Source organism: Spermophilus citellus (assembly GCF_964194105.1).
Source record: "Spermophilus citellus genome assembly, chromosome: 2".
In the NCBI taxonomy this organism is placed as follows: domain Eukaryota; kingdom Metazoa; phylum Chordata; class Mammalia; order Rodentia; family Sciuridae; genus Spermophilus; species Spermophilus citellus.
The window spans coordinates 14,488,263-14,776,620 of NC_138183.1; the positions used below are offsets into that span (position 1 = coordinate 14,488,263).

Sequence of the window (288,358 nt, forward strand, 5' to 3'; positions counted from 1 at the left end):
TGAGACTACACCTTTTTATTATTTTAAGGTACCCTTGAAGATCTTCTATTCTGACAGTTAAAACAATGTTTAATGGCATGCCATCTAGAGATCTAAGGGTGCTTTGTGGCAAATGTACATGTGTGTGTGTGTTACTGAAGATTAAGCCCAGGAACCTTTACCACAGAGCCACATCCCCAGATCTTTTTATTCCATTTTGAGACAAGGTTTTGCTAAATTTATGAGGTTAGCCTCAAACTTGCAATCCTCCTGCCATGCCTCCTCTGTTGCTGAGATTACACATATGTGCCATTACAGCCAGCTCTAAGGGGTACTTTGAAACAGAAGAAAAAAATAAGTCAAGAATTTCTTTTTGCTGAGAGCTTTATAAACTTAATTTTACTGTACCTCAGTTGGTATTTATATTTTAAAACTTGTTTTTTCCTTTCTAGTCACATGAGAAAAACAGATTCTGTAACTATATAACACTTTATATATTAATACATGTAGTTCTGTGATGCACTTGAATTGGGAACTACCCTAAGGGAACAGAATTAACTATGGCAGAATTCTAAACAAATGATAATTTCTAGAGAAAGTAAATATGAATCTAAATATACTTTTGATGAAAGTCTATCAAGACATTGACTAGACTGTATTATCAAAATTAGTTGTATTCGTTTTCCATAGGAATACAAGATGCATATGTTTAACACATTTCTTTTGTTCCATTATAATTAAATCAGTAACATCAAAGTAACCATTGTGCTTAGTTATGTTTAAAAAATTTAGCTAAATTACAAACAGCAAAAATATTTTCATGAGATGATATATGAGAAGCATTAATCAACAGGTTGAAAATCAGCATTTTAAGTAAATATTAAAATCATAGGTTTTACCTATAAGTTTTTTCAAGGCAATTTATAAGGAAATTGTATTAATTATTGTAAGGCTTTCTAATACTTCTGCTTACAAAAATGAAAGCCATCATACAATATTATATTTTAAAATGTGTTTATAGATTATATTAATAAGAAGTTGGTTTGAAACCTTGTATTCTGAATTGAACAACTGCATTTTAGACAGTTGCAGAAAAAAACAGGCAAAATATTTTCTTTGTATGTAATAGAGTTGGCTTGGGTAATAAATGAAGTGTTTGGAAGGAAATCTTTTGTGGTTTCCTTTGTGTTGTCAGACCAGCTGCAAAAATGTGTGTCAACACTATTTCTTCAATCTGTGCCCCACATAAGGAGGAGCCTCAGCTCTGCCCACATTCATACCATTTTAATCCAGTCCATATTAAACTCATGATAAATTTCCCATATATGCCAGGTTATATGAAGTCTTTTGGCTGGTATTATTTTCCTTTATTTAAAGCATCTTTGGGATTGTTCATTCATTTTTTACAACGCTTTGATAAAGGAAAGTTTTTTGATACTTAATTGTACCTGCATTTTGGCTAATGAATACCTTTCTAACTGCATATATTTTACTGTCAATGCTTTTGGGTTTCTCTCTTGCCTGGAAGACTCTGTATTCTTGAAACCAGGGAGGATTTCTTCTTCTGCCTCTGCATCTGGAATATTGCTGTGCATTGTAGATGCTCACTCAATGGTGGTTTGCAAGATAAGGTTACCAAATAAAGAGTTGGTTTGTGAACTTTTTTGGTGAAGTATCATAACAAATCTATGTGCAGCATGGTAGGACTGCTGTGGTTTGTCCCCCAGAGTCATGTCCCCAGTGTGGCAGTGTTGAGGTAGTGGGGGGCCTCAAGGGAGGTGATTAGGTCTGAGAATGGATTGATGCTTTTCTCATGGGAGTATGTTCTCATCTCAGAAGAAATCTCATGAGAGCAAGTTGTTATAAGTGAGCCTTACCTTCCCTGAATCCTTCTTCCATATGCTACTTGACATTCTTGAATGCCATTCACCATGCAGCCCTTACCAGAGCTGGCACCTTGCTCTTTAATCTCCAGAACCATGAGCCAAATAGTAATCTCTCTCTCTCTCTCTCTCTCTCTCTCTCTCTCTCTCTCTCTCTCTCTCCCTTATCTCTCTCTTTTTTTCTTTTTTCTCTTTTTTTTTTTTTCTTTTCTGTTGTGTGTGGTACTGTAGTTGAACACACAGCCCTGTGCGGGCTAAGCAAGTGCTCTACTACTGAACTACATCCCCAGCCTCCCCCAACCCTCAATTTTGTTTTGAGACAGGGTCTTATTAAGTTGCCCAGGCTAGCTTCTAATTTGAAATCCTCTTGCCTCAGCCTCCTGAGTCATTAGCCTGGCAAACTCCTTATACAGATTCCGGCTTCATATATTTTGTTAGAGCAACACAAAATGAACTGAGAGAAAGATATTTCTTATTTAGTCAAAATATCTAAGAAACCCTTGAAATTGCATTTTTAAATTATTTTTTAGTTGTAGTTGGATACAATACCTTTATTTTATTTCTATATGGTGCTGAAGATCGAACTCAGGGCCTTGCATGTTCTAGGTAAGCACACTACCACTGAGCCACAACCCCAGCTCCATGTTGTTTTGTTTATGAATATAATTGTGAGTTTTTGTTTTTTGTTTTGTTTTTTAAGAGAAGGTCTGTGCATTTACTCATAGTCTCAAAGGATCTGTGATCCCAAAGGATTAACAATTACTTGGATGGGATTACCTCATGTTTTTCAGCAATAAAATATCCTCCCACTGAATGTGAATTGGTACAATTGGAAAATTGCACTCCTGGGAATACTTCATAAGAAAATAACCTAAAAAGCAGAGACTTCTGCTCAAAATTTTTGTTTTCCAGAATTATATACACAGTTCCAAAAACTGCAGGCAGATTCTAAATGTTTGACAATAGGGATTTAGTCTAATGCAAAATTATTAAGAAATATTAGGAAGCATCATTAAAAACAGAATGAAAGTTAAGAAAAATGGGATATTTGAATATGTGCATGAAGTTTTACTCCTGGTGTATAATTCAGAGAAACTCTTTGGTAAGTACACCAAAAGCAATATTTAAAAATCTTGGTTGCAGCATTATTTATCAGAGTAAAATAATTGGAAAAAGCACAGATGTCTGTCAGTAGAAGAATAGTTAGACTGCGGTCTATTCATATACTTTGAAAAGAATTTTATGCAGTAGTGAAAATGTGTGAATTACATATATATATATATATATATAATATCAATGTGGATGAATCCCCAAAACACAATGTTGAACAAGAAAATCAAATCACAGTGAATATATACAGATAATTTCTTGTACAGAAGGACCAAAAATGGGATATAGAATACTATGTTGTTTAGAAAACACATAAGAAAACTATAAATAAAAACAAGTAATTGATTGATACAAAAGTAAATTTAATTTTGGAAGGGGTGGGGGATGCACAGATGGCTTTGAAGGTCTTGAAAATATTCTGTTTCTTAAGCTGTGTGTGGGTACATGGATTTTCACTGTACAGTCATCCATTGGTATCCATGGAGGATTGTTTCCAGAACTCCCTGAAAATATCAAAATCTGCAGATGTTCAAGTGTCTAATAAAAATGGGATAGTATTTGCATATAACATGTGTATGCACACACTAGAATATATATATAATGTTTCACAGTGAATTTTTTTAATAAGGTACACATGGATGCAATATGTTGAAGAAATATACAAAGAAAATATTTAGAAGGAAACAGCATAATTTGGTGATATCTATGTTAAATAACAAAGAAACAAAACAAACATTGCATTTCACAGTGGTAAAAAAATAAATTCACCAGGCCCGGTGGCACACGCCTGTAATCCTAGTAGCTCGGGAGGCTGAGGCAGGAGGATTGTGAATCCAAAGCCAGCCTCAGCGAAAAAGCAAGGCACTAAGCAACTCAGTGAAACACTGACTCTAAATAAAATACAAAAAAAGGGCTGGGGATGTGGCTCAGTAGTTGAGTGCCCCTGAATTCAATCCCTGGTACAAAAAAAAAAAAAAAGAAAAAAAAAGAAATTCATCAAAAGGATACAACAATCCTATATGTGTATTCAGCTAATAACAGAGCTTCAAAATACATGAAACAAAGTCTGATAATACTAAAAGGAAAATAGACAAAACTACATTTATAGTTAGAGATTACAATACCTCTCTTAATGTATAGAACAAATATACAGAAAGCCTGTAAGGATATAGGATATTTGAACAACACTATCACCAACTTGATCTAATATATATAGAATGCTCCAACCAATGATATCAGGCTGTACATTCTTTTTGACTGTACATGGAACATTTACCAAGATAGACCATATCTAGGTCATAAAATAAGATCAACAAACTTAAAAATATTGACTGATCCAAAATATGTTCTCTGATCGTATCAAAATTAAATTAAAATCAGTAACAAATGTATCAGGAAAATTCTGAAATATTTGAAAACTAAACTTCTAAATGACACATAGATCAAAGAAGAAATGAAGAAAATTTATAAAGTAGTTTGAACAGAATGAAAATAAAACTACAACATTTCAAATTTGTGGAATGCAGCTAGCAGGCACTTAGAGGAAAGTTCATAACATTAAATGTCTATATTAGGAAAGAGGAAAGATCTCAAGATCCTAAAAAAGTAGAAGAGGAAGAACAAAATAAACTCAAAGGAAGCAGAAAGTATGGAATAAAAAAAGAGGAAGAATAAATAAAAACAAAAACAAGAAAGTCAATAGAGCTAAAAGTTAGTTCTTTGAGAAATTCAATGAAATTGATAAACTTCTAGCCAAATGATCAGGCAAATCAAAAGAAGAGGGAGAGAACACAAACACACACACACATACATACACAAATAAAACAACAAAACCCAATGTCATAAAAGAGAGGGGAAAGGGGAAATCACTGTGGATCCTACAGACATTAAAAAGTGATAAATTTGATGACTTGGGTGAAAGGTACAGCTTCTTTAAAAAATACAGTCTACCATCCTCACTCAAAAAGAAATAGATATCCTAAATTGTCCTATATCGACTACAGAAATAACTTGTAGTTTAAAACCTCCCATAAAGAAAATTCCAGGTCCAGAAAGCTTTACTGGTGAATCTAGAAACATTTAAAGAAAAATTCTTACCAATTCTACACAATCTTTCTCAAAAAAACTAAAGAGGAAGCAATATTTCCCCACTTGTTCTGTAAGGCTAGCATAAGACTAACAAAGACCACCAGAAAACTAGAGACCAGGGCTGGGGCTGGGGCTCAGTGGTAGAGCACTCGCCTGGCATGTGTGAGGCACTGGGTTTGATCCTCAGCACTGCATAAAGATGAATAAATAAAATAAAGGTATTGTGTCCACCTATGACTAAAATATATATATATATATATAATGTATATATATGAGCATATATATATAAACTATATATTTCATATATAAAACTAGAGACCAATATCCCTCATGAACATAGGCATAAATATGTGTAAGAAAACATAAGCAAATTCAATAAAACGATATATAAGTGAGTTTAACACTTGAAAATCAATAAATGCCATTTACACTGACTCAAAAAGAAAAAGCACATGATGGTCATCTCAACAGATGCAGAGAAAGCATTGGACAGAATCCAGCATTCATTCAGGATAAAGATGATGGTGATGATGATGATGATACTGTCTTGTGATATTGTGATGCAAGAAAAATAAAATTTTTGTCTTTATCTGGTTCCTAACCAGAGATCCTTAAAGCCCTTGAAATTTCCAATGTGATAACTTCTGTTTTTTTTTTAAAGAGAGAGAGAGAGAGACAGACAAGAGAGAGAGAGAGAGAGAATTTTAATATTTATTTATTTTTTTTTAGTTTTTGGCGGACACAACATCTTTGTTTGTATGTGGTGCTGAGGATCGAACCCAGGCCGCACGCATGTCAGGCGAGCGCGCTACCGCTTGAGCCATATCCCCAGCCCATAACTTCTGTTTTAAATTTAGTTTTTGTCTCTGACTCTTGAAATAGCTCCAGAGTGATAAAGGTGAAAGGAACATCTTTTGTTACTATGTCTGCCACACTTGAGTTAATAGATGACTTTTGGAAAACTCCTGAAGAAGGGGATATTGTTTGCCAAAGGAGCCAAATGCACAATTAGGAGGTTGGAATTTTTGACCCCACCTACCAACCTCTGGGGAGAGAAGGGCTGGATATTGTGTTTAATCACCAGTGGCCAGTGACTCAATCACCCATGCCTATGTAATGGCCTTCATCAAAACTCTAAGTGAAGGGGTTTGGAGAGTTTCCAGCCTGATGAACTCATGCAGGTTCTGGGAAGCTGGCAAATCAGAACTGGGTGTAGAAGCTCTGCGCCCCCATACCTTGCCCCATGCATCTCTTCCATTTGGCTCTTCCTGAGTCGTATTCTTTGCAATAAACAGGTAAGCATAATTGAACTATTTTTCTGAGTTCTGTAATTCATTCTAGCAAACTATCAGACCACAAGATTGAGTCATGAGAATCCTGAATTTACAGCCAGTCGAGAGCATGGGAGGCTTGGACTTTAGATTGGCATCTGAAGTGAGGCTGCCCTGTGGGATTGTGTCCTGTACTCGTGGGATCTGACACCACCTCCAGGTGGACAGAATTGGATAAAATTGTAGGACACCCCATTGGGGTCCATAGAGAATTGGAGAATCGTTTAGCATTGGAAAACCCACACATTTGGTGTCAGAAGTGAACTGTGTGAGAGTAGACAGACACAGTTATTCCTCTCTTTCATCTGTGCTCTCAGATTTTCTGTTCAACTGGAGGACCAGTGCTGTCTTCATCTTTGTATTTCCATTGCCAAGCACAGACCCTGGTTCCCACAAAAAGCTCACTATTATGTCAGTAAATGAATAAGTGAATCACTGGTACATATTGCAAAATGTACGTGTATACTGCAGTGCAAAGGCTGTCAATGAGTGCAAGATGAAGCCCCAAACCAAATAGAGTGTTACTTTTTAAAAACATTTTATATGTATTTATTTATTTATTTAATTTATTTATTTTATGTGGTGCTGAGGATCAAACCCAGGGCCTTGCATATGTGAGGCAAGTGCTCTACCACTGAGCCACACCCCCAGCTCCCAGAGTGTTACTTTTAAGAAGCACCATGTCACTTGCAAGCAGGGATGTTTACTTCCCTTCTTGGAATGGTGCTGATGAAACTCATTCCCACCAAGTGAGTGCAGCCCTTGGCCCCGGCCTGCATTGCACTACCACATGTCATGGCCTTGGCGTGGCCTGGCGGACAAACCTTCTCTGATATGTGGATGTTCTCGCCCCTCCCCTTGTCCTTATTTTCAGTAGCTTGCAGAACCAGCAGGCTATGTCTCAGCTTTCTAATTCTCCCATTTTCTAAATGAGCCATTGTTGTCTTTAATCACCATGGCTAAGGGATTATCCAGCCTCATTTTAAGAAGCTATTTTTGCCAAGACATGAAGTTCTTCCAGACAAGGATAAAGACATTAAAGATTGTCTATTAAGATTCTGTTTTAGTTTAGATAATAATTTGGGGGTAATTAAGCAAATTGTATAGACTCCAATGGGCCATTAATCCCCAGAGGAATTGTCTGAGACAGAGAGGTCTGCAAATTCTGGGAAAAAAAAAATCAGAGTTTGGCAACAGTTGCATTTTGAATTTCCTTGTGCTAAAATGAAAAGATGGCAATGTTGACAGGTACTGTCTTGGGTAGTAACTTCACAGTCGGGTACAGTGGTGCATGCCTGTAGTCCCAGTGACTTGGAAGGCTGAGGCAGGAGGATTGCAAGTTTGAGGCTAGGCTCTGTAACATAGCAAGACCCTCTCTCAAAATAAAAAATAAAAAGGGCTGGGAATGTAACTCAGTGGTAAAGCACCATTATCATTAAAAAAAAAACCTTCATTTATTTTTAACCTGTATCTCACTTTTTTGTATTAAAAGACAAAGATCTCCAGGAGCAGTTGGGCATGCCAGGAATCCCAGCAGCTCAGAGGCTGAGGCAGGAGGATCAAAAGTTCAAACCCAGCCTCAGCAACTTAGTGAGGCTCTAAGTGACTTGGCAAGATGCTATCTCTAAATGAAATATTTTTTAAAAAGAAGGGCTGAGAATGTGGCTCAGTGGTTGAGAGCCCTTGGGGTTTAATCCCCAGTACCAAAATAAATAAATAGAGACAGAGAGATCATTAAATCCTTAAGCATATCAAGGAGGAAATAGAAGTATTCCAGAAAATTCAAATTAAAGAGGCTATGTTAGCAATGGACAACTAACATAGCTATGAGCTTCCCAGCGACCTACAGTGAATATTGGAATGCCAACAGAAAATCTTTTTTCTGGGTTGTAGAAAATAATAGGTAGTAGCACAAAGAGGATCTGCTTTTGAAGCAAAGAGGTGTGTTTTCCAGATGAAGCCTCACAGCTCTAGCATCTTGGGCAAGTCAATAGGTAGCTCTTAGTCCTGTAAAAGGAGTAATTCTGCTGACCTCCAGGGTCACCGTAAGGTTAGGTGAAGTCTTACATGTGAAGCACCCAGGCATACGCAAGGCCTACCACGAAGGACAGTACCCTTCTTCTCTCCCTTTAAGAAATCTTCAGTCAAAACTTTACCCCCTGCCTCCCCAAAATCTGGTGCTGTTCTTTCTCTAGTGACTGGAGAATTTGATCAAGTGCCCTGTGGCTTATTTTCCAACTAGAAACCCAATCTATAACCAGTATTGGAGTAAGCCCACTCCTAGGTTTTGGGTACAATTGAAATGAAATGAGATGGTTTTTTTAGGTTGAATTGATGCTGTTTCTGTTTTGAGCATGTGATCTGGTGCCAGGATGCTGAATGAGGCAACGTGGCATCTCATGGACATTCTGCGGTGCCACCGAGATCCATTAGGAGTTGCTGTGCTTGCCTGGGGGGAGTGGCTGGAGAGTGGAGATTGTGAAGTGAGGGAGTCGCAGCCCTGGGAGTCTGCACACTTGGGGTTTAATTCATGTTCTATTATAAGTTTACAGTGAACTTGGGCAGCCCACTGAACCCAACTGGAGCTCAGTTTTTCCATTGATACATCCAAGACGTTTACTGAAATGTTCCCGGTGACGGTCTTTTCCATTCTTGTATTCCATTATGTGGGAAGGAAAGGGGACTGGGGCATAAGTTTGTTAATTCTGGTCAAGATTTTATGAATTCACTCTTTCACCAACATTTATTGAACCCCTATTACCTGCCAGCACCATAATAGACCCTAGGAGACAGAATTAAAAGTCCCTGCTCTTCAGACACAAAAGGGGACAAACGGTACAATTCCAGTTACCTGAAACTGCAGGAAAGAAAAACCTTCAATGACAGAAACTAGGTCAATAACTTGCCCAGGTGGAAGGGAGATGGATATAACTGGATCACCAGGAAACTTCCGAGGTGAGAGAAATGTTTTATTCCTATGCTAATGTGGTAGCCACTGTCCTCATGGGGCTATTTAAGCTAGCTACATAAAATATTTAAAAATTCTGTTCCTTCATCAAGCAGCCACCTTCCCAGAATTCAATAGCCATATGTAATTAGTGACTATAAGACACCAAAAATTTAGAATATTTCTGTTAACCAAGTTCCACTGCAGAGCACAGTTGATGAGTGGTGGCTACGTGGGTGTGTATTTTGCCAAAGCTCCTCAGCAGGTGTACTTAAACGGAATCCAGTTTATTGAATATAAACTCCATTTCAATAAAATGGACTTGAAATAAGATCCTCATCTCAAGGAACTTACGGGATCATAGGAAAGATGGCCAACCTAACAGCCAATTATGGAGCTGGGATAAGCCTCACAAAGAAGATCAGTTCAGGGTGTTGTGGGAGTCCAGAGTAAGGCATCTCTCCAACAGGCTTCTTCTTGAACTGTGGTTGGAAAGACCCTGGGAATTAGGCATAAAAGGGGAAGGAATCACAGATGATAAACCACTAGCACAGGGAGTTTCCCTGTGGGAGGGCGGAACAGGCAGCTCTTCTTTGGGAGGGACTCATGGCTTGTCAAGCAGGGCAGATGGGCCTGCACTCCTCATCCTTTGGCTCAAAGTACCCTTACTGTGTTCTGGTGTGCCAGAGAGGGAGGTTCCTGCAAGAGCAAAGCAGCCCTGCCCTCATTCTTCTGAGGAAGTTCCCAGCCTTCCTAGGCCCTGACCTGCCCTCTAATGTGAGTTCATTGCCGTTAAGAGAGAGGTGAACTTTACCGTCCTCTCCCAAAAGTCTAAAGGCTGTGTGTGCATCTTTTAAACTGCAAAATGTCCAGAGAATTAATTTATTCGATTATCCTTCTTCACCTGGAATGATTGCTCTTTTACATATTCAAATGTAGAGCTGGAGAGGGTGCTTGAAAGGCCTCCCTGGCATCTGAGGATAATTTTTTTCAATAGCATTTGGTTCTCTTACAGCTAGACCCAGGGCTTAGATGCCCAGAGATCTGGCCATGGTACTGAGGATCATCAATTTAGGCAGGGAGATCTTGGCTTGGGAGGCATCTACACCATCTGTAAGTTTCAAAAAGCTTAGGAGTACCAGCTTTCAGGAAACAAAACTGAAATCCAAGTTCTTTTCTCTGTAATTAGCTTTCTGTGTGACTTTGAGAAAATCAGTTCCTGTCTCTGACCTTCAATTTCCTTATCCATAGAAAAATGACACAGAACTGTTCTGTGGGCCTCAAAAAGTGAGACTCAAAACAGTGTACTCTGTTGCTGATAGGGCTTCAATGCTGTTTTTGTGGGGCCTGGATCTTACTGGTAAAAGACCTTTCTCTAATCCCTCCATCAGAATGATTCCATCCCTTCTCTGGGTGCCCCTAGAATCTTACGTTATTTTCCTTGTATCAACAAAGTACTTAAGGTGTTTTACTTTGCTGTATCATTTGTGTACTTGAGCCGGCTTCTTGAGGGCAGAGATTCCAGCAACTCATGAGAGGGCCTATGGCTAAGATCATGGGTTCACACTACAGCTCCCCCACCTCACTGCTTAGACGGTGTCAAGGATGAAAATCTTCCTCTACCCTCTTAGGCTTAGTACTGAGAGGTATGAATTAAACTAACAAAAGACAGATTAACAGGAGGAAAGATGTACAGTTTTCACTAATAGTTCTGTGTACAGGAGTTCACAGAAGTCAAACAGGTAGTTAGATGTGGGAGCTTATATGCTGCTTTTTTTTTTTTTTTTTTTTTTTTTTAATACTGGGGATTGAACCCAGGAGCTCAACCACTGAGCCACATGGCATATTCCCAGCCATTTTTTTATATTTTATTTGGAGACAGAGTCTTACTAAGTTGCTGAGGCTGGCTTTGAACACATGATCCTCTTGCCTTAATCTTCCAAGCCACTGGGATTACAGGTGTGCATCACTATGCCTGGCTTATGTGCTGTTTTAACAAAGGAAATGGAGTTCCGGCTTCAAGGGATGACAAGTCATGGGGCAGTGACTGGGAGTCTACAGGGGAAATGAATGGAGGGGGTGAGAGATTCATAAAGGCAAACATATGCCTTGTTTTTAGACAGAAAAGGGAAGGCAGAGAATTCCTCCCGTATATTGCTGATTCTCAACTGCCTTTAGTTCAACATCATCCTTATGCCAAAGCAATGTATTTTAGGACGGCATGTTTGGATTTCCTCCCATGGCCAGAAGATCCTTCTCCTTGCTGAACCTCAGCTTTGTCAACTATAACACTGGGCATAATCAGTCCTTGTTTCATAAGATGATTGTGAGGATTGAGTGTACTCAGTACCGTGCCTGGCACAGACAGCTCAATACATGGTGGCTGATGTCAGTTATTCATGGAACGTCAGAGCTGAGGGGGCCTCAATATTGTAGTCTGAAGCACTCAATATAAAGATAAGAAAACAGGTCCAGAGAGTTGAATTCCAAGTCTAAGGTCTTCTCATGTTGATGTGTACTACCCTTTTAAATCTAATAATCCACATTCTACTCCTTTGATGTGGGGTATTGCTCTTTCCTCTTCCTATATTTCAGTTATTTTAAATTAACACCTAATAATTTAACATATTTGTGCTATTTTAGTACATGTGTGCCGTATGTACTGATTGCATCAGGGTGATTAGCACTTCCAGCTCCTTAATGCTTTTTTGTTTGGAGACTTGAGCTCTTCTCTTTGGAGACTTGAGCTCTTCTCTTCTACTTGTTCTCAAATATCTTGTAGTTTGCTGTGCACTATAGTCACTCTCCCCATCTTTTTAAAAAAATATTTATTTACTTTAGTTTTAGGTGGACACAATATCTTCATTTTATTTTTATTTATTTATTTATTTTAAAGAGAGAGAATTTATATATACATATATTTAGTTTTCAGTGAACAAAACATCTTTATTTTTATGTGATGCTGAGGATCGAACCCAGTGCCTCACGCATGCTAGGCGAGTGCTCTACCTCTGAGGGCGAGTGCTCTACCTCTGAGCCACAACCATAGCCTTCCTCTTTCCATCTTGATGCAAAGTCTGGCTTGGGGTTAATTTGACAAACTGGCATTGAGCACCTACTGTGTCCATAGCTTTGGGCTAGATGTTGGCCTCAGAGGCATCAGTGGCTTGGTACACCAACGAGCTTTGAGAAGACAGTGCATATTCATTGGAATTGGCCCCTAACAAGGACTGCTAATGCCAAGGGTTGGTTTAGGCAAGTTCTTTTTTAAAGAGAGAGTGAGAGAGGAGAGAGGGAGGGAGAGAGAGAGAGAGAGAGAATTTTTTTAATATTTATTTTTTAGTTTTTGGCGGACACAACATCTTTGTTGGTATGTGGTGCTGAGGATCGAACCCGGCTGCACGCATACCAGGTGAGCGCGCTACTGCTTGAGCCACATCCCCAGCCCTAGGCAAGTTCTTGAAAGCAAAGGGGCAGGTTGGTGTTCCAGGAAATACTGCTGACCTTGGGACCAGACAGATCTAGGCTTGAATTGTGGCACAGCCATGTACTAGAAGGGCATCGTGGCCAAATTGGGATCATGCAACAAAACACATAATGATAGTAAAGAATTATTATAACACGTAAAATAACACTTATAGCCATGAGTCCATATTTGATGTAAATAAACAATCAAATAAATGAATAAATGGGGGAGAAGAAGCAGCTTTTCCATACAGTAGAATTCCAATTAATAGAGAAAGAATGACGGGGACAAAAATGATCAAATTGGCACATACCACTCCAAAAACTATTTTGAGTTAGAATTGCCCATAGATGTTAAACTCAGTGGATGAAGAATTTCAGAAGAGTTCCGCCCCAGATAAAGGACTTTTAGATGTAAGCTCTTTCCAGCCATTCAGTGACCTTGTTCAAGGAAATAATAATGCCAGCTTTGTGGCTGGATGGCCGCTGTCAAGGAGATGGCTTCAGACAGTCCAAACAGCTGGTAGCAGTAATATTGCCTCCAGGCTTGGCAGCAAGAAAAGCCATAGTGAGACAGACAGGGCAAAGGCCTCTGTCTCTGATCATGAAACACTACTGTGTGTTTCTACTGCAGAAGAAAAAACAACTTCCCACATAGACTTTCCTTTGTGCAATCAATTCTATTTTCAGTTTCCAGGATCACTGGCGGGGTTAGCACATAATCTAGGAGCATGATATTGCTGAATAGGGCAACGGATTAATACTTTAAGTATCTCATTAGAAAATGCAACCATGTGAGCTTGACATTATCTGCCTCACTTTATCCATGAGGAAACCTAGGTGCAGCAAGGGTAAGATATCTCTAGGTTACAGGATGAACTGGACTCAGAATCCAGGCACGCAGATGTCCAGTCCGGCAGTCACACCGTCCCCACTAAAACTCACCTCTTAGCCACCCTGAAGCCGTTACTTTAGGAAAAGAGGCCAACACACCACTTAAATATTGTGTCGTCTGGATGTAGACCGCATGTCTTAGTCCCAAATTCTAAGATGGAGTAAAAGAAACAAATGGGAAAGACAGGCTGTGCATTAAGAAAGACACCCAGAGCCATGATCCAGTTGTCAGGAGCCGCACATCTGGCTCCAATTGACAGTAAATTTACTGTGTAATTAACTTGGGCGAGTTTACTGATTGGGCCTATTTACAGATTGTAGGTGCGAGTCTCAATGGTAACAAAAGATCACTAAATGCGAGCTTGGAGTGGGAGTATGGCTGGCCACTTGGCTTGGGGGATGAGTTGTTTCAAACTGTGTGCAAAGTACTCTTACTTTAGGACCCCGCAGGCAGAAATTTTCTAAAGCGAAGCAGTACCTGATATATCTGAGTTTCAACTCGAGAAGGAAGACTCTTTGGTGTATAGATTACAAGGTTCTAGAAAAGCAAACATTGGTTAAGATACTCTGAGCTGCGGTGAGCTATATTCTCAGCTCCCGCTTAAATTAACGGATCAGGACCAGCGTTCACCCTCAACAAAGATGGCGCCGGTCCTGGCCTCAGCCTGGGTGCCCTAAAAAAACATGGCATCCAGCTTCTCCTTCCTTAGTTTTGGACGGCCCAAGCGAAAAAGCTCTGCCCTTAGTTAAGATGGCGCCTGCCCACCTGTCCCTGCCCGGCCTCTGGCCTTGGCAGATTGGCTTCACTGCGCGCGCCTCGTTGACCCCGCCTCATTTCCGTAGGAAGAAGCGGCCAGAAAGATGGCGGCGGCTGCGGTTTGAATTCCAGCGGCGCCGCCGGAGTCCCAACAAGAGCTGGGTTAGAGGGGGCGGGGACCTGGGATCCAGGCGGATCGCGACAAGCCAGCGGAACCAGTGGCGCCTTCGCCACAGATACCAATGCCTCTGTGTCCATGATGGACTCCGTGTTGGAAGAGGACATCACCCTCCCCGGGACGCTCAGCGGCTGCAGGTGCGGCCGCTACATTGGAGGCCGGGGTCCCCACTGATGGGGGTTCTCCCTAACCGGATTTGGAGTTTGCTATTGAGGGTGTTTGAGAGTGGCCAAGGGCAGTGCACTGGGTGGGTTCCTTCGGGAAGGGTCTCTGGAGAGCCCACCTGCTGATACTGTGGGCTCTGGGTCCCCACCTACACTGCACTAGGCTGATACTTGGGGACATACTTTTGAAGAGGTTGTGGAGGACAAACAGGTAAAGGGTTTTATAAAAGTGTCGGGTGAGAGAGAATCGTTTGGAGTGTGCCATCTGTGGGGGCTGGATGGAGGACAGGGAGGGGCCTCGAGGGCACTGGTGATTCATTATGAGGCATGTAGTCATTATGTCTGTCTAGACTTTGTTTATGGGGGACACACAGTGGCTATGCAGACAGAGGTAATGGGGTGTAATGGTTAAGAACCTTGGATGGAGATGGACAGAACTGGAATCCAATCCAGTCCTGTAAACTGACCAGCTGTGTGATGGTGGTAAAGTGATTTGACCAGCTTTCCCATCAGTATAATGGGCTAGTGGTGATACCCTCACATTATCATTGGTGTGAGGACTAAAAGAAGTGATGCTTGCCTGGAAATTTGCTTGACAAGTGTAGGGCCTGGTACCAGTGCTGAAAAAAGTATACTGTGTTGCCTTATTATTACTACAATAGGTTGAGTAGCCCTTATCTGAAATGCTTGGGATCATAAATGCTAGGAATTTTGTATTTTGTAGTTTTTTTGGATTTCTGGAATATTTGCAATACATAATTAGATAACTTGAAGATGGGACCCAAGTCTAAACATGAAATTTATTGCCAGGCACAGTGGTGTACACCTGTAATCTCAGCAGCTCCGGAGGCTAAGGAGGATGGAGAGTTCATAAGCCAGCCTCAGCAATTTAGGGAGGCCCTGAGCAACTTAGCAAGGCTCTGTCTCTAAATAAAATACATAAAAAGGTCTGGGGATGTGGCTCAGTAATTAAGTGCCCCTGAGTTCAATCCATAGTGCAAAAAAAAAAAAAAAAAAAAAAAAAAAAAAAAAAAAAAAAACAAACCAAAAAAAACCCACAAAAAAACCATGAAATTTATTTATGTTTCACATATACAAAGCCTAAAGGTAATTTTGTACAGTATTTTAATTTTTTTTTCTTTTAGTTGAGATGGACACGATACCTTTATTTGTTTTTATGTAGTGCTGAGGATTGAACTCATCGCCTCACATGTGCTAGGCAAGCGCTCTACCACTGAGCTACAACCACAGCCCTTGTACAGTATTTTTAATGTGCCTTCATGTTGACTGGGACCCGTGACCTGAGGTCAGGTGTGGCATTTTCACTTTGTGGACTTTCATATGGGTGCTCAAAAAGTTTTGAATTTCAGAGTACTTTGGATTCTGGATATTCAAATTGGGGATGTTGAACCTATATTATCAATAGTGGTAGAAATCAGGAATGTTGACTGAGAGTGACCCCCAATGGTCCTGCCGGAGTCTCTTCTTTCTGTAGTAGACTTGATGGAGGCCTAGACTGCTCCAGGCTGGGTTCCTTTGATTGTTCTGGACTCCTGGTAGTAGAGTGGGTAGGAAGAAATGGAGGAGAGCCCTGAGAACCTGTAGTGTTTATCCAGTTCTGTAGGACAGGCTGCTGTTTTTAGTCAACAAAGCCTAATTGAAAGGTGACCATGTTATTTGTTATGCAGACCAGGATGCTTTTAAGAGTGAAGTGGGCACAGTCAATACTTATGCCTGGATAGCAAGATAGACATAAACAGTTTCCACCTTGGGCAAACCTGGAAAATGGTTACTATGTTTACTTATTTATTTTATTTATTCTTTTTAGTTATACATGACTGTAGAGTTTATTGGTATACTCTGTTGATTGAGAACCTGCTGGATATTAGGCAGAGAGCAAGTCCCTTTGAAGCTCCTGCTAATTGGATCCTGTGAAAGTCCATCCTGTCTCTGTCTTTCCATTTTACCACACTGGCTCTCACCAGATTGTCCTGACTTCCCTCACTCATCTAATAGTCTTTAATACACTCAAAAGCTTTGTTTTTTACTTGTTCACATAAATCTGATCTTTTCATCTCAGAGAGTCCTTTTCATCTCAGTGTTGGTGGGAAACATTTGGGCTTTGGGACCCAGACTTAACTGGGTTCAATGCCATTTCTTTCACTGACAATCCTGTGACCCTGGGCAAGCCACTCATCTTGTGAGCTGAGTTTTTGCCATCTGTAAAATGGGTTCATTTAAAGCTCAGGGTTGGCATAAGAATTAAAATGAGTCTGAAAGGGTTTAACCCATGTTTGACCTACAGTAGAAACTCCGCAGATCTGCAAACATTCCTTTCCTTCCCCTCCTTGCCTTTGCATGACCCAGGTGCTACCTACATACCTGGTAACTGCCATTACCCTCCATGACTCACTGCCATTTTCAGGGTGAAGCTCTTTAATAGGGCTTCCGGGGTCCTTCATACTCTGGCGCCATCTGCTTCTGTAGCCTCCTCTCTGCCTAATTTCCCAACTCTGCCTCCTCCCTGAGCCCCTTCCCCATGCCTGGCTGCCATGTTGTTTCTTACTGCCAGACCTGGGCACTTGCTGTACCTGCTATCTGGATTACCCTCCCCACTGCCCTTTGCCCTTTGTCCTATTAACACATCATTTTTCAGGTCTCAATTTAGGTGTCATTGTTGGGAAACCCTTGCTGACATTCGCCATTCTCATCAGGGCCATCTGAAACTTTCCAACCACCCTTACCTGTCATTGACCTATCTTAGCCCTTGTTGATCTCACTGAATTTTGTTGACCAGGACTGACTGTCAAATAGGAATATAACATAAGTTACATAAAATTTTCTAGTAGCTGCATTAAAAAAAAGTGATGAAAAGTTTTTTTTTTTTTTTTTTAATTTCTTTGTGGTGCTGGGGATGGAAATCAGGGCCTTGTTCATGCTTGGCAAGCCCTCAGACATTGAGCAAATTCCTCAGTCGAAATGGGTGGGTTTAATAATTTATTTATTTAGCCTAATATTTCCATATATTATCAACTAATTTGTAGTCAGTACTAATGAGATATTTTCCATTCTTTTTCAATCTTACTAAATCTTTGATATCTGGTATGAATTTTGCTCTCACTTACAGCCCTTCTGAACTTAGATGAACCACATTTCAAGTGCTTAATGGGTCCTTGTGGCTGGTGGCTCCTGTTTTGGACACTGAAGCCACTGGCTGTTAACTTTGTTAACTTATTTGTTGCCCAGATCAGATGGGGACCCATATGAGAGCAAGGACTGTATTTTGTTCATCTCTGTAACCCCAGTTCCCATCCTAGTACCTGGCATAATAGGGGCTCATGATTTTTGTAAAATCATTGAATTACAAATATCCTCTTGTTACAAGTGGTACCACTGAGGCTCTGAGAGGTGAATAGTCTGGGAACACACACACACACACACACACACACACACACACACACAAGTACATGATCAAATTAGGACTACTGTCTAAGCTCGCCGACTCCAGAGCTGTCCTGCTTTCCAACTAGTTCTCTGAACTAATTCAAGGTTGAGAGGATTTGGGGAGGATCTATCTAACAGAGCTCCTGGCACTGAACTGGCCCTTGAAGAGTGGCAAAAATATCCTTAAAATATCCTGAGAGAGGCAGAGTTTCCATTTGGTGGTCACATGCAGGAGGATAATCCCTAGGATAAAGTCATACCTTTTTTACTCTAATGTACTTTTTGAAGGGCCCTTCTGCTTGGTAATTTCCAATTCCCAGTTTTAAAGTCTAAACTGGAGTCCAGTTTGTCCTTAGACTTTTGTTGAATTAGGTCAGTTTACGTCATTCCTTGTTAATCTGTGGGTACCCCAGACTGCTCTAGCTCTGTGAAACTTAGATCCAGATTCTGGCCACAGGGACCTTGCCCAAGACAAGGCCCTTTATTAAGTCTTGCCTGTTGGTGTGGGAAGAACCTGGGCTTGCTAGTCGGAAGGACTGTATAAACCCCCGTGTGACTAGACGCGTGGCTTTGTGTAAGCCATTTAACTTTTGTGAGCTTCAGTTTCTCCTTGATGACAATACCTATTTTATCGATGGCTGTGTGGGTGACGTGGAAGTGCCTGGCGCCTACTGGGGAGAGTGAAATGTCAGCTAGCTGGGTTGTGCTGATGCCATAGTGTGCTGTTTTCTGGACAGGGTCTTGTGTGCCAGTGCCCTGAGCCCTTCCTCTGTGCAGGCTCCAGTCTGCCTTTGCTTAGCTGTGGGCTTCCTGAGGTCTGAGCCCAGGCCCAGTGACCCACTGGCTCCTCCAGCACATGGCCTCTAAGTGCCTGCTGCCTGGTTAGGAGCAGACCAGACTTCTTTTGCTGTAAGCACAGTTTGTGCTTTGGGCAGAGAAACTGGATGCTAGAAGCAGGAGGTCAGGAAAGAGGATGGTGGATTGCAATTTCTGGTGAGGGCTTGAGGGTGACAGGAGTGCTACTGCATTCCAGGGTACCCCTGGCTGCGGGTTTGAGGACAGCATAGTTCATCTCACTGAATCTTTAGCTCCTAGACTGTGCCTACACGTGGTGGAGGCCCAACACTTATTTGCTGAACAAACCAAGTTTCTTTCCTTTTTTTTTTAGAGATGAAGATCATGTAATATAGGTCCCATATTTAGTGGTGAAATGATGCTTTGCAATCACTGTGAGAAAATCCACAATTTGGCATTATCTGTTACTGTAAAAAATATGCCTGTATGTTTCTTTTTTTTTAAAAAAGATTTATCAAGATCTATTTCATGTACCATAAATTTCGCCCACTTAAAGTATACTGTTTAGTGATTTTTAGTGTATTTGCAGAGTTGTACAACCATTACTGCCATCTGATTTTTTATTTTTTGGTACTAGTGATTGAACCTAGGGATACTCTTCCATTGAGCCACGTCCTCAGCCCTTTTTATTTTGAGACAGGGTCTCACTAAGTTCCTTAAGGCCTCTCTAAGTTGCTGAGGCTGGCTTTGAACTTACGATCTTCCTGCCGCAGCTTTCTGAGTCACAGGGATTAGAGGCATGCGCCATCGCTGCCCTCCAGTTGAACCTTTTCATCATTCACAAAAGATAGCAATCCCTCCCTCTTCCTCCGCTGCCCTGTTGCGCCCACTTCAGCCCTGTGCAACCACTGTTTGCTTTTTGTCACTTGATTTCCCTGTTCTGGACGTTTCATATAAATGGTAACTTACAATATATGATCTTTAGGACTCGGAGTGTAGCTCAGTAGTAGAGCACTTGCCTAGCATTCCAGGTCCCCTGGGTTCCATCCCCAGCAAAACACACACACACACACACACACACACGCACACGCACACGCACACACACACACACACACACACGGAGTCTTTTGTGAGATTCATCCATGTTGTAGCATGTATCAGTACTTCATTTCTTTTTATGGTCAAATAACTTTACATTGTACCCAGGTACCACACACTGTTTAGTCATTCATGTTCATGAACATTTAGGTTGCTTATTTTTAAAATCTATTATGAATAGCATTGCTATTATGTACAATTTATTCTTCTCTTTCTCCTTCTCTTGCAGTGTTGGGGATCGAACCCAAGGCCTACTACATGCTAGGCAGGAGCTCTACCACTGAGCCACCCCAGCCCTCTTTATTTTAATTTGAGACAGGGTCTGACAAAGTTTTGGAGGCTGGCCTTGAATTTAGCAATCCTCCTGCCTCAGTGTCTGGAGTAGCTGGGATTATGGGGTTGTGCCCCCATGCCTGGCTTTGTCCACAAGTTTTTGTATGGACATATATTTTCATTTCTCTTGGGCATGTGCCCAGGGGGTTTGTTGAGCTTTCTGGGAACTCTGTATCATTTTCAGGCACCATGTAACTATTCCAAAGTAGCCTCGCTATTTGTCTCTCCCACAAGCAGGGTTTGAAGGTTCTAGTTTTATTCACATCCTCACCAGCACTTGTTATTTTTTTGTCTTTTTATAACCTCCATTGGAGGTGTGACATGCTATCTCATTGTGGAATTGCTTTATATTTCTGTAATGACTAATCATATTAAGTATTTAAAAAAATTTTTAGTTGTAGATGGACACAATACCTTTATTTTATTTCTTTTTTAAATTTTTATGTGGTGTCAGCGATTGAACCCAGTGCCTCGTGCATGCTAGTCAGGTGCTCTACCACTGAGCCACAACCCTGGCCCCCATATTAAATATTTTTTTCTTGTGTTTATTAGCCCTTTGTGTTTTCTTTGGTGAAATGTTTAATAAAATCCTTTGTCCGGTTTTAAAATTGTGCCTATGTTTTGACCCAGCAGTTCCACTGCCTACTATCAATCCTAGAGAAACCCTCATACATGTGCACAGTGAGACCTGTATACATACAGCTTGTTTGTAAAAGAAAAATGGAAACAAACTGAGTTACTTTCAGTAGGAGATTGGGTAAATACCCATCCTTTCAAAAGTGCCTTTCAGACTGTTTGTGACCCATTGGTAGCTCATGCAATTCAGTTTAGTTGGTTGCAACCAGACCTTTAAAAAGTGAAACAGAATAGAAAGTAGTTCTGGAATTAAGGACTGATTGTGGTCAGTAAAGTTTGAAAACAGTGCTGTGGAATGCTTTGTGGGAGTTACGAATATTGAAGCACACGCGTTAGTACTGTCATCAGAACATTTTCAGGACACCTTTTAGTAGAGGAAAAATGTTGCAGAATAGTATGTATAGTTGGTCCGCATTTGTTTTCTCTTTATGCTAGGAAATAAAACCCCATGTCTAGAGAAGGGCCTGGAGGATCCGATGTGCATCTTCTGACGTCAGTGGTTACTGCTAAGGGGAAACTGAGGTGGGCGTGAGGAGTGGTCAGGGAGAACTTTAGGTGTAGCTGGAGTTTTGTATTTATGTTTTTCTCTAATTAAGAATGAATCTCATGGGATGAAAAAGGAATTGTTAAAAGGCAAACAAAGGCGCACTTGTTGGTGTGATGTTTCCGAACGTGATGTCCAGTTCCCTCCATGGCTCTCCTGCACTGTCAGTGAAACGCTGGGTCCTGGATTCTTGTGAAGTGAAAGGACGATTGATGCTGGCAAATAGAAGCCCAGAGGGGAGGCCTCCCCTAGGGCGGTGATGGAGCCGGAGAGGAGAGAGGAGGTGCAGCTGCACGGGGGTGGGGGGGGCACTCGCTCACTCAGCAAAGTCCAGAATAGCAGTGTGCGCCCTGTGCCAAGCACCACAAGCCCTCTGCCTCTATGCATTGGGTCCCCCACCACACCCCAGGAAGGTGTTAGGGACATCAGGGTGATGTAGAGGAACAGAGCATGGGATTTGAAGTTGGGCCAGCTTGGGTTTTGTAGCTTTACTTTTCTGGGCCTTTGTTTTCTCATTTTAAACAAAATGGCAGCATTTTAGGAAGTTTTAGAAAGCTCAGCAGGCTGTGATGAGGACTAGGTAGGAGGCTGCCTGCCCTGTCTTGCCCAGGATACCTGCACGGTGAGGGTGCCCGACAGGGTGGGTTTCTTCTGATTGCTTACCTTTGCACGTGAGGAAACTGGCACTCCACCATGTGTCATGTTACTTAGTGGCTTTGGGCAGCCCAGGCAGGGATGTGGCACCAGGAACTGGGTTTTGGCTCACTAACCCTTTGTGATTTTGAGTAGATAAGTTCCTCTACCTTCTGGACTTCATTTGTCCATCTATGAAAGGATGAACTCATGTCTGAGCCCTCTTTTGATGACCTTGTTTAATTTCCAGGGCTCTCCATGAGGCTCCAACCTTATTCTAAGGCCAAGAGTGAGGGAGTGATCAGAATGGGAAGGTGTAGTTGGAACTGACTGGAGGGTGCAGATGACAGATAGATAGCGTTTTAAGAGCAGGCAGGTAAAATTTGGCAGCTTCAGTGTTTGCCTGTTGGAAGCTGAGACAACTTTGTCTTTGTCTGCCAGGTAGTTTTCAGGTGTGATTCACCTTGGCTTGAGTTACTCATGGGCTGTTCCAGCCAGTGGGAGTTAATGTAATGGTCCTGGCAGAACGAATCCCGGTCAAAGATCTAGGACCAGACTCCAGGGTAAGCCTGGCCAGTAACCTTGTATGTGACTTGTGCTTTTGCGCCACCCTCTGTATAAGGTGGTAGTTGAACTTGATTTTAATTTTTGAAATTCAGTGTAGAAAATGGACTTTGACCTTTTGGTGATGCTTATTGGAAGAAATTAATAAATTAGAGAAAATTAAAAAGGAAGAAAGTATCTCCCACTTCCCTAAAATGATGATTTTCAATATTTCAGTGTATTTCTTTTGTCTGGGTATGTATTTATGGCCCACCCATTCTAAAAGAGGATTTGGGGTGACATTTGTGTACATTTATGTATTCAGGATTGAGGATTACTCCAAGTTTTTAATTAATCTTTATAGCAGACATATTTTATTTTCCTGATGTTGGATTTGGGTTTTTATGATAGTTTCAATTTTTGGCTCAGTCCTGAACTTAAAGATTGATTCCAACTCCATAGTTTGGTGATCAGGCAAAATTATCAGAGGGCAGAATGCATTTGGATTTAGAAGCAGGAAAGAGCAATCTGCTGAGAAGTTGAGCTGAGCCTCCATCAGCTCTGAGTTTTTCAGATTGGGTCAGGGAAGCATTATTAGGCAATAGACATAAAAGGCCTGGATTCTGGACTTGGTTCCCCACAGCCATGTGACTCTGGCTGGGACACTGACATTGTCTGGGCTTCAGAGCCTTCCTTTGAAAAATGCATGAACCCTCAGGGAATTGGGCAGTTCTAACGATGGTAAATATTTCATGAATTATAAATTGTGAAACATTATGTGTTTCAAGATGACAGTGATGTTTTTCTCCTGCTTATGGAGGGTCCACAATATGCCAAGTACATTGCTGGGCACTTTGTATCTTGTTTGATTGCCCATTACTTTATGAAGTACTGCTTTTCTCCTGTTATAGCTGAAGGGGGCCAGGCTTGGAGAGGTACCTGCAGAGGCTGTGCTACAACCCAGGGCAGTTTCTGTTGTGTCAAATCATACCTCCAGTTATGGTCTAGTTTTCTGTCAGTATCCCTAAATCCTCACTGAACCTATTTATATAACTCAACCAGTAAAACATCTTGGATGAGTGGATTCTGCTTTTTTGTTTGACATTCTTTTGTTTTGGAGCTGGGGGTCCAACCCAGGGCCTTGCATGATATGCAAACTCTACCTCTGAGCTGTACTCCAGCCGTCCGACATTCTTAAGGCATCTAAGTTGGTGCCTGATTCCCAGAGTTTTAAATTTTGGTTGAAATGGCATTGTTTCAGCCAGTTTTTTCACCGCTGCAACCAAAAGACCTGACCAGAACAGTTTTAGAGGAGGAGAAGTTTATTTGGTCCTCGTGATTTGAGAGATCTCTATCTATAGTCAGCTGTTTCCAGGAGAGGCAGAACATCATGGTGGAAGAGAGTGGTGGAGGAAAGCAGCTCAGGACATGGCCACCCGGTGGGGAGAGAGAGGGGTGGGGGGAAGGAGGGAATGCACTCACCTCACCATGGACAAAATATAAACCCCAGAGGCCTGCCCTCAATGACCCACCTTTTCCAGCTACATCCTACCTGCTTACAGTTACCACCCAAATAACCCGTATCAGGGGATTAATGCACTGATTAGGTTAAGGATCTCATCATTTCAACTTTGAACTTTCTTGAATTGTCTCATACATGAGCTTTTTGGGGACACCTAATATCTAGACCATTGCAGGCATATTTATGATAATAATAATGATGATAACAAAACAATAGATGTCATTTATTTAGGACCTACTATGTGCTGTGTTTATGTACCTAAATTGACTAATTTTCACAGGTAGACTACAGCATTCTACTCATAAAATTTATGTAATTACCGTGTACTTGGCACAGTGCCTCTGCACCCAGCACACATTTGGCACATGGAACATTAGATGTGTGAAGGAATGCATGAATGACCCATCTAGCAGGGGTCGGTCACACAGCTCCTGATGTTAGAGCTGGAACTGCGTTCTGAGGCGGAACTCGGTCCCAGTGCCTGAGCTTCATGCCTCCCAGGTAGCTGGGCTGTGTGTCCCTCTCAGCTGTGGCCTGGTGATGCCATTCATATCTCGGCAGTCTGAACAGTCTCTGTTGTGCAAACCTGGCTCCTCTTTTACCCTGTGTGTTCTTTCCTAGTGACCTTGCTCCTGCTTGCCCAGATGACCTGGATGGCATCAATACCTGTGTTGGATTGGAAAATGGAGGTAAGCACACAAAGCAGTCACTTTTTGACTGAGAACAAGGGAAGCAGACATGGACCAAGTGCCCTGAGGCCTGGGGCTGAACTTCCATCCCTCTGGGTCCTAGAGCCTACCAGGCTTGGTACACAGCCAGTGCTCAGCATTTTACAGTACAGATGTGTTGATCTGCCCTCCACCTCCTTTCATAGACGCTGGGCAAACTCAGGAGTGCATGTCCGAGGCAGTACTTCACGGGTGCGGTTGCCTGCTGCCACGCCTGTAGGGATTCAGCTAGGGCTTGCCGAACTGAACAGCTGCATGGAAGCTGGACATGGAGCTGGTGGCTAGACCTCACACGCGGTGTCTGTTGTTCTCCAGGCCGAGTGGCTGGAGGCCTGAAGAGTTGCCGTCTGGACTTGTGCGTGCCAAGGCCTTGCAGGCAGCTGCTGGGTTCTGTCGGCAGGCTGTGGCCAATGCTGCTCAGCCCGTCCTTCACATGGCTGCTAGAGCACACGGGACGTGGCTGAGTCAAGTGGGGTCTTGTGCTGGAGTGGATTATGAGGTGCCTTTGCAGTCAGGTCTTGCTCAGCATTCTTCAAAATTTCCATTTTTGGCAAGAGTGAAGTCCCTCCTAAGTGGCTGTGTGGTTAGTGCTAGTAATTTGCCTTGTTGAACTATCTTAGAGATATCTTGACTTTGATTTTTTTCTTTCTCTCCAGAGTAATGAGATAGATATGTGCAGCAGGAAGTTTTTAGAGCAGCCAGGATAACAGTCACTGTGTCATTTCTGGAGAATTCTGAAACAGATACGCCATCCTCGGGTTTTCCTTTGGAACCTATTAACTTAAAAATCCCATAAACCTGCTCTTCTTGTCTAGAGGTAGTTAAAAGCAGAAAATTATTATATCCACTCCTTAATTCAGCCAGTGGCCAGCCCCTGCTGTCAAGCCCGTTAGCTGTACTTTGTCTGTACATTGGCTTCATGCCAGACTCCGGGGGCGAAGTGCTTGGGATTCAAGCTTGAATGTCATTACCCTCGAGCCCAGGACACTGACAAACAAAAAGTTATGGTAGACATTGAAAGATTGGTGTGAAGAGAGATTTATGGGGTCAGAGTCAGGTGAGAGTTTCTGCAGAACCTAACCTAGGAGCTGAGACTTGGAGGGGGGGTAGAACCGTGGTAGGGAAGGAGAAGGGGAGAAGGGTCAGCTGTCTTTGACACAGGAGATGGAGCGTGGCCCATTTGAGGAACAGGAAAACAAACTTGTGTGCCTCCAGTTGCCCTGGCCTACCCCTCAGCCTCTTTCTGCTGAGTAGTTTCCAAACACTGTGCCCACCCCTGGGCCTTTGTTTGGGCATCCGTCCTTCTTATCTGCCTGCTCTGTCTCTAGGGCTCAGTTCAAAGCTAGTCCCCTTCTGTGGCTCTCCTGTGGCCTGTGTAGTTGTGCTTCCACTTCATTTCACTTATTCCTATTGGCTACTTTTAAAATGTCCCAAATGAAACCAGTCCTCATCCACTTACATCACCTCCAGCCTGGATTCTCCCTGAGTTACCCCGACAGTCTCCTAAGCCCCTTGCAGTCTGTTCTCAGCCAGGCAGCCAGAGGGAGCTCGTAGAAACCTGAGTCTGCTCATTTCACTCCCTTGCTCACAATCCCCAGGGGTAGCTTCGTCTGTAGAAGAACCCACAGGGCCATGTGCAGCCTGTCCCTGGAACCTCTCCTGTCTCCTCTTCTACTGTACCCTTTGTGTATTGATCTTGGTGGTTGTCTCATGGCTGGTCCTCAGAACCCAGAGGCGCCCTCCATCTCAGGCATCTCCCTGTACCTGGAGTGTTCCTCTCCAGGCCACTGGCTGCTTCCCTTCAAGTCTGCCAGACGTGGCCTTCTCGGTGAGGCCTTCCTCAGTTGCAGTGCCCACCCCGCCCCTGGCATTTCCCACCCTCACTCACTTTGTCTCCATGGCTTTATTACCTTTTAACATATCTGGCAATTGCCTGATTATTTTGTTTGTTGCCTGTTTTCCTCTGAATAGCAGCTCCATTTGTTGCCTGATGTGGCCACATCCCAAACTGCCTAGCAGAAAGTCGGCTCTCAGCGCATCTTTGCTGGGAGAGTGAATCCGTTCATTTTCTCCACACACGCTTACTCAATATCTGCAAAGTTCCAGGAGCTGGCTCAGCATGCTCACAGTTTGTTGTCCTCTCTGTTCTGCCCCCTTGTGGGAACCCTTGGGTGCAGGATCTTGTCTTCATCATTTCCCCCAGCACATAGGATGGTGCTTGGTGCAGAGCAGGTGTTTGCTAAGTGTTTGTTGAATTAAGTTGTGGAAAAACTTGGGTGCTGGAAAAGTCAGTACTCATCTAAAGCAGGGGTTGACTGCTGGCACCCATTAGCTGACTTAGGAAGTAAACTCTTATTAGAACGCACCACATTGTTATGAGTTGGTTGTGGCTGTTTTTGTGCTATTGCAGGAATCAAGTAGCTGTGACAGATTTTAGGCTTTGTTTGTAGCCTGCAAACCCTAGAATGGTCATTGTCTGGTGTTTTTAGGAGAAATTGGCCAGCCCCTGCTATCAAGTTCGTTAGCCATACTTTGTTCCAGAGTCTGACTTGAGAGGTTGAGGAAGCACGTGTCAGTACAATCTGCTGTGCTGTGTGCCTGCTGTACTTTTTGCGTTCATCCTCTGAAATGCATGGTTACACTGGGGATAGTTTAAGTACCTTGTCAGTGTTGAAATAAAATGGTTTAGAGCTTTTTCCCTAGACTTAAATCAGTAAATCACAATAGGCAGGAAGCGCCAGCATGGCACATGTGGAAGCTATTCTTGTCTTCTCGGGGCTCTAGGCCTTAAAGGGAATGTTGGGCAGTTTGCATGCCATGACGTTTTCTGTCTGTTTTGCCTTTTTCTAGAGCTCCCACAAGTGTCAGAAGAAAAGGTGTCTCCCACCAGAGTACGGAACATGAAGGACTTTGAGAATGTAAGTGGAGATGCCAAATCATTGTTCCTGACAGATCAAGCCTGCTGCCGCTGTCCAACCAGACCCAGGAGAGAGCTCCTTTCTGGGGACTGTGTATTCTCTGTGCTCCTGTTCCATATGCACACAGTCAGCCTTTCATATGAGGGCCACTTGCAGGTCCAGCTTTGGGTATTTGATGAGGGTGTTCCATATTGCACAGTTGAGGGTAGCTAGCATTTGTCGAAGGCCTTGCAGTAACATAAGGCACATTATTTATGGTTCCTAATTAGTCCTTGCTTCAACTCTTCAGGTATTTTGTATTATCTCCACTTTACAAACAAGGAATCTTAAGAGTGGGAAAGACTTGTTTCAGGTCATATGATATGTGAGGGGATACAGAGCTGGAATTGGATTCCATGTTTTTAGTGATTGCAGAACCATTATTCTTTCCGGTGCCTTGCACCCCCCTGGTATTTTGTAGACGTGGTCGCTGTTGAGTGGGCCACGAGCAGCCTGCACACAGCACCAAGGAGTCATTGTGTGCCAATGTCTTCCAGTGCTGTGTCTTTCATTTGTTAGCCGAGGGATTTTGTTGTCAGGTATCAGGAAAATAAGGTTATTTTCCCAATTCCAATTCTCTTTAACAAGTTACCTGCTCTATGCTCTCATTTATCATGGGAAGAATTAGACCCTTCTTCATTTGTAACCAAATGAAATCCATACTATGCAAGACACAGGAGATATTTATCAGAGAGAAGACGGAGGACACAGAGAGAAGGACGCGCCACAATTATGTTTCTCTCTCCCAGTTGTCTTTACAGAACAGAGTGGTGCTGTCTCTGAATTTAATTTAGAATACTCATTACTGCTAATAGTTATCTGCAAACCACCAGTGACCAATTGAAGAAATGACTTGTCAGATCTCTAATGGAAACATGTAATTTCTGAGCTTTGAGTTGTTATAATTTCAGCTGTACAATGCGATCTATGCTGTGGGTCTAGGGCCTCAAATGCATGAGATTTGATTATTCCATATTGTGTATAATTAAAATCTACTCTACTTTTAAGTGATTGTTCCTGTTTTATCATAAAAGTAATAATAGCTACTGTTTATCGAGTTCTTGTTCTGAGCTGGGAACTTAAAGTGTTAAACTATATATATTACTTTACTATTAAAGCAGCTTTGCAAGGAGGTGATTATTTTTGAAGGGCACTGTTAAAGTTTAACAAAATGGTAGAATTTTGGTTGTGCATTTCGTTGCCTGCCTTTTGAATGGGAAGGAATCCTGAATCTAACTTTCTTTATTACATGGAGGAGAGACTGAGGGCTGGGCATGAGTGTGGCAAAACCATTCTAGAGGTGTCCATGCTGCCTGGGTCCTACCACAACTTCTGGGGTCAGATTATGTTTGTGCACTTCTGCTCAGTGACCTTGGGCCTGTCACTTAACCTTTAACATGGGCTTGATAGTAGCCTTACTTTATAAGGCTGTTGGGAGCTTCATGAGGGCAGCATGCATTCCAGCACCTCCTGCGTTCTTTGTGTGGCTGTTTGTCCTTCTTTTTCTTATTGTTATTATTATACTTGTCACTTTTCTCCACTTTGCCATGTGATGGAAGTTTCACTTGTTCAGACTGCTCTTGACAGTCTATATCCAGTTTTTTTTGAAGGTGAAAAAGAGCCTTCTATGCCAGTATGTTTTAGGATTTATGTTTTTTCTTTATGACTGTGGTCCTTTGGCTGCTGTTAGGTTTTTATGGTATTAATATTTTTTATTGTACATTTTCAAGACAAATTCTGCAGCTGAAATTGAAATGACCACACTGTTCTCAGTATCTCCCTTTCAGGTCTTTATAGGTCACTGAAATTTTTCCTTTGGCCTTTGCTTCATTTTCGTAGCTCAGGTCATAGATCTCTGTGTGGTGATAGTCTGAACTTTCTGTGGGGTGCCTATAAAAAGTACTTGTAATATCTAAAGCTAATTTTAGAGTCAGCACATATTAAAGAAGGGACTGAAATACTTTTGTTTTGAAGAGGAATTTCATGATTCCTATCTAGTCTCAGATGACTGATATCTAAACATGAGCAGTTGCATTTAGCTAGAGTCTAATAAGACCTAGGCCCTCTCATGGTTTTGCTCAGGGTTTATCTATTCAGTAAATGTTTTCACAAAATATCCCTGTGCCAGGCTGACAACCAGGGTGGGGGAACCTGCAGTGGATTAAGACCAGGTAAGTTTCCCTGCCAAGACACTCGGTGTTAGTTGGAAAGATGGGTAAAAAAATAGTCCATTGGTGAAATGTGGAAGTGCAGGCCCTGAGGGGCATGGGTCGGGTCTGGGCCTGCTGGGGGATTCAGGGACGCTTTCTTGGAGGAGCAGGAGGGACAAGTCAGGACTGGACAGGTGGAGAGGGCTGGGAGAGCATCCCTCTCAGGACGCATGTGTGGTATGAGAGAGTGGGGCAGGCATGGTGAGTTTAGGGCACTGCTCATGCCCTGGGCTTGTGAAGCAGGCTGGGGTCCCATCCCACAGGCTCTTGAACATTATGCTGCTTTGTTTGATTTTTGTCCTGAAGGTGAAAGGGAACCAGTGATGGATTTTAATTGTGGGGGGAAAGGGCCAGAATTGTGCTGTCAAAAGATGACCCACTCTGGCGATTGTGAGGAGCAAGTTTTGGAGAGGAGAAGGCTGGTGGCCAGATGATGAGGTGAAAGGCTGCTGTGGTGGTGTGGACCAGAGGGAGGAATGCCGGAGCTCAGGGCGTGGAGTCCAGAGGTGTGGGGTGGGGTCAGGACATCAGCTGGAGGAGCTCGGGCACCATGTCATCTAGCCAGCCCTCAATGGACACATGGAGGCTGGAAGCCCAGAGTGGATGAGACTTATTCAGTCTTTGAACCCAGGTCTTCTGGCACAAAAAGTCCTTTCTGGTGTGTTCTCTGTGCTGCCTCAGTACTCACTGACACATGGGAACCACACGCTGCTTCCTGTGGGTCTTTGTTAACCAAGGATGTGGTCGCTGGGGAAGGCCCTGAGGTGGGAAGTTAGTGAGCCATCTCAGTCTTCTGTGAGACCTTGTCTCATCAGTTCTTTCTAGAGGATAATGTGGGGAGCTCCCTGGCTGGAGGAGACCTGGGAAGCACATTTTGTGAAGGCCTGAGTTTATCTGCTGTGACCTATTCTGGATACTCTTTCTTTCTTTAAAAATTTTTTTTGAAGGGCTGGGGATGTGGCTCAAGCGGTAGCGCACTCGCCTGGCATGCGTGCGGCCCGGGTTCGATCCTCAGCACCACATACCAACAAAGATGTTGTGTCCGCCGAGAACTAAAAAATAAATATTAAAAATTCTCTCTCTCTCTCTCTCTCTCTCTCTCTCTCTCTCCTCTCTCACTCTCTCTTTAAAAAAAAAATTTTTTTTTTTGAAGCTGGGCACATGCCTATAATCCCAGCAACTCAGGAGGCTGAGGTATGACGATGGCAAGTTTGAGGCCAGCCTTAGCAACTTAATCGAGGGCCTAGGTAACTTAATGAGACCCTGTCTTGAAATAAAAACTAAACAGAATTTAAAAAGGGATTGAATGTAGCTCAATAGCAGAGTAACCCTGGGTTCAGTCTGCAATACAAAGAAAGTTGTTTTTTTTTTCTGTGAATGAGGAAGACCCAGAATTTGGTGTGACATGTCCAGTCCACATGATTGTCCTTATCAATATATAGAAGAGTTTGGTTTTGGCCTTTGACAGGGAGTGACATCATTAGCTTTCCATCTCATTACTGATAGAATGCATTATTTAGTGACTGTGTAATATTTCATAAAGGCTTATATTAAAATGGTAGATTGAATCAATTTACATAATTGCCTACTGTTCGACATTTCAGGTTGTTTCTTGTTTCTCAGAATTACAGACAAAACTGTGAAGAAGCTTTTTGGTTTGATGCCATCCCATTTATTGATAATTGATTTTACTTCCTATGCTTTTCTTATTAAGGAAGTCAGTTCCTGTGCTGATATGTTGGAGTGTGGGCCTATGTTTACTTCTAGTATGTGCAGGGTTTCTGGTCTAATACCTAGGTTCTTGATCCACTCTGAGCTGGGTTTTGTGCAGGCTGAGAGACGGGTTAAATTTCATTCTACTATGTATGGATTTCCAGTTTTCCCAGCACCATTTGTTGAAGAGGCTGTCTTTTCTCCAATATGTTATTGGCACCTTTGTCTTGTATGAGGTGAGCGTGAAGAGACAGCCAACAGGATGGGAGAAAATCTTCACCACCTGAAACTCAGATAGAGCATTAATTTCCAGGATGTATAAAGAACTGAAAAAACTTAACACCAAATAAAATCAAATAACCCAATCAATAAATGGGCAAATGAACTGAACAGATGCTTCATAGAAGAAGAAATATAAATGGTCAGCAAATATATGAAGAAATGTTCAACATCTCTAGCAATTAGAGGAATGCAAATTAAAACTATACTGAGATTCCATCTCATTCCAGTCAGAATGACAATTTTCAAGAATGCAAGTAATAAGTGTTGGAGAGGATGTGGGGAAAAAGGTTCACTTATACATTGCTGGTGAGACTGCAAGTTGGTGCAGCCACTCTAGAAAGCAGTATGGAGATTTCTCAAAAAGCTTGGAATGGAACAACTATTTGACCCATTATCCCACTCCTTGGGATGTATCCAAAGAAGTTCAAATCAACATACTACAGTGATGCAGCCACATCAATGTTTATAGCTGTTGTAATAGTAAAGCTATGGAACCAACCTAGTACCTGTTCAATAGATGAATGGATAAAGAAAATGTAGTATATATACACAGTGGAGTATTACTCAGCCATAAAGAAGAATGACTTTATGACATTTCCCAGCAAATGGATGGATCTGGAGACTGTCATGCTAAGTGAAGTAAGCCAGTCCCCCAAAACCAGAGGTTCAATGTTTTCTCTGATAAGCGGGAGCTAATCCACAATAAGGGGGTCGGTGAGAGGGAGAATAGAAGTGCAGTAGACATGGAGAATGGAGGGATGGGGGTGATAAGCAAGGGAAAGACAGTGGAATGAATCTGGCATAGTTTTCCCATGTACATATATGAAAACAATACAGTGAATCTTACCACCATGTCCATCCGTAAGAATGGGACTCCAACTAGAATAAGATATATTCCATGCTTGTATAATTATATCAGAATGGATTCTGCTGTCATATAAAAAAGAAGCAATTTAAAACTAAAACAAAAAACTGTGATATGGTTTTGTTTATTTTATTTTTTTTAGGGTAAATTCCTGGAAATGGGATTTGGGGATGTCAGAGGTTTCAAATATAAATCATATGCAACAAACAGTAGATTTCAGAGCAGGATTGATTTCAGTGGCCTCCTCTGTAAGGGACGGGGAGACCCTTAGCCAGATGGGGCTGAAACACTTGTCTGTTTCTGTTCCCCACCTGTGTCTCTTTGTCCTTGTCCTTTGCTTGACTTGTCTCATACCCAGCTACCCAGAGGTATCTATGTTCTTGTATTGAGGTTCTTACTCCTATTTGTTGAAGATTTTTGTTCTTAGTTGAGACAGTTGGTCAACTTGGAGTGTCTTACCCGCTTTGACAAGGAGATTTGCATCTTTAAACTTGCTCTGTAATAACCGTATTGTGAGTTTCTTATTATCAGAGAGCACCCCCACCCTTCCCGTTTGTGTAGCCCTGAAGCTTTCAGAAGCACCGTGATGGGTAGATGCAACGTGGACTTGACATGATGAGGATTGGTTGGAGGTCTAGTTGATTGGAGGTCTGGCTGGTTGTAGGTCTTCACTGACTTGTGGCCTTGCCTTGGTGGCTTCCAGAACCTCACATCAAGTAGGCCTAATAGAGTCTTTTGTTCGGAGTCACGTGAGGATTTCATGAGCTGTGGTATGTACAGTGCCCACCCGGCGTGTCACCTGGCATGTAATGGGCATTCAGTGAGCACTAGCATGCGCTCCAGTCGGAAGGTCAGTCTGTTGTAGCCACTGCCTTCAGGGGCTGCCTCATCAGTTTTAATTTTCTGTTGGTCTTTTTATGTTTCTTCGACTTTGGAATAAAATCCCTAATTTCTTGCCATGACCCCTGAGGTCCTGTCCTCAGTAGTCGGAGCTCCCTGTCTCTCTGAGCTCTGCATGTTCCTCTCTCCCCTGTAACTGCCTGGCCACACCAGCTTGTTCCTGTGTCAGGGCCTTCAGCATGTCCTACTTTCTTGACAGGACACCTCTCTCTCTTTCCTCGAATGTCAGCTCCCGGACCTGCACGTCTCAGCTCTAACGTAACCTGGTTAGAGAGGCTAACCACCACTCCCTGCACTCGGGTTCTCTGTTCTAGGGAGCACTTGGCACCTTTTCTACCGTGGATTTTATGATAGTTTATTTTTCTGTCTTTATTCATGTGCTTGCTTAACATGTCTGTCTTTACTGTATGTCTAGTACTCAACCCTGAACCCAACAAGATAGTAGACACTTAACAAACATGGGTTGATTGGATGGGTGCACGAGATAATAAATCTTCAAGTTTTGATTGCTTTATCTGTTAAGTAAGAAAAATAATATTTATTTCACAGGCTTGTGATGAGGTTTAAATACCCTGCCAGGACAGGGATAGCCTCTGAGGTTTTCAGTCAATGGTGTCTGCTGTGATTAGCGTTAATAAAGTGTCTGGAGACAGGGAAGCTGGAGGGAAACAGTTGGTAATGAGGGTGGGGCCTGCGGAGCCAAGGTCCTAGGAGAGGAAGCAGTAGGGAGGGCCAGGCGAGGTGAGGGTGGGAGACTGGGGTGGGGGGCTTTTTGGAATAAGCCAGGAGAGGAAGAATGGGGGTGAACAGAGCAGTGGAAGACGCTGAGGAACAGGTCTGTAGCTGGCAGTGAGGTCGCAGCCCCTCTGCACACAGAGGGCTTTGCGGACGGAGTCCAGCACTTGGAATAGGTTTGGCCCAGGGCTGGGGTGGCTGTTGGTGGTGACTAGAGGACTTATAGGTCTGTGTGGGAGCCTGGCCTTTGCTCACTAGATTGAACTCCTGAGTCCCTGTACCTCTGCACGTCTGGCCATGCCCTCCAAAACCCTGGCCAGATGGTGGCCTGGGCAGAGTACATTTTTACAATCTTTTTGAAGGCCATTTGGAAACAGATTTTAATAGTCTTAAAAATAAAATTGCTCTTGAGCTCAGTAATCTATTTTGGGGGAAATTGTCTCCTAAAGAAACAACCTGGTGGAAGGAAAAGATCTGTTCGTGAAGGTGTTTGTTGCCACACTGTGTATATAACTGTGAAACACTGGGAATGGGGAAACTGTGTTTCACATTTGTCATTGCTGACTTCCTGTAACAAGATTGGTTGAGGGTGTTTCACAGGTGAGGAAGCTGAGGTTGAAAAGATGAATGATTTGCCCATGAGCTTGATTTGACTGAGAAGCTAAAAGAAGTCAAGTTAAACCTTGTCTTTTTGATTGTGAAGCCTGTACAGTTCCTGCTGCAGCACTCAGAGTCCATTAGTTAGTGCTCAGTAGAGAAATGGTTACGTAACTCTTAATCAATTCACTGGGCTTTTTAGTGCAGTCATTTTAAGTGATACTTAAGTGTAATTCTGCAACAATATGAAAAATACTTAAGATGTAATCTTTAGTGACAGCAATGGAATATATGAGTTCACTTATTTTTTATTATATTTTTAAATTTGTTCTAATTATACATGAAAATAGAATGCATTTTGACACATCATACATAAATGAGTATGACTTCTCAAACATGATGTAGAGATACACAGGTCATATAGTCATATATGCACATAAGGTAATAATGTTCGATTCATTCTACTATTGCTCCTACTCACAAATTCAGTTATAATTCTATAAAAAGGTATATTCCTGATCAGAGACTGAAAAGCTTATGAAAAGAGTGGATTTCATAAGGCAATTATATGCCAGGCATTGTTTGGGTTCCATTTAAAAAATTTGTTATTGCTACAGTGTTGTTTGTTAGTAAATAGATATTTGCCTAGTAACAGTGTTCCTGATGATCACCAGGGACAATGTTGGCCTCACAAACTCATTCCAGATTGTCCTCATTTGACTGTGTTGGTAGAACTACCTTACGTGCAGTCTTGTTTACCACAGTTGGATTTGGGACAGCAAGACTGCATGTTTTTTTGTTTGCCTAGGTGAGGTCTCACAGTTTCTGTACTTGCAAAGAGAGTGAAAGATTATTGGCAACCCAAAGATCAGCTGAAGTGAGACATGGATTCCTTTTTAAAGCCACACCATGTTTACTGCTTGCTAAGTGCTGGGCTGTGCCAGGTGCTTAGCTCATTAGTTGTCAGAACATCCCTGTGAGGTAATTGATTTTATCCTCATTTTATAGAAGAGTTAACAGTGGTTCTAAGATGTTAAATAGTCTTCCCAAGGTCACAGGACTCACAAGTAGCAACCCTGGGAGTTGAGTCAGTTTCTGCTGCCCCCAGAACCCTTGCTGCTGGCTCTGCTGTCTAGGGAAAGGTGATCTGGTAGGGGGGCGCTTCTGCTTTGGAGCCCAGGCTCTTGCAAGCTGGTGAAGATGATAGCCAGAGTGTTATGTTTTAGATGTGAAGTGTTCCCTAAAAGCTCATGTGTGAGAACATGCAAGGAAGTTTAGAGGTAAAACAATTGGGTTATGAGAGTTTAAACCTACTTAGTACATTAATCCCCTGATAGGGATTACCTGGATGGTAACTCTGGGCAGATGGGGTATGGCTGGAGGCGCTGGGTCCCCGGGTGTGCCTTTGGGATACATATTTTGTCCTATTGAACAGAGTTCTCTGCTGGCCATGTTCTGACCTGCTTTCCTTCACCATACCCTTCCGCCATGATGTTCTGCCTCACCCTGGGCTTTAAGAAATGGAGCCAGCCATCTATGGACTGAGACACCTGAATCTATGAGTCCCCAAATAAACTTTTCCTCCTTTAATTGTTCTTGACAGACCTTTTGGTCACAGCACTGAAAAAGCTGGCTAAAACCCAGAGTTAGGCAGCTTGCTTAGATTTCAGTCGAGGCAGGGCTGGTTGGAGTTGCCCTAATTCTTTTTTTTGGGCGGGTACTGGGGATTGAACTCAGGGGCACTCAGCCACTGAGCCACATCCCCAGCCCTATTTGTATTTTATTTAGAGACAAGGCCTCACTGAGTTGCTCAGTGCCTTGCTTTTTGCTGCTACTGGCTTTGAACTTGTGATCCTCCTGTCTCAGCTTCCTAAGCTGCTGGGATTATAGTTGTGTGCCACCGAACCCTGCCCGATTCTTTTTTATGGTGTGGGTTTGAATTTTTCTTCCCTTTTGGATGGAGCATGAGGCTAGGCTAGGTTTTTGACAGAGTGGGAGTAGGAGGAGTTGGGGACAGAAGTTAGAACGACTGACCAGGAGTCCTGTAAAATTTCTCCCTCTCTCCAGCTTCAGAAAGCAGCATCCTCAACCATGCTGGGATGTTCCGTTTCAGATGGCTGCAGCCCACAGTAACCCCTGGGCTCCGAGGCTGGGATTGGCAGACATAGCCCTTGCTTGGGCTGACTTTTGAGCTTATGTTTCTAAGTCATACTTGGTGGGTTTTATATTTTTGGGTGTTTATTCCTACTGTGTGGTAAGTTGTTTTCAATTCTTCCACTTCAAGTTTCTTTTCCTCTCTTAAACTTGTTCTCGTAAAGGGAAAAGTACACATGAGAAAAATATTAATGTGGTTTAAATTCTTATGCTGTGCTAGGTACGCTACTAAACATTCTGGTTCCTTTCTTCTAATTCTTATAGTAACTCTATGAAATAGGCATTTTTATAATTCCATTTTTATGGATGAAAGAACTGAGGTGCACAGTGAACTTGAGTAAGGTCATCTGCATTGTTCATTAATTTATTCACTCATTTACAAATGTTGGTCGAGTGTCTACTGTGTTCCCAATTCTCTGCTAAAAACCTCTGAGAAAACAGCCATGAAAGATTAAGTTCCTGCCCAAGGAGGGATTATATTCATGGAACAAACATGATAATAAATAAGAAACATGTAAGCTGGGTGTGGTGGTACACGCCTGTACTCCCAGTGGCTTGGGAGGCTGAGGCAGGAGGATTGTGAGTTCAAAGCTAACCTCAGCAAAAGCAAGGCGCTAAGCAACTCAATGAGACCCTGTCTCTAAAATACCAAATAGGGCTGGGATGTGGCTCAGTGGTCAAGTGCCCGAGTTCAATCCCCGGTACTACCCACTACCCCCAAATGAAACGTGTAAATAAATAAGGTGAATACAGATTGTGAACAGTTCTTGTTAGAAAATAAGAGCTGTGTGTTGCCGAGTGACATGGTGGGGAGAGATGGGCACCACTTGAGACCGGGTGGTTTGGCAGTGATAGTTGAGCTGAGATGGGAGGGATGAGACCCAGCCACCTGGCTTTTGCTACAGGAAGAACATTGAAGGACAACAAGGGCTTGGCTTTTGAGGACCAGAAAGGAGGCCAGTGAGGCTGGAACACTGTGAACCTGCTGGAGAGGCAGCAGGAGCTAGATCTTGTAGCTCTTTGTGGCTGTGGCAGGGAGTTTGATTCTAACAGTGATGTGAGAAAACAATGGAAGGTTTAAGCAGGACAGTGATATAGACTGACCTGACTCTGAAGCCCATGTGGGTCTCGAGACATATACTTCCATGAGAAATTCTTAGGTGTCTGTCCATCCATCCATTGGCTGTTGTGTTTTTGACTGGAATGTGCAAGATGGCTGTGTCTCCCCATCTCTGAGAGGGGTAGCTAGAAAGGCAGTAACTAAGGTGCAGGCAGAGTGGCCATGTCTGTGATGGGAAAGTAGAGGGTGTGTGGAAGCATTTGGAAGGGTCCCCAGCCCAGCAGAGGAAACTGGGAAGTGATGGTGCGCCTAGCTGATGGCCGGCCACGTGGAAAACGTGCTGCTTGCGTTTCTTTTTATTCATTTGGGCCTTTCTGGCATTTGTGTGACCTTCTGAAGGCATATTTGCTTTTCTCTTATGTTTTTTTAAACTTCTTTACCTATAAATAGGACAAATATTCCTTCAAGTGTTAAGAAGAATTTTAGCATTATGTACAATGTGGGTATTCTAAGCAACTGCCATAAATATTTTATTGGTAGCTGAGTAATAGAATAAGGTTTCTTTATAGGAAGCATCTGGTGGGATAGGCTTTTTTGTTTGAATGAATGTTTTATGTGCTGTTTCCTTAAAACATTTAAGAGGAGGCTTTAATGAGCCTACCAATTGTTTCTTGTGCTGTTCTTGTTAGCCACAAAATTGAAATCTTAAGCAGTGCTAATGAGAGGGCCAAGGGCAGACTGTCTGAAAATACACCGAATGTAGAATACGCTTATCATTTTCTTTAATCCAGTCCTAAACCATGTTCATTCAAAAATATTATATGCCATTAAATTTACTTTTTAAAATGCTGAAAAATGCCCAATGAGTGTATATATGTGGAGAGGTACTAGCATCCAGTGTGGCTATTCACATTTTTCTTTATTTTATTTTATTTTTATTTATTTATTTATTTTTTTTTAAAGAGAGAGTGAGAGACAGTGAGAGAGAGGGAAAGAGAGAGAGAATTTTTTTTTAATATTTATTTTTTAGTTATTGGCGGACACAACATCTTTGTTTGTATGTGGTGCTGAGGATCGAACCCGGGCCGCAAGCATGCCAGACGAGCACGCTACTGCTTGAGCCACATCCCCAAGCCTATTCACATTTTTCTATATTTCATTTTAGTTATCTTTTTAAAGAACTATAGAGATATGATTCACATAAAATAAAATCACCAATTTTAAGTGTTCTATGAATTTTGGCAAATGTGTATTAATTACTATCATAATCAAGGTATTTTTTTTTGGTGTGTATGTGGACAGTTCTAGGCTCATGTAACCGTCACCACAATCAGAATAAAGACCAGTTCCATACTGCCAAGACAGTCTCTTCTGGTGCTTCTTTGCGGTCAAACCCTCTCTTTGCCCCAAACCTCTTGGCAACTAGTGTTCTGTTTTTCCATCCCTATAATTTTGCTTTTCCCAGAATGCCACTTAAATGGAATCACACAGTAGACATTCTTTTGAGACTGGCTTCTTTGTCTCCACAAGTCTCTGAAACTCCTTCATGTCCTTGTGTGGGACCTGGTAGTTGAGGACTTTCCTATTATCAATGTGCACTATTTGTCCATTGACCCTGTGAAGGACATTTGGGTTCTTACCAGGCTTTCATGATTAATAATAAAGCTGCAGTAAACATCTGGGTGCAGGTTTTTGTGTGACCTCAGGTTTTCCTATTTTTTTTTTTTTTTTTAGGATAAACATCTAGTATTGCTGAGTCACATGGTAATTGTAGGTTTTTGGTAAGAAGCTGCCAAAGGATTTTCTGGCATGAATGTGATTTTGCATTCCTATGGGCAGAGGAGGTTTCCATTTGTTCTCATTCTCATCAGCATTTGGTATGGTCAATTAAAAAAAATTAGCCATTCTAATAGGTGTGTATTGGCATTTCATTGTCATTTTAATTTGTATTTCCCTAAAAGCTGAGGTGTTTAAAATCTTTTCTTACACCTATTTACCATCTGTATTTCTTCTGTTGTCACATTTGCTGTTCAGATCTTCAGATACAATGTAGAACAGGAATAGTGGGAGTGGATCTCCTTTCCTTATTATTGACTTTAGGGCAGATAAAAAATTCAGGTTTTTTTTTTTTATCTTTAGTTAAACATGTATTGTTTTTAGTAGATGTATGGCTTTTTTTTGTAGATGCCTTAGCAGATTAATGAAATTTCCTTTACTTAATAGTTTGATATAATCCCCCCCCAATGAATGGGTTTTATCCCATGCTTTTTCTGCATCTATTAATAAGATCATATTATTTTTTATTCTTTATTCTGTTGGTATGGGGATGTTTCAGTCAGATTTTTCACTGTTGTGACTAAAATATCTGACCAGAACAAGGAGGAAAAGTTTATTTGAGGGCTCATGGTTTCAGAGGTCTCAGTCCATAGAAGGCCAGCTCCATTCCTCAGAGCTCGAGGTGAGATTGAACATCATGGCCAGAGAGAGTGGCAGAGGGAAGCAGCTCACATGATGATCGGGAAGCAGTTCACATGTTGATCAGAAAGCGGAGAGACTCCACTTGCCAGATACAAGTATGTACCCCAAAGCCGCAACCCATGCCCCACCTCCTCCAGCCACACCCTACCACTTCAGTTACCTCTCAGTTAATCCCTGTCAGGGGATTAATTCACTGGTTGGGTCAACACTCCTACAACTCCTAATCATTTCTCCTCTGAACCTTCTTGCATTATCTCACACATGAGCTTTTGGGGGACACCACGTCTAAACCACAGCAGTAGATTACGTGGATTGACATTCATGTAGCGAATTAGCTTTGTACTGCAGGGATGAAGTCCACTCATAATGCATAAATAAATTTACTCAGATTACCAAAATTTAGTTGAAGATTTTCTGTTTATGTTCATGAAGGCTTTGGTGGACAATTTTCCTGTAATATTTCTTTCTAGTTTGGGTGTTAGAGTAGTGCTGCTTTCATACAAACATGTGGGAAAGATTCCTCATCTTCTGTTTTTTTTTTTTTTTTTGTACTGGGGATTGAACCCAGAGGTGCTTACCACTGAGATATATCTTCAGCCCTTTTTATTTTTAGACGGAGTCTCGCTAAGTTGCTTAGGGTTTCACCAAGTTGCTGAGGCTGGCTTTGAACTTTTTTTTTTTTTTAATACTTTTTTCAGTAGTAGTTGGACACCATACCTTTATTTTATTTATTTATTTTTATGTGCTGAGGATCGAACCTAGTGCCTTACACATGCTAGGCGAGCATTCTACCACTGAGCCACAACATTAGCCCTGGCTTTGAACTTGTGACTCTCCTGCCTCAGCCCCCCATTACAGGCATGCGCCACCATGCCTGGCCCTCATTTTCTGTTTTCTGGAGAAGATTGGGTAGACTTGGTATTGTTTTTTTTTCTTTAAAGATTTGATAGAAATTACTACTAAAATCATCTACATCTGAAGTTTTCTTTTTAATAAGACTTTTAAGTACAAAATAAAATTTTAAAATAAATACATCAAGGGCTGGGATTGTGGTTCAGTGGTAGAGGGTTTGCCTTGCATGCATGGGGCACTGGCTTTGATCCTCAGCACCACATAAATAAATAAAATAAAGGTATTGTGTTCTACAACTAAAAAAAATACATCAAGTTAGTTTTTATTTGAATTTTGAAAAATTGTGACTTTCAAGAAATTGTTATTTAAGTTGTCTGATTTATGTGCAGAGTTATGTGCAGTATTTCTTTCTTTATGAATTGTCATGGATCTGTGTTGATGGGTCCTCTTTCATCTTTTGTTTTTCCTTTTTGTGGTACTGGGGATTGAACCCGGGGCCTCATGCATGCTAAGCAAGTGATCTACTACTGAGCAATACTGCAGCCCTCTTTCATTTTTTCTTTTTTTTCTTTATTTTTTTATTGATTATTCAAAACATTACAGAGCTCATGATATATCATCTTTCATACATTAGACTCAATTGGGTTTTGAACTCCCATTTTTACCCCAAACATAGATTGCAGAATCACGTCTGTTACATACTCACATTATTGCATAATGGCATGTTAGTGACTGTTGTATTCTGCTACCTTTCCTATCCCCTACTATCCCCCCTCCCCTCCCCTCCCCTCCCATCTTCCCTCTCTACCTCCTCTGCTGTTGTTCAATTCTCTCCCCTTTTTTTCCCCTTTTTCATTTTTTCAAAAACATTTTTTCTAGTTGTCGATGGACCTTTATTTTATTTATTTATATGTGGTGCTGAGAATCGAACCCAGTGCCTAACACATACTAGGCAAGCGCTCTGCCACTGAGCTAAGGCCCCAGCCCTCTTTCATTCTTTTTTTTTTTTTTTAAAGAGAGAGTGAGAGAGGAGAGAGAGAGAGAGAGAGAGAGAGAGAGAGAGAGAGAGAGAGAGAATTTTTAATATTTTATTTTTTAGTTCTCGGCGGACACAACATCTTTGTTGGTATGTGGTGCTGAGGATCGAACCCGGGCCGCACGCATGCCAGGCGAGCACACTACCTCCTGAGCCACATTCCCAGCCCTCTTTCATTTTTTATATTAGTAATTTGTATCTTCTTTGTTCTTTGCCAGTCTTGCCAGAGTTATATGAATTTCATTGATCATTTTGAAAGAACCTGCTTTTAAAATTGATTTTTCTCCATTGTTTTTCTGTTTTCCATTTCAGTGATTTCTGAAGTTTATTGTATCTTTCTTTCTGCTCAGTTTGCTTTCTGTTCAGTTTGCTCTTTTCCTGGCATCTCAAGGTAGAAGTTTAGATTGATTTGAGGCCTTCCTTCTTTTCTAAAGCATTTGATAGTATAAATTTCCCTGGAGCATTGATTTAGCTGCATTCTACAAATTTCAATATATTGTATTTTCATTTTTGTTTAATTCAAAATGTCTCCTAATTTCCCTTGAGGCTTCCTCTTTGATCAATGAATTGTTTAGAAATGTGTCATTTAATGTCCAAGTGTTTGTAGATTGTTCAGTTTTTTTTCTGTTATTGATTTTTAGTTTAGTTTCGTTATGGTCAGAGAACATAGTTTGGTTTCAGTTCTTCTAAATCTGTTAAAGTTTGTTTTGCGACCCAGGATATCTTACAAGTGTTCCATGCTTGCTTGAGTTACTGGGTAGTATTTTATAAATGTAAGTCAGATTCTGCTGGTGGATTGATGAAAGAGGAGTATTGATACCACCAATTATACTTGAGTTATTGTCCATTTCCTCCTTCAGTTCTATTAGTTTTTACTTTATGAATTTGAAGGCATGGTATTAGGTTTGTGTACATTAGGACCTTAGAGTTTTCATTATGTAATGTCCCTCTGGGTCCTTGAATAATTCTCTTTGCTTTGTACTCTACAGTTTCTGGTATTAATTGCCATTTGAGCTTTCTTTTATTTGGTGTTCACATGGAATATATTTTTTCCTATTCTTTCATTTATTTATTTATTTTGGGGGGATATTGGAGATTGAACCTGGGGACATGAACCACTGAGCCACATCCCTGGCCCATTTTGGCATTTTATGTAGAGACAGGGTCTCACTGAGTTGCTTAGTGCTTCACTTTTGCTTCTGCGTTGGCCTCCTGAGCCGTGGGGACTACAGGCATGTGCCACTGCACCCAGCTATTCTTTTACTTTTAACCTATCTCTATCATTATATTTAAAGTGAGTTTCTTGTGGGTGGCATAAAACTATTTTTAAAATCTGTTCTTACAATCTCTGTATTTTAATTGGTGTGTTTATTCCATTTACATTTAATATATATGAAAGTGTTTTGATTTAGACCTATTTTTTATTCTTCTGTTTCCCTTTTCAAACCTCTTTTAGATCATTTGAATTATTTTGTATTCCATTTAGACTTATGTAATTGTTTTTGGAACATATCTCTTTGTATAGTTTATTTAAAAAGATTACAAATTTTAAGTCGGTACTTTTGAGATTACTACACACATCTACACATACAAGGAGCTTTACTACTGCTCATCTCCGATAGGTATTATATCAACATACACTGAAAACCCTACCTGATCCTTTTACAATGTTGTTTTCAACTGTCATATATAAATGTTTTAAAGAGCTAGGTATCCAGATATTACCATTTGTTTTTCTCTTTCTTCCATTTCCAGAGTTCTGCATTCTCTTCTGGTATCATTTCCCTTCAATCTGAAACACTTCCTTTATCATTTCTTTCAGAACAGTCATTGCCAATGCACCTATTTGCTTTCCCTTAATTTGAGAATGTCTTCATTTTACCTTTCTTTCTCAGGATATTTTTGGTGGATATAAAATTCTGCATGGTGATGTCTTTGAGCAGTTTAATATTTCCCCCTGCCCCTGTATTTTTTAAAAAATAATTTTAATTTGTTCTTTTTAGTTATAATGACAGTAGAATGTATTTTGGCACATCATACATATGTGGAGTACATAGCCCCTGTAGTTTTGAAGGAAAGGTGAGCTGTCATTTGAATCATTATTCCTTCCCCATGTGTAATACGTCAGTTTCCTCAGGCGTTCGAGAGTTGTTTTTGGTCTTCAGTGTTCATCAATGTGTGAGGAGGGTATGTTTCTTTGAGCTTATCTTGTTTAGTGTTTAGTAAGCTCCTTGAATCTGCATATCTTATGCCTTTTTCAAAATCAGAAAGTTGAAAAGTATCATTTCTTCAAATATTTTTTCTGTACTGCACTCTTTCACCAATTTTTCATCTATTTTTTCAGGCATTGTGGTGAATGTTGGATCTTTGGTCGTTGTCATAGAGGCTGGGCTAATTTATTTCAAGTTTTCTTTTCCCTTTGTTTTCATATTGGAGGGTTCTTGTTGATCTCTTTTCAAGTTCATCTCCATTTTTTTTAAGCCCATCTACTCAACTTGTTATTTGGTTCTTGTATTTTTCAGTCTAAAAATTTCTGTTTGGCTCTCTTTTATATTTCTTGACTGAGACTATATCTTTCTATTCATTTTGAGACTATTCATCCTGTGGCTTGGATCATGGTTTTACCTCTTAGAAATATCCTAGGCCTTTAAAAGGTGTTCCCTTTTGATATAGTCAAATGCATTTATCTTCTTTTCACAAAAACCTGAACTCAACTTTATTATCCATATGTTAGAATGAAGAAACCAAGGCTCAGAAGGGGTAGCATGTCTAGGATTCAGTGTGTAACGTGTACATTGAACTTAGTATTGTCACAAAGCCCCTCGTCTTTCTGGTTTGGCTGAGAACTGATCTTGAGTAGCGACTTTGTGAATGGGAAGGGGACAACAGACACATGACTTACAGTGTGGGCAGACACTGGGTTAGTAAAACATCAGCTCTCTTTACATAACACAAATAGTCTTAAAAAAGACTGTATTCATTTATTATTACTTCAAATTTATTTTATTTTTTATTAAGGAATTTAAATTCAAGAGATAAAAAGGGTATAGAGCATACTACCAGATGAATGCCATTGTATCAAGCCAGTAAGCATGCATTCATAGCCCTGAATATACAGCGTGTTTTTAATTATAGTCACATTCTGTGCAGTAGATCACTAGAGCTTATTCTGACTGAAACTTTGTCCCTTTGATTAACATCTTTCCTTTCCCCACTTACACCCTCCTTCCCCTGCCTTGTATAGTAACCTGTCATATAGAATCTATGCCATGGTATTATTTAACAGTGCATCTTGATAATAATGAATAAGCCAAGTGGTCTCTCACTCTTTTTTTGTGACTTTATAGTATTACATTGAGTGGATATATTATAATTTACTTAATGATGAACTAGTTGACTTTTTTTTTTAAAGAGAGATTAATATTTATTTATTATTATTATTTTTTAGTTCTCGGCGGACACAACATCTTTGTTGGTGTGTGGTGCTGAGGATCGAACCCGGGCCGCACGCATGCCAGGCGAGCGCGCTACCCCTTGAGCCACATCCCAGCCCCCACTAGTTGACTTTTTTTTTTTTTTTTTAAAGAGAGAGTGAGAGAGGAGAGAGAGAGAGAGAGAGAGAGAGAGAGAGAGAGAGAGAGAGAGAGAGAGAATTTTTTAATATTTATTTTTCAGTTCTCGGCGGACACAACATCTTTGTTGGTATGTGGTACTGAGGATCGAACCCGGGCCGCACGCATGCCAGGCGAGCGCGCTACCGCTTGAGCCACATCCCCAGCCCACTAGTTGACTTTTAATGATTTAAATTAAAATAAATTTTGTTGTTGTTGTCAATGAGACCTTTATTTTATTTATGTGTGGTGCTGAGAATTGAACCCAGTGCCTCACACATGCTAGGCAAGCACTCTACCACTGAGCTACAACCCCAGCCCCATTAATAATTTAAATTAACCATGGACTTTTTGACTTCAAAAACTTTTAAAAGTATGACATATGACATACATATGGGAACATATACATGTGTGACTAGTTCAATGACTTATCAAAGAAAGACCATATACTGTAATCATCACCAATGACAAGAAATGGACGATTCAGTACTCTGTGGCTCCTTCCAAATGCCATCCACTTTTTGTCTCTAAAGGTAACCACTACCCTGGACTGACTTTCAGTCCCTGCTTAGCCTGTGCCTCTGTCATTCTCTTTCTTGTGGTGCTACAAGGGTATCTTTTTCATAAGGCAGAGACTCAAAGGTAAAAAATTAAGCAGAGAAGAAGAATGTGGGGGACGGTGGAAGGACTCGGAGAAGATTTAGCTATTTAAGCATGCAGATATAAACATTTGAGGGAGGTGCTTTAGTGCGCATTCTGTTCTTGGAGTTAGGTTAGCCCTCCCAGCAAATCTTGCAGACCAACCAAACCAATCAAATATTTTCTTTTGGCAGTGAGGTTTAGTGACAGATTATAGTCACTGGAGACACCACAGCGTAGGAGTCCCAGTTCTTGGCTGGTGGTGTGGTCTTTGATCATGGGTACAGCAGCAGGGTGTGCTTTCATGGTGTGTTTCAGGACTGAGAGACTCTGGACACCAGATGTGGGCCAGTGCTTTTAGACATGATAGGTTCTCAGGATCAGTCCTCTTCATACGCCCCCCTTCCCCAAGCTTTTATTTTTGACAAATTTCAAAATTTTATGGTAAAGTTGTAAAATGATACAGCACTCTAGATTCTTCATCCAGATTGAACAGTTAATAATTCTTAGATTTGTGTTCTCCCTTTTGGTCCTCTTTCCCCACTCAAGGGAGAGTTAGTTACGGATATCATGACACTCCCTTTAGTACTTCAGCACGGGTCTCTTAGAATGTTATCCTACAAGATCAGAATGCTGTAACCTGATATCAAGTTTTTATTATCATCCTATAACATTTTTTGAGATTCAGTTGCATGCAGCACTCATGCTTTTCTAACCTCTAACACCTTTCGCTTCAGATTGTCATCAAGATGTTTGAAGAGTTGAGGTCTGTTGTTTTGCAGAATGTCCTTCAACTTAAATTTGTCTGATTGACTCCTCTTCATTAGATTTGGGTTAATGGTTATAGAAAGGAGCACTTTAGATAGAATTAATTGCTCTCAGTGATTTATTTCAGGAGACACATGATGTCAGTTTGTCCCATCAATGTGATATTAGATATATTTTCTTGATTAAGCTGATACATGCAAGATTCTAAGTTATAAAGGTACCTTTTCATTTGTAGGTACTAAGCCATCTGTGGGAGGATATCTTGGGACTGATATCCTGTTCTCCAGTGATTTTTCGCCTAATGCCTTATATTACCTGAATCAATCATTGCTTTAGAAGTTGCATGATAGTGATTTTCTTTTTCTGTTATTCTTCATTTATTAACTGGGTTTCTTTTGTAAAGGAGACTCCCCTTTTCCTTTCTTCCTTCCCCATCTCATTCTGTCTTATCATGTGGACTCATGAATTTTTTTTTATTTAGTTGTTCTTCATTTCTATCATTATTCATTTTTATGCTCAAATTTGGCTGGTGGGACCTACTTAATCTTCTGGGTTGATATTACTGTAGCAAAGGTAAACTCTCTGTATTTAACATTTGAATTCATTTTGTAGCCTTAGAAGCTGTGGGGATTAATATAGGACTCATCAGTTAGATGCTCTGCCTTTTGTTTGCCTTAGATAACCTTTCTGTGCTCATTTTCCAGCAAATCACTGAGTTGAAGAAAGAAAACTTTAACCTGAAGCTCCGTATCTATTTCCTTGAGGAGAGGCTGCAACAGGAACTTGATGGCCCCACTGAACACGTCTACAAAACTGTGAGTGGCCCACTTCTACTGTCTTCCCTGTGTCTGTTCTCACAGTCATTCCAAGCAGATATTTGATTGATTTTGTTCCTAGAGTTGGCATGAATAGATGGAGACGCTAGCATTCGATTTGGATTGATTACAGGGAGCATAAAGATACTAGGCTGACCCTCATGTTAAGCAAATAGGTACATGATTAATTTTAAGGAAGTCTTTTACTCTCTCTCAAACGTCAGAATTCTGAGCCACTGTCTTTTTATCTCAGTTGCCTTTTTATAATTATTTACTTGGAAGCAGGCAGTGGAATGATAGAATGGCTTTGGATTTAAGTCCTACTGTTACCAATTAACTGGGGTAACTTCAGGCAAGTCACTTTAGCTCTCTGGGCTTGTTTCCAGAGTTGAGTGATAATCCCTGTGTCATAGAGTTGTTTGTGTGGATTAAAAAGGGATGACAGATGGAAAGCTCCGGCACGGGGTCAGTGCTGGATAATTATCAGCATAGTCTTATCGAGGCTTCCTCTGGCCACCCCAAGTTAGGATTGTCAGTTTTTCCTGTGATTTGACTCTTCTGTATTCTCAAGCTCTTGCTTAGAACTGTCAGGAAAAAAAAAAAAAGTTTATTCCTATTTGAAGTCTTGACCTGGATGTCTTTATCTGAAAACAAACCTTGGCTCTGAGAGTTGAAAAAAGAACTTGGCTTTCTTGAAAAGACAGGAGTATAAACAATATTTCGGTGCCCCCTGTTTTTAGCTTTTTCTAGTAGATTAGCCCTTGGCCTGGGAATTATTCCATCTTTTCTCCTCTGAAGTTTATACCAGTGGAAACTTTTGAAGGAGGAAAAACAACTCTCCTTGAATGTCAGTGGAGGAGCATAAATGGGCTTTTCTTGAAGAGAGCTTGTATTGTCATTTGCAGGAATTGAAAATCTCCCTTGTCCCTGAAGGCACAGTTTTCTTTCTTCATAGGGGTGGGGGTGCAAAGATGACAAGGCTGTCCCGTTTTCTTGAAGGGAATGGTGATGCAATCAGAATTTGAAAGAAAAAGCAGTAGTTTGAAACCTTTTTTGTGTAAGTATTGTGGCCATGCATCTTGGAACTTCTGGGGTTATTGGAAACCACACTGTCAGGCACCTGTCCGGCACCATCTTGGGTGTTTGGGCATCTCAGGACAGCCCTGTGCAGTGGAGGTTATCCTCATCTTATACGGGAGGAAACAGATGCTCAGGGAAGATCAGTAGCTTGGTTGATATCATTTAGCGAGGTATGAGGCAGATTTTGAGTGCAGGTATGCTTACCTCAGTGTACCATGCTGCTTCACCTGTTTTTTTCCCTGTTGTCTGTGTAGATGGACTGATACAGTTACCTCCCTCCCAGTTAACTATGTGGGTAGGTGCACATGATTCAGAACTCATAAAACAGAAAAGGGACACACTGAAAAGGGCTCCTATGTCTACTCAATATGATTGATCGATTGTGTGTGTGTGTGTGTGTGTGTGTGTGTGTGTGTGCATGTGTATGAGTAAACCTGTTATACATAAGAACAAGCATGTTCTGCCCGGTTCCTTGTATTTTTCATTTAATTATGTCTTAGATATCTTTGTTTGTTTGTTTGTTTCTTTTTTTTTTTTTTTTTGTAGCAGGGATTAAACTCAGGGGTGCTTAACCACTGAGCCATATCCCCAGCCTTTTATTTATTAAAAAAGATTTTGAGACAGGGTCTCATTAAGTCCTAGGACCTTGATAAGTTGCTGAGGCTGACTTTGAACTTGCAATCCTCCTGCACCAGCCTCCAAAGCCTCTGGGATTATAGGCATGTGTCACTGTGCCCAACACTTAGATTTATCTTTTCTTGGTAGTTTAAGAACTTCTCATTTTTTATAGCCTTATAATAGTCCATTTTATACTTAGAAAATGTTCTGACTTTTGGTTTGGAAATCACTATCATTTATATAAGCTTATAACTTAAGATATTGGCCATGTCGGGTCTCATGTTTAAATCTGCTAGGTTGGGTTCCATTTGGCTCATCACAAAACAGAGCTCTTAGAACATATCAGTCCACTCGGTCCCTGCAGCTCTGTTTTGTGAGAGTTGGGAAGGGCACGCTGCATTGGAGGGTGTTTCTGCAGTTTCCATAGAGCCACACTTGAGGCACTCAGTGTCCTGGCCTATTGCAAAAGTCAGTTTCTTTTAGAAAAAGTTCTGCCTCATAGGTGACATCTTCAGTTCCTGTTGTGCACAGTGAAGAGGGTAATGTTGACTTCCTGTGCCAGCTGAGTCAGTCCTCAGAGCCCCCAGGCACGTGGGCTTTGTGCTTTCCACTTGACACTCGAGGGGTCTGAGAGGCGGAGCATGGCTTTCTCATCCTGACCGCGTGCTGGAGAACAGGCACAGGCCGCATCTCCAGATTTGTGCCTTCTGTGAGCATGAAGGCAGGGCCTGGGGCGGTCTTGTTTGCTCCAGTGTCCTCATTGTTTGTTCTGTCACAGGCCCAGGGGAAGTGCCTGCAACAGGAAGGAGTGAACAAGCGAGTGTCCGCTGACTGTGGTCTCCTTCTGGGGAAGTGTACAGGTGGAATTTGAACCTGTGGGTCCTTCTGGTCCCATGTTCAAGACTTCCATTTTATTAGTACTTTTAACTTGGAGTGCTCATTCCCTCAGAACTGCTTGGCAGGAAGAAGGGAGCAATGTCCTCTGTGACTCTAAATTTTACTGGAAATAATAATAACGATAGATTATAATTATTAATAACTCTTAATATTATTACTATTATTATTATTATTAGGTACTTGGGATTGAACTCAGGGATGTTTTACCACTGAGCTACATCCCAGTCCTTTTTAAAATTTCCAGACAGGGTCTAAATTGATGAGGATCTTGCTGGATTTGTGATCCTCCTTCCTCAGCCTTCCTAGTCTTTGGGATTATAGGTGCATGCCACCACATCTGACTGGTTATTTTTAGTTGAAATAATACATGTGTCATGGAGTAGAATATAATATTGTCATTAATTATTAAAATGAAACAGGAGAGTGAATTTAGAGGAATCTTGGAATGCGAACTCTGTACTCTGAACCCCTGTCTCTGCTGCATGCATTCTTCTCATCATTCTCTCTGGGATACATGAGGGGATAGGTTTGAGAAGCCCGCCTTTGCTCCACTGTCTCATGTTGTGTTCTGTCTAAGACCCTGTCTGAATCTCACGTGAGTTGTGGTGTGTGAGGATGGTGTGTGTCTCACTTTGTTCCCGTCAATTAAGAGAAAGCTGGTTGGAGAACACTGTCCCTTAGTGTCAGCCTGCTCCATGTGGTGTGGCTTTTTTGTGAGTACCCTGAAATCTTATATCTAAGCCAGGCAAACTATGATGTGGTCTCCCACTTACCCGTTCCCAGGTTTTATTTATTTTGTTTAAGCTGTAGCATGTTCTCACTGCTACAACCACCACATGCATGATTGTAAACAACCAGAAGTAATTGCCTGGAATGGTAAAAGCAAACTGTAAATTTGCTTGGCGGAAGGCAAACAATTTTTAAATCAGCCTCACTTGTATGACATTTATGCCTCGATATTTGAATGCTCTGGCTGTTAGAAGCTTGCAGCATTTACATAATTGTTCCAAGTCTAGAGAAACCCAGGGCTCTCTTTTGAGACCACCAGTGTTTAATAATTCCCTTTTCCCTGTGCCTTGAGGCTAATGAGGGCTTCAAATCTAACATCTGCTGTTAAAGCATTGCAGGGTCTGTCTGTGTGGGGGGCGGCGCGCCCACCGATGAGATCTCGAGTCTTAACGCTGCTGCTTTTCTTTCCTTATCTCATCTGGAAGAACATCGAGCTCAAGGTGGAAGTAGAAAGTCTGAAGCGGGAGCTGCAGGAGAGAGAGCAGCTGCTCATCAAAGCCTCGTGAGTACGGTCGTGCTGCCCAGCTGGGAGGTCACCCGGGCTTTCCACGGCGGGCGCTAGGCTGGTCAGTAACTGCTTTTCTAAGCCAGTTGTTCTCTGATTGGCCTCCAAGGACTCCAAGGAAGTTTTGGTTTTATTTAATTACTAATTTTTCAACGAACTAGCCTAGAGAAATGAACAGGTCTTAAGTGCAGTATGGTGAATTTTCCCCAAGCAAACACACCCGGGGAACCACCCAGACCAGGAAGGAGAACGTTATGGGTTTGAAGCCTCCTTGTGCTTCTCCCCAAGGTAACCACTGTTTTGATCACTCTTGTCATGATTGCTTAGTTTTCCCTGGTTTTCAACTTCATATAATTGGAATTATACAATAATGTATTCTTTTGTGTCTAGCTTCTTTCCTTAGCAATATATTTGTGAGATTCATCTGTTGTTAATTGTGTCAGTGGATCATTCATTGTAATTGCTGTCAAAGTCAAGGGGGCACCGTGGCGCACACCTGTAATCCCAGGGAGGCTAAGACAGGAGGATCAAGAGTTCAAAGCCAGCCTCGGGGAGGCTCTGAGCCTCAACTCAGTGAGACCTCGTCTCTAACTAAAATACAAAAAAGGGCTGGGGATGTGGCTCAGTGGCTGAGTGCCCCTGGGGGAAAAAAAGTCAAGGGGTCCTGGTGGGTGAGGCAAGGAAGCAGAGGGTGAGGTAACTATTTAGAAAATCTGTTACAGGCCCTAGGATCCTTATAATGTTTTGTTTGAAAGGGGTTCTGTTACTTAAAAAAAAATTGAAATATTTTAGTATTTCCATTAATTAGTTCAATATTCAAATGTTAATGTATTTGTTGAACAACAGCACAGTTTAGAGAACACAGCCTGCAGTCAGCTGCTTCTCCATTCATCCATCAACATTTATTACGTAATGACTTGTGTCATACACTGAGGACCTGAAAAGAGACACTACCTCCTCCCAGAACTCACTGGAGCTGCTGAGTGGTTTATATTCTGTGAATGAGTGGAGTGTGGAGGGGCAGTGATGGAGGGCATTTTGGGGGAAAGTGGGGCTCGATTTGCCTCCAAGAGTGGAATACGACTTCCCAGGGCTGCCTCCCTGAGGCCGGCTGGAAGCTCACGTGGGCATGCTCCCTTTATCATGGAAGCAGAGCTCCTGCTGGGCGTGGTGGGCTCTTTGGCTTGGGACATAGCTGCTCCGTGCCAGCCCAGGGTAGCTCCTCTCACTGCCATAGTCTGGCAGCTGGACATTGGTCTGTGTTGGCTTTGAGCAGATGAGAGGTTCCCAGGCCTGGGCTTCTCCTCTGAGCTATGCTAAACTTGCACAGGCAGCATTTTTCTGAATGCGTAAATGAATAAATATAAGCAGATTAAAAGTCTTTGTTATTATTTTTTTTTAAAGAGTTTTTTTTTTAAGAGAGAATGAGAGAGGAGAGAGAGAGAGAGAGAGAGAGAGAGAGAGAGAGAGAGAGAGAGAGAGAGAGAGAATTTTTAATATTTATTTTTTAGTTCTCGGCGGACACAACATCTTTGTTGGTATGTGGTGCTGAGGATCGAACCCGGGCCGCACGCATGCCAGACGAGTGCGCTACCGCCTGAGCCACATTCCCAGCCCATGTTATTATTTATTTATTTGTTTATTTTTGGAAGCATGTAATTCTCAACTGTGAGGCAAATCTACTTTCCTAGGCCTGGAGATCAATAATAGAATTTAGTGTGTTTCCTGTACATTGCAGGCCTGCAGGTCTTGACCAGGCCTTGTTATTAGCTGAGCATGTGCATAGGGAAACACCAGTTGACAAGGTCTCATGTGCACGCTTCAGGGACAGCATGCAGCATGGAGTGCTCGGGGCCTTGCACACAAGTTTGTGTGCATATATTTTCCAATCTTGCCAGGCTGGTGTTCAAGGCTCTTTGCCATCTGACCAGCAGATGCTGTCTCCGTTGGATGGGTCAGCTGTTGTGTGCCGCACTGGACAAGGTTCCTGACGTTGCAAAGTGATGATGAAGCTTAGGTTCTAGTGGAGCTGATGGCAGTCAAGTATTTGCAACAGTAAATGCATGAATGCAAATTGGGGAAAGAGCTATACGGAGAAAATAAAGGGAGCAGTGGTTTATAGTTGCGGGAGTAGATATGTAGGTACGTAACTGGGAAGGTGAGCCTGTGAGGTGGCATTTGAAATGAAATCTGAGGTGCATGGAGGAATTGGCAGGTGAGTGGATGGAGAAGCATTGAAGGAGAAGGGAATGCGTATATGTCTTAGGAAATGAGAAGTCTAGGACCCTAGTGATTTTGGTCTTTCCCCTAAGATCAAATGAACAAGTGACACAATCAAGAGTTTTGCTCTTGAGAAGGTCACACTTCGTGCTGGAAGTGGGTGGTGGGGAGAGCGAAGGGGAAGCAAGGAGGCCAGTTAGGATGCTGTTCAGTGGGCGAGGTGAGAGCCGGGTGCTGAGTGGTGGTGGTGGGAAGGACACTCGGGCAAGCCCACAGGCCTTGGTGTGAATGAGGAGGAGAGGGCAAGGCTGGTGCCTCCTGGGATTAAGAGCATGAGCTCTGCTCGGAAACGTCGCTGGGACTTCACCACTTTAGCCTCCTCTCCACCAGCTCTGCCCTGCTACGTTGAGGGCTCCACTGGTGCTCCTGTTCTGGCGTTCTCACCTCGTCCTGGCGGGCTCTTCCCCTTTTGGTCCCCCCAGCCCAGTGCCTTCCTACTGCCTTGCCCTTGGAAAGGCTCCAGTGTGGGTCACCGAGGCTCCTCCAGTCCATGTCAGTCTCTTCAGACTCTGACTGTAACAGTAAGTCCATATGCACACCACTTTTGAGGTTAAGAACACTTTCACTCCCCTTGACATCCCATCATTATTCTGAGCAGAGCAAATCTAAAGGAGTACCCCTCATTTTATAGAGGAGAGGTTTGGGGTCTGGCAACAGGAAGGGTTCTAAGCCCTAGTCAGAAAGGTCGGAACGAGGGTGAGTTCCCCGACATGGAGCACAGCTCCAGGCTTCAGATTTTGTTTTTTGATTTTCATGCATAGATGGAAGATACCTTTGCCAATATGCTTCCCTCAGCTCTCTTTTCTGCTGTATGATTTTTGGTGGGAGTGGAATATGGGACCTGCTATAGGAAAAGCCCTTGCTTTTCCCTGAAAACTATAATTAGAATGGGAAGAATCCAGAGAGAATGTTGAGGATACAGGGTAATGAGAAAAGAGCTGGGATGTAGCTTCATGGTAGAGTGCCTGCTTTGTGTGCTCACTGGGGAAAAAAAAATAATGAGGGTAGTATTTCTAGAAGGTTCTTTCTTATGTTGGATAGAAAGCTGGATTAGAACCATTTCCCTATAGTCTCCTTATTTCCCTGTATCTCCCTATCTACCTGTTAGCCAGATTCTATAAGAAAAGCAAGGGTAGAAGGAGGGAACTAACAAGAGCTAGATCCTACTTTGTCCCAAATCCTGTTCCTAGCACTTAATGTGCTTTTTTCTTTTGATCTTCATAACAGTTACGTGAGGCAGCCAGTGTTCCCATTTGAGTGAAGAGAAAATCGAGGCTCAGAGGAGAGGGGAAACTTGCCTGAGTTGGTCACTGAGCTGGGTCTGATCTGGCTCCAGAGCTCACTCTGCCTTTCTGTGAAGTAAATGTATTTGTTTGCTCATTTTCCATTGTTATATTTATCAGTTACAATAAGGAGGCATTAAAAACAAAAGCAGTCATATTGTTGGGAGTAAATTTTATCTCCGTAGCTTTAAAACACAAACAAAAAATAATAATTCCATTAGCAGAGGAAAATTGTACCATACTGCCGAGTATAAATTTTATTGCTACAGTAACTGTAAAATACAAAGATGATAAATGAAAAGTTGGAACATTTATTATTGGGAATATATTTTATTGGTATAACTAAAACACAAACAAACTGAATAATACCAGTAGTTGTTAAAAATTGTAGTCAGCCTCTTGACAGTGTACATGATTCAGGCTGTAAAATGCCAAGGTTAGATGGGAGCTGGTGGAGGGAGGCTCTGCTCTGGTGGGTGGGGTGAGGGCAGGGGTTAAAGAGGGGAGCGATTTTATAGTGGAGGCTCCATAAAGCCCCAAGGGCTAAGACATTTGTGAGCCACCCGTGGCAGGAACTTGGGGCCAGAAAAACCCTCTGTCTGTGGCACAGGATGGAGGGCACGGGATGGAGCGAGTCTGGCATCCTTTTAGCCCTCTCTCATGCCCCTCGAGGGGCCATAGAAATGATTGTAAGTCACTGTGAGTTTTCCGAGTACTAAAACGAGTTAAGGGAGAGGTTGCCGAGGATACTTAATGGCATTAATCAGGAGGTGGAAATGATGGCCCTGGTTCTGGCTGTGGGGGGGGGGGTGGGGGGGTGGTGATGGTGGGTGGGGGGTGAGCTATTCCAGCTCAGAGCCCAGAAGAGGGATGGCAGGAGACCTCCTGCAGCAGCTCAGCAGGGGCCTGTGCTGCTCTGGCCTCAGAGGCAGCAGCCTCAGTGCGGTGCAGAGCACTCAGATGGAGGAAGAGGCACCCGCGTGTCAGCCATTAATTCTAAGAGGTAATCATGTCATTTTTCACATGAGGAAACTAAGGGGTAACTGGTAATTTACTGAGGCTAGGTAATGTACCCAGAGTCACGCTGGCACTAGAATAGAGCGAGACTGTGGAAGCGGATCTGTGTAGCTTCAGAGCCCATGCTCTTTACTTGTAGTTGTTCACACTGAATTCCATTAACATGATATCACAACCCTGGGGCCTTCTCCAGCCTTATTGGGGAAAGGAAAAAACAGATATAAATAAGGTCTTTATTTGCAGGCAACTCCTTTTTGAGACTTGGACAGCAAATTGGCCCTCTTGATTCTGCATTGTTCTTGGTAAAATGGTCACATGGCCTGGATGTGTGAGTGCCTGATCACAGGGTTCTCTGTTGGGGAAATTTTATATACCCCTAAAGTAGGACATGGGAGGCTAGTGGTGAAGACATTTTTTTTCTGTTGCAGTTTTTCTGAGAAACAGCTTTAGGTGGAGCCATTTCCTCTGTTATCCTGCTTTCTGGAAACCTGTAATCATTTAGAGATTGGACACAGTCTGAGTCTGCAGATCCGTGTCTGACGCGTTTTATTGTGGAGTCAGTGGTTGTGGCCCACATCTGCCCGGGTGCTATCCCCACACTGCTCAATGTGCAGAAAGGATATTCCAGGGGCCACAGTGGTTGCCTTGTATGTTTTGTGTCATCTCCCTCTTTTTTCCCTGAGAGGTAGCCTGAGCTGCAACAGATGGACCTAGCTGTATGTAAGGTGCTGTCCCCTCTTGCTGGTACAGTGTGACACTGTGCTTCTTAGCCCTCCAGATGCACTTTTGTTGCATTTGCTCCTTGGCATGTTGGTTGTTAGACCAGCTTTCCTATACCCCTGGTGGACATGACGTGTGCCTGGTCAAGAGCTTCCTGGTGGATATTCAGGCAGTAACTTCATGAGTCTTAAAAGTGTGCTTGTCCTTTGACCCACCAGTTCCCTTTCTAGGAATATACCCTAGGAAATCAATGGATGGTAGACATACAAGGATGCTTTTATCATAACACTGCTTGGCATATTAAACAATGGCACTAATGCTTATTGAATGCTTATTTCATACCAGCCACTGATCTCAGATTTTTATGAGTATTATCAAACATGTTAAATCAGAAACAATTTAAATATTTAAAATATAAGCAATTGATTTAATAAATCGTTATATTTCATACAGTAAGTTGATAGGTAGCTTTTAAAATAATGCTCTAGATTTCTATTTACTGACCCAGAAGAATGTTTATAGTTTATTAAGTAATAAGGTCAGTTCACTGATATGTATTAAATGGTTCTGTTTGTGTACAAAATGTCTGAAAGGCTACCTACTGAAATGTTGACTTAGTTATCCCGAGTGACAACGTTATGCATGAGTCTTACCTTTTTCTTATCTGTGTTTTGAAATTACATTAAAAAAAGAAAAAAGAATCTTGGCTTAGGGAGGTGGGAGAAATGACTAATAAATATTCCTTGTCTCTGGGGAGCTGCTGAAGTTACCCACAGACTCTCACCCTAATGTGTTTTGCCCTCTGCCTTTTTCTGCAGCAAAGCAGTTGAGAGCTTAGCTGAAGGTGGTGGCTCTGAAATTCAGCGGGTGAAAGAAGATGCTCAGAAGAAGGTGCAGCAGGTGGAAGATCTCCTAACCAAGAGGATACTCCTTCTGGAAGGGGCAAGTCTGCAGACCTGAGGGACTGTGCTTCCCACCACGGGTTGATGAGTGACGGGCTGGGTACAGTGTTGTTCCTAGACTGTCAAGAGTTTCAGCAGTCGCTATAGGCACCCTCACCCTTATTGAGCATCTCCTGAGTTTACTCCCCATTTTAGACACTTTGTATACAGAATTCATAACCATCATACCCTGAAAACTGGCTGCCATTGTCTTCATTCCTATATGAGACACTGAGGTTCAGAAAGAAATATTAACAGGTCCAAGTTAAATCCTAGATTTAGAGCTGTAACTGCTGGGTTTTGAACCTGTGCTTTTTTGACCACACCACTCTGTTTACTATCTGGTTTGGTCCCTTTATTATAAAGATGAGGAAGCTGAGGCCCAGAGAAGGGGAATGACTTCCTTACCTAAAGCTAGCTGAGCCTGGAACCAGAAATCCTGGCCTTTAGCCATCGCCTGCCTGTTCAGCCCCTGTCCCTCTGGCCTGACTTCATCCAACCATCCTACCAGTGCCCACTGACTGTCCTTTCTCTCTGAGGCCCTGTGTGTAGCTTCTCCTTCTACTCATTCTCAGTTATGTGTTTCCTGTGATCATGATGCAAGCCAGGATGTTTCCTGGCTAAAAAATCCTGTTTGTGTCCCGGGTTACAAAGTTTTCCTCCATTTTAACTATTATTAACTAATATGGGTTGAGCGTCCTTATCTGAAATGCTTGGGACCAAAAGTGTTTTGGATATGGGGTTTTCTTTGGATTTTAGAATATTTGCATTTACATAATAAGATATCTTGGAGGTGGAACTCATTCTCAATATGCAGTCCATTTATATTTCATATAGTACATATATTTCATATATACTTTAAGTACATAATTTCATACAATATTTTTAGTGTGCTTGTGTTTTGACCATGTCACGTGAGGTCAGATGTGGAATTTTCCACTTGTGACATCATGTTGGTACTCAGAAAGTTTCAGATTTTGGAGCATTTAGAATTTGGATTTTTTGATTAGGGATTCTCAGACTATTCTAATTATTTAATTCCTGGTCTTTGGAGTAGTTTGATCTCAATTTTTCTACCCATAACTCTGGTATCTTTTTAGTGGATGCAAAGAGAAATGGCTCCAAAAAGCACTTCTGGATGTAAAAAGCAGAGTCTGTATTGAGCAGCTGCAGCTAGCTGCCACTCAGGTTGTGTCATCAGCCCTTACCTTCCCTTGGGCCACACAGGTGTTAGGCTCAGAAAGAGCGAGAAACATCTAAGCCAAAAGTGGTCGAGTGGGACCTTTAAAAGAAGGATTTTTCTGGAGTGTAGTGAAAATATAATTATGATGCTTTGAAGTGATGCGGCTTTTGATTTGGCCTCCTGGTTTCCCCAGTGTGTGCTTCTCCATGTTTTGGCGTGCCATAACCTATCTTTGTCACCTTGGACAAGGCATTTGCCTTTCCTTTGCCTCTGCTTCTGTGAAGTGCAAAGAGTGCCGCCTGCTGTGTGGAGTAGAGGGAACCAGCATCTTCGGAGGCTGCTGGTGGGCGAGGCTCCCTCCCGGCGCTGCCTGTGCACACTACCAGTTAATCCTTTCAGTAAACTGAGGAGGCAAATAGTTTTACCACCCTTTTTCTCCTTTCTTTCTTTTTAAACAGATGATGAAGGAGGCAGAGTGGCTGAGTCATGGCTCCAGGTCCCGGGTGCACATGTCCGGTGGTCTGGCTGCCAACCCACATTCTAGAATGCTGTTCTGTACAGTTTCGGTTATAACATTTTAGGGTTGCTGAGGATCAACTGTGATATAAATAAAGCTTCTTGCTTAGAGCCTGGCATTTAGTAGGCACTTAGTAAATAGCAGGCTTTATTGTTTGTTGTCTTAGAATATGGGGGATGGTTTTTGCCAGCTTTCACTAGACTGACAGGCAAGCCTCCTGGGGAGACAGGCCTGAGGGGTACTGTGGAGGGAAAGGGCAGGGAGAAGGAAGTCAACATCTCTTGAGCTTCCTGTGATGCAACATGTTTTTAACAGAGGTTCATAGCAGCTCTTTGATGAGATAGTGGTTATTCCTGTTCTATGGATTGGAAAGCTGGGGCTCAGAAAGGTTAAGGGCCTATCTGAAGTCACATAACAAATAAGTAGGAAAGCTGGGTTTTAAACCCAGTTTGAGTTGATTTTATCTTTACAGTATAATCAGAGGCAGGGGGCTTTAATAGTTGGAGATTTAGGCCTGCTCTTAGGTTACTCGTGTGAGCACTGGAGCCTTTTCCCCTAACACAGACACTGCATGGGTGATTTATATAATTTTCTTGGTGGATTCTCTGAGCTCTCAAGAAGAACACAGAGTTTTTCACCACCTAAATCACTTTGGAAATCTAGAAAATGTACTTCAGAATTGTGTAGTCATTATCTTAAAAAGAAATGGGGGTGGGGGGGTGGGATGAATCTGTGTGGTGATCATGGTGACTCTTTGGAATTTATGTGTGTTTAGTATTGAGAGGCGCATTTCTCCTTGTTCTCATTGAAGCTGTAAATATTGATCTGATTTTTCAAAACCAAAAGTACAGTTCTTGTAGAGTTGATTCTTTTCCATTGGAAATGCCTATTACTCTTCAGGATACAAGAGGGAAAAATGGCTGGCAAATGTATTTATTACCGATTCTTTCCATGTATAGTACAATTCAGGGAGGGGAAATGTGCCGGAGAAAAAGTCATAAATATTTATATTTTAATCCAATTTCCTTTCAAAATGTTCCCAATTGTATTGAAAAATTGCATCAAATGCATTTAATTTAACTCTAGGATGTGAAAGCTGCCCAAGCAGAACTGGAAAAGGCCTTTGCAGGAACAGAAACAGAGAAGGCTCTTCGGCTGAGTTTGGAAAGCAAGCTTTCAGAGATGAAGAAGATGCACAAGGGGGACTTGGAGATGGTCCTGGTTCTGGAAGAGAAGGACAGGTCTGGCTCTCATCTTGGTGAAATCCTAACGTCTCATTATCTGAGGCGTGGGGAAAGGATTGTTTCTTTCCTTCCCTTCTTTTCCTCCATTCCCTCCTTGTCCCAAGGCTGTGAGTGGCTTACTGGAACATCTCCAAAACAATAAGATAGCAAACTGGGGATGACATTGGGCAGGAAAGAAAAGGAATAGAATGTAACATGAGGCAGAGACAGTAGATAGCTATTCACGTGGGTAAGTTCCACTTAGATACTAAATCTAGCATTCAGTGTTAGCTTTAAGATTCCTGGTAACCAAGGAAAAAAGGAAAAACAATCTTGGTGGACATGAGATTTGCATTCCTCCCTGGGTAAAACAAGCCAGTAGCTCAGAGGAAGCCCAGTTGTACTTGGCACTATCAGAGAAAAATTTCTCTTGTGGTTCTTTCCACGGGAAAAGTAAGTGACCATATCCTCATAATAAATACTAGTGAATTTTGTGTGACCTGTTTTCCATCATATCTTTGAATGCTGGCAGGAGGCCCAAATCGGTACAGTACAGGGAGCCAAAAGCAGAACAATGTCAATTAGATACAGAGTCTGCTGGAGTCCAGAGAAACAGTGGACAGTAGGCCTTTTGGCCATCTTTAGTGCTCATCATATTTTACAGCCAAGCTTTTGATAAAAACTCGTTAGGAGAACGTTTACGTTTTGTTTGTTACCATGAACCTTACATTTTGATACTCCTGCCTGTGTTGGTAGTTACTAAATGGAAGGTTGAGTTAGTTAAATGTCAGTGAGACTACTAGCTAACCTGTGACCTATCTGTCAAAGAGTCAAGCTTGTTTGGAATTTGATGGAAATTGTTCCAAAGTGAATGAACTAAATCCAGGGAATACTGACCAGTTCCTTTTATTAAAAAAAAAAAAAAAAAGTCATTGGTGCCTCCTGCATTGAAGCACCCCCTGCCCCCACAACGTAGTTTAGTTCTTATGTCCAAATGCTGGTGGCTTTTACTTCTCTCTGGGTGCCATCTTTTGAGATTTGTGTCTGCTACTTACTTTCATTTATGGGTTGGAAAAAATCAGATGAGCAAACCTTTGGCGATTTCCTGTGAAAGAGGAGAGCCCGTGGTCTCCATGTTTAGGTGCTCTAGCTTCTGCGTTTGGAGGAGCTAGCATTGTTGAGCATGCTGTGGCCTTTTCTTTGCTTTGAAATTAAGTTTTGTGATGAGGAAACTGAGTTCTCTGTGGATCCCAGTGGAGGGAGTAGGGACCATCTCGGCTTACCATTTGAGTCCTGTGTTTTTCTTGATCACATTGCTAGGAAGAGAAACTTCCCTGGAGTGGGGTTTTATCCTAAGAGCATGTAGAAGCCACTCAAGAGTTAGGGATGAGGTGCGGCATGACAGGATCAGGTTTAAATTTAGAGAAGCTGCCTTTGGGTCTGGTACAAGACTGGTTCTCAGGCTGATACAGACTTGCAGACAGGAGGTGATGTGATCAGCACGGGGGAGAGGTTGGAGCGAAGGAGAACAGGCCGAGATGGAGAAGGTACGGGGGATGTGATGACCGAATGGATGTGGGCTGGGGGAAAAGGCTGCAGGCTGGGCTGTATCCTCTGGGCCAGGGTGGAGCCTGAGCAGCTGCGGGATGGGAGTGCAGTTTGCCGAGTTGGGGAAGAAGGGGAAAGAAGCCGTGTGTTGGGGGGTGGCGGGGAAGATGCTGCTTTCTTTCCGGACCCAGTGGGTTGAGGACTATGAGTGAGTGAGTGGAGCTGAGGAGGTAGGTAGGTCTGTACGTGGATCAAGGCCGGATGGAGGATGAGTAGATTCATTCCTTAACCAGCTGCTGAGCATGGCTTGGGGTGCGCATAGGAAACAGAGGAAGCACAGTCCTGTTTATTTGGACCTCTGGGTGGAAGAGGCAAATTCAGGGCCCTGTGCTCGGTGAGGGGCAGGGAAGGCTCATCAGGGGAGGAATCCTGGAGGTGCTAGCTCAGGGAGTGGTGTGTGCAAAGCCTGTCACACAGCCTGATTGTGGAGTCCCCGATAAGTATTCCCAGTTTGCGTTGCTGCGGAAGCATGATTTCTTGTTTTGTTTGCTGGGGGAAGAGGGACTTTGGGAGGATGAGTACTTACTTTTGTCCGGCTGGTGGGTTCTCTGGGAATGTGGGTGGTCATTTAGAGCTTTGGTAAAGGCTTCATCTTCCTGGGGTTCCCATAGTTCCGTCTAGATGGGCACAGAAATCTGGTTTGTCAGACTTGTGAATGTGTTTGTCTCAGGGATAGAGGTGTCCCGGCTGCACTGCCAGAGACTGGCAGCCAGATGCCAACTCCAGATTTGTGTTCAGGATTTGACAGTCTTTATGGTGAAACTCTGGGGACACAGATCTGTGTGCTCCTTCTCTGAAATCAGTCCTGCCTACTAGGCTCATGGGGGTCAAGAGGTTAGCACTGCAGTGGAACAGGGGTCCCTCGTTACATCCTGGTGAGAGGGGTGCCAGATCTGCCAGAGTGACTCTCTGTTGGGCCTGGAGTTGGATCCTGAGGCCTGGCCCCTCACTTGGGTGGCACTGCCAATATCTTCTGGGCTCCTGCCACCCCTTTTCAAAGACACAGGTTGTAGTTTTAGTTACTTTATTTCCTTCAGTCTGGCCTTTGAACTATTCAAATCTTAAAGGCAGTCAACTTTGGGGACCCTGCAAGTTGAATATGGCCTGCAGATATATTGTCTTTTCTTTGGTCTATACAGTAGTTTTAAGTTTGAATTAGTTGCCAATATCTAAAACAGACTTTCATGTAAAAAGTCTGGATTTCCAGTTTCTCTTGAAAATCTCCAGATGCTGCCTTGCTGGGTCGAAGCTGCTGTTCCCTGTGAATGAGCCAGTCCTTCAGTTGGCCTCAGACTCCACAAGCTTGCCCCACTTTTTTCACTCCCTATCTGAAACTTGCTTTCTGGTAACTGAAAAAAATCAATTTTATTGAGTTATAAATTACATACAATACAAGGCATCCATTTAGAAGTGTATATTGTTGGGTGACTTTTTACCTCTCCATTGATGATGTGATGATTCTGAGCTAGACCCCTAGAGGGCAGTCTTACTCCTGCCTCCACATTTTTGGGGGCATCATGCAGGTGCAGTCTGGTGCCTCATCCCAGAGCATTGCTAGCTGTTCCAGCTGCTGTGTCTCCTTCCTAGCCTTAGCTGGGGGAGCTGAGTGCTTCAAGAGGGCTGCTCTGCTGTGTTTCCAATCCTTTACACTTTTACTAAAACTGAGTTGCTTCCTAGGCTTAGCTACAGAAAGCGTCTTCTGAGGTCCTTGGACAAAATGCTAATTGTTGAATGTTGAAAAAGGTAGTAATTGTAACAGCTGTCATTTGTTGAGTTCTGCCACAGGCCACGAGCTGTGAGGGTTGTGTTAAATGGCTTAACTGCAGTCCGCATGAGTAAGTTATCCCTTTCATAGCCAAGGAAATGCAGGCTCAGAGAGGTCAGATGACTTGCTGTGGTTGGGGAGTGGTTGATATGGGGACTTTAGTTCTCAGAAAAGAATGTGTTCATTTCTCCCTGTTGGGGCCACTCAGGTTGTGGATGGCAAAGCTTTCCTTAAGGGGAAAATGCTTAACCAGTGTGACCTGGTGGGACAGATGGGAGTGGGTGGGGCAGGGTGAGAAGGACATTCCAGGAGCAGCTTATACAAAGGGATGGAAGCATACAGTCTGGTTTGGGAGAGAGCCGGAAGTGAGGCTACTACCTAGCGGTGGAGGTAATGGTTTCCTTTGAGATGAGACTGAGGCTGGGATATCTTGTCCAAGAGTTTGGCCTTTAACTTGAAAGTCAGTGTGTTTAAAAGCTTTGCCCTGAGGAGCTGTGGAGGAATCCCCTTGTTTTCTCCACACTCACCAGAGCAGCTTTCCATCAGTTGTGTTTGCACAGACTTCTTTTGGAGGCAGGATTTTTTACCCAGAAAAATATTAATCCACTGCAGTTGGTGGGGGCAGTTGAGGTCTTTGAATTGGGGTGTGATCTGACCAGTGTGGCTGCCCAGAGTTGGATTCACTGGGCCCAGGCTAGAGGCAAGGGGACCTATTAATGTCATACTGATTTTGGCCTTTGACATCTGATCTGAAAGGTGTGTTTTTATTTATGTTTAGTCACTGGACCTGTCTATTTTGAACATGTCTGGCTCCATTTCCTGCCTCCTCCTGCTCCACTGAGCTAAGAGAACAGCATAGAATTAATATTTAAATTTTGTTCTCTTTTAGACTGATTGAGGAGTTGAAGCTGTCTTTGAAGAGCAGAGAAGCTTTAATTCAGTGCCTTGAAGAGGAGAAATCTCAGACGGCACGTCTTGATGAGAATGTGTCATCTGGAGAGCTCCGAAGACACTCTGCTGCTCTGAGGGAGGAAAAGGAGAGAGATGCTGAGGTGAAGTGTCAGGGCATCAGGGGGCGCTTTACGAGATCCTACTCCTCTATGGGAGATGGACTGGCCTTCATTCTGTGTGGTTCATACATGGTCAGCTTCCAAATATGAGTTCCTGTGAGCAAAGAATCAGCAGAAACAGCCTTTGTCAGAACCAAGAGTTGGTTAGAAAAACAGTGCCTGCTGGTCTGTCTCATCATGTGTTAATCTGTTGTTGCCTGTGGACTCTGTTTTCATCGTTGGGCTTTCTTAGAGTAGAACAGTGGTGCATTATGCTTGTCTGTTTAACCTGTGTGGTGAGAGGCAGGCTTGAGGCCAGCTTTGGTCTGAAACTTCAGAGGTGGTGGGGGGACGGAAGTGAGCCCTGCTGGGCTTGGTGGCATGCGAGGGGTTCAGTGGGCCACCTCATTCAGTCTTCCCAGCCACCTGGCCAGGAGGAGATCCCTGTCCCCTTTTGAGTTTAGAACCAGACTCAGAGGAGTTATTAAATTTTCCAGGCTCCAAGAGGTGGGTTACTCGTAGCTAACCCCAAACCCCTAGACCCCTGCCCTGACTCTAGGTGGCCTCCACAGCTACTGTTTGGAAGAGGGAGGTCAGGGCCAAGAAGTGCAGGCGGGTCTTGATCTAGACCTTCCATTCTTTCTTTCCTTTTTTTTTTTTTAAAGTTGTAGGTGGACACAGTACCTTTATTTTATGTATTTCTTTTTATGCGATGCTGAGGATCAAACCTTGTGCCTCACATGTGCTAGGCAAGTGGTCTACCACTGAGCTACATCCCCAGCCACTAGAGCTTCCATTCTTGCTGGAGCAAGGGTGGCTGCTGCATGCAGGGGGTTCACAGTGGGGCATGTTCTGGGTGCTTGTGGAGGTCTTGGTTCCTTTATGGAGCAGGGCCTTTGTCTCTGCCTTATCAGTGAGTTCTTTAGCCTTGCCAGGAAATGACATTGCCTCCTACTCCTCCTTTTAAGCCTCCTTTGCACTCCACGGGGCAGAGAAAAGGAGAGAGCCCTTGACTTAATGAATGCCACAGCAATGGGGAAAAGTAGGTTCATGAGGTGCTCATTCTGCTTGTTTTAGGGAAGCTATTGGGGTGCCGTCTCTCTGGGTCTAACGAATATCTTTTCTTAGGCTGCACAAATGGAGCATCAGAAGGAGAGAAGTCATTTTGAAGAAATGATCCAGGTATGTTGATACATTTTATTGAAGATTTCTCCTATTCTTGCTTCTTGTTTTATTCCAAGTGTGATAGACAATTCTGTGTATCATCAGCTGTCAGTTATTGAATGCTCCTGGGTGCCATTAAACTTAAGAATCTTTAGAGGGAGTTTCTCAATCTTTGTGGTAACTGTGTAGACAGTCCTGTTTTACAGATATGTATCTGAGGCCAGGAAGGTGAGGTCACTTGTCCAGGATCACATAGCTGGTTAGACTATGGTGAGGACTCAGACCTGCCAGTCCACGGGCTCTCCCAGTCATGGCAGCCGGATTTGTGTTGTGCCCACAGCATAGAAAGTGCTTTCATGTCCATTACCTCATTTGACCCTTACAGCAACCCAGGAGGGAGGCAGCAGTGATTATCTTTAGAAATAAACTTACACTGTAAATGTGTAGTTTAGTCTCCATCAAACCAGATTCTCTGCTAGCTTTTGTAGCATTAAGGAATGAAATTAATGATCTGTTATTTCCTTCCAAATAACCTGGTACAGTTCAAAGACTCTGATGTGACTGTATTCAGATTTTGGAAGGCACTGGAGTCCTTCCCGTAGGAATAGCTGTCATTATCTCAGCTGATCTGATCCCCTTCCCTTCACCCAGTCCTGTTGCCGAGAGCAGTAACACAGTAACTTGGAGCTGATGCCACTGCGTTCAGCTCGACTTGGAAACATTAATCACAGGTTGACAGGAATAAGATAGAATAACTGCATTCGAGTGTGCTCTTAAAGATATATTTACAGTGCATTTTGGTTGCAACGCATCAACTTAGTGAATCTTTTTCTAATCTAATTTAGGCACTTCAGAAGGACCTGAGAGAAAAGGAAAGAGAAATTGCTACAGAGAAGAAAAATAGTTTAAAGAGGGATAAAGCCATTCAGGGCCTAACCATGGCATTAAAATCAAAGGAAAAAGAGGTATGTCTGATACACTTGAGGTGAGATTTTTCTTTATTAGTTTCTGTCACTGGCCTGTTCTACCCTGAATTTTTAGCTTTAGGTAAAAAGTTCATAAGAGAGCTGAGATAGTATAAAAAGTGGGGAAAGGATCCTTTATTTCATTGGAAATCCAGTGCTCCCAAGAAAAATATGTTAAACATGTAATTTAAATTTCCTAATAGTCACATGAAAAGAAGTATAAAGAAACATGTAAAATTAACTTTAATAATATATACGTCCCAGATATCATTTTAATATAAAATCAATAAAACAAAGGTTATAATGAGACATTTAGCTTTTTTCCCCAGAGTTTGAAGTTCAGATGTTCATCTCGGTCCATGCTCGGCACAACTCATGTGGCTAGTGATTGCCCTGGTGGACAGTTATAGTCAAGATCTGATCTTTTGGTGGATAGTAGAAAATTGAGATAAAGGAGTTGATGACCCTGTCACTGGACCAGTTAAAGAGCCATATCTGATTGGTTGTCTTTGGGATCCAAGGAGATGGCTGATGGCTGTATTCTTGTCATTGGAGCTGTCAGTTGTGTCCCAGTGATATGCTAGGCGCAAGGCCCCACATGGAGGGGACACTCAGCTCTGCTTGCAAGTCCAGTGTAGAACCAAGAGTGATAGGTGTGATTGAGGGAGGTTCAGGGGCTGGGGTGGCAGAGGGTGGAGCAGATCCTGATCTGAATTTTAAAGAAGGAGAGTGTGGGTGTTAGACGGGAAGGAAGGCAGAGATGGGAGGCCATTTTGGACAGAGGGAAAATGTTGGTCAAGTCATAACAGGATTATAGGCCAGGGTGTGTGTATGGCACCAAAACCAGCCTGGGGCTGCCGGAGCACAGAGTGGAGAACTTGTGTGAGGCGAAAGAAGAAGCTGGACTGGTTGCCAGGGGCAGTCAGAGGAGGGGACTAAATGTATTTTCAGCTGCTCAGGGGGCATGCCACCAGGGGCTCTTGGGTAGGAGGGTGTGGTTCCATTTTCCTTTTAGAGAGGCCTCTGCAATATTTGGAGAGTAAATTACAGGAGGGAGAGAATGGAGGCAGAGGTCAGGAGCCCTGTTGAGAGTCGTAATTGAAGATCAGAAATAAGGTTGTGGATGGGCTGGGGATGTGGCTCAAGCGGTAGCGCGCTCGCCTGGCATGCGTGCGGCCCGGGTTCGATCCTCAGCACCACATACCAACAAAGATGTTGTGTCCGCCAAGAACTAAAAAATAAATATTAAAAAAAATATTAAAAAAAAAAAAATAAGGTTGTGGAAATCTAATGTTAGATGTTGGACTTCAGATAAGGGATAGTCAAGGGTGACTTTAGGTGTCTGACTCGCATGTCTAGGGACCTGGGGGTGCTGCCAGCTCAGACCATAGCATAGAAAATGGAGTCTTGTGGTGAGCTGGGGCAGTGGTGGGGGTGATGGGCTGTTTTAGAGAGTACTGGCCTGGGAGCCCTGGCTGAGCTGTCCAGGAGGCAGATGGATCTGCAAGTCTATAAAGCGTGGAGATCATGGTCAACCTGAAGAGCTGACTTGGAGTCACTCCCCTGTCTGCAGGTGGGCTTTGAAATCTGAGAGTTGGCCTGTTTACCCAAGGAGAGAGTAGAATGGGAAAGGAGGCTGAGGGTGAGGCTGCGGGGGACTGCAGAATTTCAGGGACAGGGTCAGGAGCGCACAAAGCAAGCAGCAGGAATGGTTGCAGGAGTAGGAGCCTGAGCAGGAAACGGGTCCTGACAAAGCAAAAAGAATGCAGGAGTTTGGTGCAACAGAGGTTTGGCTCCTAATAACAGCAGCCACCATTCTTGTCATGTGTTGGAAGTTCAGGGCCCAGCTGAAGCTGGAGACCTCACTGTGTTGAGGAGCAGTTCTGGGTGCTAGCAAAGTATAGAGTGTGGTCGTGGTAGTTCATAGCTGACCCTAGGGTATAGGAGGCGGTCACTAGAAGATGAAATTCTGGGACTAGCCAGGCCAGGTGGTTGGGTGGGTCATCTCTGTGGCCATAATAGTAGTAACACCTGGTATGAGCCAAGCACCATTTGAGCACCAGTGCATATTACCTCATTTAACTCTAACAACTCTATAGTTGGGTGAGTGGTGGTAACCTCATCTTATTAAGTACCGGAGGTGGGGTAGCTTTATCAAGAAAAGAGGTTTATTTAACTCACAGTTTTAAAGGCAGCCCCATAGGTTCAGCCTTTCTTGAGGGCCTAATGATGGTTGGTAGGAGCATGGTCAAGAGGAAGAGATCTCCAAACAGGAAGTCATAGCAAAACTAGGAGTCCAGAGTCCCTCCTAAGAGCTGACTTAAGGACCAGTTGATGTAAGGATCTCCCACTGAGCTACACCTCTTAAAGGACTCGCCTCCCAGTGTTGCCACACTGAGGACCAAGTTTCCAACACATGAACCATAGCTGAAGTTGAGAGAATTGGATCTTAAAAAGGTTAATTCATCCAGCTAGTCAGCTAGAAATCCCACTCAGGTATTTTCTGACCACACAGCCCTTGTATATACAATTGAGCAGGAAGAGCATTTGGGCTGAGCAGAGAGGAGAGCCCAGTTATATATTTGGCTGCCATTCCTTACTTTTTGCTAGGTTGAAGAACTTAACTCTGAAATCAAAGAGCTCAGTGCTACCTTTGCTGAGGCCAAAGAGGCCCTGCAGAAAACACAGGAAGCACAGATCCTGAAATGCCAGGTGAGTGTCACTTTAATTTCAGGGTGTGTTTAACCCCCCCGCCCCCCCTTGCATGCTAGGCACTGAGTGCTCATGCTCAGTGCTCATGCTCTGCCACCACCACACTCCCAGCCTTGGGACTCTTTTATCCTAACTCTGGATGAGGTCAGGGCTTTGCAGCTGAAGGGAACCTGAATGATTTAAATAAGGAGAGCTGTGGGTGGTCTTTAGTGATAGAATCAGCTCAGTCTGTTTAAGGGGAAATTCTCTGCCAGCTTTGGGAGCTTCTCTAGCCCCCTCCTCCATTTGATAACAGTGATAACTATTCCCAGAGTTGCAGTGCTGAGTTTACTCTGTGCAGTGTATGTGGATTATCTCTTGTAATCTCCCCAGCCCTGTGGGGAAGGTAATCATCCTCACCCTTATATTTGTGAGGTTTTTGAAACTCAGCAAGGGTGTGTAGCTTGTTCACTGCCACACAGCTGGCAAACTGTGGGGCCAGGATTTAAATGCAGTGATTGTGAATAACAGCAGGCTTTTATTGAACACATACTTTGTGCCAGGCCCTGTTAGGTGCTCCCCATAGATTATCTCAGTTATCTGTCCAGCAGCTCTGTGAAGTAGGCACTGTTAATATCTTGTTTTACTGCTGAGGAAGTCCAGGTTGACAGATTGAAGTAACTTGCTGGGGTCCTTACACTGGTAAGTGACAGAGCTGGGGTTTGAATCAATCTCATTGCCCAGCTTGAGCTTTTGCCTGCCATCCCAAACCTTCCCTCACCTGGATGCTTCAATCCTACCTCTTCCTTCTGAGTTTTGGTTCCAGAGGTCTTGCTGTTTTCATGGCTGGTCTTTTCTCTTGCTGCCCTACCACATTGTACTAGAGGGACTCCTGTTTTCCCCTTTGTCTGTCTCTCTCTTCCTAATTTCAGTTTTGTGCTCTTTAATTATTTAAGAATTTTCTTCCCATGTTTCTGGTTTCCCGAAACAGTTTATACCTATGACTCAGGATGTAAGGAATCCACCAGCCCAGTAAGTCCATGTTGCCCAGGGTCTTCTTCCTGTCCCTGCGCCAGTGCTGCTTGTGGTAGTAAGGTGGAAGTTAGAAGTTAAATCCAGGGCATGTGGATTCCTAATCTTCACATCCCTTCCTTATCTTTTGCAGAGCTTTGGTTCACAATAAGAATAATTGAAGTAATTTGGTTTAAATCATGGTATGCTAGATAAACCTCTGCTTTTGTGAGTCTCAGACTTGCCCTCTCCTACTGTGTTGACAGTACATGATGAAATGGAGCTGCAATTACATTTCACTCTGTTTTTTCTCCTCTAGCTTAGAAAATAACAAGCTTTAAAAGCTGAATCCTTAGGAAAACCATCCAATTTTCCATTGCTTAAGAGAAAAATATATATGTTGGCAATTGATAGCCAGAGACCCGACATTCTTATAAGATTTGGGGTATTTTACTTATTATGTTGGGCCTTGAAGAAAAGAAAGGAGTCTTATGAATTTAAATGTTTCCCAGAATTATTGCATACATTTATTAATTTAATAACTCTTGGTCCTAGTTGAAAGACTTTCAGAATATTTAAGTCTTGCAGTGTACAGGGCTCAGGGACTGGGGTTATGTAAGGTGGGCTGTTTGAACCTTTATCCAAAAAGATAGTGTGTTTGTGAATGGTAGAGAGTTTGTGGCAGGATTTGAATTCAAATCTGTCTCCAAAGCCTGTTTTTTCCTACTTATCTGTGAATAAATGTACACAGTACACATATATTGGTTTTCTGTTTGAAGTATGTGCATGGTTTTCACAGACGTGTAAAGTGTCTCTTCCATGTATTGGGGCCTTTTGGATATCACATGCTCTGAACTAATTGCAGCAGTAGTAGAAGAGCCAAAGTTCACAGGGCTGGCTTCAAGCCTGACACTGAAGTGACAGCAAGTGATAGTTAAGCCTTGGAGTGGCTGCCCAAGCACAGATGCACAGAGACGTGAATTCTGATCCCAGGTATGACTCTGTGCGAGCTGCACTGTGGGCTGCCTGGCGTTCTTCCAAACCCAATTAAACAAATTATTTCCAAATTGGAAATGGCATCCCTCTTCTAACTATAAAACTGAAATGCATATTGTAGAAAGTTTATTTTTACTTTTTATTTATTTATTCATTTTTTTGGGTCCTGTGGATTGAACCCAGTTTTTTTTTTTTTTTTTTTAAACCACTGAGCTACATCTCTAGTCCTTTTAATTTTTTATTTTGAGACAGGGTTTCACTAAGTTGCCTAGGCTGGCCTTGAACTTGTGATCCTGCTGCTTTGGCCTCCCAAGTTGCTGGGATTACAGACCTGCATGTTTTTTCTTTTCTTTACCCAACATTCTTGCCACAGTAGTATATATAGATGCACTCAGTCTTTTTTATTTTGAGACAGTTGAGTCACATGTGGTATAGATGTCTGAATTCTTTACTCAGTTGTCAAAGGTAGCATCACCTCCCAGGTCACACAGCTGAAGCTGGCCTTGAACCCAGGGCTCTAACTCTCTCCCTTTTGAGCTCAACATGTTTCTACACAGTTGGCAAGGGTGGTTTGTTTAAGATTATATTTGGCCTTTAGCTTCTGACCATGTTTAATTGGACCAAATATTTGCAATTGAGCATCATTCAGAAAAAGGTAGAAAGCCCTCCAGAGAAGTAGATCAAAAAGCCATTTAAGGAAAATTCAACGTGGACAGTGTTACGAAATTAATAGAATCAATGCATTTAAATTCTTTAAGCTTAGATATTTAAAGAAGTTTCACCATTCCTATTTATGTGGAAATCCTGTAGAACTTTCATTGCTTGATAATAACTGTTAATATCAAAATTAGGCACATTTAACAAGTGCCTAATTGATGTTCCTGTCTCTAACCTCCACCCCCACCCCCAACTCATTCTCCTTGTTTTCATTCTTGTTTGTTTGTTTCTTTCTTTTTTCTTTTTTTTTTTTGTTTGAGTTCATTGGAATCCTCACTGATCTGGGCAGGGCAGTGCAGTGCTGTGGAAAGAACACGGGCCCTGAGTCATTTGAATCCCAGATCTAGTCACTGTGGTCTGAAGACAGACTAGTCATTTAGTAGTTCTCAACTTGTTATTTAAATGGGCACAGAAATGTGTACTTTTGCAGTTGGTATGAAAAAGAGAGACACCCTGTATGTAAAAGTGTTTGTTTAGCTCCTTTTATAAAATCAGTGCTTAATAAAGCACAAAAGGGGAGTTGTAACTGTTGTTCAAGAGGAATTTTAACAATCATTGTATACTTTCTATTTATTGGTTGAGTTTAAACATTTTTTTGTGGGGGTGGGGTATTGGGGATTGAACCCAGGGTTGCTTACCCGTGGAGCCACATCCCCAGACCTTTTTATTTTTTATTTTGAGACAGAGTTTTATTGAGTTGTTAGGCCCTTGCTAATTTGCTGAGGCTGAACTTGAATTTGCATTCCTCCTGCCTACAGAGTTACTGGGATTATAGGAGTGCATTACCATGCCTGGATGTCATAGACATTTAAAAAAATATTTTTGGCCTTTTGACCTAGGTTTCCCACTTTTTATTAATTTCCAAAGAAATAAAACCGGAAGCTTTCGTAAACTTACATTGCAGTTTGATTGGTGCTCACTCTCATTTCATGTTGCTCTGTGTCAAATAAGCAATTAGGGGAACATAGGCCCGATGACTGGGTTTAGGTAGCCCTCAAACAGCAGAGGTCTGTAGCCCCCAGGTTCACCGTGGTTGTAGTCCACTTCCTGAACAACTGGGTTGACACCTGAACACCTGTGACCTGGAAAGGCCAAGAAGCTGGAGCTATTATTCGAGTCTGAATTGTAGCTTTTGAGAATTCAACTGTCAGCTCCTTTTGAATTCTTAATTTTGCATATTAGTCAAAGTAAAAGAACAGATTTATTAAAAAGTTTTATTTTCTCCTGATTAGAAGATTACATATGCTTCCACTCCTCCCCTGATTAGAAAGAAAAAGAAGAAATCTGGAAATGACCCACTCAATATTGATGTTTTAATGTGTTTCTTAATGACTTTCTTTTATGTATAGATTTTTTTTACATCATTTAAAATTACGTTTTTTATTTTTTTCGTATAACACTGTAACTTGGATATATTCCCATGTTATTGATTCTTTGTAAATGTAGTTTTCAGATTTCATTGTGTATATTCATCATACTTTATTTTTGCATATTTAAGTTGTTTCTTATTTTTTACTGTTATAAGTGATAATATAACATTGGTCCACTTTATGCTTTGAATATAGCCCTTGCTGCTCTGCCACTGTGTCTTATTTTTTAAAGGACATGTTTTTTTCTCTTCTCTCCTTGCTCCTCCCTCATCTCAGGGGAAACAGGATCAACTTCCTTCCCCATGCTAGGCAGAGGTATCTGTCCCACCGTAGGAACAAAATCATGCATACTCTGGGGATGGAACCAAAAGATCTCAGAAATGACTGTCTCTCAAATTAACAAGTGAATTACAACTGTGGACAGAGAACATGTGGAATGTAGCCTTTGGATTACCTCTTTAAAAATCCTCTGTTCCCCTTGATGGGCAAAATCTCTGCCTTTGGGACAGGAATCCTCTGTGTTTCTCCTTCCCTAGCAAAGCAATAAAATTTCTTTTTTTCAAAATGTGTCCTCATTATTAGATTGGTATTGGGGACGAGGACTGATGAATGACTTTGTAAATACCCCCCATATTTTGGGATCTTCTGAGATTCAATTCAAGGAATGGAATTACTGGGATGAGTGTGAACGTGTTTATGCTATTCAGATGTACTCGATGTATATATCAATCTGTCCATCTAGGGTTATATTTATTTACATTTCTCCCAATATATTTCCTGGCTTCTGGGTGTTACCAAAAGCTTGGTCCTTATCCCTGATGCCAATCCAATAACGAGGACCCAGTTTTGAGAAAAAGAAAAGTTTTTATTGCTTTGCCAGCAAAGGAGAAACATAGAGGACTCCTGTCCCAGAGGCTGAGATCCAAAGGCTACATTCCACATGTTCTCTGTCCAGAGTTGTAATTCACTTGTTAATTTGGGAGGCTGTTATTTCTGAGACCTTCTGGTGCCATCCCCAGAGTCTGCATTACTTTGTTCCTGTGTGCTCAAGGACAGATAACTCTGCCTGGGATGGGGAAGGAAGGTAATCTGTTTCCCCTGAGATTAGAGAAGGGGAGCGATTAGGGAGGAGCAGGTAGAGAAGAGAAAGAAATATGACCTTTTAAAAATAAGCCACAGTGGCAGAGCAGCAAGGGCTATGTATATCTCAGAATAAAGTGGACCACTGTTCCATGATTGCATGTCTGGCTATTCAAGAACAACTATGAAGAGTTGTGCCATTCACACAAGCTTGCCAGCCCTGAGTATCCCATTAAAACAGTCTTGCTTGATATCTGAGAACTTGTTTTAATTTGCTCTCTTTAATTATTGCTGGGTCATGGCTTTTTTTTTTTTTCATGTTTGTGATCACGAATGCAGTTTTTCAGGTGAACAGTGTATTAATGAAATAAGGTGTTCTTGACAAACTCTTGGACTTTGCTGAAATTATAGCCTTTCAAAGTGACCCTTGGAACTACCATGCTGACCTCTCCTTGTCGTCCTCTGGATTTAAGCCATCTTAACAGCTAGTGCTTAGATCCATCACTACTTTTCAAGTGAAGCTGTGAAGCTGCTGATTTTCTTCCTTTTTAAAATGACATTTTTTTTTTGTCTTTATGAAAGTAACATGTTCACTTACCTCAGAACATTTGAAAATATAGAGAAATGAAGAAAAAATAAACTATACCTACTATATCTTCACCCCACTAAAGTTAGTTACTGTTAACATTTTGTGTTTTCTTTTGTTCAAAAATACTTCTTCTACACAAGTATAGGCTTTCTTTCATATCTGATCATAATATAAACATCCTCTGTTAGTCCAAAATCTTCATATTGTTTGTGCTTTGAAACCTGAATGTTGTCTATGTTAATCTTTCTCTTTTCCTCTTCCCCCCCAAGGCGAAAAAGGAACAGATTTCCTGGTTTGTTTAATGAGGCATGAAAATCAGCTCACCCCCTCCCTTCTTTTCCAGGGCTCTGAAGGATCCCAGGCTGCTCTGACAGAAAAGGAAGCCCTCTTGGCTGAGCTGCGCTCAGAAAACCTGACTAAGAGTTCGGAGAACCACAGACTGCGGAGGAGCATTAAGAAGGTCACTCAGGAGCTCAGTGACCTGCAGCAGGAGAAGGCGAGACTGGAGAGGGACCTGGAGGAAGCCCGCTGCGAGGGGAGCAGGGGAGCCCGCACCATCCAGGTGAGAGGCGCCCGGCCCCTGATGGTGGGTGGTGCGTTTGGCCTGCCTTGTGCTGCTGTTTGGGTTGTAGGGAGATATTCAGTGCAGAAAATAGAAAAATGGGAAAAACATACAGAGAATACTTCACTCATCATCATCTCACCTAGAAACCACCAGTCTTAACTATCTGCTGTTTCAGTCCTTTTAGTTCTCTCTTTGCCTCTCACTATTGGTATCAAGGTGAGAATGCAGTTTGTAGGCCCTTTTTGATTCAGTGTTGGTTCTTTGCATGATTGTTCTTGAGAAACACAGTTTTTGTTTCAGCGTGGTTTTCCATGACTCGGAGGTGACGCAGTGTGTTGAATAGTCCCTTAGTGTAGAGCCTTTAGGTCGTTTTACTTTTTTTGCCTTGTAACAAATGCTGCAGCAAACATCCTTCTACGTGAGTATTTATGTGAATAATATTTAGCCACTGATTATTTTTGATAAAGGTATAATTACCGGGTCAATCAGTGAATATTTTAAAGACTTTTATAGACTCAAATTGTCCTGGAACAAAGATTGTCCCAGGTTTCTCTGTGTCATCTTTTTAAAAGGCTGCATTCCATTCAGCATTGGATATTAGCATCTAAAAATTCTCTGTCAATTTGGTAGGCTTATTAAATTTCAATTCTATCAAAATGTAAGTATTCAGCATCTTTTAATTTAATTCCTCCTGAGAGTCACAGCCAGACACCCAGCCTTGGTGCCATCAGGCAGGACAGGGCCTGAGTCGGAGTGATCACTGACACTCAGGTTAATTAAATTACCTGCTCCAGAGCCAGGCAGTCGTTAGAGCACAGGGCTCTAAAGAGAGCGTTGGGTATCACTGGTTGGGGTTGCTTTTGGCAGGGCTGCCAAGATTAGGTGAAATCCTAATGTTAAGACTGAACAGAGAATTGAAGTACAAATGTTTGTGTATTTTAATAACATTTTTAATAACCATTAAGAGAGCAGTAATGGAAGTTTAGAGAAATAAGAAAATGTCAGCTACAACTTTACCACCTTAACAAAACAACACTGTTTCCAGTTTTCCCCTCCAGTGGGGATGCTCCTGGGCTCTGTCTAATCAGAGACTAAATCCTGTCCTGTGTTTTTGGAGCACTCACTCTATCATAGGCAACTTCCTTCTGCGAGGCTCCACAGTGATCACGTGCAGCAGTGCATACTCTTTCACTGATGGCTTTCACGTGATGACTTTCACGTGATGACTTAATGATTTCCTCCTTTGTTGGATATTTCTGCTGTTTAAATAATGCCACAATGAATATCTTTGGGCATAAAATCATTTTTTCTTGAAATCCCTCAGGCAGATTCTGAAGAATGAGATTACTAAGTCATATGGTGCAAATCTTTATATTGGTTAATTATGCAGCCAGATATTAGTACAGAGGACTGGTTCAACTCAGGCTGCCACCAGCAGTAGTAGAGTATACCGGATTATTGCCTGCCATGAGCAGGCCAGTTTCCAAATTTGTCAGTGTTGTTGAACATCAAATGCATCTGGTTTAGCTGCTGATGGGAGGCCAGGGAAGCTTCTGAAGGTTTTACTTTTCTAAGGAAGATGAAATCTTATACATGACTAAGTGTAAAGCAGTTTACCATTGACAGCTAACTCATGTAACGTACTGTATACTTGTGCAGAAGATCCTAGTGGCCTGGAGTAGCCAGGGAGACCTTCTGGGAGGAGATGACACATGAGTTGAGTGACAGGGGTAAGACTGGAGTAGTGTGCCTTACGAACGAGGCAAAGAAAAGCCTGGCCAGAGGTCCTTTATGGAGTTGAAGTTTTCATGGTTCATTCCAGTGTTCTTCACTGTTGGATTCTTATTTATTTATTTGGCTTAGAATAGTCCCCTGCCCCTGTCATCATAAAAATGTTTATTTAGTAAAATTTGGATGGTGGGCAGGTGGGGAGATACATGCACACATGTAATTATACACTCATATATATATACTATGTGCTTCTTTTTTTAACCTTATCATTTGGTCAGCATTTGAAATCTCTCTATAACATTGTTGGATCCATAATTCACTTATTCATAAAATCCCTGGTGCTTCTAAAAGAATTTGGTCTGCTGCTGACATAAGATGCACTTCTGCATAACATGTGTACATTTTCATAAGGAGGTTAGAATATTTGGCAAGGACTGGGAGGCCAGGATTGTGCTAGGAAGGGGTTGGGCAAGTACACTCTGAGGGGGGCTCCTTGGAAGCAGCAGGTACCTAGCTGACTGGCTTTGGTGAAAGGGAAATACATTGTCTTGTGTAGTGAAGTTGCTGTAAGGGCGGACGACTCTGAGAGATGGCTGCTTTTTCTTTTCTTTTTTTTTTAATTTTATTTATTTTTTTTTAGTCATACATGACAATAGAATGCATTTTTATATATAATACATACATGGAATGTACATACATCAATCATATTGTCTATTCTATTCTGCTGCCCTTCCTATCCCCCCTACTCCTCCCCTCCTCTCCCATCCTTTCTCTCTATCCAATCTAATGTGACACACTTTTTTTTCTTTTTCTCATCACAACATCATATATGTATTCTGTATAACAATGAGATTCTCCTTCCATCTTCTGTGCAACTCCCCTCTCCCTCTTTTTCCCTCCTACCTGTCTTCCCTATTTAGTGGTAGTCTTCTTCTCATGCTCTTCCTCCCTATCCCATTTTGAGTCACCCCCTTATATCAGAGAAGACATTCGGCATTTGTTTTTTAGGGATTGGCTAACTTCACTTAGCATAATCTGCTCTAATGCCATCATCCATTTGCCTGATTTTATTATTTTTTAGTGCTGAGTAATATTCCATTGTGTATAAATGTCACATTTTTTAATCCATTCATCTACTGAAGGGCATCTAGGTTGGTTCCACATTCTAGCTATTGTGAATTGTGCTGCTATAAACATTGATGTGGCCGTGTCCCTGTAGTATGCTCTTCTTAGATCTTTTGGGTATAGTCCGAGAAGGGGAATAGCTGGGTCAAATGATGGTTCTATTCCCAGCTTTCCAAGGAATCTCCATACTGCTTTCCAAATTGGCTGCACCAATTTGTAGTCCCACCAGCAATGTATGAGTGTACCTTTTTCCTGAATCCTCGCCAGCACTTGTTGTTGTTTGACTTCATAATGGCTGGAGATGGCTGCTTTTTCTTGCAGGTGAGGTACTAAGAAGCCCAGCATGGGTCCCATGCCATCTGCTTTGACAGGAGTGTGTGTGTGTGCTCATGTGTACACCTTCATTGGCAGCCTCTCTAGAGCCGCATGTTTGGAGGCAGGCGAGCAGGCACCTAGAAAGAAGTACTTGGTTGCAACACCCTGGGCCAGACAAAGCAACAGCTGTGCACGCTGAGTGCTTCGCTCAGGTCCGCACTTCTGGGGCTCAGAGCTTCCTGGCTTCTCAGCAAGTCCTACACATGTGTCTGACAGGATGATTTGGGAGGGTGTTCTTCATTTCGCATATATATATTGCATCCCGATGGTATGTCTGCTTCACTTCTGGTTATAGTCTAAGAATTTGGCTGTGTTCATTTTATGAGAATGTTTTGCATCAGATTGTAGGGTGTAGATTCTGGGGAGACTTGTTGGGGAGCCAGTTTTGCTTCCTGGTGAAGGATAGGCACAGGTGTAGCATAACCCTCTAGCCTTGCATATCTCATCAGCTGTTTCTGTTTACTAGGCTCTTTAATTAATTAACCTGAGTGCCTCCCACTTGCCAGCTGCTACTGGTGTTGCTTTTGGTTTGAAACAGTGGGACAAAAACCCAGTCCTCTTAGTAGCCTCTCTTTCTTCCCTGGCAAAGCAAATCGATCATTTATACATTTGGCAGCATTGGATCCATTGAACAGGTCCTCTCCTGGCTGTGGGCACAATTCTACAACAGAGATGGGGACACACTACCCTGGGAGCACAGAGAAAGGAAGTGGCTTATAGGACCAGAGAGGGTTCCTGAGGATTGTAACTTTGGAATTGGTTCTGAAGTTTGAGCTGAAGGTCAACAAGTAGGTGCTGCTAAAGGGGGATTTTGTACTGAAGGCAGAGGAACAGAATATGATTTGTTTGGAGAAGAGGAATTTGGGGCTGTAATGAAGGGCAGTGGCCTCTAGGGCCATGACTGGAGATTACCTGGAGGAAAGTTGGCCTTCAGAGGGCCTGGGATAAAGAGTTTGGGAGCTTGGACCTGACCTCTAGATTGTGGAGCCCCGAGGAGGGGAATTAAGCAGAAGATTGACAGGATTAGATTTGCAGTTTAGAAGGACCTGTGGTCTGGATGGCCAGAGGATGATTGATGAGGGACAGCTGGGAGATGAGGAAATGAGAAGATGGAACAGCTCTTTCCCGGACCTGTTAGCCAGGTCTGAGAGTCCAGAGCACCGAGGAGGAGGGCAGAAACCTGGCCCTGCGCAGCCTGCGCAGCCTGCGCAGCTGTGGCTCCTCGCGCTGGGGCACATTCACAGTTCCCCTGTGAGGACTCCCGTGCTCAGCTTTGGGTCTCATGTGCTGCCTGGAACTTTACCACGTCCCACAGGCAGGGTGAGGAAAACACTGGTAAGAAGATGTCCAAAGCACAGTGTTGCTCTCAGACCACAGTCAGCCCCGTTTTCAACACTTTCTTTAGTCAAGGAAACTGCTATTCAGTGATGGAAGCGCAGCAGGCAAGATCTCTAGTTGTTGGTCGCACCTTGTAGTTTATAGATGTTCTATTTTCTCGTGTGGCCCACAACCTTGTTTTGGGGCCGGAGAATACTGTTTCCATTTTAGAGATTCATCTGAGCCTCATAACTTCAGTGGCTTGACCATGGTTGTCTATATATGTGACACGGACCCAGGAGTTTGCCTAAGACGTCATGTCATGGCAGTGGCGAGCCACCAGTTAAGAACCCTGTGCTTTTGGAAGAAAGGAATTTTACATATTTAGCAGACCAGCAAATTATGCCCTTAAGAAAACCAACTTGATATTTTCTGATTATTTGAAGCCTTGAAAATTATAATTTGTTCCTTTCTCTGTTTCAGAAACATTTGTGAAGGTTTACAGAAGGTTGTAAAATTCAATGCAATTAAAAACAAAGGACTCAGGGTCAAGGGAAAAACAGCTGCATGGCGAAACAGCAGCATGGAGCAAAGAGGGAACTTAAAGTTCAGCTGGTAGCTCCTGGCAGGGAGAGTAAAAAGGGAAATTCTGTCACAAGGTCGCCAGTGCCTGTAAGAAGACCATGTGAAGATGATTTCACTGCCACTGGGCCTGAAGGAGGAATCGCCTCTGCGCTCGTGTGAGGAGGACTGCGGTGTGCAGAGCCCTCCGCAGCTCCCATTCCAGCAGACAGCTCTGCACACGGCACCGAGCTTGTGCACATTGAGGTCTCAGTTCCTGGGACTGTATCTAGCTGTTTATTTCCCGTTATTCTCTTTCTTGGACAAGAGCTTCAAAATCAGTTGGAAATACTGCACCCGGGTTTACAGATGAGGCCTGACTTCAGGTCTGCGTAGAGGACCATATTGGGTGGTCCTAGTTTCTGTGAAAGTCCATAAATTCTTTTGGTTGTGATCAAACTATCCTTAGCTCACGCCAAAAGCATTTGTTGCCAGTCTCATTGTGCCAGGTCTTAGGCATTTTGGGGGAGATAGTGCTTTTGCTGGAAGCACAGTTTGGATGAGAGGCAGATGGCTTACTGAGCCTGATCATGCATGAACAGGAGGAGTTGGGCCAGGGGGTTGGTCGTCATGCCTGCAATTGCAGCAACCCAGTGCCAGTTGGCTCAGTATGGTCCTGAGGGAGATGTGCAGTTTGTTCAGTGCAATTCTTTGTAATGGCACAGGCACATCATTAGGCCTTGTGAGTGCACACTTTCGCTTTTACTTTATAATGAGATAGGTTGAAAAGTGAGGCTCTCAGATAGGTCCCTTGTATTGTGCTATACCTCCCTGTGCCAGAGGACCCATATTGCTTTAAGGAAATTCAGAAGACCTTTGCAAACAAACAAAACCCCTGTATTCGCAATTCATTGTGCTCACGGTGGTGTTGAAGTGTCCTAGCCTCTGTGGCCTGTGATGGCGATGCTGCTGGGATTTTCTCTTCCTATTCTCTCATCTCTAACTTTCACACGTTATTTGGCCCCAGAGACTTAGGATGCTTTCTCCTTTTAGCCCAACTTGTGTGTGTACCTGAGTGTGTGTGTTTGGTGAAGGGTGAGAGAGGGCTCTTTATTTCAGATTTGCTGTCTCTGGCTCAGGCACTCAGTATTGTATGGTAAGGAGGAGGAGCGAGGCATCATCGTCTTGTCTTTCTGTCTTTCTGCACTGCAGCCTGTGTGAGGCCTCGGCTGAGATGGCATCCCCAGACAGCTCGTAATGCTCCCCTCTGTTACAGGGCCTGTCAACTGCTGTCCTGTGCCTTAGTACCTGGGCACTTGGCTCCATGGGATGCATTTGCTAGTTGAAGCCCCCAATCTAATTAAAGTTGTACCTGCACCCAGCTAGCTGATCCCATGTGCTTTCATGGAGTGGTTTAACTTCAGGAGGTTCAGCCCGAACTCCTCTAGTTCTCATGCTTCTCATTGTTGGATGGCTCCAAAGGAGATTGGGATGGCATTTAGTACATCTCTTGGAGAACCATAATCAAAACATGGTGGCTTTGGAGACAATGTCTCTGGTGGTTGATTAGGGCCAAGAACACAGAGCTGTGGTGGTGTGATTTTACCAGGCTCAGACTCTCCCCTGTTATTTTTAAAATCAGGTGTGAAGATCTTAAGTTGGCATTCTTGTAGAATTATGTGCAGTTTAAATGAACTGTGTTGGAGGAAGTTCTGTCCCTGACAATTCTAGTTTCTTAAAAGAGCCTGAACACAGAGACTAGAGTCACGCTTGATTTGAGTCCTGGCTCTATCACTCACACACAGTTTGCCTCTCTGAGCCATGGCATCCATTTCTTATCAGAAGAACAGGGATTAGTTGATAGGGTATAGCCCTTAGCATAATACCTGGCACACCATAAATGATCAATAAATGGAGAGATGAAGCAATGTTAGTAGGTTTCTTTGGAGTAGTGGAAGTCAGTGTGTACTAGGGTTGGAACTGCAGCTTCACTTAGAGGTGCTTAACCTCTATGCCAGCTACTTAACCTCTTAAAATGAACATTTACTCCCCTAAAATATAGTTGATTTTAATCTATCTTAGCATCAAACAGATGAGGAATAAAATTTAACATGTGATCCTGGTATAGAGAAGTAGATGCTCAGCTTGGTCAGATTTCTTCTTTGCTTTTTTCCTGCTGTTAATATTGTTGCAGGTGCTGACTTGGGACTTTGAATGACAAACCACTGCCCACAAGAATCTACTGGACACTGTTGATTAACAAATGTGGTCTTCCCTTTACCAATCAAGTCACCAAGCTAGAGACATTTCCTCCTTGCTCAACAGTAACCTCTGCACTGAAGAAAGTGCTTGTCTGTTTCTGTCTAGCCCATTGATCCCACCAGGAAGAGGGTCAGAATGTTCTTGGATTGAGACTTTGGAGTGTCTTGGTGGCTCATGCATGAGGCTGCTGTGACTTTAAAAGTCTGTCCCCAACAGTTTTCCTGAGGAATTGCCATAATCTCTATGAGGGCACAGACAGGGAGACCTTTTCTTATCGCTCCTTATTTTCTTGTTTCTGTGCCAGGCTCTGTCCTGGGCACTGGGAGAACTGGACTGAAATCAAATATGCTATTCTCTGAAGGCACCTAGTGGGGAAATGTAATAGAAATGCATGTAGCATGGTGAGTGCTGATAACAGGATGGAGTAAATGCTTTGGGAACTCTGAGATTGGGACTGTGGAGGAGGAAGGCTTCAGGGAGGAGGTGGATTTGAGTGGAGACTCAAGGATAAGGAGCTGTTTTCCCAAGGGACTGAGAGGTGGAAATGCATTACTGGTAGAGGGAAGGGCTGTGCCAAGGCTTGGGGCATGAATAAGCCTGGCACTTGGGGAAGAGGAGGTGGGGCTGGAGGAGGGGGCCGGGACCTCGGGTGCATCCTGCGGGTGGGCTTTTAGAAAGGTGTGGTGTTCTGTCTGGTGCTGACCCCACTGGGCCTGCCCGGTTTGAATTCCTGCTGCTTTGTTTCTTCTTCCCAGGAGTTCTGGGGAGGGCTGCCTTGAGCCCGGCTCTGAACTTCTGTAATCTGCACAGGTGGCCCCAGTTAGATGGGGGTGGTTGCCAGCTCTCCATGGCAGGACTTTCACTCCAGTGGCTTCCATTGTGTGTGTGTGTTTTCTTTTATTAAAGCATATTAATTCTTTGTTCATATGAACTTTTATGGAGAAAAAACCTGAAAGTGGAGCTGCGCAGGCTGAAGTGGGGGGGAGGCCTGGCATCCTTTGCTCTCCCTTTGTGACTGCTTCCTCCACAGCAATGGGGCTCCACAGAACGTGGTTTGAACACCAGGTCTTGAACTAATTCTGGAAATTCTTCTCACATCACCAAGTACCTATACCTCATTAAGATTTTGGAGAAATTTCCTTTGTATATTTAAAGGTAACCACTGAGCACTTTGACAGGCTTTCTCACAGTGCAACCTGATAAGGTAGAAATTTGATGGATGAGAACCTTCTCATTCTCCATCTGGCCAGAGATAAAACTGACTAGCTGGCTGGAGAAGGAAGTGTGATGGCCTGGCTTTTCATTTCTAATGCAATTCTAAGATTGTAGGGATATTTTATTTTTCAAATAATCCACTTTTTAAAAACCAGACATGCTGTAAGAGTCCTGATATGCAAAGGCAGCTCTCAGCTCAGTGTTGGCCCCGAGAGCACCTATGAATCTTCAAGGAAAATCGCCTATTAGTGTAGAAATTCACACCTGTCATTCAGTGACCTTATGCAGATCTTGCTGTGGCAGTTCTTGCTGTAAAGCAGGGTGGGTGTCTGATGAAGGATAGGGGTTTTCAAACTTTTTCTAGTAGCTCTTGTTCATAAGCAAATAAAACAGGTGCATCCAAGGGGCTCTGTAGATTTCTTAGGCATTAAAACAAAATGTGAATTTGTGTCCTCTTCCCCTTGCCAGCTGAATCAATTTCTAGTAGGGGATTCCCTGGAACATGTAGTTGGGTGATTCTGCTATCCAGCGACGTTTGGGTATTCCTGATCTTTGGATTTCTTGGGCTCCATTTGGAATACCACTGGAGTGATAAAAAAGAATACATAACAGGTTTCATTTTTATTTTTAAATTTTTATTACATGTGTTAATTGAGCAAATTAATGGGATTCATGGTGATATGTTCATGCTTGTGTACATCATGCATTGATCTACCATTGATCTACTGTGTCTACCCAGCTGCTTTTACTTGTCTCTACCCTCACCTATTCTTTCACGTTCTTTAATAATCCTTTTACTTCCAGATCAAGATTTTATTCTTTAGTTTCTACATATGAGAGTTAGCATGTGGTATTTCGAATGACAGGGTTTTATTCTTTATGGCTGAGTAATACTCCATTGTGTACTTGTATAATTTTTTCTTTTTCTTTTTGTCACACATCTTCCTATATTTGAGCAGTAGGTGGGACACTTCTAGCAACAGTAAAAAAAATTAATTTACAAAAGCAGGGATTTAGTGAAGTGGAATTTGGTGGAGGGATTTGGTGGTTACCCTTGGGAGCTCACACGTAGATGCCGACCCAGAGAAGGAGGAAGAGGACTCCATAGCCCATAAAGAGTGAGGCCACCAAGGAGATGGGGAGCTCTTTGTAGATATCCCATGTGTACTTGGTGGAGGTAACCTCGTAAACGAAGAACCAGGAGGTGAAGAACATGCCAGTAGCCAGAAGCACCACAGTCAGATGGGGGAAGACAGCTGGCTTTACTGGGCTGGTGTATCTGTCTGCTCATGACCTCAAGCTCCATTTTGCCCCGCACATAGTAATCTGCCGCTCTGCCACCGGAAGAACAATATTTTCTTTATCCATGCATTTGTTGACAGGTACCTAGGCTGATTACATACTTTGGATAATGTGAGTAGCGCAGTGATAAACATGGATGTGCAGGTTTCTTTTTTTATGCTGACTTCTTTTCTTTTGGATGCATAGTTAGACATGGGATATCTAGATCATATGGTTGTTCTCTTTTTAGTTTTTAAAAATTATAAAAATTAGCACATATTAATTACACAAAGTAATGAATGGGTTTCGTTGTGACATTTTTATAATGCGTGTGACCTACTTTGATCACATTCACCCTCCCTGTTGCCTTCTTTGACCCTGCTTCCCTCTCCTCCGACCTCTTTTCCCTTACTCCAGAGCCCCCTTCTACTTTTGTGTCATCTTTTGTGCCCCTCTAGATTCCACAGATGAAAGAAAGCGTGCAGTGCTTGCTTTGAGTCTGGCTTATTAACATGATGCTCTTCAGTTTCATCCGTTTGCCTGCAAGTGATATGGTTTTGTTTTCCATTATGACTGAATAACACTCCATTATGTAATGATACCACACTTTCCTTATCCTTTCATCCATTGATAGCATCTAGTAGGTTTATTATATAACTTGCCTATTGTAGATAGTGCCTTGATAAACATGGATTTGCAAATATCTCTATAGTACACTGATTTCAGTTCCTTCTAGTATATACCCGGGTGTGTGGCTGGATCATATGGTAAATCTATTTTTTAGTTTTCTGAGAAACCTCCATACTGTTTTCCGTGGTGGCTATGCTGATTTACATTCTCAGCAACAGTGTGTAAGTGGTCCTTTTTATCCTCATCCTCACCAGCATTTGCTGTTTTTTTTTTTTTTTTTTTGATAACAGCTGTTCTAATTGAGGTGAGATGGAATCTCATTGTAGTTTTAATTTGTTTCCCTGATGGCTAGTCATTTTGAACATTTTTTTCATGTTATTTATTGACTATTTGTACTTCTTTTGGGAAGTGTCTATTCAGATCATTTCCCCACTTTTGAAGTTGAATTACTTTTTCGTTGTCCTTTTTTGGAGTTCTTTATATATCCTGGATATTAATCCTCTGTCATTTGAATAGCTGGCAGAGGTTTCCTCCATCCTGTGGGCTGTCTCCTCTCCGGTTTCCTAGCTTTGCAGAGGCTTTCTATTCTGGGGGAATTCTGTTTGTTAGTTTTTGCTTTTGTTTCCTGTGCTTTTGGAGTCCTATCCAGGAAATTGCTGTCTCTGCCAGTATCTTCAACTCTTTCCTCTAGTAGTTTCAGAGTGTTAAATGTTACATTAAGATCTTTGATCTATTTTAAGTTGAATTTCTTTTTATGCAGCATAAGGGGCTGAGTTTCAGTCTTCTGCATGTGGACTTCCAGTTTTCCCAGCACCATTTGTTGAAGAGGCTGTCCTTTCTTCAATGTACATTTGGGCGTCTAAAAATCACATGGCTGAAGATGCATGGATTTATTTCTGGATCCTCTGTTCTGTTCCATTGGTGTGTCTGTTTTTATGCTAATACCATACTGTTTTGTTACTATGGTCCTATAGTATGTCTTGAAATCTGGTACTGTGCTCTATATTTTTTAATTTTTTTTATTTTTGCTCAAGTTTGTTTTGGCTATTTAGGGGTTTTTTGTGCTTCCATGAATTTTAGGATTTTTTTTCCTAGTTCTCTGAAGAATGTCATTTGTATGTTGATGGTATTTGCATTGAAACAGTAGCTTGCTTTGGGAAGTATGGGCATTGATTATATCAATTTCTCTGGTCCATGAACATGGGAGATCATTTCACCCTACAGTGTCTTCTTCAGTCTCCGTCTTCAGTATTTTGCAGTTTTCGTTGTAGAGGTCTTTTACTTCCTTGGTTAAGTGTACTCCTAAGTATTTTATTATTTTTTTGTGACTCCTGTGAATTGGATTGTTTTTGTGATTTCTTTCTCAGCAAATTCATTATGGGTGTATAGAAAAGCTACTGATTTTTGTGCATTGATTTGTATCCTGTTACTTTGCTAAATTTATCAGTTCTAATGGTCGTTTGGTGAAACTTTCAGGTTTTTCTCTGTACAGAATCTCATCGTCTGTATGCCTTTTATTTCTTTCTCTTGCTTAATTTCCCTGGCTAAAATTCCTAATACTATATTGAATAAGAGTAGAGAGCACACTTGCCTTGTTCCTGATCCTAGAGGAAGTGCTTTCAGTTTTCTCCCATGTAGTACGGTGTTGGCTGTGGGTCTGTCATATACAGCCTTCATTATGTTGAGGTCTGATCACTCTGTAAGTAATTTATGTGGGGCTTTTATCATGAAGGGATGTTGAATTTTATCAACTGCTTTTTCTGCATCTGTGGAGATGATCATATGGTTTATATTGTTTATTTATGGGATATATTGTTTATTGATTTGGGTATGTTGAACCATTCTTGAATCCCTAGAATTAAACCAACTTCATCAAGGCATCTGATCTTTTCCATGTGCTGTTGAATTTGATTTGCTAGTATTTTGTTGAGAATTTTGTGACCCCAAACACCGTGGTCTATTCTTTTTATTGTGTCCTTGTCAGATTTTGGTACCAGGACAATGCTGGCCTTGTAAATGAGCTGTTTAAAAGTTTGGCAAAATTCAGCAGTGAAGTCATCTGATCTTGGACTTGTCTTTGTTGAGAGACTTTAATTTTATTTGCTTTCATTATTTGTTTTTGGTTGTTACGGTTTAGGTATTAGGTGTCCTTGAAAAGCTCCTGTGTTAATTCAAGTGTATTCAGAGGTAGAATAATTAGATTGTAACCTAATCAGACCATCCTAATCTGAGTGGACTGACTGGGTGGTAACCAAAGGCTGGTGGGGCATGGATGGAGGAGGAGTGTCACCGGGGGTGTGCCTTAGAAGGGTGTGTATAAATACAGTTTCCATGTATTTATATAATTTCCAAAACTTCTCTTGCTGTTGATCTCTAGTTTGATTCCATTGTGATCAAAAGGTACATGATATGATTTCAGTTTTTTTAAATTCTTAAGGCTTGTTTTGTACCTTAATTATGGTCTGTTCCAGAGAAAGTTTCTCGCACTGATGAAAAGAATGTGTTTTTGCAGCTGTTAGATGATATGTTCCGTAAATGTCTGTTAAATCAGCCTTGCTTGGTGTAGTAATCTTGGTTGGCAGTTCTTTTCTTTGAGGGCTTGAAATACATCATTCAGTACCTCCTGACCTGTAAGGTTGATGCTGAGAAATCTGTTGTTAGTCTAATTGGGTTGCCCTGGAATGTGCAGATTTAAAAACTGCAGATTTAAAAATTCCTTCTTCATCTTATACTTTTTTTTTTTTTTTTTGGTACTGACGATTTAACCCAGGGGTGCTCACTCACTGAGCCACATCCCCAGACCTTTTTTTATATTTTATTGAGAGACAGGGTCTTCCTGAGTGGCTAAGTACTTTGCTAAGTTGCTGAGGCTGGCTTTGAAATAGCAATTCTCCTGTGTCAGCCTCCCAGTCTGCTGGGATTACAGGCATGCACCACCACGCCTGGCTGTCTTATACTTTTGACAGTTTGACTCTAACATGGTGTGTGGTGAGGATCTTTTCTGGTCATGTCTATGTGAGGTTCTCTAGGCCTCCTGTACCTAGATCCCATGGCATTCCCGAGATAGGGAAGGTTTCCGCTATCATTTCATTGAGTAGGTTTTCTGTGGCCTTAACCATCATTTCTTCCCCTTTGGGTATCCTAATGATGCAGGTGTTTGATTTTTTTTAACGTTGTCCCAAAGATTTTGAATGTTCTCTTTATTCTTTCTTATATATTTTTTTTATTTATGTCTGTCTGAATGTGTGATTTTTAAAAGACCTGTCTTCAAGCTTTGATAGTTTTCCTTCTACTTGATGTAGTCTGTTGTTGAGACTTTCAACTGAATTTTTGAGTTCTTCATTTCTAAGATTTCTGATTGGTTCTTTTTCAGAACCTTTATCTCTGCTGAATTTCTCATTCATATCCTGCATTACTTTTCTAAATTCATTTAACTGTTTATCCATGTTCTTGTGGATCTCTTCAAGTTTTTAAGAATCATTCTTTTGGATTTTTTATCTGACATTTCAGACATTTTGATAACTTTGGAGTCTGTTATTAGAGAGTTCTGACCTTTTGGAGGGTAGACTGGGTTTTAAATTCTTGTTCTACCACTTTTTACCTGATATTTAGCTTAAGTGGCTTGAACTGTTTGAACGGCAGCACTCTGATTGACAATATGGGTATGATCAGAATTCCTGCTTCTTAGGATTGTTGTTGAGTTGAATGAGGTCCTGTGCCCTGCACTCTTCTGAGTGCTGTAGAGTTTTGTAGATCAAAGTGGTGGATGGTATTTTGGGAGGATGTTGGCCAGGGCCAGACTAATCAGGGAGGGCTTTGTGGAAGAGATGGCCACTTGGGCTTGGGTCTTGAACATGGTATGCCACCAAGTGTAATTGGTGAGAATTTTACGACATTTTTACCGGGTGGAGGGGACTGGGTGGATATAGACAGAGCCTGGAAAGTGTGTGAATAAGTGGCTAGGGGAGGGGGCTGGTTGTAGATAAGGCTGGAGCCACTGCAGGAGTCTGGAAGGAGCTGCCTGCTATGAGGGCTTTGTTCTGCAATTGATTTGGAGTCATTAAAGGGTTCTGAGCAGAAGGATGATCAGAGGTCTATAAGATTTGGCTGGATAAACCCAGAGACAGGGAGACCAGTGAGGAAGCCGCTGTGGTGCCCCAGGGAGCTGCTGTTTGAAGAAGGCAGTGGCAGCTGGGTGCAGGGAGAAGAGGGGCTGAGTGAGCGAGGGGAAGGGATGCTCTTGTCTCCTAGTGGCTACAGCTTCTACCCTTCTTCCACTTGGATCCCTCATGAAGAGGAGAGTTACTAATCAGATTATTCAGAGTCCAGGGTATTCACTGGGCTGTCCTTGTTAATGAAGGTGCAGTGTTCATTGTACATTCAGGAAGAACCCAAGTTCTGGATTTGCTTGCTTTCCTCTTCAGGCCTGGGAGGCTGCACCTGGTATGGCAGGCTGACTCCCTCACTCCTCAGTGTTCGTCTATCTTTATCCACTTGCCTAAGAGGACCGGGCAGCTCCATTAAGCTGCACGCGCCCCTCTGGGAACAGTAACAATGACAGAAATACCTCGGATCTTAAATTTCCTAAGAAAGTTCAGCTTTGGATTTGGAATTGTCGGAGTTGTACTTCGACTCCTCTTCTGCTCTTGCTTCTTTGTACAGCCCCTTTGGGAACTCTGGGGTGGAAGGAGGGGTGACAGGTCAGGTTTGAGGCTCTTGGCCATGAAGAGCTCTAAATCCTCACTCTTCATTTCTCCTGTGCTCTCTACCCAGGGTGTGCTGTACCCTGAGGTTTGGGTGACCCGTTGGATGATAAGGTGTGTGTGAGAGGGAGAGACAAGCGCTGAACCCTGCGGCCATCAGAAGAAACCAGGGAGGGGAGAGAGGGATGAGACAGCATGGTTTGCTTCGCCTCAGCCTCTGTGCTGGGCACCTGTCCTGAATTCCCCATTTAACTAACCTTCAAAGGAGCCCACATCATTATCATTTCTGGAAAGGACATACTCATAAAAATTTAAGTTCTCTATCTGTGGTCACACAGCTGATTAGCCTAGAGCCATGATGCAAGGCAAGGTCTTTCTGTCTTCACAACCCAGGAATATTGAAGTAGGGTTGGGGAAAAAACCCAAGATTATCAATTTTCAGTTCTGATTGTTTTGCTCAGGCAAGACATGCTGTCTCCATGCCTCCCCAAAACATTTATTATAACTCCATGGGTTGCGGGAACAGGAGCCTGTCGGCGGCTTTGTGTTGCCATGGCAGCCGCTCCTCCTCAAGGCCACCTCTGTGCACACCTCCTCCCTTCCCAGTGGCCTCTCTGCTTTAAGCCTTATCTGACTGCTGTTCATAAGAGGTGCAGCATCCTTGGTCTTGCCTCTTTCATTTGGAGGAGGGCCTTAGTGTCAGTCTGGATATTCCATCAGCCCAAGTCCTTGAGAAATTATAAAATTTGCTTGGGATGTTGGAATTGTTGACCTTGAAAGCCAGGTCACACACTGGTTTTATACTTCCTTTGGTCTTCGCAATAGTGCAGTTGGGTGGAAAGAACACAGAATTTGTGGTCACACTGGTTTGGTTTTGAATTTTAGCATTAGAGATTGTTTGTAAAGCTTTGGCAAAATTTTACCATCTCTGTGAGCTTTAGTTTCCTTTCTGTAAAAGCGGCATTAATAATACCATACAGGCTTTCAGAGAGGTTAGAGTGATTTCATGGAAAAAGCCCTGGCTAAAGCTGGGCTGTTGCTGGTGCTCAGAAAATGGTGGTTTCTATTACCAATGATTTAAAAGAAGAGGTGGTTTATACTTAGGGGTGTATTGAATTTACTCAAGGTTGATGATGTTGTGGGTCCTGTCCCCAGAAGTATGTACATGGATAAACTTGTGTAGGATCTCAGGGTTCAGTCAGTGCACCTCAGATTAAGAACCCTTAATCTTGGGGATGACAGAGCTACATGTCCTTTGTGGAATTCTGGAGCAGGTCATTTTGACACTGTCTTCTGTTATGTTTGGAGGGCATGTGGGAGAAATGTGGTACAAGTGTATATATAGAGGAAGGCACTTAGTCTGGAAAATGATGTAAATGGACTTAACTGTGCCTAGCAATGGTGTACACTCTCTATAGACTGTGATACCTGGACATTTTAAAATTAGGAGGACAGCTATACTACAAAGCTTTCATAATCAAAATGTCATGGTACTGGCATAAAAATGGATAGTGTCTTCATTAAATGGTACTGGGACAAATGATACTTACATGAAGAATGACATTAGATCTTTGTCTCACACCACATAAAAAAATCAACTTAAAATAGATTAAAAACTTAAATGCAAGACCTGAAACTGTGAAACTAACTAGTAGAGGAAAACTCAGAGGAAAGGCTCCATAACATTGGTTTGGGCAGTGGCTTTTTGGCTCTTATCCCCAAAGCAGAAACAGACCAAGGGGACTCAACAAGCTGAAAAGCACATAGCAGGGGACCAGGTAACAGAGTGGACAGACGGCCTGGAGGCTGGGGGAAAGCATCTGAACCCTAAATATATAAGGAATTGCCACTCAGTAGCAAGGAAACAACCTGATGAAGAAAGGGGAAGGACTGGAGCAGACTTTTCTCAAATGAAGACATACAAGTAGCCAACTAGTGTATTAATAAAATGCTCAACATCCTGATCATCATGGAAATGCAAATTAAAATCACACTGAGACACTCTCACATGCGTTAGAAGGCGGTGACTAAGAAGATGAAAGATAACAGTTGTTGTGAGGATTGGAGGAAGGGAACTCTTGTATGCTGTTGGTAGGAATGTGAATTAGTATGGAGGACAGTTCAGAGGTTCCTCAGAACCAAACATAGGAGTGTCATATGATCCGGTGATCTTGCTTCTGAGTATGTGAGTCTGCACTGGGAAGGGCTGATGTGAGCACCCGGTGGTCCACTTGCATTTTCATCTCAGCGTTATTCACAGTAGTCAAGAGTGTCTTCACCTGATGCATGGATAAGGAAAATGTGTTATATTTTTACAATAGAATGATATTTAGTTACCAAAAAGAATGAAATCCTTTAATTTGTGACAGTATGGATGAAGCTGGAATCTGAGGTGAACCTGCAGGAGTAGAGAGTATCATGGTGGTGACCAAAGACTGTGGCTGGTGGGGAAGGATAGAGGTGTTGACCAAGGGGTCCAGAGTTTCTTAGGAGGAATAAGTTTTCTAGGTCTATTGTACCACATACTAAGCATAATTAATATTTATTTATTAGCATAACTAATTATTACATATTTCAAAGTTGCTGAAAGGACAAATTTTCATTGTCGTTACAAAAAGTACTTGAAGTGATGTATATGCTAATTAGTTGATATAATCATTCCACAATGTATACATATATCAAAACATCACATTTTACTCCCAAATATAATTATTATTTGCCAGACTTAAACAACATAACTAAAATAAAATTTAAAAGAAGGCATGATCTTCGAGGATGGTATGCAGGTTTATTGTGACTTTAAAGAGATATACCTGAAAGGCAATGTTAACATAATATAGATATTCTTCATAGCAGTTTTCATCTGGAATTTTCTAAACTCGAGTGCCAGATGAGATCATTTAAATGGACCAGGATCAAGGTATTGGTGGGTGATGCCAGAGACACAAACCTGTGCCATGGTGTCTGGGTGAACTGAGAGGCTTTGGAATCAGAGAGTGGGGTCAGGCAGGTGCTGTTCCTCATTCATGAAATAGAAACAGGGCTGGGGGGTGACTTGGTGGTAGAGTGCTTGCTGAGCATGTGCGAAGCCCTAGGTTCAATCCCTAGCACTGAAATAAAAAAAAAAAATGAAAGAAAAAAAGAAAGAGAAATCTCATCTACTTTATTCATTTGCTCATTTGTTTATCTAATAAGTATTTAGTTGGTGGTGTTCTGGGTGCTATGTAAGAGATTACCCCAGATCATCTTAAACAATGACTTTCTTATATTTCACTTTATTGGTCAAGGATTTGAGCAGGGCTTAGCTGTGTGATTTTTCTGCTTTCAGTGGTCAGGTCACTCATGGCATTCAGCTGGTGAGGGGGCTGGTCCTGAGGGGCCATGAATCTTTCCTCATGTGTCTGGCGTGTTGTTGGAGATGACTGAAAACTAAGCATAACTGGGGTTGTCAGCTGTGGCACTTGTGTGTGGCTCTTCAACAGAGCAGTGTCAGGGTAGTCGTCATCTTGGAGGACTCACAGGGCTCCAGGAGGCAGGAGTTGGAAGCTACCAGTTTTCTAAGTCCTGGGCCCAGGATCTGGCACAGTGTCACTTCTTCTGTATGCTGGTTGCACCAGTTACTGTGTTGCCAGGATTCAATATGAGGGAACACAGGCTCCACACCTCTCACATGCGCTAGGCAAATATTCTGCCCCTGCTCCAGGCCATTCATTCTTGAGAGATCAAATTTTTGTTAGAGCTGTCCTTGAAAATTTTGTCATCCTTGGCCAGTAAGGACAGTTGATCTGAGGAGAAATGTCAGATATACAGAAACAGGGTTGGCAATCAAGGAAATGCAAATTCAAATTCTTGAAGAATCATTATACCAATTATATTATCATTTTACCAATTATATTAGCAAACAGTTAAGTAAATGTTCCTGGCCAGGATGTGGTAAGATAAAAACTTACACTTTGGGGTGGGACTAACACTTTGCAGCGATACTTTAGCCACTGCCTTTTTGAAAGATAGTTTGTTGGTTTGCAGAAAGAATCCTCAAAACATGTTCTGAGAAATCAAATCAAAATTAATTAAAAACTGTAAAAATAAAACCCCCAAGAAAACGTAATAGCACATTGCTGTTTGTTATATGTAAAAGCAAATGGTTGGACATGTGGTGAGTATTCACTAAAGCTAGGAAATCTGAAGGTGACGTGGAGTCTTGCTAAGCAAACCCGCCTCTCTTTCTCTCTGGCTCAAAGGATATCTGAGCCAAGGTGGCAGTACTGGGGCACTTCCGTGGACCTCCCTCATCCCAAAACTTAAAAAAAAACCAAGCAACTTTTTTTGATTTCATGCTCTTAAACTTCCCTTTTTGTTTTTAATTGTACTTTTTATGTCCTCATTATTTAATTGCTGTGTTTTCTTCGTAGGTCATGGTATAATGTAAAAAATAATAATAAGAAAAAGTCCAAACCAAAATTAAAATTAATTAAAAATTATGGCTGCAGATGGACAAGGACTGAAAGGAGCATTCATACTTTGAAAATGGCTTATTTTTTTGTTGTGTGATTGTATTGAGGGAGAACATTTTTAACTCTTTAATTTTAGAATTTGCTTGTGCTTTGGTATTACAGTCAGCTCTCTGTATCTGTGGGTTCTACACCCACGGATTCAACCAATCTTGGATAGAAAATGTTTGGGAAAAAAGTTGTACCTGTATTGAAAACATAGAATAATTTGACATTATTCCCAAAACAACGAAGTCTAACAGCTGTTTACATAGCATGTACATTGTATTAGGTTTGGTAGATAGTCCAGAATGATTTGAAGTATACAGGATGATGTATGGTTATATACAAGCACTGTGCTATTTTACATATCAGAGTGTCCACTTTTACTTGAGTGTCCACTTCTGGTATATGTTAGGGAGCCCTGGAGCCCCCAGTATAATAATAATAATAAAAAAAACCTTCTCTACTAGAATTGAATTTCTCTTTACTGTTTATAATTTATGATAGGTTCTTGGTCGAGTTGTTTTGCACTAAATATTTAGGGCAATCACATCATTTTTATCCAAGAAAAGTAATTAACATTTAATTTTTAAAATTTATTTAAAAAAATATTTTTTAGATGTTGATGGACCTTTATATTATTCATTTATTTATATGTGGTATTGAGAATCGAACCCAGTGTCTCATACATGCTAGGCAAGTGCACTACTGAGAAACTGATGTGACTCCATTTTTGAGAAACCAGCCTCTACAAGCAAAGCTTGTCCATGGAAGCGGGCGTGGCCCTTGTCCTTGGAAAAACCCACAGGGCACTCCTAGATACATACCCACCCTGGTGAGTTGTTTGTCTGCAAATAACAGGAGAGATCTGTGCACAGGTGTCCCTGACTCAGTCAGGCTAGGTGAGGACCCATAGCAACCCCCTAGCAACCACCAATCAGCATGAGACAGGGAAATACCTGGGATGCCAGATGACCCTCCCAGTAGTTTATGGTGGTTGATAACATGTTGGGAAACCATGTAGTTCAGCACAAACACCCCTCGTGGCTTAAACCAATCAGTTCAAACGAAACCCCCTCTTGTACTAACCAATCACCCTTATCCAACTTGTTCCCGCCAGTGAATGTGCTAATTATGTTTTAGAGTTGTTTTATGATTTTTCCGCAGTGTGTGATGATTTGCTAAGAGATGCTATGATGTATGTGAAGTCCCTGCCTTCCCCAAAGAGTGTATAAAACTGCTGCAAACCCTGGGCTTGGGGCCTCTCAGCGTTACCAGTTGCTGTGTGCGATCGGAGGACCAAGCTAGCTCCCAATAAACACCTCTTTTGCTGCTTACATTATCTTGGTCTCTGGTGGTCTCTTGGGGGTTCTGAACTCGAGCATATCACTACCACTGAGCCACAATCCCAGCCCCAATTTTTTAAATTTAAATTAAAAAAATTAAATTAGCACTTTATTTTTAAAACATTTTCTTTGTTTCTTCCAAACATTTGATAATCCCTGATTTTGAGATATTGCTAGCCATTGATGTTTGTTTGCAAAATAGTGATAATCTCATTTCAGTATTCTATTTTTTGTTTATAGCCGAATACTTCTATTAAGAGATACTTATTTTTCATCGTTTATTTAGTTATCTTTAGGTGAAGTTCCTCCAGGAAAGACAAATAAGAGTTTTCTGGAATCCACCAGAGGCTCTTGTGTTAGCTTCCTATTGCTGCTGCAGCAGGTTACCATGAACTTGGTGACTTAGCAATAAAGAGTTAAAATCTTAACAGTTCTGAAGTCAAGTCTGAATGAGGTCTCGCTAAGTAAGGCCGGGTAGGGCTTAGGCTCTTCCTGAGGGCTGCGGGGCACCCTGACCTCTTGGTCTTGTCCAGGTTCTAGAGACTCCTGGTTTCTAGTCCTACAACCCCTTTTCATCTTTATGGCCTACAGTGATTGGCGGGGTCTTTTCTGCTTTCTTCTTTCACTTTTAAGGATCCTTGTGGTCCTGTTGTGCCCACCTGGGCAATCCAGGGTAGCATTTCTATTTTAAGGTCAGCTGATATGGAACCTTATTCCATTATCTTTATTTCTTTTGCCATGTGGGAGTTAGGATGTGAACATCTTTGGGAGAAGGGGGCTATTATTCTGTCTATCAGATTTATGGAAGGCCCTTTTAAAAAGCATCATAAATTCATGGATTTTTTTTTTTTTTTTTTTACTCTGGAGAATGAACCGAGAGCCTAGTATAAGCTAGGTGCTCTGCCACTGAGCTACACCCTCAGCCCAGACTTTTGGATTTTTGATATATGAATTAATTGTAATTATCTTTTAAAAAATTCTAATAGAATAAGCTTTTTCTAGTTGGTTCCTGAGTTCCTTGGATGGGAATCCTGTAGTCTTTTGAGAGTGTGCATAAGAATTACCTGGAGGGCTTGTGAAAACACAGATTGGTGGACCTTCCTACATCAGAGGTTTTGGCTTAATAGATCTGAAGTGGGATCCTGAAGTGGGGATGTTTGGTTGTCTCGTGATGCTAATTTTGCTGTTTTAGGGACTTAATTTTGAGAACTTCTGCTTTAAGGAACTCTGGTAGAGATTACAGTCTGGATACCAGGGAGGACACTGATGCTGGCCTTATTCAGTGGAAGGAAGGAAGTAAAGTATAAGTTTACTGAGATTCAAATTTAAATTTAGAGTTACAAGTTTTAGCCTTTAAGTTTGTGTTCATTCTTATGCTTTTTATGAGATTAATAATTACTTATTTAATAAATATATATTATATACATATATCCAACTTCAGCATACTGCTACCAAGATTATGACTTACAACAAGATGAATGAAATAGATTTTTTGCAGCCCCTTTTGTCTTTAGAGTAAAGTATCCCACTGGGGACCCACAAATTACTCTGCATTTAAGTTATTAAAATAATTCCTGTATGTTTGCTTAGCTAATCAACTCAATACCAAATTAGATTGGTTCTTTTGTTTCCACTGTTTTTAGTTTTAGGGGATTTTTATTTTCTTTTTAACATAATTCTGTAAACATTTAAATGGTTCCAACATCACATCTGTAAAATGAGTTCTAGCCTCTATTTCTGCTCTTCTACCTTGTTCTCTCTCTACCGTATAAGGCAACTACCATTTAATTTGTTTTATGGTTAAATAAATGGTAGTATGCTGTCCATACTTATTTCTCTTGGGTTCTCCTCTCTCCCCTCACCCCCACTTAATATATTCTGAGGGTTTCTTTAGGGCAGTATATTTGTAGAGAGAGTTCCATTCCTTTTTCTTTATAGCTCAAGTGTGCCCCATTGTGAGAACACGCCATAGTTGATTCCTCTATTGTGGACACTTGGATTTTATAGCCTTTTGCTATTATGAATTGTGCTTCAATATTACAAATAGTACATATTTTAAGGTAGTCACGATTGTACTATAAATTGCCCTTTTTTTTCATTTTTAACTCTATAACATGATCATTTCCCATATTATAGTCTTTATAAATAGTTCCATATTATAAACTCTTTGTAAATAGTATTAAGAAACTTTTTTTCCTTATTATGAAAGTAATACAAGATTACCTAGATTTTAGGAACTCAGAAGAAAAAAGGGTAAAACTGAAAAACACCTCCCTCCCTCCATGTAGGTGCACTGTTAATAATTTTTATATGTTCCCTAAGGACCTTGCAGCATTTGTGTAAACATATCGAAAACAGCATCATGTTGTATATACAGTTTGGAATCCTGGTTTGATATTACTCATAATTGTGCTTTTTCTATTCCATACTGTTTTAATTTTCTCATTATTACTTCTGTGTTGTTGGCTCCAGTTTTTTCAGCATTGTAAATAATATTGTGATAAATATAGGTGCACAAAACTTTTTCTAAATTTCAGATATTCTTAAAGTTGGCTTTTGTAAGATTCTGAATGAGCAGGAAATACACATTGGTTAAATACATCAATTAGCTTGTTTTCTTATAGTGATAATTTGGCAAGTCCAGTAGGTAAGAGATTCTTACCTCAAAATTTTTATCAAATAAATTTCATTTTTTTCTTTTTCTCCTGGTAGGACCTGAGAAATGAAGTTGAAAAATTATGCAATGAAGTCAATGAAAGAGAGAAAGCAGTGGAGAATTGCTACAAGAGTCTTTTAAGTGAAAGCAATGATAAATTGCGTGGTCAAGAGCAAGTAATCAGACATCTGATAGAAAGTGCCAGTCCAAAGGACCCGCTGCTTCAGGTACTGGAACTTTTTTTTCTTTTGTCTTTTAATCTTTTGATTTAGCATGGTTTTAGGAACTGTTTTCTAGGAACTGTTATGATTATAGTTTTCATTGTTCTGTCTCAGAGAACTTTAGATGTCATTTATGTCATTTGAGCCTCAGCCATGAGGAGAGTAAGAGAAACAGGAAGCTCAGAGAGGAGAACAACTTGTCCTGGGTCATCTGATGAGTGGTAGAGCCCTGACCTGTTTTTCTCTAGTGGGTACTTGCTGTTCCTTATTTGGGCCATGCCTCTTCACCACTCTGGACGACTTCTTTAAATGACTCCTTTTGGTCTTGGAATATATTTCTTGGGTAATGTAATGAATTTTTCAGACTCAACTCAAACTTATAGATAACCATGGGGGGTTGAACATGAGTGTTTAATTCTGCTTCCTACTAAAACCTCACTAAAACAACAGTGAAGGAATAAGAAGGTATAAAACCCACAATAACTAACGAGGACAGTGGGAGCAGGTACAATAGCCATTGTGAGTCGGCATGAAAAGTTTGGAGGATAAGTGGGTAGGCAAGTGGGAATTGCAGTAGGATTCAGCATTTGTTACTAGGCTATATACCTTGGGATGAAAAGCCAAGAGAAGCAAGCCGATTTATATCGTGGCCCCAGGAAGGCTTAGTAGGTGCTGGATGCAGTGGTACCTTTGAAATGGGAGATCATGCTGGAATACCAAGCAGTTCTAGGTGACCCTCCTCTTCTCAGCAGCAGCACATGTGTGGAGACCTTAAACCAGATAAACTCTGGCCCTGGGCTACCAGATGCAACTGGGAGCAGGAGTGGGTTTTGGGGATCAGAGTGGGAGGGAGTAGAAGTGTACACACAGAGCCCAGAGGTTCCTCTCAGGGGAGAAGTGACATAAGCTGCTGGCAGCTGACATCATACTGAGGACACCATTGACATGTCCTTTCCACACTCACAGAGCTCTGAGCACTTTTGTCTATGAAAAGTAGGTAGACAGCCTGAGTTCATCAGATAGGTGAAAATGTTTGAGAAGAAAGACAAAAAGGCCCAAACAGAACATAGGTGCACAGAGGAAATGGAAACAAGGCAAAGTTGGCCAGCTTTTAAAAATCCCCCAAATTAACACTATAGCCAAGGTATATAGAGCTCAGCGGTAGAGTGCTTGTCTAGCATGAGTGAGGCTCTGGGTTTGATCCCCAGCACCACAAAACACTACCACCAACAAAAGTCAACCCACCAAATTATCCCTATTAAATGATTAGATAAGAAATAAAACTGGGATATGATATAAAAGAAATCTAGAAAAGAAGATTGACCTGTTGGAAATTCAAAGTATGATTGTAGATATAAAACATTTAATAGAAGAGTTAGTTATATTACTTACGAGTTTCTTATGAAAAAATAGAAGAGTTGGAAAAGTTGGAAGATAAGTCTTCTAGAAAATAGAATCACACCGACAAAAACATGGGCAAAAGGGAGAGAAAAGTTAAGAAAATTAGAGACATGGCTCAAGGGGTCCAAAAATATGGACTAATGGAAGTTCCAGGAGACACAGCAGGGAAAGCTGAGGAGGGAAGATTTCCAAGAAATGGGAGACCATGTCCCAGATTGGAGCCAGGTCTTCTAAATTGCAAGGGCTTGCTCTATTTCTCTCACGGGGAATGTGAGAAAACCCGTACTCCAGGGCAGATCATTGTGAAATTTCAGAACACAGGAATAAAGAGAGGACCTGAAAGGCTTCCAGAGAGAGGAAAATACAGGGCACCTAAAAAGGATGGGCTCAGATGACATCAGAATTCCCAACAGTACCCGTGAACACTGGAAGACAGGAGTACCTCTTTCAGACTTTGAGGAAAATTTATGAGCACTCTGTCCTCAACCATGCTGTCAGCAAGTGTAAGCATGGAAGAAAGGTGTTTTCAGATGTTCAGTTTTGTCTTAAGTTGTTGGCCTCTTGTGTGCTCTTTGCAGAAAGCTCTTGGAGGCTGATTCTGTACAAAGAAGGGAATAACCCAAAAGAAAGAGATGTTGGACCCAAAAAGGAGGAAATCTACTTGGAATGCTGTGATGGGGAGTCCCAGGGTCACAGCTGAGCTGCCTTTGTGGAGAGCTCAGGTTTGGGCTGTTGAGGGCTAGAGTTTTAGTTGGGCTTCTCCAGAAACTAACAAGGAACTGATCAGTTACCTGATGTGTTTGACTTCATTGAGTGAAATTTTCATGTTCTTTTAGAAAGTTTGGAGATAAATTTACATTTAGTATATAATTTAATTTTATGGATTACGTAAACAAATAGAATAAGATAATTATTAATTCCAAGAAAGCAAAGAATTGAACATGAATGGAAATGTAATCATGGAGTACTGTACACTGAGCCATATTTGTGTGGCTATGATAATATAAATGTGGGGTGCATGCCTGTAATCCTAGCGGCTTGGGAGGCTGAGGCTATCTCTAAATAAAATATAAAAAAGGGCTGTGGATGTGGCTTGATGTGAGGCGCCCCTGGGTTCAATCCCTGGTATAGATGATGATGATGATGATGATATAACTAAAGATATAATTGAGATGCATATGATGTAAGAGCTAAATTTTTAAACCTCTATGATAGGAACCTATAGATACAATCAGAACTTAAGAAATCAAGAATGTGAAGGTAAAGAATGTAATCTAGAAATGTGGAAATAAATAGGAGAAGGAGATGAGGAGTTGCAGGTGTTTTTCTTTCTGGGTGTGGGGCTTCAAGACAAGAAGTGGGGAGGTCAGGGATTGCTGTTTTCCAGTTAAGCCTTATAGTGCTGTTTGAGTGTGAAACTACATGTGTATAATTGGACTTAAAAAAATGAAAGTGGAAAGTGTGATTCAAGCACAGCTGTGTTAAGGCAATTCTAGAAAGTCATCGCTCATTGTTTGATTCTTCCTAGTACAGTTCAGTGGTTTCTTATGAAGACTTGCCTCTGCTTCTTTTTTTGCATTTACCTACTGTCTCTGTTTGGCATGATAAATTAGTTCTGCTAGGGGCTTAGGAGCAAGATATGGTTTCTTCCCTTAATTTCCCGCAGGGAAAGAACAGAGCCCTAGTTTGGAGCCACCAGTCTTTAAATGCTTGGTAATAGGTTCTGTGCTTGAACTTGGCCAAAGACCAGAGTAATGTCCTATCCAGTTGTTGGATTCAGGTCTCCTGAAGGAGTCAGGGAGAGGAATTTATTGTGTGTCGTCAAGAAAGAGCCTTTTGTGTGTGGCCAGACTCTACTGCCATATTTGTAGTTTTTTTTTTTTCTTCCCAAAAGTCAGATCTCCTTGTGGATATGGTCAGCTTAAGTTTTGTCAAAATTTATTATGTTTCAAGATAGACTTGGCTGGATTTTAATATACAAGTCCTCTGTTCACCCAGTAGGCTGGCAGGATAGGAAGCAGACCCGGGATCACACCTGAGCGGGGCAGGCCCAGGACTGGGACTGTTTCTCTTGGGACAGAGCCTGGACGTTTTCTTCCACACCCGCTAAAGGACACTCACTGTGGTGGCAAGCCTGAAGGTTCCTAGCCCCTGGTGCCATCCTCAGCTCTGCCTTGCCGCCAGTCTGCTTTTCTCCAAGTTGTAATAACGTGGAAATGGAGTTGCATTATGGTTTTATAATTGCCTAATATTTTGAAATGATGGAAATTATTTAGGGGACATGTGAGTATCATGACAAAATAAAAAATCTTCCCCTACAGGGTTTAGGACAATCTCTTAATATTTTTTCTTGATGAAAACTTTCTTATGATTTGTTTCATTTCCTTAGAAATTCAATGAAAAAGATTTGGAAGCAGTACAGCAGAACCGGTATTTAATGACTGCGGAGGATCTTGAGTTCAGGAGCGAAGGCTTAATAACAGAAAAGTGCTCTTCTCAACAGTCACCAGGCAGCAAGCTCATCTTCTCTCAGGTAAGCTTGACTGAAATTGGATGTTCACATGCGAATGTATTCATATTCTCTTCTGAAACTTATTTGATAACTCCTCGGATCTAGCGATCCTCAGATGTCTTCTTGCTGATAATTGAGCTTATGACAGGCAGGACAGGGGGTTCTCTGTCTAGCCACCCTCAGATTAGCATTCTCCAGCTGAGCGTTTGTATTTGCCCTGCACACAAAACCGAGAATTGGCAGCTTGTTAAGAGAGGAGCCTCGCATTTGCTCTATTGGGGTCACCTCAAGAACTGTGTGGTCCCAGACGTCTGGGGGATTCTTCTGTTGAAATGCATGTGAAGAGTGCCCCAGCAGGTGGACCACTCTTATTTAGCCCCAGATTATTTCGGGTCTCATTTTTTCCATCTCCAGTAGCAGCATTTGTTACAGATTCCTGCAGATACCATCTGTGTGCCTCTCTACCTGGGGGGCTTTTCCATCCCTGTTCACCTGCCAACTCCTGAGGGATCCTGCAAGTGTTGCCCTTCTATCTCCCTCCCTGTGGGCCCTGCTGAGAGGGGAGCCTCCTCTCTCTGGCCCACAGCCCTGTCCAGGCCCTTGCATTGTGGCACGTGCTCCTCATGTAGATCCCACCTTTCTGCTTCCTCTCACTTGAACCCCAGTGCAGCACCAGGGCCAGGTACTTTGCAGGTGGCAATTGGCACTCATCCTTGAATCCCAGTACAGCCCAGTGCCCGGCTCTGAAAATGGTAGTTGAGTGAGTGAATCATGCAGCGAGGCAGCCAGACATGGGAAAGCTAAGGAGTTGGCTGTAGCCAATTTTTTTTTTTTTAAAAACCTACCTCTAATTAAGTTCATGTGTGCAGAAGACAGAAGACTCTTATGCAAATGAGTTCTCTGATGAATGACTCTGATTGTGACTTGTGGTTTTGTGAAGGGTGATTCTCAAAATAATTAACAACCGGAACATCAGCCATCAGAACAGACACAGGCAGTTGGTCTGGAGTGGGGAGATTGAGGCCTGCCTTTTGCCAGGCACCCCCACACCCCCAGGTTCCTGGATCAAGGGCAGGTCCCAGGGCAGTGGGGTGGATGGAGTGGATGGGCCTGGGCTCATTTTCCAACGAGTGTAGCAAGCATTTCAGTATTTTAGCAGCTAGTACCAGCTGGGGCACTATGTGCCAGCTGTGTCAGACCTGGTCTTGGTGTGTCATTGACTGAACGTTTAGGATGCTTTCTCACTGTGTGTTTGTCCCTTTGCTGCTGTCCTTGAGAGTGTCAGCATGGGGTAGTGGAGTCTTGGGCTGGGCTGGGAATCTGGGGACCTGGATTTCTCTCTGGGCTCTGTCATTCCACAGAGGTAGTAACCTTGGGCAAGTCTCATTACTGAGTGTTGGAGCGCTAGTATTTTGTGATTTTAACTTGCATTTAGTTATTGGACCTTGACCAAAATTAGCTGGGCTGTTAAGATGCACATTCACCTGTAATAAGGTAGTCTATTTTGAAACAAAGTTGCAGACAACCTAGTTTTTCGGAGGGACATATCTTTACTAAAATGAATTCATTTAATTGTTAAACTTTGCTAATTTGAATCTCATTTTAGTCATGTAAGAAGTGTTGAACAAAATGTTTATAAACTTACTGAATGATTGAGTATTTTCCAACTTAATGTCACTTATTTTGTCATCTATACATTTTGTTTTTATTTTGTGCTGGATGATATCTGTACCTCAGTAATATCAGATCCAACTGACATTTAAATTACTGTGCAAAATACCTAAGAATTTTAGTAAAGATTTTAATTCTGTTCTTCAAGACTAATTGCAAAATGTAAAATGTAGATAAAGAATTATAAATTATCACTTAAGAATTGTAAATCTGTAGGTGTCAATTTAAGAAATCCAGCTCTTGCAGCTTTATATATTTTTTCTTTCCAAGAGAAGTATGCTTTTCAGATTGTAGTCCTTTCTTTGTAGAAAATGTGGATTTTTTCCTGCTACGCCCTTGGTTGTTTTGTGTTTACCTAGGAATTATCCTCTGCCCATTTCTACCAAAAGCCTGAAGCTATGATGATGTCTCCATAGACTCTGGGTAGTCTGTTTTCCTTCTAATCATTGTGTGATCCCGAGAATTAATGCTAGATGATCAGGGAATTGAAGGAGAGAGAATAAAACACACCATATTTGACTTGCTACCACCAGAGATTTATAGCTTGGTTATTAACGTGGTTGGGACATCGGTGGTGAATTTTCTGAAGTATTAAAATAAATGTCTTTGTTGCAGGGCTGTGACCTAACTACCAGAAACCATCTATCTACGAGGCCCCTAAATTACCCTGATTACCAAGAAGTGATCCATTAGGCTTTCTTTACATGTCTGCTGCCTCCTCAGAGTAGGTCTGCACATGACATGTATTTCCTTCAAGTCGTTAAGAAAATGGTGGCAGTACAAAGTGCCCACTTTGGTGTCAGAATGCCAGTGCTGCTACTTACTAGCTCCGTGACTTCGGGCAGGTTGCTTAGTCTTTCTGAAATGCACCTGTGTAATCTGGGAAGTGGGGAATTTCGTGCCTTCCTCTGAGAGTATTAGAAGTAGTGTAAGAGAGGAGGTAAAGGTTTTGGGGTTATAAGCTGTGGAAGCCCACATTGAGTAGTTTGAGAAAAACATCAGTGTAAGGGGATCCCAGCTGGGCAGGACTAGAGGCTCTCCCAGACTCCAGGCAGGGGTTGAGCAGCTACAGCTGGGGAGGGTAAGAACAGGGACAGTCCCTTGGACCTTGAGGGCAGAAGTCATGGGCTCTGGAGCTCTGCTTTTGACTTTGACCCTGTGACTCCAGATGTCTGGTGTCTTGGAATTCTTGGAATTTCCTAGTCTTCCAGGGCCCAGGACCTGTCACAATGGAGTGGTGTCTTCCTAGGACTTGCTTCCCAGTTTTTAGGGACATTCTTAGGCAAGGCAGGGGAGTGTGCCATCACTCCATGGGCTGTGGAGGAAGTGTAGCAGGGTCAGACACAATAGCTGTGAGATGGCGACAAGCCTTCTCTGTGCAAAGGGCTTGGTGGGGTGGGGCAGCTCCCCTGAGTGGCCTGGCCCTGCCTCTGAGCCGGGGCACTCTGCTGGGTCGTCAGCCCTGCCGAGGGAACCCAATGACTTCATTCTAATGGGGTATGATTCTATGTGGGGAATAGGTGATTGATGATATGGGACCCAAATGGCTCTGAAGAGTTCATTTATTTAACTTGGGTGAGCAATTTGCTTCTAGGAAGACGTTGACTCACCCTGACTTCCATTATGCAAAATATCCACAGGAACCTCTGCTCTTAAGATTCACATCAGTCCCTCTGTTTCTCTCTTACCTTTTTAATCATCAGCTCAGCAAGTATTTGTGATAGCATTTGATTTGTACCAGACACTGTGCCTGGCATGGGACAGTGCTGCTGGCAAGTCATCCTGACAGCGAGCAGGTGATGGCACACCAGCTCTGGGTTGCAGGTGAGCCTGCTGTGTGCCCTTGCAGTTGGAGAGTTTCCTAGTGAGATCCCCGAGAGGCCCTGAGTGTGTCAGTGTGCAGTGGCAATTGATGCACTGTTTCTCCTTAAAGGCAGGAGGGGGATGAGGGCAGGAGCTGAGGAGAGTGGTGGCCTGTGAGCCCTGGTGAGGGTTGGGAGTGGCCTCTAGGAAGAAGGGAGGGAGGGAGCTGAGCAGGGCACTTGGGCCCTGCTGGGGCAGTGGCTGGTCCCCCTCTGTGGCTTAGAGCCCAGTTTCAGATATCGAGTTAAGAGATAAAGTCCAGGGCTTGGATTTTTTCACTGGACACTCCATCCACCAGAAATCCACATTTCCTGATCTTTTTTTCCCAGCCCTTCTTGGTTGTCTTTGAAGTTATATATGTGCACAAACTCCAACTGGACCTATATTAGCTGACTGGACTAGAGCAAGTTAACTCTGTTCCCTGAGAACATCATCCAAAAAATGGGAAATGAATGTAGTCCTTTCAGCATTGTGATGAGAGATAAGATCTTTCAAGTATGGAGCACAACACTTGGGGCCTGGGGACTAGTTACAGATGGCATTTATGAAGTGTTGACTGCACGCCTGGTATCATTCTGTGAGGTTCATATAGATTTAATTCATTTGATCTTCTTAACAACCCCATGTGCTTTAAAGAATTATTCCTTCATTTGGATATTGAAGCACAGAGAGGTTGAGAAACTTGTTCAAGGTCACACACTTAATAACCATCACTTCCCCTCTTGTTAGGTGCTCCAGAAGCAGTAGGTTTTCTGTTCTTTTTTTTTTTTTTAGAGAGAGAGAGAGAGAGAGAGAGAGAGAGAGAATTTTTTAATATTTATTTTTCAGTTCTTGGCAGCCACAACATCTTTGTTTGTATGTGGTGCTGAGGATCGAACCCGGGCCGCACACATGCCAGGCGAGCGCGCTACCGCTTGAGCCACATCCCCAGCCCAGTAGGTTTTCTTATTTTGTCACTATCTTTTCTTTTTCTTTGACTGTCCTTCACATGGTCTAAGTAAGGGCGGGGCAGTGATGGGTGGGCCAAAGAGCACAGGCCCTGGAGTAAGCCCTGAATCAGGACCCTGACCTTGGGCTGGGCATCCTGTTAGTTTTTTTTCATTGCTGAGAGAGTCCCACATGATGCTGTTGTGTTCAGAAGGCATTGAGGAGCCCCTGGAACTGGTTTATGGCATAGTTACAGAAGGGCCTGGCATTTCTGTCGGGCCGGTGACTGATTTGTCAGGACCAGCCTGGTGGCTTACCTTGCAGACCGTCAATGGCAGGACCTGCCTTGGCCTTGTCTTGTTGGGCTGGAAGCACAGTGGGGTTCTCCTGGGCCCAGGCTCTCTTCTCTTTGCTCCTCTGCATCCCTTTGGTCGCCTAACTAAAGCCGAGGACCCCCTCCATGAAAACACTATATGCACAAATTATATGCAGAGAGTTATGAAGGGAACCAAATATTCTTAAGTCCAGTTTTCAAACTATCAAAAATTATGCTATGGAATTGGTACTTTTATTCTTGTGTTAAATAACACGGTCTAGTGGTGAGTACAGTGACTGCTGTAGTTTGAAGTGGTGATGATAATTTTTTTCAGTGCTGGGAATAGAATCCAAGGCCTCGCACATGCTATGCAGGCACTCCCCCACCGAGCCACACCCCTGGTCCCAAGAATGAATATTTTGAGGTATCAGTGATACGTACAAAACAAGTGTATTAACTGTATTTTTTTAAATGATAAAGTTGTAGGAATGACACCAGTACTGTCATTGTTTGGAGCAATAACAGTGTTCCTTAGCTCGTAATTGAATTTCAGCTGAGGTTAATAGAAATGAAGATAGAATTTTTTTTTTTTTCCTGATCACATTCTTGCGACCCTTGAATTTTAGTGAGGTGTGATCTGCTGTCCTGGGTGGTGTCTCTTGAATTCAGGAGGAAACCTAGGTCAATGTGAGCTACAGATGCTGTGGGCAGCCTGTTTCTCTGTTGACTAAGAGCTCTCGTCAGCACTTGGAGGGCACCCAGCTTGTCCCCAGTGCTGTGGATGCTGTACCCATTAACTTTTTTATTTCAACATTTTTTTCCCCCATGGTAGTGCGGTCTTGGTGTGTTGTCCATGCTGGCCTCAAACTTGTGATCCTCCTGCCTCGACCTCTAAACAGGTGACTTTATAGGTGTGCAACTCCTATAAAGAAATGTTTTCACATTGATAGAAAAGTCACATGATTAAAGGATTATATTTTTTTCTGAGTCATCTGAGAGAAAGTTGCCCAATGGAGTCCTGTCGCCTGTGGACACTTCAGTGTGCATTTCCTGTAAACAAAGACATTCAGCCCGCCCACCTCAGCCAGGAAGTCAGCGCAGACCCATCCTCTCTTCCAGTCATCAGACTCCACTGTATTTAACACACTGTCTCAGTCGCACCCTTTGCAGCAGGAAGGTGTGTGCGCTTCTGTGTCAGTGTCACGCCTTGCATCTCAGCCTCGATTCTCTGTCTGTCCTCTGGTTCCTCAGCCTTTCCTCGGCTCTCTGACCTTGATACCCTGGAAGTGTCAGGTCGGCCCTGTCATAGATGCCCTTCAGTTTGGGTGTGCCTGATGTCTCTGTGGTGACTGGGGTGACAGGGGTTCTGGCTGTGCGTCTTTGGCAGGAATGTAACAGTGGCCATGTTGTGCTCTTCTCATGACGTCCTGTCCCATGGTATGCAATTTCCGTTTGTTCCTTTGCTAGCCAGGCTGACTTTGCAAGTTTGGGAAGGTGGTGTCTGCCAGTCGTCTTGACTGGTGGTTGCTCTTTTTTTCCTTTTATTAAATAGATGTTTTGCGTCTGTGTAAATATCCTGATCTCCTACTGGTTTTAGATTCTTTTTTGTTTCTTAGTTGAATTATTTATTACCACCATGGCGGCCAATGGTGATTTTTCTAATCCATTGTTCTTTCTACACATATTATCATTTTATTGTAATGAACAGTCTTCTCCTGTATTCATTCCTGTTAGTGTGGATTTATGAATTCATATTTTATTCAGTGGGTTCTAATCCATTACTGTCATCCTTTATCTTGATGTTCACATTGTCCCAGGTTTGATTGGCTGGTGGAAGCCTCTCCTCTTTTGTTTTTTTGATACTGGGAATTTGAACCAGGTGTGCTCTATCACTGAGCTACATCCCCCAGTCCTTTTTATTTTTTATTTTGAGGCAGGGTCTAGCTAAGTTGCCGAGCCTACCCTTGAACTTGCCGTCCTCCTGCCTCAGCCTCCCGAATCACTGGGATTACAGGTGGGTGCCACTGCGACTAGCTGTGGGGACCTTTTCAAATGGGCCACTGTTTTCTTTTGACAGCATTGCAATACTATTTAAGCAATTCTTTTCTTGAAACTTCTTTTTGTAAGTTTTATTGAAGTATCATTGACAAATTAGAGTGATATGTTTAAAGGTCTACTCCCAGTGCTACTCAGTTGACCTCTGTACTTGGTACTCTTTAGGCTTGGGTTTGTGAGTTTCTCTTCTTTGAAGCAAGAGCAGGTGCAGCAAGGCATTCTTGTAGTGTTTTGGAAACAATGGCCAGCAGCCCCGAGGAGTTACGGGTTGATCAAGGGTGAATCAGGTGGCTGAGGAGTCTTTCATAACAGCTTCTGGGTGTTTGAAGCACAGCTTTGAGCTTCTAGGTAAGTATATTAGTCAGATTCACGTCACTGTAATAAAGCACCTGAAGTGACTAACTTGTAAAGATAAAAGGCTCAGAGGTCTAGAAGTTCTAGTCAAAGACAGAGTGGAGGCATTGCATTGGGCCTCACTGGGGTAGGTATGTTGGTGGGCCGCGGCAGGGAGTGTATGGAGGAACAAACTGCTCACCTCCTGGCCAGGAAGCCAAAGAGAGAAAGAAGTGGTTGGGGGTGCCACAATTCCCCTCACGGGCACACCCACAATAACCTGAGGACCCCAGACCAGGCACCACTCTCAAAGGTTCCACCACCTCTAAGTAGCACCACTGTGGGGACCAAACCTCTCACACACTGGGCTTTTGGGGTACACTGCAGAAGTGTGCTGTAGCAGGCAGCGAGAGGCAGGCATTCCCCGCTCTTCCTGCAGGTGGTGCTGTGTGACTGTGGCCTGAGCCAGGGCCTGGCCCAGGGCTTCACCTTTGCGTGGTTCAAAAAAAAAAAAAAAAAAAAAAAAAGTAAATAAAACACACACACACACACACACACAACTGGTCACATACGTTTGTATAATATAAGGCTGTCTTCTTAAGATCCTTCCCCTAAAGTCAGATGTCTACCATCATTTCCAGGAAAAGGAACAGTCAGACTATGAAAAGCTGATACAGGTCTTACAGCAGGAGCAGGACATCTATGCCCAGCTGGTGAGGTCTCTGCAGGACTCAGACAGGTAAGGCCTTCTATTTGGACATCACACGCCTGTGAGTGTGGGTGAGCGTGCACACAGTTTTTGGAAAAGCTGATGGACCCTGAGCCAGAGAAGCCGTCCCAACATGTGCTTAAGAAGTGTACACAGTAGTCAGGTAGTGATTGTCTCCTTACAATACCTTTTATACCTGTTTTCTATCAAGAATTGTCTGATCTTTGGCAACTAAATTAGATTAAAAATATAGTGTTTTCTCATATTTCTGAATACTTTATCACATATTTAGAGAGCACTTCCCTGTGTATTATCTTACATGATCTTCACAGCTATACTGTGAGGTAAGTGAAAATGTTCTCCCTATTTTACATGAATCCATTGACGCTAAGAGAGATTAAGTGGCTTGTCCAAAGTGACACAGGTGTTGTGAGAACTCCGGACACTAACATGTCTCTGTGTCTTAGAGTGACTTGTGTCTGCAGGATGGCTGAAATGATTTGGTGCCAGTGAGGTGTGGGGAAGAGAGCCAGTTGTGGGCCAGGGGTCTTGGTATAGTCCCGGCTCCCCTGCCCTCTGGTTCGGTGTCCCCAGGCAATTGGCCTGTTCTGGGCCTCTGTTTGCAGGACTGGCCTCAGGGATTTCTTACATTAAAACCCAGCTCTTTCCCCATGGGAGTGGTTCAGTTGAACGCATGTGACATCTGGGACTTGTTTCAGAACAGTATAGAAGCAGAGGAAGTAGGTGGGGATGTCAGTGGGCGGAACACGGTCAGCCCTGGCTCCCTGCTTGTTGGAACAGTGTGGGCAGATGAGGAGGAGCTTATCCCATTACTTTGTCTTTTTGTATGTGTCCAAGGTTTCCCATAAGAAGAAGCTAAGAGCTGTCGCCTCTCTTTCTCTCTCATGATGCCCTTTGCTTTCGCCGTGTTGCTGGGCCGTCTCTTCCTGCCTCTGCTGTCCTCTGTGCTCCTGGCCCCACCTTCCTGCGGTGTCTCCCACTCCTCCTTCAGGAGTAGCTTGAGTGTCAGCCTCATCGGGTGTCTGGCTGACCCCCAGTTCTGCTGCCCCTCTGCATCTTCTCTCTTGACTGCCTGCCTGATGTGTGGGCATCTCTGCTGCTCCACCTGCTCTCCTGGTCTGGGAGCTTCCTCAGGACCAGGGGTTCCTCTGCCATCTGCAGCTCCCAGAGCCTGGGAAATGCTCTCTGCAGGAATGTCTGTCCCTAGTACGGATAGTCCAAGTTACTAGATAATTTCCAGATTTTAAGATCTGAAATGAGTTTGGAAAAACCAAACACATACTGATGAAATTTGGGGCGTAGGCATCTCTGAAAGTGGGCTTTTTCAGGAAATCTCAGCAGCTGGTCTCTTTCACCAGAGGAGGGGTTCAATTATGTGGGGAAACTGCACAAGTTTCACTTGAATTGCGCAGCTTCTCTGGGCAGGAGAGGTGCTGTGGGGAGATGTGCTTGCTGTCAAGCCCTCTCCACAGGAATGGCTCCGAGTTTCACAGGCTCTTTCCTAATGAATAAAAACGTGGATGGGACTGCAGTGGGGCAGGGCAGTGGATAACCCATGCTCAAAAGGTTTCTGCACATCTTCAGACTTTGTTTAGGGGTAGCCAGACCTGGTCCACATTTAGCCTGCCACTCAGCTGCTCTGGGCTCTTGGGAGAGTGTTGTGGAGTGGGGGTGTGGCCTGCTTACCTACCTGCACAGCAGCTCACCCATCTGCTTACCTGCCATGTGCCTGCTTGCCTTCTACTTCCCACCCACCCACCTACCCACCCTCTTCCTACCCTCCTTCTGCCTACCTACTTTACAAGGTAGTTTGGATACAAGGGATGATAGTGTGTAAATTCCTCATGCTGCCTGACACATAGTAGGTGTTCAGTAAATGTCAACACTTGTTGAGAATAAACACATGGGAAGCTTCCACGTGCCTCAGTACCCCCATGTGCGTCAGCTTAGCATCCAGGGCATTTTGGGATCCTCAGCCCTGGGCATATCCAGGAGGAGCCCCCACGTCTAACTCCAGCACTGCTCTCTCTCTCTGGGAACTAGCAGTGGGGTAGTGGCTGCAGACCAGGGTGTACTTGGGGTTTACACAGACAGGGAGGAGGAGGCTCCTTGGTTCTTTCACCTTTGCTTTCTATTTTTCAGTGCTCAGATGTGGGCGCTTTAGCTCATGTGACAGAAGTGCTCCTTAAGGCCTGTGGTGAAGGGTGATCAGAGCCTGACCCCCTTGGCTTTGTAGCCCAGGCCTCGCTGCCACCCCTGCATCTTGAGGGCTAGTTCAGCGACACTTCCTGTAACCAAGGGCTCTCAACCTCAGCAGTACTGGGACTTGGGGCTGGATGGCTTTTTTGTCATGAGGGGCTGCCCTGTGCATTTTAGGGTGTTCAGCAGTAACTCCGGCTCTGTCCCTGTGCCAGGAGCACACTCACTCCCTCATCCTCTTGTGGTACCAAACATGCCACCAGGTATTGCAAAATGTCTCCCAGGGGGAGCAAAATCATTTCCAGATGAGAATCCCTCTTGTAATTCATGAGAATCAGAAGTTTGGGCTCATAAATATCATCTTTTTTTGTGGGAATTGTTGGGGTATGCAGGAGGAAGGAAATGGTGTTTGCCGAATATCTAGAATGTATTAAGCACTGTGACAAGCTCTTTCTCATGTAATAGGACCATCATTTAGTCCTCAAAACAGTTCAAAGGAAAGGTATCATCCCTGTTTTACAGATGAGGTGTTTGACTGACATGGCCATGGAGGCAAGGTTAAGGTTAGTGGTGGCCTGCTGTTTTGAGCTGGGCTCTCTGATTCCTCCTGCCCGCCACCCCTACCCCGGCCCCCTGCCCCAATCCAGGAGGAAGGTTGCACAGGCTTTTGTTTCTTTCTGAGCAAAGCACTTTTTACTTCTTACCTTGAGAAACTTCTGGAGCTGGGAAATGACGGGCTCCAGGGCGGCAGCTGTGTGCTTTTCACCCTGTCAGAGGTGGAAGGGGACCGTGGCAGTTAGCTTTCCCTGGCCCTGATGGCAGGAGCTTTGCTAAAACAGTCTCCCCTTTTCCTCTGGTCAAATGCCTCAGCAGCACAGCCACATCCAAGTGAGTGCCAAGACCTAGAGAGTCTCCCCTCCATCCAGCCTTCTCAAGGGGTTATTCCAAACAGAGGAACATGCTAGAAAAGCAGGTTATTTCCACCTGGTTACATCTATAGCAAAACTTGGAAATGATCCAAGTGTTCTCTAATAGGGAATGAGTTAGACTAAATGGAGGGACATTCAACTGACATAATTTATACAGTCATTAAAAATGATGTTGCAAATAATTTCCACAAATGTGGGGAAATATTTAAGCAAGGAATGCACAATTCAGCATTTATTATATTAATGTTGAAATTTTCATAGAAAAAAGATTGAGGGGAAATATGGTCTGCCGTGTTTTAATTGGTAGTGGGGATCATGATAATTTTTGTTCTTTTTATACTTTTATATTTTAAATTTTCTGTGAACATTTATTTCTGTAAACATATACTTAACTTTTATAACCAGAGAAAACACAAGTAGCATAAAAATCACAGAAGGGCTTGCTGGTCTTTGCTTGTTAAAGCACTACTAGGACTGTTTTAAAATTTCTGACGTCTTGTTATGTCAAGTATGGACACCGTGCAGGCAGAGTTGAACAACATTTTTGCCCTGCGGAAGCAACTGGAACGGGATGTACTTACGTATCGGAATTTGCAAAAGAGCCTGGCGGAGCAGATCAGCGAAATTCGGAGGCGGGAAGGTACACACTCTCTTCTTTGTACTTCCCGTTGTTTTGTCCACCTGGAGAGCCTTGGGTGAATTTAAGAGAGCCCTAGATCTTCATGAGGAGGTGGAGCAGCCGCAGGATTTCCTCTGGAGGTCATTTGTGGGTGATGGTGTTGATGTTGGCTTGCCCAGTCTTCTCTGTCTAGTTTTGGCCTTCCTAGCAGAAGAGCCCAGTAAACTGTATTAACACTACAGAAGATCCATTGCAGGGTGGTGTCCCTACTGCTTCTGCTATTTTCTGCATCATTTGATACTCCCAATTCTAGGTAACCTTGGGGACTTGCAAACCCCTCCCTCTCTCCCTGCCTACCCCCTCATTGACTGGCTCAGTTTCCCGTGGAACCCCTGCAGAGGGTCTGGAAAGGCAGACACAAAACATGCTTAGCATTGCAGGGCGGCTTCATTCAGGGAGGGCTACAGGAAGAGAGCTTATGTGGCCCTGCTGAGTTCTCATTATGTGTATCTGGCCTTGTCCTGTGCTAGACTGAAGCCCTGAAGTCTGGGTAGTGCTTATTGCTTTCTGTAGCTCTAGCTCAGTGCCTGGCACACATGAAGAACTGGTTATGGCCGTGGTGGGTTGACATTTCTTGGACTCCTGCTGTGTACAGGGCACAGGGTTTTACTAGGCTCTGCCCTTCTCACCCGATTCTCACAGTCACCCCATTAGGCACAAGTGATGAAGCTGAGCTGGGGGTAGGTTGGGTGGATTTGCCTGGATGTGAGCCAGGGTGTCCTGAGGTCTGGCTCTTCCTGTCATTGCCACTGTCATGGTGCTCCACCACTTAGCCATGTGTATTTTCAAATGAGCTACTGTTTGTACTTGTGGCTTTCTCAGCAAATGTCTTCCCTCTCCTCTGCTTCTGCCCCCTCTGTTAGAATGTGTCCTTTGCTGCAGAGGAAGCCAATGACACATTCTAACCCAGGTGACCGAGGCTCTGTTGTCTTGGCTCCAGCAGGCTGCTTCTGCACTTGGTGTACTCGCTTCCACGAGGGCTCTGGGGCCAGTAAAAATACATCAGGCACTTTTATTTCCCTTGAGTTCTACCCTTGGGGTCACATCTCATTTTCCCATATTCTCACCTAAACAGAATCACGCTCATTTAAACTGAAATCACCATTTGCTTGTGCCATTCAGAATGGTCTCCAGACACAGCACTTGATATGCAGATTATAATTCAGAATTGGCCAACTAAAGCCTACAGCCCCAGATGAAACCATGCACTGAGATGGCAGCCTGTGGAGCAAGGGAAGGTTACTTTTGCTCCAGAGGTGGTGTTGTAAACTCCCATGTGCTTCTGTGCCCTTGCCCACCTGCCACAGAGTGCTTTAGGTGGATGGAGCTGGGATTGGTCCCGGAAGATCTATTCTGATGTTCTTCGTTTCACCCCCCCCTTTGTTTTTGGACAGAAGAACCATTTTCATTTTATAGTGATCAAACGTCTTATCTAAGTATTTGCCTTGAAGAAAACAGTCAGTTTCAAGTGGAGCATTTTTCTCAAGAAGAACTTAAGAAAAAGGTATTGACTTAATAACTTTCTTTCTTTCCTTTTTTCAATTTGTTGTCTCTGGGGTCCTGATCACAGAGGTGGGATTCTGAAAGTCCCTTTCCTCCTGTCATCCAGGAACAGCTCTTAGCCCCTCCCACAGAGGGAACTTCCTTCCCCTCGGGCGAAGGTGTGCCCAGTTCAAATTGATGTCCTCCCATTCCGAGGGGCTGTAATTATTTGTCCCTAGGCTATGAGCATCTCAACCTTAGTGATCATGTCTTATTTATTTCTAATGTCCCAGGGCCTGCACACAATAGTAGGAGCTAATAGATGGTTTTTGAATGAATATGGTTCCAGTTTGATCAATGCATCTTTTTTTTTAAGCGGGAAAGGATTTTCAGTTTGTCGATAGGTGGTATGATGAGAGTGGTTTCAGGGTTCTAAGAATCCTGGTTAAGAATAAGCCATGTGAACACAGAGGAGACTGTGATACATTGTGAAATTATCACATACATGGGACAGAGATTCAGTTTCTTTCATGTAATAATTCACATTCTGGCCGAGAGGACAGAAATGGGAACAAATAATTGCAGGACGGAGTGCAGAGGTTGCTGTGTGAGGCAGCTGCTCGAGGCGCAGAGACAGCAGAGGAGAGTTCATTGCTGCTTGCCTGATCGAGGGAAGCTTCCCAACAGAAGTGACATTCCAAGTGGGTTTTGAAGGATAAATAGGAGTGTATCCAGGTGGCGGGTTTTCTCAATGGAGAGAAAGCAGAACATGGAAGGCAGCGATGTAAGTAATAGCAAGGAGAACCATAAGATGATGTGTATTTTGTGGGCTGGGGTTGTAGCTCAGTGGTAGAGCACTTACCTAGCATTTGTGAGGCCCTGGGTTTGATCCTCAGCACACATTAAAAGGTAAAATAAATAAAAGAAAGGTATTGTGTCCATAAAACAACAACAACAAAGAATTTGGGTATTTCTGGAGGAGTGGGGCAAGGAGTCTTGAGTCAGCTCTTTTTTTTTTAATTTTTTTTTTTTTAGTTGTAGATGGACACAATATCTGTATTTTATTTATTTATTTTTATGTGAGGCTGAGGATCGAACCCAGTGCCTCATGCCTGTGAGGCGAACGCTCTACCACTGAGCCCCAGCCCCAGCCCTCAACTGTTTTTTTGAAGATGAGGAAAGTGGAGATGGTGGTAGCTGCTGCCCGGCCTGCTGTGCTGTGGCCAGGGCAGCATGTAGTCGCCTGAGCCATGTAGAATGTTGTGCTCTTCCCACCATATCCTCCTGAGGATTGGATCCAAAATTTATTCATGTTCAAAATACATCAAATATACCCACCATGTGTAGTGAGGGTGGGGTTTTCCATTTTATTTGAAGGCCTAGTGACCACTCCCATTAAGAAGAGTTTGAAAAGTCATAGGGAATTGAAGCTGGCAGGGAACAAAGGTAGTGGCTGCTCAGTTGCCCCTGCAGCTGACCTGTACTGCGGGAGGAGCCCTGGACCGGGAACCTGAGGGGGTCTTCCTTCTGTCCTGGTTCCCTCTGGGGACAGTTGTTCCTTCCTACCTGGGCTGGCACTGTGGCTGTTCTTTTTCATGCGGTTCCCTAGATACTCCGATGCTGGGACCCTGGGAAGTTAGTGTCTTTGCATCTCTGGTTCCTAGCTGTAAGGTGGGGGTTCACACGCCATCCTGTCCTCTGCCTCAGGATCTTTGAGGGACCGATTGACTAACTTGCAGAAGTATGTTAGCAGCCATAAACATTCTTTGTAATGGACGGCTGTCGTTACTGACACTGCTACGTGAAAGGAAGGTCTGTGCTGGAAAATAAGGCCCTGGCACAGTTGTAGAAACTTCACCTCTCGGTGCTTTTCCTCCAGAGGCCTCCAATGCAAGGCAGAGATAGCGCTGGCTGTCACTGACTGAGCCGGTGTCAGGGACATGTTAGTGTACCCTGACTATGGTCATGGTGAGTTCTCACAGACGAGGAAACTGAAGCTTAGATCAGGCAGCTTGCTGAGGTTCACTTTGCCTTAAAGCGGTGGCTCCACCTCCCTGCTCTTATCTCTCAGGTCAGCGAACTTATACAGCTGGTGAAGGAACTCTACGCAGACAACCAGCGCCTGAAGAAAACCTTTTTTGATCTCTCCTGTGAGGGTTTCCAGGGAAATGGCAGACTTGAGTCAACAGAACAAAGAGAGGTAAGAAGCAGCGTTCTCATTGTCATGTGCTAATTGCAGAAATTTACTAACCCCAAACATTTCTCAAGTCTGCCTCTGTTCTGGAGAGGTCTGTAACTGAAACTTTCTTTCTTCTGTGGGTGGGTTTTGAGGACCTTGTTTGGTCAGCAGGTGTGTCCACAGGTGTCCTGCAGTTCAGTTCCTGTCTCCATGGATCGCTATTGGGATGCTTTCGACAATTGTCCCGCTCTGGGATCTGTGCTGCAGATGGCACAGCCGGATGAGTTTTGTGATCTCAGAGGGATCTAGAGAGTTTCCAAATCACCCAGATAATTTGGGTAGTGTAGATACAGCCTTAGCGAATCCATTCACATTCAAATACATGTGCAATTATATACTTGCCCTGAAAATTCACATGGATGACTTCTGGGTCTCAGTGCTGATCTTTGTGTTGTGTTGTCTCTGGTTTTCTCTGTTCCTAACCTGCTCCTCAAGTCCTGCTGGCAGGGAGGAGGATGTGATTTTCTTCCTCCAGTCCCTGGCTTTTCCCGCTCTCCCCAGGAGGGTTGCTCCATGCACAGAAGACTGGGACTGTTGCCATCAGGTACAGAAGGACCTTTTTGTACTTGGGTCCCTCATGAGCAAAACCACAATCTTCTCAGTTGGGGTTGTCTGGAACTCAGCCTGGAGCATCAGGAAAGTGCAGGTCCCACATTCATAGTCAACGTCATTTTTGGGGAAAGATTTGTCAGCCTTAAGTTGTCTCCTTCCACCTTCAAAGTGGGAGCTTCTCACAGGTATTTATGCTGCGCTCTGGCTATCTGCTTTCTTTGAGACACGGAATATTATTGATCTTGGCCTCCAGGGCTCAGATAATTTTGAAAACCAAGAGTAACTGCAATCCATTTAGGGAAAACAAGTCTCCTCGTTCACTTCCTCCAAGGCAGCATGCTTAATAAGCAGTTCTTTCTTCACTGACTCCATTTGAGTCGTAAATGGCGAGTTTTGTTTGTTCATTTGTCCTTTGAAAAAAATCTGTTAAATGTCCCATTATGTCCTTTGGAGAACAGAGGCTTTTTCCTCTGCCCACTCTAAGATCTTAATACCAGCCGATTCAGATTTGAGTCATTTGTCAGGTTGCACTTCAATTTGATGTTCCCAGTGAATAGCCCTGTCCTTTATAGCACAGCTCCCATCTCCCCCGGGCAGGGGATAGGAGATGGGCATGGGGAAGATGGTGTGCCTATTATAATCTGGAGCTGAGGGAGCAGAGGGAGGCGGGGAGGGGGACAGCAAGGGGAGCCTGCTGTTCTTCTGGAGGCTGTGTGGGAGTCCTTCAGCGAGGAGCAAGACTGACATGCATACAAGTTCCACAGTGTTTTCTGAGCAGCAGTACTTGTGGGGTGGGGGCTGAGCACGATCCTGCTCCTTAGGAGCCTGTAAATCAAAAGAGGAGAGGTGGGAACAAGCAAATATATTTTGTGTCTTTAAACTTCAGAAAATAGAGAAAAGAAATGACCCCTAATCCTGACACTCTGAGAGCCCTAATTAATCACCATTTTGGAATTGTTCCTTCCATATTTGTGTACACGCACGCACTTAGACTCTAATACGGTTTTGTATTTTGTTTCTTCCAGTTGCCATCAAGTCATAGCTCTTCTCCCATCTTATGAATGCATTGAAATGTAACTGCCTCAGTCTCATTGGACATGTAGATTGTTTCAAGTGATTCACTGTTTTAAATTACATATTGATTGTCTTTGTACACAAATCATCTTCTGTGTTTAGGAGTTTTTTCCTTGGACTATATTCCCAGATATGTAATTTCAGGGTCAAAGGACAGCTATAGCTATACAGTGAGCATTCAAATTATTTTCATATACCCTCTTCCAGCAATTGTTGATTTGAAGAAGGGTAAAAGTGGCTGGATGCCTGACAGTTGGGTTGGGTTCCTCTCCTGACCCCCTGTTTGGAAGCACACTAGCTGGGAGGGGCACGCCTTCCCTGCATGCGTGGGTTCAGGCAGAAGCCCCCAGACAGAGACCAAGAGGGGCCTGTTCATGTTCATGTGTTCACTCTCTACTGAGCTAGCCCCCCTTTTCTTATATACTGATCCTTAATTGATGTAGCATCAGGAGAATTTGGTGGACAGTTGCTGTACAGGAGCAGTTTCAGCAGGTTCAGCCAGGGTGGTGAGCGTCCAACACCATGAAGCATGCAGCACCTGGGACAGCCATCTCTAGGTGGCAGGATGGTGTAAGGCACAGGTACCAGAACATCACAAGTGATCAGAAAGGCTGGTCACTCCCGTTACTTACTTGTGTGGCTATACTGTCATTCTTAGGTGTGGTTAGAGTACTAAAGTTTTTTTGTTTTGTTTTTGTTTTTTAGCATGGAGAGAAAACATGGATAAAGGAGCAGAATTTAATTGAGCTCAGGTATTTGTGGGATTGTCATGTTGAACAGAAAATAGACCTCCTGTGAGTTTAGAAAGCAGAGATAGTGCTCAGAAGTAGAAGATGGTTGTTGAATATTCCCTTACCAATAATGGGGTACATTTTGGTTGGTTGAAGTGGATTTAATTTTATTAAAAGAAGGAACTTTTTAACAATTCATCTGTGTTAGTTATTATGAGTTTTAAATGCTTTATAAAGCCCTTGGCACTGCCTGGCACGTAGTAGACACTCAGTAAAACACAGCTATTTTTTTTTAATTGGATGTTCACAACATTACAAAGCTCTTGACAAATCATATTTCATACATTAGAATCAAGTGGGTTATGAACTCCCATTTTTACCCCAAATACAGATTGCAGAATCACATCGGTTACACATCACATTTTTACATACTGCCATATTAGTGACTGTTGTATTCTGCTACCTTTCCTATCCTCTACTATCCCCCCTCCCCTCCCCTCCCATCTTCTCTCACTACCCCATCTACTGTAATTCATTTCCCTCCATGTTTGTTATCCCATTCCCCTAATAAACTCTTATATGTAATTTTGTATAACAATGAGGGTCTCCCTCCATTTCCATGTGATTTCCCTTTTTTCTCCCTTTCCCTCCTGCCTCATGTCTCTGTTTAATGTTAATCTTTTCTTCCTGCTCTTCCTCCCTGTTCTGTTCTTGCTCTCATTATATCAAAGAAGACATTTGGTATTTGTTTTTTAGGGATTGGCTAGCTTCACTAAGCATAATCTGCTCTAGTGCCATCCATTTCCCTGCAAATTCCGTGATTTTGTCATTTTTTAGTGCTGCGTAATACTCCATGGTGTATAAATGCCACATTTTTTTTATCCATTCATCTATTGAAGGGCATCTGGGTTGATTCCACAATCTAGCAATTGTGAATTGTGTTGCTATGAACATCGATGTGGCAGTATCCCTGTAGTGTGCTCTTTTAAGGTCTTCAGGAAATAGTCCGAGAAGGGCAATAGCTGGGTCAAATGGTGGTTCCATTCCCAGCTTTCCCAGGAATCTCCATACTGCTTTCCAAATTGGCCGCACCCGTTTGCAGTCCCACCAGCAGTGTACAAGAGTACCCTTTTCCCCACATCCTCGCCAGCACTCGTTGGTGTTTGACTTCATCATGGCTGCCAATCTTACTGGGGTGAGGTGGTATCTTAGGGTAGTTTTGATTTGCATTTCCTTGACTGCTAGAGATGGTGAGCATTTTTTCATGTACTTGTTGATTGATTGTATGTCCTCCTCTGTGAAGTGTTTGTTCATGTCCTTGGCCCATTTGTTGATTGGGTTGTTTGTTTTCTTATTGTCTAATTTTTTGAGTTCTTTGTATACTCTGGATATTAGGGCTCTATCTGAAGTGTGAGGAGTAAAAATTTGTTCCCAGGATGTAGGCTCCCTATTTACCTCTCTTATTGTTTCTCTTGCTGAGAAAAAACTTTTCAGTTTAAGAAAGTCCCATTTGTTGATTCTTGTTATTAACTCTTGTGCTATGGGTGTCCTATTAAGGAATTTTGAGCCCGTCCCCACAATCTGTAGATCGGAGCCAACTTTTTCTTCTATCAGACGAAGAGTCTCTGATTTGATATCTAGCTCCTTTATCCACTTTGAGTTGACTTTTGTGCATGGCGAGAGGAGGGGATTCAGTTTCATTTTGTTGCATATGGATTTCCAGTTTTCCCAACACCATTTGTTGAAGATGCTATCCTTTCTCCATTGCATGTTTTTAGCTCCTTTATCAAATATAAGATAGTTGTAGCTTTGTGGATTAGTCTCTGTGTCCTCTATTCTGTACTATTGGTCCACCCGCCTGTTCTGGTACCAGTACCATGCTGTTTTTATTACTATTGCTCTGTAATATAGTTTGAAATCTGGTATCGCTATACCACCTGATTCACACTTCCTGCTTAGAATTGTTTTTGCTATTCTGGGTCTTTTATTTTTCCATATGAATTTCACGATTGCTTTATCTATTTCTACAAGAAATGCCATTGGGATTTTGATTGGCATTGCATTAAACCTATAGAGAACTTTTGGTAATATCGCCATTTTGATGATGTTAGTTCTGCCTATCCATGAACAAGGTATATTTTTCCATCTTCTAAGATCCTCTTCTATTTCTTTCTTTAGGGTTCTGTAGTTTTCATTGTATAGGTCTTTCACCTCTTTTGTTATGTTGATTCCCAAGTATTTTATTTTTTTTTTGAGGATATTGTGAATGGAGTGTTTTTCCTCATTTCCGTTTCAGAAGTTTTGTCGCTGATATACAGAAATGCCTTTGATTTATATGTGTTGATTTTATATCCTGCCACTTTGCTGAATTCATTTATTAGTTCTAATAGTTTTTTTGTAGACCCTTTTGGGTCTTCTAGGTATAGAATCATGTCATCCGCAAATAGTGATAATTTAAGTTCTTTTCCTATTTTTATGCCTTTAATTTCTTTCGTCTGTCTAATTGCTCTGGCCAGTGTTTCGAGAACTATGTTGAACAGAAGTGGTGATAGAGGGCATCCCTGTCTTGTTCCGGATTTTAGAGGGAATGCCTTCAATTTTTCTCCATTCAGAATGATGCTAGCCTGAGGCTTGGCATAGATAGCTTTTACAATGTCGAGGTAAGTTCCTGTTATCCCTAGTTTTTCTAATGTTTTGAACATAAAGGGATGCTGTACTTTGTCAAATGCTTTTTCTGCGTCTATCGAGATGATCATATGGTTCTTATCTTTAAGTCTATTGATGTGGTGAATAACATTTATTGATTTCCGTATATTGAACCATCCTTGCATCCCAGGGATGAATCCTACTTGATCATGGTGCACAATTTTTTTGATGTGCCTTTGTATCCGATTCGCCAGAATTTTATTGAGGATTTTTGCATCTAGGTTCATTAGAGATATTGGTCTGTAGTTTTCTTTCTTTGAGGTGTCTTTGTCTGGTTTCGGAATCAGGGTGATGTTGGCCTCATAGAATGAATTTGGAAGAGCTCCCTCTTTTTCTATTTCCTGAAATAACTTGAAAAGTATTGGTATTAATTCTTCTTTAAAGGTTTTGTAGAACTCCGCTGTATACCCATCCGGTCCTGGGCTTTTCTTGGTTGGAAGTCTTTTGATTGCTTCTTCTATTTCATCTATTGATATTGGTCTGTTTAAGTTGTGAGTTTCCTCCTGACTCAGTCTGGGCAAATCATATGACTTAAGGAATTTATCGATGTCTTCACTTTCTTCTATTTTATTGGAATATAGGTTTTCAAAATAATTTCTAATTGTTTTCTGTATTTCTGAAGCGTCTGTTGTAATATTGCCTTTTTCATCCTGTATGTTAGTAATTTGAGTTCTCTCTCTTCTTCTCTTCGTTAGTATGGCTAGGGGTCTGTCGATCTTATTTTATTTTTTCAAAGAACCAACTTTTTGTTTTGTTAATTTTTTCAATAGTTTCTTTTGTTTCAATTTCATTGATTTCTGCTCTGATTTTAATTAATTCTTGCCTTCTGCTACATTTGCTATTGTTTTGCTCTTCCTTTTCTAGGGCTTTGAGATGAAGTGTGAGCTCATTTATTTGTTGGTTTTTCCTTTTTTTGAGGAATGACCTCCAGGCGATGAATTTCCCTCTTAAAACTGCTTTCATTGTGTCCCATAGATTCCGATATGTTGTGTCTGTATTTTCATTTATCTCTAAGAATTTTTTGATTTCCTCCTTTATGTCTTCTGTAACCCATTGATCATTCAGTAACGTATTGTTTATTGTCCATGTGATGTAGGATTTTTCCTTCCTTCTTTTATCATTGATTTCCAGTTTCATTCCATTATGATCTGGTAAAGTGCATGGTATTATCTCCACCCCTTTATATTTACCGAGGGTTGCCCTATGGCATAATATATGATCTATTTTTGAGAAGGTTCCATGTGCTGCTGAGAAAAAAGTATATCCACTTGATGATGGTTGATATATTCTATATATGTCAGTTAAGTCTAGGTTATTGATTGTGATATTGAGGTCAATAGTTTCTTTATTCAACTTTTGTTTGGAGGATCTGTCCAATGGTGAGAGAGGTGTGTTGAAGTCACCCATGATTATTGTGTTGTGGTCTATTTGATTCTTGAACTTGAGGAGAGTTTGTTTTATGAATGTCGCAGCGCCATTATTTGGTGCATAAATATTGATAATTGTTATGTCTTGTTGGTGAATGGTTCCTTTTAACAGTATATAATGTCCTTCCTTATCCCTTTTGATTAACTTAGTCTTGAAGTCGATTTTATTCGATATGAGAATGGCCACCCCTGCTTGCTTACGAGGACCGTGTGCTTGGTATATTTTTTCCCAACCTTTTACCTTGAGCCTGTGTATGTCTTTTCCAATCAGATGTGTCTCCTGGAGGCAGCATATTGTTGGATTTGTTTTTTTAATCCATGTTACCAGCCTATGTCGCTTTATTGGAGAGTTTAAGCCATTAACGTTTAGAGTTACTATTGATATATGGTTTGTACTTCCTGCCATGTTTGATTATTTATCTTTTTTTTTTTTCCTAATTTAGTTTGTTTCTCCATGATTAGCTTTCCCCCCCGTCCTCTGTCTTTACCGAGGCACTTCCCGCTGATGGTTTTGGTTATTGTTTTCCATTTCTTCCTCGTGTAGAGTTTTGCTCAAGACGCTTTGCAATGCTGGTTTTCTGGCTACAAATTCTTTTAGCTTTTGTTTATCATGAAAGATTTTTATTTCGTTGTCGTATCTGAAGCTTAATTTTGCTGGATACAGAATTCTTGGCAAAAACACAGCTATTTTTATTTTATTGTTTTAGTAAGTTAGTGGCAGAGTAGGAATTAGTAGCCATCTCTGGCTCTGTTTGGAGTTGTCTTTAAGTTTAGCAGTCATGTGAATTTCCTGGGGATCTTGTTAAGATGCAGATTCTGGTCCTGTAAGCCTGGCATGGGGCCTGGGAGTCTGCATTTCTGACAAGCTTCTGGATGGTGACTCGCTGTTGCTAAGGAGCACACTGAGTAGCAAGAGCAGACATAATTCTGAAAACTGCTTGGTTCTGGTTCCGTCTCGCTCGGGTCTTTATTCATTCTTTTGTCCTTGCAATGGTGTTTTTTTGAGCACCAGGCATTGATGTTGAAACCGTGAACGCAAACACGACCCTGTTCTGCCTAGCATGACAGCGAGGAGCAGCGGGGCAGTTGGAGCAGTGTGGCCAGAGCTGTGCTGGGGTGAACGCTGAGCCAGGGGAGCATGTGGCTGGTGCCTGCAGGGAGCAGGAGGCCGAGGAGGGGCAGCTGCAAAGCCACCAGGAAGGAAGAGCACAAAGGGCAGGACCAGGAGAGCAGAGTTCCCGATGGTGTTACTTAAGGAGTGAGGCAACAGCGGGCTTCCAGGGAGTCACATGACCTGCGCCCTTTGTCAGGGTGAGAGGGACAGCCAGCTTCAGCGTATGGAGACTGTCCAGGGAGCCCTGGGAGGTGTGGCGGCCCCTTCTCCAGCTGGTGGCTGGGCTGGAGGCAGAGCCCTGCTGCAGTGACGTGGTTCTTTCTGACATCTTCTGTGTCTTCGAAAACTACTAAGTCACACGTGGCATTTGGGCCATTTATCTTTGTCCCCAATGTTTAGTTTTCTGATCATTGCTGAAAAATGAGTGTTTATTTTTAATTTCGATCAAGTCAAGCAGAGGTGAAGAGAAGTGAAAGTTAGCGTTTATCTCAGCGCCTCGAGTAATGGCGGGTTGTGGTTCTGAAATGCAGAAGGGCTTCAGAGCTGTTGCTGTCTCACCTTGGAATGGTGAGTGTTAAGTTCCTTTGCTCAGCTAGATTTAGGGGAACTCTTCTCCTGGCCATAGGCGGCAGGGAGGGCCATCTCCTCCTTTGTCCCTCACCCCGTGTGGATTTTACCTCCTAATCTAGAAGGTCTTTGAGGAACTTTCATGGGCAATTTCTGAAGGCAGAAAAGACACATTCAGGAGGTAAGAAGAACACTTTCTAGAAGCTTGGAGAACAACAGAGAGGACTTTTGTTGTTGTTTTTATTTTATTGCTTTAAAAAGATGAGAGAGGCTAGCCAGGAGTGGTGGTCCACACCAGTAATCCCAGCGGCTTGGGAGGCTGAAGCAGGAGGATTGCCTGTTCAAAATAGCTGTAGCAACTTAGCGAGGCCCTAAGCAACTCAGTGAGACCCTGTTTCTAAATAAAACATAGAAAAGGGCTGGGATGTGGCTCAGTGGTTGAGTGCCCCTGGGTTCAATCTCTCGTACCAAAAAAAAAAAAAAGATGAGGCTACTTCCTACTTCCCAACATTTTATTTTAAAAAACTCAGATACAGCAAAATGAAAAGAATATTATAGTGAACACCTGAGGTTCCCTCTCCTATTATATTATCGTTTCCCACTCATCCACCATCATCCATCTTATCTCTTTTTAAAATCAAATGTATTTTAATTGACACATAAAAATAAAAATTATAGATGTTACTAATGTGATGTTTTGGTACGTGTATACATAGCATAATATTTAAGTCAAGTTGTACGTATCTATTTCCTCAAACATTTAATATTTCTTCATAATGAAAACTTTCATGATCCTTGCTTCTAGTTTTATGATGTTCATTACTGCTATGTCCAGTCAGTCTCTTGCTCCTGTAGAATTGTACCTCAGTACCTACCCGCAAATCTCCTCCTTTCCTCCTCCCCTCTGCTCTCCAAGACTCTGCTAATCACTTTCTACTCTCAATTTCTATGAAATCAACTTTTTAAGATTCTGCATGAGTGAGAGATCATGGAGCACCTGATTTGCTACCTGAATGCCGTTAACGTTTCCCACTTGTCCATTATCACTCCATTTTCTTTTTGATAAGTTTTTTTTTTTTTTTGAAATTGCAAACATCAGTCTAAATACTTCAGCATGCATATATTTAAACTCTAGTTTTAGCTTCATGTTTATAGTTTATTTTTCTTTTAAGGTCTTATTTGCAAACAGTGATATACAGACTGCATTTGCTCTGTTTTATAAATGTGTGTACCTGTGACCCAAACCCCATGAAGATCCCTTGTTTCCCTTCTTGTCAGTCCCACCTCCACTCAACCCCAGCTGCTGCTCTTATTTTTGTCCCGGGTTAATTTTGTCTTGCTGTGGGTTCATTTTGTCTATACTAGACCTTTATATAAATGGAAGCACACATCTTTTGTGTCCCCTTTTCTTCTGGTCAGCATGTTTTGGAGTTTGATCTGTGTTCTTACATGAGTCACCGGTTCTTTTTTGTGGCTAAGTGGAATTCCATCATATGAATACATGACGCATTTGTGTATTTATTCTGCTTTGAATAGACTTTGGGTAAAGGTAGTGTGAACATTCACGTACAAGTCTTTGGGTGGACATGCTCCCCCCTTCCCATTGATTAAACCTGGAAGTAGAATTCCTGGGTTATAGTTTTATAAGGAATTGCCAGTACTTTTTCCGAAGTGTGTTAACATTTTTATGCTCTTGCCAACAAGTTTGATAGTCCTAGTTGGTCTGTATCACTTAGAATGTTTTTATAACAAGGAAAGAAGCCAGTAGAGAGAGTGTTCCTCACTCCCCGTATCTGTGAACTTTTATGCCTTAACAAGAACCTGGGCTGTGTATAATGCTTCACAGGATAAACAGATGATTGTGTACTTGGATGTGAGTATGTTGGATGTATTTTGAACCTGAAAGGTTTCTATAAAGTGACTTTCTAAAGTCAGTTTGCTTTGTTTTGTTTTTCTTCTTCCAAAACAAGGTTTTTCCTCAAAAAGGGAAGGTTGAAAGAATTGAAGTTGGACTGGGAGAGTTATGGGTGTAATGGGCTGAGTGTAGAATGCATAAAATAAAATTGTGGAGATAGAACCGTAAGTAGCTCATGTATAGTGTGCCACAAGTGACCCAGTCCTCTCTAGTTTTAACACCTTCAGTGCAGAGCCAGCTACTTCATCCATGAGAGGAGGGTTTGAAGCAGCTTTGATTGACTGGGCTCCTTCCTGGAGTGGCTTCCTCTTCTTTTACTTTGATCTGGTTAATCCTACTGTTTCATAGCTGGGATTTTTGCTCTCCTGGAGAGCTGAGGTCTGACTTTCTGGAGAACTTTGTCCCGTCCTTTCCAGAAGATGCTAACGCAGAAGTTTTGGGTTTTGTACTTCTTTAAAGCATTTGAGGTTTATGCGGTTTTTATAAATATCTGTCCTTCATTTCCACAAGCATAAAGTTATCATCAGGCAAGCTTGGTACTCTCCTCATTAGTGATGAGGACTTTTTGTCAGCAGACTGACGGTATTGCTGGGACTGTCCATCTCAGATGTGTGACAGTCTAACAACAGCTTTATGCCCTGTGCTAAATAGGAGACATGATGCATAAATTGGTACAGCACTTATTGCTTTTTTGCTATTTGATATGTTCAATTCCATCAATAGCCATTTTCCAAAATCTTGTTACTTTTATATAATCCAAAAGTGGATTTAGCAAAGGCAGAAATGGCAGCAGCACAACAGACAGCATATTCAATTTACAGCAGTGCAGACAGACCGTGCGAGGGCAGAGAAAGCCGACAGTGATTTCTTGGGGAATTTGTCCTTAAGTTATGCTGATTCTAGGCAGCTGCATGTGATGGACAGAACCAGCACCTCTAACTTTGGCTAATTTTTATTTCATGGCTTTGGCATTTGTTTCTGCCTTTTTTTTGTTTGTTTTTTGCTCTGCATTTTAAAAAACAGATGTCACCGGGCTATTTGTGCACATTCATGCTACACACTTTTTTTGGGTTGCATTTTAAAACCATCCCATGCTTCATGCCATGTAGCTTCTAGCTAGCAAGGAGGATGAGGACACGATCAAAATTGGAGAGGGTGACGAGAATAATTTCCAGAATGACCAGCATTTGGAGCAGAGTAAAGAGGTAGGAACATGGCAGTTAACTCCTTCTGCCATCTGCCCCACTCTTGTGCACAAGCCAGGCTCCGGTCTGGAGGGAGTCCAGTGGGTTTTCTGTTCATCCCTCCCATGTAGAGCGCCTACTGTGCCAGTGGGGAGCAGCTCTCTTCTATTTGAAGTTACAACCTGGGTGATAGAGTCCTTTGGGAAGCACCCGGGCTGTTATATAGTTGCAAATAAAAATGAGAGTTTTGGAATGGCAGGGCTTGCGGGGTGGGCCTAGAGAGAAGTTTGGAGAGCTAGCCCAGCCCATTCATTTTACGCACTGGACACTGACCTGTGAGGGGAGGTGCTTTATGAAGGACACAGAGTAACTAAGTGACAGAGTCATGTCTAGATTACGACGAACTCTTGGATCATTTGATTGCAGTGTAAGGGTCACCAGTGGAGTGGAATGGCCCTCTGCAATGTCTTGGAGCCCAGAATGGTATGATTTGGGCATTAGGAGAGTTTGACCCCTATCCACAAAGAATACTCTGCTAGCCACATTGCTCCCCAACATTTGGAGTAGACAGTCTTCAAGGTAGAAAGGTTCTTGGAAGCTGAGATGTGGTGAGCAATAGCAGGCTGCAGGTTTGGCCTTTTGGTCAGTGTTCAAGTCTATGGAGTCATGAATGGGAGAAAATGAACTACAGATAGTTTTGGAGAGCAAAGCAATTAAAATATGGGAGCTTTGAGGGACTGGGGATACAGCTCAGTTAGTAGAGTGCTTGCCTCATCTGCACAAGGCCATGGATTCAATCCCCAGCACCACCACCACCAAAAAAAAAAAAAAAAAAAAAAAAAAAAAAAAAAAACCAAAAAAAAGGATTTTGGGTCAGCCCTTATTTTGAGTCTGGCTGTGTGGTTCCATTGTCTCTGTGACCTTGGCTAGCCTTTGCTTGGCTGAGTTTCCTCAGCAATGAGGATAGTAACACTTCCTTTTAGGATTGTTATGACACTTAAATAGGCATGTAATAAATGACAATAACTGCTATTTTTATTATTGCATTCTAGACTTTTCCTTCTTTGGATTTTGCTTATTTGATAGATTTAATAACTAAAATGGTGGCAAACAAGACCTATAAATAACAGCTCATTTGTGTGGGTCTTGTCTTCCACTTAAAAAAACCTTAATCATTTTTCCAGTGTGAGAGATGGGGGTGATGGCTAGTGTGTATTTCACTAACAGTAATGAAGTCAAGAGGAGTTATTTATAGACCATAGAAGAAATTTACAGCTTTGACGAGGGGAGGAGGAATGCTAATTGTAGCACCTGAGACATGCCTGGAACAGGCTCCAGCTGGACGCCTCCTTGGTGCCACTCTGCTGGGACCCTCCCTGACCACGAAGGTGGTTCTGTAAATGACATCTCCGGGGGAATTAGGAACTCTCCACCTTCCTAATGAGACACTTCAGTACTGTGTTCATTAGTGAGAGTAAAGAGTAAGCCGGATTTCTGGCATATAATAAGGGACATAACGTCTCAAGAAGACTAATAATAAACATTCACAGTGTTGTTGAGGACACAGATTCTGTGGAACCTCCTTCTAAGGAGGGGGCCATGGGGCAGGAGGACACTTGTGCAATGTGCACCTGTAGTGAGAGGACTTTTAACCTGACAGGGTCGTCTCATTTCACTCTCCAGACCACTTTGGGAGGTAGCACGATGGCCCTCAGTTTGTAGATGGAGGAAACTGAGCCGAGGAGAAGGGATGTAAACGGCTCCCTGCGTGTCTGCGTCTCCTCCTCTTCTCCCCTGTCCCGTTCCCCTTCCCTGTGCTCACTTGCGTTCACACCTGTGCTCTCCGTCTCCACGTTTTCTCATCCATGTGCCTCCTTCTCCACATTCCATTGTTTGACTAAATACTTATATTTGCAGATCACTGAGGACTATGCCAAATTAGGCAACAAAAATGGATATTTAAGACACACGGATTCCAATATTTTAGACTACGAAGGAGCCCACAAGCCTGGCTGCCCCGGAGACCAGAGCCAGGAAGCAGGGGAGCTCTTGGGTCTGCTTGCCCCTTTCTTGCACGAAAAGGCTGCATTGTCACTGGAATCCAGGTAGGACACGGCCCGGGCCTGGCTTAAGGGGAGAAGGTGCTCGTTGTGCCCAGTGGATCTGGGTGATGGAGCCGGGCAGGGCACCTGAGAGCTCCTGAAGGGGCTGGAGGGATCTTGCCAGTCCTGCAATTAACTAATCGGGCTAGAGGCTGTGAGGGGCCCTCCCAGCACCTCCTGTAAGCCCTTTGTGAAGAGGGGGAGAAGGCTTTCCTTGAGAATGGTTCCTCGGAGTCCCGGAAAGGGCCTCTTGACTGTTGGGAGAGGAATCAGCTCCATCGAAACCTCCAGTTTCTACAATAGTTTGAAAAATACGTTTTAGTTGTAAGTCTGCTGTTCTCTGTTGAGCTTGAACTAAAATTCTCTTCTCATTATATCTGCTGGGAGTCATCCCTATGTGAGGAAATACTACTGATAGTTTTCCTTAAACCAAAAAGGAGAAGCAGGGTGTGTTGACACGTTCCATTGACCCCAGCAACTCAGCAGGCTGAGGTAGGAGGATCACAAGTTCTAGGCCAGCCACAGAAACTTAGCAAGAACCTGTCTCCAAATAAAGAGATTTTTTTTGAAAGGCTGAGAATAGAGATCAGTGGTAGAGCATCCCTCTGTTCAATCCCAAGTATGCTCCCCACCCCCAGACAAAGAAACAAACAAACAAACAGAAAGAAACATTCAATACATTTGTATTTTTAAATTTTAAATTAATTCTTCATGAGCCATTTTCCCTATTTCATGTTCTTTCTCATTCATCGTGACAGCTGCTTGGGCTTTGGAGCCAGAAAGAGCTGTGCCTTCATTGCTCGGTGCCTCAGTGTCTCCAACTGCCTCTTCAGGTAGATTAAGTGAAATGGCTGGCATGTAGTGTGTGTTGAGTGGAAGTGTCTAGTTCTCTTCTGGTACAGATAGAGAAATGGAATCAGTAACTGCTGCCCGTGGACCTTGGCAAGAGCCAGGCATCCTAGTAGTTCTGATGTCACTGGGGAGCTGAGCTCTACGGACTTCTCTTCAGTGGAGAAGAGGGCTTCAGTGTTCTGTTTTTATGCTCGGCAAAGCTGCCCTCCCTACTCACTGACGTCTTAACATTGCCTAGCGTGAGGCCTCCTGGGGGACATGCCCAGTGGCTATTCTGGTTTATAGGATAGTGAGGTTACCAGAGCTGGTACTTGAGAAATAGAGCATTTTATAAGTACCAGGCTTGGCATCAGAATTAAGAGATACTGCTGTCTCTGAGGACCACAGGAATACTCTCGGGTGGTGTGAACAATGGGCAGAGGTGGACAGGAAGGGTGCTCCTTGCCCCAGGGGTCAGGAGATCTTCAGCCCCATCCAAAGATCAGGCAAGCACGGGGCCCCACCCAGTGAGCCGGCACTGTAAGCAGGCTGGCAGCGCCTGCGCTCAGTTACCTGCTCCTTCCCTGGCACCCTTGTAGGCTGGTCTGTGCTGGTGTTAACAGCTTTCTTTGTGCCAGTGTAAATCCACTGCCCCACTCATCGTTACCGCTCACTGTCCTTCACCTCACCAGTGACCCTGATAGTACAGCTACGGTTCCAAGGGCCCTGCTGACGTCCTGAGGCGCACACACTCTCTGCCAGGCCCCTCATGCCAGCTTTACGTGCTCCTGTCAGTGATCTTTTTATAAAGACAAGAGCTGAAACCTGGGGACTTGATATTTCTCTAGCTAGTTAGTGGCAGAGCCATTAAAGCATTTTCTGGGGAGATACTCAGTATTCTTACTGGTAGAGCAAATACCAGTCTTCTGCCTAGAAATTCCTCCCAACAGGGAGGTGTTTCACTGCACTGGAAAAAACAGTGGGAGTGGGATGGGCCTGGGCCCCTGTCAGCTGCACCATTCAGATCTCGCGCCGTCTCTCCCACCTCAGTTTCTTCATCAGTACTACAGTGTGTTGAGGGGTGGTGCTTCTTTACCCCACGGGCTGAAGGAGCGCTGCTGGCTGCTGCTGCCATTCCCCACCCCGAGACCTAGGTTCACATTGACCTGTTGCATCCCAGCCCTCCTCAAGGGCTCGACTGGCCAGGTACTTGTGTTACACACATCCATAGGACTTGCCACGTTTCATATTTATTCTCACTTGTTCCAGGGTGAGTGCTCGGCGTGGCACAGTCAGGCTGGTTTGCAGCTTTTCTTCCCTCTTTTCCCACCCTTCCCTGACTGATGACCGTGCTGTTTATGTCATGGAGAAGATAGCAACAGTTCAGTTCAAACCATTGCTTGCCTCTGGAGGTGCAAACTCTGTCTTCCCTACTGTGGGAGTAGAAGAAGAGTCCCTGCTCCTAGTCACACTACCAGCTCTCCCCTTGTGGTTTAATTCCTGTCCTCTCTGAGTCCTCTCTCTTTTCTGAATCATTCATTGTTTTCCTCTCATTGAACCATTTTCCAGAAGCATAAGACATGCCTTGACATCAGACATTTGGGAAAAGTACCCCCTGTGCCCTGATTTTCATCCATTCTAGTGACTATACCATTTTTTTTTATTTCCGTATTTCATTCAAGCCAAGGTATCTCGAAGAAACGTCTGTGTTCACCACGTGTGTGCTCTTCCTCCATTTGCTGTCTATCCCATCATAAGTGCTTTCATACCCTCAGTCCACTTATCAAGGTCAGCAATGATTTCCAGACTGTGAGATCTGGGCTCAGAGGTTGCTTGTCCGCAGGAACCAGCCCTCTCCTTGGCCTTCTGTTTTCCTTCTGCCCACGGTGCTTCCTCAGACTCCCGTGTTGGAAAACATCAGTGTGTCCCAGAGCTGCATTCTCAGCCCCTTCTTTTCCCCATCTCTCCTCCTGTTATCCAGAACACACAGGGCTTCTGCCCTTGGCATCTTCCCCTGCCACAAAACCCAGTCATCCATCCACCCAGTTCCCATCCGCTTCTTCCCTGTTCCTCCTCATGTCTGTTAATAGCATTGCTATCTACTTAATTGCTGTAGGCAAGAGTGTAGCTTCCTCCAGCCCCGTATCCATCAGCAAATCCTCCTAGGTCTATTTTAAGACGGGCTGTATTCCTGGTTCAGCCACTTTGTCTCCCCACACCTACCTTTGTCTAAGCTGCTGTCATCTCCTGCTTGGGCTCCCCAACTGCACACCTCCTTGCCTGTAGCCACTTCTATAGCCACCTCTGCCCCTCCATAGTCCTCCACAGAGCAGCCAGAGCTTTTAGAAACCTAGATCAGATCATGTCTCTTCCGTTCTTAAAACTCTCCAGTGGGTCTCTGTTGCCCCTGGAGGTAGATAGGAGATTCTCAGCTGCCTCTCTGTTCCTCTGCCTTCGTCACTCACTCTAGTTCACTGGGCCCTGGACTCCCAGCTGAACCCTGTTACCGTTCCACATCCATCCAGGCTTGTTCTCACCAACAGGCCTTGTGACAGCTGTTCCCTCTACCTGGAGTGCCCTGTGCCTGGTGTGGAGGCCTGGCCGTGTCTTGGCTGGGTGTCAGTTCTGTTTCTCTGCTTTACCTTCAGATTCACTCCTCCTCCCTTCTTCCCTTCTAGTCATGGTACTCTTCATCCCTTCCTGTCTTCCTTAGTTCTAGTGTGTGTGTCAGAGTATGTCTGTCTCGTCCTTAATGACAGGTAAGCTCTGTTTCTCTTTTACCATGTGTAACTGCTGCCTTGCGTGTCAGATGAAGAGTACTCAGTAAATGTTTGAATAAATTTTCAGACAATTAAAAGCTTAACATCATAGTAGAAGGTGAGTCTAGAAAACTGGAGACTGTTGGCGCTTCTTGGGAGTCAGAAAGTTCTGTGTTCTAATATTTTGCTACAGGATCCTCAATCTTTGTGAGCCCATTTCTTCACCTATAAAATGTGGTTACTGATAGTTCCTGCCTCAGTCAGGATGAGGATCAGTGTGTTTAAAGGATCTGGAGCATGGCAAGAGCTTAGTGAGGTCGGTGCCTTGTTTTACATCATCTGCATGGCACTTGTGCTCAGGAAGGCAGAGAAGCGTGGGCCTCTGACAGGACCCTTGGACTGAACTGTTCTAGAGGTCCTGATTCCAGTGACAGCTTAATGAATCTGCGGTTCAGATTCCCAGCAAAGTAGCACTTGAAATGTTTTATCTAATAGCAGCACTGCTTTAGTATATTGTAATGGCCTCTTTGCACCTTTTACTACCCATTTGTAAAGTCTTTTTTTGGGTTTTATTGCGTGTTGTTTGGTGGTGAGTAATGGTCCTCCTTTGGTTAGCTGAATTGCAATTGTCATTATTTCTTATTTGTATTAAAGGAAAGGAAAGGAAAATCAGTTTAACATCTCCTGATGCTTGGAGTACCAGAAATATTTTTAAAGTCTGGGCTTATTGTAGTTTAAGATGGTTTGTATATCTAGGTTCTTCCTGTTAGAAAAGAGTAATGTGCTATACATTTTAGGGTTTCCCCCCCTTGCTTTATTTATTTATTTTTGTTCATTTCAGTGTGCTGTAACTGTTTAATTTGAATTTAGTTAACTTGGCCCCTGATCTAGATCATGGGAATTCAGCTATGAGGAGAGCCTTATCCCTGCCTTCCAAGGACCCAGTGAGGAAGATAATGGGTGCCTGTCATTTCTAGTGGTAGTGAAGGTCCAAGGGAGTGAAGACCAGCAAGTATTAAAGGCATTGGTAGGGCCTGGCTTGTCTACGAGTTTTGCTGAAACTGGCAGGAAGGAGAAACCAAGGAAGAAGAATAAGAAGTAATATAGTGAAGGCCCATCCTGTTTCCTTCTCTTGCCAGCCGCATGCCCGCACCTTGGAGGCACCTCTCCATTCCCTTCCTCCACAGTTCCCTACCTCAGTCTCATCCCTCCCTCTTTTCTTAGGACTCTCTTTTCTTCCTTATTTGCACATTCTTATTTGGAAGTCTTCAGATTGCCATGTGATTTCCATTTTCTTGGGTGTGAATTCTCTCTCAGGGTTGTCTCTTGTAGTGGTGGCTTTCCTGTGCAAGCTCAGGTTGCCTGTACAGGCAGCACCCGGCTTTCCTCTTTCTGCGTGTGGGCTTGAGGTGCCTCGGCTTGGTCTTGCAGGGTCTTACTAAGGGCCCTGGGCATTTGCCTGGTTCTCACTTCACCATGCAAGTTGCATTCCTGGCTCCAATGCTTTCTGCACCATCCCAGCCCCCTTTTCAGGCTTCGCTTCCTCTGTTTCTAATCTCCATTTTTTAAAATCCTGATTTTGAGCCCTGAATTGCATCTTGAAAAATTATTTTATTCTTTTTTGCTGTTGGTTCTGCAGTCACCCTGGAGTAGAAGGAACTCCTATGTGCTCACTCCACCATTTTGACAGGAAATCTGTCCTTTACCCATCAACTAGTCATCTTTCCAAACACACATGTGAGCAGCCACCGCACCTCAGGCCTTTCAGAGGCCCCCTTTCTTATCATCTTGTCCATGCCTAGACTGCTCCAGCACCCCCACCCCTGGATGGCCTCTCCTGGACTTTAGAAGCCCCCTCCGACATTGTCCCCACACCCTGAGTGGACTTTACAGTGACTTTCCCTTGCTAAACACCTGCCTCTAACACCAATCTAAGTCCCTACTGGTGGTTTTGTATGCCGAGGGCCTGTTACAGTGGCTGGAACAAGAAACACAAAGGAGGCTTCTTGAACCACTGCATGCCGGTGCCATTCCAGGTGTTCTTCAGGATAGCTAAATTTTGGTTTCCTGGAAAGCAGACCCTGAGATATGGACTTGGGTACAACTGATTTGGTTGGGATATGGCACCAGGGAGCTGAAATGAGAGCTCAGGGAGAGTTAGACAGGATTGAAATCCTACCCAGGAAAGGTACATTAGTGATCTGGTGACTGCTGGGCAGTGGGGGCCCATCCTACTGGGCATCTTCCCAAGGGACAGTATGACCTGTGTTGTACCTCTGAAGGATGGAGCCTGGGTCACGGGTTCTCTGCCCCATGGGTTGAGGGTCTCCCAGAGGTGTCAGCCATCCCACACTGCCTTGCTGGCTGGCTCAGAGGTTTTAGAAAGAGCCCCAGAGGGCACTCAAGATGGGACTGCCTATGTCCACAGGAACTGCTCACACAGTTGCTACTGAATCAGAGGTGGGCCAAGGACACTGGCAAGGGGTATGGAAAGCATCTGCCACCCAGACACTACACTGCTTTGTCCTCATAGCTATCCTATGGAGAGACACTCAGTCTTCCTTTCAAAGAACCATGAAGTTAGAATTCGAAACCATTTTATTTTGTGGGTATATGATTCTGGGGATCGAACCTGGGGCCTCACCCATGCTAAGCAAAGTTCTACCACTGAGTTATGCCTCCAGCCCCTGAAGCCATTTTTATCCGCCTTCAAAGGCAAGGTACTTTCTAACCTGTATCTGTACCTGTGTGCATGTCAGTGAAACGTCCCTTCATTAATATCTGTTCCTTGAGTATCTATTTGCACCAAGATGGATCAGGTCACCCATGGACCAGCCAGGCTGGTAAGATTCATCCAAAGCCACATATGCCTTTGGCTGTAGGAATGGAGTCAGGGCTGTGGGGTGGGGCTGGGAACCCTGTGTATGGGGAGGGTGGGGCACCTTATGATCCCACCTGCTCCTTCCTGGGCCCAGCCTGCCCACTTGCTGTGTGCCTCATGTCTTATCCATGAGTTAGATGTCGTCATGTCTGTCTTATTTGGGTGCTGTCATGTTATACGGGATAAAATGCTTGGTGTGGTTCCTGGCATATTTGGGGACTCACTGTATTTCATGTAGGCAGAATCTGGGTAGGAGTCAGTGGGGGAAACTTGGGAAGGTGGGTAGGGGCCAAGGTATAGCAGGAAGCTTATTTCTCCCACTTCCTTCCCTTTGGAGAAACAGGCCAGATCTTCTGAAAATGCTAGGTGACCTGCTTTTGGAACGAATATGCTTGGCAGAGCAGGAAGTTTCTGGAAAACACCTTGATGGTAAAACTGAGAAGACACTTCAGCAAATGGCCATTCAGCAAAGAGGTGAACTTGAACCTTTCGTCCAAGCCAGCTCATTCTCCAGGCCACATGATGAACAGAAATTGACTTGGGATCAGCTGGCAAAGACAGGCGAAGTGGCCAAGGTGGAGCTCAAGGATGCCTCAGTGCAGACTGTGGCCAAGGAGGGTGACCTGCTTGGGTTTCGACGAGGAGGAGAGAAGCCATCTGGCACCATATTGAATGCTGAGCCCCAGCCAGAGACCTGGTGCCAGCCGACAGGGCACCAGGCTACTCCCCTCTCCGGCCCCTGTGCTAGCCACAAAGTAAGTTTGTGCAAACATTAATTATGATTTACTGGGGCCGGGGATGTGGCTCAAGCGGTAGCACGCTCGCCTGGCATCGTGCGGCCCGGGTTCGATCCTCAGCACCACATACAAACAAAGATGTTGTGTCCGCCAATAACTAAAAAAATAAATATTAAAATTCTCTCTCTCTCTCTCTCTCTCTCTCTCTCTCTCTCTCTCTCCCTCTCTCTTTAAAAAAAAAAATTATGATTTACTTTATACAAACAAAAACTTGAAAGATTTCTTCCATTTTCCTGTTTTTGTGAAGAGACGGTCTGGTGTCTCCCCCTGCTTGGGCCGCTCCTGGCCTACACCTGGAGGCCTGGGTCCTCCTTAGTGTTCCCATCTTCCCTCTCTCCCGCCATCCCCACCCCCGTCTCTCCTGTACCCCCGCACTATCTCATTTATCTGTATAGCATGGCATTTTGGTGTTTTCCTCAGAAAAATCCCACAGGGAATCACAGGTGCACGTCTGTCCGAGGCGTTCTCTTTCATACCATTTCACATGTCTTCTTAGAATGGGATACTTTCCCCCATGGACATTTCCTTTTATAGGATGCAGTGAAGTTGTAGTACTCCAACTTTGAGTAAGGATGAGACCTGGCTTTTATTTTGAGGACTTTTATAGGAAAGGTGTTGTTCTGAGAGCTTTGTCTATTGAAGCCGAGGTTCTGAGTGCCCAGGTGTGGCAGTGCTTAAGGGCTGAGCTGAGGTTTACACTGTGTCTGACTGCACAGCCACACCCTCTCCCTGGTCAAGCTACCTGGCAGCCATGGTGGCTTGAAATGGTGGGGTCTGGTTTGATGAGCAGGTCTCTAAATGTTGGTTTCCCTTCTACTTAGGGACTCTCCCTGAGCTTCTCTGCAGATTAGTCAGCTATGCCAGATTGTTAAGAATCAGACTTTCTTGGCAATGTTCTATTGGACAGCAGCCCCCGTGGGAGAAGGTTGGGGTTGAGAATCCCTGTAGCAGGGAGATGTGTTCTGGTAGAGAGGGAAATAGGTTGGGTTTCTATTAGAGCTCCAGTGTAGACTGCTGTATTCTTACTTCTGACGGATGTTTTGTAGCAGAGAAATCCACTGTACACAGTGCTTCATAGCATCAGAATGGAGAATTAAGTTTATTTTCTGACCACTAAATTACTGCTTTTGTGCATACCAAAGAGAGTTAGATATATCATTAGCAAAATTGCTTTTGATTGTTTTAAATTATGCACCAAAACTGTAATTTCTAGAAAAGGGTTTTCTAAAGATATCAGTAGAGACCAAAAAAAAAAAAAAAAACCCTACTGCCATTATATTAATGGTACTCAAAATGCAAATTTGTGCAATTTGGCTAGAATAGAAATGCTCTTACCTGCCCCAGCTCCTTTGGTTTGTACCTGCATATTAGGAAAATGAGGTGGTTTTTTTTGTTTTGTTGTTTTTCATTTGCTTTCTTTCTATTGTGTAGGAGATGCCATCCTGTGTTCAGGAAAATTGGATAATTAAATGGACTTAATTTCCCCAAATACATTAAATAATTTTTTTTAGTTTGAAATTATACTTCTTGCTTTTATTTTCAAAAGGAGGGAAACTGTTTATTTTTGTCATCTGCTATATATACCAGGGATTGTGCCAAATTCTGTTTCATCTTGTTTTATCTACTCACAAGGGCGTGAGTTTGGTATCACACACATTTTACTTATGGAGAAATGTTGGCATCATAAGGTCCAGAAAACCGTGCAGAGTGACTCAGTGGGCAGGTGGGGTGAGAGGCTGTGAGCTCGTCTGCTCATAGAGGCCGCAGAGCTGCATCACACACCTGTGTTCCTCCTGTCACCATTGTGGCTTCAGGGTATGCACAGAAACGCTAGTGATTTTCTTTGTGACTTTGGTGGCCACAAAATTGATAATCCCATGGCTTAGGCCAAACTCTGTTTTCCTGTTATGAAGAGCATCATGGTAGCCGAGGCCGACCGAGACTGGTGTCCTCCTGGTTGTTCAGTCAGGGCTGAGCGGGCGTGCTTTACGGGCATGCCTCCCTGTGTTTGCATTGGGCTTGGCCACTTACCTGGTTGAGTTTTGGGGTGGGAAGTCACCTGACCTCTCTCAGTGGCTGGAATGGGACAGTGTGACCTAGACCCTGGGGCTGGCCTGGTGGCAGAGTGAGGCAAGGTGTTGCACATGCCTAGGGCTGCACTTTGTACCTGGTAGGAGCCCACAGTGCCTGGGCTCCTCTCCTCTTTCATTCCCAAGTAAGAAGTTCCAGTATGTCATGGCTATTTAGGTGGAAGGTGGGACTGTGTTTGGAGTCCATAAGTAGCACTCTGTGTGGCACTCCTTTAGGCCTGGCATTAGGTTGACTGATGCCATCTTCCAGTCTGAGAGTGGCTTTAGCATTTGTGCACTTGAAGATATCTTTTCTGCTGCCACATGACACACAGATTTGGAACCAAAAATAGAGATTGGTGGAGACAAATGACTGGTATTTTCTGACCATTGTTGTTGAGGCAACAGCCTCCTCCAAGTGGTCCCCTCACCTCCTCTGTCTTCTTTCCTGGAATACCAGGTGGAAAGCATCTCACTTCCTGAGCGCTGGGGACTGAAGAGCTGATTTGAGCCTGATCATTGTACCTTCTTGTGGTTTGACATTGGACAAACATAGGTGTTTGATATTTCAGCTGTTCATCTGGAAAATAGGCAGGATGCCTTCTATTCTCCCATGAGCTCTGAGAATGCAGCACTTACTTGAGGGGCATGGGAGACTGTTTGAAAGCATTTTACACCCCAGAGTGTGCAAGAAGAAGGGCCCCTACTGTTCCTTCTTCCCAAAGGGACTTTGGTGATTTCTTCATACCTCAGGTGCCAAATATTTCCTTTTAAAATTTTGAGTACCTTCTTTTTCACCATTTAAAAAATTTAACAACTTTATTGAGATATAATTCACATATATCATATAATTTATATATCATCCATTTAAAGTGTACATTTCAGGGGCTGAGGTTGTGGCTCAGCGGTAGAGCATTCATCTGGCATATGTGAGGCACTGGGTTCGATCTCAGCACCACTTTAAAATAAAGTCCACCTACAACTAAAAAAAAGATTCTAAAAAAATAAAGTGTACATTTCAGTGTTTTTTTTAAACAAATGAACAGTTTATTAAGAATTAAATAAGGGTATCAATGGTTTTTAAGTCTATTCAGAGTTGTATAACTATTACTAATCAATGCTAGATTTTTTTGGGGGAGGGTATAAGAGATTGAACCCAGGGGCACTCGACCACTGAGCCACATCCCCAGCCCTATTTTTTTGGTATTTTATTTAGAGACAGGATCTCACTGAGTTGAGGCTGGCTTTGAACTTGTAATCCTCCTGCTCAGCCTCCCGAGCCATTGGGATTACGGATGTGCGCCACTGTGCCTGGCTGCAATGCTAGATTTTTGTCAACCTGAAAAGAAACCCTGTACTCATTACCAGTCACGCCCAATCCTAGGTAACCACTGACTCTAGGTCCTCCTGTTCTAGACATTGCATATGGATGGGATCATGCGCTATGTGTCTTCTTTCACTTAGCATAATGTTTCCAGGGTCATTCATGCTGAAGCATGGATCAGTACTTAATTTATTTTTGTTGCCAGGTAGTATTCTAATGTATGGTCGTGCCACATTTTATTAATCTATTCATCAGTTGATGCAATCTGAGCTGTTTCTGCTTCCTGGATATTAGGAATGATGTTGCTCTTCATGTACAGATTCTTGTGTGACATATGTTTTCATTTCTCCTGGTGTCTTCTTAGTGATAGAATTCATGGGTCACATGGTAACTCCTTCTTTAACTTCTTGAAGAACTGCTGAGCCTTTTTCTGAGCAACCCCATCCATTTTATATTCTTCCCAGCAGTGTGTGAGGGTTCCAGTTTCTGGGTTCTCACCAACACTGGTTATCTTTTTGATTATAGCCATCTTAGTGGATATGAAGTGATGGTGTTTTATTATGATTTCATTTACGTGTCTCTGATGACTAATGATGTCGAGAATATTTTCATGAGTTTATTAGCTATATGACATTTTTGGAGAAATATCTATTGGGTCTTTTGCCCATCTTTTTTAAAAAATTAAATTATTTATTTATTCTAATTTGTTATACATGATGGCAGAATGCAATTCATTTCATATTACATATACATTCGTGTCTTCATACATGTATTTAGGGTAACTCATTCCACCATCATTCCAGTCTGAGAGTGGCTTTAGCATTTGTGCACTTGAAGACATCTTTTCTGGAATGGTTAACTCATTCCACCATCATTCCTACCCCCTTGCCCTATCTAAAGTTCCTCCATTCCTCCCATCCCCCAGTCCCATCGCCATTATGAACCAGCATCCTCATATCAAAGAAAACATCCTGCCTTTGGGTTTTTTGGGATTGGCTTAAATTACTTAGCATTATATTTTCCAACTCTATCCATTTACCTGCAAATGCCATGATTTTATTCTCTTTTAATGCTGAGTAATGTTCCATTATGTATGTATGCCAAAGTTTCCCTGTCCATCATCTACTGAAGGGCATCTGGGTTTGTTCCACTATTTAGCTCTTGTGCTACTATAAACATTGATATGTTTTGCCCATCTTTTAATTGAGTTTTTTTTTTTTTTTTTTTTTTTTTTTTTTTTTACTGAGTTATGTTAGTTCTTCATGTATTTTAGACTCAAATTCCTCTCCGCAGCTTTTGGGAATGTTTAAAATTCCCCACTTGAAAGATACCTCATTGGGCCTCTGCAGTTATAGTTTGTATGTACAGCCCACAGTGTTGAGAGCCTACCGTGAACTAGTTCTTGTGCTGGAAGCTGGGGACCAAGATATGTGCAGCCTGGAGCTTATAGGCCGGTGCAGAAGATAGTGAACATGAAATCATAATGAGACTACTCATTTCCTCCGAGGAGAATTATAGGGGACACTGACTGTATAACAGGGAGGCTCAGCTTGGTCTTGGAAATCAAGGTTCTCTCGAGGAAGGCACGTTGAGCTGAGTGCTGATGAATGATTTTAGGGTAAGTGGAGGAAGTGGGTATGGGCAAGAGTGAGCATTCTAGGCAAAGGAGTCATTATAGGCCACGGCCCTGGGGTGCAAGGGGAATGTGCATTTTGAACAATCGACAGAGGTCAGTATGGCTGGAGAGTGGGGTAGAGTGGGAGAGGGGCAATGATGCAGACTGCAGGTTCTGCAGGATTTGCAGGCTGTGGTATGGACTTGGACCTTTGTCGTAAGAGAACCAAGAAGCAATTACAGTAGTTTTAAGCAGAAGACTAGCAGGCTTGTCTTTTTGCCGCAACGTGAAGAGTGGATAGAGAGAGCAAAGGTAAACGCAGGCGACCACTCAGGACACCCAGGCTGTGGCCCAGGAGAGCTAGTAGTAGCTAGTGGTGGAAGTGGAAGCTGGGAAGAGTTGAAAGAGTTGAGAGAAACGGAGTTGCTGGAATTTTCTGAACCCTGTGAGTGAAGAAAGTGCATGATGAGAATAAAGAGATGCTTCAAAATGATGCCAGGTGTCTGGATTGTGCAGTAAGTGGACGGTCATGTGATTTACCAAGACAGTAAGACAGTGGCATAGACCTGGGAACACAGTGTAGTGGAAGTGAAGAGTTGAATTTTCAGTTGACCCTGGACAGCTTGTAAGGCATTGCAAATGAAGATGCCCAGGATGAGCAGTTTGGGAGCTCCCAGCTGGAGACTCAGTAGACCCTGGCATAAGGGGTTGTTCTGGTGGCCCAGCAGTAGGGGGAAGGCAGATTGGCTTACACTAGGAGTGGGCGAGAAAGAGGAAATAGGGTAAAAAAAAAAAGTTTTCCAGAAGATTGTGTTGGAAAAAGAACTGCCACACGTGGAGCATCTGGGTCATCTGGGAGACAGTGGGCCCTGCCTGAGAGGGTGTTGGGGAAGCTTGACATAGATACTGTTATAGGATCCAGAAGTCTGGACAGCCAGTTGGAAACTACTTTATAGGATTAGCATGAGGATGTCAACCATGCAACCAAAGGAAGTGCATTTGTCGTGTACTCATTGTTGTGTGTGTGTGTGTTTTTTTTCCCCAGGATACTAAGAAGTCCCGCTTGCCCATCCTCATAAAACCATCCCGGTCATTAGGAAATATGTATCATCTCCCCGCCACCCAGGGGGTGATAGCTCGGCTACAGGGCCAGATCCTAGAGCTGCAGGGGGAGCTGAAGGAGTTTAAAACTCGCAATAAGCAACTGCACCAGAAGTTGATTCTGGCTGAGGCAATGATGGAGGGGAGGCCAATGCCTGACCCGATGCTGCTGAATGGTAAGCACCAGGAGAAGCACCTTCTCCATGAACCAGGTGGCCCGGAGAGCTACCTGAAGTGTCCACCTTGTTGTTTAGTATAAATTTCATGATTTGCAGTGACTATTCTTAACTCTTGACAAATATATAATGGAGGAAAACAATACAGAAGATAAATCTATTGCTTTCTTTTTATCCTGGAATCTGGGTAAACAGGATTTGTGGTGCTCTTAGGTCTTGGGTTTCTGCTGCCTTCACTTGGAGTTGTGTGCAGGTGCCCAGTTGTGCTATGTGTTGAAGCTGGGCATCTTGGCCTGGCTCTGTCTTGGAAGCCATAGGCATACAAAATAGGAAAGTGAATGTCCCCTTTAGAAGATTCTCTGGACTCTCCAGGCCATCTTGGAGCAGATTTGGAACCCTAGTGACCTCGTATCTTTGTCTAGAAGAGACCTACCTCCTCACTCACTTTGAATCTGCTGCCTCTGGTCTCCTGGGTGCCGTTGGGGGGCTGGGGAAGAGTCCCTGGGTTAAAAATGTGCCTAATGTTCAGTATCCAGAGACTTGGAGGAAGCACTTTAGGTGCCCTCTGGGAATCTAAGAATGCTGGGAGTCCTCTTGCAGAAGGGTAAGGTCAGCACATAAGTAGCGTTTTACATCACTGCCTCAGGATCTGTGTGAGTCCACGTAAGTACCCAGTGAGATAGGGAGCGAAGAGAGCATGACACTTCAGAAAGTGAGTAGAGAGAGGTTAGCTGTGTCAGACATTGCTAGTAGGGTGCCTCAGACAAGGATTGAGGGTGGACCTTGGGATTTGACATCAGGGGCTTTAAAGAGCTGTTTCTATGGAATGTGTGGGGCTTGATTGGCCTGGATTACCATAGAGAATGGAGGAGAAATGTTGACACCAAGAACAGACACCTCTGGGAGATTGCACTGTCAAGAGACACAGAGAAATAGGGAAGCCAGGAGCCAAATTATCAGTAAATCTCCAGGGATCTGGTAAACCAGCGGATGACCAAGGATGGCTGCAGTAAGGTAAGATTAGCAGCATGGTCTGGCAACATGAGCTTCGAAGTTGGAGCTTTGGGGGGAAGAGACAGAATGATCTGGAAGTGGCAGTGAAAAGCAGAAGTACTTACGTACTTCTAGATCCATGATACAGAGATGGGTGAATAATTCACTACAGGGAAGCCTGCAGAAGAAACAATGTCCTCAGGGACAGCCTGGGCCACTTAGCATAAATGGGTGAGATGAATTTTCAGAGAAAAGATTGATGGTCTTTGCCAAGAAGGGTGTGAGTACCAGGGGAAGATTGTGTCCAGTCAGGGGATTCTCAGAGATGGGTCGGAGATGGTGTTGGAGGCTTGGATTTCCTGTGGTGCTAATAAAATGAGCACCTGCTGTTTGTTGAGCCCTACTATGTATAATAAGTACACAAGCCAACTGAATCCTCCCAACAGTGTCTCTTTCTTAAGTGGAGGCAGCAGTTTCAGAGAGAAGTGCCTTGTCTACAGTCCCACAGTTAATAGCTTTCAGAATTGGATGCCAAGCAGCCTGCCTGCATTCAAAGTCTGCATTCTTTCCTCTTTCTTGAAGCCTAGTCTATGATACTTCTGTAGATTTTATAATCTGCAGCCAGAGGTGTCTTACATTAGGTTCTCTCTTGGATTTTTTCCACAGTTTCAAGGTAGGTTGGCTTGGGCAGAATTGTTCTTCCCTCCTTCCTTTCCCACCTTCTGTCAATCCATTCTTTCACCATCTAGGCATCTGTTCATGCATGCAATGAGTAGTCCTCAGCACCTGCTGTGTCCCCAGCGCCTCACACTAGTAGGAGCTGTGACTCAGATGCAGCCTCTGCCTTCTGGGAGCATCCTGTCTAGTTGGGGTGGGGGCAGCTGCAGATAATTAGTACTGTGCAGGGATGTGGGGGCTACAGAAAGGTTTTTTTTTCCTTTCTTGCTGAGATATTAGGGGTCTCAACCAGATGCTGCTCAGGTTGTTTCCCAAAAGACCCTGGGGCCTCTCTCTGTGAAAAGTGGGCATGAGTTGATGGAATTCATTTTCTCACTCATAGTTTTTTGAGAGCCTGGACTTAAACCATTTCAGACAAGCTGCAGTATATTTATGCTTTTTATGTCCTGTTATGGCAGCTCAATAGATTAATTTTATCTTATAAATTGCATTTTGCCTCCCCAGTGTTTTTATTTTCCCTGTTGTATCTTTGTGTTCTTCTCAGTTGCTTGGCCAAGTTTCAAGTCTATCGTTTTATTTTTCTTTCTCTTTGCCAGTGCCTGCAGCTCAGCCCCTTGTGGGACCAGCCTACCAGCAGAGCCCAGGAGAACAGATGGGAACCACAGCCATGCCCTCTGCTCACAAAGACAGGGAGGTGGACGATAACCAGCAGACAAGCGTCAGGACGGGTCAGAACTCAGCCCTGTGTGCATTAGGCAGCTACTGGGTGCCAGGCTAGGCCCATAACAACCCTCTCAGCACATTAGCATCTCTCCCGTCTGACACAGGGGACTCTAGCCCATGTCCGTCACCCAGCTGCCAAACGGTGGAAGAGCTCATGGTCCATTTGACAGGCCCTGTGTCAGGCAGTGTGTGGGTTCTGGTGGCTGAGCCTGAGCAGACACGCTGCCTGTTCTCAAGGTGCCTCAAAAGCCAGGGCCGGTCAACACAGCAGCCTGTGAGTGTTCAGTGTGGTGCTGCCGTTTGGAGGTGTGCACAGAGTCGGTCAATGGGAACATGTAGAGGTGTGAGTGAGGCCACTGTCAAGTTCTATGTCCTTTATAAAAAATTAGAAAGTATTACTAGTGTACAGGTAAATACAAAGGATCATAAAGCATATACCCGCCTTCCCATTAACCAGAATGAGCGAATCCTTATTTTTTTCTTTTTAACTTAGATCTTTTTCATTTAACTTAGATCCCCTTTGTTAAAAAACAAATAGTATTATTCTGGATCTCCTTCAATCTGTGAGAAGTAATGACCATGAGGAATAGTAAATCCGTCATAGGATGGCCATGGGAACACCAGTCTCTGGAGAAAGGCCTGCTGTGGCCCTGGTCCTGTTGGCCAGAAGTCAGGGCAGTGAATGAATGGTCACAATGCTCCTGGGTGTCCTGGGCTTTGAGAAGAAAAGTACTTTACCAGGCAATATTACTACTACTTAGTTCAATTGTGGAAAGTTCTAGAACTACAGTATTTTTTATTATGCAAATGAATGGTTCTGAGGACATCTTTGGCATTCTTGTTAGTGATTATTGGAGACTTCTTGACACTTTCCCTTTTCCTTTCACTGTGGCCTTCCTGTAGTTTTCTGAATGTGCACCCAGGACTTTGCACCACCATTGTCACTACTCCTGAGCCACTGCCTAGCTGAAGCTCCCTTCTTAGATCTAGTCCTAAACTTTTGTTTTCATGGGAGCACTCCTTCATCCCCCAGGATTTGAGCACTGTTAGCCCCCATATCCCTCCCGGCCACCAGCTGCTGTTGAATTGACTTGCCCAGTAACTGTCCTCAGGAATGGGGCTGTATGGGGCCCTTTCCTACTGTTTCTTCTTCAGGAGCCCCATTGTACACACTTGGGGTATGAATGATGGACTGCACAGGCATGACTGGCCTTCCCACTGAGGGTGCACAGCTGTCTCTTTACTCATGCACCCCAATGCAGGAGACCTCTACTGTGGGAGCTCTGTGGAAGAGGCAGCTTTTGGAATGTCATGGGCAGGCAGTCAGGCTTTGACAGAGGTCCCTGCCGCTCACTCGTCATGAACTTTGGGCAAATTCTCAAGCTTCCTAAGCCTGGACTTCCTCTTCTGTACAATGGAGATGGCAGTGGTGCCCTACAGGGTTGTGGTAGATAGGCAGCCTAGGTGAGGTGCTTGGTGCCCAGGCCAGGTCCTGGCACACAGCTATGCGTCCTGAGGCCTTGGTCAACCTGCCGGTTTACATGTACGCCACAGCCTGTAAGCTCCCCGTGCCCCAGGCCTTCTGTGAGGCGATATTAAACTGAGCAGTGGAAGCAGCTCCTTTGGCTCTTCACTGAAGGTCGCCAAGCAGAGAACAGCAAAGCCTCATTGCCATGCTGCTCTGGCTGTGAGACTTGCTGAATGCTGGCCTTGGGGCCAGGAAATCAAATCCTTGCCTCTGCTAAATCACAAATCGCTAGAGATTATGGACTTTGGGGGGTCTTTCTGAAGTCAAAAGTATTGAGTGTGAAGTGTCTGAAAGTTATGTTTGTTGCATTGTTAGGAAAAAAGTTTACAGTGGAAGTCTCAGTGTGAGTAGAGAGGGCACTCCCCAGACATTCTTGGGGTGTAGCCAGACATCAGGGTATATCACAAAGGAACATTCCTATGGGACTTAAATTTGTCTTTACCTCATGATTTCTTAATGAAAGTTATTGGAACTAACCTTTAGTTCTATGAGCAAATGTTGCTTCTTGCTGTGAACCAAATTCCATTTTAATGAGGTTGTTGTAGTACAGATACATCCTTATCTATTGGGGTGATGCACTGGCACAGAGCCTGATTGAGAGGTCTGTCCCTCATGCTTATGTGTGTGCTCTTATACTCTTCAGCCAGAAGTATTTACTGAGCACCTTCTCCATCCTAGGCACTGTGCCAGACAGTGGAGAAACCGATGAATGCTGGTCTCCACCCTCCAGGACCTCATAGACAAGTTATCCTATCAACTCTGTACAGCAAAAATTGTATAATTCTTTTAGGTCACATGGTAGCTGTTGTCCAAAATGAAAAGGTTTACTTTATAGTATTTGCACTGTGAGCAGAGACGAGTGGACCTACAGCTATAAGGAGCAGATTTTGAACCAGCAGTTGGAACATGCAGCCTCACAAGGACGCATCTGTGATTTTCTGAGAGGTGTCCTGGGTCACCTGCTGCAGACTGCATCGCTGCTCCCCAGTACCTGGGGCCAGCCTTGGCTTGTGTGCCTCCTACCATGGGCCTGGCCTTCTGTCTTTGAGTGGTTCTGGGGATGGATGTTCCTATTGGCTGGTCTCCATGGCTCTGCTCCAGACACCATGTCAGCCTTTTCACAGACATTTCCATAGAATCCTAAAAAGCAAACACACACAACTCTTCACAGTGAATGAACCCCTTTGCATTTTAGAGATGAAGTTACTGAGGCTCAGGGAGGTAAATTAGCCTACAACTGAAGTCATGCAGCTTTTCTAGCAGTGGGCAGAGCCAGTGCTAGAAAACACATCTGTTGGGTTTCAAAGATGAGTTTTTCCTACTATCTCCAGCTGACTCAAGTATTCAAACCATTTCTTGAGCTTTCCTGGTTGGCAGGCACATGGTGTAGTGATTAAGGACAGAGGCTGTGGGTGAGGCCTGAGTTTAAACCTCACACAGCCACGTGAGGCATCTCTTTCCTTATTTTCTATATAGGGTAAATTGAGGCTCTGGGATTATAATTTCCTATCCAAGGCGGTGCAGCCAGCAGGTGGCAAGTCTGTGTGTGATTCTCCTGCTATTTGGCCCCAAAGTTCTGCTTTGTCTCTGTTCTGCAGTCCACTTCTCAAACCAGTTGGGCTGCATCTCTGGTATTTGAGCCAGCTAATAGACAGTGGCTCCTGACTGGTGTGAGTCAGTGAAACAACTCACACTCAAGGGGACATCAAGGCGCCGGAAACTCACCAATGCTGAAAGGTGGACTCTTCTGTTATGGATGTATAGAAGTACTACTCTGTAATGTTGCTTCATGAGTCCCTCAGTATTTCCCGGACTGTTAATGAGTTCTACCTGTGCTAGGTACTATATTAAGCACTGAGAAAGTGAGGATGAAAGGACCCAGTCCTGCTGAAGAGAAGCATGCAGACTGGTTATTAATTGCTGTGTAAATGCTGACTGTGGTGCCTGCTTTGGCCCCCAGCTTGTGGTGCTTTGTCATGGTAATAAGTGTAAGATGCATGGAGGGGAGTGGCTTTTGCATAGTTAGGAGATGGGGCTTGCAGGGGAGGAAAATGAGAGCTGGCATTGAAGGACAAGTAGGGTTCACTGAGTAGGAGTGGAATGGAGAGCTGAAGGTAGGCTACTCCAGGCAGAGGGCACAGCTTATGTGAAAGTGTTGGAGGCATGAGTCCACACACTGGGCATTGGGAATCATAGTCAGTTTCTGGAAAATCTCCTAGCTGGTGTGGGGTGATATTCCTGGAAATGTTGCCTGGAATCAGATCATGGAAGGTCTCAGGTAGGGAGTGGGGATACTGATGAGTTTTGATATATAGTTGGTTTATTATGGTTATGTTCACTCTTTGAACTTTTTTTTCTGAGAAAGAGGTTGCATTGAGAGGTGAAAGGGTATGTTAGTTTTCTATCGCTGTGACTAAACCCTAAGATCAACTGAGAAGAAGGAGAAGTTTATCTTAGCTTCAGGTTTCAGAGGTTTCTGTGAGTAGTTGCTTGGCCCCGTTGCTTTGGGCCTCTGGTGAGGCGAACATCATGGCAGGGAGCAGCAGTAGAGCCAAGCTACTCACCTTCTGGTGTCCAGGAAGCACAGGGGAGGAGCAGTGTTCTGCCCTCAAGGGCCGTCCCCAGTGAAGCCACTTTCTTCTACTGGTTCCCTCTTCTAAAGGTTCCCAATAGAGCCACAGCCGAGTGAACAAGACCTTCGCAAATGGGCCATTGGGATATATTTAATATCCAAATCAAACAGAAGGAAGGGCCAGGGACAGGTATGCTCGTTAGGAGGCTGTTGCTTTGTCTTGGTTCTGCTGTGGCAATAACTGGGGGGCAGATGTGGATTGCAGCAAAGGAGATGCTGACATACACATATTTGATTTCCAGATCCTGAAATTTGTCTGTCTGATGATGTTCCCATATTACCAGCATGCAAGGAGAATTCTGAAGATTTTTTGGGCCCAGCGTCAGTAGCTACTCACTTGAGTTCTAAGAGTCAGCTTTCTGTTAAAGTCAACATGACTGAGACTGACCAGTCTGAGAACATCAGTACCTCAAATGATGTGGAAAACTTAAAACAGAAAATCTGTGACTTGGAAGCTGAGCTGGCGGGCTACCGGGATTTCATATTTCAGCTTCAAAAACACTCCCAGTGCAGTGAGGCCATTATTACAGTTTTGTGTGGGACAGAAGGGGCCCCAGATGGGTTGAATAAGCCCAAGGGCAGTACTGATGAAGAAGAAATGACCTTTTCCAGTTTGCACCAAGTGCGATATGTGAAGCACATGAAAATCCTCCATCCTCTGGCCCCAGAGATGATTGATGGCAGGATGCTAGAGGGCCTCAAGCAGCAGCTGCTGGACCAGGAGGATGAGTTGCAGAAGGAGCAGAATTTGAACCTGGAACTCTTCAGTGAAATCCACAACCTACAGAATAAGTTCAGAGAGATCTCACCCTCGAGGTACACTCCACCTCTGCCTTTTCCCCACTTAAGCCTGCAGTCCATCCACGTTGCCACTAGGCAGGAGCTTGTGAGCTACAGGGAACGGTGCTGTGTGACAGGTGGTGTGTGTGATAGGGAAGGCAGGCCCGTGGAGAAGTCAAATGTGAGGCCACAAACATGGTGCCCACGCACACTAACATCATTTACAAATGATGCATCTTCTGAAGTTGGCGGGCAAAGTTTGCCCTCGTCAGGTTGGGGCCTGGGAGAGGTTTCATACCAATCGCTGGGTGAATTATAGCGCTGTGGCTGAACTGCAGTGTTTATTCCTGGACTGTGGAACTAACACTGACGTCCTAGGCAGGGTGGGAGGAATATAATTATTTTCCATATCTTTACCCTTTAAGGTCATCTTAGAGAAATAAGCCTGTGTTGAAAGAGAAGAATTCTTAGGTCATGAAGATAATGCTTTATGAGTATAAATAGATACAGTTTTGCTTCATGAGATATGGCAAAAATGGGATCATTTGTAAAGTTGACCTTCATCCATCATTAATTTGAGACAAACACATTGTTCTGGATTGTCGGGAGGCAGAGTGAGTTTTTCAAGACTTCCCAAGCTGTGAGGTTGAAGGAGGCTTGTATTTTTTTGACTGGCTGATACGTGAGGCCTCTGGTTAGGAACTTCCCTTATTCGATCCTCCAAAGTTCCCTGAGTATGAGGTGCTCTAAACTTGTTTCTATAGATAAGAAACAGCCTCAGATAGGTTCCTGTGACCTGCCTGTGAGTGTCCACAACTGGTCAGAAGCGTTGCCAGGTTTCAGACCTACGTAGTCCCACTCTGGTATCCATGTTCCTCCTCCTCTGTTAAACTGATCTCCATCCTTAATACTGGCATGTCCATTCATGGCCTTGAAAGTGCTGGCATGAGGGAAGGGGAACATGTGAACAAAAGTGTCTGCCAGGCTTCTCTGGAGCCAGGCTGCTGTGGCCACAGTGTATATGGGCCACTTTGTCACCTACTGACACTGTGGGTCCACAGGGGAAAGATGGCACTGGTGGCCGGGAACGAGGCAGTGCTGCATGAGAGCTTTGCATTTAGAGATGGTTGGAATCCTACAAGTTCACCACATTTCCAACTTTCGATCTGTTTCCTTTTCTGTAAAAGCGGGAGTTCATCAGATAACAAATACAGTATTTCTCTCAGTGACTGAAAGGTCCTAGACACTCACTGAATGGTGGCTTGGAGCAGGATTATTCCCTGACCTTTTTGTTGACAGGAGAATCCTGGCTTTTCCCCCTGCCATACACTTTCTTTTTTGTACTTCTTAAGGATTTTGGGTGGCTTTGCTAACCCCTGTTTCTGAATTAGCATACTGTTTTTGAAGAGTATATGGAAACTAATTGTTCTTCAGAGTCCTTGCCAATCTCTACTTTAATTGGGGGCTTTATAAGGTTAAAAATATTGCAGAAAGATCTTAGTTCTAGCATTCATTGGCTGTTTGAACTCAAAGGAGTGACCTTGTACAGTTTCATTTTTTTCCTAACATATATATCCTTGTACAGCTGCAGGCTTTTAAAAATTTTGCTATGTCATTTTTCCAATTAGTGCTAAGGTCACAAAAATTCAATTCTGAAATGGCAAAAGCATTTTCTTTCCCCCTTTTATCAGATACGATTCATTAGTTCAGTCCCAAGCCAGGGAGCTGTCCCTTCAGCGGCAGCAGATTAAGGACAGCCATGGCATCTGTGTCATGTACCATCAACATGTGAACACCATGATCAAGGCGTTCGAGGAGTTGCTGCAGGCCAGCGACGTGGATCACTGTGTGGCCGAGGGCTTCCAGGAGCAGCTGAATCAGTGTGCAGAGCTCCTAGACAGACTGGAAACTCTGTTTCTCAATGGTAAGTGGGCTGAGGGACATGAGTACTACCACATGGAATTGATTTGGGACTTCTTAGGTGGGCACAGAAGGAAGTGACTCCTTACTGTTAGTTACCTACTGCAGACCTTGACCAGGTGGCAGCGGAACCACACTACTGGCCACTTCTCCTCCAGTGGCCACTTCCACATGGCTGCAATCTGCACTGTCCAAGCCAGGGGTCCAATTTCGATGTTTCTGGGGCCACACTGGGGAGGTACATCAGTGAAGCCAGCCAATGGGTGCTGTCCTCAGCCATGGCCATGTGGTTGCTTGTTCTTGCAGATTTTCTAGAGAAGATGAGAATTGGTCTTTCCTTCCCTGTCCTTCATTATTTGTCGTCTTTTTTTTTTTTTTTGGCTGAAAAATCATGAGTTTTAGACATTGGCAACCAAAAAAAAAAAAAAAAAAAAAAAATCCCTGTTCAAGCAAACAAAATCTTTATCAGTTAAGAAATATATCTAAGGGTCCAATTGGCCAGAAAGGGGTAAAAGGCTGGTCCTTTGCTATTTGAGGGGTATTTTAATAATGTTAATGCAATAAACCTCTTTTTTCTTTCTTGAGACCATAAGAAATCCCACATAGCCTCCCCTGGCTATCAGTTGTTAGCATTTTGCAGCATTTGTTTGCTACATTTCCCCCACTTCCCCTACACACACACACACACACACACACACACACACACACACACGTTATCATCTTTCTGAACCCTGCAAGGATGTGTTGGCTACATATCCCTTCCCCTGTCTATATCAGTGTGTAGTTTTTCAGGTCAAGGACATTCTCCTTCACACCCATGGTACAATTATCAAAGTCAAAAGTAGCACATTATCTAATATACCATTGTATGATATATAGTAGAGATTCAGATTTTTTTTTTTGCTTTTTAATACCCAGCTTATTACTTTTTTTGCATTACAATCCTTATTACACATATAGAGCACAATTTTTCGTATCTCTGTTTATAAAGTATGTTCACGTCAATTTATACCATTATACAAGTACTTTTTTGCATTACAATTCTTAATACACATATATATCACAATTTTTCATATCTCTGTTTGTATATAAGGTATGTTGACACCCAATTCAAGTCTTCATATATGTACTTTGTATAATGATGACCATCACATTCCACTTTATCCTTGCTAATCCCCTTCCCCCTCCCTTTCCTTCTCACCCCTCTTCCCTATCTAGAATTAATCTAATCCTCCCATGCTGTCCCTTCCTAACCCACCATGAGTCACTCCCCTTATATCAGAGAAAACATTTGACATTTGTTCTTTTGGGATTGGCTGACTTCACTTAGCCTTATCTTCTCTGGTGCCATCCATTAACCTGCAAATGCCATGATTTTGTTCTTTTTTAACGCTGACTAATATTCCATTGTGTATAAATGCCACATTTTTTTAATCCATTCATCCACTGAAGGACATCTAGGTTGGCTCCACAGTTTAGCTATTGTGAATTGTGCTGCTATAAACATTGATGTGGCTGTGTCCCTGTAGTATGCTGTTTTTAAGTCCTTTGGGTATAGTCTTATAAGAAGAATAGCTGGGTCACATGGTGGTTTCATACCCAGTTTTCCAAGAAATCTCCATACTGCTTTCCAAATTGGCTGCACCAATTTGCAGTTCCACCAGCAATGTATGAGTGTACCTTTTCCCCGACATCCTCGCCAACACTTGTTGTTTGTCTTCATAATAGCTGCCATTCTGACTGGAGTGAGATTAAATCTTAGAGTAGTTTTGATTTGCATTTCTCTGATTGCTAGAGATGATGAGCATTTTTTCATATATTTGTTGATTGATTGTGTATCCTCTTCTGAGACGTGTCTGTTCAGGTCCTTGGCCCATTTTTGATTGGGTTATATGTTTTTTTGGTGCTTAGCTTCTTGAGTTCTTAATGTACCCTAGAGATTAGTGCTCTAACTGTTGTCTGTCTCATTCCTACCCTGTTCCCCCTCCCCTCCCCTTTCCTCCCCTCTGCCACTCCAAAGTTCTTTTACTCATCCTATGTTCCATGCCACCCAGTGGATTAGCATCCACTTATCAGAGAAAACATACTGCCTTTGGTTTTGGAGGACTGGCTTACTTTACTTAGCATAATATTCTCCAACTCCATCCATTTACCTGCAAATGCCATAATTTTATTTTCTTTTAATGCTGAGTAATATTCCATTGTGTATATATACCACAGTTTTTGTATGCATTCATCTATAGAAGGGCATCTAGGTCGGTTCCACAGTTTGGCAATTGTGAATTGTGCTGCTATAAACATTGATTTTTCTGTATCACTGTGACCGAGGAGTGGGATAGTTGGGTCAGATGGTGATTCCATACCAAGATTTTAAGGAATCTCCATACTACTTTCCAGATTGGTTACACTGGCAATGTATGAGTGTCCAAGCCCTCTTTGTATATTTTATTTAGAGACAGGGTCTTGATGAGTTGCTTAGGCCTCACTAAGTGGCCGGGCTGGCTTTGAACTTGCTCTCCTCCTGCCTCAGCCTCCTGAGAACCACTGGCATGAGCCACTGCACCCATCTCAATGTTTTTTGTTTGTTTGTTTGTTTTTGTTTTTTAATGAAAATTTTTATTCTTGATCCTGATCTAGGTTCTAGTCCCCATGTTGCTTTTTTTTTCTTCTTTGTTCTAGGGATTGAACCAAGGGCCATGCACATGCTGGGCAAGCACTGTACTTCTGAGCCACACACCCCAACCCCATGTTACCATTAGTTGACATGGCTCTGTGGTCTCTTTAATCTGGAGTTGTTCCTCACCCTTTCTTTATCTTTTGTGATATTGATGTGCTTGATGGGTTTAGATTGGTCTCTCATTTTGGGATTACCTGCTGTTTCCGTATAATCTGATTTATGGTTGGATTAGAGTACTTATTCAGCTTTGGCAAGAATGCCACATAGACGACATTTTGTTCTCATGATATCCCAGGAAGAAGGCACAGGATTCACTTCTCCCATTTTCATTGACACCTTCACGAGCCACAGTGGTGTCTGTCTGGTTTCTTCACTGTAAATTATATTTCCCTGTGTAACAGCTAGCTGGTGGGACTACTTTGTAACTCCTGAAGTAGGCCATTCATGTTTGAACGTTTACACAAGAGTTTATACCATCCCTGGATTCTTGCTCCAGTCAAATATCACAATGGTTGAGGCAATGTGGTTTTGTTTTTCTCTAACATCAGCATTCCTCTTCCTTTATTATCAGGTAACAGTTAAAAGAAGGATGCATTCTACATTAGTTTCCTTTATTTCTGTATTTGTTACTTGTTAATTATCAATATAGGCTTATAGATTATTTTATTCAGCGGACTTTTCCCCATTCTTTTTTTCACGTTGATGCTCAAATTGTTTCAGATTGTTAAATTGCATGTTCCAAAGGTGGACACGTCTCCCTCATTTCAGGAGCCCTTTCTTCCTTTCAGCCACAGCAAAGATGATTAGTCTTCTTACACTGTGCCTTTCTCCGAGTCAGTCATTTCTCCAAGTAGGCTTGGTTTCTTTCAGTGGGGAGTGCTATTTAAAATCCAAGACTCAGTGCTGAGTGCATTCATGGCCACTAGAGTGTGTTTCCAGGCCCTCAGGCAGGCAGAACTGGTGTGTGTGTATGTAAATAAATTCATTTTAAACTCATTGCTTCACAATGTTACCCGAGTCCATGCATACCCGCTGGTTCTTTCTTGTCTTTCCACCTCCTCATTTGCATTTCCCTTCCCCTTCAGTGAGAACCCTGCTCTAGCGGCATCAGTCTCTTTGCTGATTTGCTCATTTCTATGACATATGCAGATGGTTCCAGAATTGCTTCATCCATACAACAAAAGTCTGCTAGAAGAATTCATTTGTTTGTTGTTCTTTTTGTTTTAGGCTAAGGGCATATAATCAGGAGTTGAATTTAAAAGTTACTTGGTTTTATTTTTTCCACAGTATCCTTATGTTATTTATTTGAAATACAGTTATATTCATTTGTTTCTACTTGTATTTAATTTTAGGGTTTTTGTTTTTACCCTGTATCTTTCTTAACTTAATTTTCTTATCCATTTATGAAAAATCTGAACATGGTTGAAAAGTCAAAACTTCTTTCCTTCCACATTGCCTTTTTGAAGTCTTTTCTTCTTCTTCTTCTTCTTCTTCTTCTTCTTCTTCTTCTTCTTCTTCTTCTTCTTTCTTCTTTCTTCTTTCTTCTTTCTTCTTTCTTCTTCTTCTTCTTTCTTCTTCTTCTTCTTTCTTCTTCTTCTTTTTTTTTTGGTGAGGCCCTGGATTCCGTCCCCAGGCAAGCTAAGCACATGCTCTCCCACAGAGCCGCAGCCTGAAGTCATTATCTTTGTCCCTCTCCCTTACACCTATTGGTATTACTCTCTCATCCCCCTTTCTCTCTTAACCCCGTTGGGCTTGGGCTTTCCACCATTCTCGCCTTTCCACAGAAGGGTGCTGGTTAAGTCACCAGCAACTTGTGCTTTGCCAGATTCAGTGGTCATGTCTTCTCTCAGACTACAGCATTGTTGGCAGGTCCACAGCTCCCTCCTTGGGGAAAGGCTTTGCTCACCTGGCCTCTAAGGGGCCCCGTTTAGAGTTCCCGCTCCTCTGCCCTCCGCGGCCCTGGGTCTGGCCAGTCTTCATCCCTTGCTGCAGTTTGCGCTGGTGTCCCGTGCCTGCTGCCCCAGCCCACCTCTGTGCCTCCACCCTTGCCCAGCACAGTCCATTTCCACACAGTTGTCAGAGCGACCTTTAACAATGTCACGCAGACCATGTCCCTTCTCTGCTTTGAAATGAGAGGCTCCTTTGAGTCAGTGGGAAAGTACAGATGTGTCCTCTAAGCTGGGCCCGTACTGCCCGGCTCTGCCCCCTCCTCCCAGCCCAGCCGGCTCTCCCTCCCCACCCCTCCACCCGCTGTGGCCTTGCAGCTGCCCCGTCTGCCTGAGAGGCGCCTTCTCCAGGCCTCTGTGGGTTCTCTTCTCTCTGGGGACCCTCAGCAGTTCTTGCCTTTCCCAGTTGTTTCCCTTCTGAGAAGGGCCTCTGACGACTATGTAAACAGCCAGCATCCCGCCCGACTGCTGGCCTTTCTTCTCCCCTGGCCCTGCTCTGTGTCTTCTCTCCTGCTTGCCACCACCTTGCGTATCTGTCGTTGGCCTGGGAGTCTGCTTGCCCTGCTGGGCTCTGGGCCCCCCAGGCGCACGGACCTTGTCCCATGTGTCCGCTGCTATAGCACTAGGACATAAGCAGCCTCGGTGTAGAGGGCACGCAGTGCACGTCTGCTGGGACCAGAGTGTGCAAGTGAATCCCAGTTTCATAGCCGAGCAGAGTGTGGCCCAGTGGGAGGAAGCCCCCCTCTGTGAGCATTTATGGAGTGCACGGCAGAGCTGGCGTTTCAGTTGTGTTCCTCTTGGTGTCATGCATGTTATTTGATTGAAACTTCACAGTGACCTTGGAGGGGAGGATGAATCCAGTTTTACTTACGCTGAACTGAGCTTCAGGAATGTCCTTGCACATCTAGCACATGGGTCTCGCAGGGAAGAGCGCAGTCCCGGAGGTGGGCTGAGAGCTCTGGCTCTCCACCTGTGGGCTGTGGACCTTCAGCACTTCATGAGAAAATGAATTTCTTCACCTGTGAACCTGGCATGTTGATCCCAATTCACAGTGTTGTGTTAAGGGTTGAATTAAATCATGGACGTGAAGCCACGGCCTTTGCTCAGTAGGCGGCTCTCTGGGGCCTAGCGCTTCTGGCATCGTACTCCTGCAGCAGTCTATTTTCTAGGGGATTTAGCCATAACCAAGAGTGGCACTCAGAGGCACAGCTCACTTGGGGGAAACCAGGATTTGATTCTGTTCTTCTGTCTTCTTACGTAGACGACACATGGTTCAAGAGGGTCCACGTTTGCTCAGTTCCATTCCAGGATATGAGAAGGGATGGTTTGCCCGTCTGGGTGTCGTCAGTGCTTTTCCCAAAGAGCCGGCAGAGGCTGAGTTTTCTAGTACTAGTTCCCCAGTACCTTTGAGCACAGGGTATAAGAACACTTGGCTTTTCCTAGCTTTATAAAAATGCACCCTCTTTTGGCTGCTTTCAGATAAGCTGGTTTTCATCTTATTAGTGGGGAAATAACTGGGCGACTGACAGAGCTGTGTCTCCCAGGCCCAAGGTGTGTCCCTGTCTCTTTCCTTCCTGCAGCCCTCACCCTGTCCTGGCAGTGCTAAGCCAGAAAGGAGTGCACCTTGGCACTAGCTTGCCACCCCGCCCCACCATGGAGCTGCCCCTTGCTTTACTTTTCAGTTACTGACTTTGACCGCCCAGGGAAGTCCCACTTCTTGTTTGCTGTGGGTTCTGGAGGCAGGAGCATGCCAGGAGTAGCAGATGCCACACATATAAAATTTTATTTTCTTCCCCAAAAGACCTTAAAATTCCAGAAACCTCACAACAGCTTCTTTTGGTAAAGAGGAAAACGTAACATAGAGGCAGGTCTTTTCTTAGATGCCATGTAAGGGTTCTGGTTCCTGAATTATGATGTAGTTTTAGTCCCATGGCTTGGGTACTTCAAAATTTAAATACCAGCTTTTAAAAATCAATACAGAACATTACAGGTTTACTGTGGAATAACACATGACTAAACTCTTGTAATTGCATCATTTACACGGTGATGCATGAACACCCTGGAGCTTACATGCCTAGATCTTTTTAACGTGTGTATTTTTTATGGATACACAACTATTTGCAACTTATCACTTTGTTTTCTCTGAAGTTTTAATTAAATAACACGTATGACACCATTAATAATATTAATGTACACTTTAAAGTTTAGTGGCCCCAAGAGCATTCTTGTGTGTAAAGGTACCACAATTAATCCTTCCCCATTAGATGGCCATGTAGGTTATTTCCAGTTTGGGCACTATTATAAAGAACACTGAATTGGAATCTTTGTGTGTGTCCTTGGCATTTCTTTCATAGTGTTTAGATGGTAGAATCTAAGGCATAGGATGATAGCATGGTTTCTTAATGCTAATCAGGGAGAGAACTGGAATTCCTCTTTAGCTCCATGAAACTAGGACTCCCCTGTAGGAGTCTGGAATTCTGCAAGATTTTGGGCCGTATGTACCTTTCTCTGGGGTGAGGGTCTGTAGCTTTTAGATGCCCCAAGAGGGCTGGGACACAAAATAGATCAGTGACTGTTGTCGACTCGGCTCTGGCTCTCAGCACAGAGGTTTGAGTTCAGACCCCAGCTTCATGTGCCACTTACTCCTTAAGGGTCAGGTTTCCTCTGTGGGGATAGTAGCACCTGTCTTAACAAAGTTGCTTGAAGGATTAAATGAGATGAGTGAGTTTGGTGTCCTGCTTGGCAAACAGTGGGCACTCAGGAGCTGACCGTGATGACCCAGGCTGTCAGATCAGATGGAGGGTTTTGGCTTTTAATTACCCCTGCAATCTGCTCTCCCCAGAGCCCCTTAGCTTTTTCTTACCTTTATAAAGTAGTTCTTCCTGCCTCAAAGATATAGCTCCACTCCCCCTCCCCTAAATTTCCCCGGCAGCCATGCTGGATTGTGCTTGCCTCCACAGCCACATGCTGCCCTTTATCTCAATATTGTCATCTAATTGTCTTCTGGGTCCATTGTTCCCACTCGGATGTGAACTCTTCAAGGGCAGGATGGCTCCTAGCCATCTCTGTATTCTGGGTCTAACGGGGTACCTGTGTCCAGTTACTAATGAGATGGAAAGGAAGAAATAGTTGGGTCACATTGGAGATGCCAGTCTATGGTGTGTGACTGCACCTTCTCTGGCCTATGGGGGCTTCTTCAATGGCAGCTGTGTACAGGATGGATTAATGTGTAGAGGAGACTGGGAGGGAGTGTTAATCTGTCAGTCTGTCTTGCATCATGGTCTTGTTTGGAAATGAAGGGGACAACTGGGTGTTTTTTTATTTGTAAAGATGAAGTTCCCCCCACTGCCACAGACTGCACAGCTTTTAGATGTAGCAAGAGGATTTGCCTGAGAGATGGCAGCAGCATTTTCATGACATGAATCCTAAGCATTTGGAATAGCCTAACAGATGGTTTCCTGTCACCTGTGTGAAGGCAGTTTCCACCAAGAAATTCAATGCATCAGTTGTTATGATCTCTCTATGAATCCCACAATAACCATTTGTCATTGAGTTTTAAAGAACCCTGTTGTGATAGGGGAACATGTGGGATTCTATTGTTGTTGAGTTATTGTAAGTTCCCCAAAGAGTCTTTGTTTGAAAAAGAGAGAACCCATGCTGCTGGTGGCATTAGGGTCACCTCCTTCTGTGGCCACAGGTTTTGTTAGGAATGGAGGAGAGGTCTTTGATGGGTTTATGGTCAGGAGACTCAGGATGCTTAAAGCCTGCCTCAAACCAAGGGTACCCACCCTGAGAGGTCCTGAGGGAGGTGTGCACTGAAGAACACTGATGCGTGTGGAGCGGGGTCTCACCTGGCTGTTTGCCTGGTGGTACATTATAACTCTTAAGCTCTTGGGAAGGCTGGGCTGGGACAGATGGTTCATCCTCGGGGTTGACTGGGTCAAAGTCTATCATCAGCTGAATGTTGGAAGCAGCCCTAGTGTGGACATGTGATGAAAATGGTGATTGAGATATTCCCTAACATACAGTCGTCCTTGCCCACGAGGGTTGGTTGCGATCTGGGACTTACGGTCAAGGTCTTCGAGTCTGACTGGGTCGGCTGTGGCTTTCCCCCTTGAGAGGTCTGCCAGCCTCTCCCTGCCTTGCAAGACATCAAAATATCTTTACACTACTTTGGCTGGGCACTTTGTGATGGTACTAGCTATGAGGCTGCCCCCACCTCCCTTACTTATGAACTGGAAAACTCAGTAATGCTAGAGTGAGAATGGGGTGCCTTGAGAGAGCTGGACATGAGCCCTCCTGGACTCGGCTTCTCTGCTGCATGACGGAGATGCTAAGGCTGTGCTTGAGGGATTATCAGGAGGCCCAGAGTCATACCCAGGGCCTGGCGCCCGCTCGCTCAGGCCCATCTGATTCCTTCCTGGTAGTGCAGTGCCCCTCAGTGCCCTGCTGTGGAGGATGGTTTTCAGGCCTTTATGTGCCACTGGCTCTTGGTGCCCAGGCAGCCAGCCGGCTAGGGTAGAGCGTGAGCTCGGTTGGCCATGCCAGCGCCTGTGAGTTGTAGGTGGGAATCGTGAGCCATGAAGCAAGCAGGCAAGCTCGGGATCTTCTCCCTGTGCTGCGGTGTTGGAGAACTTTTCCTTTTAGGAGTAGTTTTGAAAATTGTATGTGTGGGTGCAGTTTAATTATAGTCTCATTTTTCAAGTGCTGCTGTAGAAGGGTTTGTTTTTTTCTTTAGCCATGCGTCAGTTTCTTCAAAGAGCTCATCCCGGTCTGCAATTTCCAGGGTTCTGAAGTATTTTAAAAATAAAGTTGTTAGCCTCTTTGAAATCTGGGCTCATGCTTCCTTTCAAACAGCAAATGATGACATGCAGGAATAGAACAGCACGTCTTTCGCCCAACAACATTCTGAGCTTTATTCTGTTTTCTTTTGTCATCCCCTTTCGTCCTCTCCTGCTGCAGACAGTGGTTTTTTCAGCTCACTCGAGCACTCCTTTGCCCAGTAATCTTAGTTCTGAGAGTCTTTCCTGGGAAATAATTTAAATGCAGATAAAGCTGCATGCACAAAGATGTTTATTTCATTTATTTATTAAAATGAAAATTTGGAGATGACCTAAATGTTGAATAGGGAACTGGCAAAAACTGCCAGACTATGACGTGTGTGCCTACAGTGGAATATTAGTGTGGCCATTAGGGCTGAGGATTCCAAAGCAAATTTAGTAGGAAAAATGCTTATAATAAAGTACAAAGTGAAAAACTTAAGTCACTACAGCATCATCTCTGCCCAAATGCATGGAAGAAAGAACCAAAGGCAGCCCAGTCACAGGTCTATGGGTGTTCAGGAGGGCAGGGAGCTTTCTTGATTCTATTGTGCATTTCCTATAATGAGCATATGTTCTATTAGTATCAGAATTTTAGCGAAGGAAAAAGAATTACACCCAGTGATGCTATTGTGATTGCTTTTTGGATTCAGTGCTGTCCCCTAGAACCAGAGCCAGCCTAGTGATAAAGCAGGAGTCTCTTGCCGGCACTGTGCTCTTGCGAATCCCACTTTCAACATCTGGCTTGTTGTAAAAAGTGTTTAAACCAACAGGACAGTGCCCCTGCACATGTGTGAGCAAGAAATTATTAGGGATCACTTTTAAAAAAAAATGCTTTCCTTCTTTCTTAATGTTATTTCTGCTTCTAGGAAAATCATCTGGAGTGGAGCTGAGTCCCCAGAATGAGCCGATGGAGAGGTGAGTTTAACATTTGTTAAGAAGACTTTCTGGGACCTCCGTTTGGGTTTGCCTTATTTATTTATTTATTTTTTTAAATATTCTAGCTGTCTTCCATTCTGTAAGTTTTCTGCTTCTTGTAACTAAGACATAAATACCTGACATACCTAAATAGAACTGACTATGGCCGAGCAAAGTGAAGAGGCCACTCAGGGTGTCCCGAACCCTCCATTCATTTGTTCCAGGTCACTCCTGGTATTTCTGACAAGGATTTGAATCAGATGACATATTGCTTCTGTTGGCTCCTGGGGCCTGCAGGATGAAAGTTCCAGACTCCCTAGCCGGGAATCTGAGCCCTCCTCAAGCTGACTGGTCCTCTCTGCTCCCTTCCACACTGTTCCCTTCTTGTCGTGTACCCCATGCTCTTCCATTGTCTCCCCCACCCCCACCATGGCTGTGCACGAACTGTGCCCCCTGCCTCCCTCCTCATGTAGTGTGAAAGGGACTGGAGTGAACGTGAACCAGCCCTCCCTGTCCCCTCCTCCACCACACCCGGGCCAGTTATTCCTGCTTCCTCTTCAGGGAGGCTCATTCTGAAGACTCTCCTGCTTTGTGTTGTGTGGATGCCCAAGAGCACCCCAGCCCTGTTCTGATAGTTTTGGTACTTGGCATGTAATTGCATTACAGCACTTGCCTTTCCACTTGGAAAAGACCACTTGGTGTGTCTTACCTTTCCACTCCCAGAGTCCTCAGAATAAGAGAGGAGCTGACCAGCATTGAAGGATATTTGTACGTGTCAGCTGCTGCCTGAGGTGTTTCACACTTATTACTTTTGACCCTACAAAGTGAATGTTTTTATTCCCATTTTAGGGTGAGGAGGCTGACAAGTTGCCTGTTTGCCATTGAAAGGCAGAGCTAGGATTTGAACTTGGGTCTGTCAGAATTGAACACCTGTGCTCTTACGGTTACTCTATATTGTCTTTGGAAGGCAGTGACAATATGTGAATTGTAGTCCTTTTTAGCTTGCCTCTGTGGCTGTAGCAAATGCCAAGGTCTCATCCTCCTGTTACTTGTAAAGGCTCTGAATGCTATTGACACTGGAGGGAACCTTCTTTCACTTTAAATGATGTGGCCCTTTGGACTCCTAGGGGTAAAATAAAGAAATAGAGACAGTCTGGAATGCTGAATTTTAGATTTTATTGTCATCACCAAGGCCATCAGCATCCTTACAGCAAGCACGTAGGAGGTTCACAACTCACTGGAGGACATTTTAATCAGGTCTTCTATGAATGTAAAAGATATACTCCTTCTCCTCCTGCAGTAGCGCCAGAGACCCCGCCCAGTTCACCCCACTACTTCCATCCTTAGGATGGCAATCACTTCCCACTGGCAGGACGTGGAGAGGGTATGGAAGACTCCATCTTAGCTGAGCTCTGCAGGATGAGAGTGAAGGGCCCAGGGCTGTTGGGAGAGTGTCCCTGTCTGAGGGGAGGGAAGCTTGGCCCCTTTGAGCAGGGATCCTAGGTCAAGGCCTGAGAGGCAGGCTGGGCCTGTTGGTCCTCAGAGGCTGTGACGACTGTCCCAACACTCTTCTGCAGGAGGCAGGGAGTCGATGAGCAGGGCAAGCTGGGGCTAGACATGGCCAGATTCATCATTTTGGAAGCTGACGAGTTTGGAGAGCCTTTTAGCCTTCCTCAACCAGCGCTCACCCCTCTCCATTTCAGAGGATTTCTTCGTCTCCTTCTGTCCTCTCTTTGTCAGTGGCAGGCTCAGCCCTCACATGGGTCACTCCTAAGCTAATTAAACGGCTGCCCTTAGCCCACTCTGTACTCCTGTGGGCCGGCGGTGAGCCTGAGCATCCATCAGACTGTCTGGTCAGAGCTGCATCTGGTGTTTACCTGCTAATGAATGCGTTGCAGCTTCGGAGTCCTCTGCTCTTGTCTGAGCTCATGAATAATGAGACTGTGGCCACTGACAAGAAGTAATGGGAAAGTTGGAGATCAAGGAGCTTATCTATAATGGAGATTCACAGGAGCTTTTCACAGTGTTCAGGTTGCTTTTCCTTGTGGCTTAGGTGGTCCTCAGGAAGTACTGGTTAATAACCACATGATTGCCAGAACCATGCCATTGGGGCCTGTGTGGGGACCTTGAGGGTTCTGAGATTTTTTAATCCATAAGGCTGTTTCATGGCTTTGGGCCAGAATCCCACATTGTCCCGGGGCCTTGGAGCCAGACAGGCCTGGTTCAGATCTGGGAAGTGCCACTTACAAACGGACATAGTGGCTGGTTTATGCTGAGCCACCTCCTTTCTGGCTCTATGGAGGATAGCACTCCCTTACTCAGAGGGGGCCCGGGAGGCCCAGGTCAGACCCAGGCTGCTTCGTCAGAGTGGGCACTTGGGAAGCAGCTGCTGCAGACCCCTTTCCTCTTTTGTAAGCCAGACTTTGGGACAGCTACAATCCCTTCACTTTCCCTTCCTCCTTGGCTTCAGATTCAAGCACATGGAGCCCTTCTTGTTTTTAGAATGTCATTGCTTAATGTAGTAAGGAAATGAAAGGGCTGATGGAAGTCACACACAGGACAGTTCCGAAGGGAAAGTAACCTCGAGGGTTCTGATGTCACAGCCCTGCTTGGGATCTTAGTGCAGGAAATGGTTTGTCTTTCACTCCCAACCGTTAAGGACTGAGGAAGACAACGTGGACTACCAGTGTCTTCTACCCGAATCTCCCGGGCCTTTCTCCTCTCATGTGCTGTCTGATGATGAAATATCCGAGAAGTCCTTCCTCTCCCGAGAACAGAAGCAAGACAGCGTGTCCGGGCAGACTTCAGTCATGGCAGACCATTTTTCTCAAGGTAAGCTAGCTTTATTAAGCCTCGTAAACGTGGCTGTGTTTAAACACTGACCCGCTGTCTCGCCCTAGTGGCTGGAGTGTGGTGACATTTGACTGTTTCTCAGATGAAAGGAGATCCTTTGAGGGCCGGAGCTGGTCATGGAGTGTCATTTATCACCAGAGAAAACCATGGTGGTGAAAGTGTGGGTGACTGGGAAAGGGCGTGTGGTTTTGCGTGAAGACCTGCCCTGGACTTCCCGTTTCCTTGCTCCTGTAATCATGGTGTGGAGAGCCCTGGAGCTGCAGCAGTGCGAGTTCGGTTAGTGCCCAGGGTTCCTGTCACTCCTCTGCACGCAGGCTCACTCTGAAGACTCTCTGCTTTGTGTTGTATGGATGCCCAAGAGCGCCCCAGCCCTGTTCCAATAGTTTTCTACAGTGCAAAGTTTGTGATTCTGTGAATCCACCTGTTTCTCTCTAGTATGACCCTTGGCCCATTGGGCCAGGCCGTTGTCTTAGTGCATTCAGTCTGCTGTAGCAGAGTACCACAGCCTGAGTGGCTCACAAACAGCAGGAACTTGTTTCTCACAGTTCTGGAGGCTGGAAGTCCGAGATCAAGGTGCTAGCCAGCATGGCTGGGTTCTGGTGAGGGTCCCCTTCCAGGTGGCAGACTTCTCACTGTGTCCTCACATGGAGCCAAGAGAGCAAGAGAGCTGTCAGGGGTCTCTGTTTGGGGGCATTGATCCCATTCATGAGGGTTCCATCCTCTTATGTCATCCCCTCCCAAGGGCCACACCTCCTAATGCCATCACTTGAGAGCTGAAGGCTTTAGCAGGTGACCTTGGAGACACAGACATTCATCCCATAACACTCTTGTTCTGCCTCTGACCTTGGGCTGAGTTCAGCCAGCCTCCCTGGGAACCTGCTCTGATCTCCTGTTTGCTTTTTCTGTTCTTGTAGTCTCTCTCTTTGGGATAAGAAGTAGGGCTTTGTGTTTGTAATTCAGTTTGCTTCAGAGGGTCCAAGAATTGTATAGACCAGACCAGATAGACTGGCCATCAAACTTCCTGCAAAGGCGTAGGAAGAAAATGTTTTAGGCTTTGCAGGGTCAAGGGCCCTGTGGCAGTTGTTCAGCTCTGCTGTCACACATACAAGCAGCCCCTGATGTGGGTGGCAGAGCTGTGTTCCTGTGAAACTGTGTTGATAGAATGGAGATGGGCCAGTATTGGCCACAGGCAGTGGTTTCCAGCCCTTTGGTGGTATAGATTCTAGTTGTCACAGTCTCTGGTCTCTCTTCTTCTCTGGGGGTTAGTAAAAGTACCACCATGAGTTCTATAGCACAAACCAGACACTGGCATCTTCTTGCTAAAAGCTTTATTGATACTTGGTCACATAGGTCATTATTAAAAAAATTTTTTTGAAGCCATATGTAAACAACAGAACTCTTTTTTTTTTTCATATGCAATTTTACAGGGTGGCCCCATTCAATATGGCAAAGAAACCCAGTGGAGCCTTTGCCCAGTGGTGGCCTCTGAGGCTCCTCTAGGACTTTGAGGGCCCAGAGGAACATGGTATAGATATACCTGGAACATGATCTGTACAGTCTCAGTGTGTCTCAAAAACCAGCTGGAGTCTTCCAGCAGCCGGTTATCTGGAACTCATTTATTGGGATTTCTGCCAGTGTCCCTCTGCTAATTTTTTGTAAGTTTCTGAGTAGTTGATTCCTCCTGGTCATTTCTGGCTATAGGTCTTGCCTTTCCCTAGTTTTTAGGTCAGACTACAGATTGTTTCCCTGGCCTTAGTGTACCTTCTTCTGTGCTGTATCAACCCAGTGTGGGACTTAGTCCCTTTCCAAGAACCCCCATACCACTAATCTGCCTCTGTGCAGACTTGATTGAGCAGGGAGGAAGCAGAAGGAAGGAGGTTGTTGCCTTGCAACCCAAGTAATGTCCAGTGGCCTATGTGAGGTCCTGCTTCCTTAAAGCCCTCCTGCTGTGGGGCTGGAAGATGCCCTCCTCCTCTTGCCTGCCCCCTCTTTCTCCCTTCACCCTGTCTCCCCTACCTGGTTTTGTTTCCATCGTGGAGCTGTTAGGCCTCTGTTCCTCTGGTGATTCATGCCCGGGCTCTCTGGTGCCCTTTTGGTGGATCACCAGGCAGTTCCTGGATGGAGACAGTGTTCTCTGGAGCTGTGCTCATGTGTCACTGTTGTCCCTCTTGGCCAGCCCTTCTCCAGCCTTTTATTCTCTGCATCTGGTTTTCATTTTGTCATGCTTATAATCTGTGGAGAGAGATCATTTACTATATTTTCTTTTCTCACATTAAATTGCATCTAAGCTTCCTGACATGCTGTTATATAATGTCATTTTTCATGGCTTTAGAGTAGTCCATTGAATGACTGAATTGCAGTTTTCCTTATGTTTCCCTGTTGCTGAATGTTTCAGCTGTTTCCAGAATTTCACAATTGTGAATAGTGCAGCCGGGAGTATCTTTGAACATGAAGCTTTTCCCTTATTGGGGGCATTTTTTTTTTAACATTAATTCTCTAAATTGGAACTACCAGGCAAAATGATACATGTAATTATTTATCTATCTATTTTTGGCAGTTGCTTCTTACAGGATTTATGGTTTTAAAGAGGTAGCATTTGTCAGAAGGATTTATTGTAAGAGATGTTTTTCTCCCATTTCGTGAAGGCCAGTGTAGTGTTTCCTTCTACCTTGGCTGCATAATTAATGATGGTGTCCAGTTCAACTGGGAGTGTTTTTTTAAGCCCCAGTGTTGTTTCGGCTCCTGGCCAGACTCAGTGGAAGCTGACTTGACCAGAGCACTTACCAGCACAGAGCCAGCAGTGAGACTTGGTAAACCAGCGAAGAAGGTTGCAGTCAAAACCGATAAGGTCCTGGCTGCCTCCAGCCTGTCTGGGCCCTGGAAGAAGATCTGCAGGGCAACCGGGCGGGGACAGGAGGTACAGTGCAGGGTGTGTCAGAGTGCGGTACACATGGAGTCCTTCAGAGCTGGGCTGCCGCGGGAGTTGCAGGCATCCACCAAATTACTTGCCACACTTCTGGCATTAATAGCAGATAGCTGAAGGTCTGGGAATTAAGTCATCTCATAAACATTCAAATTCATGGCAAAATTACTATTTAATTAGGAAAAGATCTGTAACATTGTGCTACTTTTAAATGAAAGCCATTTTGGAGGAATTAAAACTGGGTCATAACATTAGTATAATGTTTTAAAACAAACATTACGAAGACATACTGAGTGTACCCTAATTGATGAATTAAAGACATTAGTTTTGCCTTTGGATACTTAATGTGATTACGTTTTAAACACTGACTCTAGAAACCTATCTCTAGATTGAAACTGGGTTTCCTCCTTTCTTTGTTAAAGTGATGTTTCAGAGGATGAAAACATAATACATGCCCATTTTAGGAAATTCAGGAAACTTAGATCTTTATCTATTATTAAGTATTATCTTAAAACATAGCGTAGAATTTTTAAAAAATCAAAAATCTCTCATCCTACGGTAACTACTTTTAATATTCAGTGTATCACCTTCTTTTGTACATTTGTCTTTTCTGTTTGGGAAGGTTTTATATGGAGCTGTGATCATGTTGAATAGCCAATTTTGTTTGTGTTTTTTAAAATTTTCACATGATAATATGATAATGATAACCCTTTCATAATATAGTATTATACAGTTTTCATAACAATTTTAATAGCTATGTAATACTGAATCATAATGAATATACTACAGTTTATTCAACAATTTTAGGTATTTCAGTTTTTACTGTTGCATGCTGCCAAGATGAATATTTTCATGTGTTCTGGAAAATGCTTGCCAGCATCTCTGGCAATTTCTTGAAATTGAGCCCTAGAAGTAGAATTATTTGGTAAAAGACATTGAAACAAGCTTCTCTGAGGCTAATGATACAAATAGCCCCAAAAGGTCATGTGCATTTATACTTTCGCTAACAGGGTATATTCTTGAGATTACCCTTCTTGTAGCCATTCTCAGTGGCATTGTTTTGCTTTATTTTTCAGTCTTAAATTAATAATAACCAAATAAACACATTTCTTTAAAAAAATTAGTCTCAAAAATATCTGGATTCATTATGAAGGTGGTTTAATCAACTCTCAGGCAATCTAAGCAGGCCTGAAAGTGATCTGTTGGTTTCACCATAAGGAAGATTTTAAATTAATATTTGATATTGAAAAGAATAAAAGGCTACATTAGAGTTAGCATTAAAATTGTATGGAATATAATTTTTTCGTGTGATGTAAAATTGCATCCTATTGGAGGGCCATAGAGAACCATCACAGAGCTGTGTCTGTGGGCCACGGACAATAGCCCAGCTCCCCAAGCCCAGGGCAGGATTCCCAGTTGCTATCTTAACACATCTGATACTGTTTGGAATTTCAAGATCCCTGCATAGTCTATAAATTATTCAATTTGTTGGGAGCTTCAGACTTTAAATTAAAAATGCCCTTCCTTCCTCTAGACTTACTAATGGAACACATACAGGAAATTCGAACTTTGAGAAAACGTTTAGAAGAATCTATTAAAACAAATGAGAAGCTGCGGAAACAGTTGGAACGGCAAGGGTCTGAGTTTGATCAAGGTAAGGAAGGACCTTCTCACAGGGCAATGCAAACCCTGAGTGCTTCAAATTTGCCCAACTGAGCAGTCTGTGGACAGTGATGTCTCCATCACTGCCCAAACCTGCCACCCCTGTTCTGAATTGTGGTTGGCCCCTCACCGGACTTTGGAAGCTGTAGAGATGTAGATAGGTATGCAAGGGGAGAACAAGGCATATTTTGTCTTTTTGTCAATAACGGATTATAAAAATGTCAGCATTTTAGCAGTCTGGTAAATCTCACATGCCAATCAAAAAGGTCACCAGTATTCCTGTATAACCATGGTTAGCTCTGAGTGAAATGATCTTCCATGAACACTAAACATATTTTCCCCATAGGTAAGACTTTCACATAGGTCAAAAATTAGCGCTTCCATTCTACCTGTTAACACTGTCCTCTCTGCCCCGCCCCACACTCTTGTTGTTTTTCTTCTGTATCTTTCTAGTGATTTTTAGAATGCAAATACAAACATATATTCTTATTCTCCCTCTCATCCAAAAGTTAACATACTGTGCATCCACTGTTCTGACCCATTTTTCATTGAACAGTGTATGTTGACTTCTGTCCTTATTCTGCAGAGAGAGCCCTCATTCCATGAAGAATGTACCCTTAGCAGCTGGTGTTCTGGGAAAGGCCCCCCTTTGTTTGGGTGGGGGCCGACCTGGGTGGAGATCCTGACTCCTCTCTTTATTGCTTCATGGCTTTGGGCAGCTCACCCACCTCCCCACCTCCCAGCCTCAGTTATTTCACAAAATTGAGTCACTGCAAGATGAGATGAGCAGTGCCCTGAGTAGGCTCTGCTTGTGCCTCATTCACTAAGCGGCTGCTGCCACCATTAGTATCAGTCTTATTTACTATTTTATTTATTTCATAACATGACCAGTTTAACATTTAAACTGGTCCGGTGAGCATGGACCCTAATGTCATTCCCATTTTTAGAGGTGAGATTACTGACTTCAAGATAGTGCCTGATGGCGGCACTCAGTCCCCCGTCCCCTAGTCTACTTATCCTTCCTCAGTCACCCACTGTGGCCATCGGTTAAGAAGGACATCTTTTCAAAAGTACTTTGTATGCTCCAGTTCTCAAGGTAAACAGTGGTTCTATTACTTCTCCCTTTCCTTCCCCCCATTCACTCCGCCCCCACACTGCCTCCTCCCCTTCTGACCCCCAGGGAAATTGATTATGAGTTATTAGTCATATCAAACTCAGGAAAGAAATACACGCCTGGGCCCTTCACATTTACTCTTGGTAATGCCTGAATTAGATTCATTTTGTTTTACATTTTCCCTGGCAAATCCAATTATAGAATTATTTGGGGGCTCAAATGGCCACCAGCTACAATGGAGCAGGCAATTGCTCTAGAGAGTAATTCCCTCTGACGGGAAGGTTTACAAAAATGCATTCATAAAGTATTTACGCTGGTGGAAAGACATGCTGTTCTCACCATGTTGTCACTGTCTCTGACAAGACAAAGAAATAAAAGGGGCCCCGCCTTCCCCTGCTGTGAAATGTTCATCTTGGGAGGAGGTTTGAGAAAGGCAGGAGTCCTTACAACCCTGAGGTGGAAGTTTCTACATGCCAACATCCGCTGCAGCAGAGCTTCCAGGTGCTGCTCGTTATCCAGGTTTTCTGTAATGGTGACATTCAGAGGAAGAACTGGCCTCCTGGTCTCAAAGTGCACCCTGCTAGTTCCCGTTTGACTCTCAGATTTAGACTGTTGGGAACTGGTCCATGGCCTGGCTGTTCCTTTGGAAAGCAACTGCCTTGACTTGGGTCACTGTAGACCTGGGTAGTTTTTCCTGCTCATTCATATTACTCTTCAGTCCTGTTTTGGCTCCAGCCTATCATTAATCCTGCTATTACTACAAATGGTAATAGCAGTAACTGTAACAGTACCAGTCACTTTTATTGTGCTAATGAAGACCGAGGGACCTTATGTGACTTGCCTGAGGTCTTGTGGTTATTAAGAAGCCAGAGCCATAGTTCAACCCAGGTGTCTCTGAAACAGCACCAGAGTTCCTGGGGGAGAGTGGAGAAGGATGGTGGAGAGAGATGTTTGTGAATTAAAAGGTTGGTCAGTGAAAAATTAGCAGGAAAGGAGGTTGTACTACAGAGAGGGGCGGGCACACACCTCTCGAGAGCTCAGTGTCCTTCCTTATGAGGAGTGAGAGCATTAGAGGTCATCACTTGTACACCAGGATGTTTTCCATTGCAGATAGCAAAATATGGGTAAAAACTGGTGTAAATGATGGGGGTTATGTTTCTTACACAAGAGATCCAGAGGCAAGTGGTTCTGAGGCAGGGGTTATGACTCAGTGACATCAACACTTGGAGATGGTGTCTGTGGTAACTATGGTGGTTATGAGGTTCCCATTCTCTGTGGATGGTGTCCGAAGCATGGAAGGAAAGAGACTCAGTCTTTACTCTGTCTTCCTTTTGTAGCAAGGGGAAGTCCGCCCTGAAGCCTCTGAAGGTCTCGTTGGCCAGCAGAGACCCATGACCATGTCTGGCTGCAGGGTAGCTGGGCAAGCAGGGGCTGGCATTGGGTTGCAGCGTAGCAAGTGGACTCAGTATGGAAGCCATGTGGACGAGGTGCCCTGCACACATTAGGTGCTCTCCCGAGGGAGCTGAGAATGGGAGCACTGTAGTGGTGCAGACAAGGAAGCGCCGGGCATGGGGAGTGTCATCTAAGCTGGATGTAGAAGAAGGGTAGGGGTTCAGCAGTGAACGACAGCATGGTGAAATCTTCACAGTGAGGAGTGGCCCCCCTCACAGTTTGCCTAGCTTTTGACCCTGACTTTTATAGCATACACTCAGAGACTGTGAATTTAGCTAAGAGTTGAAGGTGTCTTTGTCAGGCAAAGAAGGAACCTCATTCTGCAAGGGGAGTGACCATATGGTGTGCCTGGGGCCCAGAAGTGGCCCCGTTTGACTGCATTTAAGGGCCTTAGGGTTCTGAATGGAGAGGGGTGCAGTGTGCCAGGAGACTGGGAAGTTTGGACCTTGTGTTTTGATTGTCTTTTGCAGTACTGGGCCATTAGAGGTTTTTGAGCAGAGAATTACAAGAAAGGATTGTATTTAGGATGACAACACCATGGGCAGAGGGTAGGGCGGCCAAGTCAGAGCAAGGCCTGAGGCCTGAAGGGTGGGGACAGGAGAGACACTTGGGTGCTCGGCATCTTGGGAAAGCAGCAGCAGCGTGTCTGGGCTCAGGCCGGGTCTTGTGGTGGTACTGCACAGGTAAGAGAGCGGTGAAGGGGGCAGTTCAGCAGGGTGGAGGCCCAGCAGACCCTGGGTGCGTGAGTTTGCACTTTGGGAGGTTGAGACTGTCACCCACTCACCCACCCCGGCCCTGGCTCCTGGTGCGTTCACCTCAGGGGCGGTAAGGCCTGGGTCCCCTCCTGCCACCTTTTCAGGCTCACTCTCATTTCCCTTTGGGCTCTGAAATAACTTGGATGCTTCCCAGGGCTGATTTTCACTGCATGTTTTGTTTCCTCAGTGTTCAGAACTCCTTTCCAGGAAGTTCTATCCATACTGACCTGGAGATGGTCCCTGAAGTGCTTCTGCTTGTGTTTTAATAGGGGCTACAAACATTTTGGCTTATGGTTCAGAGCTGCACAATTCTCTCACCTCAGAGATTAATTTCCTGAGGAAGCAGAACCAGACGCTCAATGCGATGCTCCTGAAGGGGTCTCAAGGTAAGAAATAGAGGAGCTGCCTGCAGCCAGGGCCCCAAAGCCTCCATGCCAGGCAAAGAATGCAGGTGTTGGAGTTGGAGCACCTAGGTTGAGTCCTGTGGCCCTGTGACAGCTTTACAGGGTGTCATTGTCACAACAGTCCTGTGAGATATTCCTATGTTGTAGCTGAGAAAAATGTGGTACAGGGAGGTTAGGGGATACCTCATAGGGCTGTTGTGACAATCAAATTGCACAAAGCTCTCAGCACAGTGTCTTTAAGGGTCTCAGCAAACGTTACTGTATTTCCTTGTCACTTATGCCCTCTACACAGCCACCTCTCATTTGTCTTGGTTCCCAGTGGAAGAGAAAAGGGCTGGGAATGGTTTACTCAACCAGAGATTTCCAACAACCAGCAGAGTTTCATCCAGCGGTTCTTAAAAAGACCCTCTTTTAGTTCTTTCTATATGGAGCTTAGCTCCTAAGAACCTGCCTTATGCTACATTTTAGTGCTTAAAACAATTTTGGAACGAGATATTAGTATCCCTGTTTTCCACAAAAGAAACGAAGGCCTAGGGAATTGCCCTGCCAGTGGTCACAGAGCTAGACGGTGGTTGGGGCTGGAACTTGGGCCAGCTTACCTGCTTTCCCCAGAGGATATTGATATGATTTGGGTTTTAGAAATGAAGTCGGGGCTTTGGAATCATTCATTCTGCAGACATCCCCCAACTCCAGTTCTGAGTCAGGGCCGATTACAGAAATCAGTGAGTCCTGGTCCTTCTCTCAGGCTCTTGTGGTCTAATGGGAGAGACATCCAGACATCCCACAGCAGGCCAGCATGAGGAATGGCCCTGATGAAGCCGATGCAGGGGGCACAGGACCCTGAGAGACTGGTCATCAAGAGCCTAGTCTAGAAGGATGAGGAGGGGTTAGCCAGGGTAGCTCAGGGTAGAGAACCGGGACCTTTGAAATGGAAGGGAGAGAGCAGGTCCAGCCCCGCTCAGAGGTGAGGAGCATACAGGCTGGCCAGGAATGATGGACAGCTGTGCCTGCCTCTGCCACTTACTGGCAGTGTGACTGCAGGGAAGTCTTAACCTCGTCGATCCCCAATTTCCTGCTTGTAAGATGGCAGAACAGTAGTGCCTCCCTCAGAGGTTTGCAGTGAAGGTTAACTATGTTGGTGTGTGCGGGTCTTTACGTGACACTTGTGCAGTATGCCGTTCCATGGCTGTCCCACCATCCTGCTGCTCACCCCTCACCCATATGGGTTCTTTCAACTCCAGCCTGCGTACAAAACCCTGTGCTGACCCTTTTCTTCACCACAGCACATGTGAGGAAGCTGAGACACAGAGAAATAGAGACCCTTGCTCAGGGTCCTGTAGTCAGTAAATGAAGGAGCAACCCTTGAACCCACCACCCTGCCCCCAGCACCCTGCTCTGAGCCTCTTTGTCTCCTGCACCTCTGGGGAGGGTTTTGCTCCTCAGGAGAGGTGAGGCCCTCACAGAGGGTCCGTTCTGCACAGCTCTGCTGGCCTGTTGGGAGGCAGGGAAGGCCTCGCGCTTTCCATACCTGCCGCCAGAGTTTGGGGCCCTGCTTCTTTCTTTCTAGTTTCTACACATTTGTGCTCTATGGAAGAAAAGTAACCAGGTTTGCAGGGCCCATTATTTAATAGAAAATTAAACAGGCCCATTTTATGCCAGTGACGTTTAATCTACAGCCTTGATGTTGACAGATTTATCTGCCCAAAATGCATAAGATAATTGGAACACCAAAATCATAAATGTCAGATTAAATCTCATTCCTTTTTGTATTCTTGGAGTGCTCGAACTGAAGTGCTCTATCTGCGTAATAAGGTTGGAAAAAAAACAAATGGTGTCCCTTCTCAGTGGCACTTTTTGGTGTTTGCAGATAAACAGAAAGAGAATGAAAAATTACAAGAGTCCCTCTCCGGGAACGTGGCGAGCCTGGAGCGCCTGCAGCAGGAGCATGCCTCTGTGCGGGGAGAAAACGAGAGGCTGCGGAAGGAAGTCGGCGAGAGGGACAGGCTCAACCAGCAGCTGAGCCAGGAGCTGGACAGGTGGGGCCTGGTTCCCTGCCCTGATGGCCCCCCGCAGCCAGGCTCTGGGGGTGCAGTCCCAGGGTGAGGCACACTAGCCTCTCTCCTAATGTGCAGGGATGGACAGAAGCATGCCATATATCTGGTGGGCGTGAAATATGGGGAATGATCATCTAAAGTAGGAGGGGTGGGGCGGGCTGTTGTTCTCCATCTTTCCATCTCTGTAAAGGTGCCCTTTGGGTGGAGAGCCCCAAGGAGGGTGTGATACTGCAACCCTCTTGGGAAGTTGTTTGGCAGAGGGCACCCGGCCCGAGGCAAACAGGGGGCCTGTTCATCTGGAGGAGAGGGCGTGGTAGGGGCAGAGGGCATGAGGTGGCCAGAATCACATAAGGCCTCCTAGCTGTAGAAGGACTTTGGTTTATACTCTGAGTGGCATAGGAAGCCACTGGGAGATTCCCAGCAGAGGAGTGACATTTTCAAAGGATCCTATTGCTCCCTCTTTTGCGGTTTTCCCCTTAGACTCACATCCCGTGTTTTCAGTTGTTCGTGTTGGCTCCCAGCAGTGCCCTGCTCCTTCAGAACTCCCATCACCACCTTGGCTGCCCGCGCTGGGTGATGATGTAGATAATCCGCTGTCTTTGCCGGCAGGCGATCTTGGTGTAGGTCCTATCTCCGCTCTGAGCTGTGCACCCCTGGGTAGGGGACACAACCTTTTGAACTTAGCTTCCTCTTGTCTCTGAATCGAGGATTACAGAGCACATTCCTTCCAGGGTGTCTGTGAAGACTACAGGAAAGAGGGTAAAGGGCTGGACACGGGGCCCTTGGGAAACAGATCTGCAGTGCAGTTCTTAAACCATGCTGTTTTTGTCCTCACTCTTCTGGCTGAGTGGCGTGGGGGATGAGTAAGCCACCTTGGAGTGCAGTTAACTTCTCCTCCCCACGGTGGGTGTTGCAGGGCACAGAAGGAGGTGAAGTGGAGGCAGCAGCTGCTCTCACAGAACCACAAGTTGCTCCAGTCTCTCCGCGTGGAGCTGAAGGTGTATGTGAGGCTGGACGAGGAGCACCAGAGGCTACGGCAAGGTACTGGGCCCTGGGGACCAGGCTCTTTATGTCCCAGAGCTGTGAGCTCACGGGCACAGCCTGTGGCAGGAGCAGCAGGCCGGGGCTCTGGCTCCATGCCCTTTCTCCAAATGCTGTCATCAGACTCTGTGTGACCCTGGGGTAAACGTGGTTTATTTGAAGCCAGCTCTTTGGCCTACTTCTCTTAAATAGGAAACATGGAAGGACATAGGCTCAGGCATCTGCCAGCTCAGTTCTAGAGTGTCACTCCCTCGACCTGGCTGTGTGTCCTACAGCAGGTCACCTCACCCTTTGGGCCTATTCCTGCCTTGGGAAACATGTCTGTTAAAATCCACCGTGTGGAGTTGTAAAAGTTGAACAGATCATGTGTTAAAGCGCCCTAACGTACTCCCCGACACACAGTAGACGCTTAAGAAATAACTTTCATTACAGGTTTCCTGCTAGTGTGTGTTTCTTTTTGCCCATTCATTCAGCAAACAGTTCCAGTGCCTACCATGTGCTGGACCTTGTTGGCCCTGGTCTTGTCTGTATTTCAAGAGAGATACCAGATCAGAGTGACTCAAGTATAAGGTCTAATGTTTCAGAATCAATTTTGAGGTGTAGTGGGATTTTTTTAAACTAATTTTCCAGATGGTTTCTCCCTATTGAAAGTTTATCTAGAAAAGGGTCATCTCACAGCTTTCATTTCTTCTCAAGTTGCTTCTCTTATTCTTGCTGTTGTGCCTTTTTAATATACTGTGGCTCTTAAAATCATCCCCTTTCATTCTATAATTCCAGCCCAAATAGATTTTATTACTACTAGACATAATTTCAGGGTTTGGTGTGCAATTTGCTAGGCTTTTATGGCCAGAAGTGAAAATTAATTTCCAGCTCTTATTTAGCCTGTGGAATAGCAGCAATTAAGTCAGCCAATATTTTTGTTTTTAAAGTCGAGTTGTTATTTTAAATTGTACCTAGTTCTCAGTAAGGGGGAGGTCGATGGTGGTGTGCGGATTGAAAATGCCATTGAGTTCCTTTGATGGCTGACCCTTTATTTGTGGAAGATGTCAAGACTTCCCTCTGCACATGTCCACAGAGACTGGAGCAGAGGCACCAGAAGGCTGGAAGGGGCAGGAGCTTCTCAGTGACCTGCACGACCTCCTGACGGAGATCCAGGCTCTGCGGGCACAGTTGGAAGGGGGCATCAAAACCAATAGCACCTTACAGAGCAAGCTGGAGGAGCAGCTGGCACAGGGGGAGAAGAAGGCCCAGGAAGGAGACCTCAGTCTGGCTGTCCAAGCCCCGGGTGTCCCCGATTGGACCCTACAGCTAGACAAACACGGTATGGCATCTGCACATCTGTGTATTATGTGTGAACTTCTGAGTGATGCCCCTGCCCACGGAGATGTCCTTCCATAGACAGTACATTCACTGCACCCTCGGAGCCGGGCGCCTGACCGCTAATTAACTGTTACCTCTGGCACAATGGCATACTCTGGGTGTCTTGGTTCTCTGGAAGTGGAGCTTGGGCTTCCAGCCACCCTGATGGCCTCCAGTCTTGTTCCCTCGTATCTATTTCGTCCTGCCCATGCCACTCGGAGGCTGAGAAACCTCTTTAGTCCTCTTGATACCCTTCAAAGAGAACCCAGCCTCTTACTCTGACTTGCAGTGCCCTCTAGGTCTGGGAAGCCTCCTGGTAGGGAACACCTGGGCCTGTTTTGCGTTTGCTGGTGGCCTGTCAGCCCTGGAGAGTTTGTGAGGGGAGCAGAGAGAGGACCAGACAGACATTCCTGCCCCAGCCCAGCCGAACCCAGGACAAACCGGCAAGTGGTCGACTCTAGTGGACCCTGACCAGGCAATCCCTTTTACTGTGTAGACAAAGGAATTGGAGCTGAGAGTGACATGGCACTATTTATTTCAGCTCTCAGTCCAGAGCTGTTCCTGACCGCACCCGACCTCGAGCCTCAGGTGCCTGGAGATTGTCATTCTGATGCCCATAAGGTGACTGTGCGTGTTCAGTGGAGCGAGGAATATTGACATGCTTTATAGACAAGGATTGTGCAAAAGTTTATCATCACTTGGATTGAGAATCAAGTCTATTGCCTTTACTTTTGAAAGTTCAGATGTCTTAAGGAGAACCCAGTCAGCTTTAGCACCGTCATTGATTGGTTCATTGATTTCTTCTTGATAAGGATCTTAAAACTTTAACCAAAAAGATGATGTAACAATATAAGGAAAAAAGGTTGGGAGAAGAATTCTTTGCATATTTTTCTTCATTTGTTAATCAGAAACAGGCTTGAGTTTATATTGTTCAAATTGTTTTTTGTACCATTTTTCTGTTTGGGGGCTTTTTTGTACATTTTGTTTTTTAGCAGTGCTGGGGATGGAACCCAGGGCTGTGGTCTTGGATTAAAGTGATTCTTCCCAGGGGCTGACTTCGTGGAGCTGTCCTCCTGGCTTCCTGGGCCTGGAAACCATAGTGCACCCTTGGCAGGGATGGAGGAAGCATGGATGGGGAATCCTGAGACCTAGACACCAACCTTGCTGGGTTATGCTGCCCTGTGGCCTCCCTGTCCCTGAAGTCTGAATTACAGTGCCAGCCTGCCTGTTAGGCTTTTGAGAGCTTAACAGCTTTCTGGATGTAAAAGTGCATTCCAAGTTATAAAGTGTTGCTCGGATCGTCTTGAGCACCTGTTGATTTTGCCTTCTTATGGTGTTTGAATGTGTCACCCCCATATTCTGCAGGCCGCTCCCTCTCTCTCAGGTTACTGCAGCAGCCTTCAAGCTTGCTCCTCCAGGACCAAACTGAGATCTCAGCCAGGCGCTGCCCAGCCTGATGCCCCTGAGTAGGTCCCACAGCCCTCCTGGTTCTGGCCTTGCACCCTCCTGTGTCTTCCTGGCATCGGGGCCTTGGCCACAGGACCTGCTTATTTCTCCCCGAATGACAGTTCACATCCTTGTGAGCTTGCACCTGCCTGATCCCCACTCTGCCTGGCATTTTTTCCCTCCTTCCCAGGGATCAGTCACAGTGGTCTTGAAACATAACACAGGTGTCAGCCTTTGGGAAGCCATGCTGGGGTCAGCACTGTCCCCCAGCGCCCACAGCCCTGTGCTTCCCTCCTCCATCCTGAGCACACCGAGACAAAACTGCCTGTTTCTTGTCTGACAAGAGTGTTTTCCCAGGAAGGGGCTGGGCCCAGTCGCTCTTTCTCTGTTGTCCTGACCAGGTCCAGTAGGACTGATGTCCAGGGAGAATTTGAATGAATGCTGTGTTTCTGAACAAATGTGTTTGGATGAGACACTGTACTCTCAGTCACTTCTTTCTCAATCATGGAAGGCAGTGAAACAGTTTATTTCCTTCTCTTGTTTTGCATGTTACAGATGATAACAAATGTCCCCTGGCAAGCAGTAATTCCTCTGACCTTGAGTCCACCCGGGCTGTGATGCCAAAGTCAGGTACAAAATTGAAGTCTGAGTAACTGAAGCAGCATGGGGTGTGGCAGTGGTATTTTTAAAATGAATCAAAGGGGGTCCCAACTAGGTGTTTGGCAGGGGTTTGGGGATCAGCATGTAAGCTCTGAACACAGGGTGCTACCAAGTAGATTGATGTTCCACTTCTCATTTTGCAGCTTCAGAGACTCCTCCACTCTCTGGAAATGACATAGACTCCTTCTCCTGCATCAGTGGCAGCTCTGTAACCAGCACCCCTTGCCTGCCCCGCATGGCTGCTCGCCTGTGGGCCAGCAGGAGTGGCCGCCACATCCTGGGCCTGATCGAGGACTATGATGCGTTGTGTGAGCAGATCCACCAGGGACAGAGGCTCCTTGCTGAGATGGACATGCAAACCCAAGAGGCTTCCAGCCCCATGGGTCAAGAGCTGAGGACAAAGGTAATCTGGCTGCTAGAGTAGGGGAAGGGAGGTGCTCACTGGAGCAGTGAGTGGGAAGGACTGACTGAGGGTGCTTGGAGACAAGTGCACAGTTGTCCTCAGTAGGGCTCTAAAAAGAGGGACCAGAAGGTGTCGGCCAAGAAAGGTCAGAGTCAGGTCCTGTGTGGGAAACTGTTGGTGGCCGCGGGAGGACATCTGGTTGAGGTTTGTACCCTGCGTTATTGTGGCTACTTCATAGGGATCTGCTGCTCTGTGCCCATGTCGGCCTGTCTGTCGAGTCTCATCCAGTCTTCTGTCCCTCTGTGTGTCCAGCTGTTCATCTAGCTAGTCTCCCTCCCTATGTCCAGCCACCCAGTGTGCTCAGGTTCTGAGGATCCTGTGGAGAAGATGGAGGCCTCATCCTCTTGAGGCAGACCCCACTTTACTGCACTTACCATACCATGCTAGCTCACCCCACACCTCCCCAGCTCATACCTCGCTGTCTCCCAGTGTCATACCACACTACGCCATATCACAACATGCCATCCCCCAGTGTCACACTACACCATGCCACATCATCTCCCAGTGTCACGCCACACCACACTATATCACACTACGTCCCCAGTGTCATACCACACCACATCACACCACGCTGTCCTCCAGTGTCACACCACACCATGCCACATCATCCCCCGGTGTCATGCCACACCAGACTATATCACACTTGTCCCCCAGTGTCATACCATACCACACCATATCACACCACACCATCCCCTGGTGTCACGCCACACCATACTGTACCATACCATACCATGGCACACCATACCCCAGTATCGTGCCACATAGCATACTACGCCATACCACGTCATACTGCACCATATCACATGCCACACCACGTCATACTGCGCTATACCACACACCATACCACGTCATACCGTGCCACACCACACACCACACCACACCACACTGCCATACCACACCACATCGTACTGTGCCACACCACGTGCCATACCACGTCATACTGTGCCACACCACACCACACCACGTCATGCTGCGCCACACCACACCATAATTTCTACAACTGCCTTGTGATGAGCTTGCCAGTTTGTGAAACCCTACATCCAACCCAGGATGGTTGGCGGCTCCGTCTCTTCCCCCTTAGCTTTCTGTATGACATTTTATTTCCTCACCACAACCCTGGGAAGCAGTGATGTCAGGCCCACTTTAGAGATGCTGAGAAGTAGCTTGGAGCGGTTCACATCTGAACTCGGCTCCCTGTCCTCCAGGGTACTCGCTTCCCATGTTGTAGGACAGCGTTAGTCACCAGACTTACCTGTGCAGAAGCTGCCACTTCTGCCAGGGCAGAGGCTCTGAGGAGCTCTGGTCTCGGGCTAACTTCTGCCTGCCTGCCCAACGGCATGTTCCCTCTCCTGCCATGTGTCCTACTCTGAGTAGGCTAGGCTTATGTGCCATCCCCGCCTGCTTTCCACAACCTGTCTCCAGTCCAGGTTCCCTCCGTCCTGGAACCCCCTCAGCCTCTTTTACCTCCCTCTTCCCGCACCCCATCCCGCTGGACTCCTCCCCGACTTGTTGCCTTTTGTCCAGACCCAGCTGTTGGGCCTGTGCTTCCTCACTCGCCTCCTCCAAGGCTTGGGGACAGGTACACCCCCACCCGCAAGCTGGACCAGACCCCAAGCTTGGGTCACCTTCCTGATCTCTCTTCCTGGGTCTTTACTGGAGATGCCTGAGCCCCCTGCTTCCCCATACCTGATTTGACTTTTTAATTTTGTTGTATTATAAAAATCAGTTTTGCCTTTTATGTTCCACTAGACAGATGAACTCTTGGAGAACAGGGAGATGGGCTGCTTTATTCTGCTTTATTTGTCCATCACCTGGCACAAGACTGATGTGCTTGCTGAATATTTGAATAAATATTTGAATAAATTAATAGATATTAATAAGATGCTTTTTCTTTTCTAATTGAAATTTTTATTGCACAAAAGCTAGAAACTATAGAAAAGCATAAAAACATTTATTAATACACTACCCCTGAAGGTCAGCACTTAGAATTTTGATGTGTACTTCTAGGCCATTCAAAAGTTTATCAAACCTACACATAACTGTGAGTTCCACATGTTTCACTAACAAGAGGTTGATGCTTTTTCCATCTCATTCGGTTTTTCCTCACCCTTGACTTTTATTGGCGGCCATATCAGCTCATGTGTGGCTGGACCTTCACTTATTTTCACTTGCACTGTTTGTTGGACATATAATTGTGACTGGCAAGCATCCTCATTCGGAAACAGTTTTTATCATTTTAAATTGTATTTTTGATTAGGTACGAAATTAAGTTACTAGTTCAAAGTGTGTGCACTTTTTAGGGCTCTTAATAACCATTGCTGCATTGCTTCCCAAAGGATCACATCTGTTTGAGTACCCATCTCACCACCCACACTTGTCTTCTTTGAGTATTTTTATTTATAATGATTTTTTGTTAATTTGATAACTAAAAAAGTATACATGGTTTTATTTTTATATTCATTTCTTATAAAGACATGCTGTATTTTCTTTTCTTTTTTGTGTTTTTCCATTTCTGCGTCACATTCTTGTTTTCTCATGCCCTTGACTCTCCCATGTGAGTTTCCTTCTGCTGACAGTGAGGGTGAGAGACTTTAAAAGTCCCCAGCACTGTTCCCAGACCAGTGCAGCCGATGCCAGACTGTCCCTGTTGCTGCACTTGCTGTCGGTGTCGTTTGCTCTGGAGCATCTCCGGGGGCTGCAGCATACGTGACATTTTATTTCCTCCTCACCACAACCCGGTGAAGCCTTGCAGCCTGGAGATTTATGCTGCCTGTCAGAGCTTGCTGTCCATGATCTCAGGACCACATGTAACGCTCTCTCATCCCTGACCCCGTGTAGGGTCTGCACTTGGTGCCCCTGAGCAAGTTTGTCTCCAGTGTGAGCACGGCCAGGCTGATCCTAGAAGAGGCCTCGAGGTTGCTGAAGCTCCTTTGGAGAGTCTCACTCCCCACAGATGGCCAGTGTACCCTTCACTGTGGGCAGGTAGGTGGTGACATTCTTCAGTGGTTCAAGGATGCCCCTGGGCCTGTGTCTCAGTTCCTTCCTTAGCCCAGCCCAGGAGCAGCCCCAGTGGCTCTCATTTGGTGTGGGGAAGTATCAAAGGGAGGAAAGGCACCAGGTTGGTTACGTTTTTTGCTGTATCTGGGCTGCTGACTGACCTCCAGCACCCGAGAGTTCAGCCTGCAGCGGCTGCCCACATCCAGCACATGAGTGTTGAGTGGGATCCTGTCTACACTCCAAGTACTTCATCAGGGTTACAGAGCTGGTTTGAAACATATGGACCTGAACCCGGAGCTATTCTTTCATTTTGTAGGCATTGAGTTCTGACTTGTTCTCACGGGCCTTCGGGTTCTCTCTTCATAGTCCCTTTCACATTATATGTCTTTGCCTGCACCCTCCACTCCCATTAATGGCTTTCCTTGTTATGAGTAGGCCTTTTTCAAATCTGCCTAACTGCTAGGGAGCAGTGGATCCATGCCAGCAGCCAGGCAGGTGGAGCCCTACCTGTTTCCATCTGTGGACTGCATGTGTATTGTGACAGGGTGAGCAGCCAGCCTGTCTCCCAGGGGAACCTCCCTGGGAAAGCCACATGCAGGTAAAGGAGGTTGGGACTCCCAGCCGGGTGGTCTGATGCTGCTTCCCCCTTTTGCCTCTCCTGTGAATGTGCTATAGGCCAGCAGGGAGGCAGAAAGGAAATTTGATTTTCTCTCTAAGTTCCACCCCACTGGCAGATCTTAGATGGGTTTATTGTGGTTCTGGAGCAGCCCGTGAGCAGCCCTCTTCCTCAAGGTTCCGTGAGGAACCTGTCCTGGGGCTTCCTTGTTAGGCTCCCTGTGGGGAGTGTGGGCGTGCTGAGCTCAGGGAAGCTCATAAACACTCACTGTTCCATAAAGTCATTTTGCCCACTTCAGCCCATGGGGTGTGGAATGGAAGGCAAGTGTCAGGGGGATGGTGGGACCCACTGGTCCTAGCCCACAGCCTTTTCTTACTCTGACTGCTGGATGTCCCTTGCTGCCTGCCGACTCCTTCCCACCTTCTCCTCTGAGCTTAAATATTACCCCTAAGTGAGAGAGGGCTCCCAGTCACTCAGTCATAGCGTCTTCCTCTGTTTCTTCATAGCTTTTGACGCAAAAGATAATTACTTGGTTTGTTTTAATGTTTGCCTTCCTCTGCTTTCCTTCAGGGGAACATGTGTTTTGTTCATGATTTTGAATAAATGTATGATTGAATGATTTTCCCATATAACCAAACTATTACCTGTCCCTTATGAATTTTGAAAGCAAACATGTCTGAACCAAACAGTTGACCCACAACGCAGTAGTTTTGTCCTTAGCACATAAAAGTAGTGACTACTTGTTAAATAGACAGAATGCAGTTCTTATATATATATAAGACACACACGTTATAAATGCACACAAAATTGTAGCCATGTCGATTTTCTCCCACTTCTAGATCACTCCAGCGACTGGTTGGTGCTCGAGGTGTTTTGTCCTTCGTTTCTCAGAAACTGATTATATTCACTCTAGTGTCACAGAATTTCAGAGTAGGACAAGGACTTAGAGATGCTCCATTGTGGCTGCTGGTTGCTAGTGCACACAGACCCCTGTGTGGTGTTAAATTGCCTCTCACCACTATTCTGTCACTGCCTATGTTTGACAAGGTGCCTTTTGCCTGGTGTGAAGCGTGTGTGTAAAGCAGACTTCCACATCTCAGCAGCCCGGTGGCTTTTGCTCCCTGCTATTTTCTCTGAGAATCATTGATTTGCCTTTTGCATTTACCATACCGTCCCATTCAGTCCTGTGGACTGCTCTGAAAAGCATGCATCCCAGGCATGAGTTGACCTAGGAAAGTTGTTAGAGCGATATAAATACATAGGCTCATGCTTATGAGTTTTTTAAATGAAGAAAAAGCAATAACAGGCTATGTGTTGGCATTTTGGCAGAGATTGGAAGGGCAGAGATAAAGTAGATTTCTCTGAATAGAGCTTGTTTTATATAGTTGACTTCCAAACTATATCAATAGTTAACATAATTATAAATAAAATTTGTCAAAATGGGGAAAATAGAAATTTCTAAAAATTAATGGTATGGAATCAATTAACCTCACTACAGATGGCACTGGAGGCATGGTCACACAAAGAACATTTCAGTGATGGAAACAGTGATTTGACCATACATTCCTAGCAGGAATATTTTACAGGCAAGAAAAACTGCCCAAAAGTTTTTTTAAGATATAAACGGTTTTCAGTGGTTAGTAATAGTATTGGTATTAATATTCTGAAACAAATGTATTTCTATTGTAAAACAACTCTTAAGTATCATTAGGAACTAAGATTTTTACTATGAATTAAAAAAATTAAAATCAAAGAAATAAAGACCCTGTAATTGTAAATTTAAATTGTAAGCATCAATATGAACTCATGATGTTTTTCTGTTAAAAAAATTTACTAACTCACTCTGTGTAAAAGGCTGAAGAAGTAAAATCTGACCAAGTGCCAGCAAGCACCCACAATTTCCAAACTATGATGTCTAAATGCCTTTTCCTCCAAAAGGATCTTGGGCTCCTTGGAAAAATGACTCTAGGTCTGGGCAGGAAATACATGAGGAGCTCAGAACCTATTTTATCCTAGTAAGAAAGGACAAGATATAGGGAAGAAACCTGAAGATTTACAGTAGCTCTCAAAAGGGTAGGCCCTGAACCTGCAACATCAGCATCACCTGGAAATTTATCAGAAATGCAGATTCTTGGGCCTCACCCAGACCAACTGAATCAGCCACTCTGGGAGTGGCCTCAATAGTTTATTTCACCAGCCCTTTTAGGAGCTTTGAGAAACCCTGGATTAAAAACTTAAGAAACTTAAGAAACAACAAATTCAAAATATGGATGTTACTTGGATCCTGAATCAAACCGATTATTAAAAAGTACAATTATGAAGCAATCAGGGAAATGTGTCTATTAACTCTATATTTGGAGATACCTATTGAGTATCTGTTATTTGAAACTACCAGAAGTAGTTCTTTTTTTGGATTTTTTTTTTTCAGATTTTGAAGTATTTGCAAAGAATTTTTGAGTTGAGCATCCCTAATCTAAAGATCAGAATGCTCAAAATGGGGCTGGGGTTGTGGCTCATTGGTAGAATGCTCGCCTAGGCACTGGGTTCGATCCTCAACACCACATAAAAATAAATTAATAAAATAAAGGCATTGTGTCCAACTACAACTAAAAAAAAATATTTTAAAAATGCTCAAAATGCATTGGCTCAAAGAGTTCTGGACTTTGGAGCGTTTTGAATTTTGGATTTTGATTTTAGGGATGTTCAACCTGTACTAAAGAATTATGTTCATTGTTTAGGTGAGCTAATGATATTATGGTGTTTTAAAATCTTTTTTCCATATATATATATAAATATTTTATAGATGATATGATTAGTTTCTAGGATTAGTTTCAAATTAATTTTAGAGAGAGAAGGAGCTTGGGTGTAGGTGAAATAAGTTTGGCCTTGAATTGATAATTGCTAAACTGGACAGGTTCCTGGGGGGAGGGTCATTATCCAATTTCTTCTACTTGCATAAACATTTGAGATGTTCCTCATAAAAAGGAAAGCAAACAAACAAAAACTCTTCCCAGAAGCAAGGCTTCGAGACACTGATGGAGGATTCTGTGCTCCTGGGAGGGAGGGGCTTCCATCTCTGCTCTCGGCTCTGCGATGCTCACTGAATTGCTCTGTTGATATTGTCAAGAGTGTTCTTACTTGCATAAGCATTTCCTAATGTCCTCTGTTCTCGATAACTAGATACTACATTATGCTCTGAAATGTTCAGTATCCTGAAATTTTTTAAATGTTATCCAATTTTATTCATGTATATTGTTGCATTCTGAAAAATTTCTTTAAAATGTTACTGTTTTTCAGTAAAGTTGTCAGTTATTAGCTAAAAAGAATGAAAGGAAAGAAAAAAGAAAATAAAACAAAAATTTGTTCTGTTGAGTGACTATTGGTACTGGGCACTCACTGCTCATATACATCTTATTTTACCCCTTTACCACGACCTTGGGGAATTAGGTTTTTTGTTTTTTATTTTAAATTTCTAAATTGAGGTATAAGAATCAGATGTTCTTATTTTTTTATTTTATTTTAAAATGTTTTTATTTTTAATTGATTCATAGTAATTGCACATTTATGGGGTAAGTGTGGCATTTCAGTACACATGTGTCATGAATACTGGTCAGATCAGGGTCATTGGCATATCCACCTCAGACATTTATCATTTCTTTGTGAGCATTCAAAATCCACTCCGCTATCTGGAGTTAGGGTTTTTTTTTTTTTTTTTGGTTATTGTTATTGTTTTGTTTTTGGTGTTGGGGATTGAACCCAGGGGCAATTGACTACTGAGCCATATATCCCCAGCCCTTACCTAGAGACAGGGTCTCACTAAGTTACACAGAGCCTGGTTAAGTTGCTGAGGCTGGCTTTGAACTTTTGATCCTCCTGCCTCAGCCTCCCAAGTCGCTGGGTCTATAGGCATGTGCCACCATGCTTGGCTTGGAGTTAGGTCATCTTGTTCGCATTTTCCAGAAGTAGGAGCTGAAACTCCAAGGAGTTAAATGATTTGCTTCAGCATCACACAGCTAGGAAGTGGCAGAGCGGTGTTTTGGAGCTCTCGCTGTTTTTTCTAAAGTATCTTAATGCTGTAAAAATGAAGGATTGAATCCAGTGGCACAGCAGATGTAAATTATTACAATCTGTGGCTTTAAGTGCTGGACAGGATGTGTACAGGGTGTTAGGAGAGTGCCAATGAAAGGTGAACCTTCCAGTTGGCAGGCACGTCACAGCACCTGCTCTGCATCAGGCAAAGGTGATCGAGGGAAGGAGGAGCTGGTAGTTGACAGGGGATGCAGGCCTGTGACGACCAGTTGCTACAGTCCCCTGAATGTGGGCATTTATGGGGAGCCTCAGCTCCTGGTGCAGAAGGGGCATCAGGTGAAGCGTCCTGCAGGAAGGGACAGCTGAGCTGTCTATAGAAAGAGAAATGGGTTAGCCAGGCCAGGAGTGAAGTGGCCATGGACTCCTCTGAGTCTCATCCTCCTGCAGTGTGACGGGTGGGTCAGGGGTGGTTATTCCAGTGTCACAGGTGTGGAGTTAAGGCTCTGACTGCAGGGCAGTTTGTCCTAGGATGGAGCTATGACCACAGCCCAAGTCTCTGTGGGCCCTGGATAGCAGGAGAGAACCGTGCAGACCTGATGTCTGAGTTAGGGTCTGTTCTGGAAGCACTGAAGACCCTCTAGTTGACACGATTGGCTAATCTTAAAAGTGGTTAAGGTAGGGAATCAAAAAGTGAAACATACCTTAAACATTTTGGTTTAACTTTAAACAGATAAATGTACTTACATTCACCATTCTTTTGATGGAGGGCCAGGGCCTTTTCTTTGACTATGGGGCTGCTGTTTGGAGTTCCACATGTCCTTACTTTCATAAGCCACATCCATAATGTATGTCTGTCACTTCCAATTTCTGTTTCTTTAAGATGAAGAGAAAACTTAAGACACTTGTGAAGCAATCTGAATTTAGAATTCTTCTAGACTGTGTTCCTCCCACATCTTGTATAGTTGTTTCACCCACACCTAATTTGCCAGAATGTGTTTTTCAGTGGCTCGCCTTTCTCTGGTCTTTCTGAAGCGTATGCTAGTTTTCATAGTCGGTTCTCTCTATCCAGACACAGACTTCATAGGTTCACTTAATATTTAATTAGATTCTGTAATTCTGTTACAACTACCATAAATAAGTTTGGGAATAAACTAAAGGGACTCTTCATAAGCTGACAACTCAGCATCTCCCCTTGGAGCAGAGGTTTTTGAGTGCAGCCAGGGAGAAGCAGGTGCCAGGCTTTCTTGCCACGAGGAAAGGAGCTGGTTAAAGTGTCTCAGTCCCCCTCTGAGCACTGGGGACCCAGTGTGGCCTCCCACCTCTACTCTACTCTGAAAATTCAAAGTAGGTCCTCCTAATGGATCACACTCACCAAGTAATAGTTTTGTATTATTTTTTTCAAGATTTAAACACAAAACTTAAAAATCAGCATAATAGTTTTTATTAAACAACAACAACAAAATTTGAAATCACACCTCCTGGAGACACTCTTAGCATCTTGTGGCCTTTGACCTCCAGCTCTGTGGCTGTGGAAATGGGTTCAGATTTGTGAAATGAGTGCTGTGGAGGCAGAGGGCAGCCTCTGTTGTTCTGGGCTCTTTTTCTCTCTCATTACAATCTTTTATATATATTGATATTTACATCTATAAATAGAGCTCTACAACCTCATTTTAATAGCTGCAGAATGACTTCTTTCTGTGTAAGTACCACAGTTTATTTTAGATCCATATTAAACAAATTGGGTTTTTTTTTTTTTTTCTGCTACCACTAACAATGCTGAAGTGGACATCCATGGACAACCAGCAACTTTCTTGTGCTTGTACGGTTGTTGTTTTGGGGGTAAATGCTGTAGTGTAGACTTGCTGGTTCAGAGATGGCCATGCACTTATAGTAGATCTTGCCAGGTGTTACTGAAAGGCCTTGTCAATTTGCAGTTTTCCAGTGGTCATAAGACTGCTTTCTCTCATCTGGATTTTATCCAGTTTTGCCAATCTGATGGACAGAGAAAGCCTTCTAGTTTTTATTTAAATATCTCTGTTAGTGACCTTGAGCATCTTTTTATCTGATTTTGCAATTGTTCCTATGTGATTTGACATTTTATATTCTTATTTCAGTTTTCTAATTCCTTTTCTCTTTAGATTGGAGAAATGAAAGCAGAGATCACTAAACTACAGAACAAATTGTTTGAACAAGAAAAGAAGTTGCAGAACAGCATGAGACTTTTGCAGCAGAGCAAGCACCAGGAAAAAGTCATCTTTGACCAGTGTGAGTGAGCAGTGTGGGTAGCCGCTATGCTTGACCACTTCCTGCCCCTCAGGCTGACATCCTGCCCTGGCTTAGCCACACTGGAGCCCAGACCAGTGGTGATGAGGCCCCCTGGTTTGGGTGTCTTTTTACACTGCATTCTTCCTGACCTGCCCAGACTCGTCTGTTCACTTCCCATGTCTTGGTGGCAGGGATGGTCCTCTCACTGGGGAGATGGGTGTATGGCGCGTGTGGTATGGGAGCACGGAGATGGCAGTGGGGTGGGTGTCACTGCCTGGGAGGTGAGCATCCTGAATAAAATGATCCTTGAGCCAAATCTAAAGGGAGTGAATGTCATCAGGTAGGACAGGGGGTGACATTCCAGGCTAGGAATAGCGGGGATAAAGGCAAGAAACCAGAAGTGTTTCTATTGGTTGCCTATGACAGGTCGAGGTAGGAGGGGCCTGGGGACTGGGCCTTGTGTTGTGACAGGCTTGGGGAGGCTGGCACGTACAGCAGAGGGTCGGCCCGCCATGCCTGTCAGTGAAGAGGCTTGGTGCTCTACCAGAGAGCAGGACATAACAGCAAGGACGCGGGATCAGAGTAGGTCATGGACTTGAGGAACCCTTCTTCAGGCAGGTGCGGAGCCCCAGGATCAGAGAGCCAGTCAGTCCCAGCTCTGGCCTAGCCACTCACCTGGTCCCTGGTTTAAATCTTCAGCACCTCTTAAGGCAGCTCCCATCAGCACCTCCTGGTGACCCTACCACGGCTGGGCCCACGCTGCCTGCCTGTTGGTTTGCTTGTTTTGGGAGACTCTATCTAGAGCTCCTTCCTCTCCAAGGTTCCCGCCAGCCTTGGACACTCTGTTAGCAAAGTCCCATTTTCTCGAGGTCTTCCTGGGAGGCATAGAACATAGATTGTTGCCAAGTGGCAGTTTTCCTGACACTCCCTCGCCCGAAACCTTCTGGAAGTGGACTCGGTGAGATGGGCAGAGCGAACTACAGTGCAGCAAGCTCACTTATGAGCAGGCACAGCCCCGGGGACAGGCGCTCCTGCTGGCGAGAAGCTCAGGGTAACTGGGGGTGGGGGGCTACACAGCTTAGCTGTGGGAGCACTGCTGAGTGCCTCAGGAGCCTGGCCAGGTTCTGGTTCAAGACTGACTGGGCCTTGAGGGATGGACAGCTGAGACAGCAACGGGACAGGAACAGGATTTTGGTGACGGCCTTGTGCCACAGCCCAGGAGGCAGGAGAGTAGAGTGTTCTGGAACATGCTCAGGACATACCAGGGCCTTTGAGGAGCCTTGTGGGACAAGCTGAAGGTGCAGCAGAGACTGATACCATCCACTGAGTGTCAGCAGCTCCCATGGCCGAGCATGGAGGGCCATGCAGCAGGAGAGAGCTCTGCTGTGACAGTCCCTCAGGTGGGCAGTAGGGAGGCCTCTTGGGGCAAGGCAAGGCTGTCGAGAAGTGGGGAGGTTGGGAAAGCTAGTGAGGGGTTGGTCCATCAGGGTGGTGGGTGTCATGAGGTTTTGGCTAGGGTGTTCATGTCACTCCCAGGGCAGACAGTGCCAGTCATGGCCATGTCAAGGTAGCCATGAGACATTGGGTCAGACTTCTGGGCAGCAGGGGGCCAAAGTGATGCTTTGTGTGGCCCCCGAGGCTGGGAAGCAGAACTCTGCCCCGGCACCCTCTTCCTCTGCAGCCTGGCTGGGATAGCGGCAGAGCACAAGGAGGTTTCAGAAGCAGGCATGAGGTTCACATGAGTCTAGTGACCACAGCAGACAGTGGCACACCCTGTGTCCTGGGTCAACGAGCAAGGCATTGTGAATGGGCACAGTGCAAAGCTCTGACTTCAGTTTCCTTATCCCCAGGGGAGACAGTAATTCCAAAGGACTCACACTGGCCACACACATAGGCCTGGGTTCTAATCATGCTGCATAGAAAGTACCTCTGTCTCTCATCTGTAGAGGAATGTGAAGCTCCTGATATGAACTGTCCTTAGCACAGTGCGGGGACAGAGCTGCTTCCCTCTCTCAGTTAGTCCAGATGATCTAAGGTACAGAGGTCATTCAGAGCAAGCCTGAGAACATCTCACAGCATCTCCCATCTGACGAGCTGTCGCCGTCTCTGCGTTTTGTTCCAGCCAGTGGGCAGCTGCAGCTGGCCGGGCTGTGCCTCCTCCTGCCTGGGCTCGGCAGCTCGTCCTGACCAGTCAGGCCCTTGGGAATTCCTCAACACTGCCAGCCTCACGGGCCTGCTTCTGGCACTGAAGTGACTAAATGAAGGCTGGTAGCATTCCCTCTTCCTTGCCCACACAGTGACAGGAACAAGCAAGGGCTAGGGCTTGTCCCTGCCTGTGTCCTCCCAGGCTCTATAGGGGAAAGTAGGGAAAGGGTGACCTGGTGAGACTTAGGACTCTGCTGTTCACTGGGCACATGACCTGGAAACACCAGCCTCAGGCCGTCATTTGCCAAGTGAGGACAGTGATCCGGGCTTGTGAGGTGAACCTAGCTGGCCAGGTGGGGCACCCTCAGGTGGGCATCTTCCTTGCCAGCCTCCCCTGAAGTGGAGCAGCCCTGGCCTGACTCATGTGACCCTAGGGTGTGAGCCTCTTCTTTGTGCTGGGACAAGGCTTGATTTGGGACACATTCTTTACCACTCTGTGCCTCAGTCTTTTCGTCACAGTGGGGATTTCTGTACCTGGGAACGTGGGCGGTGCTGTTCAGATGTAAGGGCTACATCAAAACTTAAGTGAGGTAACCCTTAGCTCATATGGTGAGTTTTGTTCTCTTGGTATGTTCAGTACTCTTTCAAGATTATTTTTAACCTCAATATCATGATACTTAATCTTTTCTGGGTCACAGGCCCCTTGGTGAATTTTGAGAAAGCTGTGGTCTCTTTCCCAGAAAAATGCACACATTCATACCCACATATAGACCCGCACGTCACATCCAGGATGTAGGACTCTCCAAAGCACACCCATGGCCCCAGGTTATGAACTTCTGCTTGCAGACTTCAGTGGGGAGTGGAGGTACAGAGAAGCAGTGGCCACTTCTGAAGTTCATTTTGTTCAGTTAAAGCCCACACGGCCTGTCCCTTCCCCTGATGGTGCAGATTGCAAATAGATTTTATTACCCCAGGTAGAATTTTTTGTGAAGCATAAAAAATATTTTCTCTAGGTCCCCACAGATTACCTGCTGTGAACACGCCACTGGGAAGCTGGGACATGGTGTTGGTTTCAGTCTGTTTTAGCTTCAGGTGCTGTTGGCCAAAGGCCCGGATCCAGGGCTTGTGCCTGTGCCACTGGGCACGGGGCTGATTCCCTGACCCTCACCAAGCCTGTTTAGAATAGGTTCCTGGTAAGCTCAGAATCCACTCAGCAGTGCCGTCCCTGCCGTCGCTGGAGTTTGTGTTGGACAAGAAAAGATGGAGGAGGAGGTGGTGCTCCTTCAGCTGCTCTCCTGAGAGGTGGACACTCCCGCTCTCTGGAGTTCCAGTTCTGCAGGCCTGCTCAGTACACAGCTCTGGTGTCAGTGGGCAGCATCCTCTGAGATCACCCACCAGCCTGCTCCCGTCCAGGCAGAATGCAGCTTCCCCAGGGAGACCATGGGGGCTATTCTGCCATCTGAAAGGTGGGGGCAGCCAAACCGCCCAGGGTTCTCCCCCCAGGCTTAGGAACTTGGCAGTGTGAAACCCCACCTCTGCTTCACTTCCCTCAGCACTTGATATGGGTCTCCACACATGGGTTTGCTCCCCCTCTGCTTCTCAGAGGGCTCAGGACACCATGAATGCCTGGACCTGCCCTGCACCACGGACCTCCCTGGCCCACAGAGAAGAGCCATCAGGTTGCCTGGGTTACCAGGTGGCCTTGCAGAGCCTTGGTATTGCCCCTAACAATGGCTTGGCATGCTCCACCTGGTGCATCCCCGTGAGACTGGCTTTGTGGGGACTGAAAGAGGTGTCAGTGGTCCACCCTTTCTGATGTGTCATTTGTGCTGGGCCCCAAGAGGGGACAGGTAGACCCTTCGTGCTCCTCTCTGTTCTGGATTCTTCAGGGTGGTTCATGTGTCAGAGCCTTCAAGTTGGGCTTCTCCTCCCTGAACTGGGCTTTTTCACTGCCCTCCCGACATCTGGTCTCTGATCATCTTGTTCTTTGCTTTCTCCCCAGTGCTTGTAACTCACAAGGTCCTTCGGAAGGCCAGAGGAAACCTAGAGGTAACTTCATTCCTTTGTCTGTTTTTTTTTACTGAAAGCCACGTAGTGGGTGGGGATGGGTACAGGACCAGAAATGATCTCTTTTGAAAAATGAATTTGGAAGTGGAACCAAGGGACATGTCCTCCATATAGAGTTGTATTTTTCTGCCAACAAAGAATGACAAGTTTCATGCCTATCTTCAGTATTTGCTCTGGTTTTTAGATTTGTTTGCTGTTTTTACCAGGGAAAAAAGAAGCAGCCAGTGACTGGCACATAGTAGGACTTTGTTAAATCTTTCTGGAATGAATGAATGAATGAATACAGTATGATCTCATTGTCACTTTGTTCTGTTAATATTTGCTGGTCAAACTAATAAGTCTTAGAAAGCAGTTTCAGGATCACATCTTGCTTTTAACTCGGTCAGGGATCTTACTTCCGAAACCCTCCCCTCGACCTAAAACCCTCCTTTTTTTCCCCTCCCTTTCTCTAGCTGAGGCCCGGGGGTGCCCATCCAGGAACAGCCAGTCCCAACAGACCTGGCTCCTGAGGACTTGAAGCTAATAAAGCTTGTGGCCCCAAGATCACGCGTCTCTGTTCCAGCTGAGGCTTCTGGTGGCTGAGGGAGAAAGGGGAGAAATGGCTGCCTGGCCCAAGGAAGTCTCTTTCCCTCCGTGTTCTCCATCCACAAGTGGCTCGTGGTTGTGGCCGCAGAGGTTCAGGTGCTCTGCGGTGAGGCGTGGAAAGGCCTTGAGCTCTGGGAGGCTGCGTGGGTCTGGGGCAGGGATGGCGCTCGTCTGTGCTGGGCTCCATGTTTGTCCTGGGTGACCTTGGCTCTCACTGGCTCTGCAGTTTGAAGAATCTCCTTAAATGATTCATTGCATTCCAAGGGGATGATTCAGTCACTTTGTGTGGAGCCTCAGAGCCTGGGTCCCAAACTCCCCCGTGGGACAGGCCAGGTCTCAGGAGTCACTTGGTCCTCAGATCTCGCCCTGAGCCTGCTGCTGAGCCCTCGCAGGTTTCCAGAGAGGAGGACTCCATGCAGCGTGGCCTTGGGCCGTGCCTGCACCCTACAGGTGCTCGGCCTCTCACAGTCACCTGGAGAACAGCCTCTCAGTGGTGCTGTTGTGACTTAGGAAGGAGCAGGGTAAGGCTGGGACTTGGCATTTGCACTGTCCCGATGATGACAGTGACCTGTCCACCCAGTGTCCTCATTGGCCTGGGGGTCCTTGCTTGCTGCAGCCCTGTTATTAACCCTGTGTATCCTTAACCTTTGCCCTGAACGTCACAGTGTCCCTGAGAAGTAAACAAAGCAGGGCTGAAGCTGGCCCAGGGACCTCCTGGAGACCGGGCAGACTTGGCCCCCAGCTGTGCTTTGACATGATTCTTTTGGCCTTGCTCTTCCTGTCTCACAGTCCTGTGCCCATGGTCAGGTGTCACAAAGTGCCCAGCTGGGCAGATGGGCCTCTTGTGGGATCCTAGGCAGGGAGCACTGGGAACCCTGACTCAGTGTCCCTCACTACCTCTGCTTCTGCCATGTTCTGTGCATTTGAGTGACCTTTGGGATGACCCTGCATTTTGCTTTCCTTCTGAAGTCACTCATGCAGACCTTCTGCCTCTAGCTGTGACCTCCCCTGCACCCAGCTCCCGGCTGCCTCATCCCCCTCTTGTCCTGACCTCTTAGTGTTGTTCCCTATCTCTGGTCCTCTGCCTCTTCTCCTGTCCCTAGGCTCCTCTCTAGTCTTCAATTCCTTTTCCATCCAGTTTGTTGGTCTTGCACCCCACACCCAGATTCCTTCTCTGCCCTGCAGCAGCTGAGGTGCTGAGAAAATAGGGCATCTGATCAGGATGCTCCTCCACCCGATAGCCATTGGTGTCTTCCCGCCACCTTCTGGTCCAAGCCCAGGTCCCTGACAGGGTTCATGGGGGCCCGTGTCTGGCCCCTCCTGGTGCCCCTGGCTCCTGTCATTCCACTTCCTTGCATTCTGGTCGGGTCCAGGCGAACTGAACCATCTCCAGCTCACTGGTGGGGCCTTGCTGCCCTGCCCTACCCAGCCCAACCAGGGTGCTGACTCTTTGAAGCGCCTCTCTCACCCTTTCTCTTTCCAGCTAGCTTTGAGTGGTCTTTCAGAAATCTTTCCCCCATTGAGCCTCTCCCGATCCTTGATTCTCTGTGCTGCATCCCTCTCTGCTCCTGCTGCCCCCAGAGTCATCACTCCCTGTTTGGGGACCTCCCTGAGCTCCTGGAGAGCGTCTTGGCAGGCCTTGTACACAGAGCCGAGCAGATGGGACCAGTTCCTGGGAGAGACCTGATCCGAGGAGCCCGTCATCAGGTTGCTGGGAGACAGTACTAACTCCTGCGCAGCCAAGGGCAGCTTCAGGCACCCCACAGTCCCTCCCTGGAGCCCCCAGAGCCATGTGGAGGATGTGATGGTGGTCAGGGTCACCCTGTCTTCACAGATCAGCCAAGAGCCTTAGCTTATGGTTAATGGAGCCAGGACTTGATCCCTCTTGATCCCTCCTGTCCTTCCAGACCCCAGACTGGCTTCTCTGCAACCACACACCTGCCCAGATGCAGGGATGCTCAGTTGGAGGCAGAGGGAGCAGAAGCCAGGTGAGCCCAGGAGGGGGCCTTACCCCAGGTACCCTGGACAGGTAGTAGTCGGGAAGGTCCCTTCCTGCTGGGGTTCCTCCTCTGCACAGCCACCCCTCATTTTCACATTTGCCTGGGTGTGAAAACTCAGATTTAGGCATAATGTCGAAAGGAGTTCCTTTTCCAAGAAATCATACCATGATCTTTCCAAGCAGAAGCTTGGTCAACAGGAGGCCTGGGTCCAGGCTCCAGCCTCCACACCTGTCAGATGGGGCTTACCCTTCTGCCCAGTCCTGATGGCAGAGTTGATGAGAGCCTCAAAAATTTAGAAATAGCTGAAAAATAACATTCTTGTCAAAAATCAGTGGCTCTTCAGTGTCTCTTCTGTGGCTGGTCCCAAGCAAGTTTTTTTAAAAATATTTAATTGATTTTATTCTTTAAATATATGACAGTGGAATGCATCACAATTCTTATTACACATATAGAGCACAATTTTTCATATCTCTGTTTATATATAAAGTATGTTCACACCAATTTATGTCTTCATACATGTACTTTGGATAATGATATCTATCACATTGCTAACCCCCTGTTCCCTCCCTTCCCCTCCCACCCCTCTGCCCTATCTAGAGTTTGTCTATTCCTCCCATGCTCCCCCTCCCTACCCCATTATGGGTTAGTCACCTTGTATCAGAGAAAATATTTGGCATTTGGTTTTTTTTGGAATTGGCTAACTTCACTTAGCATTATTTTCTCCAACGCCATCCATTTACCTGCAAATGCCATGATTTTATTCTCTTTTATTGCTGAGTAATATTCCATTGTGTATATATGTCACATTTTTTTTTAATCCATCTATCTACTGATGGGTATCTAGGTTGGTTCCACAGTTTAGTTATTGTGGATTATGAAAAAATGTTCATCATCTCTAGCAATTAGAGAAATGCAAATTAAAACTACTCTAAGATACCATCTCACTCCAGTCAGAATGGCAGTTATTATGAAGACAAATAACAATAACTGTTGGCGAGGATGTGGGGAAAAAGGCACACTCATACATTGCTGGTGGGACTGTAAATTGGTGCAGCCAATATGGAAAGCAGTAGGGAGATTCCTTGGAAAACTGGGAATGGAACCACCATTTGACCCAGCTATTCCTCTCCTCGGTCTCTACCCAAAGGACTTAAAAACATCATACTACAGGGACACACTCAAGCAAGTTTTTAAAGTTTTATTTGAAGTTCCTGTGTCAGGTGTGCACAGATGCAGTGTGTATGTGAGTGGTCAGAGGTGGGGGTGCATTGGAGTGGTTAGCCCAGGCTAGGCTTGACGTCAGACCAGGATCTGCCCATGGGGGAACAGAACCACCTTCCCTGGTTTGTGCACAGTCCGTGGACCCTGAGGTTGGTCATTGGCAAGGGCATGAACTGGGAGTGCTCTGAAAAAGGAACCTCTGGTACATCCAAGCCTGTGTGGCTGCGAGTCCCAGGGTGCCTGGGAGCAAGGCCCGCAGAGCAGGCCTGTGAGAGCCCAGCGACCCTTCTCTTCAGGCCACCACAGGTTATCAGGACATGGTAATCCAAACAAACGTGTTTTTATGCCTTAGCTTAAAGAAAGTCCCAGCCTTGTCCTAGGGAAGGCCCACCCTTCTCTAGGAGGTAGAGGAGCAGATGGTTTGTTTGGGCTGGATTAGGGCCAAGAACAAACTCTGCAGATAGGGGCAATTTGGACCTTGGGAAAAGCTCCGTTGTCCCTGGTGAGTTAATTTCACCAGCAGCTGAATTCAGGAGGCTCCTAAGCAGCAATCAGAAAATGCATCAATTTCACGTCCTCTGAGAGATTAATTACCACGTGTGCAGCGCACCTGAGACAAACAGCTGCAGGGGCTAAATATAGCGAGGAGAGGAGAGGCCACGCCTCCGCTCAACCTGCCTTGGGAAGGGTGCTTTGACCTCACTTCTGAAGCCCACCTGCCTGCTTCGCTGCCGTGAGGCACAGGTAAGCTCCTGGACCCCCAGGCAGTGGCAGCCTGGATAGCAGGAGCCACCTCCTCCTGCCCTCCATTTCTTTAGTCTGCACCCTCCACCCATTTCACAGAAAAGGAAACTGAGTCACTCAGAACCTGTTCTCTGAATTTTCCTGCCCTGCTTACAGACAGAGGGTATCCTCACATGCCCTTTCCCACTCAGTGTCTCTGGATGACCAGAGCAGGAACCCAGAGCCCCACAGTTGAATTCCTCCACATAGTAGCCCGGGAACTGCTTGTAAATGGCCTGTGGGTGGAGAAGGAGTGATCTTGTTAATACAAGTTCTCAGCATTGCCTGGGCCGGAAACCTGCCTGGGGGATCCTGGCCCTGCCAAATGGCCTCTGCGATCTTGGCCATATTTTATGTCTAACTCAAAAATCCAATTATCAAGATTACTCATCCCGTCTCCTGAGGAGGCCAGGCTCTGCCTCAGGCCCAGGCTGTTTACCTCTGGCCGCAGTGGGGCCTTCCCAGCTAGCTTCGCTGCTTGCCGGGTACTGGCTGTGGGCAGATCCGGAGACTCGGGGGTCTTGTCCTAGGCCTAGGGAGGTGCCTGAAAAGACTAAGCCTCAGTTTCCTCATCTGCAAGGTCAGGAGATGGGGAAAGCTAAAGAGACAGAATGGCCCCAGGTGAGGCCCAAACGTCAGCCCAGGCCTGGGGGTTTGTTCCTGAGGGTCCTGCATTCAGCCAGTACCTCCTCCTCCCTTACGCTCTGCATCCTGTCTGACATCAGTGCCACTTCACCTCCCAAAGCCATTGCTTCATCCAGGTGGCCATCAGTTCCCACCTGGACCACTTACTGCAATAGTAGGACTTCCCCACTTGCACCCCTACCCTCTCCAGATGTGCCCCAGGCCACAGCTAGAGCAGATCTGCAGTGCAGAGCCCCCACTTACTCAGAGCCAAGTGTGGAACGCTTCCTCACCTGGAGTGGTGCAGGCCCTCAGGCCCAGCTGCTGCCCTCTGCTATCCCCCCAGGCACAGGGCGGCTGCATGCTGCCCCTGCCCGGCACCTCCCTGGCACCTCTCACCCTGGCTTCTCGAGCTGGTGGCTCCTAGTTATGTTCCAGAGCCCAGTCCTTAGTCTCCCCAGTCAGAAGGGGCAGTGATGCTGATGTTCGGTGCCTGCTGAATCTGCCTCACTGGCGTTTGGCTACCATGTGACTTTGAATTGTGCATTTGAGGAGGATTTGGGCCAGTTACGCCTCTTCCTGTCACTAGCCTGAAGTTCTGGAAGGCCCCAGACCTGGTATGACTAGCTCACCCCCACAGACCTGGTGCCTGGCCCAGGGCCAGCAAATATGCTCACTCACCTGTGTTCTTAGCCTCTCCCACCCCCAGAAGAGCTGGAGCTGGTGGGCAAGAGACAAATAATGGTGCTAAGAGGGACACTTGTCCTGGGGTCCTATGAGCAGGTAGTATTGGGAATATTACCACGTGGTCCTCCTGCCGGCTCTGTGGGGATGGTACTGCCTTTTTCAGATGAAAGAAGCACAGAGCCACCTACCTGCCCAATGTCACAGGGCCAGAGGCTGGGAGCTGCATTCCAGCGGAGCCTGCGGGTGCCCCCTGCCCGCCCCTCGAGGGCTGAGCTGCACAGATGTACCGGTCGCACTTGCAGATCGTCTACTTCGGCATCTGCCTGCTCAGAGGCTTCTGCCAGGGACCCAAAGCCCAGCCCTGGCTTGGCCCATCTCTGCCCTTCTTGGGCCTCAGTTGCCATCCTCAATAGAAGGCAGAGTTGGAGTGGCCTCTAACTCGCCATCTTCAGCCTCTCTGTCCTGTTTCCCTGTCCATTGGCAGTGTCCATGTTGACCCATCGCCTGACCCAGAGGCAGCCCTGGGCATGGCAGGCCCCTCCCCTGGATCACTGTTGCCGGCTGCGGTGGTCCCCAGCACCTTCCCTTAAGATCTGTCACCAGCATCCTGTTAGCTGGCGTTCACACTGGAGCTTAATTACATGTTTGCAGGCTTGGAAAGACACTGTTTGTATTAATGCCACTTTCTCCTCAACAGAACAATGTGTGGTCCCAGTTCAGTTGGGGCAGTGGATGACAGGGCTGGCAGGCACAGGGAAGCAGAAGAACAAGGTCACCCCAGACTCCTTGTCCTCAGCTGAAATGACAGTGGAGTCAGAGGCCAAAAACATAGGTGACCAGGCCACAGAGCTCCCTAGAGTGGGGCCAATGGCTGGGAGCCCAGCTAGAACCCGTGTGTGAGAGAAGCCGGGGGTGTGGGGGGCGGTACTCATCATAGGAAGGAATTTGAAGACCTCAGTGTCAAGTTCATTTCCAGCACCTACCTTCTCCCAAGTGCCAGGTCCAGTGTGGGCCCTGAGGCTCCCCATTGGGTGTCAGGGAGGCAGGCCCGCAGTTAATTGGCTCCATCATGATAAATGATCACCAGGGCCCTCAGGCACCCAGAAAAGGGACTCCTAACTGGCCTTGGAGGTGACAGGGAAGGTGCCCTATGGTGACCCTAGGTGAGTGGAAAAGGCCACCTGGGGAGAGCAGGTGAAGAGGAGGGGGTGCTAGGTCGAGGAAAGAGCTGAGAAAGGCCACGCTCACTGCCGTGGATCTGGCTGGGGTTTAGAATCCACTCGGTCATCCTGGCAGGACCTCAGGTGCCACCGTGGGCAAGAGGGCTTCATCCAGGAGCAGCAGGGAAGAGACTAAAAATGTGGTGTTTGGGCAAGGGGGCTGGGTGGGTGCTGTGAGGGTCAGGCCCACCCATCCTCACCTGGGCAGGACTGGAAATGAGGCTGCTCTGGGTTCAAGACACCTCGGAAGACATGGGCCTGTTTACCCCCTGGGATGGGGCCGAGGATCAGGATGGCTTCTGCTGGCTTCTGGCTCAGTAGTGGTGTGACTGCATTCACAGGGAGAGAGCAGTAGAGATGGTGATCGAGCCAAGATCATCTTCTCGGTGGGCAGAACAGAAGGCAGCAGGTGGAAGAGGCCCTCCAGGGGACGGGGCCGTCTGTGCAAAGGCTGCAGGGGGGCCACGATGGTGAGCTGCGGCCGCCCGCCGGGTCAACCTGAAGTTGGGGCAAAGAGTCGGCATTCATCCGTCTTTTGGGAGGTCTTGGGAAGCCAGCGGCACTTGTGTCTGGGAGGTGGAGCAAGGCCAGGGAGGAGGCAGAACAGGCTGGCTGAGGCCTGTCCAGCTGGGTGAAGGACTCGTGGTCCCCAAGGCAGCTGAGCTGGTGGCCATGGGCCTACTGGTGTCTCAGTGGCTACAGGGAGGCTGCCAGCCAGAGGACGCAGCCTCCACTCCCACAGCAATGGGAACAGCAGCCTGGACGTGGCCTTCAGGGGACTTGACTTGCTCAGGACTCCTGCTAAGATACGGCCTCTGCGCCCTTCCCTCGAGTGACGTCCGGAGACACAGGGTATCTAAGCAGCTCCAGGACGGCTGCTGCTCTGCCCTCTGGGAGTGCTCCGAGTGCCCCCAGACCCCACTTCCTCACCGTTAAGACAGGATCAGGGCTGGGTAGCTGCACTGCCCTTCTCCTACCCAGACCTCCTTCCCTTCATGTCCCCTCTACTCCAGGAAGCCTCCCTCCTCCCCAGGAGCCCATGCTCGCCGCTCCCTGCCTCTCACCAGCCCGGGGAGTCCTTTCCTTCCTTGCCTTCTCTCCCCTCAGTCCTCTCTCCCCCACTCCTCTTGCTCACAGCCACTTGCCTGCTTCCAGGTATGGGGGCCCTCTGGTTTCCCTGCCTTGTCCCCACCTGGTCTCTGCACAGCCAGGATATGCTCTGGCACCCCAAACCCGACCCTCTCACTCCCCTGTGTGTGAATCCTCCCAGACCAGTCCCGTTCCTCCCACATCCTGGCCTGTGGTGTCTGCTGGCCTTCCCTGCCCATCCATCTGGGCTTGTTTTTGTTGGTGTCCCCCTGCCTCGTCCATGTGGTGCTGGACCTTGTCATTCTCATAGGCCCCCAAAGTCACCTTCTGCATCTCTGGGCTTCGCACATGTGTCTCCTGGTCTGAAATGCTCACCTCGCACATCCTCATCCTGATACCCACTGGTCCTAAAGACTCACCCTAGCATCATCTCTGAGCCTGCATTCTCCAAAGCTCAGTTTATCCCCATATAAGATGGGTCTGAGCCAGGCATGGTGGCACATGCCTGCAGTCCCAGCGGCCAGGAGGCTGAGACAGGACGATTGAGAGTTCAAAGGCAGCCTCAGCAAAAGCAAGGCCCTAAGCAACTCCATGAGACCCTGACTCTAAATAAAATACAAAATAGGCCTGGGGATGCGGCTCTGTGGGTGGTCCTTGAATTCAATTTCCGGGATTCCCCCCATCCCCCCCAAAAAAGGGGGGCATGATCCCACTTTCCCCTTGTTACTGGAGATAGACTTTGGGTTTCAGTCAACTGCAGGCAGCTAAGTTAGCTGAGACTAAAAGGTTTTAATCTATTCATTAGTAGATGTATAGTCAGCTTTTTATCACTCACCAAATACCTGACAAGAAAACTCAGAGAAGGAAAAGTTTATTTGGGCTGATGGTTTTGGAGCTTTATCCCACAGTCAGCCTAGCCCTTTGCTCTGGGTCCAGGTGAGGCAGAACATCATGGCGGAAGGGTGTGGTGGAAGATCGCTGCTCCACTCATGGTGGCCAGGAAGCAGAGAGGGTAGGAGGCTGCAGAGAACATGTCCCCTTCCAGGGAATCCCCCAGTGATCCACCTCCTCCAGCCATGCCCCACCTGCCTGCAGTCACCACCCGGTGGGTCCATTCAAACTAGGATGGGCGAGTTGGGTTATAGCTCTCAGTTATTTCTCCTTGGAATGTTCCTGCATTAACACAGGAACTCTGGGGCAACCCCTCAACCAAACCACAATAAGTCCAAATAAGAGAAGTGGATCGTCTATCTATGACCTGTCAGACTACTCTGGGAGCCTTGTGACCATTTCTGGTGACTTGGCTTTAGGCTGATGTCAACAAAGTAGATTATGTCATTAAACTTATTTTCCATTCATTAAACATATGCCAGAAATTATACACACATTGTCACATTTAATCCTGTAAAAGTGTTATGACCTCTGTAAAATGATGCGGCAGGCAGAACCATGGACCCAAGATGTCCATGCTTGGATCCCCAGGACCTGTGATTATGGCACTTCACTTGGCAAAATGGAATTGACACAGGTGATGACAGTTACAGATGGGAGATATTCCTCAACCCCCGTGGGAACATTCTAATCACAGAGTTCCTTAAAAAAGGAGACCTTTCCCAGTTGTGGTCAGAGAATGGTGAGCTTTCAGGTTGGAGCAGGGAGCCAGGAGCTGGGGACACAGGTGACCTTGGGAAGCTGGGAAAGAAAGACTGAAAAACAGATGATCCCCTGGAGACCCCAGAAAAGAGCACAGTCCTGCTGACGCCTTGATTTTCACCCAGGAGACCCAGGTCAGACTTGTGCTGTAGAGCTCTGGAAGTAAACTTGTGTCATCTTAAGCCACTAAGCTGTGGTGACTTGTTATGACAGCAGTGTGCCTTAAATAGTCACTATGAGCATGAATTTTATGATCCCATGAATTTATAAATGGTGTGTCCTGTGCTTGTAGAAGTATAACTTCTTCATGACAGGGGACCATTGAATAGACAGCGTGGGGGACAGTGAACTTCCTGTCCCTGGAGGCATGGTTGACCTCACCAAGGTCACCTAGATGGGCAGGTATTTGGACAAGGGACCTCAAGAGCCTCCAGAGATTATAACCAGAAGCCATGTGCCCGGGGCTGGAGGAGCCTGTGGTTCTCCCTGCCACGCGGGAGGCCTCTGTCACCACCCGCAGCGTCCGCCCCTCGGGAGCGTTATTATATATGGTAACAGGACTCCATTACTTCAGAATGCTTTGGTGTAATGCATTGAAGGAATTATTGAAATGTGTAATTACAGTGTGCATTGTAATATAAAACAAGTCCATTATATTCATTTGATGGAACTGTGCTCCATAATGTCTGTTCTAATATAAAAGATTCCGCCATTAGAGTGTTATATTGTGTGATGATAATTGTCCTCCAGACCTCGTCTCCCGTCTCCACCCGCTTGGTTCCACGCTTTCTCGTGGAGTTTCTGCTGCCATGAGACAGGAATACCGAGCGTCCCAGGCGGGAATGCTCCTTGGGGTCACTCCATCCAGCCTCCCATTAGACAGATGGAGAAGGGATGAGGCCAGTTGCCCAGGGCCAGAGTTGGCCATGGCAGCACCTCCTGAGTGCTAGCCAGCTTCTGGCCCAGTGGTTCCCAAACATCTTTGGGAATTGGAACCCTTTGTTGAACAAGAATCTCAAGGCAGACCAAGGAGTCAACTCTGGGGGAAGCCAAGATGGGCTTAGTGGTCCTGACCACTCGGGGGCCTCCATTCCATCTGAGTCCCCTTCACAAATCATGAGGGCTCCCCATGACATCCTCTGAAAACCAGTGGCCCAATGCCCTCTTTGTCCAGATGGGAAGATGGAGGCTGAGCGGGGCAAACGCCCGCCCTAGATCGCCCCAAGATGTGGGCAGAGCTGGATGACCTCCACCTCCTGTCGGCTTGCCCCCTCCTCTGGATTAGTGTGGAAGCTGGTTCACCTGGCTGCTAGAACCACGGGGACTTGTCAATCACAGGATTGGAGGACCCTGGAGGTCGAGGGGTGGCGGGTCTGGGTGGAGAGGTGCAGGAACCCCTGGGGATGCCCCCACAGGAGAGTCAGGAACCTCTTCCTCTCGGGTTCCTCTCGAGATGCCACCACAGGATGCCCCCACAGGAGAGTCTGGAACCTCTTCCTCTCGGGTTCCTCTTGGGTCTGGGCCCTCTCCGTCTCCCTTCTCTGCCCTGAGTCAGAACTAGGTAGCAGGCACGGTCCTGGTGGCAAATAGCCTGGCATGGTTCCAGCTGTGATGAGGTGTAAGGAATGCAGAACCAGCTTCCCGTGCTTAAAAGGAGCAGATGGCTCTGGAGGGGACCCGAGCTGGTGGGAGGTGAGGGAGTGAGCAGAGCTAGTAGTAGGGTGTAGTATCCTGGGCTGGGGTGTGTGCTGGCTCCCCAAGTGTGGAGAACACCAAGTGTCCAAGTAGCGGTGATGAGGGGTCCAGGGGGTGGGTCCCATGGGTGGGAGCAGGCAGCGTGCTTGCAGGAGGCAGCACGGGCCTAGGGGCCTGCCAGGCTTAGGCCTGACTCTGTGAGTGCTGCGGGCCTTGGCAGGGCTGCAGCAGAGGAGGGTGTCCTCTGGGAAGGTGGTTGTAGCGCCTGCCTCCCTGCTCCGGCCTCCCTGCTTCCCTGAACCCCTGTTTTCCCCACATGACCAGGGTACAGCCAGCCAGGGAGAATGTTGGGGGAAAGAGGTGGCTCTTTGGTGCCCTGCCTGTAGCACATTGGATAACAAAATTGTCCTTTATGTGTGTCATTGTCAGCTTCATTCTAGATGTTCACTGTGAAATCTCTCCCCTAGCCCTGAATGATCTCCTCCATTTTATTGCTGGAGAAACTGCTCAGAAAGGTGTGAAAAATTGCCTGAGGTCACACAGCAGGACTCAACACCAGGTATTTGTCCTTGCTTCACACTGAAAGGGCAATCCCTGCCACAGTCACCCTCCGCTGGTTGAATTCTGGCAGTGAGAACATAAGTCCATCCCCAGGCAAGCCTTGTTCTGTACTGTGATCTGGGCGCAATCACTTTCATGTTGTCTTCTGGGAGTTCTTTTCCCGTTGGAGCTGCCAATGGAATCTCTTCTACTTTTTAGGAAACTCAGGATAGAGAATGGTGCCCTTCCGAGGGACACGTGGTGGTAGCATGCATTTGCTGAGCTTCCAACAAAGGAGCAAGTCATCCTACCACCTCCTTTGCCAGGATCTGTGCAGTAGCATGTTGGGAACCCAGAAAGGAACAATGCTGGCCTCCTGGCAGTCTGGCTGTCTGCCTTGTCATTGGGTTCTAAAGCCGCCCTGCTTGGGTTGGGGTCTCATGGTCTCTCCACCTTCTCCCAGCAGCTGGGGGTGCATAATGTCAGATCTAAACCTGGGCTGGGTTAGGGACAGTTCCTCTTTCCACACTGAAGCTTTCGTCCATCTCATATCCCCAAAGCCCTCTCTGCCTGTGATTAACTCATGCAAATAAATGTCCAGGTTCATGGGAGAGAGGCATTGGCCAAGTTCCGCTCACAGTCTTGGCTTGCACAACATTCTTCTGCAGCTGGGTTAAATTCTCCCATTTTGCAGAAGAAGAAATAAAACTCAGTAAGCTTAATGCATTTGCTCTGACGTGTGCCAATAAATCCAGGAGCTGGCGGTGGGCTGGGTCTGTTTCCACTAGGCCCTGTCACCTTGCTAACGGTTTGGTGAACTGTGGAAGGGAGGCGTGCAGTATTATTGGGCTGCCTGAGTTAGAACCCCCGGAATGGCAATTTAGAGCATGTTATTCAAATCCAGCGGACGCCTGTTCTACACTAACCGTCATCAAAGGCCACTGTGAACAGGAGCCTGCATCTTCCTTTGTGCATTTGAAAAAATTCCATCTAAAGCCATCACGGCATGCAGTGACCGTGGAGGAGTCAGTAGGAATTAAATCAGAAGCCAGGAATGGGAAGAAGGGAGAGGAAGGTCATCTTTTGAAATGACAAAGAGGTGCTGTTTTCTCAGTCGGGTAGGCGAGGCTTCCACTGGGCTGCGAATTTTAATTCCAATCTCTGCAGCTGCTAATGTGCTTGTCGCTTGGAGAATAGACACTAATTGACACGCAACTAAATAAATAACGTGTAACATGAAAGCAAACACAAGCTTTAAAGGAAGGGAAAAAAAAGAGCAGAAAGGAAGAAATTTAAAATGTGGGGGGTGGAACAGTGTTTTCCGCACTCCATTAAAATGACATCAAAAGACTTTTCAAAATATTTGTTTTGTGGGGAAGATACAGTTTGGAATCATCTGGGCTTCTGTCCCTGCGTTACTGTGCTACAGATCAGAGGCAGCAGGAGAAGAGGGGAGCAGATTCTTCAAAAGGGACTGAAGATCTGTAAGCAAGACCTGCGGGATAATGTATCAGCCTCCTTTTCTCACAGGGGGACAGGCTGGCCCGGAGAGGGACGGTGGGGCACCCAAAGTCATTTGTCAGGTCCCTGGGAGATGAAGCCTATGTTCTGCAGTTAAGACAGGGTCATACTGCAGCAGGATGGGCCCCTGGTGTCCTCATGAGAAGGTAGAGGCAGGGAAGATGAACACCATGTGACAATGCAGGTGACAGGGAGAAGATGGCCATGTGACAATGGAGGCAGAGATGGTGGTGATGCAGTGGCAAGCCTAGGAGGGCATGGACCGCTGCTGCCACCAGGAGCCAGGAGGGCATGGGAGGATTTTACCCAGAATCCCCCATGGAGCGGGTCCTGCTGGTACCTTGGTTTCAGACTTTCCCCTTCAGAATTGTGAAAGAAGAGATTTCTGTTGTTCTAAGCCTCCCCGATTGTGGCACCTTGTTACCAGATCCAGTCTCTCTTCATGCGCCGCACTCCGCCAGCCCAAAGTGGTCATAAGTCCCATGTCCCAGCCTGAGACATTGCTTCCGAGAATGTCCCGGACTTATTCCAGCCAATTACTCTCTGATCACCAGATAGCCATGAAATGTCATTTGTGTTTGCCAATTTTAATTATTTATGGAGTCCTTGCTACCTAGACTATAAGCATCTTCTCAAATTTCAATTCGATTTGTCCAACAAATGCTTCTCAAGCTTCCGAAGCAAATGTGTCTCCCCAGCCGCTCCCCCTCCCACCATCTCCTCCCCTTGTCTCTCCCCCAGGACCCGCCCCCCTGGCCTCTTTGCTTGTCCGGAGAGCTCCCTGTGCTTGAAATGTCCTTCCCCCACATATCCATGTCACCTTGCTGATGTCACCTCACAGTCAGGCCTACACTGATCCCCCAGATACAGTCGCTGCCCCCTCCCTTGCATGCTGATTCCTCCTGGCTGACTTCGTGCCTTGTCATTTTTGTGTGTGTGATGCTCATCATTTCTCATCTGTTTTCCCTCCATAGACTGAACTCCAGGGTAGGGACTTCCCCTGTCCTGTTCACCTGGAATGGTGTCTGGCACCATTGGTTGATGATGACGCTCCCCCTGTGCAGAGCCTGGAGCTGGGCCCCGGGGAGACCAATGCATGGACCATAAATAGCTCACAGTATCATCGGGGACCATGAGCTGACAGCTCCAGCTCAGGAGCTAGGAGCAACAGTGGTCTCCAGAGAGGGGGCGAGTGTCACTTTTTCTGGGGTGGCCAGAATCACCTTCCAGAGGGAACATGGTCTGAGATGAGGAGGCGCGTGGTGGTAGGAAGGCCTGGTGAAGGGCCTCATGCAGAAAGTGTAGTGGCCAGAATAAACTTGGGACACCTGGTCCTGGCCGTGTGCCAGTGCTGCTGTGAGCTGTATGTAGGACACGCTGGGAGGACGAGGAGCCAGGGCCACAGTGGAACCTGAGTTCAAAGGTGCCGGACACCAGCTGTGGCTTCCTCCCAGGGAGAAGAGGACAGAGTACTGAGCAAGACCTGTCCTTGCTGGGTTTCAGAATGCACCTTTGTGCCCTTCTGCTCACCTTGCTCGGTGTTGCTTGATTGGAGACAGCCCTGGACACGTCCGGCGGTGCTCCTCTTCTCCTTCCAGCTGTGCAAGCCCACCTGCGTCACTCAGGGTCCTTGGGTGGCGAGTGACAGAAACCCATTCAAGCAAGTACGGTCCACGATGGAATTTGAGGGTCTTGTGTAGCCAACAGGGAGGGCAAGTATCCTTAGAAGGAGCCGGACCTCTCTGTCTCTGGCTGACTTCCTCTCTCCTAAGACGGCTGGGCGTTGGGGACACGCAGCTGACGCACAGCCTCATATCCAGAGGGGACAGGCTCTATCCCTACAGCTGTGGTGGGTAGATCCCAGGAAGACACTGTGTGACCCAAACTGAGGGGCTAAGTCCACCCTGCAAGCTCCTGGGACCGAGGGCAGGGGCCAGAGGTCAGCATCTCTTATTTGGACTCCTGGCTAGGGGCAGGTGTGGGCGCTGGGCCAAGAGGCAAGGGAAGAGAGGCACCTACCAGAAGGGAGGAGGGCACAGGGTAGATCTGAGGTCCTGTCAGCACCTGGGTCTAAGTCAAAGGCCTTCAAGTCACAATTTACAACAAGCCCTATCTGGGTACCAGGGCACAGTGGGCGAGTGGTTAGATCCCGGTCAGAGTCTGGGTTCGGAGTCCTCTTTCATGTCCTAGGAATTTCCTCTCAGTGAGCCCCAGTTTCCTCACACTGTCAAGTGGGCAGGACAGACTTTGTGAGATCAGTAAGATGATCCATGGTACTTGATCAGCCCCGGACGGCTCTGCATTTGAGGTCCGACCCTTGGCATCACCTGCTCTGTCCACCCTGGGACAGCTGACATCAAGCCTGAGCCTGCACTGGCCGCCTGGGGAGTGGGCAGGTGTGAAGCTCATTGCTCAGTGGGTGACCGAGGCCCTGGGGAGGGAGCAGCTCCCCCAAGGCCTGCAGGGCCAGTCTGCCAGGTCTGATGCAGCCCCTTGAAGTGTGAGCAGAGGTGACAAATTGGCATCGAGGTGGTTGCCTGGAATAAAATGAAATTGCTTATCAGAGAAATAATGCTGAAAGTAAAATAAATTAGACTTCGCACTGACGTCGTAATTTTAAAAATTAATTAAGAATAAAAAGAAGATGCATCTCGAAGGAAGAGAGAAGTCTGATTTCGACAGACAGTAATTAATTCCTTCGTTCAGGGATTCATTTAACGAGTCCAAAGTACAAATTGCTCCTTTGCAGGCCTGAATCCCCTAGGGGCTTGGGCAAGGCTCTGTTGGGCGCCGTGGTAGAGGAGACACTTCTGGGGATCAGGGTTTAGGGCCCCCAGGCCAACGTCTAGTTGTAGGGCTCTGACTTCTAGAGTGGGTGGTCCTCATGGAGTGAGGGCTCCCGCCCCAGCCCTGCCTTAGTAAGGCCATGCACCCTTGGGACTGAGTCCCCACAGTGTGCTGTGGACAGACTGAGGGCCTCTCTGGGCTCAGAGTCAGCCAGAGGAGGAGCCCTTCCTTACAACAGGCTGTGTGCTGTGCTGTGGCTGGGGAAGAAGGGGGCTCTAGGGTGCACGCCAGAGGTCGCTCTGAGGCGTGTTCCAGGACTGTTGGGCAGTAAAGGGGGAGGGGCCGTCCAGCCTCTGGGAGCTGCTAGCCAGTGGCTGTCTGCAGGAGCGTGGGTGGAAGAGATGTGAGGGCCAGGGCAGAGCATGGCCAGGGAGGAGCTGAGGGAGGCTCCAATGGCCTTGGGGGCCAGGCCCCGGAGCTTGGACGTTGTCCTGAGGCCACAGGACTCATGGAAGGGTCTCAGGCAAGAGTGTTTGCATTTTAGAGACAGACCTCAGTGTCTGGAACTGGCCCTCAGATGCACTTCTTTGGACAGAGTATGGACCTCCTGGGGTTCCTTCCCCTCCAGGGTGGGAACCTTACTTCTTTGTTTTTTAAAAATTTATTTCACTTTTAAACTGATACATAAAACATTCAAATTACTTTTTCACAGAGTACCATGTGATACATGTTGATACCATGTGATTAATAACTGGTATGTTGTTTAAATCAGGCTGAACGTGTCTGTTCCTACGTCTATCATTTCTTCGGGTGAAAACATTCATAATCCTTTTGGAACTTTCAGACATTCACAGGATCTCACTGTTTCCTGCAGTCACCTGCGGGGCAGCAGCACACCACAGCTTCCGTCTCCTCTCCAGCTGTATCTAGAGTCTGTTGATCAACCTTCCCCAGCCCCCAGCCCCCAGCCCCCAGCCCCCAGCCCCCAGCCTGGGCACATGAATTCTTCTTAAAATCAATGTCTACATTTGGAAACAATCCTACACTTACAGAAAAGTTGAGATAGGATACAAAGAACTTTTTATTCCTGAACTATTTGAGAATAAATAATGCCCCTTCTGAATCCCCATCCCTCCCGACTCAATCCAAATATGGACATTCTCTTATATAAAACACTTGCAACTATATCCGTCACTTATTGCTGTGGAACAATTACCCCCAAAGAGGACAGCTTAAAACAACAACCATTTGTTGTCTCAAAGATCTGCCTGTTGTCCCTGGTCTCCATCCAGGAGACACAGCCCACCGTCAGCCAGGGATCAGTAACCTGGACTTGGCTGGGGCGGAGGGCTCCACCTTCAGTCTCGCTCAGTGGTCAGTGGGAGGCCAAAGTTCCTGATGGGCTGCTGGACCTAGGGCCACTGTGCACCACCATGACAGGAAAACCCTCCGTGGGAGCTCACAGTATGGCCACTGGCTTCCATCAGAGTGGTACAGCTAAGAGAAGGAGGCAGTCTTTTAGAAACCTGGTCTTGGGAGTGCTGCTCCATCTCTTCTCCCGTGTTCTTCTGTCCACTCTAGGGAATGGACACAGGGGGTGACAGTCATGGAGGGCCATCTGGGAGGCTGCATACTTCACAACCATCTCATCTCAATCAGGAAATCCCCAGAGACATGGCTGCATCTAACCTTCAGATCCCACTCGACATTCTCCAAGTGTCGTAAAGCTCTTCAGGGCAACAGGACCCAGGCCCCGGGGGTGTGTGGCATTGTGCTTTATGTCTCTGTCCTCCCTCAGCCTGGAACAGTTCCTCTCTCGGTCTTTCTCAACTTTCATGACCTTGCTGGTCTCAGGTATCTTCCAGCTGTCCCTCATGTGGGATTTGTCTGGTGACTCCTCATGTCTAGATCCGTGAGATGCGTCTTGGGAATATTGTCCCAGGAGGCACGCCACCTTGGTCTCAGGGCGCCCTCTCAGGTCCCTGAGGTTCAGTGGTCCCTTACTAGGGATGTTGGTTTTGCTTTCTTGATCTCAGGGACATCTAAGTTGTGGTCACTGTGAAACCCCTTCTCGTACCTTTGTAATGAAGCATTGGTTTGGGGAGGAGGTGCTTTGGAATAATGTAAACATCTCATTCCTCATCCAGTTTTCACTTAATTCCATTATATATTTAGACCACTGTAGACTCTCAACCTACTGGTTCATTTGGTGGACTGCAACCTGCTTCACCATCCCTCACCCTGATGCTCATACTGCCCTGGGGTGGCCGGTGGGAGCCCTTTCACGTCCTAGGCAAGCGCTGTACCATGGAGCCCCAGCCCCAGCCCTGCGGGAGCTCCTTCAACTGGAGGCTGGGTCTCCTCGACAAGGACACCCTCCTTTGGAAATGCTTTCACTTCTACCATCTCACAGGAGCCCTGCAGCTGCCTGTGACCGTGATGCCCATTGTTTGAGGAATGGAGATGTTCTCTTCTCCTCGGCTACTGTCCTCAGGCTGCCCCTTTGCCACGATGCCTCCTGCTCCCGGTGAACAGGAAGAGCTAAGAAGAGGAAGAGTGAGTCCCTGAGCTCAGCCTCACCTCACGAAGCCTGGGGAGAGGGCTCCCTCCCTGTGGTGTGTCCTTGCCGAGAGAGTGATCTTGGAGGGACTGAAGCTCAGCCACCAGACCCACCAGGACTTTGGAGATCATCTGCTCATGGCCCCTGCTCCTGACAGCCCAAAGAGGGGAAAGCACTTGCCCCTCATCACACGGAATGTGTGGGGCAGAGGTGCATCTAGACCCTGGGTCCCCCTTTCCCAGCTCAGAACCTGGTATAGTAGGAGCCAGAGGTTACCTGGCAGGATGGGGGCAGAGATCACAGGAAAAGTCGTGAATGAGGAGCAACACCATCCTTTCTGCAGAGAGGATGGGCTGCTGGCTCCAGACCCCTCTGGCTGGTCCTCCTTGGCCCCCACCCGCCCCTGGTGTCTTCTGTAGCAGAGAGGAAGATAGGAGAGGGACTCAGGCAGGGTCAGGAGGAAACTCCTGCTCTGTAGGCCAGGATGTGAGACCTGATTCTGAGACTTTTAAAATTGCAAGTTACATTCTGGGGCTGGGGGGCTTGGAGGGAGGGACTTATTTGCATAAGGAGCCCAGAACTTCTAGAAGGACATTGCTGAGACCATAGCCTCTGCTGCCAGAGACACAAAGCTGAAGAGATGGGTCAGGGAGAACTGGAGGGGCCTTCAGTGGGGGGTCAGGAGCAAGGAAGGGCAGGGAGATGTGGAAAACAGCATTGCTTTGGGAAAGGGGACCATCCAGTGTGTGAGAGTTCTTGGTACTCTTGGGCTGGTCCTCCTGCCATCTTGGATGTGTTGCTGCCAACCACGGTGCTGTAAGAATAATCACCTCTTATGACAATGCACGCAAAGGTCAAAGTCTTCTACTGAACAGATGAAAAAAATTTAGGCTGAGTGATCAGTCGTGAAAAACTACAAGTACCTAAAATATTCAGTAATGGGGGCTTGATTAACTAGATTTTGGTACTCTGCAGTATGCTGCTGGCCAAAAAAGAAATCTTAAAGAACTGTTAATGAAATGGAGATATACTCACAGTCTAACATGAAATGGAGAAAGCAGGACTCCATATGTGATCCGATTCAGCACTGTTAGTGAAACGGTGGGAAATTGTCCACGAAAAGTTATCAGGGTTCAAATCTGGATTGTAGAACTGTGGGCAACTTTTATTTCCTTCTTTATCTTTCTGTTTCCTGCAGTAAACAATGTTACTTATATTACTTACAATAAAAATATTATAAGAAACAATATTACTTTTAGAATGAGGGAAAAAAACCCATAAAAGTTTACAAAAGGAACCCAACACCACATAATTCATAAGTGACACTATCTGAATGGAGAGTGGTTTCCATTCCTCTTACTATATCCAGAAATATGGGTCTGCCGACTCCTCTCCTCTCTCAGAAATTACCTATGCGGCTGTGTGCAGTTGGCATTTATAAATGCATCACAGAGTTAAAGAAGAACTGGCCAGGAGAGGGAGGTACCCAGCAGGACAGGAGAGAAGGACTAATTCGCGTGAATTACATGCAACTGCCCCTGAGTGGTGGGTCGCTGTTTTCTCTCTCGGTGTTGGAAGGGGCTGCAGTGAACCACCCCACACTATCATCCTCACCACCTACTTTTTGGGGTGCTGGGAAGAATTTAGGGCACCGTCTGTGGCCAGAAAACAGATCAGTTTAACTGGCCAAGCCAGGAATTCAGCTGGTCACCTCAGAACATAAAACCTGGTATGGTTGTAAAGCACCTTTTCTTTCGCCATTTCACCATCTCAATAAAACACGAGATAGACATTATCTCCATCTGGGCAACTAGAAAACTAAGGCCAAAAAGGTGAAGAATTTCATCTAGGTTGCATGGCTGGGGTCGGATTTAGATGTTTGACTGTTCCAATGTCAAGTTCTGGCCACACCCTTATAGTCATGAGACCGGCTGAGGGTGACGTTTTCATCACTGAAAACAATCTAGGGCCCAGTCCTGAGAGGTCAGTGCCATTATATGGGCTCTTATTCTAACTCCTTTCAATGCTGGTGAGCTCCGCTTCCTTCCGGGAGGTTCTCTGGTTAGTGCCACACATTATTAGCACGTTAGTAGCATATGAGCCACATGACTTCCCCAGGCATTTTTGAAAGTAAAAACAAAAAGGCTTCACTAGGCAAGATCACAGAAATCTGGAAGGTGATGCAAGCTTCAGGCACCTCCAGGGACTCAATAAGGTGTTAACTCTGTTTCTTTTGCACACAGACATCTTCCAGTAGCATGAAGATGGACACAGAAAGATCTAGAGTCACATTCTCCCCGCTTTGTATCTTTATCAACAGCACCAAGTGTAAAGTCTCAAGGAAGGTTCTGATTAGCCAGGCTAGGTCATGTGACCATTTCTGTGACCAGAAGGGTCCTTCGGCCCCACCTTTAACCACACAAATGTGCATCCCCAAAGAAAGAGGGGTTCTAGCACCAGAACAAAAGGTTGGCCACAACAATTGAAGTTTTCAAGACTACAGTTGTGTTTCTCAACTTAAGTCCTTTGCCAGTATCTGTGGCCTCCCTGTTAACAGAGTAGAGAACAGGCCACTCACTCCCTCAGCTCTCCTGTCTATTTGTGAATCTTAGTTATAGATTTTCTTCTTAGTTCTTGTGCTGATTGCCTGTGTAAGTTTTAATGACATGCTAAGTCTCTATTTCTTGATTTATTTCTTTTGGATTGTAAGAATTGATCTCTGCTATGAAAAACAAAGAAATAAGCAAACTTACATTTTCTTCTGTGTCTCTTGTCCACTCCCAATTCTTGTTAAATAATTATTCTTATATTGTCAAATTTCATAACATTTATATGCATTGTGTTGCCATAATGGTCTTCCATGATTTCTCTATAGGTTGGTTCTAAAACTTAAAACCCAATGAAAATATCATTTATACACTTTAGATTACGAGGCTATTCATTGCAGAACCACGCAAGGTGATTAGGTCCAGGGAGGAAAATGTCTTAAAACTTCACTGCTCAGAGGGGATGTTCTAAACACCAGGGGCAGTGGATTCTCTTATAATCAGGTTTTCACTTTCCTTGATCCTAACTTCTTCTTCAATGCCATTGTTGTGTGTACTATTTTAATGATTTTAAGCATACAATTCAGTGACAGTAAGTATGTCCATAATGTTGTGCATCCATCTCCACTAACTAGCTCCAACATTTTTCATTTCCCTGAAAGGAAGCCCTGGGCCTTTGAGGTGCCACTCCTCACACCTACCTTCCTCCAGCCCCTGAAAACTACTAATCAGCTTTCTGTCTCTGTGAATTTGCTTATTATGGACATTTAATGTAAGTGGCAGCATATAATATGTGGCCTATTGTGTTTGGCTTCTTTCCTGTGCCAGATGTTCTCAAGGTTCATTCATGTGGTAGTATACATCAGTTCCTTATTCCATGTTTATGGCTGAATAGTATTCCATTGCATCAACATGCCATATTTTATTTATCAGTGACAGATATTTGTTTTTCCCCCACTTATTGTGAATAGTGTCACTATAAACATTAGTGTTCAAGTGTCTGTTTGAGTCCTTGCTTTCTATTCTTTTGGATATATGCCTAGGAGTGAAATTGCTGGCTCTTAGAATAATTCTATGTTTAATTTACTGATGAACCTCCAAACTGTTTCCCACAGCGGCTGTGCTAGTTGATATTTCCACCAGCCGCATATGTGGTTTCCAATTTCTCCTCCCCTATTCTCTCTGCCACCTATTTTCCATTTTTAAAATTATAGCTATCCTCATTGATGTGAAGTGGTTGCTCTGATTTTGAGTTGCATTTCCCTAATGGCTAATGATGCTGGGCATCTTTTCATGTGCTTGTTGGTCATTGTGCGTCTTCTTTGGAGAAGTGTCTATTCAAGTCCTTTGCCCAATGTTTAAGTGGGTTGTTTGTCTTTTGGTTGTTGAAAATATTTTTAAAATTACCATTTTGTTGTAGAAACTCCTCTGTATGCATGTTTTGAAATTTGGGTACAGAAGTGAGAAGTAGTCCGTATTCTTGAGAATTAAAGTACCCTACTTTTGCCCCTTCCCCTGGTTTGATAGTTTAGCCTGGGATGAAACCGTTTCCCTCTGGATCTCAGAAACTGTGGTAGGCTGTAGAAATCCATCCAGGTCCTAATACCTGGAACCTTTGTGTGTTTGCTTATATGGCAAAAGGGACTTTGCAGATGTGATTAAGGATCTTGAGATGGGAAGATGGCCCCTAAATAGGACCACAAGTATTCTTATGAGAGAGAGTGAGAGGGAGATTTGTCTACAGGAGGAGAAGGCAATGTGACTCTTCAGCAAGATGCCAGCCTTGAAGGTCAAGGAGGAGGTCATGAGCCAAGACATGTAAGGAATGCTGCTCTGGATGCTGGGAAAGCTGAGCCAACATTCACCCCTAGGGCCTCTGGATGCAGTCATGGGACGCCTTAATGTCCACCTGATGAAACTGATTTCAAATTTCTCAAGTCCAAATTGTAAGAGAATAAATCTGTGTTGTTTTACCTCATTGAGTTTGGGGGCAATTTGTTACAGCAGCTGTAGGAGGCTAATACAAAGCCTTGCTCCCTGCTGGCATCCTGAACCAGCCTCTTCACAAATCACCCAATGACCTCTCTTTCCCTGAGGCTATTGTCTGGAGCTTTGCTCAGCCTTCCTGCAAGCCTGCCATGACTCAGGCCATGGCTTGCTCTGCTTTTCTCCTGCAGCCTCAGGCCATGGCTTGCTCTGCTTTTCTCCTGTTAATCTGTTGGTGCATTTAAAAAAAAAAAAAAAAAAAACTTCGTACATTTGTAAACAGATGCAAACATCTACACCTGTGGAGTGAACTCCCAGATGGCGACTCAATAGTTCTGAGAGTAGCCAGTGCCTGACCCTGGAGTCACGTGCTCTCAGTGTCACCTCCTCACAGCAAGGCCTGGGCGGACCACCCTTTATTTGGCCTCTGCATCAACAGGTAAGGCGGGGGAGGCTCAGAAAGCCAGCTGCCTCCATCCTGAGGGGGCTGGAAACCCTCCTGGGGAGTGGCTGTGCAAATCCAAACTGCCAAGGGACAGGACATGGCTCCCTCTCCCTCCCTGTAGGGTTGGAGCATTCAGTCAGGTCTTGTCCAGGATTCAGTGGCCAGTCCACGAAGCTGGGCCAGACCTGGGACAGGTGCAGAAGACAGACCTGTCCCCTGCCCTTGGAGGGCTTCCTCTGGGGCTCTCTTAATCTGCTCAGGTGGCAACACCCAAGCACGATGAAGAGGGTGGCTCAAACAGCAGACATTCAGACACTTCTCACCAAGGCTGGGGAACCCAAATCAAGGTGCTGGCTGATTACGTTCCTGGTGGGGACCCTCTTCCTGTCCTACAGATGGCTGCCATCTTGCTGTTTCTTCACAGGGTAAAGAAAGAAAGATGATAGGTAGGTAGATAGGAAGGTAGGTAGGTAGATAAAAATAGACAAGGAGGATCTCGGGCCTCTTCCTCTTCTTATAAGTATACTAATCCTATCATGGGACCCAACTCCCATGACCTCAGAGAAACCCAAAGACCCTGTGTCCAAACCCCGTGGCCATGGGGACCAGGGTATCAACACAGGAATTTGAGAGGGACTCAAACATTCAGTCCACAGAAGAGACAAACAGAAATTTCAGATTTCTCTGGATGAGTGGGTAGCCAGACCTCCTGACGGTGGACACCCAGGAGCAGGTTAAGGGCATTCTGGGGACCGTGGTTTGGATGACAGCAACAGTTTTAAGAGCGCCAAGAGCCAGGTAAATATTCTTTCTGAAAAGCTACACCAGAGGAAGGCCTGTGGGTCACTGGGAGTGGCCTGGGAGCCACCTCCTCAGGAGCTCTCTGGAAGACAGTCAGAGAGCATCTGTGACCAGGTGGCAGGTGTAGCTGGGCCTCTGTGTACTCTGCATGGTGCTTGGGACATGATGTTTAGTTCATATTTGATAAATACATCAGTGCTGTTATGTTCTTCTTCTTTTTTTTTTTTTTAGAGACAGAGAGAGAGAGAGAGAATTTTTTTAATCTTTATTTTTTAGTTTTCGGCGGGCACAACATCTTTGTTGGTATGTGGTGCTGAGGATCGAATCTGGGCCGCACGCATGCCAGGCAAGTGCGTTACCACTTGAGCCACATCCCCAGCCCTGTTATGTTCTTCTTTGAAGAATGGTTTGGGATCTGTGAAAAAGTACCGTCAAGTGAATGAGAATATCATTCAGGATGTAAAAGATGGCTAGACCGTTGAGAAGAATTTTCTCTGGATCCAAAAGAAAATTCCAGAATCATGGGTGGACCCTCACTGGAATGCCAGAAGATGGTGGCTTCTATGAAAGTGGAACAGAAAGCCATGAGGAGAGAAGAGCAGAGATGAGCAGATACTTTGATAAAAGTATGGATGAGGGGTGGATGAGGTCAGGAAGATTTGCAAGGCGTCTAAAGACAGTGGAACCATGATGGATCCCCTGGAAGATTTTGGGGGAGAATCAGCTCTACGTGAAATCAAATCAGAGATGTCTGAGGACAGTCTTGAAAAGCTTCCTGAGAAGGCAGAGTAAAAAGATAAAGATGGGGAAACATAGAACCTGCCATATTGTTGAGGAAAGAGACGTTAAAGATAGGTCGTGCAGGGCAAAAGCATCCTCTTTCCGGATGCAGACACCCTCCCTTGGATAAATCCTGGACAGTGTGTTGAAATACAAGGAGGAAAAGTAAAAAAATAAATAACTTGCAAGGATCCAGGCAGGAAAAGGGAAAACATCATCTAATAGGTGACCCAGCAAGGAACAAGTTGGCATGGCTCAGACTTCCTTTGAAGTCACAGACCAGTGTGTTCCCAGCTGGTTTTCTAGTCTTCCAAAGAAACATGGAAAGATAACAGAATTTCCTCCTCTGTAAAATGGGACAATAACAGCCATTCCTTGTAGGATAGAATGAAGGGAAATACCCAGGTGAAACCTTAGGACGGTGCCTGGCATACATGAACCCGCGAAAATGCCCTCAGCTGGGCCATGTTGAGGTAGAGGCATTTTGGACATTCAAGTGGAGATGCCCAGGGGGGTCTGCAGCTCAAGAGGGAGATCTGGGCTGAAGGTGGTGATCCCAGCGGAGAGGGCCTGCCGGGGGGTGCTGGGGAGAGAAGGGTAATAAGGCAGGTAGAGGGGGACTGTGGTGTTGGAAGCCCTATCTAATTGGGGCTCTGCTCTTGGCTGTGGTGACCACCTGGCCATCTGCAGTCAAGTTTTGCTTGATCCATGACAAATCGATCCTTGCAGATGTGCTTTTATCAGCGTGAAAGAGCCAGCCCCAGGATCCTGCCCCAAATCATGGGGGCACCGAATTGCCCACTGCAGAAGGAACTCCCTTGGCACATCCCCTGCCCGGGATGCTCACCTCCGGGGAAGGCCCTGGATCTTTACTCAGGACCCAGCCCATTGATTGCCAATAACTCTTAGGTGCTGAGTATTTAGGGCTCTTGTCAATAAGATATCTCCTCCCTCCTTGCAGGTCGGGGAAGACTAATTGAGACTAAGACATTGAGCATTTGAAGATTGTATGATTAGGGAAATGTACCAATTTGATTTCACCTGTCCAGACTCAATTCTGTTCTCATCAGAGAGATGGAAAACTCCCGTGTGATAATGGTGGGGAAAATGACTTTGTTCCTTGGCCATTTAAATGTCTCCTGCTTTGGCTCAGGAGAGTCACGGACTTGCCTCGTGGGCTGTTGGATGGGGGTGGGTTTGGTGGAGCTTCACCTCGACTCATCGATACCTTCTTTTCCTGTAGAGCCCAGGCCAGGCCTTTGGGAACATGGTGGTGAAGGGCGTCCTTGGAGGAACGCACCCTCTGCCTGGCCCTGAGCTGGGCCAGCTGTGCATCCTCCGACCCCTCTGGATCCAGGAGGGAAGCTGGTCACCTGGTGATGCGAGGAGCTTGGGCTGTCCCCAGTGGCCCGGCCCGTCCTCCATGACCTCCTTCTCTTTGCTTCCATGGCTCCCTCCCCTGGAGGGCCCTTCCTCCCTGCTCCACGGGGCATCTCTTACTCATCCTTCAAAGCCAGCCCTCAGGGTCCCCCTGGAGGCCACGCCAGCCCAGGACAGCAGGTCACTGTGCTCTCTCGCTGCTGTCTTCTTGTTCTTCCCTCCAAGTGCCCACAAGTTACCTTTGAACTCCGGCCATCTTTGTCCCCTGTAGCTCAGTCTTAGGAGGAAACTGAGTCAGAAGCCGTCCTACAACCTCAATGGAGCAGTGGCCCAGGCCGCTCCTCAGGCCAGCCCCTCCGTGTTACATACGCATGACCTCCTGGAGATGTATGCCCGGCCCATGGGGACCTTAGGACATCTGTAGAACATGCTGGTGGGCATAAAGGCCTTGCTCTCGGAGAGGAGTGCGTTCCTATCTTGATGTCCACAGAGAGAGGAGAAGGCGGCCAGGGTGATGGTGGTCTGGTCTCCTGGATGGTGTGGTGACAGCCCTGCCTATGGATTCAGGGGGAGAGCTTTGGTGCTGTGGCTCCAGGGATTTCCTTTCTCTCTGGGTCTCGGTTTCCTTATCTGCAAAATGGGGATAAGAACAGTCCTTCTTTATATGATTGTCGGAGGATTTGATGAAACGTCCATGTGAACCCTTAGAATGGTGTGCAGTCCCGGGGGTCAGCCTTTGGTCTGTGGTCTGGACATCTTTGTGGAGGAGGATGAGAGTCAGGATCACCCTCCAGGGAGGATTCTGTGAAATTCTAGACGGCAGCAGTGGATGCTCTGGGAGTGCAGGAGGCCGAGGTGCCTCGCCATTCTCTGTTTGGGAGGAGGGAAGCTGCTTAGCATTCTGAGACAGAGGCGACCCTCAAGCAGCGCCACTCTCTGTCAAGCACCTGGGAAGCCCTTTCTTATTTAATCTCCACAAGGACCTTAGGCTATTGCATTGGACTGTAGCCTCTTTTTATAGATTGGAAAGCTCCAGAAACGTGGTCATCCGCAAGGGGACCGGAATGTGACGTCTGCCATGAACACTGAGAATCCTGCCCCTCACTCTCCAGGGGAGGCTTATGGTGCTGGTGCAGGGTCTCCTTCCCACCCCGCCTGGGGGCCCAGGAACCTGACTCAGAGGTGACAGCAGCCCAGTGGCCACTGGCGAGTGATTTACCTCCCTGGGCACCAGGTGACTGGCCCTGGGATCGGTGCTATAGTCACAGAGACATCTCTCACAATCTTCTGAAATTTAATGACCTATGAATGATAACAGATAATTTGCAGATTTAACATAATCAGAGCTGGCCAATTTTCATTCAATTATTTGTTAATAAATACTTGGATCCCCGGCTGGAGTTTTATGCTGCCAAATTGGAAATGAAAGGCCACGAGCCTGCATAGAGTAGAATACCTGCTTCATTTCTAGCTGAATATTTATAAAGAACTTTATTTTGGCAGGACCCGGAAACACCCAAGGTTTACTTGGTGTTCATCTGCATTGTGAATATTTTAAAATAGTAATTATCTACAAAAGGTCAAATATTTGCTTTATCTATATAATTCAATTTCCCAAAGGCCTTTGGGATTCAAATGAACGCCCTTGTAATATCTTCATTGAAAAAGAAGATTAATTATGCTTACATGGAACCTAATTTGGCTTATCAGACCTTTAATGTGGCTGCAATCGTGAGTGCATTTAAATTTAGGATTACGCGGGTGATCCCGGGCCCTTATTTGGGAGACTTTTAATATTTGTCATTATTTTTATGCATATCATTTTTCCCGCCTGCTCAGGAAAATTAAAATGTCGGTTCTGAAAGAAATAAACATTATGTATTGACATTAGTAATTATGTTTTGGTATTTAAAGATGCATAAAAACTGCACACAGGGCTTCAAATATAAATTTGCAGTTAATGCCCTCAGACGGAAGCCTGAGCTCTTCCACCGACTCACTAAATTGAGGGAAAGCTCTCTCTGGGGGTGCCGTCCTGCAGAGTGAGCACTAGGACTTTCAGGGATTCTCCAGGATGCTTGGAATTTTGAGCAGCCCCTGGAACTCTGGACTTAGGATCAGGAGGCCTGGGGTTTCTCTTTATCACAAAAGTGCTATGTGATCAGGACCCATGAGAAACCCTTCTGAGCCTGGTTTCCTATGAACATAATCATTTGTTTAGGTTCTTTTTCAGTGGATGGTCTGGTCCATTCCTCAGTGAAGGGGCCACATCTCAGTTAGTCTGATCCCTAATAAAGGCAGTGGGGTCTCACAATCTCAAAGGGATTGTGAGTCAGAGGTTGATTTTGTATGAGTTAGCTATTGCTGCATAACAAAAAATACCAAAACTGGGTGGTTTAATAAGAACTATTTATTATTTTATTACTTAATGTGTATTATTTACTATGTTTTTTAATCTATGGGTCATCTAGGCTGGTCTGTGGACCTAGGCTTGATTGACTAATGAACTTGGCTGGGTTTATTTGTGGATCTTAGGTCAGCTGGCAGGTGGGCGGGGGCTGGCTGGTCTCAGATGGCCCTGGATGGGTTGCCTCAGGAGTCTTGCTTTCTCCAGTACACTACCTGGGTTTCTCATGGCTGAACAGGGATTTGAAGGAGGAACCCCAACCTCCTCCTGGTCTCCCGCTCCTATCAGGCTCCTGGGCATTTGTTAAGGTTCTATTTTATTTTTTCATAACAGCTTTATTAAGATGAAGTCCACGTGGCATACAGTCACCCACTCAGAGTGGACAGGTCATGGCACAACTGCCAACGTGCAAATGCTTTCTCTAACTCCTGCTCACCTCTGGTTTGCTACTATCCCATTGGCTAAAGGAAATGACGTGGGCTCACCCAGAGTCAGAATAGGAGGGGCAGGGACGCGTGGGGACCTCCAACGCCATCAACCAGCGGCGGTCCTTACTGTGGCCCTGCCACTTCCTGGCTATCCAGAGAGAGGCTTCCACCTCCCGCTGCCTTCATCCGCCAGATCCGGCAGAGCTGTGGTGCGGTTTAAAGGAGACAGATGTGACTGAGGTGTTTGGGAGCAGGTACATGGTAGCTGTCTGGAGATGCTTACCCAAGGGTGCAAAGATGGATGTCCAAAGAAGGGCATTTCAGGTGTGTTTATAAGAGTGAAAAATCAGAAACCACGTAAATGCCTGTCAGAAGGGGCCTGGTTAATGAATCGTGGCGTGTCTGGGTGACAGAACACTCCTTAGCCTCTTAGGCCAGTGGATCAATATCCGGGCATGGAAGGTTGTCCACGATAGATTGTCAAGAAGGAGAAAAACAAGCAAGTTTTAGCTCGACCCGTGATGTGCAACGCCATTTGTGTGTGAGTACATGTGCGTGCACGTGGGCATGTGTGAACATTCTGATGAAGACCCATTATGCGCTGAGCACTTCACCTCCTTAAGCTATCAAGCCTGAAAGACAGGTAGACCCACCCCATTCCAGATGAGAAAAGTGAGGTTCAGAGTGGCAAAGTAACTTGGCCCAGCTGAGAGCTGCTCCCAGGTGGACCAGCAGCACCCAACCTGGTTACCTGACCCCACGGATCACACGGAGAGCCCGTGTCATGCTCATTGGCAAAGAAGAGGCTCTCCACACTCCAGAAGATCTAGAAAGGCTTTTGTTTCAAATGCAGACTGCTGGGCCTCTGTCCGTATCCAACGCGCCATTCCTCTCTGGGGGTGGGGGCCGGGAGTCTGTCCTCAGGGATTCTGCGGCAGTCAGTCTGGTAGACAGGAACTGCTGTCCTAAGTCCTCTCATCTTGTTTAGTGGTTCGTTTGATCTTCACAGAACCTAGCAAAGTCAACAAAACGTAGGTCGTAGCCATCATCCTCATTTTACAGATGGGGAAACTGAGGCTGAGGGAGGAGGTCACTTGTTCAGGGTCCTGGAGCTAGGGGAGTGGGTGGGAAGCCTGTCTTACTCTAGGCAGGTCATTCCAGCCACCAAGACTGGGGAAGCCTCTGGGGATGGTGGCAGAGATGCCTGGGGTGTCGGGGCCACCCAGTAACTGTGGCTGCCAACTGCCCTCTGCCCTGGGCCTCCAGCGGGTGGAGGCTAATCGTGGAACCCTGCGGCCTTCTCTGCCAGGGACTTGGCTCCTGAGCAAGGAGCAGAGGGTGGCATTGCTGGCCATGCTCACTCTCCAGGGTGGGGACCTCTCCATGGTCCCAAAGACCCTGCCCAATAAATCAGCCTTGACAAACGGGCCCTCACTGGGCTGCTTCTTCCTCCTGCCCTCGCAGCTGCGGGGACTGGGCCTCCTCTTCAATTGGTTGCTTCTTGGCTGTTACCAGCGACTTTCAGGAACCCATGCACAGCATTGTCATCAGAGAGCTTGGAGCCATCGAGGGCAGAGGAGGAGGGGCCAGCGCAGCTCCCTGGCCTTCTTCCGCCTTCAGAGCTGGGGGAGCAGAGTGCCCGGCAGACGGGGCTGCTGACCAGGCTCCCAGAGGCCCTGCAGGCCTGGGGATACCTCTGCCTTGGGGTGGAGGCCCAGACGCGGCCTTCGGCTTTGTCCCCCAGCACGAGGCTCCCTGTGCCACACATTTCCTAGTGGCCCCCTGCTCCTGTCAGGCTCCTGGGCATTTGTGAAGTTTTTATTTTATTTTTGTACAACAGCTTTTTTCAGATAAAGTCCCCATGCCGTACAGTTCACCCACTTAGAGTGGACAGGTCAGTGGCAGGGTGGGCTTCAGAGCCGAGCAACCCTCACCTGTGGATGGTGAGCGTTTCCCCCTCCCCACAAGAAGACCCAGTACCCTGGAGCTGTCGCTCTACCAACCCCAGTCACCCCAGCCCTGGGACACCCCTAATCTGCTTTCTGTCGCTATGGAATTGTGTATCCTGGACATTTCATAGAAACAAAGCAGACAACCTGTGGCTTTGGTGGAAGGGCGAGTCTGTTTAGCATATTTCCAAGGTGGCCACGTGGTAGCGCGAATCAGTGCTTCATTCCTGTCTATGGTGAGATCATATTCCACTCTTTTGATACATACACCACCATTTATTTTATTATTTTTTGGTTCCCCCAAAGAGTTAACAATTGCTTGCAAAACACAAAAGAGATATTGCCAGGTAGAAAACAAAAGAGACCATCTCTAAGAATTGATTTTGTAACAAGCATACCACACAAATTGGAAAAATGATTGCACCAGGAATTCCATGGCGGCTTGCTTTATAATTACCAAAAATGAAAAAGAGTCTAAATGCAGAGAAATAAGGATCTGGCTGAATCCATTATGGTAATCCATATTCTAGAATACTGTGCAGTCATGTGGATTTATATTCATCGGCATGAAGAGCCCTCCATGAAATATAGTCGAGTCAATTATGTGATCTCATTTTTATAAAATTATCCTTTCATTTTATCCCCATCTGGAGGGATGTTCACCAAAATGTTCGCATGGAAAATTTTTTCCCTGAGGGATGAAATTTCAAGTGGTATGTGTGTGCTTTTGCTCTGGGGGAGGGGGAGAGTAAGAAGTTGGGGGTAGGAGCAAACAAGTATAGCAAAATAAGATGTACCCAAGGGCGTATACCCAAGAATGTATATGAGGAAGTCGTCTGCATGTGTGTAGAAGGAACTTCCACATTGTTTCCTCTCAGGAGAGACGGGGAAACTGATAGGACTGGATGATCAAATTTGTGCTCGACACTGAGCTCCCCAGCAGCCAAAGCAAAACAGGAAAAGGGCACCTACAACTTGTAGAGGAGCCATAGCTATTCCCGAAAGAGGCCGAGAGAGCTGCCCCTTCTGGGAAGCTGCCCCTCCCAGCCGTGAAGAACAACATCCTTCACAATATCCTGTTGGTGCACTCAAAAGCAAGGTGTCAGGGCTCTTCCTAAACAATGACCATGGTGGCCTCCCTTGGGAGGCAGTGAAGTGAGCCTGTAAGTGGAGAGAGAAGGCATCCCCGGGCCCTGGCACATGGACACCTGCAGTGCTCTCCTGCCAGCCTGCATGCTCTTCTCTCGCTCCACTCAGAGTTGTCTTGAGGTCTCACTTCAGATGTCACCTCCTCCACGAAGCCCTCCTTGATCTCCAAGTCTGGTGCAGCCCTCCACCCAGCCCCGCCGACCTGACCTGCAACCTCACGGTCTGTCTCCTTTATGAGCTGAGGGCTTTTTCAGAGATCACAGAGTCCACAACAGAGTTGGATCTCAGGAGTCCAGGCCTGCCTCTGCTGTCCCCTGGCCCTGATGGCTTGGTCATTCCAGGAGAGTGTGTGAAAGGAACCCTCTGTGTCACGTGACACAGGCGGGGTACAAACCAGTCCATGGCCTCTGAGCGAGGCTGGGCCAGGCCCTGACCTCCCCTCTCCACGGGAGGAATTGGGGCTCCCAGAAGGGAGGTGACAGACACACCTGGGAGGGGGCAGGGCTGTGCCCGCCCAGGTTCTTCCCCCTCTGCCTAGGCCATAAGGGTGACTGGGGACACCTGCGGGCGGAGGTGGCTTCCTGCAGTGCCCATGAGAAGGGTGAGACTGTGGGTGTGGAAGTGACCGGCAGGCCTTCAGGCAGAGGGACAGCAGTGGCGTGGCAGGGCGTGGGCACAGCTCCAGGTGAGGAGGCGGGGAGGTGGTGGGGCAGCCCGGGAAGGGAGCTCACCCCAGGATGGGGCTTCCCCTGGGCGCCCCCAGGGAGCCAGTACGAGCCTTTGGGGGTGAAAGATCTGCCCCAAAGGAGGTGACACTGAGGGCCCGGAGGCCATTAAGAAGGCGGCAGCAACGTCCAGGCAAGAGACGGTGGTGGTTCTCGGGTGAGTGACAGCAGGCTGGAACCCAGGGCAAGCCCTGTCCCTTTGTCCTTCTCTGACCTTGGCAGAGGTTCTGTGGGAAGCAGGCAGAGTCTCCCAGTGGTTTCTGCTTCAGAGATGGCGGCTGGCGGACAGCCCTCGGGGTAGGGGTCAGCAGGCTGTCAGGAGGGATGGGGCGAGGGTCTGGAGGCGGGAGCTGAAGTGCCGCCTGCGACTTCCACAGGGGGTCAGTGCAACCTTAGATTCCTCCCAGGGCTCTGTCCTGGGCAGCCCTGAGCAGGCTCTTGGTTCAGGAATGTGGACCAGCTGGTTCTGTTTGGAACACCTGGTGGGGAGGGAGCAGGCCAGGTGGGCTGGGGATTCAGAGTCTCTGGAGAATAAAAAAAAAAAAAAAAATTTTGTCTTAGTTTTAGAATTTCAGAAGAACTTACTGAGAAAGAACCAGACACTGACTCATGGCTGAAACAGGAGCGGAGATATCTTCTCCTTCCAAAGCTCCTGATGGGCCCAGAGTTGCCCTTGCCACAGACCCGCCTCTGCCTGCTTTCACCTGGGCAGGTGGATTCCACCTACAGGGAAGTCTCTGCAAATGACAGACACCAAGGCCAGAGGAAGTCACAGGACCACCTAGATACCCAACGAGCCTGCACATTTCACGACTTTCTGCTTGGTTGTTGGGACACGGAGCCCAGAGAGGGTGGTCTGATCTGCTCAAGGTCTTGTAGCCATTGAGAGGTGAAGCCAGGTTGGAGTGTCACCGGCTACCCCCAAGTGGCTCTCCAAGTTAGTGATGAGGCCACCATCAGAAAAAAAAAAAAAATGATGCTGGGACTTACAGAGCTAGTTGTCCTGTCCAGAGCAGTTCCCCTCCCTCTCTCAGCTGACTGGAAGCTCCCAAGGTTGGGGTCTGCTTTCTCTATTTCACAGATGAGCAGACTGAGGCCAAGAAGCTGAGGGGCTCCCCTGCCATAGGTGGCGTTAGTGTTCCTGACCTCTAGTGTTGTCCCCGATGCCTGGGGAGTGTGTTTGAGATACAGGCACCTGAGCACCGTCTCTGAGATTCTAATCCACTGGGTTTGAGCTAGGATCTGGGGAAAGCAACTCCCTGAGGAGTTCTGAGGCAGCTCATTGGCAGATCAGGCTTGGAGTTGACCGTGGCCAGCCCAGTGCTTCTGAGACTTTACCGGTATACTTGATACCTGGGCATCATATTCATGTGCCCATTTTGATTTGCACTGTTCTTTCTTTTAATTTTTTTTGTAGTTGTAGATGGACAGAATGCCTTTATTTTATTTGTTTATTTTTATGTGGTGCTGAGGATGGAGCCTGGTGCCTCACGCATGCTAGGCAAGTGCTCTACCTCTGAGCTACAGCCCCAGCCCCCCACCCAGCCCCTTCCCCAGCCCCCGCCCCCCTGTCCTGTATTTCTAATGAGCTTCCAGGTGATGCTGATGCAAAAGGATTGTGGACTCATCTCTGGGAATCTCTGTTCTTATCCCCAGGGGCACATAGTAGGGGTAGGTCGTTGCAAAGCAAGCAGACATACACTCTGTGGGCCCCTCCCAGAAGAGAGGCTAATTTATGGTGTCAATCACTTTGTGAAATTTCCTCTGACCCCCAAATCTAACCAACCCTCCTCCTTTGTATTCCCTGCATCAGAGATGGGGGTTCCTAAAAGCAGAGGAAAGGAAAGGCAGAACTCTGAGCAGACCCCAGTGCTTACAGGAATCCTTCTGTGCTACTGATGGCAAAGTCTCTCCTGAATGTCCCCAGAGTTCAGTGAAGGACAGGAACTGTTGAATGCTTTGGGAAATGTAGAAGTGTCTCCCTGCTCAGAGACACCCTTTCCCCACCTTTCCAATATTGTTTCTAACCCCTGCCTGGATCTTGTGTTATGTTGATAGTTCCCTAAGTATTTTTAATTAGATTTTCCATGCAAAAAAAAGTTTCCAAAGTTAATTAAAAGTTGCCTCACTGTAATTGTATAAAAGCAGCTTTTGCTCGTGAAAATTAAATTATTATAATTAAACTCTATCCATTTAAAGATTTCAGGGGGATGTTTATTATTCATTCATTATGAAGAGACCTTGGAAGGGATGTTGCTCCCACAGCCAGGAATCGTCCAGCTGGTGCTGGGTGGCGGACTCGACTCTCCCCTGCCTCTGATGATTTTGTCTCAGGGGAGGAGAGATGAGGTCCTGTGTGAGCTTGGTGGTCATGCGAAGTGCTGGCTCTGAGCCTGTCCACACAGCCTGGCTGCTGTTTTATGTCATCAAATATCATTACTCACATAGATCTGCCGCTCCTCCCTGCTGTGCCCTATTTTCACTGGACTTGGTCACATGATTTCTTCTGGCCAATGAAATACAAGAAGTGATGCATTCCACTTAAGAGCATGAACTATAGGAGTCTGTGCTTTGCCATGATCTTCTGCCTTGTCTCTGCTGTTATGACTGACAGTGTCCCAGACAAACAGGCTACTCTACCAGCCTGGGTCCTGGAAGAAAGACAATGTGAGCAGAGATGCACCTAATCAACAATGGACATGTAGTGTAAGAAAACAAACCCCCCTCATTTTTGTTACTGCAGCCAAACCTAGCCTTTTCCTGACTAGCACTCTATTTATAGGCGATGCAGAGTTTTTTCTTTTTGTTGTTGGAAGATGGAGAAATTTTTTTGAAGTTTTATCTGAAGCAGGACAATTGATAAACTATGTTGCCAATCTGACTTGCGGGGCCTTCAACAGTAACCTTCGTGTATCTTTTTAGCCACACTTTCTCTCTCTTGCTGTACAGTCTGTGGCCCTCCCTACACTTTTATTTGGTCTAAACCAGAGATTCTTGAACTCAAGAGCTCTCAGACTTTCATAAACATGTCTCTAGATCTCAGCATTAGAAATTTAATGCTGTCTCTTGCTCTGCATTGTGTGGATAACTTAATAAGGCCAAGCAGGTCAGAGGACATCATGGGCCCTGGGACCACGTGGCCATTCAGATGATACATGAGATGTATTTTTTTTTTGGTGGGGGGGTCCCAGGGATTGAACTCAGGGGTACTGAACCACTGAGCCACATCCCCAGTCCTTTTTTGTGTTAGAGACAGGGCCTCACTGAGTTGCTTAGCACCTCATGTTGCTGAATCTGGCTTGGAACTGGTGATCCTCCTGCCTCAGCCTCCCGAGGTGCTGGGATTACAGGTGTCTGCTAGTGTGTCTGGCTAGGTGATGTATTTTTAAAAACTGTTCAGAAAATTAAAATTGCTATCAAAATATCATTTAAAGCTTTATTAGGCAAATGAATTATTGAAAAGATTAAATTAAAATATCATTGTAAGAGGTGATAGACCCTGGGAATTTTTGGGATCTCTGCCTTTGGAAAGTGGGTGTGAACCACGTCCTATGTGTTGACCATCCCCAACTTTTCCCACTTTGGTAGGGAGTCGATACTATTCTCTTTTTCGACAGAGCCTCTTTAGATGTTCATTTGTCCAAATCCTATTATTCCTTCTAAGTCGACCCTACTCCTGAAGTCCTCCCTTACTATCCTAACAGGAGTGTCTCCGATCTCCTACGACACTTGATTTGCTTGTCTCTGATGGCATTGTTCTGACTTCTCTGATGCTTATCGTACGTGTGGGCTGGACATCCATCAGTGTAAGTAGACTTTGCCTCAGAAACCAATGGCCCCCAGTCCTCAGTGGTCACCACCACGTGCCTTATTTCTCTCTCACACCCCATAACCATCACAGATCAGCTCAGCTCTGTCCCAGGCCATTGGATCTGGCTAAAGAAGATGTTGCCATCTGGGCCCCTATTGGTGTCACAGCAGGAGAGGAGCTGTATAGTGGGCTACCCATTGTCCTTCATGGCTTCTGCTTCAAGAGGCATGTGCTGCTCTTGCTCACATTTCATTCACAGCAGGTGGTGACAGCAGTGCCCAAGATGACCCTCCTTCAGGGAGGGGCGGTGAATATTTTGAGAGATAATCCACCTACCACGATCTTCCCTCTTGGCCACAGACTTTCACATTCGTCCCTTTTGAATCCACTTCTTCCCTGAAGAAGAGTCATGAGTCCATTCCGATCACAGCACCCTCCCCAGGTCTGGGTCATGAGTAGCCTCTGTATCTCAGTGTGGATCCTTTTGGTCTGGTGGCCCTGGGCTGAAACTCCACCTCTGTTCTTCACACCTCTAATACACAGTGCTGGGTCAGGGACAGGAAAACCTCAGTGAATGAAGCAGGGAGGCCCTCAGCAGGGACTGGTCCTGCAGAGTCTTCTGTCTTGCTGGACGGAGGACAGGAGGGCTCCTTACCTTGAGGATGGGGACTATTCCTTGGCAGAGGCTCTGGCTCTGCCCCTGGCCACAGGTCCCCATCTGGGTTCCTTTGGGCTTTGTTCTCTCTGGCTTTCTGCTTTCCGTGGGCCAGGGGCCGGGGGAGAGTCTCTTCCCTTTTTGTGGTTCTCTCTGGGTACTTTTGAGAAAGGCATGGGAGATCATCTTTGTATGCCTGCTTCTTGCCCTTGGAGGGTTGTCTGCTTATGCATTAATTTACACTTTAAACAATCAGTATCTTTTAGTATAAATTGGTGGCTCTATTTGTACTCAGGAGTTTAACCAGCCCCATACACTGTTAGCCATAGCTACAGCCCATTTTAGACAAACCTCTCTCTTGTCTTAATTGCAGGTACTTGAAGAGTTTGGGACTTTGTAGAAGATCCATATTCTTTTTAAAAAAAAATATATTATTATTTTAAGCAGGAAGCACTGTTGTGTATCTTTATTTATTTATTTGTGGTGCCAGGGCTTGAACCCAGGGCTTCATGCATGCCAGGCAGACACTCTACCATGGAGCCACATCCCCAGCCAAAGATCCAAATTCTCAATCTCATTTCTGTAACCATTTTGTTCAGCGGGAAGGAATTACTGGACGCCATGTTAGTCTGTTTAGAGATTTTCCTAGAGATCCTCTGTGATGATCACAGGCTCCGTGGTCTTGACCAGTTGACTCAGTTTTAACCAGTCTTTGCCACACAGAGGACTTCTATTATCACCTGGAAACGCAAGGCACTTGCATCTTCCGCTTGAAAATGCTAGAATTTCTAGACTCTATTTTCTTTCTTTTCTGCTTTTAATCTGGCTAAATATTTTCTGAGCTCATCTCTTTACTGAACCAATTTGCCCAGTGTAACTAATAGCATCTAAAGAATGCTACTAACACTGCATTTCCCAAACTGTTCACCTAAATCCACAAGCTCATTTGGAATATTTTATGCCTTCCAATTTACTGTAGAAAACAGTTTTGCCAAATGTTCCACCACCTTGTGTCACTGATACTTTCTTTCCAGTCCCCAGTGAGTTTTTCCTGCTGCCCCTGATTAGCTTGGAAGCTGGTGCCATATATTCTTAGTGGCTTTCCCCCCCACCATGCCACTTCTGGTACCAATTTCTGTATCGGTCGGGAGAGGCTGTGTTATGCTTGAGTAAACAAATAATCCCCAAATCTCAGTGTTTTATAATAAAGGTTACTTTATTGGTGGTGCTTTCTGTTTATCACAGGCCAGCTGAGTCTCTATCTCATGCTAATTTTACAGCCTTTCCACCTAAGACATTGCCAATCGTAGGGAAAAGGGGAAAGACAGTTAGGAGAACCACATAGTAACTTTTAAAGCTTCTTCTCCAAAGAGAGATTTTGGTTATAATTTATTGGAAAAGCGAGTCAATAGGTTCAAGCTCTGTCTTGCAGGCAGGAGGGGCGACCATGTTGAACAATAACACCACTTAACACACATTGCCTTTTGCTCTAGACTGGAACCTTCTGGAGAACAGAACCCAAGAGTCAGTTGATCATCACAGTCTCAGCACCGGAGAAGACGGTGTCTAGGCAGGTGGGCAGTAAGCCCATATTGCATGAATTCACTTCGGGAGGATCAAAGCTACATGGGCCCATTGCTCTCGGGACCATGCTGTTGCCAACCTTCCAAAGCAAGGCCTAGTTGTCTCGTCTGTCACACTGGTCATGCATGGTGGAGTTGGCACCATGTCCCAAAGTCTTTTTATTCTCGGGCCAAAGCCCGAGTGTCAGAGTCCCGGTACCTGCAGTGTGAGCAGAACACAGGCTCTGGGGGTAGAAATACTCTCTGGAGAGCTCCCATTATCCTTTCTTCCCTTGGAGAAATACTCCTTCCTTTGCAATTAGCTAAACCATGGTGTTTTATGGCCCTGGCAGGGGGCGATGAGCTGGATTGTTCAATGGACCACAAGTTCCTCCCCAGAGGTCTCTGGGTTTTAGGGGAAAAGTAATTCTTCTTTAGGGCTATTGAGTGCTGGAGTTGTTTGCTTGAGACTGCAGATGAGTAGGAAATGAGGATTCTGCAGCACTGCCACCAAGTTCAAAGGTTTCCTTCCCCTCAACGCTTTTTTTTTTTTAAATTATTTCATTTGACAAGTTCATATTGAGGGCTGGTTATGTGTGAGGCACTGCATTAAATTCTTTATATGTATCCTGTTATTTAACCCTCAAACAACCCTGTGGTAAGTGTGCTTATTATGTCCATGTTACAGATGGGGAAACGAAGGCCCAGTGAGGTGAACTGAGACAGGAAGAGGCAGATTGGGCCTTGAACACAAAGACTCTTCTCCTTCCACCGTGATTGCCCTCTTTGGCACCCTTCTTCCTACTCCTTTTAGGGCACTTTGGAACAGTTCTAGCCCAGTGCCTGGCCTGTATGTTGGGATGTAATGAAAGCTGAAGGGATGGATACGCAGGCAGAGGAAAGAGAAGAGCAGGGCCAGGAACCCATGGTCCCAGATTCAAGGCTGAGCTTTGCGGCTTTTCCTCTCTGTGATCTTGTCAAAGTCATTCCCTTCCTAGAGTTTGTTTCCTATCCTGTAAATTGGGACCGAGGATCCCTGTCCTTGGTGGGCAGTGGACAGAAGCAAACTTCAGTGGGTTGGCCTAACAGCCCCTCTGAATGTCATCACCTAGTGGGATGGCACTTTTGTCCTGGGCTTTGCCTAGGGGGATCTGGATTTGGAGAACAAAAGCCTCCTTTGGAGCGGTAGTCTGAGAGCTGACAAATCTCCTTGTCATTTTTTATGTTAACATCGGCCTTTCCTGCCATCAAAGTTCATTCCTTTGACTGTGCACTTGAGTGACAGGCACCTGGAGTGTTCCAGACAGGGGACTGGGCCACAGTGACATTATCGGCCATTATATAATTTCTTGGTATTTGTTAGAAGCCAGATCTCTCACCAACCTAGAAGGTGTGGGGCACAAAGGTGGGGGTACTCTCCAAGGTGCTGAACCTCTTAGCGTAGACCTGCGAGGATCTCATCCAGATAAGAAGATTTTCCACCAAAAAAGAAAGACCAGAGGAGGGACAAGACTCCTATTCCATTCACTTGGCTGGATTCGGTGGACTTTTCACCGTCTAGCCCTTTGCTCATTATTCTGGAGTCTATGGAATGGGCTCTCGGTCATCGTTTCATTTCAACCTTCCAAGAACTCCAGAAACACGTTATTCATATTAACGGAAGGAGGAAACCGGAGCTTGGAGAGGTTAAGTGACATGTCCAAGATCACAGAGAAAAGTAAATGCTTTTCTACAATGACCTCACATCAAACTCATCCTGAAATCCCCTAATATCCTTTGTCTATGGTCTCAGTGATTGGCATCTCCTTCAATCTGCCACCCCAGGTGTCTTTATCTCCCTCACCTTTAATTAGACCCAGGTTCTACCATCTCTGCATACATAACATGTTGCCATTCATTCCTCTCTACCCACCACTTCCCTTTCTCCAGCCCAGAGTCTCCTCTTCCCTCTCCCCTACTTCCCCAGGTCCTCTGGCCTCGCCGCTCCTGGGGCTCTCATTTACACTGCCGTCTCTCTTACGTCTGCATTTTGCCCAGGTTGTTTCCTCTTCTTGGGGTGCTTTTCCTCACATTTCCACCTGGATAGCTCCCGCCTAATCTGGTGGCCCAGCTTTCTATATCAAACCATCCCTGGCCAGAAGTCCAGGTTTATCGTCATTCCCGCAGCTCCCAGGCTTTCTGGTCTACAGACACCTGTGTTGCTGTAAGTAATGGTCTGAACAGTTCCCGAGTCTTAGATCTGTGTACCACCTCATACGATGCCCAACGCAGAATAAACTTTTAAATACTTACTAGATGAACAACTAAGATTAGGACCCTGGGCAAATCTGGACTCAGATCTCAATTTCACTCTTTACAAGCCAGTGGATTCTGGACAATTTCTCTGTGCTTCTTCATCTTTAGTTAGAAAGGACCTAGTGCTAAAATTTACTCTTCACTCCTGGTCCACTCCCCACCTATGGAGGGCACCATCTCCAGAGTGATGGCAGGAATGATCTGAGCAGAGGGTCCCTACCCCTACAGGGAGCCCCGGGAGGGTGAGCATCTGTTCTTCTTCAGCCCTGGCTAAGGAGAACTTGGGGTTTTCTTTCAGGCTCAACCTGCTAGGTGATGCTGATATATGGCCACGTGGTTTATTGACCCACAGGACTCTTGCTAGAGCCGTGGGGAGACACAACAGATCGACAGCACTTGAGAGGTGAATCTTTCCTTAGGCTGGAGACAATTGGGCTGCAAGACGTGGTTACTCTTTCTCTGTAGATCACTTTTGTCGGTGATATAGCCCCAGCCCCCAAACTGCTCTTCAGAACTCTTCTTAGGATGGTGGTAGGTGGACCACATGTAGTTCCCTTATGGGGAGCAGAACATGACCCTCCCCACACATATCCCCCAAGCCCATGTAGGTGTTATGCCACATGGCAAAGAGGAGTTCCAGTTCCAGGGGGAGCTCATGCTGCTGATCAGTTGGCCTTAGAGCAGGGAGATTCTCCTGGACTGTCTGGAGGGGCCAGTGTGGCCCATTGTCCTTACCAGTGGGGAAGAGGAGGAAGGAGGCAGAGGAGAAGTCAGAGTTAAGGACACTTGGTGATGCTCTGCTACTGACTTGGCAGGTGGAAGGGATCATGGGCCAAGGAACACAGCTGGTTTCTAGAAGGGGGAGAAGACAAGGCGAAGGATTGACCTCAGAATCTTCCTTTCTTTGCAGGAAAGGGGCCCTGAAAACACCTTGATTTTGGTTTATTGAGACCCACTTCAGACATCTGACCTCTAGAAAAGTGCAATGATTCTCTGTACTGTTTTAACCCATTAAAGTTTTGGTAATTTGTTATAGTGGCAAAAGGAAAAGATTACACCCCGGGTTTACTGTTTTTAAAATTCAATGTGTCTTTCCCCTCTTATAATGTCATTGCTATAACGTAGGTTTTCCATTTTCAGGGCACTAGGGAATGGGATGTTAACAGGTGGCTTTGATAGACATTTTTGTCCCTCCAAGTGGGCTTCCCTCTTGAGATTAAAAAAAGAAAGAAAGAAAGAAAGAAAGAAAGAAAGAAAGAAAGAAAGAAAGAAAGAAAGAGTAACTATTAAAAAAGTTACCATTCCATTCTTCTGCTGCCCCCTGCATGTGTCATGCTCCCTCTTCCTGGGGTCTCATCTGCAGACTTTCTCCTGGATTTACCGGTCATTTTCTTTCGGGCAACCCTGATACTTTCCCGTTGTCCCGAATCAGGTCCCGGTCAGTTCTTTGCGTCCAGCATTCCTTTGCTTTTCCTAAGAAGTGCCCTTTATGTTGCCCTCCACCCATACAGCAGCCCATTTGTGATTTTCTCTTGTATCTTTCTTGTTTTTCCTTCCGTCTCCTTTTACTTTAGGGCCTCAGGATGTTCCCACCATGATGGACGGGCAACGTCAGAGCCGTGCTCCTCTGGAATGTGATCATCCTGGAACAAAGAAAGGGCAGTGTCAGCTGCTGCTGCCTCTCTGCAGGCCCAGAAGCCACACCCCGTGGCCACTGTGAGTGGCTCATGTTCTAGGTGTTGCTGGCGCTCAGTGTATTTTTAACCATAGCAACGTAGCATCAACTCCTCTAAATTTAAACTTTCTCACCACTTGCTGTCCCCTGGGGCGGACAGTCTGTTTCTACTGCATTCTGGGGTCCCCAGAGGATCAAGACAGAAGGTCTGACCAGAATTATTAAAAGGGCCTGTGGGCTGGGGGTGGAGCTCAGGACACAGAGCTTGCCTTTTGTATTAGACACCCTGGGTTTTGTGTTTCTGGCAAAACACAAAAACAAACAAGGATACAAAAGCCCCTAAATGGTCTGTGTGCTTGGAGGGAGGAGAAAATTCCTTCCTGAGTCCTCCAATTCTAAACTTCAGCTCCTTTTGTGCTAAGTAAGGGCTGCCACAGGGAGGATCCTCACCAAGTCACACTCCATGCGTGGGGCAGGCAGAGGTGGCACTTTGCCCTGAGGATGAAGTTCAGACAAGGGCCGTCCGCTCTCAACATCCCAGGTAGAGTCTCCAAATGCCCCGTGAAGATGAAAGCCGGAGCCTGAACACAGGCAAATAGAGAGGTTTGTTTAAAATCCTCTCCCTAGAGACTCACTGCTCTTTTTCTTTTTAGAGAGTTGATTAAAAAAAAAAAATCCTTAATGCTGTAACAGGACAGAAATTGATAGTCTATAGTCACTAATGTTATTTATATTCCATGAACATATTGCAAAGCACAAGCTGTTCAACAATGAAATAAATAAAAGATCCCCCAACATTTTCCAGTCAGCCCACAGATACCTATTTTGGCTGTTTTAGGTCTCCTCTTCCTCTCTGTTCACAAATTTTATTTTGAATTGTGGATATACATATATATATATAATGTAAAAATTGCCAGTTAAAACATTTTTAGTGTACGGTGGCATTAATTACATTCACAATGTTGTACAAACACTACCATTCTCTTTTTTTCTGAGATGTCTTTATTGTCCTAAATAGAAACTGTGTCATTAAGCAATCACTCCCCTTTCCCTCTCCTCTCAGCCTTCTGGTAATTTCTAATCTGCTTTCTGTCTCTATAAATTCACTTTTTCTGGCTCTTTCAGGTAACTGGAATCATATAGTATTTTTTTATTGCCTGAATAATATTTCATTTTATCCACATAGCATTATATGTCATTCCTTTCTATGGCTGAATAATATTCCATCACACACCCCCCCACACACACACCCATGTGCACCCACACATGCATTTTATTTACCCATATATCTGTTGATGGACACTTGAGGTGTTTATACCTTTTGGTCATTGTGAATGGTGCTGAAATGGACACCCGTCTATGAGTATCTATTTGGATCTCTATTTTCAGTTCTTCTGAGTGTATACCTAGGAGTAGAACTACTGGGTGATATGGAAATCTTATGTTTACCACCCATCAAACTGTTTTCCATAGTGGTGGTGCCATGTTACATTTCCACCACCAATATACATGGTGGAAATCCACTCTCTTAGTCTGTTTCTTTCCCTGTTTCTATTTTGACTTTGATTAGCACCTTTGGTAGCTATTAGCCAGACAATTTCCTAGAGTCCCACAGGTATATACTTTTAAAATCAGACTTCTACATTCTCATTTTCCCCATAACTATTCACAACATTGCTCCAGACGTGAAACATACAAAGTTTTACGTAGAAAGAGGAATGTCCCTGATGCCATGAAGCTCCGATGCTATTGGCTGAGCTGGGCTCCATGTGAACCAGCCACAAAAGACTAAAGTTTAAGTGATCACAATCCACTTCAGGCCTAATTGCATCCTCACATTATATTTAGTTATCCTGAATAATATTCAGGATATAATAAGACCAAATAATTCCTAGACATCTTTGGCTCATTCCTAGAATTTTTATTCTAACACAAAACACAAGGATTCAACAAGTAATAGAGAAAAATGTAGCGCAAACAATCCAAAGTTTGGCATGAGCTAGCACATGATGGGCCTGCCCCCACAATTTTACATTCTAAGGTGCTAAAAAAATTACCAGAGAGATAAGCTACGAAGCCACAGTTGAAAAGGATTCAAGCTCATACACAAAGAAATTGACCTCCAAGAGATGTCCCTTTGTTCCATTATGGAGGAATCCTGCTGGAGGAGAAGGGAGGGGAGGAGAGCAGGGTGGCTTGGATGGAGGGAGGATGGAAGACTTTGGATCTGGCAGGAGGAAGGTGTTGTCTGGGTGAGACCAATCTGTTGGAGAGGTCACTCTGGCTGCAGCATGATGGGCTGCAGAAGAGCAAGGTTTGGGGGTCGGAAAACCAGTTTTGATGGTTCTAGAGAAAGATGGTGGTGAGTTGAACAACAGAGAAGATGGAGAGGAGTTCTAAGGAGCTGAGCGATTGATTGAATATAGGGCAGGGAACAGTACACTCTGGGAGACCCCAGAACCTGGAGAAACAGGGATGCAGCTGAGAACGGGGGACTGGAACAGCTTTACCAGGGTAGTGCTGCTGGCCTCCGGGTCCTGGTCCCTGGGGGAGGTCCAGGTGATGAGGCCCAGAAGATGGAGGTGCTGCAAGATGGCTGGGAGGTCAAATGCAGAGGCTGCAGCTGGAGAGGGGCAGGGGCTCCTTGGCAAGTCTGGAGTTGAGGCATGGATCATTGAGGAGGGACTCGAGGTCCTGGTGGTGACCCACAGATTCCAACTGTACGCCTGGGGACCACTGGGGGATCATCACTGGACGAGGGTAATGTTGACTTCAGGAGAATTTTGAAGACCCAGGCAAGTGCGTGGACCTGTGGCCACTGGTGTGTGTGTTGGAGGAGGGAGAGCAGAGTCAACGACGAGGAAAATCAGGTTCTGAGCTTGGAGATAGCGAGACATACCGAGGACAGGGTTTCGCAGCTCTCTGCTTCCTGAAGACTCTCTTCCTGGCCTCAGTGCCTCTTGGAGGTGAGAGGTTCAGGCCCCCGTCACCTAGAAATTGGGCCTGGAATGAGTGCAGCCTAAGGTCAAAGGAATGTCGCTCACCGTGCCCTGTGTTCCCTGTTGAATGCTGCCTTCCTCCCTCCTGTTTCTATAAGCTTTAGTTGAGCATTTCCTCTGCTGGTCACTGAGGGGCTCTCCAGGGACAGGTAAAGAAGTGGACCCCTTCACTGCACCGTCAGAAATACTGGGGTCCGGGAAACCCAGGACCATCTGGAGCCCCACGGAGGCCCCGGGAGGCCTTCATCCGACCCATCAGTGCCCCCTGGTTTAGTGGCCCATCTTTCTGACCCCCTGTCCTCAGGTAAAATCTGGGCTTTTAGAGAAGGATAGAAAGGTCTAAGCTTGGGACCAGCCGACAGCGGTGACAGAGCCCCGCGGCAAGCCCTGGCATGGAGCCCAGAACAGGGGAATAAACTTCGCACCTGGCGGGTCTCGGCCAGGCGGCAGGTGGCTCTTGGATGGATGTTCTGTGGGCAGCACTGGGTTCATTTACATCCTCCTGAAATTGGAGCCATTTTCTTCCTTCTCTCTTTGGCAAAAATGACTCTATCTTATGTCATGCTTAGGAAAAGTCAGGGCCCATCAGTCCCCCTGGATGAAGGACAGAGAGAGCTTGCAGCTTGGCTGGAAGGGAGAGGAGTGACGGGAATCACCAGAGAGGCCGAAGCTCAGGGTCTGGGCCACTCTTTCCTGCTTTCCCCCTGAATCAAGGAGAAATCCATGTAACAAAAAACTAACCATTTAAGGTTTATGATTCAGTGGCATTTAGTTCAATGGCATTCACAGTGCTATGTCATCCCTACCTCTTTCTAGTTTGAAAACTTTGTTTTTTTCTTTTTGGGTACTGGGGATTGAACCCAGGGGTGCTTAACCACTGAGCCACCTCCCCAGCCCTTGAGATTTTTTGAGACCGAGTCTCACTAAGTTGCTCAGGGCCTTGCTGAGTTGCTGAGGCTGGCTTTGAACTTGCAATTCTCCCGCCTCAGCTTCCCAAGTTGCTGATTTACAGACCTGCACTGCCGTGCTCAAATGAACACATGTTCATCACCCTAAAAGGAAACCCGACAGCTTTTAAGTAGTCATTCAGTCCCCTTTCCCCTGCTATCACTGATCGGCCTTCCATCTCAATGCATTCGGCTATTCTGGCCATTTCATGTAAAAGGAATCGTATAGTATGTGCCTTTAGTGGACTGAGTTGTGTCCCCTCAAATTCGCACGTTGCAGTCCAAACCTCCTGAGCCGGGAAAGGTGACTGTCATTAGAGACCGTGCCTTCACAGAGGTCATCGCATTAAACTGAGGTCAGCAAAGTGGGCCCTAATTCAGTATGACTGGTGTCCTTTGTTGTTGTTGTTGTTTAATATTTATTTTTTAGCTGTAGTTGGACAAAATACCTTTTTTATTCGGTGCTGAGGATCGAACCTAGCACCTCACATGTGCTAAGTGAGCGCTTTATTGCTGAGCCACAACCACAGCCACAACCCTGACTGCTGTTCTTTTATCTATCTATTTATTTATTTATTTTTTAAAAAATATTTATTCTTAAGTTTTAGGTAGTCACAATATCTTTATTTTTACATATTTATGTGGTTCCAAGGATTGAACCCAGTGCCTTGTGCATGCTAGGCGAGCATTCTACCACTGAGCCACAACCCCAGACAACTTGTATTTACTTTTTGCAGTGCTAGGGATTGAACCCAGGGCCTCAAGCATGCTAGGCAAGTGCTCTACCACGGAGCCACAGCCCAGTCTGATGGGTGTTTTTCTTTTTCTTTAGAAGAAGGGATTAGGACACAGAGAGACTATGTGGTGAGCTATGGAGAAAACAGACATCTACAAACCCAGAAAAGCTCACAGGAGAAACCAACCCTGCAGACACCTCCATCTTGCCTTGCTAGCTTTTAAATAGTAAACAAATCTATTGTTTAGGCCACCCAGTCTGTGGGACTTTGTCATGGCAACCCTATAGCAGACTGGTGACTTCAAAAAAGACTTTTTTTTTTTTTTTAAGAGAAGTTTAAATTTTCATAGCAAAATTGAGGGTTAGGTGCAGAGATTTCCCATCTGCCTCTGGCTCTGCATGGGTGCAGCCTCCCCAATATCAACATGTTTTTGAGGACTTTTTATGGACAGATAATATTTCACTGCATGCATACTCCATAATCTGCTTCTTATTCATCCGTCGATGGACATTGGGTTGTTTCCACTTTGAGACTGCTGTGATAATGCTGCCATGGTCATGGGTGGGCCTGTGTCTGCGTGGACACGGGCATTCATTTCTCTTGGGTGTGTTCCCAGAGTGGGATTGCTGAGCTGTGTGGTACTTCCACGCTTAGATTTTTGAGGTACTTAACAGCCTTTCTCCATGGCAGCAATTATTAATGATGTATCTGTCACCTCCCTGGCAGTCCACAGGCTGTCATGGTGCCGAGCCTGATTCTGGGGATCCATAGCTTGACCCTGAGCATGGCTTCACTCCTCCCTACCTGGGGACCTCAGGTTAGGTATGTGGCTCTGTTGCTCATTTCCTGAGGTGGCCCTTATAAAATGGTTGTGCAGATTGGATGGACATGGATATAAAGGGCTTCCTATATGTCAGTCATTCAGTAGGTGTTGGCTACTTTAAAATCCTCGGAGGTCTGCTCAGGCAGGCAGCAAATGCTCGAGTTTTGGCCATTTTTACTATTGTAGCTCACCCTGAAGGCTTTGGATGTCTGAGGGTGTCAGGGGATGGCATTGCAGCAGGAAGGAGCCAGGAGAATAAGGTCACCAGGTCGGGACACATAGGATGTGAGTGTTTGTGTGGAGTGGGGAGGGCCATGGGGTGAGCAAGAGATAAGTTTTCAAAAGCAAGTTGGGGAAAGAGACTCTGGGCTGTTGAGGGCCGTCTGCTCTCAGCGGGCCTTCCAGGTCATTCTCAGTCTCCACCCTGGAGGGTCCTGAGCAGAGGACAGCTGTCACTTAGGCCTGTGAGCTGCATGGGGTGGTCCAGATTCTCACGGAACTGGCAGGAACCTCTCTGCAGCAGCTCTGCTTGCCCTGTTTTGTGGTCGTGGAGCGAGGCAGTTGTAATCCAAATTCTTGAAAATTGTGGAAGAGAAGAAATCTATTTAATGCAGAATTCCTCAGCACAGAGCCAGAAAAACGTGCCCTGAACCTCATGATAATAGATGGAAAGGCCACTGCACAAGCAGTTTGCCAAGTGTTGCAAAAGTAACATAAAGGGAAGGCAAGAAAAAGAAGAGATATCACATCGTCAACTTGGGCTGGCATGAAAATCACCAAGGGGCATAGCTGGCATGAGACGGAAAATTTTTTTTTTTGAATCCTGGAAAAGATAATGTAGGAGTGAAGTTACCTGCTACAGCAGGCATTTCTTAAAGACTGCTTTTCGTAAAACCAAATGTATTCAATTTACATAACTATTTTCAAATATGTCTCATATACATACAGGTATGACCTATATAATGTCTATTTTGAAGTGTATACCTGTTACAGAATATATATTCATTTACATGTCTTAGATATTTTAACAGTAAAATATCATTTAATAAAAATATACATGTCTCAGGCATCATTATTGCACAATGCAATGATTGCAATCGTAAAATCATACACATATGATGATTATGAAATATGCGTATTTTAAAAATCAAGTGATATGATTAACAAAGAAAAGCAATAGGCCCCGTGTCCCACGGTTTTTCTCACCAGAGGAAGCCACTTTTCATCTCTACTGAGACGGTTTTTACTGTTGACACATCTTATTAATTTTGAAGCATGAATCTTCTGGAACTCGTATTTACTGTACTTAAACAATATATCAAACTTTCATAGATTTCTCCAATATTGTTCTATTTTTGGTCCGGCAAGAGTGGGGCATTACAGTGAGGAGGAAGTATTTGGGGACCTAACATCTTTCTAGGGCAGTGACAACTATTGCCAAGTTAAGAACAGACACCTTGAGACCACAGAATCCCTGGCTTCAGGGCCCCTGAATCAGGACTCTGGGTTCTTGACATAATAACTGTCCCCACCAACTTTCTTCCTCTGTTTCTGGAGGCAAAGTGGAAAGAGCGAGGACTTGCAGGTCACAAGGCCTGGGACGCATGGCTCCTGGGGAGCCTGGCTGAGTCCCTTGTTTCTCTGGGTCTCTGTCTGGCTACACTGGACTAAGGGGCTTGGGAGGGGCGTTTGCTTCTGTTTTGGCTGCAAATTAGTCATGACATCACCCCAGGCTTTAGCCCAGAGGATGACCTCACTTACTACAGATCCAGGGGGACACTGCAGAAACAGATCCTGGGTTAAAACTTGAGGGGCACCCCCCAAAGTGCACACATAACTGGGTCCCAAGATCAGGAAGTTGTGGCATCAGGAAGGTGCCTGCCAAATTGAGAAGGCCCCGCCACTGCCACATGCCACCTCTCCAGGATTCCTGCTTTCCACAGCCACCAAGGGAGGGGTCAGCCTCCGGGAACTTCTGCTACACCTGGGCCCAGGCTCAGCATTTCCTCTCCCACGATGCCCTCCTTCTGCCTCTGGACCTCACGAGGGAGCATCTGTTTGGCCGAACCTCGTCACAGTTGGAACCCCAGCTGCAAAGGAGCTGGGAAGTGCAGCTTGTGGACTCCCACTCTGCCGTCCACCTGTGGCTCACACCTGTCATCCAGCTACTCAGGAGTCTGAAGCAGGAGGATCACAAACTTGAGGCCAGTCTGGTTAACTGAGGGAGACCCTGTGTCAAAATAGAATGAGAAAGAACTGGGGGTGTAGCTCAGAGCATGAAGCCTTGGGCTCAGTTCCCAGTACTGTAAACAGAAGAGAGAAAGGTAAAAAACAAAGCAAAACAACAGCAAACCACCAAACCAGCTAGAGGAAGTTGAATGAGTCAGGATTCAAGCCTCTGTGTTTAGAACTCAGTCCTGGATGCGAATCCTGTCTCCTTCTCTTGATGGCTGGGTGTCCTTGATCAGCCAAGTTGCCTCCCTGAGTCTCAGGTCCTCAGACGTGAAATGTGAATGTACAATCAGCTACCTCTGAGCCTGTGTAAGGGCTGCTGTGGTTTGGACACATCAAGACTCATGATGCAGCCCGGTCCCTGGTATAATGGTGTTTAGCAGGGGGCTGGTGGGAGGTGATAGGGTTGTGACTGCCCTTGTGAAGGGATTAATGCCGGACTCCAGGGTTCCTTCTCATGAGAGCAGGAAGTTATAAAAAAACGAGCCTGGCCCTTCCTTGCTGTCTTGCTTTTTCTCTCAACATGTGACCTCTCTCACGTGTTCCCACCATATGATACTATGTACTATGAAGCCCTCATGAGAAGCCAATGAGGGTACACCATGCTCTTAGACTTCTGGAACTGTGAGTTAAGTAAACCTCTGTACTTCATGAATTAGCCAGCCTTAGGTGTTTTGTTACAGCAACACAAAATGAACTAAGACAGGCATACTATAGTGTCTGGTACATGGTGAATACTTTATCAATATAAACTTACATGACCACATTCTATGTGTCTTACAGATGAGAAAACTGAGGCTTAAAGAGGTGAAGATTTCAAATTCACCTGCTTTATCTTTTCCCCTCTCTATCTTGGGGCAAGGAGATCACCCTGTACCTTACCTGTACTCACTCCCAGGCTTCCCCAAGCTAATTCCTAGACAGGCAATGAGGAGCTGTCCAAATCACCTTGTCATTTTCTTTCTCCACCATTTAAAACCATGTTGGTGTTAAGGTTGAGGAGATATGACCAGAGACTGATGGTTCCAGTATAGGAAGAGGAGATACTACTACCACTACTACTCCTGCTGCTGCTACTACCACTACTACTACTACTACTACTATTAAACCCACCAGAAACAAAGAAAGAGCATCATGCCAGAAAATCAGGTCATTTTAAGAAGGAACATCTGGACACCCTGTGCCTATGACCACATTGTCCCAGGCCCATTCAGTTCTGCGGCCAGGGGTTTGGGAGCTCCTGCCCCGAGTTGTGGTGGGAGGGACATGAAGGAGTTTGAGCAGGTGCTTGAAAGCTTAGAGACAGGACCAGGAGCCAGGAAGAGCCAGAGAAGCAGGAGGAATGGGAGGAATGGTGGGTGGGCCTTGGATTCACCGCTGCTAAGCCACGTGCCCTGAGTCTCTCCCTGGTACTCAACACCCACATTTGCTCCCTTCTGCGTACCTTCCTGGGAAGATAAGACGGCATTTCCTCAGTCCCCTTGCACCTCGGCTGAATGTGTTCAGGGTCACTGAGGAGGTGCACCTGTGAGGCTTTGGAAGGGAGAAGTGAGGAGGAGGATTAGGGGGTGACAGAGGAGGCCGTCTGCATCCAGCTGTTGCCGCTCATAAGCGAAGGCACAGAGGCCTCAGTGACGGCAGCGCTGGGCTGTGGGCTCCAGGTTCTAGTGCCCCAGCTGTGAGGGGTGAGACAGCAGAGCCAGCGGCAGTGACTTTCTGCAATTTGGATGCCAGGTCAACATCCTGTCAACAAACCCCCTGTGTTAAATCCCGCCTTTCCTGTAAGACACCTCGAGTGGTTTCTGTTTCCTTTCCTGGAGCTGCCAACCCTGGGCACATCTCTGCTTCTCTGGAGCTCATGGGAATGAGGTTGTGAAGGGGAGGCTAACAAGCTCCGTCTCTTCCGCATGAGGATTTGATCTTTTTCTTTTTCTTTTCTTTTCTTTCTTTTTTTTTTTTGTACCGGGGATTGAACTCAGGGGCACTCGGCCACTGAGCCACATCCTAGCCCTATTCTGTATTTTATTTAGAGACAGGATCTCACTGAGTTGCTCAGCACCTCACTGAGTCACGATCCTCCTGCCTCAGCCTCCTGAGCTGCTGGGATGACAGGCGTGCACCACTGTGCCCGGCTGAGAATTTGATCTTTAGTTAACTTGGTAGCTGTGTTCTCCTGCTAACCAGATAAGAAGAACACGCCAGCTTTGTGCTTGGCAACATTGCCTGTGGCTGAAATGATCCCTTAATGGTAAGCTGCTCACAAGCAGGGAGAACCGTGACCATCCCACAGGAAGCTGAATCTTGTGCTTCTCTGGGTGCCGTGACCCTGGGAACTCAGGATGTTCCTTTTGGGGGGTCCTAGGAGTTGTGGCATGAGCTGTAGGCCCCTGTCAGCCTGGAGGTCTTGCAGCTACCTGTTGTGGGCCTGTTTCCCTGTATTGCTTTGTGTACCAGGTCAAGGACCCCAGCACTTAGAAACCCTTGGCGGTGCCCTGACAGCCAGTAGCATCCTGGTTCCTGGTTCTGTACCCTTTTTGGTGATTAGGGCCCAGAGAGGCTTGGTATCGTCTTTAGAAGCTAACGTTGGGCCTGAGAAGACCCCTGGGTGGGCTTTGCAAGGGAAATTTCAATGACATGAAGCCTCGGCTCCTTGGAGTTCTGGAATTTCATCTTTCTAGGGATAAGATCTCGCTGGCTGTGTTATTATGAATTAGCTGAAGTTCCTTAGAAAACAGAACTGGAGTCAAAAGCACGTGTGGTCCTACTGGGTGCTGTTGCAGAAGGCCGCAGACTGGGTACTTTATAAAGAGAAGACGTTTATTTGGCTCATGGTTCTGGAGGTTGGAAAGTCCAATACGAAGGAGCTGGACTCTGTCTAGGGCCTTGGGGCTGCTTCAATTCAAAGCAAAGAAGGCACGAGAGATTGAATTGCAGCCTCCAATTCTTTATAATTTGCACTAATCCACCCACTTAATCGCCTTCCAGAGGTTCTTAAAATCGCTGCACTGGAGGGCTGGGGTGGAGCTCAGTGGTGGAGCGCTTGCCCAGTGTGCCTGAGCCCTGGGTCCTTCCCAGCACCCGAAACAAGGCAACAAGAAAAAACGAAGAGAAAACCATGACTGTCGCATGGGGATTGTTTCTAATACGTGTTTTGGGGGGACACATTCAAACACTGGGAAAAGCCGCCCCAAGAAAGGAAGAACAGGGATAAAAGGCAGCGACAGCGTTCTGCAGATGGACGAGCTCACGGCTCACCCGATGCTGTTTCTGCCGCTCAGAGCGTAGCTTCGCGAGTCCTGACCAGAGGGGCCCTGTGATGGCGATGGATCTCAGTCTGTCCAGGGGGCGGAGGCAGAAGAAATTCTCTGCTGGCTCTTTTCTCTCGCTGCTCAAACTTTTCTCTCATCTGCGCTTGATCCCTTCAGCAGCCACCAGGGCGCTAAGTCCTGAGCTGTCCAGAGTGGGCCCAAGCCACCCTGCAGCCACCTGGATGCCTGTGTGCTGAGCCTGGGCTCCTGTGGGTGAGCCTGTGCCACGTGTCCTGGCCTACAGCACATTAGTGACCTCGGGAGGGGTTGGGAAGTTAGGGATGCTGTCAGGTCAGGCCCACGAGCGGCACAGAGCCAGGGGCAGCAGGTCCACCCAGCTGTGGCCATGCAGGACCCCACGATGAGGGTGGAGGTGAAGCTAAATCGAACTCCCTCCAGTGGAGAGCTCTGGGGTCCCCCTCGGCTTGAGGGGTGCAGTCATGGCCAATGTCTTCCCAGAGGTGGCCAACAGGACTGAGCAGAGCTCTGGAGCCAGACACCTGGGCAGGGTTTGGTAGTGACATCCGCACCCTCTGTCTCCACCGTCCTAGTGTCAATGGGTCACCTTGATGGGGCAGTGGGGATCTCGTCTTTGGGCACAGTGAGAGGGCCTGGGAGACCTGGGTTCAGAGGAACGTGTGGCTCCTGATGGCTATCTCCACTTGTCGTAGGCACCATGCCTGAGACCCCAGCCGGGGAGCTGGTGGTTATCTACGACGCGCAACTGGAAACCTGGAGAGAGCTCTGCTTGGGACTTGGAAAGTCTGAAATCGAAGAGTCGGAAGGTCCTCTGGGCTCGCCCAGCTCCACTCCTTCTTCAAGGGCGGGATCTTCTCTGAAGCACATCTCCTTCCTGACCGTCCCTGATCACGCCTGCTCCCTGGTCTGGGATGGGTTCCTGGGAGTCGTGACATTCTCCAGCAGAGCATCCCGGTTCCTCTCCTGCCACTCATGGGCCATTGAATCTGCTCTGCTCGAGAGCGTTCCGGGGCCCTGGGCCCCCCGCAGGCTGGCACGTGGGGTGAACCTCTACACTGCAGAAGCCCAGCCGCCGACCCTGAAGGCACAGTGTGCTCCCGCCTGCCAGGCTTCGGGGACAGCGGCCTTTGGCAGCCCAGGGGGCCCTGGGAGCCCTGATTACAGGCTGCGGGGCTGCAGGGGAGCCTCTCCATTACTGCAGCCATCACACATTGACCTGAGTGAGGCCCGAATCAGGGAGACGGGACAATGGGCCCTTCGCCTGGCCTCTGCCGAGGCTGCATCTGACAGCTCCGTCCCCTTCCTCTCCAGGACGGCTCAGCACCCAGAGCACTTTCTGCAGGGCTGCAAGGAGCCAGGGACGCCGCCCCCAGCCAGCCTCCTGGTCCTGTCACCCACGCCCTCGGCTTCACCTGCCACCTCCAGGCGGGCCTCCCTGACTGGCACACAGGCCTGGCACTCCTGACACCTGGATCCTGTGGCATGACTCTGGGCACCTCCCACCTCACATTCCCAAACCACATGGTCCATTTCTCCCTCGCGTGCCTGTCCTCCTGGTGAGCTCTCTGCGGGCACACGCTCCAGCTATCTCCCCCAGCTGGGTCACCACAACAGCCAGGGGCGGCTCTCCCCAGCCCAGCCCTCCCGGGCTCCGTCCCTTCTCCAGCGGCCCCAGGGTACTGATTCTGAGGTCATGCTGGTCACATTCTCTGCTCAGCTCCTTGACGGCTCCCCACTTCCTCGACACTGAGTTCTAACTCCATCTCCGTCTTTCTGGCCTCTCCCAAACCTCCTTTCTCTTGTATTTAACTGCCCGCCAGGCGGAGCCCCGCGTGAGTCCCCCAAACACCCCGCCATTCCAGGCACAGGAACCCCAGCCCTGGTGCTCTGATCTGAGCCCTCTGGGGGACACTTGTGCCTCAAGACCCTTCTTAGGTATCGCTCTCCCTCTCCAAGGCTTCTCTCCACAGGACAGGGGCGGTTGGCGGTCATTTATTCAACATTCTGCTGACTGTCCACTAGACATCTGATTCCTATCCATATAAGGCTTGCAGTTTGGTAAGGGGGAGATCTCTCTCTCTCTCTCTCTCTCTCTCTCTCTCTCTCTCTCTCTCACACACACACACACACACACACACACACACACTGTGATATATGATAGAATAATGAGGTAATAGATCACACTGGTGGACAGGGGATGGAAGATATCATCCAGCTTTGGGGGTCATGAGGGTCCTCACTGAATAAACGACATTTGTGTTGAATCTTCCAGGGAAAAACAGAAAGAGCATTGAAGACAGAGCAAATGTCTTGTGCAAAGGCTCTGGGGCAGGAAGGACTGTGGCATATTCAAGAAAGTAGAGAATCTATGAGTGGATGGTTCTCAGGGTGCAAGAGAGTGGGTGGGGTGAAATGAGGCTGGGGGAGGCGAGGACAGACCACGGGGAAGAGAGGAGGGTGCCTGGGTGGAGATGTGCGCAGGAGGGTGCTGGGAATTCTGTCACTTGCTGACACTTGAGCAAGGTCTGCCTCCCATGGGCTGGGGACAGGTGGGAAGGGAGAGGAGTCAGGATGTGTCCAGTGTGGGTGATGCAGCATGGAAAGGGGACAGTGTGTGTGTAATCTGCCAGCAGAGACAGGTGGCCTGGGAGAACCCGAAACCCCACACCCAGGAGGCCCAGGGGAGGCCGGAGCCGACTCTGGGTCTCTGACCTGCATGGTGAGTTAGGGGTCAGAGCTCAAAGGTCACTTGATTCTCAGAGCCAGAAGGTGATCCTGGCAGCCACCTGAGTGACCTTGGTAACGAGCAGGTGCTTAGTCAATGTTGTGGATGTGACTTGAACTCTATCGGTCCCTCTGGCCTGGGAGCCCACGATCCCCTTCTTCTCTCCACCTGAGTTGTGCTTATTCCATTACCCGGACCCCCTCCCCTGCCCTGGCCACCCCTCTGCGTGTGTGGCTTTCGGAGACTGATGTGGCTTTGTAATGATACAGGTAGCAAGACCCGCCCAGCCCCACCCAGCGGCTTCCTGCTCCACCTCAGGCCCCTCCCCAGCTCTCAGCACTCAGCAACCCCTGCAGAGTCAGCATAACCCATGGGTCCCTGGGAGCAGGAAACACAGGCTTCAGCATTTAGCTGGCAGCCGCAGCCGCTGATGTGCTTGGATGGAATTGTTCAGAGAGCCCAGGGCAGGGTGGGGGCGGGGATGGCACGGGGGGGGGGGGGGCTGTGAGCCCAGGATGTGGAGTGATGGTTTCCTTTAGATTAACTCAGCAGTTGGAACCCTGAGTGTCCAGCCCAGGACCCCTCCCAGAGCCAGTGTGGGCAGAATTCCCTCCTAGAGCCTGGGAAGGGCCCAGGAGGGCCGGTGGGAAGGACCAAGGCCGTGGTCAGTCTTGGCCTCTTGGGAGGGCAATAGAGCTGCCCACGGGTCACGGGGTGTTGCCGTGGGGAAGGGGAGAAACAGCTTTGATTCGCTGCCCTTCCTCAGCCTGCGTCCCCACCTGGACAGTGGGAGGGGATGCCAGCTTTGTGTGTAAAAACCGGGGACCTGGCATAGTAGGTGCTCAATAAATGGGCTGCATCAGAATCATGACCCTAACCCAACATCCTGGCTGCCACCTTCCTCCCCAGCCCTTCCTCTCCAGGGCCCCCCAATCAGAACCTGTCACCCCACCCCACCCCATGGTCCCCCAGGGCCTGCAGGGTAAAGCCTCACCTCCTTAGTTTGTCATTCAGTGTCCTTCGGATGCTGACCCAGCTTCTCTCCAACCTCATTTCCCACCACCTTCCCACAGTGCAGACCCGGTCGCATGTGACCGTCCCTGGATGCTGCCAAGTGCCTGGAACACCCTCTCCCCCCATCTCTACCTGGGATATGCCTCCTCCCCAAAGCCCAGTCCAACCCTGATCAAAGTGACTAAGCGGTTTCCTTCGTGCTCTCCGGCTCCTAAGCACACGCCGTGGCCGTGGGACAGGCCGTGGGACAGGGAGTACCGTGGGCGGGGAAACACGGCAGCTAAGGACGAGCGTGCTCTGCCCCTTCCAGCTCTGTGACTTTGGGCAGGTTCTCAGCCTCTCTGAAACTCAGTGTCCTGCTTACAGATGAAGATAGTCATCTCTTCACCCCGGGGCTCTTGACAGAACTTATTGGGAAATGCATGGCCCAGTGAGGGGAACTGAGTAAGCTGCTAAAGCTGGTTGCTACTATTATTTAATAGTAGAAGTAAGTAGATAAAATAACGATGATTTCTTATCAATTAACCTGAAGAATCAGTGCGTCGTTGGCCATTTCTCCATCTGCCTGCATGGTCAGGCTGTGGGCACGCGGACTCCTTGGGTCTCCCTGGGTTCTTACAGGCCTGTGCCCTAAGGGTCTGAGCTGGGTAGAGGCCTCCCTGGTGCCCACACCCAGCCAGGCCTCCTCAGGAGGAGACTGGCACCCGCTGTTCTGCACCCTTTCTCCCCACCAGTGCTGGGCACGGGGTGCTGGGGACCACTCAGGGTGTGTCCTTGTCTCTTGAGACCTCGCTGACTCCCCGGGATCCTCATGGGAACCCCCCTCCCTACCTGGCCCCCTCTAATCTACCCTCAGCTCTTTCTCCAGCTTTCCAAGCTCCGCCCACAGCTTCAGTTACCCGGGGAGTCCGGCTCCTGCTTGTTTTCTTTCCTCTCCTTGAACCCTTCTCCAGGCTCCCCCCGCCCCCCCCCCCCCCCCCCGGCCTGGTCATCTTCACTCAGCCCCAGCCGTGTCCAGGAGTGTGGGAGGTGAGCAGGGAGGGCTGAGCCTGGCCCCGGGTGACACAGCTGGGTTAGCCTCCGCCCTCTGAGCTGGCCAGCCTGGGAACATTCACCTAACCTCTCTGACCCTCGGTTTTCTCATCTATAGAACCCGGATGGTGGTCACCAGGGCACCCCACAGGGCTGCTGTGGGCCAGTTTGCCTTTAAGACCAGAAATGCTTCCTGGAGGCGGGCGGTAAACACTCCCTCCCTAAATGTTTGATTTAGAGAGCTTGACGCGGAGGACAACATAAAATAGAGCTGCGGCTTCTTGTCATGTATTATTAATATTCATAAATGGGCCAAGGCGCGGCTCTCGGTCCGAAGGCACAGTGTCTGGGAGCAGCAAGCCTTTAAACAAGTCTCACTTACTGAAAATTGGGCCATAAAAGGGGGAAAATGAAGTCTCTCTCCAGGCAGATGACGAAGACAGGGCAGCGGGCATCCTGCCATTGGGCCCGGGGGGTGGCCCAGGGCCTGGAGGGGCCAGGAGGCTCGGGTCCATCCTCCGCTCTCCTGTTTCCACCCAGGGCAGGTGGCTCTTCACTCTGCCCCTTTCTCTTCCTCTTGGTCACTCCTCTCTCCCTCCTCTTCCCTCCCTCCCTCCCTGTCCACTGTGTACCTCCAGCAGAGGCCAGGAACAGAATCTCTGTTGTAGGACGACTATCCAGCCTCGGAAGGATGACGTCCCTTGCCCACTTCACACAGTGGAGCAGGGCCGGGCAGGGCCTCAGCTCACTTGAAGGGGGTTGTGTGGAGGTCATCTTTGTCCCCCAGCTCCTGCCTGGGCATGGGGGTCAGTGGAGATGCCAATTCTTTATCAGGTGGCCAGAGCAGAAGGCTTCTGGGCAGAGGGAGCCTTGAGACAGCCCGTCAAGACCGGAAGGCCTTGGAAGTCAAAACAGGAAAATAACTCAGCAGTAAAAGCCACAGCACAACTCACCAGACACCTGCTGTGGGCGGCCTGGCCTGGATCGGTGTATAAATACAACTCTACTTCATCTCCACACTGTCCGACCAAGTCGGGCTCTATCCCGTCTCACTAATGAGAAAACTGGAGCATGGAGAGGTGGAATGACAGGTCTGAGGTTCCACAGTGACAAGCAGTGGACAGGGGTGGACCTCGGGTTGCCGGACGCCCAGCCCGTGTGATCTCAACCTCCATGCTAAGCTGGCCTCACCTGGCCTAGGTGAGCATCTAGCCCTGAGCTAGCCTTGTGAAAGAAAATGCAGGGGTTTAGGAGACAGTGACCTTGGGTGCCCTCCTGTCACCGACCACAATGGGCTGATGGTGAAATTTTTTCAACGATGTCACATGCTACAGCCCTCCCTCCTTCCCTTTGGTTCCTCCTCAGGGACACCTTCTGGGCTCCCATAGTTGGAGAAAGAGCACAACCTCAGGCTGACTCTTGGTGCTTCACGGGAGAGAGAGGTCACGTGAGGCTCCATGGGAGCCCTCCTGGGCGCCTACCAGCTGCAGTCTACAAGTAGAAGGTGGCTCTGCAGCCTTCCTCAAGGTCAAAGGCCATCTAGGGTGGGGTTCTCCCCTGCAGAGTCTGTGGAGCTGGTCTGAAATCCTCAGCAGGTCCGACCCTGACTTCCTAAGGGGACTGGTGGAGTCAGCTCTATTGGTTGATCCTTGCCAAGCCCCAAGTTCCCAGGGGAAAGCCAGTCTCGTCAACGGGCATTCCCAGGAGGGTCCCATCCAGGACTCACTCTGCCCAAACAAGAATTTAGGTTCTTGATACGTCCATCGTCATGGATGGCAGGGGGCAGTTGAAGGTCCCTGCTGGGCTTCCAGATCGGGCAGCTGGGGCAGGGACAGGAGGAAGAGGGGCAGGTGCTAAGCTCCACTTTGGACATCCTGAAGTTGAGATGCAGGTGGAGGTCCTCAAGTTGTGGGACTACGGGCATGGAGTCCTGGAGAGTGGCTTGGGATGCAGATGGAAATCTGCAATCTGTGACTGCAGAGTGGGAGACACTTCCCTGATGGCCGTGAATGGGAGGAGAAGTGAGCCTGGGTGTTAGAGATGCACCCCAAAGTCATGGAACGCATGAGAGAGACCAAGAAAAGGACGTCCCCATTCCTGGAGCTCTTACTCCAGCGTGTCCCCCCTGGTGGCAGAGGCTGGGGTTCAGGCTTGACCTTTTAGTTCATTTTAGATGACCAGGGAGTAGTAGTCTCTGTGCTGAAAACGGGGACACAGGCATCGGGCACGAATCTGCCCTCAAGTCGGCCACACTGTCGGCAAGCCAGGCAGCGTTTGTGAGCAGCGTGGGTCCTGAAGGCCACCTACCAGCCCATCCAGAGCCACGACAGATGGCAGAGAACAGCACTGGCGAGAGCCCAGCAAAGGGCAGAGCCATCAATGCACTGACGATCCCGGCCACGTGCAGCGAGACTCCCCCCATGATCAAATGGGTAACAACAGGTTCCTTCACAGAACCTGATTGATCTGCCAAGCAGCCCTCTCCCCCGTGTGACCACGTTGCTCCACTTGTCACCCCCAATACAGGGACTAGACAAATGCCCTCTCTAGACTTCAGGTACTGCTCGGAGAATGAAATCATAACTCACTTTAGAAACCAGTGATACATATTTATACCGTGACGGGTGCGGACCTGAAAGAGCTCTTCACTTTGTTCGTTCCCGGGCCCCGGACGGGCATCAATCTTCTCTCTGGTTTATTAACACGGCTGTCACTCAAGCCAGATTTACCGGCGCGTGACTGATTGTGCAGAGACAGTTCATCATGGGAACATTCGCTTCATTTGCCCCATCCGAATGGTCCCCTGCAACGCTGGGGTCTGATGTTGCTCCGTAAATGACATTTCTTTTCTGTTGGAAAAACCCTTTCTGGGCTCACTTCTTGTGTTCTCCCCAACTTCTTATTTAAAGGAAGCAATAAATGTCAAAACGCTCCATAACTCAACAGGAGGGAAATCAACCTACAAGGCCAAACAAAACCCCTGTCAGCTGTCCTGGGTCTGAGTGGGTTGGCCCGAGGTGCTGAACTGTGCTGATTTCTTTTGGGAGAGTTAACTTTGAAGTTTAGCTCCTGGGGAGAAAACACCCCCGGAGTTGAATAGCTTGTAGTTCTGTTGGGGGACTAGGTGATCCCTCTTCATAGCTCTTGAACTTCTTTCTAGTCTCTCCTCAAACTGACTGGGACGTCAGTTGTGAGCACCTAATCCATTCCAGACACTGAAGTAGATATTACCATCCCTCATCCAGTTTAACCACGGGAGGTAAGTATAACTGTCCCCGCGGAAGTGATGCCCAAACTTGCAAGATAGATTTGAACTCACTTGATTTTTTTTTTAATTCTAAGCCGTGAGCATTCCTTCTACTGTCAAGGTTGAATTTCATCTTCTCAAGGTCAAGGGGGCCTTCAAATTGCCTCTGTGAAGTGAGGCGTGTGCTACAAAGATTGAACCCCAAATCTTTAGAAATGTAACAGATAACCAAAGCTTACCCAGCACTATTATTTTATGTAGTGCTTTGATTATATCGTTGAACCCTAGTGTCAATCTTAACTGGAAAGTTAGACTTGGGTTCCCATTTTGCAAATCAAGAAATTGAGGTCTGGATAGGGGAGTTAGCTGGCTCAAAGTCAAAGCTGAAAATGAGAGAGATGGGTGGCCAGATGTGGTGGGGCACGCCTATAATCCCCGCGGCTCAGGAGGCTGAGGCAGAAAGATCACAGGTTCAAAGCCAGCCTCAGGAATGTAGTGAGGCCCTAAGCAACTTTGTGAGACCCTGTCTCAAAAAAAAAAAAAAAAAAAAAAAGGTCTGGGGATGTCACTCAGTGGTTAAGCACCCCAGGGTTCAATCTCTAGAACTAAATAAATAAATAAGAGAGAGCTGGGGTGCGAACTCGGGCTTCCCGACTCCCAGGACTGTGCTCTCGTCTCTCTGCTGGGCTGCCTCCTACTCGGCTCTGCGGATCCGGTGCCCCTGCTGCGCCCACGCCTGTGCCTGTCAATAGCCATCCAGGTTGTGGGCGAGACCTCATGGCTCCAGGGGTGGGAGTGGAGGATTTGGAGTGGAAACGAGGCTGGATTCTTCCTTGAGGGGGAAGCCACGAGTGTGTGTAAGGGTGTATTGTCCATGGCCCTCAGCGTTTCTGGCTGGAGGAATGTTGGCTTATTTTAATGGATACTTGTGGGAAATCCACCAAAGAGAGATGGGTCAGCATTGGGCGCTGGAGGCCTTGGCATTGGGCTTCATAGAGACTGGTGGAAGAGAGCTGGTAGGAAGGGGGACGAGAGAGGACACACTCCTTGACCCATTACAGTGCAATTGTAAACAGCAGTTCTTATCATGCTTGCTCCCTCAAGCCCCGTAAAACCAGGAAGCACCCCTAGGATGTATTCTGCCAGCATGGCCCTTTGGGAGTCCCTCGAGTACTGGTGGCCACAGGACCTGTCCTTTTCCTCTGGTCACTTTGTATACTGCTCTGGAAGGGCTTCATCCACTCCCATGGAGTCAGCTCTCCCACTGTCTCCAGGCCAGAGCTCCACTCAGCTGCCCTTCTGGAAAGTTCCGCCATGCCCCACAGGTCCTTCAGTACTAGCATGCCTGACACTGACCTCCTCATCTCCTCTTCGAGGCCATTTCTCCTCTGGGTCCCTTGTCTGAATGGCATCACCGTCCATGAACTCACCCAGGGACGGCATTCTGGGCCCTCCTTTTCCTCACCCACTGGTCACTGAGTCCACTGAATCCACTTCCCTTCTGTCTTTCCTGCACTACTTCATTTAATGACCACTCCCGTATCTCAGATGAAGAAACTGAGGCCCGGAGTGATGACTTAGTCACTAGCTAGTAGATGGTAGATTTTGGCTTTGAACCCAGTTCTGCCAATTCCACCTGCTAGTTCTGGTGCTGTTGTTACTGAGGCAATGTGGAGGAGACACTGACACGTCATAATCTGCTGGGCCTGGTGGCACACACCTGTAATGCCAGCTACTTGGGAGACTGAAGCGGGAGGATCACAAGTTTGAGCCTGACCTGGGCAACTTAATGAGAAACTGTCTCAAAACTTAAAAAACAAAAAGGGCTGGGGATGTAGTTCAGGAGCACCTGTGGGATCAATCCCTAGTCCAAAAAAGAAAAGAAAGAATTTAGCACCATTGCATTAGTTTTCTTGGGCTATTATAACAAAGTACTCCAGGCTGGGTATTTTATTTTATATCCTTATTTTTATCTACCTATCTATCTAGATATTTATTTATTTTATGTAGTGCTGAAGATCGAACCCAGGACCTCATGTGTGTGAGGCGAGTGCTCTACCACTGAGCCACCACCCCAGCCCAGGCTGGGTACCTTAAACAACAGGTGTTCATTGTCTCATGGTTCCGGAAGCTGGAAGCCCTCGACCAGGGTGTCATAAGTTTCATTTCTTTGAGGACCTGCAGGCTCTGCCCCCATCTTCTAGATGTTTCCTTCTCTGTCTTCACCCTCATCACCTGAATAAAGATCCTGTCTCCCAGACAGCCTCACTCCAAGGTACTGGGGTCAGGAATTCAATACAAAAATGTTGGGGAGGACAAAAATCAAGTCCAAAACAACCATCAACTAAAGGAAAATGGACAGGTCCCCTGGCAATTCTCTTTGAATTCACTTATAAATTCAACATGATACCAATAAAAATACTAGGAGGTACTGACAATTACTCTAAAACTTGTACGGAAAGGAGAATGTGTGAGAAAAGACAGGAAAGATCTGAAACCAGGGGATAAGGCTGTTCGAGAGCAATGCGATGTCAGGGCTGTAAAATGACAACGGTGCAGATCATGAGGCCGGGCACAGAATCCAGAAGCGGACCCAGGACATGAGGGAACTGAATATTTAATAACGTGGCATTTGAAGCAGAGTGAAAAAGGTAAATAGATGGTGTTTTGATCAACTTTTCTGTTGCCATGATCAAAATACCTGATAAGAACAACTTGGAGGAAGAGAAGTTTATTTGGGGCCCACAGTTTCAGAGTCTCAGTTCATAGACGGCCAAGTCCATTGTGCTGGCCCCAAGGAGAGGCAGCACATCATGGCAGGAGGACCCAGTGGAGAAGCGTGGCTCACCTTAAAAAAAGTGGTGGAATTGGCGGAATTGGGCTCAAAGCCAAAATCTACCATCTACTAGCTAGTGACTAGGGTCAGGGAGCAGAAAGTGGGAGAGGGAAGAGACCATAGGGCAAACACCCCCTTCCAGGACACACCCCTAGTGACCCACCTCCTCCAGCCACACCCCTGATGAGGTTCTAGCTCTCACAGTCCCATCGCTTTACCCCAGGACACTCCTGCATTAACCACGGAGCTTTTGGGGAACACCTCATCTCTGAACCATAGAAGATGGTATAGGGTCTACTCATGGGTCATTGTGGTGAAGGAGGAGGAAAGCCATATTTCCATTTCACTTATTATGCCAAAAGAAATTGCAGTTCAGTGAAGATTTACGTGTAAATTATGAAATGATAAAGGACTAGACATAAACAGGGGTGAGAAGAAAAAAGAATAGTAGAGTGGCATGGCATAAAACCATGAAGCCAAAAACGAAAAGAGAAACAAATACATTACATACAATTTAAGACATTTTTGTATGGCAAAAGTGCCACGAATAAGTAACAAAGAAGCACTGAGATGAGTGAAAATATTTACAATAAAAGGCCGAGAGAATATTTCCTTATTAATAAAAGTGCTTAGAAATTCTAAGAGTGTTTCAGTCACCTTTGTGGTGCTGTGACCAAAATACCCAACAAGAACAACTTAGAGGAGGAAAAATTTCTTCTGACTCATGGTTTCAGAGGTCTCAGTCCATAGATGGCCGAGTCCATTGCTCTGGGCCCAAGGAGAGGCAGCACATCATGGCCGAAGGGCCCTGCAGGGGAAAGCTGCTCACCTCAGGGGGGAGTCAGGAAGCAGAGAGAGGCAGAGGGAAGGGGTCACAGAGAAGATGCTCCCTTCCAGGGCACGGCCCCCAAGACCCACTTCCTCCAGGCACACCCCACCTGCTGTTCAAACTAGGATGGACTGACAAGGTGACAGCTCTCAAATTCAGAACTTTACCTCCAACACTCCTGCATGAACACAAGAGCTTTTGGGAGCCATCTCATATTCAAACCATAACAAAGAGCAAAAGAGAAAAATGGCAAAGGGCATAAATAGGCCCTTTCCAGAAAAGAGGAGTATAAATGTACCATAAATGTTTGAAAAGATGCCCACCCTCACTCATAACTTAAACAAATGAAATTGAAAATAAAAATGAATTTGTTTTCTATCTATTGCTGATGGGCATAAAAGGGCAAAGGGAAACCAGAAAATGCAAATGTTTTTGGTAATATAATGGTACATTGGGTTAGTTGGAAAATTCTGCAATATTCAGCATATTTAAGCATTTCTGTTTCTTGATGTATATCAGATTATCTTTGTTTTGCATTTCAGGGGCCCACAAATGAGCACAAGCAGAATTGCTGGGTGCAAGGCCTAACATTTTGGAATTTACTAGATGTGCCACATTTCTTCTCCAAAGAGTTGTACCAATTTACAGTTCCGTGAGATGTGCATGAGAGTTATTTCTCTTCTCCTCGCCCATACCCAACATATCAAAATTTAAAAATTTTGCTCATCTGATGTAAGGGAATTTTACTCTAATTTGCATTTCCTAATTGATAATGTAGTTGGTTGTCTTTTCACATGTTTATATTAGCCAATAGGCTTCCTCTTTACAGAACTATTTGATAACATCTTTGGCCAATTTTTCTATTGAGTTGTTTTCTTTGGCTTGTGGGAGTTTCTAATATATATATATATATATTTTTTTTTTCTAATATATTTTGCATAGTAATCTTTTGTCAGGTAGATGCACTATAGCATTTCTTCTCAATCTGTGGCACATCTTTTACATTTATTTAAGACAGTCTTTGTCATAATTGGTTTAACATTTCAATGTAATCAAATTTACTGATTTTTTTCTTCCTTTGTGATTTGTGCTTTTTGTATCTTGTTCAAGATTCCTTTGTTACCAAAGGTCAAAAAGATATTCTAAAAAATTTTCTTCTAAAAGTTATAAAAACTATTTTTATGGCAAATTTAAAATACACTCAAGAGTACACAGAATCTGAATCCCCACATACCCTCCCTTAGCTTTAAACGAATAACTTCATGACACTTTTTCTTCATCTGTTTTATTCCTGCTGTACCACATTTTTTTTCTGGGGCATTCAAAACAAAAGCGAGACATAATATCATCAGTGTAATATTAGTTTAGAGGTAGCAGGTGAGGACTATTTTACAAGAACATTGCTTTTCACATTTAAAAATTCATTGAAATATCAACAAAGATGTATGTGTATGTGCATGTATATACATATGTATGCATGTTATAAGTATGCATGCATGTATATAATGTGTATATTTGGGCTCTCCATTGCAGCCTATTGCTTTATTCATTTATCCATTGGAGAATAGCCTGCCCTTTAGAATAAAAGCTTGATTGTAAATTTTGACACCTGGCCCAAGTCTTTCTCATTATTCCCTTTCAAAATTATCTTGACCATTCTTGACTTTCTACTGACCTATGTAAACATTGGGGTCAAACTGTCAAGTTCTGAGAAAAATTCCAATTTTTATTATCCCTGGAAGTTCTCTGAATTTGTTGATTTATTTGAGAACAATTCTGAGCCAGTGTCTTCACTTCTAAAACACGCTGTACTTCTTCATCAATTCATGCATTTTGTGTTAACATTTTATATATTTTTCTTGAAGATTCAGGAATGTTATAATTTCTGTTACTGTTATGAACATAATTTAAAAATTACATTCCTCATCCAGGTGTGGGGTGCCTTCCTGGAGTCTCCACACTAGGGAGACTGAGGTGGGAAGATCACTTGAGCCTAGGAGTTTAAGACTAATCTGGGCAACAGAGCGAGACCCTGCCTCAAAAAACAAAACCAAAACCAAAAAAAATTCTGACTTGTTGTTGCTAGTGTATATAAAGTTGCTAATATTTATATATTCATATTTATATACTGATCTTGCGTTCTTGGGTCCATGGGCCTTTATTGACCCTTCTTAATTTTAATATTTATTTGTAGGTTTTCTTGAATTTTCTGTGTAGACAGATGTATCAATTGTGAATGATGACAATCATGCTGCTTCTTTGTCCATCTTTATGCTTATATCTATCCGTTTCTCATCACATTGGCTGACCCTCCAGTACAATGTGAAATGGAAGTTATGATGGTGGACATTTCTAACTTTAAAAGGGCTGCTTCTAATACTTTACCATATATTATACTTGCCATAGGTTTTTCTTTTAAGGTTTAAACTTTTATAGGTGCCTTATAATTATTCTTAATAGTGGATTAATAGTGGGATTCATTGTGACATATTCATACATGCATGTAACATAATTTGGTCAATTTCATTCCTCATTATGCTGCAGGTTTTTCATAGACCTTTGAACAGATGAAAGAAGTTTTATTTTATTTTTAGTTGGCTCATTTTGATCTCCATCTTGAACATGCTTTAATGTGTAAATGCTTTTTTTTCTACATCTATCAAGTTACCATATAGCTATTCTTCTTTAATCTATTGATGGGATAAATTATCTTTGTAGATCTTAAATGTTCCATCATTCTTAAATAATGAGGATAAATACTACTTGACTAAATCATATTAGAAAAAAATTGCTAGTTGGGTTAATATCTTGCTTAAGCTTTTGCCATTTATGTAAATGATATTGACCCAAGTTTTCTTTTCTGATGGGTTTTCTTTTCTGATGGGTTTTGCACTTTTGTGGAGTGAATTTTTGTAATGTGTGTCGTTTTTCTAGAAGACTGTCCATTTTTCATCAATTTATTGGTATAAAACGTTCATTACTCTCTAAGGCTTTTATTCAATCTCTGTTCTGTGTAGTCATCTTCTCCTTCCATCCCTAATTTGTTCAATTCTCGTCCACTCGCAGATTTTTGTCTACTTGATTTATCAGTTTCTGAGAGAGGTGCATTAACCTTTCTGAGCCAGCCTGGGGATTTATCAATTTCGTCTTATATTTCTGTCAATGTATGCTTCATCTAGATTGAGGCGATTTGTTAGGGAGATGCGCCTTCAGGTTGTTGAATCTTCAAGGTGAATTGTTTTTTTTTTCTTAAAATCCATAATATGCTTTTTACCTGAGTGACTATTATGTCGGAAATTAAAATTCTTCAGAATATTTTCCTGGTATAACTTTACCTGCCTCTTTACTTTTTATGTTTCAGTTATATTTTGGGTGTTATTCATAGCATGTCTAGGCAGGTTCAAATGAGTCCAATTTGAGAATCTCTGTCCTTTTATTAGCAGTCTGTCTTTATTTCGTGATTAATAATGTTTGAACTTCTTGCTACTCGTGTCTCCGAGTAGCAAGCTTTTCCCCTCTTTGCATCCGATTCTGTCTCCTCCTCCGTCCTCCACTTAGATGACCGTTTTTCTTGGCTCTCATTTTCCTCCACTGTTGGAGGTCACTCACGGTATTGCTGTAGCTTTAGCGGTTACCTTTAAACATTTGGCTTGTACCCCGCAGCCATCCCCCGCCCACCTGCTGCATGGGGAAACATCCCAGACCCCAACACCACACAGTGCTGGTCTCTGCACCCAAACTTCTGGCTCTCAGCGGCCTTTTTTATCTCAGCTGTGCTGCTCATGGCCAATTCTGGTGAAACAGGAAAGATTCTGCCCTTTACCATCTGCTCTGCAAGTGATCATTATTCATCAATTGGTTTTCTGTTCAAACCAGGCAAGGGTGTACACAAAGCTAATGGGTTGAAAGTTTAATATGACTCTACCCATTTTTTTCTTGCTGTGTAACAAATTACCACAAGCAGTAGCTTGAAACGACATCCAATTTATTACCTCACAGTTCCACAAGGAAGAGGTCTGGGAACCTTGACAGGTCCTTTGCTCAGGGTTTCACGGGGCTAAAATTGGGATGCATGAACTGTGGCTCTTCTCTGGAGGCTCTGGGGGAGGATCCAGTTTCCCAGTTTCTGCAGGTTGCTGACAGGATCCAGTTCCTTGTGGTTGTAGGACTGAGGTTCCCTCTTTCTTGCTGGCTGTCAGCCTAAGATCACTCTTTGTCCCTACATGTGACCCTGCAAATCAGCAATAGTGTCTCAGATCTCCTGTAATTCACCCTTAAATGAACCCACTCATGTGATAACAGCATTAATTTGTTCAATTTATCTGCTTAGTTCTCATTTGGGCCCACCACTTAACCCATTAAGTTAATCTCCATTGCACTAGGGATTAAGTTTCCAAAATATGCTCTTTAGGGGACACATTCAAATTATTATTCCCAATCTGTGGAAAAATGGTGGCTTTAGGACATACAGTAGTTGCATTATCTGAGATTCTGTTATCCAGTGTTTTAGTTACCTGTGGTCAAGTATGGTCTGAACTTTGTAAATAAAAAATTTCAGAATTAAACAATTCGTCAGTTTTAAATTGTGTGTCATTCTAAGTAGCATGATAAAATCTTGTGCCATTCCTCCTCATCCCAATTTTGTGCAGTGTATCCATGCTGTATATGCTGCCCACCTGGCAATCACTTAAAGGCTTTGTCAGTTTAGAGTCAACTATTGCAGTACCACAGTGCTTATGTTTAAGCAGCCCTTATTGTACTCAGTAATGGCTCTAAAGTGCAGGAGTAGTGATGCTGGCAATTTTATTGTACTATATTGTTATTATAATCTTTCTATTTTATTACAAGTTATTGCTAATCTCTTGCTGTGACTAATTTATAAACTTCCTCATAGGTGTTATATATATATATATATAGGCAAAAATAGTATATTCAGGGTTTGGTATTACCCATGAGTTTGGGCATCCACTGGATGTATCCGCTGCAGATAAGGGGGAACTGCTATGTTTCCAAAGGCCAGGCACTTGGCTCAGTGCCCAGGATGTGAGAAGAATGACAAACAGATGCTAGTTGTTGTTATCCTTATCAATCATTTTCTTCACCTCAGGCCCCCAACTGTGTTTTTTTTGTGGGCCACCACCAACTAGACCACTCCTAACATTCTCTAGTGTTTTTTTTTTTTTTTTAAACAGGCATATTTCCCTGGAACCTTCAAGGGATTTGTAGTCTGGTGGGGGAGGTGGGCATGTGCATGACGTCCCAGCTCGCTGTGTGGGAAGCGCTGCTAAGGTCATGGTGCTGGGAGAAAAGAAAAGGGGTTAGCTTTGCTGGGTTTGGGGTGATCATGTTGGACGGTCATGGAAAATGATGTTTGGGGGAGACACATCGTGGGATGACATCCCAGTTAGAGGGAGCAGAGGGGCAGAAGTCTGGAGCCTCTGTTCTGACTTGGGGGCTCTAAGGAAAGGGGGGCACCTCGGAGGGTCACCACTCTCAGTGACTGAGGGAGAGAATGCAATTCACAGGCCTGGCACCTGGTACCTGCTCAAGACGTCAGGCCTGTGGTCCAACCCGCTTCCCATGCCTGCCTTCTCCTGGGGCAAAGAATGAGTTGAGCTGACTTCCTGAGGTGCTGGCTGAGATTTCTTTGTCCTGTGAATCTGGCTTGGTTTTTAGCAGAACTCAATTTTAATCAAAGGCCATTCTGAGAAGTGGGGGACCGTCTGACCTTGGGGACCACCTAACAGGTAAAATGACCAAAGGGGAGGGCAGAGCAGCCCCAGAGGGTGCAGGAAGCCAACTTCATATGACCGCACCAGCAGGCTGGCTGCTGCTCAGGGGTGCCACCCTGCCTGGCCAGGGACTGGAGGGTTTTACACAGGCCTGAGGAAGTAGGAAGGAGCTGACATTGAGGGGTGTCATCTCTAGGCCTTGTCTCCTGGCTTGGCCTTCTGACTGCAAGGCTCAGCTGGGGAAAGTTTGATAGGGGAAGACTTGGCCTTGGCCTGGGGTCACCTGGGGCCAGAAATCTGGTCCAGAGAGACTTCAGCCTGAGTTCTCACTGGACATACCATGGGAACTCAGATTTCCTTATCTTTGAGATCCCACTGGAGGGACTGTCCGGGGGACTGCCAGGTCCATGAGAAGATCTGGGCCCCAGTCCCAGGATCTCCTCTAGGCAAAGACTGGGCGAAGGACCCCGCCATTTACTAAGCACCTGCGATGTGCCGGGTGCCTTATCAGAGTATCATAATGCCCATTTCATAGATGAAGAAATGGAGGTCCAAAAAGCTGGTGTGGCTTGCCAGGTGGCACGGCGGCATGTAAATGGTGAAGATGTCTACTTAAAAAAATTGTTTCATCTGAAAATATTTTTGATGCTCTTTCTAAAAGATAAGGACTTAAAAGAAAGCAAACGCCATCATCAACCCTAAAAGAAATTAATAATCATTCTGCATTATGTCCAATACTCAGTTCCCCATGTCCGCACTTCTTTCAAGTTTGGTGTTTGGCTGGGGACCATACATTGCCACAGGGTGATAACTGGTTTTATTTCAGTCTGTAGTTTCCTGTCCATCTCTGTTTTCTCTCATTGCAGTATTTTTGCCTGTGGAGTCAGGGAATGGTCCTGTCACAGTTTTACCAGTCTGAACTTGGCTGATTTGAAGCTGAAATTTTGAACCCAGATGAAGCCCTTCCTGCTTGTGTGTGTGTGTGTGTGGGGGGGGGGGGCTGTCACATCCAGCAGTCCCCATCCTTCATGAATTGGCTCCTGGACCCCTAAAGCACTTTGGCTGTTCTCCACAGTACACCCCGAGTCAGGTTGGCTGATTGATCTGATGCCACCCAACCTGCTGCTGCATTTTCAGAGCTGCCCCCAACCCAACCCGAGTCCCTCACATTGGGGACAATGAATATTTGTCTCTGGCCGCTCAGTTCTGGCTGTTGTCATCCTCCGCAGCTTCTGCACATTCGTTTATTCCTTCATCCAATAAACACACATTGGGCCCCTCTCCTGGGCAGCGAGCTGGGCTCCGGGACACAGTGGCAGCTACACAGACGGTGCTCCATGCTTGTGCCACCCAAGCAGAGGCCATGTAGGGTGACAGGTGCTATCGTACAAGGATGGGGTGCTTCAGGAGTGGAGAGTTCAAGTCTCAACCCACATTGGAGGCTAAAGGGGGTCAGGACTTCCTGGACGAGGGTCATTTAAGCCAAATGACATGGAGCCAATGGGATGTATGAGTGGGCTAGGACCTCCTTAACAAAGTCCCAGGAATTGAGTGACTTAAACAACAGACACTTATCGTCACACAGTTCTGGAGGCCAGGAATCCCAAATCAAGGTGTCAGCAGGCCGGTTCTTTCTGAGGGCTTCGAGGGAGGCTCTGTTCTGGGCTCTCCTCTGCTGGTGGTTTGCTGGTGATCGCTGGCATCCCTGGCTCTGTGGACACATCACTTCCATCTCTGCTTTGATGTTCACATGGTGTCATCCCGGTCTGCATGTCTGTCTCCAGATTTCCCCTTTCAGAAGGACACCAGTAAAGGACACTGATATTGGATTGAGTAAGGTTCATACCCTTAACCTTGTTTCAATTTGGCAGCCTCTGTAAAGACCCTACCTCCAGATAAGGTCACGTTCCCATGTACTGGGGGTGGGCCTTCAACATATGGCTCTTGCGGGAACACAGGTCGGCCCACAACCCTGGAGAAGGCAAACATGTAAGGTGAGGAAAGAGGGAGAGGTTCCAGCAAGGGACTATTTGTACGAAGTGTAGTGGTGAGAGGGGACATGGTGCATTCCAGGAGCTAAAGGCTGTCAGCTCTGCAAACCACATAAACACAGTTATCTCATCCTTGATAAAGGTGCCCAAAACATGCACTGGAGAAAAGATAGCCTCTCCAACAAATGGTGCTGGGAAAACTGGAAATCCCTATGTAGAAGAATGAAACTCGAACCCTCTTACCCTGCACAAAAGTCAACTCAAAGTGGATCAGAGACCCGACCCAGGACCTGGACCAGAAACCCTGCAACTTCTAGAGGAAAATGTAGCCCAGCACCCCAACATATTGGTCCAAGAATTAACTCCCTTAGCAAGACTCTAAGAGTGCAAGAAATAAAACCAAAAATAAAAAAGTTGGGTGGCATCAAATTAAAAATGTTCTGCGCAGCAAAGGAAACAGAGAATGAAGAAAGATCCTACAGAATGGGCAAAGATTTTGCCCCTTGCTTCTTAGATAGGGCATTAATATCCAGAGTATATGAAGACCTCAAAGAACTTAACACACACACACACACAAACACACACACACACACACACCAAACAATCCAATTAATAAATTGGCAAAAGAACTAAACAGACACTTCTCAAAAGAAGAAATACAATTTACTAACAAATACATGAAACTGCTCACTATCTGTAGCAATTAGGGAAATGCAAATCAAAGTCACATTGAGATTTCATCTCACTCCAGTCAGAGTGTAAACACATAGTACAGAATACCAATTCATAATTCAAGAATACAAATAATGATGAGTGTTGGTGGGGATATGGGGAAAAAGATACACTCATACATTGTTGGTGGGACTTCAAATTAGTGCAACCACTTTTGGAAAGCAGTATGGAGATTCCTCTGTTGAGAGCCACAGCCAAAGGGGCCCCAGCAAACTTCCAGCTGCCAGCAAACTTCCAGCTGCCGGCTGATGATTGGCTCACAGCGGCCCCAGCAACATCTAGCTGATTGGCTCCTCTGCGGTGATGTTCATTGGGCTGTTTCCCTGCCCCTCAGACTGCCAGCTGATGATTGGTTCACAGCAGCCCCAGCAACATCTAGCTGATTGGCTCCTCTGCGGTGATGTTCATTGGGCTGTTTCCCTGCCCCTCAGACTGCCAGCTGATGATTGGTTCACAGTGGCCCCAGCAACATCTAGCTGATTGGCTCCTCTGCGGTGATGCTCATTGGGCTGTTTCCCTGCCCTTTCAGACCATGGAGCTGCTCATTGGGGGACTTCTTTGGCTCCGCCCACACGACCCAGCCAATCGGCCTCAAGAGCAGGAGGATTGGGGAGGTGGAGAGGCTGGTGTTGGGGAGAGAGGCTTGTGGGAAGCCGGTGGTGGCAGTTAGGCTCTGAGGGTTTTTTCCTGAGGAGCTGTTTTGTTTGGCTGTGTAGTTCTTTCTAAAAATAAAGTTAGTTTCTTTTGACAAGTGGCTCCTGAATTGTGCCCAGCAAGACTCCGGCATTCCTCAAAGAACTAGGAATGGTACCACCATATGACCCAACTAGCCCATTCCTTGGTATATATCCAAAAAAATCGAAAATCAGCATACTACAGTGATGCAGCCACATCAATGCTTATAGCAGCACAATTCACAATAGCCAAGCTATGGAACCAACCGAGGTGCCCTTTACAGATGAATGAATAAAGAAGATGTGATATATATACACAATGGAATATTATTCAGCCATAAAGAAAAATGAAGTTAGGGTATTTGTCAGTAAATGGATAGAACTGGAGACTATCTTGCTAAGGGAAATTAAGCCAGAAACTGAAAGACAAAGGTTGAATGTTCTCTCTGATTGCAGAAACTAGCCCAAAATAAGGAAAAAGAAAAGAAAAAAAGGGGGTGGGAGAGGGTATTCCATTAAAATAAAAGAAAGATCAGGGGAGTAGAGGAAGGAGATTGAGTGGGAGGGAGGAGGGATGGGATAGGGAAGAACATTGGAATGAGTCCGACATAACTTTCCTATGTCCACATATGAATAAATCACAGTGAATCTCGCCATTATATATGTCCACAAGACACTAATTAAAAAAAAAAAAACCCTAAGTAGATAACAGAAAGATCAAGAGAGTAGAGAGAAGGGAACAGCAGAAGGGGGGAGGCTAGGGAAAGGGGAGCTATGAGGGCCTGAATTAGAGCAAATTACATTCCGTGCTTGCATAATCATGGCAAAGTGAATCCTAATGGTATGCATAACTAAGAAGGACCAATTAAAAAACAGAGTCGTAGACCAGGACCCAGCTTTTATTATTTAATTAAATATAAGTTCCTTTTAAAAATTCATATTGCCTTTCTTTTCTAAAAAGGTATATGAGTTTCTGGATGACTTTTCATTTTGGTGAAATGTTATTAAATGAAAGGTTAATATAGACTTACTAACTGGTCATGTGCACTTCTTTAAAATTGATTTTCAGAGGTTAATGTATGTTTCTGTCAATAATATTATGTATAGAGGACATAAAAAGTAGCTACTGTGCAAAAAAAAAAAAAAAAAGGTGTCCACTCCGGCTGGAAGGAACCGGACTCAGATGGGGCATGGCGGGGCTGAGGTGCAGACACTGGCTGGGCCAGAGGGGAATGTCCTGGAGGTGGTGGGGGACTCTGTTCTTTGTCCCAGCACAGTGGAAGCCAGGGAAGAGTTTTACATGGGTCACCCGAGTAGTGGCTGGCTGAGGGGCTGGGACTGGAGCCAGCAGGGACGCGGTGGCCCTGGAGAGCAGCAGATGGAACTGGGAGGGAAGCCCAGCAGGGCTCTCTGACGGTTGGCTGGAGAGGGGAGAGGAAGAAGCTTGATGCGCTGGTTTCTCTTCTGTCTGGTGCTGGTTGGGGCCATCGGTGGTCTGGGGCCCCAGGAAGAGCCTGACACCGTGTTGTGAGCAAGCCCTTGGTCCCCCCGGCCCCAGAATCAGATCACTTTTGTGGGTGGCATAGAGCAGGGAGTAAGCTACTCTCGGGGAAACTGAGGAGAAGAGCTGTGTGGTGACTGGGAAGGGGAGGTGGTCCATGGTGTGCAGGGGGTGGTGCGAGGGCGCCCCTGCACTGGCCCCTCGGAGGACCTGTCCAAGGGGAAGGGAAGACTGTCCTAAAGACTCCACTGGCAGCAGATCCTGAGGGACTCTCATCACTTTTCTTTTATGACATGGTTCACCCAGAATGAGGCCCAACCTTGAGACTGCCAGGACCCTCCAGGATCTGGTCCAGAGACTTCCCCAGCACCATCTCCCCTGGGCTCCTCTGTGAGAGCCTCGGATGAACAGACCCCCCCCCCCCCATTAAACTTTGGGATCAGTTCAAAGGTCAAGTTCTGGAGAATTCCTTCTGGGTGAGACTCCGCTCATTCTCTACATTCTCCTGGCAGTTGAGTTCATCTGTGTGACCCTTCCCTCTCTTTCTTTGCGGTATCATAACCCCCCCTTGTATATATTTTCATCTTCCTTATTATATTAGGAGCTTCTTGATGTTGGACAAAACTTCCGATTCACCTTTGGAATCCCAGTGGCTGCAGAGAGGGAAGAAAGAAATGCACAAGGATCGAGCCAATTAAGTGCCAGTGGCCACAGGGTAGGCTGTAGGCACAGGTTCCCGGTTATTGCTGACAACCTGTCCTGCAGGGATTCAAGTAAGCCCCATTTATAGTGGAGGGTGCTGAGGCTCCAAAGACGGGGCGCCTTGCTTAAAAGACTCCATGAGACGCGGCGGAGCTCGAAGTCTTGTGCTTTTCCACTTTAGGAAGCTGGAGAAGCAGCCGCTGGCTCAACGAATGAGTAAACGAATGAATGAGGACTTAAGAGTTGGGGGAGGCTCAGGAGAGCACTCTGGCGCTCTCTCCTCTCGGGATTGGACGGGAGCAAGGCCTTACCTATCTGATCACAACCCAGCTCCTTGAAGAGCAGCTGGAGGACCCGAGAAGCCCTGGTCTTTGTTCCTGGGTGACTTTGGGCCAATCAGACCCAGGTGAAAAGAGGAGCCCCCCATAACCATCGACAGCCTCTTGGTGACCGCCTGTGCCGGCCTCCCTAGAGCTCAGAGCAGAGGCATGGGGTGGGGTGGGTCAGCCCATGACCCCTCACTTCTTTCCAGCAGGGCTCCAATTATGGGAAGAGGGGATTTGCTTGCTTGGTGGCGAGAACAGGTGGAGCGCGCATGGGTGTCCTATGGTCCGTGGACGGCCATGGGAATGCAGAATCCTGAAGTCTTTCCCTGCACCCTCCCCACCCTAAGCTCCTAGAGAGCCCTGGGATCAGCCCTCACTCTGTCCTTTCCTGCTGCCCCTCTCTAGGGCTGAGTTCAAGCACACGCAGGTGGCTGGCCTGGGGCGCTTGACCTCCATTGCTGTCTGCCCATGGGAGCCACAGTGTGTTCCGTGGTGCAGTCTTTCTCTTCCCTCCTTTCTCCATCCACTCGAAAATATTGATGATGGCATCCCTCACCTGGGCCCCCGCTTCCTGGTAGAAAAAGAGAGCTCAGTTTACCCCAGATGCTAATCGAGGACGGCACCACGGGCCACTCTGGGCTCAGCTGCTTGAAGAAGGTAATTCTGTTTGTTAATTTGTTGGGAATTTTTGTACCTGGGTTTGTGAGAGAGATTCGTCTGTATTTTTTTTTAAATATAGATAATGTATTCCTATTTTGGTATCAAGATTATGCCAGTCTTCAAAAATGAAACAAGTAGGGAAGTTTCTATAATCTGGAGGAGTCGATGCGGGATTGGCATTATTCTATTGGGTGGAATTCACCCCCTGTGGTCCCCTGACCAGTGCTGGAGATTTCTTTGTGAGAAGATTTCTATTATGAACTCAATTTCTTTAATAGACACAAGATAGTAGTCAAATTATTTAGGTCCTTTTCTGTCGATTTTAGTAAATTGTGTTTTTCTAGGGATTTGTCAACTCCAATTATGTTTTCAAATTCCTTGGCATAAAATTGTTCATAAAATTCTCTTCTAAAAAAATTATGTATATTTGACATTTATAACATGCTGTGGCATTCGTATAGATAGAAAAATGATGACTCCAGTGAAGCAAATTAACATATCTATCATCTCACATAGCTACTTTTTGTGATAAGAACAGCTCAAATCCACTTATTTAACAAATATCCCCATTACAATATAATTCTATTAGCTACAGTTCTCATGTTGTACATTACAGTGCTGGATATGATCATCCTGTATATGTGCTACTTTGTATCCTCTGAACTGTATAACATACTCTTAGTATTTTTAGAATGTCTACAGGTTCTTGCAATGAGGTCCCTTGTTACTAGTGACATATGGGTTATCAGTGCTCCCTCTTTCTCTTATTCCCTAGGGATTTGTCAATATCACACTCTTCAAAGAATCCATCTCTGGATTTGTTAATCACTGTTATTGTACTTTGTTTTCTCTTTCATTAGTTTCTGCTTTTTCCTTCCTTCAGTTTCATTTTGGGGTCTTGTTCTATCTTCTTGAGATGGATGGAGGCTTGCATAATTGATTTGAAGCCTTTTTCTTTTGGGCTATAAGCAATTAAGGCTATAACTTTCCCTCTATGAGTTCTCTTAGCTGCATCTGATAAATTTTTGCATGTAATATTTTCATCATCGTTCAGTTAAAATATTTCCTGATTTCTGAGGTTATTTCTTCTTTGTTCCAAGCATTATTTAAAAATGAATTTCTTTATTTCAAAATATACGGCCCAAGAGAAGGGAAAGTCTACCCTCAAAGACTCACTTAGCAGCAGATCTTTGAATACATGTATGGTCCTTCATCGTCTAAACATGTGTGGGTTCTTTCTCTACAAAACTTGAAGGTGAAGACCATATTTATCCCCTCGGGTCTTAGCATGAACCTGGTTACCAAATAGATACTTACTAAATCCTACTGAATAAACTGACACTTTTGTGGACGTATTGTGAGGAGATGCTGTCCCAGAATGTGCATGAGTTCATCACATGAATATCTGAAGCCAGGATAAAGCTGGTACCTCCGTGTCAAGACTTGGGTGATTTGAGCTTTGTGCATGGTGACAGATAGAGGTTTAATGTCATTTTGCTGCATATGGATTTCCAATTTCCCAAGCACCATTTGATGAAGAGGCTATCTTTTTGCCAATGTATGTTTTCAGCACCTTTGTCTAGTATGAGATAACTGTATCTATGTGGGTTTGTCTCTGTGTCTTCTATTCTGTACCATTGGCCTACATGTCTATTTTGGTGCCAATACCATGCTGTTTTTGTTATGATAGCTCTGTAGTATAGTTTAAGGTCCGGTATTGTGATGCCTCCTGCTTCACTCTTCTTGTTAAGTATGGTTTTGGCTATTCTGGGTCTCTTATTTTTCCAAATGAATTTCATGATTGCTTCTTCTATTTCTATGAGGAATGTTGTTGGGATTTTAATTGGAATTGCATTAAATCTGCATAACACTTTTGGAAGTATGTCTGTTTTTGACAATATTAATTCTTCCTATCCAAGAACATGGGAAATCTTTCCATCTTCTAAGATCTTTTTCAATGTCTTTCTTTAGCATTCTGTAGTTTTCATTGTATAGGTCTTTCACTTCTTTGTTGGATTGATTACCAAGTTTTTTTAAAGGTTATTGTGAATAGTTTTCCTAATTTCATCTCATTCCAGACAGAATGGCAATTATCAAGAATAAAGAAATAGTAAGTGTTGGCGAGGATGTGGGGGAAAAGGTACACTCATACATTGCTGGTGACACTGCAAATTGGTGCAACCACTGTGGAAAGCAGTATGAAGATTCCTTAGAAAACTTGGAATGAAACCACCATTTGACCCAGTTCACACTCCTCGGTCTATACCCAAAGGACATAAAATTACCATATGCTAGTGACGCAGCCACATCAATGTTCATAGCAGCTCAATTCACAATAGCTAAACTGTGGAACCAACCTAGATGCCCTTCAACAGATGAATGGATATAGAAGCTGTGGTATATAGACACAATGGAATATTACTCAGCATTAAAAGAGAATAAAATTATGGCATTTGCAGGTAAATGGATGGAGTTGGAGAAAATCATGCTAAGCGAAGTAAACCGATCCTACAAAACCAAAGGCTGAATGTTCTCTCTGATAAGTGGATACTGATCCATAATGTGGGGGGTGGGGCATGGGGAGAATGGAGGAACTTTGGGAAAGAGGGGAAAGGGAGGGGAGGGGTATGGGGCAGGAATGATGGTGGAATGAGGTGGACATAATTACCCTAGGTACATGTCTGGCTGCACATGTGGTGAGACCCCACATCGTGTACAACCAGAGAAATGAAAAGTTGTGCTCCATTTATGTATAATGAATCGAAATTCATTCTGCTATCAATTGTAATTAATTAGAACAAATAAAAAGTAAAAAAAGTAAAAAAGACTTTAGTGATAAGAGCCATGCCTCAGGCTTGGTTTGATAGGAGGGAGAAGAGAAGGCAACATTCAGTGAGCAATTACTATCGTGGCAGGAAATTAGTGAAAAGCTTTCCAATATATATTACCTCATGTAACTCTGAGAAACCCTTTTGGGGTGTTTGTACCCCCATTTAACAGGGGAGTTAGCTGGGGTGAAGAGAGATTGAGTGGTTTGTTCGTGGTTGTGTAGCTCATAAGTGGCAGTGCTGGGGTCTAACTCCAGGTCAGAAACCGTGGCCTTTTACACAATTCTGTCTCAGCCTATCCATCAATCCGTCCGTCTGTCCATTTAAGAACTATTTATTGAGTGCCACATATATATCAGTAGACATGGTTACGTCCTCATGGGGAGGTACACACAATAAATATAGAAGCAAAGAAAGAAGCTTTGTGTTTCCCAGAGAGCTGAGGCCACTGAGTCCCATGGGAGGGGACTCTGGGAAGGAGAGGGGATAGAGCCACAAGCATCAGGGGACCTGGGCTTAGTCCCAAACTCTGCACTGGCTCCCTGGCTGACCTCGAGGAAAGCACTTCACCTCTTGGAACTTGTGTATCTCATTAATAAAACCAAGCTTTGGACTAGACATCTGATCTTGAAGGTCCCCTGTTGCCCCAAGATTCTATAATTTTAAATTCTATTCTCTCCTTCATAAATAACACTGTGTGAAATTGCCACAAAATGCCCAACTAGTGTCCAAGGAGCTACAGAAGTGGATCCCTAGTGTCTGAAATTCAAGGACTCTGTCACTTTGAGGCAGAGGACAATTTACCTGGACTCTGACCTATTTACAGTGGCCTCCGTGGACGTCAGCTTCTCATTCCCCAGCAGGTCTCACGCGGGAGCTCCCAGCCCCATCCTGCAAATGGGGTGGGGTGTACTTATCACATCCAGCCTCGCTCTGGAAGCAGCTGTGTTTACACCATTCATGCCCTCGGCAAATATCGTTCCTACCATAGACAAGGACGAAGGTAAACTCCACGCCGAAAGGTCTGTATTCCCACAGGTTCTCCATGCCAGGGACCTCTAAAGTCCTTCCCACACCACGACTCTCAACTTGGACAGATTTACCGCTGATGACCATCTCTTTTCTTTTTAAAAGAAGAAAGAAAGAAAAACACAACAACAAACCACACTTCAGATTGCAGAAGTCATGCATCCCTGATGTTGAAAATACAGCAAAGAATAAATAAGAAAAACAGCCACCCACAATCCCACCGCCCACAGAAAAACACTATAAGCATTTTATCGTATTTCCTTCCAGTTTCTTTATGCTTTTCAAAGTAGTTGGAATCATACTTTATAACCTTTTTCCTATCTTGCTCTTTTACTTAATGTCGTATCATTAACCATTTTTCCATGTCGTTAAGAACACTGCATAAGCATCATTTATAACAGCAGCACACTCTTCCATCTTGGGGAGGCAGCTCAACTTACTCAGCCATTCCCTGAAATCTTACATTTAAGGTTTGTTTTGTTTAACCCATAATATTTTACTACTATGAATGATACTGTGATGAACATTTTTTGTGCATAAATCTTTGTTCACAAGTCAGATTATTTTTCTAGGGGGAGATACCCAGATCTAAAACTTAACAGTCAATTTGTTTTCCAGAAATATTGAACCCAATTTTTTTACTTCTTTTGGCAAATTATGTGGGTTTTCAATACCTCACCTCCCTTCACCAGGATAGGCAATCTTTATTATTAAAAAGAAACTTTTCTAATTGATAGGTGAAAGAATGTCCATTCTTGTTTCGGTTTGGATTTCTTTCATGACTAGTATGGCCAAATAAATATAATAATGCTCACGAGCTAGTTCCATTTCCTCTTCTTAAAATGGTCTGTGTTTGTCTTTTCTTTCTTTCTCTGTCCTCTCTTCTGTCTGGATTTTTAAAAAATATTTTCTTTTAGTTGTTGATAGTCCTTTATTTTATTTATTTATATGTGGTCCTGAGAATCGAGCCCAGTGCCTCACATGTGCCAGGCAGATACACTATCGCTGAGCCCCAGCCCCATCCGTGTCTGGATTTTTGTCTATAGACAGGTTCTCCATAGGTTCTCCAAATCAACAACAAACAAGAAGAGCTCAAGAGCAAACAAGACTCCAGATGAAATCCATTCAGTCCCCTCAGATGCTCTCCATAGGTAAGATGTCTTGATCATCTATTTCTATTTAACAAGCTACTTCAGCCCTCAGTGGCTTTAAAACTCTTTTATTTTGCTCATAATTTTGGGTCAGGAATTTGGGAAGAGCTCAGCTGGGTGGTCAGGCACTGGCCAACGTGGCATCTGCTAGGGCAGCTGCACAGGGAGGGATGATTGGGGAGGGAGGATTCCTTCCAAGGTGGCTCCTTTGCTCACATGTCTGGTGCCCTGGTGGGGATGAAGGCTGGGCTCCCATCAGATTGTCAACAAGAGCACCTGCAGATGTCCTCACCAGCATGGTGGCCTCAGGCAAGCTGGGCTTCTTTCAAGGAAGTTCAGAACTTCCTGTGTGAGTGCCCTGGACACAAGGAGTAGAAGCTGCTGATTTTTAAAACCTGGCATGAGAACGGCATAGCACTGTGGTTGCTATTTCCTGTTGGTCAGGGCAGGCACAGAGTAGGCCTAGATTCAAAGAGAGGGTGCATATAGCCCCTCTCTCTCTCTCTCTCTCTCTCTCTCTCTTTTTTAAAATAGGACTTTGTTATTGTTGTTGTTGTTGATACACCTTTATTTTATTTATTTATTTATTTATTTTATTTATCGAACCCAGTGCCTCGCACATGCCAGGCAAGTGTGATACCGCTGAGCCCCAGCCCCAGCCCACGGCCCATCTCTTGATTGGAGGAAGGTTAAAGAAGCAGCAGCCATCTTGGATCTGCTGCCTAAGAGCTTTCTAAATTCCAGTAGGAAGTTAATGTGGATGAAGGCAGGGAACGAATGAATAAATAAATGGACATTGAGAAATAACACAATTTGCAGAAAGTCACATAGAAGATCACTAGGAGAACCCAAATCCCAATTTAAGAATAGCATCGCTCACCTGTAGTTCCAGAAACATTTGCTCCCTCTGGGGAAGGAGCTTATCTTGACCATAGGCTTGGAAACCAGCTCCACATGGAAGGACAGAAAAGTCCTGGAATGGAACCACATTGCAATCATCCCTTTCCATTAAATACCGTCTCTTGAAATACCGTGTTCTCAGAGGGCAACTGGGGGGAAGTGTATTAAAATATGTCACTCTCGGAGTCAACAACGTGGGGTGGTAGATTATACGTGCTAATCTGTGAAATTTGAAAATCCTTATCTTTCTTCCCCAGACAGGTGACCTGGAGTTACTAGCAGAGCTTATAACGTGAAGTACTAGGGGCTGAGATCATATGACATAACTACTCATTCCTGAGAATCTAGCCATTTTCCTGACATGGTGAGCTTGGCCCAGTAAATTCCTAGATGAAGATGGTCTTGGATTTGGATTCTTTTGCTCGATTTCAATGACTTACTCTACGTCGACAAAGCTATCGTACAATGTGACATATCCCATAATACCCCCGCGTTCTCAGAATGGAAAACTACTCATTTGTTCATTCATTCTTCCACCCACCCACTCAGTAGCCACCGATCCCCTGTCGTCCCTCCCACACGGAATGGAGATCCAACCGTGAGCAAGAGCTGCATGAATCAGTGGCCCTGGGACTTCCTGAAGCGTGGAACCTCGGGAGGAGAGCAGGGAGGGCGTCCTAGGTGCATGTGGTCTGCTTCCCTCCCCAGGCATGGGGCTCAGGGGATAACACCTGCCTTTAACTGGGGAGGAAGCTGAAGGTCACCTAGCTGATCAGTGTCACAGCTAGGGTGGGAACCTTGATCCGTCTGACTCAGCTAATGGCCGGTGACAGGAAGAAGACAGCAGTCATTTTCTGACTTCACAGGTGCCTGGGCTCTGTCACTGCCTTACACCTAGCGCTAAAATGTGGCCCACTCTGGGGAACCCGCCTTCACGCGTGTCCTCTGAAGCACTGCAAAGCAGGACAGAGCACCCTGGCTCAGGTTCCAGAGAGAGAGCTGGGGTCCTTGCCCTGGGGTTGTGCAGCCACAACGATTCCTTCCTTTCCCTGAATTGGGTCTGGTTTAGGCGAGTACTGCAACCCTGAGATCCCATAATATGACTTAGCAGGCACCCTGGGGAGGGGGATGGGGGGAGGAGCATCAGGTTCCTGATCTGGACCTTGGGACCCGAGGCTCCTCCCTGTGATTGGCACAGAGCTGGGTCAGGGAGTCATGGTGGGGGCGGGGTATTGGCCACCCTCAGGTGGAATGCAGGGTTCCAGCCACAGAGGGAGACTGGGGCACCGAGTGGCCGGTGGGCAGGGAGGCACTCGGATTGGAACATGAATTGGCACATTCGGCAAACAGCTGTTTATGGCCACCGTGTGCGTTTCGTTCATCCCTGGGAGTGAAAAGGTGGAGATTTGGTCTTCATGATACTTAGGAGGGAAGAAGAGACAGGTACCTGATGATCACATGAAGAAACCAGCGTGACAAACGGTGGCTTGGCTTAAAAACCCAGGGCACTTTGAGGTGGGGAGTGGGCGAGGTGCTCTCCAGCTGCGGAACGTGGGGCGGGGCCGCTGGGGTCAGGCTCAAGTTTGGACCCACCACTGTCCCTGCGTCTCCTTCCAGTGCATCTTGGCTTCTCCCCGGGTTGTCCCTTGTCTGGAACACGTCTCGCCTCTGGAGCTGTCTGACTGTCCTTGACTCTTCTCTTTGCTTCTCTCTCACCCTTCTAATTTGAATTCATTCACCCTGCTAGACATTTATCTTCCATTCTTACCTCAAATATTGTTCTATCTCCATTTTCTTTTTTTAATCATTATTTTATTTGTTCTTTTTAGTATATGACGGTGGGGTGTATTTTGACATATTATACATGCATGGAGTGTGACTTATTCTAACTAGGATCCCATTCTGTGGTTGTACATGATGTGAGTTTCACAGGTCATGTGTCATATATGAACATGGGAAAGTGCTGTCCGATTCATTCTGCTGTCTTTCCTTTCCTATTCCTCTCCTCCTTCCCTTCCCTTCTCTTCCCTTCATTCCCCTTTGCCTAATCCAGTGAACTTCTTTACCCCCCACCCCCACCCCCGCTATATTATGTGTTAGCATCTGCATGTCAGAGAGAACATTCTCCTTTGGGTTTTGGGGATTGGCTTATTTCACTTAGCATGATCTTCTCCAGTTCCATCCACTTCCTGGCAAATGTCATAATTTCATTCTTCTTTATGGCTGGCAGTATTCTATTGTGAACATAAACCACATTTTCTTTATCCATTCATCTGTTGGAGGACACCTAGCTGGGTTCCATAGCTTGGCTACTGTAGATTGCTTTCTCCATTTTCACTTCCTTATTTCTGGATCTCTTATCTGATGCTTAGTCCTTCTACTTCTGCATCCATCTCGCTTAGCTTTTCTTTTACCCCATTAGTTCATTCATAATGAAGTCTTCCTTCAGAGAGATTTCTCCACTCTCTCTTTCTTCAGCCATTTATTTCAGCTTCTCTTTTCATTACATAAGTGATTTTATTTCCCACAGGCAACATTTATGCTTGGTCTTTTTGTTTTCTTTTTATATTGTTAATATCTGTAACTTCTTGTACATGTTGATTAGGTTATTTTAAGTTCTTGTTCCTCTGGTCTAATATTTCTGGTTCGGATGGGATTTATATTCCAGAGTCCTGCTGATGTTCTGCTCAGACACCTGGGTGAGCTCCCTGTACGCTTATTCTCCCAGGGATGTGGGTACTGACAAGCACCTCCTATGGGGGAAGGTCAACTCCAGGCAGTGGTGAGCCCCAGCATCCCAAAACTCCAGCCTCGTCCAACAGGTCCGAGGGTGGCAGCATCACCCGTGTCCCCTAGGAAAGCAGCATTTGAAGGTGACCCTCATAGACTGCAGTTTTCCAACCTTGGGAGAGTAGAGGGGAGGGTGAGGAAGGGGCTGTCTGAGTGAGTTGGCTCCCACCTGCTTTTCTGGGTCTTTCTCAAACACGGGGCTCCATGACTTTACTCCAGAGGGTACCTGGGCCGAGGTGTGAGGCCCTGGTTGGAGGGGAGGCCCTGTTTGTCCCTGGTGATGGGCTGAGAAGGAGGTGGAACTTCACCTGCCCTGCTCCTCTCTGCTCCAGTGCTCTAGCCGGCTCCTCGCTCAGGGCAAAGCCGCCCCACCCTCCCCAGGGGTTCTCGCCTTTTCTTTCAGTGCCTTGATGCCCAGGTCTTTCAGTCGAGGAGCTTGGGTGTGAGGGGTGGTGGTGGGGGCATTCCAGTCTGGGGTCCTCTCCTCCCAGCTTTGGCTCCATCCACCCCAAGCTGCTTCTAGTTTCTGAACACACCTCTCCTTTCCCACCCGTCTGCCCTTGCCCGTCTTTCTAGGGTCTCTCGAAGGCACCCCCTTCCAAGTCCTGCTGGGCAAACACCGACTCAGGTTTTGAAGCTCACAGTGCTGCCCCATCAAATGTCCTCCGACTTTCTCCATAATAATCTTAATAAGTGACACATGTTGAGTTCTCGTCTTTGCCATGCATTTTCCATTTAGTTCCCACCATAACCCCGGCATAGAGACATTAAGTGACTTGTGGAGGGCTACCCAGAAAGTCAGTGGTGGGGCCGAGATTCCAACAGGCGTTGGCTGGCAGAGCCCTTGTGCCTGAGCCCTTGGCCTCCTGCTCTTCATAGGACGCCTCTCTCTAACCCAGAAGTCCTCTGGGCCATTGCTGTTTTCATCATTTTTTCCTATTCAGCTGGGACTGGGTATTCTCTTTCTCTCCCCCCTTTCTCTCCCTGTCCACAGCCAGCCCAGCTTGCAGAAGGTGAAGGGATGGTGGGTAGTCTGCATGCTTCACTTGCACCAAGTGCCCTTTTGAGGATGAGCTCTGAGCAGAGTGCTTTATGCCTAGTAGAACCGCACCCACCCACTTGCCAGCTGACCAACCCAGAACCAGCCCACCCACCTTCCAAATGACCCAGCAGCCAACCCCACCATTCACTCACCAATGACCACCTGCCAACTGACCAACTAACCCATCAACTCACCCACTTGCCAAGCCAAGTGACCAACCAATCCATCAACTCACCCAGGCACCAAGTGACCAACAGACTAACCATCCAACCACATAGCCTACTCAGGAGGCATCTGAGGAGCATGACCCATTTTTGCTATAGTTTACTTATGGCACCTGAGAATTACTTAATTCAACAAACATTTATTAAGCACCACTATAAACAATGTCTTTCTTTTTGACTTGGTCTTCCACATTTCTGCCAGAATTATACCTGTATTTTGTGATACTGTTTTCCCCGAGTTGGGGGACAGTAACAGGTATCAGATGCCTCCAGGGGCCAACAGACACCAGGCGCTTGACAGACGATGATCAAAGAGGCTGGCACCATAGCACTGAGGCTGTCAAT

General features: G+C 45.5%; 2 protein-coding genes across 8 annotated transcripts; one reads left to right on the top strand and one right to left on the bottom strand.

Annotated features, from left to right (window-relative positions):
* The first annotated feature begins 14,559 nt into the window (after positions 1–14,559).
* CDK5RAP2 (CDK5 regulatory subunit associated protein 2) lies at positions 14,560–200,898 on the top strand. 7 transcript variants are annotated; one of them, XM_081275219.1, is made up of 38 exons: positions 14,560–14,769; positions 24,966–25,033; positions 27,923–27,990; positions 48,634–48,744; positions 52,554–52,630; positions 58,752–58,875; positions 61,661–61,815; positions 66,060–66,222; positions 67,348–67,401; positions 68,229–68,348; positions 70,959–71,060; positions 77,146–77,364; positions 101,119–101,289; positions 105,074–105,217; positions 113,003–113,100; positions 116,729–116,859; positions 118,293–118,402; positions 120,452–120,580; positions 133,807–133,994; positions 134,750–134,824; positions 140,800–141,217; positions 147,313–147,544; positions 149,812–149,943; positions 154,341–154,914; positions 156,570–156,802; positions 167,111–167,159; positions 169,819–169,991; positions 174,470–174,589; positions 178,188–178,304; positions 180,190–180,358; positions 181,293–181,417; positions 182,493–182,738; positions 184,778–184,852; positions 185,026–185,285; positions 188,184–188,327; positions 195,126–195,252; positions 199,400–199,446; positions 199,917–200,898. In XM_081275219.1, the coding sequence occupies exons 1-38, from the start codon at positions 14,711–14,713 to the stop codon at positions 199,971–199,973; spliced, it is 5,664 nt and encodes a 1,887-aa protein (XP_081131345.1). In that variant the 5' UTR covers positions 14,560–14,710; the 3' UTR covers positions 199,974–200,898. The 7 variants fall into 7 exon arrangements, with proteins under 7 accessions (XP_081131345.1, XP_081131346.1, XP_081131349.1 ...); XM_081275220.1 differs by having other exon boundaries at positions 140,806–141,217; XM_081275225.1 differs by lacking the exon at positions 134,750–134,824 and adding an exon at positions 131,815–131,910 and having other exon boundaries at positions 14,567–14,769.
* Positions 87,016–96,279, bottom strand: LOC308634391 (dolichyl-diphosphooligosaccharide--protein glycosyltransferase subunit TMEM258-like; the record flags this gene model as incomplete). The annotated part of the gene is made up of 2 exons (XM_081268228.1): positions 87,016–87,236; positions 96,087–96,279. 2 exons carry the CDS (start codon positions 96,277–96,279, stop codon positions 87,016–87,018), a joined length of 414 nt encoding a protein of 137 aa, XP_081124354.1.
* Positions 200,899–288,358: the final 87,460 nt, after the last annotated feature.

Coding starts and splice junctions, on each gene's coding strand:
- CDK5RAP2 (XM_081275225.1), top strand. CDS start 14,711: ATGATGGACTCCGTGTTGGAAGAGGACATCACCCTCCCCGGGACGCTC. Junction 147,545..149,811: donor TGACCCGATGCTGCTGAATG/GTAAGCACCAGG, acceptor TCTCTTTGCCAG/TGCCTGCAGCTCAGCCCCTT. Junction 167,160..169,818: donor CAGAATGAGCCGATGGAGAG/GTGAGTTTAACA, acceptor CCAACCGTTAAG/GACTGAGGAAGACAACGTGG.